Here is a 265,803-nt window from a genome sequence, read left to right as displayed (position 1 = left end):
CAAACGTGGTACTCACTTTTCTAAGAGTTTGTTATAGTTGTCATTCAGCAATTTTCGTTCTTTTTCCAAATCGTCAACTCTTTCCTGAAACTAAGAATGACAGTAGAGTGACTGAGATAAAGTTTTAAAATATATTGCCTTGCACAAGATTTCCCTTTTCGTTGCAGAGTGGGGCGTGGGTGGGAGGTTTTCTACATTCACCTCCAATGTCTATGAGGAGACACTCAACTACAAAGACTTGAACCAATTAAAAATAGGATAGAAACTTTTCTTGGAATTAATGAAGATTTCTGAAGTAAATTATCATGGTATTTGAGTTTCTACTGTTAGGGAAACAGCAGAACACTATAAAAGAGCAAAGACTTTGGAGAACAGACATCATAAGTGTAAATCCTAGTATTCCCCTAATATTATAATCTTGAGCAAATTATTTAACCACTTAGAGCAGCGGTTCTCAAACTGTGGGTCGCGACCCCTTTGGGGGTCGAACGACCCTTCCACAGGGGTCGCCTAAGACCATCGGAAAACACATATATAATAACATATTGTTTTCGTGATTAATCACTATGCTTTAATTATGTTCAATTTGTAACAATGAAAATATATCTTGCATATCAGATATTTACATTACGATTCATAACAGTAGCAAAATTACAGTTATGAAGTAGCAACGAAAATAATTTTATGGTTGGGGGTCACCACAACACGGGGAACCGTATTAAAGGGTCGCAACATTAGGGAGGTTGAGAACCACTGACTTAGAGCCTCATGTTTCTCATTTGAAAAAGTGAAATACCCATAGTGTTGCTAAGATATACTTTTTAACATCGTTAAAATTGAAACATAACTTACAATTAGGGGTATCTGTTGATTATTATTATTTACCTCCTTCAATGTTATCTGCAGAATGGATGCGTCTTCCAGTTGGCTCTTCAGGCTCACAGCCTTCTTGCTCTCCTCCTTCAGCTCTGCCCTCAGCTCACTCACTTGGCTGAGGAGGGCATCATGGGTTGCACTCAGGATTCCCTGGTTCTGGGGCAAAACAGAAGGTGCTCTGGGAACGGTCGTATCACTCACCAGTCATACCAGCCTTCCTGTCACTCCCTAGTGGATGTCACAAAGAATGGCCTTGATTAACAGCGTGTTATATTTGCACTCTAACGTGGCCTTGTTGCTCACCTTAGCACTTCCCAGGAAGTGTTGTTTCCCTGTTAGTGAGGATTTCCCACTCTGATAAACTGTAATTCATAATTGGAGCCTTAATTTTCCCAAGGTTCAAATTAAACCCTGGCTCTACGTGAAGCACCGCCTTTCACAGCTGCCTTTACTTTCTAAGCTATTTGAATGCTTTTTATGATGATATACTTCTCCCTTTGCACCCAGCAAAACGACATGTTAATTCTAGAAGTTAAGTGTGCATTTTTTGGTGGACACTTCTGTTGAGGAACTCTGCCTTAGTGACTCGTAAAAGCACGAACACTCCCCCAGGCTCATCTGCACCCCAATCTCAGGAATGAAGAGGGCCAAATATTTAATAGCATCAGAGAAGATTTGCAACGTTGTTATATCTTGCCATCTCACACATGCTAAAAGACTAGTCTTAGGAATTTATGAGTCAATGCTATAATTCTCTCTAGCAATAGGCTGAAAAATACTCTTCTAAATATTTCTCAACTCAGCTCTCATATTTCAATTTTTTTGTGGAAACAGTGCAACAGGTAGCTTCTGATAACAGTAGTATCATTTTTCTTAACAGAAATTATATGACACAATCACTTTGATTTAGTTGGTTAAATTCTGGTGTCACGTTGCTTGAAGATGAATCCGGAATTCTTTGGGTTTCATTACTCTGATTGATCAGAAACAGAGATTCAAGGAATCCTTCTTAAGTACCTTCTGGAGCAGAGTTTCATATGCCTGAAAGAAAAAAATAAGTATTATTCTATTGATATAGCAAATTGATTTTTATTTTGATGTTTATAACACAAATGTTTAAATATTTATTTTTTATTTTTTAAAAAAAATATATTTTATTGATTTTTTACAGAGAGGAAGGGAGAGGGATAGAGAGTTAAAAACATCGATGAGAAACACTGATCAGTTGCCTCCTGCACACTCCCCACTGGGGATGTGCCCGCAACCAAGGTACATGCCCTTGACCGGAATCGAACCTGGGACCCTTGAGTCCACAGGCCGACGCTCTATCCGCTGAGCCAAACCGGTTAGGGCTAAATATTTATTTTTTAAATCATCATTAAAAATCCCCATACATCAACTCATTTGAGTACCTGATTACTAATTGCTAATACTATTCCCCTGTGCTAGTTTGCCAGATTGTATATGAATATAATAGACCACAACATTTAAAAAAAAAAATGAAGCGCCCTGGATGGTATGTCTCAATGATTAGAGCATCAGCCCATGCACTGTAGGGTCACAGGCTCAACTCTGGGTCAAGGGCATGTACCTGGGTTGCAGGTTTGATTCCACCCCGGTAGGTCAGGAGGCAACCAATAAATGTGTTTCTCTCACATGAATGTCTCTCTCTCCCTCCCTCCCTTCCACTCTAAAAATCAATGGAAAAACATCCTTGAGTGAGGATTAACAAAATTTAATAATAATTCACCCTAACCGGTTTGGCTCAGTGGATAGAGTGTCAGCCTGCGCAATCAAGGGTCCCAGGTTCAATTCCAGTCAAGGGCATGTACCTTGGTTGCAGGCACATCCCCAGTAGGGAGTGTGCAGGAGGCAGCTGATCAGATGTTTCTAACTCTCTATCCCTCTCCCTTCCTCTCTGTAAAAAATCAATAAAATATATTTTTAAAAAATTTAATAATAATTTTTTTAAATGAAGGGTCATTTATTCACATTTGCATTGCACTTGGTGGATTATCCAAGAAAAATCTTTAGAAACTAGACATGCTTCAGAAGGTCTCTTTCCAGTTTTTAAAAAAGAAAAAACAATAATAACCAAACTAATAACAAGTATTATTGGTTGAGCAGTTACTATGTGTGATATGTTTCTATGTGCTTCATTATATATTACATTATGATCATTATAATTGTTCCACATATATTATTTCATTTAATCCTTACAGCAAATCTGAGAGGTAGGTAGGATTGCCTAAACTTTAAATGTTCAGAGAGCTAAGTCACTTGTTTAGACTCCAGAATCCATGCTACTAACTATCTTATTTTACTGCTAAGGGATTAAGAGAATGCAAACTTATTTTAGAATATGTGTATGAAAGCATGGCTAAAAGGTAAATTGCTAAAGAAAAACAAATTGTGCCCAGCCAGGTGTGGCTCAGTGGTTGAGCTTCGACCTATGAAGCAAGAGGTTCATAGGTCGATTCCCGTCAGGGCATAAGCCTGGATTGCGGGCTCGATCCCTAGTGTGGGGCATGATGAGTCTCATCATTGATGTTTCTATCTCTCTTGCCCTCTCCCTTCCTCTCTGAAATCAATAAAAATATATTTTTTAAAAAATACAGTCTAAAAAACACAAAACAAGCCGAAACCGGTTTGGCTCAATGGATAGAGCATCGGCCTGCGGACTGAAAAGTCCCAGGTTCGATTCCGGTCAAGGGCATGTACCTGGGTTGCGGGCACATCCCCAGTAGGAGATGTGCAGGAGGCAGCTGATCGATGTTTCTCTCTCATCGATGTTTCTAACTCTCTATCTCTCTCCCTTCCTCTCTGTAAAAAATCAATAAAATATATTTTATAAAAAACACAAAACAAAACAAAAAAAAGAGTCCGGCAGGTGTGGCTCAGTGGTTGAACATCGACCTATGAACCAGGAGGTCACATTTGATTCCTGATCAGGGCACATGCCCAGGTTTTGGGCTTGGTTCCAAGTGTGGAGCGTGCAGGAGGCAGCAGATCCATGATTCTCTCTCATCTTTGATGTTTCTCTCTCTCTCTCTCCCTCTTCCTTCCTCTCTGAAATCAATAAAACATATATTTTTAAAAAGAAAACCAAATTGTAAACCTTCATTTTTAAAAATTGTGGATGGGAGGGAAGAAAGGGGGAGAAAATGGGAAATACCTGCAATACTATCAACAATAAAAATCATATTTAAAAAAAATAAAATAAAAAATTGCGGATGATTGTTCACCATTTTAGCTTATCTCCACCACTGCCACTGACGTAGGTAAGGACATTCAATTTAGAGTGGCCTTCTTCCTTTTTTTCTTTAATGCAATGAAGGAATAGATCAATTTTTTAAAAATCTAATCCCACAGAACAGGTATCCCCTGCTTTTTGAAAGTTCACATTGTGCCACTTAGCTTTTGTGAAAGAGCTACATCAGGACCTGTTTTCACTAAACAATAGAAATGCAAAGCAGATCTGCATTTCAAAGCAGATTTGCATGCAAAGGTGAAATGCAAAAATAACACTCAGAATTTGCTTTCAATGAGCCTTTATTCAGAGCACAGTGGCCGAGGCATGGCCAGGCTCCCTCCCCAGAACTGCACTCAGCATCTCACCATCAAGCTGCCACAGCTTGAACTGTGTCTGTGAGCATCTGTACTTTATCCCGATTTATTTTGTGCATCTGTTAGCAAGATAACAGAAAAACCTAAGAGGGTTTATAAGGTTGTTACACAGCATAACACTGGGTGCACTTTAATTGTTTCAATGGTGATGAATAAAGTGAAGATGTTGTGCTTGCATGAACGTGCCTGCACCCACCATGCATACTATTTACAGGCAGAGAGGAAGAGTCTTGCAAGCTGCAGAAGTTCCTCTTGCTTTTGCTAGTAGCAAAATGGTCTCTGTTAGTCAACACCCGGTAACAGATAAAATGGAAAGTCTACTGCTTGAGTGGATTGATGGGTGTGCAAAGTATGATGTGTATTAATGATATGGTTCTCTCTCTCTTTTTTTTTTATTGATTTCAGAGAGGAAGGAAGAGGGAGAGAGAGAAATTGGAACATCAATGATGAGAATCATTGATTGGCTGCCTCCTGCGCGCCCCCTACTGGGGACCGAGCCCACAATCCAGGCATGAACCCTTGACTGGAATCGAATCTGGGACCCTTCAGTCCCCAGGCCAACACTCTGTCCACTGAGCCAAACCAGCCAGGGTTTGTTCTCTTTTGTAAATATACTTTTATTGATTTCAGAAGGGAAGGGAAAGAGAGAGAGAGATAGAAACATCAATGATGAGAGAGGATCATTGATCAGCTGCCTCCCGCACGCCCCCCATTGGGGATCCCAAGCCTGCAACCTGGGCATGCACCCCGACCACGAATCAAACCAGGACTTCCTGGTTCATAGGTCAATGCTTGTATTAGTATATTCCCTGAAACCCACTGAGCCACACCAGCTGGGCTATCATATCATTCATCATTCTTACATTTACAATATGTTAGTGTAATTTTATTTTTTCAAATTAATTAATTTTATTTTACTTTGTTTTTGTACAAGGTGCCAATATCTGTTTGAAGGGCATAAATCCCAGAAAACAATGAGTAGTGTATAGATCCAACATATAGGTACTTTGTACTAGCACAATTCATTTTGGGTTTCAGGGAATATACTAATGCAAGCTGGGATGTTAATATTATTTGGTTTGATTTGGTGGGTTATTTTTTGGGGTCTTGAAATTCCCCCAAAATTTTCTATATAAATTAATGGTAACTGCTTCTTTGCTTTAGGCCATTTCAGCTTATAAAAGCCTTCATAAGAACACTAAACATTCAGTTAGTGGGGGAACCTGTATAGCTATTTACCTACACAATTTTAAATTATTTTCCTTTCCATATTTCCACATCCTTTAAGTGCTACCAAAATTAACCAAATCAGCCCTGCTGGTGTGGCTCAGTTGGTTGGCATCGTCCAGTACACCAAAAGTGCGATTTGATTCCTGGTTAGGGCACATGCTTGGGTTGCAGGCCCGATCTCTGGTAGAGGGTATGCAGGAGGCAGCCAATCGATGTTTCCCTCTCACACTGATGTTTCTCTCTCTCCCTCTCTCTCTCTCTTTCTCTCTCTCTCTCTCTCTCTCTCTCTCTCTCTCTCTCTCTCTCTCCGTCCCCTCTCCCTCTCTTTCTAAAAATATGTATTTTTTAAAAATTAACCAGATCAAAAGAATGTAAGCATATGCATAGTTCTCTACTAAACATGGGCTTGGAGGTTGGCCTTGTGAAGATGCTTTTTGTCTCCATCAGAGCAGACATATCAAGGGCAGTCCTAATTGTAGCCACTCTAACTGAATGACACCACCATCATCTACTCACCCAAGCTAGAGACTCACGCATCACCTTTCACTTCTCCTTTTCCCTCACTCACTCCCCACTGATGATAAAGTCCATTATTCTATTTCCTGGACCTCTCCCAATACAGTCCTTTCTCAGTAAGCCTCTCTCACTGCCTCGGTTGAGATCCTCATCCCTTCTTCCTTGGATCATTGCACTCAGGTTTTACCTGATTTCTTTATCTCCAATCTTCATACCAGCCAACCTATTATTCATGCTGCTGCCAAATGATCTTTCCTTGTGATTTTGTAATTTTTGAGAAGTTGAAAATTTCAGAAGAGTATAAAGATTATAATAATAGTCATCTATAATTCTATTATCCAGAATTAACAATTAATAGTGGTTTATAGGAGTTTTTCAAATGTATTATTTCTTTATTAAAATGTATTTCAAAAATATTTCAGACATTATAAAAAGATAAAGTGATTTCTCTGGGGCTGGGGGAATTGATTATGTTATCAACCTTTAGTATCCCACTATTTGACTCATGAATATACTCCTTTATGAATCCTTTTCAGATCCTGCACTCTAAGTTTCTTGAAGGCAAGAGGTATCTTACTTATCTTTTAATCTTCATATCCCAGTGCTTAGCACAGTTCCCGATACTCAATAAATATTTATTCAATAAAAGAATGGTGCCACCCTACCTGGTTTGGCTCAGTGGATAGAGACTGAAGAGTCCCAGGTTTGATTCTGGTCAAGGGAATGTACCTTGGTTGCAGGATTGGCCATGCCAGAGGCAACCAATCAATGTGTCTCTCTCACACTGGTGTTTCTGTCTCTCCCTTTCCCTTCCATTTACTCTAAAAATCAATGGAGAAGCCCTAGCTGGTTTGGCTCAGTGGATACAGTGTCAGCCTGCGGACTGAAGGGTCCCAGGTTTGATTCCAGCCAACAAGCACATACCTAGGTTGCTGGCTTGATCCCCAGTGTGGGGCGTGCAGGAGGCAGCCAATCATTGCTTCTCTCTCATCATTGATGTTTCTATCTCTTTCTCCCTCTCTCTTCCCCTATGAAATCAATAAAAAAATATTTTTAAAAAATCAATGGGAAAAAGGAGACATATGTAATACTCTTTGTAATACTTTAAGCAATAAAACAAAATTTTAAAAAAATCAACAGAAAAAATTACCTCAGATGAGGATTTTTAAAAAAGAAGAAGAAGAATGGTGCCAATTTATCACTTAGACCCTCAATGCTCTACTTCCACCATTCAGATAGAAGTTTCTATTGTGTGATAATGAGAAAAGAGCATAAGCCTTTGTGGCAGATAAACTGGACTCAAAGCCTGCTCTGCCCCTTACTATTTGCAAGACTTGAGCAAGTTAGTTAACTTCTTTGAGGCTCAGTTCCTTCACCCATTAAATGTACTTACCTGGAGGGTTGTTGTCAGGCTTAAATGAGATCATGTCGCCCTAATTGGTTTGGCTCAGTGGATAGAGCGTAGGCCTGCGGACTCAAGGGTCCTGGGTTTGATTCCGGTCAGGGGCATGTACCTTGGTTGCGGGCACATACCCAGTGGGGAGTGTGCGGGAGGCAGCTGATCGATGTTTCTCTCTCATCGATGTTTCTAATTCTCTATCCCTACCCCTTCCTCTCTGTAGAAAATCAATAAAATATATTTTTTTAAAAAATGAGATCATGTCTATAAGTATCTAGTACAGCGTCCAGCACATAGAGAGAACTCAGTAAAAGCTGTCCTTCTCTTCTGATCTTGACTTCCTAACCTACCTACAATCTGCGTATAACTCTTGGCTGGTACCTGAACCCTGACACAAATTAATCCCATTTAATTCCACCTTATCAGGCAGGGCTTCAGCCTTCTTCCTAATAGAGAGATAATGGGAAGTAATGGGAAAAGAATGGACTCTGAGTTGCAAGGCTTGGATTTGAATGTCACCTCTAAGTTGTGTGACCTTAGACAGATAACTTAATTTCTCTCAATTGTGGTCTCTGATGTATAAAACGGAGACAATAATACTCAACTAATAATTGTTTCCCCTCCAAAAGCATAGCTGATGATGGCAACTCACCTTTTGAACTTCTGTTAATTGTGCTTTTGTCGCTACCAGCGTGGTATTCCTCTCATGTAAGAGCTTCTTAAGTCGGATCAGCTCTATATTCTCCTTAATAGAAGCTCTATAGGAAGAAGATGGTGCTAAAATATTCTGTCTGAGAATGGACAAACTTAAGCATCTTTCCCCCCTGATTCTGCACCAAAAAGAATCTCTTCCTTTTGCTTGTCTGCCTATCTCCCCAATAACACACCAGAAATAGGAAGTGTATGCACACTCCCATAATAATCTCCTTTCTCCCATTTCCCCTCATATCAGCTGAGATTTGAGAGACTACCAACTTTAAATTCAGTGCTCTGAGAAAACATAACAGCTAATTTTTTTCAAGATTTTTGTAATTGATTTTTAGAGAGAGAGGAAAGGAGAGGGAGAGAAACATCAATGTGACAGGGAAACATGGATTGGCTGCCTCCTGCACAACCCCCACCAGGGACTGAGCCCACAACCCAGGCGTGTCCCCTGCCTGGGAATCAAACTGGCAACCTTTCGGTGCATGGGATGATGCCTAACGAACCAACCAACAGTTATGTTTACAGTAGTTTCATTCATAACTGCCAAAAGTTGGAAGCAACCAAATTGTCCTTCAGAAAGTGAATGCATAAACTGTGGTACATTCAGACAATGGAACATTATTTGGTGCTAAAAAGAAATGAATTATCAACCAATGTCACTCAAATAAATTTAGTGAAAATAATAATAAAGAAATGAGCTATCAAGCCATGAGAACACATGGAGGAAATTTAAATAAAAGCGGATCTGAAAAGGCTACATACTGTATGTTTCCAGCTATACAACATTCTGGACAATGACAAAACCACAGAGACGGTAGAAAGATCTGTGACATCAGGGGTAAGAAGGTAGGAAGGAAGGAACAGGCAGGGCATAGAGGATTTTTAGGGCAGTGAAACTATTCTGTATGATACTATAATGACAAATGCATGTAATTATACATTTTTTGTTATTTTTATTGATTTCAGAGAGGATGGGAGAAGGAGAGATGGAAATATCAATGATGGGAGAGAATCATTGATCAGCTGCCTCCTGTATGGCCCCCCACTGGGGACTGAGCTCACAACCCAGGCATGTGCCCTTGACCAGGATCCTTCAGTCCACAGGCCGACACTCTATCCACTGAGCCAAACTGGCTAGGGCCCATTATACATTTGTACCATAGAATGTACAACACACTAATAGAGAGATAATGGGATTGCTCAGTGGTTGGGCATCAACCTATGAACCAGGAGGTCATAGTTCGATTCCTGGTCAGGGCATATGCCCAGGTTGTGGGCTTGATCCCCAGGAGGGGGTGTGTAGGCAACCAATCAATGATCCTCTCTCATCATTGATACTTCCCTCTCTCCCTCTCCCTTCTCTCTGAAATCAATAAATAATATATATATTTTAAAAAAGAATGTACAACACAAAGAATGAACCCTATGGTGAACTATGGACTTTTGGTGATAGTGATATGTCAGTATAAACGCATCCATTATAACAAGGTACCACTCTGGTGTGGACGTCGCCAGTGCGGGAGCTGTGTGGAGATAACACAGGGGTTTATGGGAAATATCTGTACTTTCTGCTCAATTTTGTTGGGAACTTAAAACTACTCTAAAGACTAGCCCTGGCTGATTTGGCTCAGGGGATAGAGTGCTGGCCTGCGGGTTCGATTCCTATCAAGGGCACATGCCCAGGTTGCGGGCTCAATGCCCAGTAGGGGGCGTGCAGGAGGCAGCCAATCAATGATTCTCATCATTGATGTGTCTGTCTCTCTCTTCCTCTCTGAAATCAATAAAAATATAGTTTTAAAAAATAAATTTAAAAAATTTAAGACTATTTAAAAGCAGTTCTCCAGGAACAGGGCTGAGAATCCACCTCTATCTGGTGATGAGGATGAAATAGTTTTTCTTCAATGAAGTGAAGCAGAAGCTCTATTATACATAAGCATCCCCTTTAGGTTAATCCATTTCTTAACCCAGCTCTACTTTTTAAAAAAAAAAAAAAAAAACTACGTTTTTATTGATTTCAGAGAAGAAGGGAGAGGAAGAGAGAGAGAGAAACATCAGTGATGAGAAACAATCATTGATTGGCTGCTTCCTGCATGCCCCCTACTGGGGATGGAGCCCACAACCCGGGCATATGCCCTTGACCAGAATCAAACCTGGGACCCTTCAGTCCGCAGGCCAATGCTCTATCCACTGAGCCAAACCAGCTAGGGCAACTTTTAAGATTAAAGTTAATCTCAAGCATTCTTTTTTCCTCTTCGACTGATACAAACAAGAATCTCTTCTTTTTCGGTTCATTGCGGCTGGAGGCACGGAATGCTACACTCTTACCGAAGCTCTGTGGCCTTCTGAGCGCATTCCAAAGAGCTTCTCTGTTCAAAATCTTCATCTTTGGACCACAGTGTCCCAGGAGACTCGGGTGATTCTCCCACTTGCCTAGTATTGCCAGTCATACTGTGGGCACTGTTAGGCATGCACAAACCAATGAGCTTACTCACAATGATGACTTTGCTGAAAGAAATTCTACTTTTAGAATTAGGAACATTAAACACAAAAAGAAGAAAAAGAAACTGCGTCATAGAAGTTGAAGTGGAGAACTGGGCTCTCACGGATATAAAAAGAATTCAGAGGAATTAGTGATCTTGGTATGTGTGGAAGATAATCTGACAAAAGAGAACTTTTAAGTTCAAGCAGAAATATAAATACATTACAACCTAAGGAATAAAAACATAAAGAGAAAAAGAAGGAAACCCTTTCATTAAGGAAAGGCCTTTGCTTTCCTTTCCTTGGAAGAAGAGAGGTGCTTATTTCCCATTTTTAAGCGATGACGTTAGAATTTGACCTAGGGTTGACTTTCATCTTTTGTTATGCTGGACAAACTCAAAAATACCAACATCCACTTGTTCCTAAATGGCGGATTTTTCCATTAAAGCTGAAAGAGTTACCATGCAGGACAAATGAAAAGAACTCACGGTTCCCTGGGTCCACTGGATAGTTCACCTCTGTTTTTCTCATTTGTCACATGCTCCTTGAAAGTGGGAGGGGCTGTGTAGCTCAGCCTGTCTCTTGGCTCTGGAAGTTGAGAGAGATCATGCAGATTGGCAACGGATTTCTCTGGGACACCAGTCACTAGAACCGGAACACCAAGTGTTGGAGGTAGGGAGCCTTGAGGGTAGGGGAAATCTTTATATGACCACTGATCCTAGAGGAGTTCTCAGTCTTTACCCTTGCATAGATATGCGAGTACAGAATTGTAAGTCAACGGGACTGCAGACTCTCAAGTAAGTGAGTATAAATATAGAGAAGGTACAAGTCTGTCCAGGGCAGGAACTGTATGTCTAACTCTAAGGCATCTCTCATTCTAGTGCCTGCTGTATAATTGATGGCACTCAGTAATGCTGAAGTTAAACTGAAGTGAAATTTAGACTTTAGCTTTTCTACTTTTAGCTGTTTTTGCAAAGATTTGGTTGGCTCAAATAGGGAGCTGGAAAATAGAGGAGCATACTAAACAAAACTTAGCATCGTACCCCCCAGGGTAAAGAAATTCCATTCCCATGGATCTACATCAGGGCTGAGTCACTCACTAGGTGAAGGAAATTCACACACAGAATTTTACTGAATTCAATGTTGGGTTTCATGGCACCCGGGGACTCTTGGCCACCTGGATACCGGGAGGGACATTGCAGCTCCTCACTCACTGCTGAGCTCTGGGCCTGCACTTCAGGAATGGGTGGTGGGCTTTAGGCATCTCTGAACTCATGCGATTGTATGCAAAGTTTTGTCTACGTGCTGTGTGTCTTTTTCTTGGGAGGAGGCCTCACTTCGGTTATGGTTTTAAAGAAATCCCCTTCCCCCAAAAGGCTAAGAACCCCAGGTTTAGGCTGAGAGTCCCAGCGTGGCCTATCTTAAGGTCATTGCAGCTTACATCTGAGCAGCACATCAATGTTATCCCTACGCCTGTCTTCGAGGCCCGCTGCAGAACTGGACCAACACATTTCCGCTTCTCTTGTCTGATTTTGCTCTCACCAGTATTTCCGGGTGAACTGAGAATTTTGAACCCCACATCCCATTCAGGGGAAAGAAAATAAAAATAAAACAAAAACAGACAAGGAAAACCTTTTAGGGAGGTAGAAAGGAATGAGAACAAAAGAACAAAATGTGGCGGTGGGCGGAATAAAGCAATGAGGAGGAAGATGCGGCTGGCAACTCGGCCTTGCCCTGGGGTGCCAGGCCTGCGGGCACGGCCCTGCGCCTCACCCCTCCGGGGTTTCTCTGGCGCTTGAGCGCCCGCGCTGTGGAGCTGTCTTGGTCCCACATGGACCCGAGGCTGCGTGCGGTGGGAAACGGGGGCGCCGCGGCGCTGGAACTGCTGTTGCGGCCCCAGCACCAGGGGGCGCTGGTGCTTAGGGGGATGCTGCCGCCGCCCCGCGTCCCGCCTCCGCCTGGCCGGCTCTGAGAGCTGCTCCTGGGTGGCCGCCTCTGCCCTCAGGTCCCCGCCGGCAGCTGTCAACCGCAGCAAGGCTGTCCTCATCCTATGGGTAAAAATCGAGTGGGTGGCATGTGACTTCTTCTGTGACAGCTATTTCTACAGTTTATTTGGTAGCAAATAATCTGAACTGATCTGTGATATTAATTTTTTTTTTGTTATTCCTCACTCGAGGATATTTTTCCATTGATTTTCAGAGAGAGTGGAAGAGAGAGGGAAAGACAGAGAGAAACATGGATGTGAGAGAAACACATCGATTGCCTCCCACACAAGCCTTGACCAGGGCCTGGGCCAGGCAGGAGCCTGCCACCAAGGTATATGCCCTTGGCCGGAATCGAACCCAGGACCCTTTGGTCCATAGGCTGAAGCACTATCCACTGAGCAAAACCGGCTAGGGGAATCTGTGATATAAATTTATCCACTGTAGTCCATTATTTACACTTAAATTTTTTATTTTCTAAAAAATATATATATTTTTGCCTGGTCAGCATGGCTCAGTGGTTGAGCTTCAACCTATGAACCAGGGGGTCATGGTCAAGGCACATGCCCAGGTGGGGCATGCAGGAGGCAGCCAATCAATGATTCCCTCTCATCATTGATATTTCTATCTTTCTCACCCTTGCTCTCTGAAATCAATAAAAATATATTTAGAAAATATTTTCAGTCCTCAAAACAGTGTAACATTTTGAGGGCAGGGACATAGTGGTTCCATCTTTGTCCATTCTGTTGCAGTGATCACACACTCATCTTAACAAAAATGTTTGAACATTCCTCAATATACTTGTGTGTGTATTTATTTATTTATTTAAAATATATTTCATTGATTTTTTACAGAGAGGAAGGGAGATAGAGAGCCAGAAACATTGATAAGAGAGAAACATCAATAGCTGCCTCCTGCATATGTCCCACTGGGGATGTGCCCGCAACCCAGGCACATGCCCTTGACCGGAATTGAACCTGGGACCTTTCAGTCCGCAAGCCGTCGCTCTATCCACTGAGCCAAACGGGTCTCGGCTACTTGTGTGTATATTTATTTTTAAACTAGAGGCCCCAGTGCATGAAATTTGTGCACTGGGGGGGGGGGGTCCCTCAGCCTGGCTGCGCCCTTTCACAGTCAGGGAGCCCTCAGGGGATGTCCAACTGATGGCTTAGGGAGTGGGCCTAAGCCATCAGTTGGACATTTTTAGCGCTGCCACAGTGACAGGAGAGGCTCCCGCCCTGCTGCTGTGCTCACCAGCTGTGAGCCTGGCTTCTGGCTGAGCAGCACTCCCCCTGCATTGAGCGTCTGCCCCCTAGTGGTCAGTGCAGGTCATAGTGACCGGTCATTCTGCCGTTTGGTCTATTTTCATATTAGCCTTTTATTATATAGGATTATATACATTTACTTCTGTACTAATGCGTAATGGTCATTATAAAACATAAACAAAAATACTAATTTCTAAAGGGGAGATAATTAAACATAAGTAAAATTTTAATATTTACTTCCTTCATCCCAATTGTCTGCACACCCCTGTGTATGTGTCCAACTTTAAGGATTAGCCTTCTATAGCCCCTAGTAAACACCAAGCCTTATATGTGGATAGTCAATCACTATTTATTGTCTAGACCAGGGGTGGGCAAACTTTTTGACTCGAGGGCCACAATGGGTTCTTAAACTGGACCGGAGGGCCGGAACAAAAGCATGGATGGAGTGTTTGTGTGAACTAATATAAATTCAAAGTAAACATCATTACATAAAAGGGTACGGTCTTTTTTTTTTTTTTTTAGTTTTATTCATTTCAAACGGGCCGGATCCGGCACGCAGGCCGTAGTTTGCCCACGGCTGGTCTAGACCTAAAATCATGCTTTTTACTGTTACTATCAGAACATGCCAGTTCTGACATTTACTATGTGGCCTTGGGCATGTCATTAACCTTTTGTGCTCAGTTTCCTTACCTATGAATAGAGACAAAACTGTACCTGCCACATTAGGTTGTGATGAGGATTGAATAAGCTAATATATGAAAACTGCTTAGGACAGTGATGGAGTATTGTAAGCACTGTGTGAGTTAGCTATTATTACTTATGTTTGTATCCAGATAAAGAAATCAAGGCATGCCCTAATCGGTTTGGCTCAGTGGACTCAAGGGTCCCAGGTTCGATTCCGGTCAAGAGCATGTACCTTGGTTGTGGGCACATCCCCAGTAGGGAGTGTGCAGGGGGCAGCTGATTGATGTTTCTAACTCTCTATCCCTCTCCCTTCCTCTCTGTAAAAAATAAATAAAATATATTAAAAAATAAAAAAGAGTCATTTGAAAAAAAAACCAAAAAGAAATCACGGCATAAAATACCTAGGTAACTTGCTCAAAGCCAGGGAAGGGGATGGAATCCAATTTAGCCACTTAATGTCTATAATCCCAAGTACTTTTTGGTTACCAACCAAGAAGCAAGATTTTTTGACCAATGCAACTTTCTGATGTCAGGTTCTTGATTCTTTATAATATAAAAGACACTCTAGCTCTGAAGAGCACTGGCTTATAGAGGAAACTCGCAACCCTGTAGATTCTACTAGTAGATGAAGCTCCGAACTCTTCTTGGGCATTATCAATGAGAAAGCAAAACACTGCTCCTGACATTGGGGGTTGGTCTGACACAGCTGATTCTCAGGGCTGTTTGAAGCCGGCCTGGTGCTCACAGCGAGGCCATGTGATTGTCCTGTTGTACATCCTCTCACAGAATACAAGCATCAGACCAGGCCATTTGAGACCACTGCTGTAATCTTGTCTACGCACAGACAAAAAGCAAGGTCACCGTGCCACCGCAAAACCCCAAACATCCTTGTCTCCTGGCTAATACGAGGGACTGCTACTTCTTTACCTATTACAGATATAGCCTCACTCTAGTCTACCCTCCCTGGAGACGAGTTTTTTGAGATATCCAAACATAGAGTGGTCCTTGCTTTCTGATAACACCAAATCTTGAGCAAACTGTTATCTTGGCCCCTCCCCCAACTCACCTCACTGACGATCAAATCCTATAATAGGTTCTTTCTAACACATTCTGCTGAGATGCCCTTAGTTCCCCGTGGTGTGCACGTTCTGTGGCTGTGATGAGTAATAAACCCTACCTGCGCAACTATGTATGTGTTCCTGTGGGTCTTCGACACCAACATCGTCAAACTGTGTCCTAGAGTTAATTCCGGAACTTTGGGAACACCCATTCTTCCCATCTGTTTATCTACCCATACCCTATCTCAGATTCCTCTCCAGGTCCCCTCCCAAGAGGTGCACTTTTGAAAGCCAATACTCTAAGGGCACCGTATTTAGATTTTTGAGTTAAGAGCTTTCAGCTCTGCCACTCACTAGCTGTGATTTTGGGCAATTAACCTCTTGGTTAGTTAATAAAGTGATTGCAATATACCTTCATACAGTAAATGATCAATATGATTTTTTGTTTCATTTTCTAAATTAACAAACACACCCTTTCTTACTTGCCCTTTGTCCCCCTGAGATTTTAGGCATTTGCCCTGTTCCTATTCCCTCTATGGAATCTGTCCAGGCTCTTGCTCTGTGAGCTGAAATAGCTCTTGATGATACTTTGTGACCTATGGCCACAGTCTATTGACGTGTTTGACAAGAAAACCGAATAAGTAATATTGCCTCCAAATATTGTTTTTGGAGTTAACCATTTTTTAAAGTATATTTTATTGATTTTTTACAGAGAGGAAGGGAGACGGATAGTGAGTTAGAAACATTGATGAGAGAGAAACATCGATCAGCTGCCTCCTGCACACCCTTTACTGGGGATGTGCCCGCAACCCAGGTACATGCCCTTGACCAGAATCGAACCCGGGACGCTTCAGTCCGCAGGCCGACGCTCTATCCACTGAGCCAAACCGGTCAGGGCAAGAGTTAACCATTTTTGACATTTGAATAGTTTTCTGGTATAAACAACTCAGGAAGATGTATTCTTTTTGGTTTCGTGTCATGCAGGCCTGGTGTAGATACAGCTTTTAAAGACTTAAGGAGAACTCTAGGTACCTTTTGATCTCATCCTGTTGCTTCCAAGAAAGCTTCTTTAGCAACATGTGTTCTTCACGAAGACGAAACAAACTGTCCTCTATTTCTTCCTGGCTCATTTTGCTCAAAGTTGGTTGAATTTTAATATTCTTACCTAAAGTCCCAGGAGAGGAGAGTAAATGGAGATTATTTTTACATGTCATTTACAGGTCTTTCATCACATTTTGTCCAGAGGGCTTAAATCTATCTTAGGTCAAGTATTTAAGAGGAAATGAAGAAGTTTATGAAATGCATACTAATGGATCTCTTTATTATTCCCTATCACTCCTGAATAAGAAATATCATTCCATATCATTCGAGCATGAGATATGACTCAACTTTCTGTCTAGAAAGTACATAATCTTAAAAAATATCAAATAGGGCTGTTAGACTACTTAATTTTTCATTTATTATTCTATTTTTTCTCCTTATTAGATAATTTGGACCTAGACAAGGATTGTGCCCACAACCATCTTTAAATCTCCCATAAGGTGTTAACGTAAAAAAACCATTGAAACCTGTAAAGAATTTTTGTGAGTTTATTTGAGCCAAACTGTCGACATATGCCGGGAAGCAGAACCTCAACGAATTGAGAAAGTGCTCCGGAGAATGAATGGCAGGGTTACATCTGTATTTATACATGAAATTCATTGGTGACACATTTAAGGAGGTGGGATTAAGCGAAGTGGGGGAAACCTCTGTGATTCAGGATAAAAAGTAAAATGATGGACACATACTTAGGTGGGTGCAGGAACAATTAACATGATAAATGAAAGAATCTGCTGCATCTGTCCTGGGCTTAGCACACCTGGTTGTGCCCCAGGGGCTCCAGACACAGGGAAATCACAAGTTACCCAGACATTTCAAGGGTATGTTATCATAGATGCAAAAAGACAGACAGGCTCAGTTACAGTAAAGGTTGACCTTATCAGTGAAGATATCGGCTTAGGACGTAACTGCCCACCATAACTGCTTTTAGTTAAGGTTTAATTTCAGACCATCCTTTGTGGTTACTTTAGGTCTCCGAGTCTGCAAAACTGCCATGCAGGCCTCTCCTGAGCTTGTCAGCTCAGCATGTGGCCCCTTTCGTCCACAAAGGGAAAGGATAGAAACCTTTCTTAATTACCAAGAGTCATCTCATTTGTTTTTGTGGTCTGGAGAAAGTGCTCCAAAACTGCCTCCTTGGAACAGAGCCTCTGCTTGGTCTAATCAAGGAAATTAGAGCATACTTTTCTTTTCTTTTTCTTTTAAAAAAATATATTTTATTGATTTTTTTACAGAGAGGAAGGGAGAAGGATAGAGAGTTAGAAACATCGATGAGAGAGAAACATCAATCAGTTGCCTCCTCCACACCCCCAACTGGGGATGTGCCCACAACCAAGGTACATGCCCTTGGCCGGAATCGAACCAGGGACCCTTCAGTCCACAGGCTGACACTCTATCCACTGAGCCAAACCGGTTAGGGCTTTTTTTCTTTCTTTAAGGAGCTGGAACCCCTTTTATTTTCTGTTTAACATCCAAGTTTTGTTTTTTTGTTTGTTTTTTTCAGGAGCTGGAACCCCTTTTATTTTCTGTTTAAAATCCAACATTTTTTGTTTATTTGTTTTTTAAGGAGCTGGAGAGCATACTTTTCAGTGAGTGAGTGTTCACTGGCCCAGGGTTGGCTCTGATCTTATGGGAATTATTCTAAAACCACAGAGTTCAAAATACAGCTCCTTCCTTGGAAGAAAGAGAGCTCAGAACTTTAGTCTCAGAACCACCTTAGGCACCACTATCATCACCTCTCTGATCTATCTTTTGGAAATGATGACAAGTACAGCGGGAGAGAAAGATAGAAACATCAATAATGGGAGAGAATCATCAATCGGCTGCCTCCTGCATACTCCCAACTGGGGATCCAGCCCAAAACCCAAGCATGTGCCATGACTGGGAATCGAGCTATGACCTCCTGGTTCATGGGTCGATGCTCAACTATTAGCTACACCAGCTGGGTGACAATGCTTCTCTCTCACCTCTCTCTCTCATTCTCTCTCTCTCTTTTCCCCTACCTCCTCCTGCCTCTCTAAAATCAATATAAAATATATCCCCAGATGAGGATTAAAATAAATAAATAATAAATAAAAAGCATCCATCCTCAGGCATTGTATTTACCTTTCGATGCTGGTATCATTGGAGGTATCAAATCTATGACACTAACAGGTTCTTTAATGTATTTTCCACCAGGAGGTGTGATGTCATATCAGTTCTCAAGCTGTAAGTGATCCCAGAGGACACTGAAATTGAAAAACAAAAGTCCAGCAAATTACATGCCCTCTGTAGGCTGCACTTAAGTTGTAGCAGGAATTTTTCAACACTCTCATGATAGTATATCACACATCATAGCCTTTTTAAAAAATATATATTTTCATTGGTTTCAGAGAGGAAAGGAGAGGGAGAGATAGAAATATCAATGATGATGAGAGAGGATCACTGATTGGCTGCCTCCCACAAACCCCCTACTGGAGATGGAGTCCGTAACCTGGGCTTGTGCCCCTGACCAGAATCGAACCTGGGACCCTTCAATCTGGAGGCCAACGCTCTATCCACTTGGGAAACCGCCTATTGTCTTCACTAGCAGAGAGGTGTGGACAAGGAACCCGCAAGGCTGGTGATCCTTGAAGCCCTGGCAAAGGTCAGGGCTGTGCACCCACTGTTAGTCCAGACAATGGTAGCTGAAGCAACTTCCCCATTTGTTATTATGTAAATCCTTGCTGATGGGCTAGTCTGCCTGTTACTGGAAATTGCCTGCCTAAGGGCTATGGGAGTATCCCAAACCAATAAAAGGTTGGCACAGCCTGAGCACCAGTGGAAGTCCTTCCTCTTGAGTTGGACTTACCCACCTGGCCCCCCAATATTTCTAAATTATCTCTTGTCTCTTCTCTTTCATTTGTGTGCAGCTCCTCTTCCAGATCCTGAACCCTGAACCACGCGGGACGTGGAGGGAAACGTTTACAACAATCCACTGAGCCAAACTGGCTAGGGTCTTCATAGCTTTTTAAAAATATATATTTGTATTGATTTCAGAGTGGAAGAGAGAAATAGAAACATCAACAATGAGAGAGAAATATTGACTGGCTGCCTCTTGCACGCCCCCTAACTGGGAATTGAGCCCTCAACCCAGGCATGTGTCCTTGACTGGATTCGAACTGGGACCATTCAGTCCACAGGCCGACACTCTATCCACTGAGCCAAACTGGCTAGGGCAACGTTAACATTTTATTGATCCACTTTCCAGACAATTTAACTTGATTGTGCCATTCATATTCTGTTCTGCAATGTTTCACTTTTTAAAACCACAGTAAGGGGAGCACCTCTTTCCAGTGACATCATGTTAAATGGATCTATGCCGATTTCATAGCATGCTTATTTCAAGAAAGCTGAACAATAACCCAAAAGTTGATGTACTTTCACATGTTAGACAACAATCCTAGGATTAAAACAGAATTGAAGCAACCAAAGAAAAGATTTTGTTTTAAAGGATATCCCACATTTAAGATTGCTTTTGCGATTTTGCTAAGATACCCTGTCTTCCCAGCCTCCTTCTGTAGAGAAGTAACACGGAAGAGAAGGGAGAGGTAACTGCATCACAGGCCTGGCCCTCGGGAGCAAAAGCCATTTGCAAAAATGGAGCTGTAGCCAAAACCGGTTTGGCTCAGTGGATAGAGCATCGGCCTGCAGACTGAAGGGTCCCGGGTTCGATTCCGGTCAGGGGCATGTATCTGGGTTGCGAGCACCTCCCCAGTGGGAGATGTGCAGGAGGCAGCTGATCGATGTTTCTCTCTCATCGACGTTTCTAACTCTCTCTCTCTCTCTCTCCCTTCCTCTCTGTGAAAGATCAATAAAACATTAAAAAACAAAAATGGAGCTGTAGTGGAAGGAGAGATGCTGTAGTTCTTCAGTGCCTGGGCCTAGAGAAGATGGCTTTGTTATGACCCTTTAAAAATAACCACCAGCCGAAACCGGTTTGGCTCAGTGGATAGAGCGTCGGCCTGCGGACTGAGAGGTCCCGGGTTCGATTCCGGTCAAAGGCATGTACCTGGGTTGCGGGCACTTCCCCAGTGGGGGATGTGCAGGAGGCAGCTGATCGATGTTTCTCTCTCATCGATGTTTCTGACTCTCTATCTCTCTCCCTTCCTCCCTGTAAAAAATCAATAAAATATATTTAAAAAAAAAAAATAAATAACCACCAAAGCTCTGTACCACTGTGGAGCAACCGAAAAGTAGCACTAACACTGAAGTCAAAGAAGCTCTAAAAATGAAATGGAGGTTAGAAGAATGTCAGGAAAAAAAATCCAGGAGAGACTGTCAGTGAAGGTGTGATGAAGAAACATCCTAAATCCAATGAAGTGGCCAGACTTAATCTCTCAGGAAAAAAGGAGTGGAGAGAAAATATAAGGAAGGAGAATTTATCAATCATTTAAACTCAATGGAATGAAAGACTAAAAGAATTCCCTTGTAGCCCTGGACTGATAGCCTAGTTGGTTAGAGTGTTATCCCCATGCATCGGAGTTTTGGGGTCTATCCCCAGTTAGGACACCTGTACAAGAATCAACCAATGAATGCATCAGTAAGTGGAACAACAAATCGATGTTTCTCTCTCTTTCAAATTAATCTTTTTTTAAAATATATTTTTATTGATTTTTTACAGAGAGGAAGGGGGAGGGATAGAGAGTCAGAAACATCAATGAGAGAGAAACACCGAACAGCAGCCTCCTGCACACCCCCGACTGGGGATGTGCCCACAACCAAGGTACATGCCCTTGACCAGAATCGAACCTGGGACTCTTCAGTCCGCAGGCCAACGCTCCATCCACTGAGCCAAACCAGTCAGGGCTCAAATTAATCTTTTAAAAAAGAATTTCCACCTGGCCGGTGTGGCTCAGTGGTTGAGCATCAACCTATGAACCAGGAGGTCATGGTATATATATATACTAGAGGCCCGGTGCACAAAAATTTGTGCACTCGGGGGGCAAGGGGGGTCCCTCAGCCTGGCCTGTGCCCTATCGCAATCTGGGACCCCTCGGGAGATAAGGCCCTGCTGGCTTAGGTCTGCTCCCAGGTGGCAGAAGGCAGGCCCAATCCCTAGGTGCAGCCCCTGGTCGGGCTCAGAGCAGGGCCGATTGGGGAGTTGGGGTGCCGCTCCCTGTCATGCACAGAGCAGGGCGGATTGGGAGGTTGCCATGCCACCCTCAGTCACACTCAGGGTAGGGCCAATTGGGGGGTTGGGGCACCGCCCCCTGTCACACTCAAGGCAGGGTCGATGGGGAGGTTGCGGCCCCACCCCCTGTCATGCACAGAGCAGGGCCAATCAGGGGGTTGGGGCACTGGCCCCTGTCATGCACAGAGCAGGGCTGATGGGGAGGTTATGGCTCTACCCCATCACACACAGAGCAGGGCCCGTGGGGGTGTGTGTCGCCCTCTATCACCCACAGAGCAGGGACGATCAGGGGGTTGGGGCGCCGCCCTCTATCACCCACAGAGCAGGGCCGATCAGAGGGTTGGGGCGCTGCCACTCTGACATTCAGGGCAGGGCTGATGGGGAGGTTATGGCTCTACCCTGTCACACACAGAGCAGGGCCCCTGGCGGGGGGGGGGGGGGGGGGGGGTTGGGGCGCCACACCCTGTCACACACAGAGCCGTAGGGCGATCAGGGGGTTGGGGAGCTCCCCCCTATCAGGCACAGAGCAGGGCTGATCAGGGGGTTGGGGCGCCTTCCCCTGTCACGAACAGAGCAGGGCAGATAGGCAGGTTGTGGCCCCGCCCCCTGTCAAACATAGAGCCACAGGGCGATCAGGGGGTTTGGGCGCTGCCCCCTGTCACGCGGATCCTGGTGCCGGGAGGCTTTGCGGCTCCGCTGATCCCGGTGCTGGGAGGCATATTACCCTTTTATATAGGATAGAGGCCTGGTGCATGGGTGGGGCTGGCTGGTTTGCCCTGAAGGGTGCCCTGGATCAGGGTGGGGGTCCCCACTGGGGTGCCTGGCCAGCCTGGGTGAGGGGATGATGGCTGTTTGCAGCTGGTCACACACCCTTCAGGGTGGGGGTCCCCACTGGGGTGCCTGGCCAGCCTGGATGAGGGGATGATGGCTGTTTGCAGCTGGTCACACACTCTTCAGGGTGGGGGTCCCCACTGGGGTGCCTGGCCAGCCTGGATGAGGGGATGATGGCTGTTTGCAGCTGGTCACACACTCTTCAGGGTGGGGGTCCCCACTGGGGTGCCTGGCCAGTCTGGGTGAGGGGCTGAGGGCTGTTTTCAGGCTGACGGGTGACTGAAGCTTCCAACTGCTCCTTTTTTTCTTTTTTTTTTTATTCTGGGCCAGCTTTAGCTCTGGCTCCAGCTCTGAGGCCTCTGCTGCTGAAAGCAGGTATCTGGTTTGTTTGGATTCTATAATCGAAACAATGTATAACTCCAGCTCTGAGATCCCAGCTCGCTGAAAGCAGGTTTCTGGGGTTTTGTTTAGCTTCTATATTTGTTACAATGTTTCAAACTGCAGGCTCAGAGGCCGGCAAGGCAGGCGGGGAACGTTGGTTTCCTCCGTCACTGAAGCAAGCAATCCCTGTTAGCTTGAAGCTGCCTGGCTGCCGGCCGCCATCTTGGCTGGCAGTTAATTTGCATATCACCCTGATTAGCCAATGGGAAGGGTAGCGGTTGTATGCAAATTACCATGTTTCTCTTTTATTAGATAGGATATGTGTATGTGTCTATGTATATATATATATCCTAGCTAATAAAAGACAAAGATGCTGCCGAAACCGGTTTGGCTCAGTGGGTAGAGCGTCGGCTTGCGGATTGAAAGGTCCCAGGTTCGATTCTGGTCAGGGGCATGTGCCTGGGTTGCGAGCACATCCCCAGTAGGAGATGTGCAGGAGGCAGCTGATAGATGTTTCTCTCTCATCGATGTTTCTAACTCTCTATCTCTCTCCCTTCCTCTCTGAAAAAAATCAATAAAATATATTTTTTTTAAAAAAAAAAAGACAAAGATGCTAATTGGCTATACCTTCGCTATGACCATCAGCCAATCAGAGTGATATGCAAATCAATCGCCAACAAAGATGGCGGCTAATTTGCATACTGCAGGCAGGGCAGGCCAGCGCGAGCCGCCATCCGGGCCCCGTGTACGGCCCTGGGCAGTATGCTGCCTAAGCCCTGCCGCCAGCCAGGACCCCCGTGTGCTGCCTAAGCCCCGCTGCCATCCAGGACCCAGTGGCGATCCATGAGCAGGAAAGCGCAGCCCACAGGCAGCACCCAGCAGGGCCTGCCCCGGGTCTCTGTGTTGATCCGTGAGCAGGAAAGCACGGCCTGCAGGCAGCACCCTGCTGGGGTCCAACCCCAGCAGGTCCAGGGGTCCCCAAAGGTGTGGACGGAGTCAGTGAAGAAGGAATGACACGGAGACAGCATTCAGGTGATCATCATAGCCGGCTTCTCTTGTCAGGGTCTCCAGCCAGGTTCTGTAGCCAGTTTTCCAGCCAAGTTCTGTCCAGGATCTCCAGCCAGGTTCTGTAGCCAAGTTCTTCAGCCAGGTTCTGTTGCCAGGTTCTAGTCAGGTTCTCTTGCCATGTTCTATCCAGGTTCTGTAGCCAGGTTCTGTCTCTAGGTTCTTCAGCCAGGTTCTCTCACTAGGTTCTGTCTCTAGGTTCTGTGGCCAGTTTCTGTCCAGGATCTTTTGCCATGTTCTCTTGCTAGGTTCTGTCTCTAGGTTCTGTGGCCAGTTTCTGTCCAGGATCTTTTGCCATGTTCTCTCGCTAGGTTCTGTCTCTAGGTTCTGTCTCCAGTTTCTGTCCAGGATCTTTTGCCATGTTCTCTCCAGCGAAGTTCTTCTGTCTCTAGGTTCTGTGTAGCTTCTGTGTCTAGGTTCTGTGTCTAGGTTCTGTCTCCTGTTGTCTTGTTACATCTGTATTTATACCAGTTGATTCCAATCCTATCAATCTCTATTCCAAAGGTTAGGGAGTTTCTTATCTCCATTCCAGGGAGTAAAGATTATGTAGCTTAAGCATGATTGTTCGTAGTTAAAGTGATTAACTACCCTCCTGGCACTTAGTTAAGGGGTGTTATTCCCTCCCTAACTTCAGGGGAAAATCCCTACCTGGGGAAACACCTTTCTCAGAGAGGTGACCTTGGTTAAAACACATAGCACCAAGAAGGTGAGCAAACATATTAAGAACAGTATGCCATATATGCCAGGTCCCTTGAAACAGCAAGGATGGACTGGCTCCTGGCAGCACCCTGGCCACAGCTCAGGGGAGAGAACAACATGCAGTGGAGGCCAGGAGCCTGAGAGATCAACACAGAGGGGTGCCTGCTCCAAGCCTCCACGGTGTGGCTGGAGGCAGGCCCCCAGCAGACACACACACACACACACACACACACACACACACACGGGGCGACTGCTCTGAGCCTCCTACCTGGCTGGGGGCAGGCCTCCAACGGGGACACACACACACACACACACACACACACACACACACACACGGGATGCCTGCTCTGAGCCTCTGCTGCCAGACTGTGGCCATCAGTAGGACATTCAATGAGTGTTCCCAGACTGTGAGAGTGGCAGGCTGGGCTGAGGGAATCCCACCCCCCAGCGCACAAATTTCCTGCACCGGGCCTCTAGTAATAAATATTTTATTTATTTATTTCAGAGAGGAAGTGAGAGGGAGAGAGACAGAAACATAAATGCTGAGAGAGAATTATTGATCAGCTGCCTCCTGCACACCCCACACTGGGGACCAAGTCTGCAAGCTGAGCATGTGCCGTGACCGGGAATGGAGCAGTGATAGGTTGATGCTCAACCACTGAGCAACACTGGCAGGGCAAGTTTATAAGCTCTTTTGAGAATATCTTTGTATGTATATTCCCTAACACAGTACCTGGTATCTGGAGACATATAATAATTTTTCAGCAGATGTAGTATTACAACATTGGATTGTGACAATAATTGTTTTTCTTTTTACAATTGGTTTTAATGATTTTTACAAAGTTTTGCATTAATCCCCTCACCCCCTGAGAACACAGTGAGATGAGAGCCATAATGATATCACAGATCTGAGTAGAAGAGAGAAGGAGGAAAAAAATTCAAAAAGCAGGTGACAAATATGCTTAAAGGAATATTAGTAGCATTTTTTAAAAATATTTTTTTATTGATTTCAGAGAGGAAGGGAGAGGGAGAGATAGAAACATCAATGATGAGAATCATTGATCGGCTGCCTCCTGCACGCCCCCTACTGGGGATCGAGCCTGCAACCCAGGCATGTGCCCTTGATTGCAGTCTGCAGGCCAATGCTCTATCCACTGAGCCAAACCAGCTAGGGCAGTAGCATTTTAGTAGGGAAATAATGCTACAAAAATATTCCTATTCTTTAAAAATTCAAGGGATGAATAGGCCTGTGTGGCAATATACAGAAGCAGGGTTTTAACATTTCAATTTAATATGGATTAGAGATTTAAGATTTCCTGTATAAGGAATTAACTTTAACAGTTCCAACAAATATTCAAGTCTCTGAAAGGGGGACTGCAGTTGAGTTGAAGGTTTGGGGGGAGAAGGTAACAAATTACGAAGAGATTCTTGAAGAGAATAGTCTTCCAGTGAGTTCGGGAACCCAGGAGGAGCTGATCTTATGTAAGAGGACAGAGGCAAATGAGACATAGCACTGAGAAAGATACTTGGAACAGAGCCGAAGAAAGACTGTGGAGAAAAGTATAGTCTCCGTAACTGGATTGTATGAATGCTCATAAAGGATGGTAGGAACTCCTGGAATTTGGATTAAACTTAATTTGACAAATATTAATGTGTGTCCATTTTGTTCAATTGCTCCTAAAAGAAAAATAGAGCCCTTTCTCTCAGGAAGTGAATAATTAAGAGAAAAAATGAGCCCTGGCCGGTTTCTCAGTGGTTAGAGCATTGGCCTGTAGACTGAAGGGTCACAGGTTTGATTTCTGGTCAAGGGCATGTACCTTGGTTGCAGGTTCCCCAGCCCCAATAGGGGTGTGTGTGAGAGAGGCAACCAATGGTGTGTGTCTCTCTCCCTTCCACTGCCTCTAGAAATCAATGGAAAAAAATATCCTCAAGTGAGGATTAAAAAAAAGGGGGCTGGGGGAGGATGAGAAAAGCACAAGTTTAACTGTGAGGTAAAATATATAAAGTCAATCAATCAAAGAAAAACAAAACAAAGTGAGAGAGGAAAGGAAGACTGGGGCTCACATTCACTTGAAGGATCAGATAAAGCATTATGGAGGGAGGGTTGTTGGAGTCTAATAGGGATTTTGGCAGGTTCCATACAGAGGACAGTTTGAATAGAGTCAGGGATGGGCAAAGAGCAGAGTGGTCTTGCACAATAGCAGGTAGCCATGACGAGTTTAAGAAAGAGTTGTGAGAATTTAAGTGCATATTTTGGAAGACCTTGCCTTTAAAATAGAGGTGTTCTATTCATTCTGTCAAAATGGCCAGCAAGTTATATATTTCGAGCAAAAGAGCATTAAAGTAAGAGTAGCAAAATAGCTGTAGGAAGACTCATCTGCTGTTAATTAGAAAGACTGGCAAAGAGGAGGAGTGTTAAGAGGATAGATATTGCCATGGTTCTGGCAAGAAGCTTTGAAATAGGAGGGGTATTAGGGGCAGAGTGGAATGAATCACAAAGACCCCGAGGAAGGAGAATCAAGACTTGGTAATTAGTTGGATGTGGGATGGAATAAAGAGGGTGACAGGATTAAAGATGACCGAATGATGTTGTGCCTAATGCCTGGGAGGCTGGTGGTACAATAAAAAATGAATAAACTACTTCACCGTTCTCAAAAACACCCCATGGAAAGAAAGAGGAGACCATAAATATGTATTAGATATAAACTTACAGTTTCTGCTTCCTCCAGAGAGTCTGCTCTAATTCCTTTCTCTGACTTTTGTGGTGTCCTCTAGTACTCTAGAATCCTCTTGTCTGCCTGGCTTATTAGGAGAGGAGTTAATACAGTTCTGTTTAGCTCTTCAGAGGTTAACTCCTTGTAGGTCAGAGCTGGAAGGCTATGCCTTTTCTCTGTGCATATTGTAGTTGGAGGAAGAGCACCTAAAAGAATGCTTAATACACCAATTTCTCAACTAAAACTAAAGCTGAAAACATTTGTTTCATTTGAGATTAATAGAAATTTTTTGGTGTTAGTAGAATGCTCTTTAAATCGCTCCCTGAAGGGTAGCAACAGGGGAGATTTTCTGGATACCTGAGATCTCTTTGAAGAGAACAAACAGATGCTCCACTGGCAGGAACAATGTGCCAGAACCCTTTCAAGGAAAAGAATGTATATCTTCCATTTAACTGTGACCATAGTTTCCAAACCAAATACTGGGATGTAATTATGCAACAACAGGAACTGATATTTGAAAATAAGAAGTTCATTAAATCCTGCATGGCTAGTCACTGCATTCATATTATACATTAAGTGGAATGGTCTCAATTATTACATGAAATTCTCTCTTTTATGCACTCATTGTGTGCATTGGGAAAGCTTCCATTCTGGATACTGACATGAAATGCAGGGATTCCCAGGAGGGTAAGAAAATATTTAATGGGCCCTGTGTGATTTCCCTATATCCTATCAAATCCACTTATATAATAAAGAGGTAATATGCAAATTGACCATCACACACTCTCACAAGATGGCCACCCCCATGGGGTCAAAGATGACCACCACAAGATGGCTGGCAGGGGAGGGCAGTTAGGGGTGACCAGGCCTGCAGGGGAGGGCAGTTGGGGGTGACCAGGTCTGCAGGGAAGGGCAGTTGGGGACAACTGGGCCTGCAGGGGAGCAGTTAGGCATCGATTAGGCTGGCAGGGGAGTGGTTAGGGGGTGATCAGGCTGGCAGGCAGAAGCAGTTAGGGGCAATCAGTCAGTCAGGCAGGCAGGCAGGCAAGCAGTTGGGAGCCAGCAGTTCCGGATAAGAGAGGGATGTCTGACTGCCGGTTTAGGCCGGATCCGGGCTTAAACCGGTATTCAGACATCCCCCGAGGGGTCCCAGATTGGAGAGGGTGCAGGCTGGGTTGAGGGGGACCCCCCCCCCCCAGAGCATGAATTTCATGCACTGGGCCTTTAGTAATAAAATAAAATAAAATAAATTGGAGGAGACTATTAGAAAGTATAGAAATCATCCAGAACATAAATTTCCCAGTGAAAAGAGGAAAACTCAACATATTATTTTTCTAAGTCTAGTGTCAAGTTATAAAAACTGGCCTTTTTCACACCCAAGATTGCTTCTTGCCCAAGCTATTTCACAATTTTTTTTAGTTCAAAAGTTGTTATAATGTGATTTCTTCCTGTCTAAAGTTTTGTATATTCTTATTGTTTTATTCTTCCCCAATATTCCCTGATTCCTTCTGCTTTTTTTTCTTTATTGATTAAGGTATTACATATGTGTCCTTAACCCCCAAATGCCCCTCCACCTCCCTGCTCATGCCTTCACCCCCCTAGTGTCTGTGTCCATTGGTTATGCTTATATGCGTTCATACAAGTCTTTTGGTTTGTCTTTCCTCCTTACCCCCAACCTCCTCTGCCTTCACTCTGATGCTTTTTTTTCTTTATTGATTAAGGTATTACAAATGTGTCCTTATCCCCTCATAGTCCCCCAACTCCCCCAGTCCTGCCCTCACCCTCACCCCGTGTTGTCTGTGTCCATTGTTTATGCTTATATGCATGCATATAAGTCCTTTGGTTGATCTCTCCCCTTACCCCCACCCTCCCCTACCTTCTCTCTGAGGTTTGAGCATCTGATCAATGCTTCTCTGTTTTTGTTCATTGGTTTATATTGTTCATTATAATCACAAATGAGTGAGATCACGTGATATTTATCTTTCTCCAACTGACTTATTTCGCTTAGCATAATGCTCTCCAGGTCCATCCATGCTGTTGCAAATGGTAGGAGTTCCTTTCTTTTGAAAGCAGCGTAGTATTCCATTGTGTAGATGTACCACAAGTCCCAGACTGTTATCTCCTCCTTAGTCCAGAATAACATACACAGCTTATTCTGCTTTACTGTTTTAGAATTTTCATGCTTATGTGAATTTCCTGTGTATATACGTTGAGTGGCCAGATTATTATGACCACCCCATCAGTACAATGAAGTGAATTAGTTATGGAAATAATAATAATAATAATAATAATAATAAGACTTTGAGAGTATTTGCATAGGAAGTTTTCAATATTTAGTATTTTGGGAAGTGTCAATGAAGTACTGATGGGGTGGTCATAATAATCTGGCCACTCAGTGTGTGTGTGTGTGTGTGTGTGTGTGTGTGTGTGTGTGTATTTTTTTTCCTGTGCGTATATATTAAAACATGATTTTCTCCTGTCATTTTGATTATTCAACTAGCCATAAGAATCAATATGGGAAGCGGGAGAATCTTCCCTTTCCCCACAACTTCTGAATGTGGAATGAAGACTTTGTTTCATGTTAAAGGAATTTCAGTCATCAATAAGGAGTTGGAGATATAACGTTTTTTGTGATTAAAAAAGCATTGGAAGTCCTTGCTAGTTTGGTAAGTAGATAGAGCATCAACCTGGGGCCTGGAAGGTCCTGGGTTCGATTCCAGTCAAGGGCACATGCCAAGGTTTCAGTCTGGATCTCTACCAGTGATGTTTCTCTCTCTTCCTCTTCCTTCCTCTCTGAAATCAATAAGAGTATATTTTTTAAAAAAGTAATGGAAAGGGCCCGGCCGGCATGGCTCAGTGGTTTAGTGTCAACTTATGAACCAGGAGGTCACTGTTCAATTCCAGGTCAGGGCACATGCCCCAGTTGCAGGCTCTATCCCCAGTGTGGGGTTTGCAAGGGGCAGCCAATCAATGATTCTCTCTCATCATTGATGTTTCTATCTCTCTCTCCGTCTCCCTCTCCCTTCCTCTCTAAAATAAATAAATATATATTAAAAATATCAATAAAATAAAAAATAAAGAGAGAGGAAGGGAGAGGGAAAGAAACATTGAAGTGACAAGGATACATGGAGCAGCTGCTTCCTGCACATGCCCCCCACCGGGGATCAAGCAGGAAACCTGGGAATGTGCCCTGAACTGGAATGGAACTGGTGACTCTTTGGTGCATGGGAGGAAGCCTAACCAACTGAACTCCACTGGCCAGTGCAGTAAAACCAGACTTTTCTAAGCTTCAAAGGAACATTTTGGCATCTAATCCCAGAGTCACAAGATTCCACATTAACTGGGAAGATAACACAGAAAAAGTGGAAGGTGCAGAGAGCAGTAATCCAAATCTACAGTCACTTCTTCCAACAGATGCATTACCTTCAGCATCAAAGGGATGGTCCACGTCAGAAAACTCACTAAATGTTATGTTAGAATCCCACATGGACTGCATGTGACCGCCTCCCATCTCTTTAGTACAAATTAAGCTATTAAAACACAGAACTATTTCCCTGAAATTCTGTAAGTCATACTCACTAAGACACAATGTGAAGAATTTGTTTAAAAACCATCCTGTAGAAAGTTTATAAGAAAACCAGTATTTGAGCAAATTGTGAAATATAAATACAACTATTTTTAAGTAATTTTTCTCTAATGTGTTATTTTATTTGTTCTGAAACTAATCTGATTAAATCATATATATTTAAAAAAAAGTTTTTGGACATTTTTGTTCCCAATTTTATTTGGTTTAAATTTGAATTTGAAACAGGGTACTAGAAGAGGGCAAAGACAGGATAAATGGTGAAGGAAGGAGACTTGACTTTGGGTGGTGAACATACAATACAAGATACAGATGATGTATTATAGAATTGTATACTTGAATCCTATTTAAATTTATTAACCAAATGTCACCCCAATAAATTCAATAAGAAATTTAAGAACCTTTCTATTATTGCATTATAAAAAAATTTTTTTAAAAATATATTTTATTGATTTTTTACAGAGAGGAAGGGAGAGGGATAAAGAGTTAGAAACATTGATGAGAGAGAAACATCGATCAGCTGCCTCTTGCACACCTCCCACTGGGGATGTGCCCGCAACCAAGGTACATGCCCTTGGCCGGAATCAAACCTGGGACCTTTCAGTCCGCAGGCCGACGCTCTATCCACTGAGCCAAACCGGTCAGGGCGATTATAAAATAATTTAATTTTGAAAGTTGATACTTGATTCGGTTGTTGGAAACCTTTACTCACAGAAGCTTAATAAGGTTTTCTCTTGCTTTTTAGGACTCGTTAGAATGAAAGGGACTTTAATGGTATCTCCTCAATGCTTGAATCTGCCCAATGAAATGTGTGCTAGCATGTAGTTTACCTTTTACCTTATTGTCCCTATTTCTACATTTCTTTACATTTCCAAAATTTACCATCCTTTGACCCTCTGCTATGCCAGAAGGGAATGGTAGTCAGGGTTCTTTGGACATGAGGGAGTGAGCAAGAAAGTAAGTTCTGAGGTTTTAGGTAACTGAATGTGCATGGAAATGACAAAAAGTCAGTAGTCAGGGGTGGAGTTGTGGAATACGTAGTAACAAAAGATAAGAGTTACAATATTGGAAATGTTTTCCAGACATTAAGACAGGTCTTCAAAATTGTATATAAAAGTGTCCTTGAGTAAATTGTATAATGGTCAGTGATGTGAAAGGTAATTACTAAATGAAATGTAGTTTCATATTTGAAAGGATCTGGGCCAGTTTACATAGTATTTTTTTAAAAATATATTTTATTGATTTTTTACAGGGAGGAAGGGAGAGGGACAGAGAGTTAGAAACATCGATGAATAAGAAACATCGATCAGCTGCCTCTTGCACGCCCCCCAACTGGGGATGTGCCCGCAACCAAGGTACATGCCCTTGACCGGAATCGAACCTGGGACCCTTCAGTCTGCAGGCCGATGCTCTATCCACTGAGCCAAACCGGTCAGGGCCATAGTATTTTTTTTATAACATTTAGATATTTGCTTAGAACGTCAATTTCTCCCATAATAATAAAATAAGTACTAATTATGAAATGTAAGAGTTGTGAACTGAAAAGCACTTTGTAACCTGTACAAAGATTAGTATAATAAAATCTTGCGCGTCAGAGCCAGGATAAAATCTTGCGCGTCAGAGCCAGGATAAAATCTTGTGCGTCAGAGCCAGAAGGAGAACAGATGGCAAGTATGTTAAAGAAGGCTTAACCTATAGGAAGCCAGATTTAGGTCATTGCTAGGAGGAAAATTAAAAGAGGAGCAAAGAGACAAAGGAAAAGATGGAGAAAAACATTTAGTAGTGTCAACATAAGACCTGTAAGAATGTCCAAACCTGTAAGAATTTTTATGAGGTTATTTGATCCAAACTGACGACAATTGCTTGGAAGCAAAATCTCAACAGATTTTTCCAGAAAATGGCAGTTTTACCATTTATTTTACACATCAGAATCAAAGGGGAAGATGTATGATGGTCCCTAGATTGGATAAAAAGGAAAATGAATAGATACATATTTCTTTTACCTTGGTGGATACAGGATACTTAACAATTAACATTTACAGCACAGAAAGATGGTATGAGGGAGAATAAGATAACAGTGAGGGTTTCTGTGGTCTCATGTTCTGACAGGAGCTTGTGCCCTGAGAGTTTTGGAAAGAAGATTACTCTGACATTTCAAAGGAATGTTATCATAGATGCAAAAAAAGACAAGAGGCAGCTCAGTTAAAGATTGGCCTTTGTCAAGAAAGATATCCGCCCAGGACGTGACTACCTGCCATGACTACTTTTAGTTAGGAATTTTTATGTTCAGACCATCATAGGTCTCTGCATGGTAGGCCTCCTCTAAGCTTGTTAGGTTTAGTATGTGGCCCCTTTTTCATCCACAGTAAGAAGGAAAAACAGAAATTGAGGAATTAGAGAAGACAGAAAGATTTTTTGGTTAAGTGACTTATTTTTATAATATCTCTTTGAAGTGGCTGGAGTCTATATGATATAAGTCTCAAAACACTGTGTGGGAGAAACAAAATTTCCTCTACCTTCAAGGTTCTTTTTGCTGGTCTAATAATTAAATAGATAGAAGAAAGATTGGCAAGAAATGATAACTAAATTCATTACATACATACGTATGAGAATGTTGGTGGGGAGAATGGCACCAGGTATTAGACTAGAAGGGTTAGACCGGACCTTGGTTCGGCAACCTTGGTACTTGAGTTCTGGTTAGGAAAGAATTCACAGGACTGGTTGTTAATTTTTTTTGTATCCCTCATTTCTATCCCAACTGGCATAGGGGTAAACTCTTGAAAAGCATGCAAGAAAGAATATGCTAAAATATTAATAATGGTTCTCTTGAAAACATAAATAAGTAGGGAATGACATAGATTATGCAGTAAAACTGATTTCTGATAAAATGAAAAGTAGTTTTCTTTTTAAATATATTTTATTGGTTTTTTACAGAGAGGAAGGGAGAGGGATAGAGAGCAAGAAATATTGGTGAGAGAGAAACATCAATCAGCTGCCTCCTGCACACCTCCTACTGGGGATGTGCTCGCAACCAAGGTACATGCCCTTGACTGGAATCGAACCTGAGACCTTTCAGTCCGCAGGCCGACGCTCTATCCACTGAGCCAAACTGGTTAGGGCAAAAAGTAGTTTTCATTAACATCTTATGGACATTTTTATTCTATAAGAACAATAAATAATAAAATATTTTGGTGTTTATTGTTGTTTACTTAAGTCAAGAATTATATTAATTATATGTCAACCTCACATCCTCTGGGTCCTTCTGAGTAAGTGCTATATCTATACTAATCTATACTAATAAAAGCATAATATGCTAATTAGACCAAACAACCATCCGGACTTCTTTCCAGACAAAGTCACGGTGGTGGAGGCTGAGGCAGAGGTGGTTAGGGGCAATCAGGCCAGCAGGGGAGCAGTTAGGGAGTGATCAGGCTGGCAGGGGAGCAGTAAGGCGGCAATCAGGCCAGCAGGGGAGTAGTTAGGGATCGATCAGGCCAGCAGGCAGGCCAGCAGTTAGGAGCCAGCAGTCCTGGATTGTGAGAAGGATGTCTGACTGCTGGTTTAGTCCCGATAGGGATTGGCCTAAACTGGCAGTCGACATTCCCTGAGGGGTCCCAGATTGGAGACGGTGCAGGCCAGGCTGAGGAAACCCCTCCTCCCGTGCACAAATTTCGTGCACCAGGCCTTTAGTGCAATATATAATAAGGAAAGGATAGTCGACCAGTCTGTTCTGAAACAATAGTAATTTCTCCTATAAGTAAAAGTTAATGACTAATTTAATACAAATTACACTCTGTTTAAGATGCTGGGACACTGTAATAGGTAATAAGCAGGGAGAATACTGAGAGGAATAGGAATTAAACTCTTCCATCAAAAAATTTATCATCCAGGAGGGGAGAACGCTGAGTGTAAAGTTAACCACAGCGTTATGAGGTACTTTTAAATGAACTGCAATATGATAATTGAGCTGAGCTTTAAGCATTTTTTAAAAAATATATATTTTTTATTGATTTTTTACAGAGAGGAAGAGAGAGAGATAGAGAGTTAGAAACATTGATGAGAGAGACTCATCGATCAGCTGCTTCCTGCACACCTCCTACTGGGGATGTGCCCGCAACCAAGGTACATGCACTTGACCGGAATCAAACCTGTTGTAATGTACCCTGCGAATCACAGAAGGACGCCTCAAGAAGTCGAATTAAAGAGTCACATTTATTGCAATCCGGGACTATGAGGGGCCATTCCCAAATCTCATAGCCATAAGATGGTGGCAAAACCAGACTTATATAGGCAAAGATCACAAAGGTATTGATTACATCCCAGGGTTTGGAATGTGGCACCTGGCTCCCAAAAAAGCAGATTACAGAAGCAGAATTAAGCATGTTAATTACAGTTTCGGGTCTCGGGGTCACTGAATTGACAGAAATACATTATCTAGAATCCTTGGGTAACCTGGGTTAAACTTAGGCATGTTATCTAAATTACAGTTTTGGGTCTCCGGATCACTGAGTTGATAGAAACACATTATCTAGAGCCCTCAGATCTCCCGACCACTGAGTTGTCAAGACAATTTAGAGTAATTGTGCTGTCCTGATCTTGGGACAACTGAGGCAGCTGGAATGCACCACCTGTGGCCACTAAAACAATTTAGGGTAATTGTGCTGTCCTGTTTCCAGGTACAGTAGAATGTGCTCTCTAAGACCAGTATGATCACAATCAATGGAATAGTCATTCAATCTATAAGGCATTCAATCGAATGGGATGACTTTTACAATCAAAGTAACCTGCCCTTTGTTAAACAAAGCAAATAGGTACCATACTTCAACCTGGGACCTTTCAGTCTGCAGGCCGACGCTCTATCCATTGAGCCAAACCAGTCAGGGCGAGCTTTAAGCATTTTAAGGATGTTTCCCTTTGATTACTTGTTCAAAGTTGACAATTTGAAAAAAAAAGAAAAGCACATACACAAAAAAGCACATGTAATTTCCCTACCAGGAGAGAACCATTATTAATATTTTAGTATATTCTTTCTTACATGCTTTTCATTTTTCCTTTTAAAGTAGACTAAAGCACCTGTCCAGTGTGGCTCAGTGGTTGAGCACCAACCCATGAACCAAAAGGCCCTTAATTCAATTCCCAGTTGGGGCACATTCCTGGGTTATGGGCTTGATCCCCAGTAGGAGGCATATGGAGAATAACTGGCCAATATTTCCTTCTCTGTTGTAAATGTTTCCCTCCATGTCTCGCGTGGTTCAGGGTTCAGGATCTGGAAGAGGAGCCTCACACAAATGAAAGAGAAAAGACAAGAGATAATTTGGAAATATTGGGGGGCCAGGCGGGTAAGTCCAACTCAAGAGAAAAGACTTCCCCTGGTCTCAGGCTGCACCAACCTTTTATCTAGTTCAGGATCCACCCATAGTATAGCCCTTAGGCAGGGAGGTTCCAGTGACACAGAGATTTATTCTTATCAATAAGGATTTACATGATTAAAGGTGGGGTGGTTGCTTCAGCTACCATTACCTGGATTAAAAGAGGTGGTGCACAGCTCTGACCTTGGCTAGGGCTTCAAAGGTCACCAGCCTTCCAGGTTCTCTGTCTACACCTCTCTGCTAGTGAAGACAATAGGTGGTTTCCCACACTTCTCATTGGTGTTTCTATCTCTCTATCCCTCTCCCTTACTCTCTCTCTCTCTCTCTCTCTAAAATCAATAAACACATATAGTTAAAAGGAAATAAAGTAGCCTAAAGCGATACATACATGCATGTGGCAAAAACTGAAACAATAGAGAAATGCACACAACTGAAAAAGGTTGTCAATCAAGGTCACTGTCATCAATCCATGCCAACAGGACACCCAAATTTGGGGTGCAGTGAAGAGAGACTTTATTCAAGTGAAGCAGCTGAGGTGTTACAGCACCTGTTACAGTCCAAGCAGAGGAAATGCCGCTGAAAGTGTGTTCTACTGGACTGAGGGGAAGCTGGCTTACATAGAGAAGAGTTCCTTCCCGTAGTCCCATTGGCACATTTCTATGCAAATGAGGACTCCAACTCCAAACTGTTTGATTGGTCCCAATAGCACTGTTGTGATTGGTCAGAATTGCCCATTCTTTTTTAAAAAAATATATTTTATTGATTTTTTAGAGAGAGGAAGGAAGAGGGAGAGTTAGAAACATCGATGAGAGAGAAACATCAATCAGCTGCCTCCTGCACACCCCCTACTGGGGATGTGCCCAAAACCAAGGTACATGCCCTTGATCAGAATCGAACCTGGGACCCTTCAGTCCACAGGCCGACACTCTATCCACTGAGCCAAACCAGTTAGGGCCAGAATTGCCCATTCTGAGTGACATTATTGAGCTGCTCAGATTAGTCTATAAAGATGAAAATGAGGGTATAACTGCATAGCTCCAATTGGAATGAGAAGGTCTGAGTCTCATGGGTCCAAATGTAATACCAGGAGCTATTTTATAAGGCTTAGCTCAGATGGCAGGAACACAGTGCAGGAAGCTTGGCAGCCTAGTTTGTGGTTTTTCCCTGAAATGCAGTGTGCATGAAAGGCCCCATATAAACAACAGCTAGCTGCTAGACCTCGATTATAAATTTGGGCCCAGTTAACCATAAGGAGTCCTTTTTTTCTTTCTTTCTTTCTTTTTTTTTTTTTTTACCTTTTCTTACAAGTTTTTAATGATTCCCTTTGAGAATCATGCTCATACTTAATATGTATGCTCATACTTAATATGTATACTCATGCATGGAATAAAGTCCAAATTCTAGAGCAGTGCAAATGTGGCTCTTTAGGAACTGACAGACATTTTCTACAATTCCTTACATGCACAATACATTCCAGCCTTACTAAGTTAATTAAAAATTTTGAATTTACCATGGTGTTTTATCTATCTTGTTTTGTATATAAGCTATTCTCTAAGCTTAAAATATACTTTGAGCTTCAAAAAATCTCCTCATTGAAGATTTTTTATCTCATCTCAGTTCAATTAATTGTATTCTCAGGCTATTGTATTTATTTATTTATTTAAAATATATATATATGTTTTTAAATGTATTTTATTGATTTTTTACAGAGAGGAAGGGAGAGAGATAGAGAGTCAGAAACATCGATGAGAGAGAAACATCGATCAGCTGCCTCCTGCACATCTCCCACTGGGGATGTGCCCGCAACCCAGGTACATGCCCTTGACCGGAATCGAACCTGGGACCCTTCAGTCCGCAGGCCGACGCTCTATCCACTGAGCCAAACCGGTTTCGGCATGTATTTATTAAACATGATTAAAAACTACCTTACAGTCATTTTTTAAAGATGTCCATCTTTTTTCTTAAATTGAGTTGCTTGAGGGCAAGGACTGTGTATTAATCTTCATAATATCTCCCAAGCCTTGCTTACTGTATTTGATCAATTAATGCTGATTGGGTAAGTGAACATTCCGTATCCCCCCCCCCCCCCCCCACCACCACCAGGTTCTTAGTGTACTGGGCTGCATATCTGGCGCTTCAGCCAGACGGGTCATGCTGTGCTGTCTGTTCCTAAAACACATAGATAGGAAGGTACTGACATCAGGCCAGGCCTTGAGATATGGTCTCATGGCTCCTTCCCAGCACGCAGGCCTTCTTTCTCAGAAGGCCCGGATGTCTCATTCCAAATTTGGGAGACAAAGGACTGGAAAAAGTATAAATAAAGAGAGTTTTCTCCATATTGGGGGCCCCGAATTTGAAAGACACATTTTTCCCTGGGCCTCCACAAAATTTAATAATAAAATTTAAATTCTGAGTCGGTGGTCTATCTCACTGAAGTGAACCCATAACATTAGTAGAGCTGGTCCACCACCTGCACAACTGCTATACTATAAACAGAGGGGATTGCTTCTCCACCTTTAAAAAAAAAATCCATCAGTTAATCTGCATCTTTAACCGGTATCCACATTTAAAAAAATACATATTTTATTGACTTTTTATAGAGAGGGATAGAGAGCTAGAAACATCTATCAGCTGCCTCCTGCACACTCCCCACTGGGGACGTGCCCGCAAGCCAGGTACATGCCCTTGACCGGATTCGAACCTCGGACCCTTAAGTCCGCAGGCCTACGCTCTATCCACTGAGCCAAACCAGTCAGGGCTGCTTCCCCACCTTTTGTCTAAAATGAAGTGTAATAGGTTGGAGACGGGCCATTTCAGGATGAAGGTAAACTAGGGCCCAGATTAGGATGGGCGGCGGGGGGGGGGGGGGGGGGGGGGGGGGGGGGGGGCGGGGAACCATTCCCAATTTGGTTGGCACGTGTATGGTATTAGTGAGATGACGGGGTCAGAAAATGGGAATTACAGGCCTTGCATTTTAGACTTCCTTGACTTTTGTGATGGAGAGTAACAAGGAAGTTATTTGGACTGGGTGAGATAAGGGTTGTCTGAGGATGGGCTGGACAGGCTAAGACAAGTGAAATTGTCCAGGAGGGAACTGACATTCCAGTGTGGAGCTGAGAAGGAATCTGAGGTTGGAAAACCCGCAAGGCTGAGTCTTCATGGCTCCCTCCTCGCGCCCAAATAACTCATTTCTTTATCCACATAGAACGCTGGATGATCCACTTGGGGTTTCTCTTTATTCCTAGGCCCGAGGCTAGGGCAGATGCTCCCAGCGCCCGCTACCAGCGGAAATCCCTTCCTCCCTCCCCGCCCTGGCGCAGCGGGAATTCCAAGATGTGGGCGGTCCTTTCATTAGGCGCTCTAAGGAGCAGAGATAGGGTAGGGCGGCCGCCAATCAGACCTCCCGGATACCCGGATGTGAAGCAGTACGCGATACAAAGGCGAGTTTCCACCCAGCGCTTCCTCAGCGAGAGTGGCCAATAAGCATTTCTCAGGAGATGAATGACAGGAAAAATAACCAGTTACAAACTAGTTCCTCTCACGCATGTGGAAATTCTTTTGCTTAGTCTAACCCACTGCTTATTGTGATTGGACAGAATTGTGAAGAGCGGTAGAATTGTCTAATTAGAAGCGGGAGCGAGAAAAATCGCAGCCAATAGGAAGAGTCTCAGTAGTGGGGCGGGGGCTAAGCCTTCGCCTCGGCGGCAGAGGAGACTCGGGGGCCATTTTGTGAAGAGACGAAGGCAGAGCGGTTGCGGCCGCGTTGCTGACCTCGAGCAGTAGTCGGCTTCTCCACGTAGAACCCGGGAGTAGGAGATTCAGAATCGAATCTCTTCTCCCTTTTCCCACCAGGTAAGTGGAGGAGATAGATGCAGGGGGAGGCGCTGGGTTCCCCTGTGAGCGCGAGTGGATGTGGGAGAGAAGACGAGGCAACCCTTTTCTCGGTAACTAGGCCCCCATTTATTCTCTTTGGCGGTGGGGGGTTAGGTCCTGTGCGGGAGGGAGTTTTGTAGGCCTCAGCCCTTGTGTAGATTTAACCTGGTGTCCTCTAGGCCACGACCAGCAGGGGAAGTGTCCTTTTTTCGTTCTCTTTCTGGGTTAACGGCTGCTTTCCTTTCATTTTTTTACGACCATGAGGTCTCCAAGAGGGATCATGAAAGGGAAGATCGACATGCTCGTTCATATAGTTGAAGTTAATACAGTGCTGGTGCCGCTTGTTAAATTTATAAATTGGGCGGGGTTTGGGGGAAGGATTACCAAGTAGACATTTTACCGCGTGTCTCTCAATCCTGGATTGAGAGATACCGCAGGGCATAAGAATAATAAATGTTATAACAGTGGACTTAGTATTTTATAGATTACTTTTATTTTACCTCTCTGAGAAAAGGATGGACCGCGAAGTATTTATTTTCACTTATTTTTTTTTAAAGCTTGTAATCTCATATATTAACTACTAATTAAAGCTGACTTTTTATCTGCAGGTTATAAATCACTTGAAATATATATAAGTTAGTGGAATTTTCCTTGAGGTAGGTATTACTGTCTTTCTTGGAAAGAAATAGAGGTATAAGAATGTTGGTTGCCAGGGTTATATTGAATCAGGAGCGGAAGTAGGAATTTAACCGCTAGGTTAGCTATAGGAATAATAGGCACTAAGTACTGAATTTGAATCTTTACAAGAACCTAATTACAGCAACCACTAGCAGTACCTGGAATTTCCCAGACTGCACTTGGGAAAAAATATTTAGGAGAATTGCATTTGTTACTAATACAGTGTTCCAAGATGATCAAGTCTAATTTTCAGGATATTCTGGCATTAGTTTTCCAGACCATCTAAACTGGCAAGATTCATAACTACGTACTTTTTTATTAAGCAAATTTCAATGTGCCTACTATTTGCCACGTCCTGACCTTTATAAAAATTTTTTTCTAAGTTTATAAAAATAGCAGAGGTTTCCTTATCCAAGAAATCGCTATTTAGGGGGTAAGGCAGGCTAGAAGGGGTCTATTAGGGGAAAAAAGGGGGGGGGCACACTTTCAACAATAAAGATTTAAAAAAAAACCAAATTGCTATTTATTGTGTAAGATTTAGTTGATTTTAATTTTCATAATGTGTTAATCTCACAAACTAACGTTAGTAAGCATGGCATAAACCAGTACTGCAAGGTAAATTTATTCCTGAAGAAACCTACTTGATAGGAAGTAAAAGTACTATTATTCTAGATACCCATGCATTTGTTGATTCCTCACCATTGTAGATAATGTAATAGGAATCAGAAACATTTCTTTTTTTTTAAGCCTAAATATGTATATTATTTAATACACGGGCTTAAAACTAAAGTTTATTACTGCGGAATTGTTAGAAATGAGTTAAGGGCGGTGATTGCTTAATTTAGGAAATCATTTACCTAATAAAAATATTGTTGGCAAATAAAGAATGTCAGGAATTAATATTTAAGAAGTTACTGATGAGTTGAAATTAATTGAAGGGCACTGGATGTGTTAAGTCAAAATGTACCAAGGTAACAATTCTTAGAGTTAATCTGGAATGATTTGGCCACAGAATTAATATATGAACGTTTCTAGATATCTTTTCAAATACGTAGGCATTAGAACATTTATATATTTGCTAGAGAGGAGGAGTTTAAGAAGGGTGACTAAATTGCAGATCTGACCTTTTTGTTTCCTATGCTGATGACACAGGAATGCTTGGTGGTGGTTGCTATTCCTTCAGTAGAGACTTTAAACATAGCTCATATTTGTAATTAGGTCTCTAGAGAGTTTCACATAGCAGGCAACCAACCTTGTTTTGGATGGAGTTTCTCTTAGAAATAAGCAAGGAATAAGCTCCAAAATAGCTCATTATTCAAATCTAAAGATTATTTTAACTGGTGAAATTGTGAGTTGTTAACTGGGGAGTGTAACAGTTGAAGAAATCTTAACTCCTAGGCTCTAGGAGTTAAGAGAACTGGATTTTACACCCCCTACCCCAATGCTATTATTACCTGTGTCGGGCAAATGAGTTAAAACTATTTAGATATTAAATATGTAATAGATGAGTTATAGAAATAAAATTGAAATCTAATCAGAAATTAAAATAGAAATCGCTAGATTTCTGATTTCTAGAACTCGTTTATTTCTGGAAGTTTTGAAAAGATACAGAAATAGTTTACGATTAGAAGTTTTTTTGTATATCAATGTTAACTGCCGTTAATGAAAGTATTTCAGTCTTCTAAGTGATTTTTCTTTCAAGTTTTTATTGATTTCATAGAGGAAGGGAGAAGGATAGAGGGATAGAAATATCAATGATGAGAATCATTGATTGGCTGCCTCCTGCACGCCCCCTACTGGGGATGGAGCCCACAACCCGGGCCTGTGCCCTGACCAGGAATCGAACCATGACCTCCTGGTTCATAGGTCAATGCTCAACCACTGAGCCATGCCTGCCGGGCAAGTAATTTTTTAGTAGTTGTCTTTTGGGACAAATTTGTATGTGCTCATACTTAATATATATACTCATTCATTCTCATTGGGATCAGGGAAGATTATGGTTTTGTACATGATTAGATTTAGCAGAGAATTGACTGGTGAGAACCAGAACTACTAGATACAGCATAACTTCTTGTGTTATCTGAGATATTGAAAATGTGGTAGCTATAAAAGAAAAAAGGATTACTATTGGACTGTTTTTTAAATTCCTTGGTGTATTTACTATGATAAGTTATAATTTTCTTGGATATATATTATATCAGGAATACATTCAAAGCCTTGCTGCTTAAACCTGTTGTCAGTACACTGGAAGGATAAGACACTTTGTTTATAAAGAATTTATCTTAACTAGGGGGATAGAGGTTCCTCATTAAACTCTTCACAGTCCCTAAACATGAGCTGACATCAGAATCAGCAAGAGGGCTAGTTAAAACATTGCTAGGCTCTCTAGCCCCAGAGTTTATAATTAAGTCAGTCTGGAATGGGCCCCATCATTTGCATTCCTAATAAGTGCCATGTGATACTGGTTGTCAGACCTCCCTTTGAGAATACCCCTTTAGAAGGGATCCAAACCACTCAGGATTGTCAAACTACAGTATAATTTAGCTATACTACTAATTACAAAGCGTTGGAATTAGCTAAAATAGTGGGGTTTTTTTAATGAGTGATAGCTACTCAATTTACAACATCTTGGGAGACATCTTAACTTCTTTGAAAGATGTCTTATATTAACAGCTTTTTAAGTTTGTCTTTTAAAAAAATATTTTTATTGATTTCAGAGAGTTAAGAGAGGGGGAGAGAGAAAAGAGAAACATCAATGATGAGAGAGAATCATTGATCAGCTGCCTTCTTCAGGGCCCCCAACTCGGGGTTGAGCCTGCAATCCAGGCATGTACCCCAACCTGGAATTGAATGTTGACCTGGTTCATAGGTCAGTACTTAACCATTGAACCACACTGGCTGGGCAGTGTTATGTCTTGACACGTGCAAAGGATTTGTTTATAGATGAGCCACAGAGTTATGTTAACATAATCCTGAAAATTTTAAGTACCAGATTCAGGCTATGACTCTAAGAAAAAAAAATTGACTATTCTTTCCAAACACTGAGTCGAAGGAGGTAACATTTAAAAGGATGTACATTTTTCTACAGCTTTTTCTGTAGTTTGTGCATTTGTACAATTTAACACATGAAAACAAGTATACCAGTAACCTACATGTCATGCCTACACTGGTCTGCTTAAAAAAAATTTAGTTTAAATTTTAGAATTACTGTACTTCTGCTCTTGTTGTAGTCATTCATATATAGTTGACTTATGAAAGACTTTCAAAGTCAGTTTAAAATTTTTCAGGTCACTGACATTTAGAGATGAGAATAAAACCTCTTGGCTGAATATTGAAATGTGAATGCAACTAGTCCATTCTTATTTTTTTATTTTTTATTTATTTTTTATTTTTATTTATTTTTTATGTTTTTTTTTTATTGATTTTTTACAGAGAGGAAGGGAGAGAGAGAGAGAGAGCTAGAAACATCGATGAGAGAGAAACATCGATCAGCTGCCTCCTGCACATCTCCTACTGGGAATGTGCCCGTAACCCAGGTACATGCCCTTGACTGGAATCGAACCTGGGACCTTTCAGTCTGCAGGCCGACGCTCTATCCACTGAGCCAAACCGGTTTCGGCATAGTCCATTCTTATTTACTCAAAGACCTACACTCTAATTGCAGATCTTGTTTCTGCTGATGAGATAGCCAGCCAGTCATGTTATTTTTTTGTTATATATAAGATTCTTTGAATTAGCTATGTATACTTGCTTATAAATTAGTGACGCCTGATTATATATAGACCACTGAAACTTAAGGACCATAATTTTTCACCTGTTTTATGACACTAAATATTCAGTAGCCATTATCTTTCCCTTCATCTTTCGTTTTTCATTCTGTCAGTGAATAAATATTGTGTTCCTTGTTTAAAGCATCTTTTCTTGCTGTAGAACTTACTAGGTCTTGTGGTTTGTTCACTTAATTGGTTTTGAGAATCAGTTTTTCTCTCTTATATATCTTCATGGTAGACCTTTCTCCTTCAGTCTGTATTACAGGAAAAATTACATGGACTTAAAATTTAAAAAGCCATGAATTTGCTTTCCTTCATTAATCTTTCATTCTTGAGATTTGCTCACTTTACCTCTGTTGGCTTGAGATATATATATATATATATATATATATATATATATTCCTTGCCCAAACTGTTATCAAGGTGAATGTTTGAACTTAACACCTTTTTTGAGACCCTTAAAGGAATACATGCACTTATTTTGATAATTCTAGTTACCTACTAATGTTGAGGAATTGTCAAGACAATCACTGGTAGAAGTGATTCTATAGAGGCTCTCCCCATCCCAGTGGAATGTTATGCTTTACCAAAATGTGTTAGATGCAATGGACAGATGTTTCTGTCTTGGGGGTTTAGGGCACAACATTTCTGAGGAACTCTGACTCAATCTGTCCCTTCTCCTTTCACAGGGCAGCAAGGCGAACCCCATCCCTACTCACTGGAGCTCAGCTTTGATTTTTAACCTCCCTTCCCCACCCTTCCAGAACACACACATTCCCATTCCAAAACTGATTTTATAAAGAGCATTTTAAACATAATGATGCAACTTGGTGTGCACTACAGCAAATTTACAGGTGTTTTTTTTTTAATTGTTTCCAAAAACGGGACTTGGATTTAAGATGTAATTTTTAAAATTTCTATTTCTATTTTTTCTGCAGCAGTTGGGTTAGAGGAGGAGGAGCCTTTAGCCTCTCATAAACTGACCTCTCTATTTCCTCGTGTATTTTTAAGATTGATTGATGATGTGGAAAGGGCTTTGCTTGTCTGCTACTGAGAACTTTACCCTTGCGGTTTTTGTGGAAACTGCTTTTGGAAAGAGAAAAGAAATGAACTTTATTGACTTGACATTTTTGCACCTCCCGTTTTTCTAATCTGGGCTATTTTTATTTTTGTTTTTTTACAGTGAGATTTTTTTGATCTTCAGCTACAGTAAGTTATTCCATTTTTTTTTACATTTTTCCTGACTTTCCGCTGATTTCCTTTTTATTGTTGTTACTAGTTACTATTATTTATTATTATTATACTTATGATGGTGATGATAATGATGATAATGACTGATGATTTTTAACCGGATTAAAGTCGAGTTTTTCTGAATGTTCATAAGAATTTCTCCTGCCTCCTAATTGACTTGGAGTTTTCCATCTTGGGAGAGAAAGTGAAGGCATTAGCATTTTTAAGTGGATTGATCACCTAAACCTTTTCTCTCCCAACCCCACCCTTGCCCTCATCCCTTCCCCCAAGCTCAAAAGAACTGGCTGTTAAGTCTGTGACCTTATTTTTCCTGATCTTTAACTTAACTGTTTTAGAGCATCTCTGGACGTCTGTATTTTTAATTTTTTTATTTTTATTTTTTTATTTTTAATCTTTCATTTGTTAAATTTTTAAACTGTGCTGCAATAAAATGTGTGTGGTACTATTTAACACCTATGATGATGATGGCATTTTCCCAGAAAGCCATCTTCCTCCTGTTCCCCTTGAAATCCCATCCTGCTTTTCCTGTACACTACCCCTCACAAACCACAAGCTGCAGCAACATGGATGCCCAGCCTGGAGCAACGGCAGCCAGGATGACCTGGAGCCAGGGGGGCCTTCGGAACAGATGCACACCCTTCCTGGGTGATGGTAAGAGGTGTGAGGTCCACTGGTTTCATTGTGAAGACTAGGAAATACACCAGTCTAAGTTTAGTTGATGGAGGTGTAGGTGATAGCTTCTGGAAATGTTAGGGTTAATCTTTTTGTTTGTATCAAGAGATGTTTCCAAGGGAGGCCACTTAAATTTTTTGTAAACTAATAGAATTAGAAGTACCTAGTTAACATAGGCTGACTGAAAATTTTTGATAATTGAAAAAAGCAGCTGAAGATTAAATATACTTTAAAATAAAGTGGCTTTTTAAAAAATAAATTTTTATTGGTTTCAGAGAGGAAGGGAGAAGGAAAGAGAGAGAGAAAATCCGATGGGAGAGAATCATTGATCGGCTGCCTCCTGCACGCCCCTTAACCTGGGGACTGAGCCTGCATCCTGGGCATGTGCCCTTGACCAGAATCAACATGGCATCCTTCAGTCCACAGGCCAACCCTTTATCCACTGAGCCAAGCCAGCTAGGGTGGCTTTTATTATTATTATTATTTTTTTTTTTTTTTTAAAATATATTTTATTGATTTTTTACAGAGAGGAAGGGAGAGAGATAGAGAGTTAGAAACATCGATGAGAGAGAAACATCGATCAGCTGCCTCCTGCACATCTCCTCCTGGGGATATGCCCGCAACCCAGGTACATGCCCTTGACCGGAATCGAACCTGGGACCTTTCAGTCCGCAGGCCGATGCTCTATCCACTGAGCCAAACCGGTTTCAGCGTGGCTTTTATTATTAAACATTTTTTAGAGAGGAGAGAGAGAAAAACCAATTTGATGGATTTGTTGTTCCACTTATTTATGCATTGATTGGTTGCTTCTTATATGTGCCTAGACTGGGGATGGAAGCTCCCATAACCTTGGTAGATTGGGCGATGCTCCAACCAACTGAGCTACCGGGCCAAGGCTAAAATGGCTTGTTTTAATGATTAGCAACAAAGCAGTTATTTTTCTTACTATTGCAAATTAGTGAAAATTTTCTGTCATTTGGAGTAGTCTTCGGTTTGTGACAACAATTTTGTGTTGTATTTTATTGACTTTTTATTAAAATTTAACATGAATCAAACCATAAGCTTGCTATAATATTAAGATGCTATCTCACTGGAGGGTTTTAAAAACAAAGGGCTAGGAAGGCTTTTTAAGCTCTTAAAAGGGAAATAAATCTGTTTAATCTTTGTATCCAAATCAGAAAATCTAGGGTTGACTTCTTTTTCAATAATGACTTGTGGGCCAGTTAGATGTTGGGAAATAAAGTGTGTTCCCAAGGGTGATAGGAAGGAATGAATCTGCTCTATTCACAGGAATAATATGAGATTAATAAGGATATAAGTAGCCAAAAAGTTAAAAAATTTGCAACCTGTAATATTTTACCGACAATAGTGCAATATTTTGATTACTAACTTTAATAGTTTTGAGCTGGGGCAAAAAGGATGATTTTTAAAGGCATGCTCCCTGCTGTGTTACTAGAATAAATCCCTTAGTCGTACTGAAATGGTAAAATCTAGTTACAGTGAACACTGAAGGTAGCCTTAAAGGAAAGCAGAATGGAAAAAAGTTAATGTCCTAAGGATATCTGGAAAAGGAATGGAAGGCTTTTTTCTCTAAGATCAAGTTTATTAATGCTCTCTATTCTATGAAATCTATTTCTACTGTGGTGTTCTGTATCATTGTCATTGTATGGCTGCTGTTCACTATAGGTTCAGTTAAATTTATTCCTTATTTTACAAATCCATTATTTTATGGATCAAGTTCTGGTTTTGAGGAAAAAGGTATACTTCTTCAAGGACTCAGCCTAGGAAGGGAGACAGATGAATGAGAATATGTCATGTGATTAGAGGTAAGTACAGAACCTAAAGTAGCATGCAAAAATGGGTACCTACTAATTAAGTGGTCAGGAAATGCTTCTAAGAGAAAGGGAATTGAAATGAATTTTAGAGGAGGCCAGATTATAACATTTTAATGCTGTGCCAAGGAGTTTGTATTTTATCCAGAAACTAGTGGTGAGCTATTGAAAGATTCTAAACTGGGGAATGACAGATTTACCTTAGAAATGTCATTCTGATAGTGTGAATATGGCTTAGAGGAAAGGAAGATATTAAACTACAAGGAATAAGAATGACCTGACCTGGTCAAAAGCAATGTTATCAGAGAGGAGAGGTAAATTTAGGAGCATGTAGTGGTGGTTGTGATATGAAGAGTGAGGGATTTGGAGTGACCCCTAGGATTCTAGCTTCTGGGATGAGGATAGTTAGATAAACATTAAACAAAAGGATTAGGGGTTGAGAGTAGGAGAAAGGTATTTAAACATTGATCTTTGAGATGATTGTAGAACATTCAAGTAGCGATTTTATTAAACATTTGAGTGATTATTATGAAAATCCCCCTTAGGCATATAGATATTGGCAAAACATACTGTCTTGGGTATTGTAGACTACTAGAGGCCTTATGCACGAAATTTGAGCAAGAGTAGGCCTTCCTTCCCCTGGCTGCCGGCACCGGCTTCCCCCTGGCACCCGGGACCCGGGCTTCTCTCCGGCCGCTGGCTGGCACCTGGGACCCAGGCTTCCCTCTGGCCCCAGCTTTGTCTGGTCTAATTAGCATATTATACTTTTATTATTATAGATTGAGAGAAATAAAGTGAACATACAGCAATTTCACAATCTAAATCCATGAAATGAAAAAACAGGGTGAGATAGGGCAGTGGTTCTCAACCTTCTGGCCCTTTAAATACAGTTGCTCATGTTGTGACCCAACCAAAATTATTTTCGTTGCTACTTAATAACTAATGTTGCTACTGTTAATATTCGTAATGTAAATATCTGATATGCAGGATGGTCTTAGGCGACCCCTGTAAAAGCATCGTTCTACCACCAAAGGGGTTGCGACCCACAGGTTGAGAACCGCTGTAGTAGGGGAAACTTACAATGTGGAAGTATGAGCCTGATGCTAATGAAATTGAGATCTGTACATGGATTATCATATCTGAAAGAAGATAATTGGGAGTGGTTGGAAACTAGGCCTTAAAGCAGCAGTTTTATGGTTGGGTCACAACATGAACTATAAAGGGCCAGAGCGTTGAGAACCACTACAAATACTACTGGAGAATAGTCACTAAGAATGCATAGAGTAAGCCCTAGCTGGTTTGGCTCAGTGGATAGAGCCTCAGCCTGCATACCGAAAGGTCTGGGTTCCATTCTGGTCAAGGGCACATGCCCGGGTTGTGGGCTCGATCCCCAGTAGGGGGCGTGCAGGAGACAGCCGAACATGATTGTCTAATTGATGTTTCTATCTCCCTCTCCCTCTCTGAAACCAATAAAAATATATTACAAAAAAAAAGAATGCAAAGGATAGATGAAATTTGGGAAGTAGACAAGTACTAACCATAGTATACAGGTCCTTTTTGGGTCATGTTTAAGATCTAGATTATCTGTTGAAATTCTAAAGAGAACAGAGATCTGATTCTTTTGAATTTCCTTCTGGCTCTTTTGTGGGAAAGGTTAATAATGGGGACTAAGTGCAAGTTAGAAGACTTATAGTTAGTTAATCTCTTGAAGAAAGTAGTGATCCTATGCCTGAGGCTACTTGCCCTGGTTTTTCAAATGAGTTTTCTTTGTGTATATTAAAGAGCAAATGTACTTAGTTTGAAGAAAATAGGTTAGGCAGGCTGAAAGATGTCACTGGTTATTTCTCTAACAACCCTTGTTGAGACATAATTGGTTTGCTATTTGAAAGGAAAAATGAAGTAGAACCTGAATTTCTTTATTTTGAATGCAATAATCTGGACATTTTACCATGTATTCACCATTGTTAACTTTCTTGTGTTATTTACTCTTCATCATAACCTTACGTAAATATTACAATATTCATATTTTTTATTTTTAAATATATTTTTATTGATTTCAGAGAGGAAAGGAGAGGGAGAAAGAGCTAGAAACATCAGTGATGAGAGAGAATCATTGATTGGCTGCCTCCTGCACACTCCCTACTGGGGATCGAGCCCGCAACCTGGGCATGTGCCCTTGGCTGGAATTGAACTTGGGTCCCTTCAATCCTCATATCCACTCTATCCACTGAGCCAAACCGGCTAGGGCACAATATTCATATTTTAGAGATGTGAATATTGAAGCACATAATTTAAATAATTGCCTAATAGTGACACATGGATTCAACCTAGGCAGTTAACCCTGCAGATTTCTATTTAAAAAATAATATATGTATATGTATGTATTTGATTTTAGAGAGAGGAATGAAGGAAGAGAAAAAAACATCGATCAGTGTGAGAGAGAATCATTGATGGGTTGCCTCCCACATGTGCCCTGACCAGGATGGAACCCGAAGCCTGGGTAGTTGCCCTGACTGGGAACCAAACCCACCACATTCTGTGTAGGAGAGGATGCTCCCACCAATTGAGCCACACCGTCCAGGGCAGTTTCAACTCTTAATCACACTAGACTACTTGATATGTGAAGTATTCAGTAAAAAATAAAAAACTGCTTGGGACTTTAAAAAAATATTTTTAAAGGGATTTAAAATATTTTTGTATACTTTTCATAACATTTTAAATGGCATGAAGAAGTTACAAGGGTTATTTAGGTTAGGTAGATGAGGCTTTGTAGTATAACTGTAGAATCTTTAGATGTGACAGCATTCTTTAGAGACATAAACACATTTTAAATGTTTTTTTAAGTTAAAAATAAACTGATTTTATGGATTTTAGAAGCAACCCCAGAGGGGTGTTGCTAAATCCAGTGGTCATTTTTCTTTTTTGTGCAAAGGGATAGTGAATCTCTGATGGGTTCACATTGTACCCCCATAACAGGGTAGGTCTTTTTTTAGAATTGTTACTGAAGACAGCATTGAGTGTAACTCTTAGGGTTTGTATGAATAAAATTGATAAAAGTCAACTTCCCAAACCCTGGGAAAATTGCAGAGTGGAAAAGGTTTGGACTTTGGAATGAGAGCTGGGTTCACATCTGTTCTAACACTAGCATTGTGACCCTAATTAAGTTAACAAACCACTCTGGTCATGAACAGTCCTCATCTTCAGTTTTAACCATATTTCCACACTTCTGATACACTGTAATCAATGGCATAACAGTGAGGGTGGTTGCCTGTCCAGAAAAGGTCTGGTGAGAGAGGCAGTTGGGAAGTAGTTCCTAGATTCCGGGCGTGCTGCATCAAGGAAGCCTATATCCTGGTCCTGAGGCTGAAAGCTTTGAAATGGGAAGTGGGGTGCTCAATCTGGGGATCCTCTTGGTGATTGGATTCCTCCCCTAGATCACCATGGTGGAGAAGCTGAAGCATGGATGCACAGTGCATTCCCTGGGTTGCCTACTCACCCAGTAACATGCCAGCCTGCACTGCATAGTGTATCTCAGCTTGTGCATGCCACCTGATGTGTAGGTCACTGTGACCTCCCTCTCCCAACTGAGTTCCGTCTGGCTAGGGCTGGATTTCTCTTTTGAATGACATACCCATATATAGTTACCTATCTAAAGTATATTAATTTAAAAGTTCAAAATTGGGACTCGTGCTATTCTTCCTTCAGACCAATTTCTTCTGCAGTGATTTTGTTAACAAAATTTCCAGTTTTTGTTTTTTTAATATATTTTATTGATTTTTTACAGAGAAGAAGGGAGAGGGATAGAGAGTTAGAAACATCGATGAGCGAGATTGATCAGCTGCCTCCTGCATGCCCCCCACTGGGGATGTGCCCGCAACCAGGATACATGCCCTTGACCAGAATCGAACCCGGGACCCTTGAGTCCGCAGGCCGACGCTCTATTCACTGAGCCAGTTCGGCAGATTTCCAGTTTTCATGTCATTTAGGCCAGACTTGGTTAACCTTGACTTTTTTTTCCCTCTGATGCCTCACCTTTGGCCCTGTGGAAAATCTTGTCAGCTTTTCCTTTAAAATAAAAGAATAATTCACCATCCAGGACTGCCACCGCTTGTTCCAGTTTTAAGCCACCATGGTCTCTTGTGCATTTTGCAATAGATTTGTTTCTTTATCCCCTCCCCACCAGTGTGTGGTAGCTAGGTTAATCCTGTTAAAATGTAATGTTTGAAGTGATGTAAATAACCACTGTGCTGGTACAACTGAAACTAATAATATTCAATGCCAACTGTACTTGGAAAAAAAAAGATAGGAAAATGTAATACTTGAAAAATGTATTGCTTAAAATCTAGTAGCTGCCTATTTCAGCCTAAAGGCCAAATTTTTCATTGTGATTTATAAGACTCCTCCTCCTTTACTGCTAATAGTATATTCTGCTCCAACCACACTGGTCTCTTTACTGTGTCTTGAACACATTAGATGTTCTTACCTGAAAGCCTTTTTTGGGGATTTCCTTCCCCCAGACATTCATAAGGTTAGGTTCTCCAATTTAGGTTCTTTTTTTTTTTTTTTTAAATTTTTTTTTTTTAATATATTTTATTGATTTTTTACAGAGAGAAAGGGAGAGAGATAGAGAGTTAGAAACATCGATGAGAGAGAAACATCGATCAGCTGCTTTCTGCACATCTCCTACTGGGGATATGCCTGCAACCCAGGTACATGCCCTTGACCGGAATCGAACCTGGGACCTTTCAGTCCGCAGGCCGACGCTCTATCCACTGAGCCAAACCGGTTTCGGCCCAGTTTAGGTTCTTACTCAAAGCTGCCACTCAGTGATATTTTCTCTCACAGCCCTTCAAGCCCTCACCCCCACTGCCAATACTCCAGCTCTTTCAATAGCTCACCTATTATAGAACCTTATTTTCTACTATGTAAAGGCAAAGAGAAATATCTGGAAAGATACATATAAAACAACATTGATTACCTTTGCACAAGGGAGAGGGACTTAGGAAGGTAGAAGGAAACTTGCTCTGTGTGCTTAAAGACTGATTATTATAATGAACAATACATTTTGCTTCTAGTTAAAAAATTTACCTTAGATATGTATCAACTCTTCTAGTACTGTGTCTGGCTATAAATAGTGTAAGTACAGCCTGTGTCATATGGGTTTAGCAGCAGTTTTGGGAGTTAAATAATAACCTTAAAATAGGTTTGGCTGTGATTAAATGAGTCAAGTTAACATTTGAGGGCAGAGGCTGCTCTATGTTGCCTGTGATGGGGCTGTAATAAAAATTTGAAAGAACTTAACCCAGCCTGTGTGGCTCAGTAGTGGAGCTTTGACCCATGCATGAAGTAGTCACCAGTTCAGCCCTAGCTAGTTTGGTTCAGTGGATAAAGCATGGGCCTGTGGACTGAAGGGTCCCAGGCTCGATTCCGGTCAAGGGTACGTGCCCAGGTTGCGGGCTTGGTTTCCAGTAGGGGTAGGAGGTGTGCAGGAGGCAGCTGGTTGCTGTTTCATCAGTGTTTTTTTTCTCTTCTCCCTTCCTCTCTCTAAAAAAGATTAAAAAATTATATTCTCCAATGAGAACCGTATCGCTATTTTTTAAAAGAGTTAGCCATAACAGATTTGGAAGGACATCTGACTTTTTTCTTCCTACCTAACATGCTTTCCTATTTTACCACTCTGAAATATTTATCCTGTTTCCCATGTAAATTAACTTATGACTTGAATTGATTTTAGAACTGATGTAACTGTGGGTTAATGGAACCAGTCCTTAGGCTTTTCTGGCTAGTCCAGAATAACAGGAATAGCTTTGTAGAGTACATGATAAACGTAATTTTCTGTATTCTTCAAATGATTTAACCATTCACCATTCATAGTGTATTATTCCTTATACTAATCCTTTAAATATAGTCATCTTCACCTATTTTTTATTTTGGTGTTAACTTTAAAGTTGTGGTTTCATTGAAATTAGAAAGATTAATCAAATGACTTAAGATTGATGTAGGTTTTTAAGAGAAGGTACCCCATTTTTATTTCACTTTTAATCCCAATTTAGTAAGCATGCATGCTCATACAATATTTAGAACATGTAAGCCATCCCGGGCTGGTGTGGCTCAGTTGGTTGGGTGTCACCCCATGAACTGAAAGAGTGCCTGTTCTATTTCTGGTCGGTTTCTGGGCATGATCCCTGGTAGGGGATGTGTAGGAAGCTGCTGATAGTTGTTTCACGCTCAGATTGATGTTTCTCTTTCTCGTCCCTCCTCTCTAAAATAAAAAATATGTATTGGAAAAAAATGCAAACCAGCCACATACAAAGGGGGCATACTTCAGCCAGAAAGAAAAGTTTGGTTTTTTATTTTGTTTTACATATATAGGCTTATCATAAAAGTCATATCATACATTTAAGTAGCATTTTTTTTTAACATGAACATAAGATGCTAGTAAATAAGATTTCTACATAGTATTAACGTTGCCTACTTATATAGTATTCTACTCAACTAAAAGTTTTTCCTTTTATAAACAGTTACAGCCCAGCCAGGTGTTGCTCAGTGGTTGAGCATCGACCCAGGAATTTAGAGATCACGGGTTTGGTTCCTGGTCAGGACACAAGCTTAGGTAGCAGGTTTGATGCCCAGTAAGAGATGTGCAGGATACAGTGGATTGATGATGTTTCTCTCACATTGATTTTTCTGTCTCTTTCCCTCTCCCTTGCTCCCTAAAAACAAAACATTTTAAAAAGTTTCAGAAAAAATCAAATAGTCTTACAACTAAAATTTTATAAATACTAATGATTATTTTTTAAAAAATATATTACTAGAAGCCCAATGCATGAAATGTGTGCAAGAGGCTCGGCCCTTGCAGCCCCAGCTCTGTGAGGTTGGTCGTTTGGTCTAATTAGCATATTAGTTCTTTATTATATAGGATTGATTTCAGAGAGGGTGAGAACTATAAAAACAACGATGAGAAAGAATCATTGACCCGCTGCCTCCTGCACGCACACAGGCACACCCACTGGGGATCCAGCCCACAGCCTGACCAGGAATCAAATCTATGACCTCCTGGTTCATAGGTTGATGCTCAGCCACTGATTCACACTGGCTGGGCCCATTGATTATTTTTTCAGAGTTAATCCCCAGCAATATAATTGTTCAAGTGATATATGTTTTAAAAACTTTGTAAATTTAGGTTGCTCTCCCAAAAGGTGATGACAGTTTATCTACTTACTTGCAGTGTAAATGATGGCTAATGATTTGTAGTTTTGTGAATTGCCTGGATCTTTCGCTTATGTTTCAGGGTTGGACACTGAATTTCAGACTCTGATAAGTAGAAATTAAAGAATAAGAATATTATGGTTATGGAATTGCTTACAAGTTGAATATATTTCTGTGTATAGTTTGAGATTCTCATATAATTTTTTTTGTGTGTGACTCCTCACCCAAGGACATTTTTCCATTGATTTTTAGAGTGGAAGGGAGGGGGAGAAACGGAAAAAGAAACATTGATTGGTTGCCTCCCACGTGCACCCCAATGCGGGAGGGATTGAGCCTTCAACAGAGGTACTAGCCCTTGACTGGAATCAGGCCAGCGCTGTATCTACTGATCCAAACCAGCTCTGGCTCTCATAAAATTTCTATTCTTAGACATGTGTGTGCATATGTTTGGTGCCATCTTAATTTTATTGTGGAAAATTTCTAAACATACACAAAAGAATTTTTCCATTCTTTAACAACCCTTGGACAGTCTTGTTTTATCTATACCTGCATCTACCCTTCCCTCCCTTTATTTTGAAGTAAATCCTTGCTATATTTTACCAATATTTTAATGTGTTTTTGTAAAAGATGAGGACTTAAAAAATAATCACAAAAATTGAATAAATATGTTTTCAGACACTAAAACACTATTCTGAGGACGGTAAGGCATTCCCAGCTGTGTTTTATTTCTGTAGGGATGGTAACATGGATGATGGTTTTGCTTTTATTTTTTTATTTTCTTAAAAAAAATGTTTTTATTGATTTCAGCGAGGAAGGGAGAGATAAAAACATCAATGATGAAAATCACTGATTGGCTGCCTCTTGCTTGCCCCCTACTGTTGATCTAGCCCATAACCTGGGCATGTGCCCTTGACCAGAATCAAACCTGGGACTCTAGTCCACAGACCATAACTCTATCCGCTGAGCCAAACCCGTGAGGGCGGTGATGGTTTTGCTCTTACATGTTTTTCGCTCATCGGTTCTCACCCTGTGGGTCGCGACCCCTTTGGCGGTCGAATGACCCTTTCACAGGGTCCCCTAAGACCATCCTGCATATCAGATATTTACATTGCGATTCGTAACAGTAGCAACATTACAGTTATGAAAGTAGCAATGAAAATAGTTTTATGGTTGGGTCACAACATGAGGAACTGTATTTAAAGGGCCAGAAGGTTGAGAACCACTGGCTTAGACGTTTCTGGAATTTGGGAAGTTTTGTTTACTCGAGATAAGTTTTTTAAAAATTGAGAAAGAATCTCAGTATAGTTAGCTTCATATTGGCTGATAAAATCAAGTTCAAGATAACAAAAGATGGGATTCTACTATGTATTTTACTGTTAGATTCTCAAGTTTAGAGCATAATCATATGTTTTAGCTGCTAAGGTCTGAGTGATGGAAAATGTAGTAGCTTTAAGTTATATTTCCTTATAAAAGTTTCTTTTTATAATTTTTTATTTTTTTAAAATATATTTTACTGATTTTTTACAGAGAGGAAGGGAGAGAGATAGTTAGAAACATCGATGAGGGAGAAACATCGATCAGCCGTCTCCTGCACATTTCCTACTGGGGATGTGCCCGCAACCCAGGTACATGCCCTTGACCGGAGTCGAACCTGGGACCTTTCAGTCCGCAAGCCGACGCTCTATCCACTGAGCCAAACCGGTTTCAGCTCCTTATAAAAGTTTTTGCTGCCGAAACCGGTTTGGCTCAGTGGATAGAGCGTCGGCCTGCGGACTGAAGGGTCCCAGATTCGGTTCCGGTGAGGGGCATGTACCTTGGTTGGGGGCACATTCCCAGTGGGAGATGTGCAGGAGGCAGCTGATAGATGTTTCTCTCTCATCAATGTTTCTGACTCTCTATCTCCCTCTCTTCCTCTCTGTACAAAATCATTAAAATATATTTAAAAAAAGTTTTTGCTGTACTGGTCCAAAATCTTTTATTCACCGTTCAGAAATTTACAATCCTATGGCAAGAAAGTTTCTCATTAGTTTGACAGACTCCTTTGGTGACAAAACCTGACCTCAATCGACATGAGATTGATTATAGTCTGTGATAAATTTAGTGACTGCATATGTATTACTGTGGAAATACTACTGCATTTCCTTCCCCAGATCCTACTGGGGTGTTCTATATCAAGAAATCATAGTGTCACCGAAACCGGTTTGGCTCAGTGGATAGAGCGTCGGCCTGCGGACTGAAAGGTCCCAGGTTCGATTCCGGTCAAGGGCATGTACCTGGGCTGCGGGCACATCGCCAGTAGGAGATGTGCAGGAGGCGGCTGATCGATGTTTCTCTCTCATCGATGTTTCTAACTCTCTATCTCTCTCCCTTCCTCTCTGTAAAAAATCAATAAAATATACTTCTTTAAAAAAAAAAAAAAAAAAAGAAATCATAGTGTCATTACCTTTGTAAAATCTGAAAATTCCTGATTTTCCAAACATGTCTCCAAGAGACCATGGTAGACTTTGAAAAGTATATTTTGTTGGAATTGAATGCTCAGCTTAAAGGAATTTACTGGTTCAATTGAAACTTTCTACAAGATAATAAGGCAATGAAGTGTTGTTAAGTATTGTTGACTTTTGGTGTTCAGAACATTGGTTTATACTCCAGCATCATCATTATCTGGAAGTTTCATAGAAATGCAGTATTTTCTTGCTATATCCTAGAATCATTGAAATTGTTGATTTAAGATAAATACCTCCTAAATTCTTAAACATAAAGACACTACTCTTCCCTTGACTATGGGTTTATACACTGACCATTTTGTTCTCATTTACATAGGTTTTCAGTTATATTATAAACTAGAGGCCCCGAAATTCACGTGTGGATATGGTCCCTAGGCCTGGCCTGTGATCAGGACCATCTTCTCTGGCAGAGGGCAGGCCCAATCCCTAGGTGCAGCCCCTGGTCGTGCTCAGAGCAGGGCCGATTGGGGAGTTGGCGCGCCGCGCCCTGTCATGCACAGAGCAGGGCCAATCAGGGGGTTGGAGAGATGCCCCCTGTCATGCACAGAGCAGGGCCCATCAGGGGGTTGGGGAGCTCCACCCTGTCACTCACAGAGTAGGGCCAATAGGGGAGTTGGGGCACCGCCCCCTGTCACACACACAGCAGGGCAGATCAGGGGGTTGGGGCGCCGCCACTGTCTCACTCAGGGCAGGGCTGATGGGGATGTTATGGCTCTACCCCATCACACACAGAGCAGGGCCCGTGGAGGGAGTGGGGTGGGGCACCGCCCTCTATCACCCACAGAGCAGGGCCGATCAGGGGGTTGAGGCGCCGCACCCTGTCACACACAGAGCTGCAGGGTCATCAGGGGGTTGGGGAGCTCCCCCGTATCAGGCACAGAGCAGGGCTGATCAGGGGGTTGGGGGGCATTCCCCTGTCACGAACAGAGCAGGGCGGATAGGGAGGTTGTGGCCCCACCCCCTGCCACACACAGAGCCGCAGGGCGATCAGGGTTTGGGTGGTGCCCCCTGTCACGCTGATCCTGGTGTCGGGAGGCTTTGCGGCTCCGCTGATCCCGGTGCTGGGAGGCATATTACCCTTTTACTATATAGGATAGAGGCCTGGTGCATGGGTGGGGCTAGCTGGTTTGCCCTGAAGGGTGTACTGGATCAGGGTGGGGGTCCCCACTGGGGTGCCTGGCCAGCCTGGGTGAGGGGATGATGGCTGTTTGCAGCTGTTCACACACCCTTCAGGGTGGGGGTCCCCACTGGGGTGCCTGGCTAGTCTGGGTGAGGGGCTGAGGGCTGTTTTCAGGCCGACTGAAACTCCCAACTGCTCCTTTTTTTCTTCTTTTTTTAAATTCTGGGCCAGGTTTAGCTTTGACTCCAGCTCTGAGGCCTCTGCTGCTGAAAGCAGATATCTGGTTTGTTTGGGTTCTATAATCAAAACACTATCAACACCAGCTCTGAGATCCCGGCGGGCTGAAAGCAGGTTTCTGGGGTTTTGTTTAGCTTCTGTATTTGTTACAATGTTTCTTAAACTGCAAGCTCAGAGGCCGTCAAGGCAGGCGGGGAACGTTGGAGTCCTCTGTCACTGAAGCAAGCAAGCCTCATGTTAGTTTCAAGCTGCCTGGCTGCTGGCCGCCATCTTGGCTGGCAGTTAATTTGCATATTGCCCTGATTAGCCAATGGGAAGGGTAGTGGTCGTACGCTAATTACCATGTTTCTCTTTTATTAGATAGGCCTAGAGGCCTGGTGCACGGATTTGTGCACTGGTGGGGTCCCTCAGCCTGGCCTGTGCGCTCTCAATCTGGGACCCCTTGGGGGGATGTCAGGCTGCTGGTTTTGGCCTGATCCCGCAGGCCAGGCAGAGGGACTCCACTAATCAGTAATTAGTGGGATAATTTGAGACCATGTAATTTGTTTCTAATCCAGAAAACTTTCAGTGATTGTAGCATTGACATTTGTCTGAATCAGTTCTTGAAGTAATCTTCACCAAGCTTTCTTTTTAATAGCGTTATTTAAAATTTTTGTAATATCTCTTTTAATCAATGAGTTTGCTTGTGAATTTAGTTTGGTGAACCTCCAGAAGTGTTGCTGTCTTTAAAAAAAACAAAACACCTTTTATTGATTTTTGAAAGGAAGGTAGAGGGAGAAAGATAGAAACATCAATGATGAGAGAGAGTCATTTGATCGGACTGGATCCAGCCCACACCGGTTCTGTGTCCTGACTAGGAATTCAACGATCATCTTCTAGTTCATAGGTTGACACTCAGCCATTGAGCAACACTGGCTAGGCTAAAGTTCAATATTCTTTTCTTAAAACAATTTTTTATGTTTATTACTTCTTTTGGATTTTCTGCCTTTTTTCTGTTATAATTTTGGGAACTGTTGAGTTTTGTCTTCACGGTTTTTGCGTTTTATTTTTTTTTCTGATTTAAATACTTACTTAAATTCTCACCCAAATAGAGAGAGAAACATCTATGGGTGCCCTCTTCATTCACCTCAACTGGGCACCTAACCTGCAACCTAGGTATCTGCCCTGACCAGGAATCAAATCAGCAACCTTTTGGTGCAAAGGGTGATGCTCAACAGAGTCAATCTGAATGGACAGTTTTTGTTTTGTTTTAATCCTCACCCAACAACATGCATTTTAGAGACGGGGAGGAAGGGAGAAAGAAACATTAACTCGTTGCCTCCTATATTATTAACCCCATCTGGGGATCAAACCTTTGACTTAGGTATGTGCCCTGACTGGGAATTGAACCTACAACCTTTTCGGTGTATGGGACAATGCTCCAACCAACTGAGCCACAGTGGCCAGGGCTTTCTTGAGGTTTTGACAATTGCATATGTAATTTTTTACATTTAAATTTTGATCCATCTGTAATTAATTTTGGTATATAGGGTGAGATTGGTCCCCATTTATTTTAGATGGCTACATGGCACCATTTACTGAATTACTCATTTTCTTCCCCTGTTAATATCTTGTGTATTTTTAGTCTTAATTCTTAGAATTAACAGCATAATTTGTCTAAAAGTGGCAAACTTTGTTTTTTCTTGGCCTGAAAATGCCCTGTAAATATTACCATGTGCTATTTTCTCATGCTAGTGGTCTTTCCATGATAGTCTACCTTGAGATCATGTCTGGTTTTTATTTTTGTTTGTTTTTGGGGAATTATGTCTATGCTTTGATGACTAATAAGCTTTGGGAATGGAAAGAATTTAAAGCACTATGTTCTTTTTGTAGACACATAGGGAGTTCATTTTTCCCCTCTGAAGGAGCCAGAAAAAAATAGTTGATGAATTTTTAATGTTTCCTACATCCTTTGTGATATCATACTATGTTAGTACAGTTTTGGTAATATTATTATACTTAAAACGCTTTTATTCTTGAAATATTAATGTTTATTGCATGTAATATGTAAGATTTTTCTTGAGTAATTGGTGTTTATTGCATGTAAGTAACATTTAAGATCTTTTTCTTGAAATATGGTTTATTGAATGTTATATTATTATATTTAAAATTGTTTTTCTTGAAATGAAAAACTGAGAAAAATAAAAGAAATAGTTGATGAATGCAATAAAGATACAAGGGAGCGAGGAAAGGTAGGCCAGGTAGATTGAGTAATACGAAAGTATTGTGGGGAAGGGCATTAAAAGGGATTGAAGTGGGCAAAATAGGAGCTCTTAAGTGTGTTAAAGGAAAACAACTGAGACCGATGATGATGCTCTCATTAGGCACAGAAATTATAATACTCAGAAGTTACTGAAAAACTGTTGACAAGAAATTGTATGACACTATAAAATAGAAAATCCTTAGACTCAAGATTTAGTCATCTTTTTAAAAAAATTGCCAACTCATTGCTGCCATCTAGTGACACTTTATCTTTAAAATTCTTCAAAGAAAGGTAGGAAAGAGCATATTAGATATGACAGTTGCATCTGCTTTTAATTAAATGTAGAGTCTAGGTTTTAGGGGATAGTAATATAGAAAATTATAAGGTGGGGTTCTGAATGTCCTACTCTGAGGTAAGTTAATATTTTTTTTTGTTCTCTAGTTAGTATGATGACATCTAATAAGTTATACTTGGTGCCATATTTCATTTCTTTTTTGTACCAACATATTATGTGATATAAGTAAGTATAGTGTGATTAATCTATGTGAATAGAATGCACAGGTAGAGAACTGGTTGAAATGCCCATTAGAAACATCTTGTGGCTTGTTTACATCCCCTCTATCCCCTGTGTTTTGCAGTACATATTCCCAGATATGATACTGAACACAGTCTGACTGGCACTGTTTTGTTAGGTATCATCTGTTCCGTCCTTTCCACTAAAGATGGAGTTCTAGTGGCCATTACATAAAGGCAAGGGAGCTGAAGTCTTGATTCCAATTAGAAATTGATTTGGCTCAGCTCCCAGCAAATTCCAGAACCTTTATAACCTGTATTTCTGGACCATTTGAACCATGTGTTTCCTTGTAATTGTCAGATAACTCAATCTGCTTTTTTTATTTTTTTTTACCTTCCTATGTACCTATTCTCTGCAGAATTTTCTTGACATTTAATGTGAACTTAAAGAGAAAGGGGTTATGTCCTGGCCAGTGTTGCTCAGTGGTTGAGCGTCGACCTACATGAACCAGGAGATCACAGTTGATTCTCGGTCAGGCACATGCCCAGGTTGCAGGCTCGGTCCCCAGTGTGGGGTGTGCAGTAGGCAGCCAATTAACGATTCTCTATCATCGATGTTTCTATCTCTCTTTCTCCCTCTCCATTCCTCTCTGAAATCAATAGAAACTAAAAAAAGGGGGCGTGATCTCCAATTCAGTTCCCAGTCAAGGGCATGTACCTGGGTTGTGGGTTCTCTCTCCATTTCAGGTTTGTGTGGGAGGCAATCAGTTGATGTGTCTTTCTCCCCCCCCCCCCGCCCCCCCCCATTCCCTCCCTTCCTCTTCTTCACCCCCCCCCTTCCTTTCCAATCTCTGGAAAAAAAAAAACAATGGGAAAAATATTCTCTGGTGAGGATTAACAGAAAAGGGGAGGGGGAGGCAAGAAATGGGCTACTTGTTATAAACATTTCCTTAATTTTTAGCTACATTGACAATCCAAGATAGGATTGTCTCTGTTAAGAGGATACTCAGGGTAGCTCAGACTTTAGAATGAATAGTGGAAATAAAATTGACAGTTTTCTTGCATCTCAACCAGATGGAGATTTTAATTTTCTTGTTTTTAGGATATGCCTGGGATGGTAGAAGTAGGAATCAATACATTTCTATATCCACTAATCTTGTCCTTTGCACTGCCACTAGTTCCCCCACCCCCATTTTCATTGATTTCAGAGAGGAAGGTAGAGAGGTGGAAACATCAATGATGAGAGAGAATCATTGAATCATTGATTGGTTGCCTTCTGCACTCTCCACAGTGGGGATTGAGTCCACGACCCAGGCATATGCCCTGACTGAGAATTGAACCGTGACCTGGTTCATCAGCCAATGGTCAATCTCAACCACTGAGGGCACCGGCTGGGCAGTCTTTTTCTTTCTATTATCTGTACTCTGGTGGAATTCTCTTTATCTGGAAATCACATCCACTTAATCTCTACAAGTGAATTAAACAGGATGCAGAATAACAAGGGAACATAATCATTTCAGAAAACATTTTCCATATGAGTTTTACTCAAACCAATTTTAAGAAGGAAACATACTTTTTTAAATTCTACATATTTTATTTACTTAGATCTTCTGTAGTAATCAATATTGAAGCTAAGAAACAATTAATTTGGCACTGGCTAAGTATGTCATTTGGTTAGAGCATCATCCTGATATGTCAAGGTTGTGTGTTTGATCCCTGGTCAGGGCACATAAAAGTATCAACCAAAGTGCATAAATAAGTGGAAAAATAAATTGATGTTCCCCTCTCTAAAATCAATTAAATTAAAAAGAAGCAAACTCATTGGCCAGTGTGGCTGAGTTGGTTAGGTGTTGTCCTATATACTGAAATGTTGCCAGTTTGATTCCCAGTCTGGGCACATGCCCGGGTTACAGTTTTAATGCCCTCTAGGGGGTTATGTAGGAGGGAACTCACAGATGTTTATCTCTCTCCCTTTCTAAAAATCAATAAAAAATATATATTTTTAAATATATTTTACTGATTTTTTTATAGAGAGGAAGGGAGAGGGATAGAGAGTTAGAAACATCGATGAGAAACATCAATCAGCTGCCTCCTGCACGCCTCCTACTGGGGATGTGCCTGCAACCAAGGTATATGCCCTTGACTGGAATCGAACCTGGGACCCTTCAGTCCACAGGCTGATGCTCTAGCCACTGAGCCAGACCAAACTGAATTTGTCTTAATGAATTTCACTTAAAAACAATTACTGAGAAAACTAATGATTCCTTTCAACATTGAGGATTTATGGAGTGTCTAGGATGTGCAAGAAACTTGTAATATTCAAAAAGTGGGGGAAATTGGAATTTAAAAACTAGATCCATGAACTGGACATTAGTCTCTATCTAGATTCTGGATTGTTGATTATTAAAGTAACAGCCAATTCATGAAAATTAATGTAATTTCATTTAACAGCATTATTAGGCTATTAATACATATAGGTAAATTTGGTGTTCTCAAAACATTTGAATGGTTTTATAAAACAAGATTGGGATTGTTAATAAAGATTAACCAAAAGCAGAATACCTATAGAACATTTAAAAATATGTCTTTCCTAAGCACATAATTTATAAATGCCTCCTGTTATGTATTGTACAACTACATACTCTTGTTTTTACTATAAGTGCTTTTATTAACCATAAATTTAAGACTGCTTTAGGGATTTGAAGTGTTGGGTTTCACGCTGAAAAATGTAATATTATCCACAGACCATCAATGAATAAAAAAGTAATAAGTTATGCTACTTTGGTCAAATTATGCCCCCCAAAATATCTTTTGCACTTAAAATAGTAGTTACATTCAGGGCATATCGTGTAGGAAACACAATAGTTCAATCATGTCTTGGACAGTTTAATGGAAATGCATCCTGAGTGTAGATTTATAGAACCAGCAGATACCTGCAAGTTGTTCAGACATCTTGAGAGTAAAGACAGTAGAGCTGTAGCAATTGGGCCGTGGCCATGTGCACTGCGTAAGGGAAGCATCCTGGAATCGGCCATGGCTCCTGTGGAGTATCCTGCTTTTGGACTTCAGCATTATATCATAATTTCCATATTTAAAATGATTTGTCAATCTTCCAAAGACTGCAGTTGCTGATAATTAGAATTCTTAGTTGTTAAAAACCTATTTTAAAATAAATGTAAAATGCAAATGCTACAGGTATATATAAACTAAAAAGCAAAAATTGACCTATTCTGTAACTTGATTTTACACTTGAAATAAAATCAATGAATTTGTCTTAATGAATTTCACTTAAAAATGACTGCTGAGAAAACTTTTAAAGGCTATAATGATTCCTTTCATTATTGAGGAATTATGGAGTGTTTAGGATATGCCAGAAAATTCTGATACTGAAAAAGTGGGAGAAATCTAACCATTTGGGTTAGATTTTCATGCTGTACACAGCAATTCCTCCCATTTTTCCCCCTTTCCTAGTACTTACCTTTAACAAGTTAGAGGACGAATTGACCTGTCCTATAAGGGTAGATTAATCTAAAAAAAAAATAGCTAATGAATTATTATAAAGCAAAAATCCTGGAAAAAACAGAACTTTGCCAGCAAGGTTTACACTTTGGAATGATCCTGTGATAGTCCAGACAGAAATGGCATAACATATTTAAAGACAGGAAGTGTGATCCAATGATTTTATATCCAACCAAATAGACTCAGAGCACAGGCTGGTCGGCAATAATATGTAAGAAGTGAGAGACTATTCTTATGACTTCTAAGTAATATTTTAGAGATAAGCTTGGAACATCATAATACCTATAAGGTGGAACTTTAAGAATAACTTCACAAAAGGACTACAGAATAGTCACACATGAGTCTAATCAAGCTTTTGGTCCCAGTTTTCCTATTTCAGGAAATACAGATATCAGAATGTATGTAATCGTATTAAGAGGATGAAATTTCAGAAAAATTCAGACTGGGAACTGCAGGTCAAGTACCCTGTATTTGTCAACATATAAATTTTAAGTTGATGGGGAACTTACCTAAAAAGAGCTCTAAAAGAAATCAAATTTGAGCTCTGGCCAGGTTGGCTCAGTTGGTTGGAGAGTTTTGCTTCAATGATATGGATTTGATCTCCAGTCAGGGTACATAGAAGAATCAAGGAGTGAATGTATAAGTGGAGCAAAAATCGATGTTTTTCTCTTTCTAAAAAAAACACAAAACAACATCAAATGTGTTTTAAAGAGTAAGACCATACTAAGAATACACATTTAGGTCATAGAAATACTTAAAAAGGAAGTAATAACTAGAGCAGAAACTTTTTTGGGGGGGGGGGAGGGAGAGATGGAAATGATGTACATGGGACTTTTGTGTTAGTTTTAAGATTTTGTAGAGGCTAAGCTGCTCTAGCACTATCAAACCTTTAAAAAAAAGTTTTTGGGGTTTTTTTTGGTTTGTTTTTTTGATTTCAGAGAGAAAGCGAGGGAGATATAAGCATTTATATGAGAGAAATCTATCTTTTGCTCCTGCACGCCCCCTACCCAGGGATTGACCCTGCAACCTGGGCATGTGCCCAGATTGGGAATGGAACCGGTGAGCAACACCATCCAGGCCCATCAAATCTTGTTATTCACTATTGGAGCAGGCAAAAAACTCCCATTTCAGCTGCCTTTCTTAAAATTAGTTATTTCTAGTAATACTAGCTGGATATTTTGGGATTCTTTAATTCCTAGGTCTTGTAACTCCCAGTTGCTACTTCCCCAGTTAGTGATACCATGCATGTTGGCTTGCCCTTGCCAGCTTGTATTTTGCGAGTTTTGATTGGGGGATACCATGACACCAAGTTTTGTCTGTGGTTTTCTGGCTTTTTTACTATATGATTGCTTTTTTTTTTTAGTTTTTTTTTTAAATATATTTTATTTTTCACGAGAGGAAGGGAGAGAGATAGAAAGTTAGAAACATCGATGAGAGAGAAACATCGATCAGCTGCCTCCTGCACATCTCCCACTGGGGATGTGCCCGCAACCCAGGTACATGCCCCTGACCGGAATCGAACCTGGGACCTTTCAGTCCGCAGGCCGACGGTCTATCCACTGAGCCAAACCGGTTTCGGCTATATGATTGCTTTTATGTAAGGATTCAGAACAATTCCAGAACTATTCTGTGTTGTTACTGCTTTCTTCCAGGAATCCCAGTTCATTTCCAGTAGTGTCTGTGCATTTAGGATTGTGACCATTTTTCTCCCCTCAGCAGTCAGTGTGAAGTGTGACCTGAGATCATTTGGTTCTTTCTAAAACTTTAGAAAATCTGTTCCCTCTTCAGAAAATTTTCAGTAGCAGTACCACTAGAATTTTTGGTTCCCATTTCTCCCCTGAAGTAGCCCTGGTGCCTGGTACTTAGCAAATATAATTAAAAAGTAATTTGTAATAACTCTTGTTTAATTCTTTAAAAGGATGTGTTCCTAGGAGTGGGATTAATGGGTCTTTGTGGGTTTTCTGTCTTTTCTGTTACATCTTGATTAAATCCTTATAGTTAAGTATGGACATTGAAAGCTAATCAGGTGACCTTAGCACAGCTTTGAAACTGAAATCATTGTATTATTTTTTCATTAACATTTTTATATCAAGGAAAATGGGAAATAAAATCCTGTCCTAAAATTCAGAGATGACAGTCACTGTTAGTACCTTTTTTATTTATATTTTTGGATGTCTTTCTACCAGTCTATTCAAATAGGATTCATTGAGAGAATTAAACCATAAAGCAGCCACTTGCCACAGGACACTAGTGTGTCACAAGAATTTTTAAAACATGTAATACCCGACTAGTTAGGGTTACTGACTTCTTTTTTCCTGAGGCTCCCAAGTAAAAAATACGGTAACAGCCAATACAACAGCCATCCATTCAGCCATACGACTGAATCAAAATTACACAATTTTTTTTGTATTTTTTGATGTGCTGCAGAATTTTAGTAATTATGTGTGCCATGAGATGAAATATGTTGAAAAATCATTGCCCTAACTCATTTTCTGTAAGTGATGCATTCTGTTCTATATGTAGCATCCTTGTAAAAATTGAGGAAATAGTCATTTAAATCCATTTCTGTTCTGTGGTTCAAAGGCGTATATGTAAAAGGGACATAAATCTAATGTCTTTTTGGTGTTTTCAGCTCATGTTCAGTATGCTGCTGGCATGTAGAACCATCCTTTTCTCTTTAGTGGGTTTTTTGGTTTTGTTTTTGTTAAGCCTCCCTGAGGATTTTTTTACATTGGAGGAGGGCAGGTAGAGAGAGAGAAACATTGACGTGAGAGAGAGAGAATTGCCTCCCAACCAGACCAGGGAACAAATCTGCAAACTTGGTTATGTGCCCTTAACTGGGAGTCTAACTCGCAACCCTTAGGTGCACAAGCTGAACACTGAGTGAGCCAAACTGGTCGGGGCTGGGTTTATGTTTATTCTTACTGTTGTTCTAAAGATTGCTGGCCTTCACAATTACATTTGAAAGGCTATGGGTGATTCTCAGTGGCTATTGTTAGGTAAATTTCCATTGTTTAGTCTAGAAAAAAAATGGTTAGGAACTACTGTTTAAATAAGAATATAATTTATAAACCAAAATAAAATAGATTGTGTCCTGAATTTCAGAAATGCTAGAAGGGAAAAGCAGTCGTTACATCCTTTTATATATATACTAAAGGCATGGTGCATGAAATTCGTGCATGGGGAGGGTCCCTCAGCCCAGCCTGCATCCTCTCTAGTCCGGGACCCCTTGGGGGATGTCCCACTGCTGGTTTAGGCCTGATTGGCGGTCGGACATCCCTCTCACAATCCTGGACTGCTGGCTCCTAATCGCTCACCTGCCTGCCTTGTCGCCCCTAATTGCCCCCTCTCCTGCCTGGCCTGGTTGCTCGGAACTGCCCTGCTGGCTTCGTCACCCCCAACAGTCCCCCCACCCCACCCCACCCCCACCCTCGCCAGCCTGGTTGTCCCTAACTGCCCCTGCCCCTTACTGGCCTGGTTGCCTCTTACTCCCCCAACCCCCCGCTGGCCTGGTTGCCCCACATAACCTGTTGTTCACCCACACAGCCTGTTCAGTCGATTGGTTGTCCCTTACTAAGCCCCCCTGCCGGCATGGTCATAGGCAGCCATCTTGTGAGGGTGTGAGGGTTAATTTGCATATTACCTCTTTATGATATAAGATGTATGTATGTATATGTTTATTGGTTTCAGAGAGGAAGGGAGTGGGAGAGAGAGATAGAAACATCAATGATGAGAGAGAACCATTGATCGGCTGCCTTTTGCATGTCCACCCCCTGGGGATCGAGCCTGCAACCCGGGCATGTGCCCTTGACCAGAATTGAAGCCAGGACCCTTCAGTCCGCAGACCAACGCTCTGTCCATTGAGTCAAACTGGCTAGGGCAGTTGTTACATCTTTAAAATCAGTACTGCTTGTGAAATGAGTAGGTATTTTATGGGTCAGAATTGTGGTGGTCCTGTATAAATGTTATATATTACCTGTTTTATTAAATGTGTGTATATAAGACATTTTAACATAAATCCATGAGAATTAATTTGTCATGTTTCTCTTGAGTATTGGAAAAATATCATTAGACACTGGTATCTTTAAATTAATCTTTACAGTGTCACTCTAAATCAGTGGTTCTCAACCTGTGGGTCGGGACCCCTTTGGGGGTCGAACGACCCTTTCACAGGGGTCGCCTAAGACCATCGGAAACCACATATATAATTACATATTGTTTTTGTGATTAATCACTATGCTTTATGTTCAATTTGTAACAATGAAATTGGGGATCACCACCACATGAGGAACTGTATTAAAGGGTCGCGGCATTAGGAAGGTTGAGAACCACTGCTCTAAAGTGAAAGTGGGTCCATCATAACTGGTGGTTGGAATGGCAACTGGCAGCAAACAGATACAAAAGCTAAAAGAATGCCAAACATTAAGATTGAATCTAACATAAATAAAGATAGTTTTGAAGTAGTCTGAGGAAGCCTTAGTTCCTGTCGTGGTCTTTTGATTTCACCCAGTTTATCATCACCATCTAGTAGTATTAAATGTCCCGACTATATTTTGTAGGTTACCACATAAGGAAGTAAAAGAGCCATCGAATTCTATAAAAAGATATTATACTTAAGGTATCTGGCATATTGAAAGTCAATTGAGGTACCTAGAAATAGGTATTTCCAGAGTGAATGAATTGTTTGTGTTTATTGCCTTTGTATAATGAGGTTAATTATACTTGAAGGGCAGGTTGTCAATTCTCCACATTAATCTAGCTAAAGAGTGGTTTATCGGCAGAATTTCGAGGGTCCTCCCAAGCAAATCCCTATTTTCTTTTTTTTTTTTAAAAAAAGATTTTTTTATTGTTTTCAGAGAGGAAGGGTGAGGGGAGAGAGAAACATCAGTGATGAAATGATGAAATTCATTGATCGGCTGGCTCCTGTACAACCCCTACTGGGGATTGAGCCTGCAACCCGGGCATGTGCCCTTGACTGGAATTGAACCTGGGACCCTTTCCTCTGTAGGCTGATGCTCTATTCACTGAACCAAATCAGCTATGGCCCTATTTTGTATTTTTAAAAATATATTTTTTATTGATTTCAGAGAGGAAGGGAGAGGGAGAGAAATAGAAACATCAGTGATGAGACTCATTGATCGGCTGACTCCTGCACAACCCCTACTGGGGATCAAGCCTATATCCTGGGAATGTGCCCTTGACTGGAGTCAAACCTGGTACCCTTTAGTCCGCAGGCTGACACTCCATCCACTTGAGCCATACTATCTAGGGCTCGAGGGCTTTTTTATATCTTTGGGAGAGTGAGTGACTCGTTTTAATAAAAGCAATGTGCAAGAATATGGTAGATGGCAAGCAATGGCTAGGTTAGCATGACTGAGAAGGTGAAAAATGAGTCGAAATTTGTAGTAGATAACTTAGGGGTTTCTAATTTGCATGAGAACTTTATAACGGGTCATTTGGAATTAAATCTTCAGGAAGATTGTGTTGCCAATTGTCTGTGGAGGGGAAAAAATAATCTGGAATACACTAGAGAAGGGGAAGTTGAATTTCTATAAAGATATATTCTTGGCCACTAATCTCTGAAGAGTAATAGACTTGCTGTTTTGAGATCCGTGGAAGTTGGCTGGTACTCTAGGTAGTCACAGTGGTTTAAAATAAGAGTAGATGAAGTTTTATCAAGGAATACTTTGTTTTTAGCATCTTTTCACCTGTATGCATTTTTTTTTCCTTCTAGTTTTGGCTTTGTGAGGAACCTTAATCATCAAAGACAATGGCCAGCAATGTTACCAACAAGACGGATCCTCGCTCCATGAACTCCCGTGTGTTCATTGGGAATCTCAATACTCTTGTGGTGAAGAAATCTGATGTGGAGGCTATCTTTTCAAAGTATGGCAAAATTGTGGGTTGCTCTGTTCATAAGGGCTTTGCCTTCGTTCAATATGTTAATGAGAGAAATGCCCGGGCTGCGGTGGCAGGAGAAGATGGCAGAATGATTGCTGGCCAGGTTTTAGGTAAGATATGAGTTGAATTAATTTTTTCATTGATTATGTAATTCAGATATGAGAATTTTTCTGTGTTTTTTTTTGGGTTTTTTTTCTTTATCATTTTAATAGTCTGAGGTTTTCTGGGTTTGATAATTTACTTCATCGGCATAATAAAAATCTTAGGTTTATAGATATATTAGGCTAAATACAGACTTCTATTATGCCATTAGTAGTTGAGACTAGATAACCCTCACTTGGTAGTCTTGGGTAAGGTACAGGAGGTAGGAATGATATTTCATAAGGTAATAAATGGCTGTGGGTACTGCTCACAGCGGACTGGTGGAATACAATATAGCAGGGGTCCTCAAACTTTTTAAACAGGGGGCCAGTTCACTGTCCCTCAGACTGTTGGAGGGCCGGACTATAGTTTAAAAAAAAACTATGAAGAAATTCCTATGTACACTGCACATATCTTATTTTGAAGTAGAAAAACAAAGCGGGAACAAAAATACAATATTTGTATTTGCATGTGGCCCGCGGACCGTAGTTTGAGGACCCCTGCAATATAGCTTAGTCGCTCATGGGCTGCAGAATCAGATTACTTGGCTCTGCACTGGGGCTTTACACTGTGTTAGGCAGCTTACTTAGCTTGGCTGAGCCCTAAATTTTCTCATCTCTTCAAATGGAGATAATGGTATTTCAGTTTATTACTTATTCTTACCTGAGGTATTAGTATTTGAGGATGTCAAGAGGATTTAGATAAATTGATTAATTGAGATAATTCATGAAAGCGTAGAACTCCAGCATGTTAGCTAGAGACGCTTTAAATGTGTTAATTCTTCTGTACCTTTCACATTTAAAAATTTTATGACAATTTGTTGAAGCCTTTAGTATTTTCCTACACTCTGAACTGATTGCTTCCTTATCGTTAATTTTTTCCTACCCCTATGATCTGGAGCAGTGCTAGTTCAATAGAAATAGAATGTGAGCCATATATGTGACTTTTAAATTTGTAAATAACTGTATTAAAAGAAGTAACAAAAGGGTGACTTTAATTTTACTTGACTCATTATACCCAAAATATTGTCATTTTGATATGTAATTATTTAAAAATATGATTTGGGGTATTTTATATTCTCTTTTCATCCCAAGTCTTTGAAATCCATTGTGTATGTATACTTATAAAACATCTGAATTGACATAATACATTTCTTTTTAAAAATTTGAGTTGTATTGATTTTAGAGGAGAGAGAGAAATACTCGATTTTGTTGTTTCATTTATTTATTTATACATTCATTGGTTGCGTTATAGTGTATCACATCTGATGGCCTACCACCGTTGTCCATTTTTGGTGATATTAAGAAAATTTGTGGGTTCAAGTTTTAATCCTGACCTATCTGTGATAAAGTTCCCCATCGGTTTTTCACCTTATGGTGATGATATTTTTAGGTAATTTATCAGGGGTTCAAAAGAGTGGGTTTTCTAATTCCTTCTGCACTTATTAACTGGAATTTTTCTAAACAACAACTTGCTAATATTTGATTTTTCTGAAATACTGTTTACATTGGAAAGGCCGAATAAATCTTTTCAAATTTTGGTGTAATTGATCCTCTAGCAACCTATAAATATAGCCATAGCTTTTGTTTACTATTATTTTGAATTCATATATTTAAATAGGTGTGTTTTTAGTCCATTGCAATTTTTTAAATTGATTTTTAGAGAGAGGAAGGGAGAGAAAAGAGAAAGAGAGAGAAACATTGCTTTGTTGGTTCTTGTATGTGCTTTGACCGAGAGTCAAATCCACAAACTTGGTTTATTGGGACGCACTCTAACCAACTGAGCTAGCTGGTTAGAGCCACAAATCATTCTTTAGAACTCCAAATAATTTCTTTTAGCCTAGTGGATCACCTTCAAGTTGGTCCCTATGTCATTGTGACCTTCCTAATGGAATAATGTATTGTTGCCTCATTTTCTGGCACCAGAAGACATTCCAGGTCATCTGGTATATAGCTTGACATAAACTTGGAATTTGCCCTTTTGCCCAGGAGCTTTGGCTCCTTTTAATGAGAATTATTTAGAAACCACTGTCTGTATATCAGGAGTTAGTGTTTGAATTTTAATTGCTTCTGACTAGATTCAGTGGGTAGATTAGGAGAAACTTATGCTTTTTAAGAATAGAAAAAATACAGTTTTATGTGTACTTTGTGCTACAGTTTTAAAATAATCATACTTGTATTTTTACTAAAATTAATATTATGAAATGCAATTTTATTAATATATAGTCTATTGACTATTGATTCAGTACTATAGTTTGGAATCACATGAAATCTATGAAGTTGTATAATCAACTTTGATAAAGTTTAGTTCTTTCGTTTCATTTTTTTTACATTTAAAAATTGCTTTTAAAAATATTTTTATTGATTTCGGGGAGAAAGGGAGAGAAATAGAAACATCTATCAATAATGCGAATCATTGATTGGCTACCTTTTGCATACCCCCTTCTGGGGATCAAGCCTGCAATCCAGGTATGCGCCCTTGCCCTTGACCAGAAAATCGAATCTGGGACCCCTATAGTCCACGTGCTGACACTCAATTCACTGAGCCAAAATGGCTAGGGCAAAATTGCTTTTTAAAAAATGTAATTCTATCTTGCCCTGGCCAGTGTGGCTCAGTTGAGCATTATCCAATGAACCAAAAGGTCCCTCGTTGGATTTCAGGTCAGTGGACATTCCTGAGTTACGGGCTCAATCCCCAATAGGGGCCATGAAGGGGGCAGCCAATCCATGTTTCTTTGTCATCGATGTTTCTCTCTCATACATGTTTCTCGCTCCTACTCTCCCTTTCTCTCACTCTCAAAATCAATAGAATATACATTTTTTAAAAATTTAATCTTTAACGTTATAAATGTCTATAGTCAAAACTGTAAAAGGGCAAGGCTTTTATAAACATTAGATATTAAAAATTAGAAATGAATTTAGTGGACCAAAAACTGAAGATTATTCATGAATTGTCTATTTAGCAAAAAGACAATGTACTAAATGTCTGTTTTTTAATTGGTTATTTGATGACCTGAGTTTTAAAAGAGCTACAATGGCCTCTTGTTAATGAGGAGCACATGAACTCTTGGTTGGTAGGCAGTGGATGGACAGGGTAAGTAGTTGGCTGCTAGAATGGGTGTTTTAAATATTTACATTTTATATGGAAACTTGAGGCCCAGTGCATGAAATTTGTGCACGGTAGGGTCCCTAGTGGCTGCCTGCAGGGCCTTCCTTCGTGCTGTGTTGCCCCCTGGTTGTTATTGCACGTTATAGCGAGCAATCGAACTCCCAGACAGGACACTGCATATTAGGCGCATATATATATATATATATATATATATATATATATATATTAGGGTTTTTTTTCCCTTTGCTCCTTTATTTCTCTTTTCTTAGTGTATGTTTATGTATGTGCATGTAAAGGTTGTTAAGCACTTCTGCAGAGTACTTCTTAAGCATTTTTTTATGCAACTTTAGAGTTGGTTCTACTTGTAAGTAGTATAAACATTTGCATTTGGGGAAATTTAAGGGTACCATACTTCAAATATATTAATTCATGAACTGCCATACAAAATCTCTGAGGTAATTTATTTCTAATATATTTGTTTAATTTAAAATGCACAGAATCATTTCTGGAAAGGGAACTATTAGTTACTGATACTTTTTCCTGTGATACTAACTAAGTGAAAAATGGGTGTTCTGAATGGTAAGCGTTTCATTGGAGTAGAAGCTGAGTGTGGAAGGTACCAAAGACAAACTTAATGTGTTATAAATAATGAAAACTTTTTTGATACAGAAGGAATGGAAGATTAAACGTTCCAGCCTTATAAAAATTCTTGAGTGTTTATATCACAAGGAAAGATGAGTTACAGTGTTAGATCTTTGTGGATTTATATGACTTACGGACATTTTTTAAAATCCCAACAGTGTTGTCACTAAAATTTTTGTTTTTGTTTTTTCAGATATTAATCTGGCTGCAGAGCCAAAAGTGAACCGAGGAAAAGCAGGTGTGAAACGATCTGCAGCGGAGATGTACGGGTCAGTACCAGAACACCCTTCTCCGTCCCCTCTACTCAGGTCCGGAACTTTATTATTTATAACTCCATTGTGTCCATCAGTGGGCATATTCTCTATCTGTCTTGCTGGATATGGGAGGGCTAACTGTAGTATGTTTTATTTGTGTCTAAGTAATGCTTTATTAATTTTTTGTTAACATACTTCCTTTTCACCCATTTCCCAGAAAATTATTAGAATTCCCTGAGATTTTGGCTATTAAAGAGTACTTTGGTATTTAGCATAAATTATAAAATTCTTCAAGAGGAGTTGAGCTTCTCATGAGCTGAGGAGTAAGAAAGGGAAGATGGCCTAAGAATGTTTAGTTTACTATTGTAATTTTCAGTGTTCTTATTTTGGCTATTATGTAGTGTGTTGAAATTTTAGCAAAACTTTCACCTGAATTTGAATTTGTCCACTGCATGTTCAGTGGCCTAAGGTGCTTAGAATTTAGTGATGTTAATTGCATGATGATTGGGAGTTGTTCCATGCTAATCTATTGATCTATTTGTTGTGGTTGGTTTGGCATGGGCTTTGGGGTTTTCTCCCCTATCTGCTGTTGTGACTTGACATCAATGGCTTCAAATTAATGCTCTTTGGTGTTTATTTTTCAGCTCCTCTTTTGATTTGGACTATGACTTTCAACGGGATTATTATGACAGGTATGTTAAAAAATGTTTTGTCTATCTTGATAAAAAGCACCTAGTGAGAATCATTTTGTTTTTTCTATTTTGTAGTAACGAACAACATAAACATTTTCAAACAAAGTCTCTTCTTTCTGCGAAAAAAACAAAATGAAAAATGCTTTCCTGCAAATTGAGGTAGACTAGTAAGGGGACATTTCTATAGATTTCAAAGAATCAGCTTACATATCTTTAGGGCATATTGGGACATGTCCAATATTTTCTGGACTAAGGTTTTTCTTGAAACACGTCAGTTTTCTTTTTGTTTTAATTTGTATGCCAAATAAAAGGATTTACTGACTTACCTAATGATGAAATGATGCTTAAATAGCAGTTACATGTTTCTTCATTATTTCCCTATGGCATACTTGCCACTTGGGTTTGCATTGTATGGGGTTATAGTAAAATTTAAAAAATGATTTCTAACCTTAAATATTGTACAGTGAATTTTAAGCAAATCAACTAATACAAAATAGGCTATAATCAGTGTATATATAATGAATTAACAATACAGATTGCTTTGGGAGTTAATGTTGGAGTGTTACGATTTATATTATAGATTAGGAATCATGGTGATATAGTTCTAATAGGTAAGGGGGTTGGCCGGCCATTGTTGCTCAGTGTTGAGCGTCAAACCATGAACCAGGAGGTCATTGTTCAATTCCCAGTCAGGGTACATGCCTGGGCTGCAGGCTGGATCCCCCGTGGAGGCTGCCAATCAATGATTATCCCTCACCATTGATGTTTCTCTTCCTCTCTCGTCCTCTCTCTGAAATCAATGAATGAATGAAAGATAAGGAGGTTGGAATAATGATTTCTTCTTGTGCTTTTAGAACAGCGTTAGTATTGTTGGAGATTCCTAAGAAATAAAATTGAAAGATGGTATGGGTAGGGATAGGTTATGGGTGGCTTTTATTTTTAATTTTATTTTGTTCTATTTTTTCCATCACCTTTTATCTCCTCTACGCCCTCTTCTACATCCAGCTGATAATAGGAATTAATTATTGGGGGGTGGCATGATATGCAGAAAGTATTGGTATTATATTGGCATTCAGATAATCTTCATGAATTATTAACACGTTAAGCACCATGTCAGTCACCGGTGACTGACATTATACTTTCTGTTTCGACCTCGTCAGTCTCCGGCCACGAGCATATCGGTGAAATTGGATATCACACACTAAACCCAAAGGAAGACAAAACAGGCTTGGCGCTTAATGTGTTAAGGAAACATTAGATATATTTGGTTTGGTACTTTTTAAGTTATGCATTATATGGTAGTATTTGACCATACTCATACATGTACTTGATAAATAAGTGTAAGTTTTGCCTTTGTGTTTGAGAAATATCATGTAGACTATGGTAGCTAATTATTAAAAGGCCAAAGGAATAAGACTGGAAAAATTGTTTTAGATCTCCATCTTAAAAATCCTTGAATGCTAATAAGGTTGTATGATTTGAGTCTCATTATTGCATTATCAAATGATTATTTCATTTGTCTTGAGATTTCTTCAGATTTTTATGTTTGAACACATTTTGAAAAATAATGATTTTTCTACTTCAAAAATATAAAAATGGCAGATCTTAGTTGGGAGAACAGATCTGGGAAAACTTGGTCAGTGATAGAGTTACTTGAAGGTCCTGAAATTTTGTGAATAACAGAATTCGTCTGAAGCAGTTATTTTTTATCCACTACCATCCCACACATAGGAATCTCTTGGCCACATTTAAAAAAATACTCATGCCGAAACCGGTTTGGCTCAGTGGATAGAGCGTCGGCTTGCGGTCTGAAAGGTCCCAGGTTCGATTCCAGTCAAGGGCATGTACCTGGGTTGCGGGCACATCCCCAGTAGGAGATGTGCAGGAGGCAGCTGATCGATGTCTCTCTCATCGATGTTTCTAACTCTCTATCTCTCTCCCTTCCTCTCTGTAAAAAATCAATAAAATATATTTTTTTTAAAAAAATACTCATGCCCAACTACATCTGTAGTGATTTTTATACAGCTGGTTTAGGTAGACTCTTTATTGGTGTGTTTTAAAGCTCCCAAAGAATTCTAATGTCCAGAGAAGGTTGAGAATCATTGATAACCTAGAACAAGGAAGTAATTTTGTTTCTGTGACTTTTACCCTATTTCTCTGTCATGACACCTTTTAGAAAAAATTTTAATACACATTTTATGGATATAATTTCTGGGGTATTATGAACTCTTACTAGGTAAGAAACTTTTCTAAATTGTATGTATAAAATTCAGACAGTGTAACCCTACCTTTATGAGAATAGTCTTCTGACGTTCTACTTTAGTTGTCTTGGTAAGGCAGCAAAACTTTGAATGTCCCTATCATCTCACCCTGTAAATACAGGGTGTCCCCCCAAAACGTATATACACTTTGAATTATTCCAGTGGATTAAATCGCTAAAGAAAGAAGCATCAATCAATGTATCAGCTGTTAAAGTGTGTGTATATTTTTGGGGGGGACAATCTGGCATGTTTGGAAAAATTGTTTTAAGTGAGGAATTTCACAAAACTTAATAAAAAGAGACACAGACAGCAAGGAATGGTGAAGAAATGTAAATGTTTGCAGAAATATATTTAGTCCAAAAAATTGAAGGCAACACACTCTTGGCTTCTTTGTTTTTAAAGAGGCAAAATAATACCTTTAGTTACTCTTTACTAATGTATTGCCTGATGATATGATGTGACAGTTAAAAGTAATGTCTTCCCCTTTCCATTCTAAGTAACTAATAGCTACTAAAGAGCTGGTCAAGTATAGTACTAAGTTCGGTGATGGGAAAATGAACAGGCTTAGGGAAGAATGGAAAAAACTACTCAGAAAAATGGTGTTAGCTTTCACTCAGAAGTTCTGAATATACTTTATTTGTAAGGTTAAAATATTTATTATTATCCTCTATGCAGATATCTTAGCAACACCCCCATGGCTAGAAAAGAGGAGCTGGAGTCAGGGAAGGGTGCAGGTAGTTACCATTGTAATTGTTGAAATTGGAGGTCTTGGTGAGATTTATTGGGTTAAAGTTATACAAGTAGATGTTTGTGGAAGAGAAGAATCGAGTATAGTTGAGAATTCCCTCTTTTATGACTAGGATTACATGATTAAAGGTTACATGAAGGGAGGTCAGGCAATTTTGTTGATCTCTTACTCTACAGATCTTTTCAAGCAAGACCTATTGATCAGAGGTAAAGAAAAAGTTTGTACAGTGGTGAGAGAGATTTCATTGAATTGCAAGATGGGTGAAAGAAGCTATCCATATATTCCTTAAGCTAATACTTGAGCCCTTATTTTGTTCTAGGCTCACAAAGTTTTAGATTTTGGATTAACTCAATTTTATTGGGGTTAGAAGAGCTATCATCTTTATTATTATTATTATTATTATTGATTTCAGAGAGGAAAGAACAGAGAGAGAGAGAAACATCAGTGGTAAGAGAAAGTCATTGATCCGATGCCTCCTGCTCGCCCTTTACTGGGAATCGAGCTCGTAACCAAGGTATATGCCCTTGACCATAATCAAACCTGGGACCCTTCAGTCCACAGGCTGGCGCTCTATCCACTAAGCCAAACCAGCTAGGGCAAAAGCTATCATCTTGCCTCCCTCCCGTTTCTTTTCCTTTTTTAAAATATTCCTGAGCAGTGCTACACCTGCTTGGAAAGGCATGTGATTAAGAGAGCAAGAGGATTCTTGACTACTTGGGAAAGCTAAGAGATGCCTCTTTATGTGTCACCTAAGGTGACATTTTTTTTTTTTTTTAAATATATTTTATTGATTTTTTACAGAGAGGAAGGGAGAGAGATAGAGAGTTAGAAACATCGATGAGAGAGAAACATCGATCAGCCGCCTCCTGCACACCCCCTACTGGGGATGTGCCCGCAACCCATGTACATGCCCTTGACCGGAATCGAACCTGGGACCTTTCAGTCCGCAGGCTGACACTCTATCCACTGAGCCAAACCGGTTTCGGCAAAGGTGACATTTTAGATAAGAAGAAAGTTTGCATTTGCTCAGATCCTCTGTCGGTTGTATCTTTCTTGTGTGGACCTGATTATGTTATAGTTACTAGGACGATTTTAAATATATATCATTGATCAGCTTCCTCCTGATCAAAGAAAGGGACTGAGCCCACAACCTGGGCATGTGCCCTGAACCAGGAATCAAACTATGACCTCTGATTCATAGGTTAACGCTCAAACACTGAGCTACAATGGCTGGGATAATGTATTGTTTTATAAGTTGCAGTTGTTTGATCTTGCTGACTTAATTTAGTTGTGAAGGAATTCTGTCTTCTTCTTATCCAATAGGATGTACAGTTACCCAGCACGTGTTCCTCCTCCTCCTCCTATTGCTCGGGCTGTAGTGCCCTCAAAACGCCAGCGTGTATCAGGAAACACATCACGAAGGGGCAAAAGTGGCTTCAATTCTAAGAGTGGACAACGAGGATCTTCTTCCAAGTCTGCAAAGTGTATGTATTATTGCAGCTTCGTGGTATTTATTCTGTGTTGAAATAGTGAAATTAATGCTGCTAATAATTTCAGTTTTTGTACAAAGCCTTTGCATAATAAAAGTAATAAAAGAGGAGAATATAATGATTAAGGGACCAGTTCTAGATTGCCTTCTATCCCTAAGATCCTGGTAATTTGAATACTTCAGGGAGTTGAGGCACCTGTTAAATTTGTGTAATATATGTCAATAAAACTGTACAGAGAAAGTGCTTTAAAAAGGAATTGAAGTCTTAGCAGGTCCACAAAAGTCAGAGTGCTACTGGTAATGGAGTAAGCACATAAAGGAGTTTTCCTTTACCAGCTACAAGATTGAAGGTCCCCATCACTGAGACAATCTGATACTAATGCCATTTCTCCCTAGGGATTTCCTGTTGGCTACTAGTGTATAGTGTAGTAGGAATGTTTTTGATAACTTGTAGCTTCTGGTATTTTGATTCTCATCTAAGGTTTCATTTATTTTAAAAGTGAAAGGAGATGACCTTCAGGCCATTAAGAAGGAATTGACCCAGATAAAACAAAAAGTGGATTATCTACTGGAAAGCCTGGAAAAAATTGAAAAGGAACAGAGCAAACAAGCAGGTAAATGGTACTGCTGCTTTTTGGGGGATATAGATTTGGGTTAGTTACCTAAGGTAATTGAAAATATACGTTGAATAGTGGGTGTAAAGCCATTGAATGTGAAACTTGGGGAGTTTGAATTGGGGAGGGCATTTATGTGGGGGGAATTAGGCTGCAGTTCTGTATTGATGAGTGGGAATTGTTTATACCCTATGGACATTAATATCCCTGGACAGACTTGTCCTTCTCATCCCCAGTAGAGATGAAGAATGATAAGACAGAAGAGGAGCAGACCACCAGCTCCCTGAAGAAAGATGAGACTAATGTGAAGATGGAGTCCGAGGGGGGTGCTGAGGATTCTGCTGAGGAGGGGGACCTACTGGATGATGATGATAATGAAGATCGGGGGGATGACCAGGTGAAAACCACGGGAAAGGAAAGAAAAAGGTGGTGGAGGGGGGATCAGGGACACATGGAGTGCCTCTAACTCCATCCTATTTGTGTCTGTTTCTCACAGCTGGAGTTGATCAAGGATGATGAAAAAGAGGCTGAGGAAGGAGAGGATGACAGAGACAGCGCCAATGGCGAGGATGACTCTTAAGCACATAGTGGGGTTTAGAAATGTTGTCCCATTATTTCTTTATCTAGGCGCTTGTCTGAGATCAAAATTTTCACCAGATCCTCTCCCTAGTACCTTCAGCACATGCTCACTGTTCTCCCCATCTCGTCCCTCCCATGTTCATTAATTCATATTGCCCTGCGCCTAGTCCCATTTTCACTTCCCTTTGATGCTCCTAGTAGTTATGTTAAGTCTTAACCCTGTAATTTTTGCTTTTAATTTTGATACCTCTTTATGACTTAACAATAAAAGGATGTATGGTTTTTATCAACTGTCTCCAAAATAATCTCTTGTTATGCAGGGAGCACAGTTCTTTTCATTCATATATGAGTTCAGTAGTTGCTTCCCTAACTGCAAAGGCAATCGCATTAGTTGAGTAGCACCTGAGAGAAGCTTTGAGTTAGTGGTATGTGTTTTATACCCCATATAAGAGTGCTATGTGGGGCTGTTCAACACAAATGTAACAATGTATTTTTGTGAATGAGAGTTGGCATGTCAAATGCATCCTCTAGGTAAATAATTAGTGTAATAGTTTTAAGATTTGTTTTCTAAAGTTGATACTGTGGGTTATTTTTGTGAACAGCCTGATGTTTGGGACCTTTTTTTCTCAAAATAAACACGTCCTTATTAAACCAGGAATTTGGAGGAAAAAACCTGGTTTTTTTATTTTTGTACTTTATATTTATTTCAAATACTTCGTTTCACAGCGGTTTCTACAAAACCTCTAGAATGTACCACATATATTTTTATTTGAATTGTAATCATTGTGCATAACAACATACACTACTCAAATTATATTTCATTGGGGTGAGTGTTAACATTAAGGAGAAAAGTAACTTTGATGTGGAATGGAGGGTTTTCAAAATTGCTTTTATACCCTAATGGAAAAAAAAATTGGGAAATACGTGAAGCTTTTTCACCAATGCTTTGTGGTCCATTTGTGCCCTTTTTGAGATATTTGTTGTGTGCTAAATTGTTACATCCTTAAAGGAAGAGGTTCAGACATGTCAGGATTTTAGGGAAATTGAAATAACTGGAGAATGAAACACTTTCTTCCATTTTTGTCCTTTTAATTACTGTTTATAGCACCAGTTACCTTCTGGATTCTGAGTCTTTGCCTCAGTGTTATTGAAAATAGAAAACCTCTTTCCCAGGTAACTGAGAACATTGTGAGGTGTACACACTTATTTATTTTCAATTCGTTCAGTTCATATGAAGTAATTTTTGTGCACCCCTACCCAATTACTTGCAATGATTTTTAGGCATAGGGTACTAGTTAACACCCAGACTTTTAAGGGCAGATTTATTAAACTACTTCCAGATCTGTGATGCTTGCCGGTCCTGAACGGTTGAATATGTGTATGTTTTATATTTCCGTTTTTCCTGCAGAACATGACAAAAACATGGTTAGTTTAGACTATTATCCACACAAGCCTTGATTCCCTGGAAAGTTGCTCTTTTATAACTCACAGCAAAGACATTTATGACCAAGCTACTATGGGAGCAAGTTCTATTTATAAAAATCTCCTAAATCATTATATCACAAAGCAGAATAGGAAGAGGCTGAACTATGGGCTGCCCTTGGATCTGACATCCACAGTATCAAAGTAGCTTTTGTGTTAAGTTGATCAAACATACTACTACCCACCTTGTTTTCTAGACATGTGATTTTCTATGCTGCACAAACTCACTTTTGACACATAACTCATGACAAAATAAAGTGGATGCTTAGCTGGATTCTTAGAAAGAGTCAGTGTTCTAAAAATGCTAATAACACTTATTTAATATATTTCAGAGAGGGAGAGAGATAGGAAACATCAATAATGAGAGAGAATCATTGATCGGCTGCCCCCTGCATGTAATGGGTATTGAGCCCGCAACCCAGGCATGTGCCCTGACCAGGAATTGAACCGTGTCCTCCTGGTTCATAGGTAGATGCTTAACCACTGATCACACTGGCCAAGCTAAAACATTTTTACTGGTTTTTAGAAAGAGAGAAGGGGAGAAAAATTGATATGAGAGCTTTACATCAATTGGTTGTCTCTTGCCTGCCCCCTACCTGAGATCAAGCTCTCAACCTAGGCATGTGCAATCCCCCCAGTGCATCGGATGATGCCCAACCAACTGAGCCACATTGGCCAAGGGGGAAAGTGTCTATTTTCTTCATTAAAAAAAAAAAAATTTGATTTCAGAGAGAGGAAGGGGGAGAGAGAGAAACATCAATGATGAGAATCATTGATTGCCTGCCTCCTGCACGCCCCCCACTGAGGATCAAGCCCACAACCTAGGCATATGCCCTTGACTGGAATCGAAACCGGGACCCTTCAGTCTGCAGGCCGACGCTCTATCCACTGGGCCAAACCAGCTAAGGTGAAAGTGTCTATTTCTTTTTTTTTCTTTTTTTTTAAATATATTTTATTGATTTTTTTACAGAGAGGAAGGGGGAGAGATAGTCAGAAACATCGATGAGAGAGAAACATCGATCAGCTGCCTCCTGCACACTCCCCACTGGGGATGTGCCCACAACCAAGGTGCATGCCCCGGACCGGAATCGAACCCGGGACCCTTCAGTCCGCAGGCCGACGCTCTATCCACTGAGCCAAACCGGCTATGGCGAAAGTGTCTATTCTAATTCCTTCAAAACTAAATATTGAAAGAAACTGAGGAATGGCTCTTTTTTAATAGCTAGAGAAATGATCATCCACTCTTAGAAAACCTGCACACACAGGGTTATTGACAAAAGATGTGTCTAGGTTGTCTTCATGGGGAAGAATCACTTTACACTCTTGTTCTCAGGCTACTGTGAATTAAATGCCTTCATAGTTGAAAAGAGGTTTCCCAGTAGATTTCAGTTCAAATGTTACCATAACATCCTAAGCCTGTAAAGTTTATAAGATTAGTGCTAGTCGGTGCAGGTTCTTAAACCTCTTACAGAGGAAACTAGGTGTAACAGAAAAGAAAATGCAAACAGGAACGGCAAGGCATGGTAAATTGGAAAGGAATAAACGGAAGTCAAATGAGGACTGAGAATGTAATGGAAGGAGTAGAAGGAAATGTGCTATCATTTCAGCTATCCAGTAATCATAAAATGTCAAAGGAATCTATTGGACAATTTAGCAGCAAAGCCCAGTGGGGTGAAAGGGAAAGTAAAACAACAGATGACAAACTTAACTTTACAAGTACTAGTATTTAGGTGATGTTATAGAAGTACTTGGGGAATAGGGAATAGCTATATGTTTAATGAGATCAGTTGAAAGATGTACTTTATTCTGAGAATATGTGGCTAGCCACTGATGCACTAATTTTCAGGCGAGAACCAGCAAGCATCATTATTGACTGTGGCCTGGGGAAATGAAGGACTTAGCCACATAAACATTCTTACTGACCTTTCTATTTAATATAAGAGAAATTAAACTACACCAGTGATTTTCAACCTTTTTCATCTCATGACACACATGAACTAATTAAAATCCTGTGGCACACCAAAAAAGTTTTGCTGATGTGACCAAAAAAAATAGTTGAAAAGAGGATTCCCAGTAGATTTTGTTTAATTCACACTGGACAGCTGTTGTGTTGGCTGTTGTCATGTTTTAATTTGACAGTCTTAGGGAAGAGAGATCAGAATTCCTGACTAAATAGTCAGGTATTGTATGTTTTAAGAGTTCTTGTGGCATACCAGTTGAAAATCCCTGAAATACACCAATGTCAAATGGGGTTTAATTTCTGGACCCTAGTTCAGATCACCTTGATGAAGAAAATGCATTTAAGTTCAAAGAAAAAGCACCTTGGTAATGAGGAAACCAATTAACAGTAAAACAGCTATGATAGAAATGAGGGTAACCAGTAAATGAGTTATATGTAATATGCAGAATATGGGCAATTAAGTAACTTCAAAAGTACTTCACAGGCTTTATCAACGCTGTACTTCACAGAGAACAGATATCATTTATACTGTGGTGGTTTTGACTTAATATGGGCTCTATGTTGGAGAACTTTTAGTGTTTAGAAAGTTTGGCATAAATTAAAAATTTGGTCAGTTAAACGAGAGAGAAAGCTGGATATGGATTTATACCTGACTGTGATGAGAGAATTCCAGATGTTTACAGAGGAGACTGACTAAATTAGGGATATTGCAAAGTTCGAAGTTTGGATATTTGATAAATTAATCCTATTGAAGTAAACCAAGGAAAAGGTCTGAAAACGGTATGTGGTTGTATTAGTAACTTTGTTAATGAAAAAATATTTTTAGCCCCAATTATGAAAAGTAGGACCTGTTTGGAGAGTGGTGAAGTTAGCCCTCTTGTGAACTAGGTGAGACACTTCCCCCACAGCTTAAATTAGAGGTGCAGACCGTAATAGGAAGAGAGAAAGAATAGTATAATGGGGTGAATGCCAACAAAGGGTAGTAGTTCATAGGAAGGTGTTGAAGCCCAAGATGAATGGGGATAAGAAGGCATGGTGCTCTCTGTTCCAGTCTTGAACATGCCAGATTATTTTTTTAATGTCACACAGGAATAAAAGAGTTTGAGGGACAAAAGATGTTCTGAAGTCTGACAAATTTCCTTATGCAAAAAGAACTCGCATGCCTTTCACAATCCTAAAAATGTTGTAATTAGAATGGTTATTAGTACTTTATCAAATTAGTTGTCTAGTGGTTCGCAACCTTGGTTGTACATTAAAATTACCTAGGGACCTTTAGAATCCTGATTTCCCAGGTGTGTACTCCAGATACTAAATTTCGGTCATTGGGACTTGGGCATCATTTTTCAATTGGTGTGTGAAGCCGAACTTGATTGGCCCGCCACACTCAAAGCTACTGCACTGTCCAGTAGAATTTTCTGTGATGGAATTGTTTCAGAATGCATTGACCAATATAGTTGCCCTGTGGCTAGTGTGACTGAGAAATTTTTAAAGTATTTTTATTTTAAAGTTGTTATTAGATAACATGCTAGAGAAGGCTGATTACTAACTCGAAGTTCTATGAACAAATGTGTCCAACATTTTATGTGCTGAATTCATTGAAAATAACATCCTTCTAGGACCTAGACCAGGGGTGGGCAAACTTTTTGACTCGAAGGCCACAATGGGTTCTTAAACTGGACCGGAGGGCCGGAACAAAAGCATGGATGGAGTGTTTGTGTGAACTAATATAAATTCAAAGTAAACATTACATAAAAGGGTACGGGTTTTTTTTGTTTTTTTTTTTAGTTTTATTCATTTCAAACGGGCCGGTTTCCCCACGGCTGACCTAGACCCAAACATTGAAAAGATTTCCCTAGTATGAGAACCCCTACAACTGTACACCTAGTCCATTTAGGTCACACTTTGATTTAGCAATGCCTCTTGCAGTATACATTTGTTTCTTTAAAGTGGGGACCCATCTTTTAAGTGCCGGAAGCCCAAGGCAGTTACCACTATTATAGAATGTTTTATATGCATTGTGCTGGAGTGGCTCATAGACCTACCAGCTGCAAAAGTACATTGAAAATTGCCTGGCCAAGAGCTGAAATGCTGTTTTATGCAACATGATTGGGCTTTAGAAATGTAGCAAAAATTCAGAGATTATACTTCCACCCATTTTCCTTAGCTCTTCCTGGATCACCCAGAACTCCTATTTTAAACCATTTATTCTACCTCAAACAGTAAGCTTTCCAAATACCTTGTAAAAATTCCTCTTTGTCAGGACAGTACACAGCTTTGTCCCTGTACCTTGATGCCTTCAAGGCCCATTAGAAACAACTGGCAGTGTAATTGCAAGAGTCCCTAAAAAAGACTGGTCTTTACACCAAAAGGGTTAATTAATGTGAAAGGTTCAGTGACACAGATTGAGTCACCTTTGCAGACCCACACAAGCCACAATAATGCATTTCTGATGTGAATTGGGGACATTAGGGAGAAAGGTGAGGCTGAAGACCTATTTGTTGTTCAATGACTCAGAAACTCTCACTCATTTCCAGCTAGGTTGGTCCATAGTTAAAGTTTGATGGCTATATTTTGGCCTCTTGTCTGCTTGCCCTAAATAATATTTGCTACAGAGAGGTGTGAGATACTTAAAACGCCCCTCTTGGCCGTGCTGTGGGAAATTGCCCCTACTAGAGGGCTTGTAGTGGGGCCAGGTGGTCTAAGTAGCCACCCAGAGCCAACTGCCAACCCAACCTCATCCACAATATTTCTCAAGGAACCGGCCAAACCTGCCCCTCTCCCAGGACTTGATATGAGCTCTCCACAAAATCTATTTAGTGCAGCTAGGTCATTTGCAAACTCCCAGAAACCATTGGGGTTTAGTTGCCAGAAAGTTGACTATGTAACTGCTGGGAGTGCTGTGGTGGCCTGTCCTTGCCAGGTCCCCCATCCTGCAGTGACAGCGAATTTTCAACTCAGCCTTGGGCAGAGGGAAAAGCAGCCCTTAGTAGAGTCTTCCCCGCAGCCCCCCTACCCCCCCCCCCCCCCCCCCCCCGGGAAGTGGCCACATCCTCATTCTCACTGTTCCATACAGCCTTGGTGTTTGCCGTTAGTGTTTTCATTCCCTCCTACAATACTGATCCATTCTTCTGGCAGGCCCGGCAACTACCTGGGTACATAACCTGGGTCCTACTCCTCAGCCTGTGGACCAACCAGATGGCAGCACTCCTGAAGTTTATGCTGACTTGCCCTCTTAAGCATTCACCCGAGTGTAAGAATATTAATGCAGAGTCCCTCACTTCACCAAGGAGTCCGTAGTCTTCATGTAAATGACTCAAAGGTTCATTTTTCCTAGATCTCTACAGACCTTGGAAAGCGCTATCCTACCTTTGGTGCATCTGAGGAATCCTGTTTTAACTTTTCCCACCAAGATGGCAGTTTCCTGCCCGTCCTCTGTACATTTGTTTTTCATTTTGTCTTCTTTACAATGCCCTTTGGGTGTTTTTTCTCCGTACTGTTGATTCCAGAGCCATGTCCCCTGCCCCCATTTTGGCAATTTTATGGCAGTTTTAAATTCTGTTCTTCACTAGTTTTGTACTTAGCTTCAGAATATCCCAGACACAATTCACTTGCAATGTGACCACACACCTTTTTTTCTAAGAAGACTTGTCCTAGTGAAAAAAGACAACCAATGTTAGCAAAATGCATTCTCCTGTATCTAGCTGATATAAACACGAATGTATTTGCTCAGATCAGAAGTAAAGATGACATACCATATTGTATAGCTATAGTTAAAGTTCATGTGCCTCCTAAATATCTGTTCAACTGTTCTATTTCTCTCCATCTTGACTGCCACCATCCCAGTCCAAGCTACCACCACCTTGCTCCTGGCTTACTACAATAGCTTCCTGTATACCCACATCCACTGTGATCCTTTTCCAGTCACTTCCACAGCAGCCATAGTGATCTTTTCAAAATACATATAATCATGGCACTTTTCCACTTAAAAACCTTCTGACTACTTGCCCTTAGATACTGACAAAACTTTTTAACACAGTTTGCTCTGTAAATGCCCCCCCCCCCCCCCCCGCCTATCTGTTCAGCCTTTAACCTTTGCTCCCTCACTTAACCTGTTCCAACCATAATGGACTTCTCTTTATCCCTCTACTCCCCATTCTCTCCCCGCTACCTTTGCCCCTTTGGTTTCCTAGTTAACTTATGTTCATCTTTAGAGTTGAGCTCATGTTGCTTCTTCCAGGAAGCCTACCTTGCCTTTCTTAAGTAGGTCAATAGGCTATCATAGAACCAGGAATCTTCTTGGTAGCATTAATTACAGCCACACTCATCAATTTGTATAATTATTTGATATGTTTTTCTTAGAGTAGAACACAGTGAGTAGGAACCACATCTATTACCGTTCACCAATATATATATATCCCAAGTGCTTAACAGTGTCTAGGAGATAAATATATGTTGAATGAATGGGAAAGGGAAAGGAAGATGTAGGGGAAGGTTAGTCCTGGGTGAGGCAGTCTGGGAAGTAGGCATCAGGAATGCCAAGCAAGTCTGAAGGAGCAAACTCAAAAATACACCTGAAGGGAAAGAGAGAAAGAACACACCTGAAGGAGTGTTTTAATATCTTGTGCCTAACAAGGGGGTGCGTTCCTACAGGTGAATTTCGTGGCCCTCTTTCACTATAGTGTAATTTCACAATCCTCTCCCAATGTCAGCCTCCAACAAATCCCTCAGTAACCTGTGTCTGATGCCAAGGGTGAGAGAGAGAGGGCATTATCCAGAAAAGTCGGATGTGCTCATTGCAATTCACCTTGTCTTTCAATACCTTTAAGTCCAGTTTCCCTTAGAAGCCCACTCTCCCCTGAATGAGTAGCTCTCCTATCAACCCTGGTGTATCTTAATTTTTTAAATTAAAGTATACATAAAGTGCATATGCTTTAAGCATACAGTGTCGCGAAGATTTACAAAGTGAACATGCTTGTTTAAACACCATCCTGCTCAGGATAAGGGACATTGCCGGTACCCAGAAACCTTCAAGCCCCCTCCAGTTGTTGCTTCACTGGGAACCCCTCCTCTGACTTGCATCACCATAATAGGTTTTGGCTGAGTTATGTATAGATGGCACAGTATTTTATTGTTGGAAGTTTGGGCTCCCCTTGAGAGAGAGTTTATCTGGGAGATGATTCCAGGAAACAAGTGAGGAAGTGAGAAGAGTCAGACAGTTAACACTTTAAGCGCCAAGCCTGTTTTATATTCCTTTCTGTTTAGCCCGCGATATCCAATTTCACCGATACGCTGACGGCACCAGTGACTGACCGGTCCGGACGGAAAGTATAGTGTCAGTCACCGGTGACTGACATGGCGCTTAATGTGTTAAGGAAGAAAAACCAATATAAGGGTTTGTTCTTGAGATTGGATACATAATGCTTATCTACTGGCTCCTGTTCCCCGTTGACTGAGGGATGCCACAAGGAGGTTAATTTCCCTGCAATTCTGGGCTGTAACTGATCTTAGATTCCAGCATTATTGAAAGACATTTAGATTGTTTTCAGTTTGGGATAATACTTCTGTGAACATTCTTGTACATGGCTTTTAGTTATGAGAACACGTGTACACATTTCTTTTAGTTATATAAACAGATGGAATTATTGGGTATGTGTATATTCAAGTTTAATAGATATTGCGAAACATTATCTAAAAGTGACTGTACTAATGTATATTTTCACTAGCTGTAAGTGAAATTTTAAGTTGCTCCACATCCTTGCCAGCATTTGGTATTGTCAGTCTTTTTAATTTTAGGTTTTTTAATGGGTATGCAGTGGTATCTCATTGTGTGTTTATTTCCTTTTGGGTAAGCTTTTTATTGCAGCATAATTTAGATACAGAAAAGTACATAAATCATGTGTACTGCTGTTACTTTTCATACACTGAACACACAGCAGCAAGAAATCAAGAATTGGAAGATCAGCAGCACTACCGAAGTCCCATGCATGTGTGCCCTCTTCCCAGCACTATACCACCATACCAAAAACATCTACTATCCTGATATTGTAGATTCGTCTGGCCTGCTTTTGAACTTCAAATAAATGGGATAATATGTAGGGATTTTTTTTGTTTAGCTTCTTTGATTCAACATTATGTCAATTCATATTGGTTGCATGTTGTAGTTTGTTCATTGATACTATTGTATAGTATTACAGTGTATAAATATACTGCAGTTTATCCTATGAACAGGCATTTCAACTTTCCAATTTTGACTTATGAATAAAGCTGCTATGAACATTCTGGAGCATGTCGTTTTTTGAACAAATGTATTTATTTCTGCTGGCTATAAAACTCAGAATGATGGATGCCCTGGCCAGTGTGCTTCAGTTGGTTGAGCATCATCCAATGCACCACAAGGTCACTGGTTCAATTTCCAGTCAGGGCACATGCCCAGGTTGAGAGCCTGACCCCTGATCAATGATCCCAGACCAGGGTGCGTGTGGGAGGCAGTCAATCAGTGTTTCTCTAAAATCAATAAACATTAAAATAAAATCCAAGTGAAATTACTGGGATATAGATTATTACCCCACACCACTTTCTAACTGCTGTTTTTTTCTCAATTTAGCCATTCTAGTAGTGGTGTCACATTAAAAAAAATCTTTGCTTTTTTAAAAAATAAGTGTTTAATGTTGGAATACTGTTAGATTTACAGTAAAGTTGCATAGACAATAGAGAGAGCTCCTTGCATACCCATTGTTCAGTTTCCCCCTAATGTTAACATTTTAAAACTATCACAATACACTTGTCAATACTGAGAAACCAGCTCTGGCAGGGTAGCTAAGTTGGTTAGAGCATCGTCCCGATACACCAAGCTTGCAGATTTGATTCCTGGTCAGGGCGTGTACAAGAATCAGTGAATACATATAATTAAGTGGAATAATCTCTCACTTGCTGGCTCTCGTTCTAAAATCAATTTAAACCCTCACCCCCAGAAAACCTGAGAAACCAACACTGGTACATAACTATTAAACTGCAGACCTTAGATTTCACCAGTTTTTACCTGTGTGCGTAGTTCTGCACAACCTTATCCATGTATAAATTCATGTGACCACCACCACAATGAGTACATAGAACTGTTCCATTGCCGCAAAGGGCCCTTTGTACTATTTACTGTCACACCCATTCTCCATCCTCCCACCGCTATAATGTTGCCATTTCAAGAAGTATACAAATGTATGTAACCTTGAATTCCATTCAAGTTGTTACATGTATCAATGTTTGTTCCTTTTTATTGTACCAGTTTGTTTACCCATTCATCTGTTGAAAGACATTTTTGATGTTTCCAGTTTGGGGCTATTAGAAATAAAGCTGCTATGAATATTTCTGTATCAGTTTTTATAAGCATAAGTTTTCATTTCTCTGGATGTGGTGATTGGGTGTCCTTACCTGTGATTGTGCTGACTGGTAAGTAGTATACTAGTATTAAGTATATGCTTAGTTTTGTAAGAAACTGCCAAACTGTTTCCAAATTGCTTAAATTATTTTACATTCCCACCAACAGTGTATCAGAAATCCCTTTCTCCACATTCTTGCCAGGATTTAGGATTGTCACTATTTTTTTAAATATATATTTTATTGAATTTTTTTACAGAGAGGAAAGGAGAGGGATAGAGAGTTAGAAACATCAAAGAGAGAGAAACATTGATCAGCTGCCTCCTGCACACCCCCTACTGGGTATGTGCCCGCAACCAAGGTACATGCCCTTGACTGGAATCGAACCTTGAGTCCGAAGGCCGACACTTTATCCATTGAGCCAAACCAGTTAGGGCGATTGTCATTATTTTTTTTAAATATATTTTTATTCATTTCGGGGGGAGGGGGAGGGAGAGGGAAACATCAATGATAAGAGAGAATCATTGATTGGCTGCCTCCTGCATGCCCCATACCTGGGATCAAGCCGCAACCCAGACATGTGCCCTGACTAAGAATTGAACCATGATCTCCTGGTTCATAGGTTGATGCTCAATCACCGGGCCACGCTGGCTGAGCTCACTAGTTCTTATTTTCATTTTTCTTATACGTATGTAGTGGTTTTTGTTTTGTTTATAGTTTTTGTTTGCATTTCCGTAATGGCTAATGATATTGGTCATCTTTTTATGTGCTTTTCTGCCATCCATATATCCTCTTTGGTGAAATGTCTGTTCATGCCTTTTTTCCACTTTTTGATTAGAATCTTTTTAAATTGTTGAACTTTGAGAGTTCTGTATATATTCTAGACACAGGTTCTTTGTCAGATGGTTTGCAAATGTTTTCTCCTAGTCATTTTATTCTTAACAGAGCCTTTTGTAGAGCAAAAGTTTTTAATTTTGATGATGGCCAATTTATCAATTTTTTTAGTTTATGGATTATGCTTTCAGTTTCATTTCTTTTTTTTAAAATATATTTCATTGATTTTTTACAGAGAGGAAGGGAGAGAGACAGAGAGTTAGAAACATCGATGAGAGAGAAACATCGATCAGCTGCCTCCTGCACATCTCCCACTGGGGATATGCCCGCAACCCAGGCACATGCCCTTGACCGGAATCGAACCTGGGACCCCTCAGTCCTCAGGCGGACACTCTATCCACTGAGCCAAACCGGTTTCGGCTTCAGTTTCATTTCTAAGAACTCTTCACCAAGCTCTAGGTCCTCACAATTTTCTCCTGTATTTTTTTATATAAGATTTCAGGTTTAGACTGAGTTTTTCTTTTGTTTTGTTTTTGACATATGGTGATTCAATTGCTCTAGCACCGTTTGCTGGAAAGGCTAACCTTCCACTGAATGTCTTTGACATTTTCATCAAAAATCAATTGAGCATACCTGTATGGGCTATTTCTAGGTTCTCTATCTTGTTCCATTAATCAATGTATTTATCCATCTGTCCATACCATGCTCTTGTTAGCTGTAGTTGTATAAAAAAAAAAAATCTTAAAATTGGGTAAAATAATTCCTTTCACTTTATTTTTTATTTTTTCAAACTTATTTCAGTTACATATACATATACATTTTAGAGTTTTCTTGTCTATATGTAAAACAATCTTATTCAGTTATGTTAAATCTATAAATTACTGTGAGGAGAATTGACATCTTTACCATGCTGTATCCTTTAGCCCATGAACATTGGTGTCTTTCCATTTTTTTTAGACTATTATTTATTTCACAGCGTTTTGTAGTTTTGAGCATACAGATTCTGCACAGTTTTTCTAGATTTACACCTAAATATTTAGGAGCAATCTCGAATGGTATTATGTTCTAATTTCAGTTTTTACATGGTCATATTTAGTACATAGGAATATAATTCTTTTCATTTTTTCAATTACAGTTTACATTCAATATTATTTTGTGTTAGTTTCAGGTGTAGAGCATAGAGCTTAGACAATTACTTTACAAAGTGCTCCCTTTGATATTATCAGTAGCCACCTGGCACCATACATAGTTATTACCATTTGATCATGTTCCCTATGTTGTAACTTTACATTCCCATGACTATTGTGTAGCTACCAATCTGTACTTCTCAATCCCTTCACCTTTTGCACCCAGTCCCTCACCCCTTTCCCCTGTTCTCTATCTCAGAGTCTGATTAATATTGTTTGTTCATTTATGTTACTCTTTAGATCTCATAAGTGAAATCATATGGTATTTGTCTTTCTCTGACTAATTTTATTTAGTATATGATCCATTTTTTAATATCTTGATCTTGTATAATCTACTTTTTTCCTTTTTTGTAGCTTAATTGGGAAATAAATGTTCTCTTTTCATTGAGAGTTTTGTAGATTCAGCTACCTATTCAGTCATGTAATCTGTAAATAGGGATAGTTATATTTCATCTTTTAAAAAAATATTTATTGTTGTGGGCAATACAGATGTGTCCCTTTCCCTCCCCCCCAATTGCCCCCCTCCACCTGGTTATTGCCTTGTCCCAGGCCTTCACCACTCTACTGTCTGTGTCCATAGATAATGCATATATGTATGTAAGATCTTTGAGTAATTTCTTCCCACCCTCTCCTCCCCACTTCCCTCTGAGATTCATCAGTCTGTTCCATGTTTCCATGCCTCTGATTCTATTTTATTCATCAGTTTATTTTATTCATTAGATTTCTTATTTGTTTAATTTATATATTCAATTGTTGATAGATACGTATTTATTGCCATTTTGTGTTCATATTTTTAATATTTTCTTTATTCCTTTTCTTATTCCTCTTCATAAAGAACACTCTTCAACATTTCATATAATACTGATTTGGTAGTGATGAACTCCTTTAGCTTTTTCTTGTCTGTGAAGTTCTTTATCTGGCCTTCAATTCTAAATGATAGCTTTGCTGGGTAGAGTAATATTGGTTGTAGGTCCTTGCTATTCATCACTTTGATTATTTCTTGCCACTCCCTTCTGGCCTACAAAGTTTCTGTTGAGAAATCAGCTGACAGTTGTATGAGTGCTCCCTTGTAGTTAACTAACTGCTTTTCTCTTGCTGCTTTTAAGATTCTCTCTTTGTCTTTAACCTTTGGCATTTAATTATGATGTGTCTTGGTGTGGGCCTCTTTGGGTTTATCTTGACTGGGTTTATCTGTGCTTCCTGGACTTGTAAGTCTATTTCTTTCACCAGGGGAAGTTTTCTGTCATTATTTCTTCAAATAGGTTTTCAATATCTTGCTCCCGCTCTTCTCTTTCTGGCACTCCCATAATGTGAATGTTGGTAGGCTTGAAGTTGTCCCAGAGGCTCCTTTCTCTGTCTTCATATTTGTTTATTCTTTTTTCTTTTAACCATTCTTTTTAAAAATATAAATTTTTATTCATTTCAGAGAAGTGAGAGGGAGAGAGACAGAAACATCAATGATGAGAAAGAATCATTGATCAGTTCTCTCTGGCACACCCCCCACTGGGGATTGAGCCCACAACCTGGGCATGTGCCCTGACCAGGAATTGAACCATGACCTCCTGGTTCATTTGTTGATGCTCAACCACTGAGCCACCCCAACCAGGCAGGTAATTATTCTTTATTTCAATTACTGTATGCTTAACTTTTGACTGCCCTTTTGCATGTCTTTGACATTCCCACTAAGACTGTTGAAAGTCTCACTAAGCCCCTTGAAGCTTTTGTTAAGATCCTTGAGCATCCTTTTAACCATTCTTTTGAACTCTGTATCTAGTAGTTTGCTTGTTTCCACTTCACTTAGGTTTTTTTTTTCTTTCTGAGATTTCTTCTGTTATTTCATTTGTGACATGTTTCTTTGTCTCCACATTTTGGCTGCTTCTCTGTGTTTTTTTTCTATGTATTAGGTGTGTGTGTTTTTTCTATGTCTCCTGGAATTGGTAGAATGGCTTTGTGTACTTGGTGTCCTATAGGGCCCAATGGCTCTGCTTCCCCAGTCACCTTAGCTGGGCCCCTGTGTGGGCTGTGTGCACTGTCTTGTTGTAGTTGAGCCTTGATTGCTGTTGGTGTCACTGGGAGTAATTGCCCCCAAGTCAGTTGGCTGTGAGGAGCAGCTCTGACTACAGTGGAAGAACTGCTTTGCAGGAGACACCCCTATGGAGCAGAACATGCTTCAGTGGGGCTTTGGTGCTCACTGAGTCTTCCCCTTGAGTATGTTGCTCATGGTTTTTACTGTCCACCAGGTGCACTGACTCTGGGGTCCTCCTGGATGTGCAAAGTTAGCTGTTGCCTGTACCCTGCCTGGGGCCACCTGTCAGGAGATACAGACTAATCTGCAGATGGCTGCTACTTGTGTTTGGCTTGGAAGTGCCCAGGAGAGGCCAAGCTGTGAAGCAAGGCAGGCTGCTGCTAGTGCTGTGTCTGGGTCCTTTTATTGAGAGGTATGGAGCACTCTGAATCCAGCTGCTGCTTGTTTGAGAGATTTTTAGGAAAGTCTGAAGCCTGATCCAAGATAGGCCATTCATCCAGGAAAAACCACTGCAAACAGCTTGGGTGGGGCTGCAAATTGGGTGGGGTGGAGTTTCAGGGAATCATCAGGGCAGAGCGAACAGTATGAGCCAGGTTGATGGAGACTCAGATATGGCCCCTGCCAGTCAGGTCTGTGATGGAGGAGGTCTCAGCATAGGAGCAATGACCCCTGCTAGCACCCCTGTCTGGGAGAAAGCTGCCCCCAAGTTCCTGCTCCAATGCCAGACAATCCAGTTCCTCGCCATATGTCCCTGGATCCCCTCCCCCCGCCCAAGCCCCTGCCCCAGCGCTGGAGCTCAGAGGGAGTGAGACCTTGTAAGGCTGTGCACTGGCCCTTTAAGAGGAAATGCCTAGGTCTAAAGCAGCCTCTGTGTCACTCAGCCACAATTACCACTGGTTTTCACAGCCCAAAGTTATGTGAACTTCTCTTCCTGGCATTGGACCCCTAGACAGAGGGCTTTGGCGTGGGGCTGGGACCCCTCGTTCCTCATGGGAGGCCTCTGCAGCCAAGATGTCCCTCCCAATTAAAAAATGCCACACGTGCCCTAACTGGTTTGGCTCGTGGATAGAGCATCGGCCTGCAGACTAAAGGGTCCCAGGTTTGATTCCGGTCAAGGGCATGTACCTTGGTTGCGGGCACATCCCCAGTAGGGGTTGGGCAGGAGGCAGCTGATTGATGTTTCTTTCTCATCGATATTTCTAACTCTCTATCCCTCTCCCTTGCTCTCTGTAAAAAAATAACAAAATGTATTTAAAATAATAAAAATAAATTAAAAATGCCACACGTGGGTGTGGGTGTTGGACCAACTCATTCTGTGCCTCTGCCCCTCCTACCAGTCTCAATGTGCTTTCTTTAATTCTCTAGTTGTAGGACTTCTGTTCAGCCAGATTTCAGGCGGTTCTGAATGATGGTTGTTCTGTATTTTAGTTGTCATTTTGATGTAGTTGTGAGAGGCGACGAGTACCGCGTTTACCTACACTGCCATCTTGGTTCCTATTCTGTAGGGAATTTTTAAAAATCAGATTTAAAAGCCCTGGCCAGTGTGGCTCAGTTGGTTGGAGTGTCATCCCCTACACCAGATGATGGCAAGTTTCATTCCAGGTCAGGGTACGTACCCAGGTTGTGCATTTGATCTCTGGTTGGTGCAAGTGCAGGAGGCAACCGATTGCTGTTTCTCACATCAATGATTCTCTCTGTCTCACCTCCTTTCTCTCTAAAATTAAAAGAAAAGCAGAATTAAAAAATGTATTAGCTATGGCACTATTCAGATTATCTATTTCTTTTTTGTTTTGGTAGATTTAAATTATTTCTTCTATTTTAATTACATTATAAATTATTGGCATAATGTCCTTTTATCTTTTTAATTTTTGTAATGTCTCATTACTATTGTGGTTTCTTTTTTGACTCAGGTTATTTAGAAATCTATTGTTTCATTTCTTGTCTTGTTTAATTTCTAAACAAGAATTTATGGTTCTCTTCTTGTAGATTTGTATCTCAATTCCACAGCATTTAGATAATATACTCTGTATACTTTAATTATTTCAAATTTGTTAAGACTTTTACTTTATTGCCATATGTAGGTTTTATTTTGGTAAATATCTATATATGTTGGAAAAGGATGTGTAATCTGTGGTGTTTGGATGCAGTGTTCTATATATGTCAATTTTATTAGTTGTTTGTTCATATCCTTTATATCCTTGCAGGTTTTTTCTTAGATTGTTCTATCATTTAGTGAGAGAGATATGTTAAAATCTCCAACTGTGATTCTAATTTATATATTTTTTTCTTATTTTCTGTCATGTTTTGCTTGATATATATTTGAGGCTATGTTATTAAATGCATATTATTGTAGGAGTTTTACTTCCTCTTGTTGGCTTGGTCCTGTTATTATTATGGAATGTCCCTAGTTTCTAGTAATGATCTCTCTCTTAGTGTCTACTTTAATATTAACATAGCTAAACCAGCTTTCGTTTGGTTAAAGTATGCATGGTATATACATATTTTTCATTCTCTTACTTTCAACTTTTCTTTGTCCTTATATTTTAGATGCAGTTCACATAGGAAATGCAGGATAAATGTTTGATTCTTCCCCTTTATTTACTAACTAGAGACCCGATGCATGAAATTTGTGCAAGGGGCTTTGCCCTCGCAGCCACAGCAGCTTGCCTCAGCCCTCACAGCCGTGGCTTTGCTCGGAAGGTCGTTCGGCTGTCTGGTCTAATTAGCATATTACAGTTTTATTATTTATAAATTTTCAAGGTGTGAATTGGTTTCCTTGTGTCTTGTAAGAAATAAGGGAAGCCCCCAAATTCAGGGGTCCTGGTAGAACACAAAGCATACTCGGGAGCCAGGCAGCAAGGCAAATATCTTTACTCCTGCAAGAGGGTGCACATACACATGGTCTGAAAGCACACATGCACTGAGCAGGTGGTCTGCTTGGCTTTTTAATCTTTACTCACATGACCTGTTCCTCACTTCTGATTGGTGCTCAGGCGCAGTCTTTTGTGATTGACTAATTTGAAGGGAGGGGTTGGCCTTTGCCATTTCAAGATGGCGGCCCCCATGGGAGTTGCAAGCCATGTGGCCAATATGGTGGCTTCCAAGTCACGCAGTCCAACATGGCGGCTGTCTAAACTGTTCCTTTGACAGAAAAGATGAGCTGGAAACTGGGATTATTCTCACGATTCCCCCCTTTCTTAATTTAAAGTCTTTTCTTCAAACTTGGCTGACATTCATTGACTTTTATGCTCTATAGTGTCTAGGAAAGGACTAATTTGCTATTTGGTCAATGTGGTTTCAATTAATCTTTGGATAAGGCCCCCTATACATGGGATGGTGTAACATCCCATTATTGTAACTCCTAATCAAAGGGGTGAATATGGACACCATCGCTCCCTTCCACTTTCCAAACCATTGGTCCAGTGAGTCAGAGAAAGGGCCCTCAATCCTAGTTTCCAGCTCACTCATCAGCTAAAGCTGCCAATGCTTTAGGGCCTCAGTGATGGTCCGTCTGGTGTGTTGTCCAGATGAATGTACAGTGCTGACCCCCTACATTACACATATTCCTCCTTTTTCTTTTCTTTTCTTTTTTTTAAAAAATATGTTTTATTGATTTTTTACAGAGAGGAAGGGAGAGGGATAGAGAGTTAGAAACATTGATGAGAGAGAAACATCGATCAGCTGCCAGTGGGGGATGTGCCCACAACCAAGGTACATGCCCTTGACTGGAATCGAACCTGGGACCCTTCAGTCCGCAGGCTGACACTCTATCTACTGAGCCAAACCAGTTAGGGCAATTCCTCCTTTTTCTGCCAGAATCAGATCCAAGGCCAACCTACTCTCCCAGGTCATCCTGATGGTGGCATCTAGTTGTTCAGCTATCTCTTTAACTGTGTCTCAAGTATAGTTAATAATTCTTTGCTGGTTATCCTATATAATAAAAGCCTAATATGCAAATGGACCAAACTGCAGAATGACCAGTGAAACTACTGGTTGCTATGACATGCACTGACCTCCAGGGGGCAGATGCTCAACGCAGGAGCTGCCCCCAGCCTGCAGGTCCCAGGCCAGTCAAGGCAGGGGCCAATGGGGGCCCCCTGATTGCCCGCTGGTCACCCCACAGATCGGCCCTGATCGCTGGCCAGGCCTATGGGCCCTACCCATGCACAAATTTTATGCATTGGGCCTCTAGTAGTAAATATAATTAATCCAACTCACATTCTTGTTTACAGTGGGCCACCAGAACAGGACAGATTATAATCCTGCGGCAATCTGTTTTCTAGCCTTATACTCCTTTGGCATTCTTCCTGGAACCCCAATGGGATCTGTGTATATATGGGGATCAAAGAAGCCCCCTAGACTCTCTCTCCTCTTCCTAGTCTGTGTGTCCATTGAAAAAGGTTTACAATATGCCAAAGTGAAAGGGATAGTTAATTGTATCAGAGCACAAGTTCCATTCCATTTGCTGGGCAAGGCCACAAGTCAGGGTCCCCCATAACACCACCAGACATCAGCACGGGGTATCAACAGTGCAGCATGACTGCCTTCTGAGGAGACTTGGCCATTTATGCATCCGGATAAATTTCCCATAAACTCCAAGTACTGTTCCCCTCCTTGAGAGGCAGGAGGTATAGTTTATGTCGGAGGACAGGGGCCAGATCGTTTTGGGGGGTCCTTGCTCTTTACCTTTGTTTAATGGGAACAACAGGGCAAGGGTCTTACAGGAAGCGTTTCCCCAGGTGGTTTCCTCCTGGTATAAGGCAAGCACATATTCCATCCTGTTACTGTTTGAGGTACATCTGGATAGAAATGGGACCACTTGGGCCTCTGGCCTTCCTACTGCACAAGCGTAACAGTCACTTTTATTTAGGGTACATACAGAATATTTAATCCATTCCACCCAGGCATTCATTCCCTTATATCCAACTTCTATTTGCATGGTGGTGGCAGTGGCCTAGGGGATCTTGTCCTGTGACATCTACTCCTAAATTTAGTCCTAGCCAATCTTTTGACCTAAAGGCTGAAATATCCAAGTCATTCAAATGATCTATAATCAATAATTTAACTGGGTAAGCATGACCCAGGTTGTACAAATTTCTCCAGCTCACATTGTAAACCCCTGAAAATTTCCAGATCCCTAAAGCAAATAGAACTCAGTACATGATGGTTATTAAGACAGATCACAGTTTTCAGAGTCAATTTCAAGGAGATATGTCCTGGTATGGTGTTCAAGTTGAGGTGTGTCTGCCCTTAACCCATGTGTGATGGGTCCAACCTCGCTCTGAATCTGAATAGCAGTCTCTGTGGTAAGCAAGACAGGGTAGGGTCCTTCCCAGGAGGGTTCCAACTTGCTTCCCTTCCAAGTCTTTATTAGAACAAACATAGTCTTCCGGTCGATGGCGATGATTCAGAAACTCAAGAGGAAGACCTTGGGGCAGGAGGCCTTCTAACTTGAGAGAGATTAAAGTAGAAGAGATACCCAGTACATAGTTCTTAAAAAATTTGGTTTCTAGTTTTCACTGTAGGAAGATCTTGAGGCATTCCAGGGTCTACTGGAATCACCTATAGCCAAATCTAGGTTAAAAAAAAAAACCCTTTTCTTAAAACTTAAACCCTAGGAAGGTTGTCAAACCCATTCTACCAAAAGATTATATAGAATTCAAAGTGACAAGAGGGTATTAAACACAAACATAAGCTAGTAAAACTTCAGTTCTCACAATAAAGATTACTTTTTAAATATCTGATTAATATAACATATAATAATCTATAGAACTTTTGCTTCAGAAAAGGACTAACCAAAATAAGGTTTATTTTCTAACTTTATTTGTCCTTGGGTACAGTCAGCAAATGACACTAATTGGATTTCTGCTATCAGTCTCCCTGAGTACATTGATAGAAGTGATTTACTCTCTGTTTAGGGAGGCAAAATGCAAATCATTTAGTCTTAAGTGTCCTTGGTTTCGGAAAGGTAGGATTTACTAGATGGCTCCAAATTGCTGTTAAACTATTTCAATTTTCCTATTCTACTTATCCTGGCTTACTGGCCTGTGTCATTTATTCAACTTCTTTTCAACATTTTTCTTTACAAACATTTTATAACTTTCACAAATATTTCTTTAGAAACCTTACAACTTTCAGAAATAACCAGGTTTTTTTCTTTTTTTAAAAATTAAATCTTTATTGTTCAGATTATTAAAGTTGTTCCTCTTTTTCCCCCCCATAGCTCCCCTCCACCCGATTCCCACCCCACCCTCTGCCCTTACCCCCGCCACCCACTGTTCTCATCCATAGGTGTACGATTTTTGTCCAGTCTCTTCCCACACCCCTTTCCCCCTGAGAATAGTCAGTCCAATCCCTTTCTATGCCCCTGATTCTAATATATTCACTGGTTTATTCTGTTCATCAGATTATTTATTCACTTGATTTTTAGATTCACTTGTTGATAGATGTGTATTTGTTGTTCATAATTTGTATCTTTACCTTTTTCTTCTTCTTCCTCTTCTTAAAGGATACCTTTCAGCATTTCATATAATCCTGGTTTGGTGGTGATGAACTCCTTTAGCTTTTTCTTATCTGTGAAGCTCTTTATCTGACCTTCAATTCTGAATGATAGCTTTGCTGGATAAAGTAATCTTGGTTGTAGGTTCTTGGCATTCATCACTTTGAATATTTCTTGCCACTCCCTTGTGGCCTGCATAGTTTCTGTTGAGAAATCAGCTGAGTCATATGGGTACTCCCTTGTATGTAACTGACTTTCTTTCTCTTGCTGCTTTTAAGAGTCTCTCTTTGTCTTTTGCTCTTGGCATTTTAATGATGATGTGTCTTGGTGTAGTCCTCTTTGGATTCCTTTTGTTTGGGGTTCTCTGCACTTCCTGGACTTGTAAGTCTATTTCTTTCACCAGGTAGGGGAAGTATTCTGTCATTATTTCTTCAAATAGGTTTTCAATATCTTGCTTTCTCTCTTCTTCTGGCAACCCCATAATTCAGATGTTGGTATACTTGAAGCTGTCCCAGAGGCTCCTTACACTATCTTTATATTTTTGGATTCTTTTTTCTTTTTGTTTTTCCAGTTGGATGATTTTTGCTTCTTTGTATTTCAAATCTTTAACTCGATTCTTGCGATCTTCTAGTCTGCTGTTGGAACTCTGCATTATATCCTTTATTTCAGTCAGTGTATGCTTAATTTCTAGTTGGTTCTTTTTTATAACCTCGAGGGTCTCACTAGATTTCTTGAGGGTCTCATTAAATTTATCAGCAGTTTCTAGAAAATTCTTGAAAAACATTAAAAGTGTGGTTTTGAACTCTATATCCAGTAGTTTGCTTTCCTCCATTTCTGTCATTTGTGACCTGTTTCTTTGTCTCCACATTTTTTATGCTTCCCTGTGTTGGTAGAGTGGCTTTGTGTGCTAGGTGTCCTATAGGGCCCAGTGGCTCAGCCTCCCCAATTACCTGAGGTAGACACTCTTGGTGCACCCCTTTGTGGGCTTTGTGCACAGTCTTGTTGTAGTTAAGCCTTGATTGTTGTAGGTATCACTGGGAGGAATTGACCTCCAGGCCAATTAGCTGTGAGAATCAGCTATGTCTGCAGTGGGAGAACTTCTGAGCTGGAGACACCCTTCTGGGGCAAGACTTGCTTCAGTGGGGCTTTGGTGCTCACTGAGTCTGCCCCTTGAGTATGTCCCTTATGGATCTGAGGAGTTGTAATCTGGATGGTCCCACTCTGACCACTGGGTACACTGGCTCTTGGATCTCTAAGGAGATCCTCTGCCTGAGGCTACCCAGCAGGAGCTATGGAGAGATTCCTCTTCTTTGTTTGGGGTTTGGAGGTGCCCAGATGAGACCCAGCTGTGAAGCAATGCAAGCTCCTGTGGGGCCTAGGACCTTCTTTTGGAAGTTCTGCGTCTCTCTGATTCAGCTGCAGTTTGTTAGGTAATTTTCAGGTTGCAAAGGGCCAGGCCTTTCATATGCAAAAGCCTCTGTGCACAGCTTGGGTGGGGCGGGGTCTCAGGGGATCAACAGGGTGGAGCAAACAGCTATGGCTGATCCTCAGTCCTACCCTAAGAGGCCCCGCATCTCAGTGTCCCGGTAATCGCTGCAAGCACCTCTGAGAGAAAGCCACCCTCGAGTTCTGTCCGATGCCAGATAGTCCAGTTCCTCCCCGTATGAATCTGGGTCCCCAGAGACTCACCCGGAACTGGAGTTCAGAGCAGTTGGGAGCTTGAGACTCCCTCCCGATTGAAAAAGACAATGGCGTCCTCAGCCGCCAGCCCTTTCGGCGTGCGCCTCCGTACCTCTACACTTTACTTCCGCACCTCCTCTGAGTCTCAGTGCTTTTCTCTTTCCTTCTAGTCATAGAATTTCCACTCAGCCAGACTTCCTGTGGTTCTGGATGATGTCCGTTTTGTCTTTTAGTTGTATTTTTGAAGTGGTTGTGTGAGGCAGCATAGGTCTTGGTTTCTAAAAATAACCAGTTTTAGAAACCACTTTCTTTCTTCTTCAAAATGCATTTTCATGCCTCATGCTTTCTCTATTATACCAAAACTAATTTTTTCCATAATTTTAGAATTCTTAACCCTTAGGAACCTTAATTTTTAGGTGCCATGTAAGTAATAAGTATTCCTCAGATTAGCAATACATTCACATTTTAAGAGATATCTATCTATATAATAGAGGAATATGCAAATTAGCTGGGACACCATAATGTCATGACCAAACAGCAGGGACCTGAGGCTGCATGGTTTCTGGCCCTGCAAGGGACTTCAAGGGCGCGTCCCCCACCCCAGCACCAGGCCTGGAGACCTCAGGCTGTGCGCCATGCCCCTGCCCCGCGGGGCTTGATGGGGGACCTCAGGCTGTGCCCCTCGCCCAGTGGGGCTTGACAGGGGAACTCAGGCCATGCCCCCCACCTTGGCGCTGAGCTGGGGGACCTGAGGCTGCGCCCTCTGCCTGGAGGGGCTTGACAGGGGTGGGGCCAGCTGGGTCTGGGTCTCACCCCATGGGGGTGGGGTCGGCCGGGTCTGGGTCTCCTGTGTTTTCAAGTGCGTGCAGGTGGTGGGTGGGGACTTGACCCTAGATCCCGCAGCACACCCCAGACTCTGACAGGAGGGAGATTTTCATATACATTTTACTGATTTTCTTTCATCTCTGATACTTCTATTATAGAGAAAGGGCAAATAGCAATATTAAAATATTTCCTCTAATTAATTCCACTAGTTTCAAATAAAATGCAAGGCTTATTCATTAATAGATTCAAATCCATTCTCTATATTTCCCCTAAGAGGCAAACTCAAATTAATTAATGTTTCAGTATCCTGTTATTTCAAAATATTTAGATGTTTATCATTTACCCCAGCAATGCTCCAAAGCCTTTAAGTTATCAAAGACTTTGGAAAATTATGTATAGGCCTAGGAGGCTGGAGAAAAGGGCAGGGGAAGAAGGGAGCAAGCCCCACAGCCTGTTCCCAGACCTCTAGCTGCTTGGATTCAAAACTGCCACATTTTTCCTTAGAGATAATATACTGAGGTTTGGGTGATAATGAGCTCAGCTTCTGATAGTAGCTGGACAGTTAAGAAACTGTTCTTTGGGAGGGGGGTGAGAATGTGGCCTTGGGATCTAAAGGCTCAGTGAGGAGTCCCTTCCTTTTTCTCTGTGACCCATCTGCTCCCTTTCCCAGATAGCCATACCCGACCTTCAAATCACTCCCCCTTCTTTTCCTGAGAATAGTATTCCCAAGGTAGACATTAACTTGGGTCTGCATATTCACTGGTCAGCTAAGCCATGTGGGTCTTCCAGCAGAGGTTTTAACTATTTTCTTTTACACTGCTCCAACTCCTTTCACAACCTAGAAAAGCTGGTTCCTGGTGGCACAGAGGCCTCAGGGCCAGTCGGAGCCTTATCAAGACAGCCCTCCTCCTGAGGGGGAGACTGGGATTGTAAATCGCCATCTTGGATGTCCCCTCAGATTGTCCCCAGGTCACATAGGGAAGGGAAGGCAAGGAAAGGGATCCCCCTTCTCTGTCTGCCCTTGTTCTCTTTTAGGCTTCTCTGCCTTTACAGGGAGAAGGATGTCTGGCCCCTTCCTCCAACAGAGAGCACAGTCAATCACAGACTCAGAGGAGGTGCAGAAGTAAAGTGCAGAGGTACGGAGGCGCACGCAGAAAGGGCTGGCAGCTGACTGGACTTTTATTTATTTATTTATTTTTTATTTTTATTTTTAAAATATATTTTATTGATTTTTTACAGAGAGGAAGGGAGAGAAATAGAGAGTTAGAAACCTCGATGAGAGAGAAACATCGATCAGCTGCCTCCTGCACATCTCCTACTGGGGATATGCCTGCAACCCAGGTACATGCCCTTGACCGGAATCGAACCTGGGACCTTTCAGTCCGCAGGCCGACGCTCTATCCACTGAGCCAAACCGGTTTCGGCAGGACTTTTATTATTAACATATTTATAATTATTACTGAAAAGCTTTATCACAAATCCTTCATTTTAGTTACATCTATTTATTATTTCTTAACAACTTTGAGATTTTAAAGCCAATTATTACCTAAAGCATTTTCTTGACCAATTTTGTAAAAGGGATAACTCAATGTGAAAGTACTGTTTTATTTCTCTTTATGACAACAGGAGTGCCCCTGCTTCACAGCTAGAAGGTACTTCTACAGATCTGTTTTTCCAAGAGTTATGGGAGAAAACAGAACACTGGGGGCTAGTTATAGTTATAGGAAATATTAATTATGCTGTTAATCATGATTGCCCTTTCTGTTCAAAGAAAGGACATACCAACCTGGCAGGGAGTAGTATGCCCTGGGACCTGGGAGTCACCCTTGGAATGTGGTCCATCCTCATTCAAGAACTGCCCATTATCATGGAAACATTAACCTTGTTGCCCAACCCAGCCCATACAACTTACTTCCCCATATTCATAAGCCAGGGAAGAGCAAACTAAAGTCCCTAAAGATAGAAAGTCAACAGTAAATTATAAACATACAGACAGAAATCTCACTAGCTAAGAATTTCTGGTGGCTAACACCCTGAGAGGGAGAGCAGGAAGAGTCCCCAAGTTTAAAAATTCTTGGCAGCTGCTGGGACGTTCCTGCAGTCTCTGTCACATGTTCAGCCCCACCACACATAACTGGGCTTCTCCAAAGAGGGACTTGTCTCATTTTTAAACAAATTAAACAAACAACAAAGAGACATAAAACATTAACAGAAACATTCTTATACAGGTGCACGCAACACACTAAAAGTTTACACCACAGAAAGCCTGGCATTAAAAAAAACCCCACCAGAAATGTCTTCTGTCCCTGGTTCAGGAACTGCCCCTCCCCAGAATTCCAGCATTCTCCCAATGGACTATTTCGGGGGAATGTATTCCCTAGGCCTAGAATTTCTGTTTCCCATCCTCGGCAGGTCCTTTGTGACTATGTACTCAACCCCCCCATATTGGAGATTTCTTGTACTCCCCGAGATCTGCTTTGTTCCTCTCTGGCTGCTTCCCTTGCAGGGGAACAGAGCCACAGATCAGAACTTCGCACTTGCTTTTCGTCCAAGACACAGCCCAGTCACATATGCTCAGCCACATATGCTGTGAGGATACCCAAGCACCAAAGTAGTACTCAGTCCAATTTCCCACCTTGGCTCATGCATGCGGTTACCTGATTGCCACAGGTCCTACTTGGGCCCTTCAAGTGTTGCTGGCTGACTCTTGATCCTGAGCTCGTAGTTGGCCTGGGGGTAATGGCTGTCCCTCCTCACTGAGACTACTGCAACTTGGCAGTGGGGTGCACCTCCTCAGGAGAGGGGTCCAATTTCCCCATGATGACAAACGGTAAACCCCCAAGTTGTAAGAAATAAGGTGAGCCCCCAAATTCAGGGGTCCTGGTAGAACACAAAGCATACTCGGGAGCCAGGCAGCAAGAAAAATATCTTTATTTCTATGTAGAAGGGTGTGCACGCATATGGTGTGGGAGCACGTGCCTGACACACGTGACCTGTCCCTCACTCTTGATTGGAGCTCAGGTGCACAGCCTTTCACGATTGGCTAATACAAAGGGAGGTGTTGGCCTTTGCCATTTCAAGAAGGCAGCCCCCAGGGGAGCTGCAAGCCATGCAGCCAACAGGGTGGCTGCCAAGTCACGCAGTCCAACATGGTGGCTGTCTACCAGGGGTCCTCAAACTTTTTAAACAGGAGGCCAGTTCACTGTCCCTCAGACCGTTGGAGGGCCGGACTATGGATTAAAAAAAAACTATGAACAAATTCCTATGCACACTGTACATATCTTGTTTTGAAGTAAAAAAAACAAAATGGGAACAAATACAATATTTGTATTTGCATGTGGCCCGCGGGCCGTAGTTTGAGGACCCCTGTGGCGGCTGTCTAAACTGTTCTTTGACAGAAAAGGTGGCTTGTTTATTCTCACAGTCTTCCAAATCTGACTGTGATAGGAAGCCCACAGTGATCCTCACCAGCCCAGAGTTAGGGTCACCAATAAAAAATTGTGAAAATAATGGTGTGTGCTTTCCGAGACTCCCAAGATCTTAAAATATATTGTGGCTTCCTCCTTGCATTGTCTTTGTTTCCTTCCTCTGCAGGGAGGTCCTTGTCGTGTCGTGAGGACAGTCCTGTGGGAAGACCCAGGCGCGGAGGCGCTGAGGCGCCTGCTGACAGAATCGACACCGGCTCTGTGAGTGAATGACCTGGTCTGCGCCTCCTCCAGGCCTTCAACTCACAGCAGCCCCGTGGACATCTTACCTGCCATCCCCCGGGGGAGCCAAAGTCTCTCAAATTTCTTACCCTCCCCCAAATGGTGTGAGATATTAAGTACTTAATGTTCTTTTAGGCTGCCTAACTTTAGGGCAATGTGACACACAGCCACAGATCACTAATACAGATTTTGGTCCATGGAAGCGAGCTGCTGTCCCAGCAAAAACCTAAACAGTTGGCGAGGCTTTGGCAGCAAGGAGGGAGCTGGAAGAACTTTGAGGAAGCAGCCGTGAAGGGACTGTGCGCATGATTCCGATGGCCTTTGAGGAGGCTGCCAGCGTGGATTGAAAGAAACAGGAGGGCCTCTGTGGTCGGCAAGCTGCGGCTCGCGAGCCACATGCGGCTCTTTGGCCCCTTGAGTGTGGCTCTTCCTAAGCCTTAGGAGTACCCTAATTAAGTTAATAACAATGTACCTACCTATATAGTTTAAGTTTTAAAAATTTGGCTCTCAAAAGAAATTTCAATCATTGTACTGTTGATATTTGGCTCTGTTGACTAATGAGTTTGCCGACCACTGCCCTAACTGGTTTGGCTCAGTGGATAGAGCGTCGGCCTGCGGACTGAAGGGTCCCAGGTTCGATTCCGGTCAGGGGCATGTACCTGGGTTGCAGGCACATCCCCAGTAGGGAATGTGCAGGAGGCAGCTGACCGATGTTTCTCATCGATGTTTCTAACTCTATCCCTCTCCCTTCCTCTCTGTAAAAAATCAATAAAATATATTTAAAAAAAAAAAAGAAACAGGAGGAAAATGGTTTTGGAAACTGGAGAAAAGGGAGCCTTCTTTATGAAGTGGCAGAATGTTTAGCAACAATGCTGCCGGCAGCGGTGCAGAAGGTAGACAATGTACCTGGTGAAATGGGTGACCTATGCCAGAAAGACGTGTTCGGGAAGGGTGTTGAAAAGTGTTGCCTAATTTCTTCTAGCTTCTTAGGGTGAAATGTGAGAGGGGAGAGATAAGGTGTAGGAAGGGTTATTCCACAAGAAGCAGCAAGGATTCTGAGGTCAGAAAATCCCCAGCCTTTTCAGATGCAAGTAAAGCGAATACTAACAAGTGGCAACGGGGGAGAGCATGTTCAGGGCGTTCTCAGGGAAACGGCGTCTAAAGGTGAAGCTGAAGGCGAGAGTAAACTCTTTTGCTAATACCTGAGAACCATTCAAGGTGACGCCTCAGAGAACAGTTCAGCCAAACAGGAGGATTCTAAAACGCCCGAGAGCCTCACCCTCAGCACTCTCAGCACAGAGCTGTCTCAAAGAGGCATCTTACGGTGATTTCTGTCCAGTGGAAAAATCCCAACAAGATTCACAGAAGACCTCGGGGTGGCAGAACCACAGCGGCTTGAACTGTAAGACAGTAGGAAATGAAAAGAAGCCGTTCAACCCCAAACTTCTTCAGACAGGAAGCAAGCGGGGACCACTTGGCTACAAACAGACTTGCTTTCATAGAAAGTGAAGGGCGGTTCAGTGGGCAGAATCATGATCTCAGAGGCAGAGCACACAGCCACAGAGAATTATTCCCAGGACTTGAATCCTAACAAAAGGATTGCCAACAAGTGCCCTACTGAATTTCAAAGTTTCTATGACCCAGTGACTCCTGCGTGCCTGCCTTCCCCCTCCTCCTATTTTCCCCATAGTGTTTCTTTTTTTTTTAAATGAGTCTTCTTTTTTTAATATATATATATATATATATATATATATATATATATATATATATACATATACATATACATACACATATAATTGGTTTTTTACAGATAGGAAGGGAGAGAGATAGAGAGTTAGAAACATCGATGAGAGAGAAACATCGATCAGCTGCCCCCTGCACATCTCCTACTGGGGATGTGCCCGCCACCCAGGCACATGCCCTTGACCGGAATCGAACCCGGGACCTTTCAGTCCACAGGCCAACGCTCTATCCACTGAGCCAAACCGGTTTCGGCCCATGGTGTTTCTTTTATACCTGCCCTGTGTTATATGTGTGCATGTAGAAGCCAGATGTAGCTTGTGTATTTAGTTAATCAGCTTTATGATTGAGAGGAATTATTCTGGAAAGATTTTATGTAGGGAACCATACCTGATGAGCTTCATCCATACATGATTTAGATGATGTAATTATGGACCTTGAGCTGACACTCTAATGGGATGCGACTTTTGGGGGTCTGTGGAGGAGGTGAGTAAATTCTGCATGTATGGTGGACATGCATCAGTGAAGGCCAGAGGCAGACTATGATAGGCAGTCTTTAAGATAGCTCCACCGACTCTCACCTCCTGATATTCATGCCTTTGTATAGTCCACTCCTACAGTGAATAAGGCTGACCTGTGTAACCAAAAGAATATTGTAGAAATTAGAGTATGTCACTTCCATGAAGTATAAGATAATAAATGTTTATTGATTTAAACTGCTAAAATTTAGGATTAATTGTTATGTGGCAATACATAACTAATCCATCTCATTATGAACTAATGAATTTAAGCATATTTAATAGACTATTAAATCAAATATTGATTGTTAAGTATTTAAGGAGAGCTACTAATAGAGAGGAATTGGTAGAAGAAGAAAAAAATGCAGTGAAAAGCAAAGAAATCTTAATCCAAAAGGAAATAGGGACAGGGTGGGGGAGGAAAGCAAATTTGAAAAAGTATGACAAATGGAAAAAATAAAATTTAATTTAATATATCAAAAAGCCCCAAAAATTGTAAAAAGAAGAGGAGGTGGAAAAAGAAATAGGAAAAGGAAGAGGAGGAGGGAAGAGGAGGGGAGAAGAGCAGGAGGAGGCGAGGAGGGGAGGGGGAGAAGGAGGAGGAGGAGAGAGGAGGAGGAGGAGAAAGAGGAGGAAGAAGAGGGGAGAAGAGGAAGAGGAAGAGGAGGGGAGAGAAGGAGGAGGAGGAAGAGGAGGAGAGAAGAGGAGGAGGGTAGAGGAGGAGGAGGAAATAGGAGGAGGAGGGGGAAAGAGGAGGAAATGAGAGGGGGGGGGGGAGAACAAAAGAGGTGGTCCCTTTCAAAATAAGTTTATGTCCTAGACAGCTGATTCTCACAGCCAATTGGCCTGGAGGTCAAATCCTCCCCAGTGTTACCTACAACAATCAAGGCTTAACTACAACAAGACTGTGCACAAAGACCACAAGGGGGTGCACCAAGAAAGCATAAAAAAATGCGGAGACAGAACAGGACACAAATGACAGAAATGGAGGAAAGAAAACTGCTGGATATAGAGTTCAAAACCACACTTTTAAGGTGTTTCAAGAACTGTCTAGAAGCCGCCAATAAATTTAGTAAGGCCCTCGAAAAGACTGGTGTGACCGCCGATAAATGTAGTGAGATCCTCAAGAAATCTAGTGAGACCCTCGATGTAATAAAGGACCAACTAGAAATTAAGCATACACTGACTGCAATAAAGAATATTATACAGACTCCCAACAGCAGACCAGAGGATCTCAAGAATCAAGTCAAAGATTTGACATACAAAGAAGCAAAAAACACCCGACCAGAAAAGCAAAATGAAAAAAGAATCCAAAAATACAAAGATAGTGTAAGGAGCCTCTGGGACAGCTTCAAGCGTACCAACATCCAAATTATAGGGGTGCCAGAAGAAGAGAGAGAGCAAGATATTGAAAACCTATTTGAAGAAATAATGACAGAAAACTTCCCCTACCTGGTGAAAGAAATAGACTTACAAGTCCAGGAAGTGCAGAGAACCCCAAACAAAAGGAATCCAAAGAGGACCACACCAAGACACATCATCATTAAAATGCCAAGAGCAAAAGACAAAGAGAGACTCTTAAAAGCAGCAAGAGAAAGAAAGTCAGTTACATACAAGGGAGTACCCATACGACTGTCAGCTGATTTCTCAACAGAAACTTTGCAGGCCAGAAGGGAGTGTCAAGAATTATTCAAAGTGATGAATACCAAGAACCTACAACCAAGATTACTTTATCCAGCAAAGCTATCATTCAGAACTGAAGGTCAGATAAAGAGCTTCACAGATAAGGAAAAGCTAAAGGAGTTCATCACCACCAAACCAGTATTATATGAAATGCTGAAAGGTATCCTTTAAGAAGACGAAGAAGGCCAAACCGGTTTGGCTCAGTGGATAGAGCATTGACCTGAGGACTGAGAGGTCCCGGGTTCGATTCCGGTCAAGGGCATGTACCTTGGTTGCGGGCACATCCCCAGTGGGAGTGTGCAGGAGGCAGCTGATCGATGTTTCTCTCTCATCGATGTTTCTAGCTCTCTATCCCTCTCCCTTCCTCTCTGTAAAAAAATCAATAAAATATATTAAAAAAAAAAGAAGAGGAAGAAGAAGAAAAAGGTAAAGATACAAATTATGAACAACAAATATGCATCTATCAACAAGTGAATCTAAAAATCAAGAGAATACATAATCTGATGAACAGAATGAACTGGTGATTATAATAGAATCAGGGGCATAGAAAGGGAGTGGACTGACTATTCTTGGGGGGGGAAAGGGGTGTGGGGGATGCGGGAAGAGACTGGACAAAAATCGTGCACCTATGGATGAGGACAGTGGGTGGGGAGTAAGGGCGGGGGCGGGGTGGGAACTGGATGGAGGGGAGCTATGGGGGGGGAAAAAAGAGGAACAAATGTAATAATCTGAACAATAAAGATTTAATTAAAAAACAAACAAAACAAAATAAGTTCATGTCCTAAGAGCAAAACCCTGTGAATGCTTTCTTAATAAGAAAAAGTCTTTGGCCGAAACCGGTTTGGCTCAGTGGATAGATAGAGCGTCAGCCTGCAGACTGAAAGGTCCCAGGTTCGATTCCGGTCAAGGGCATGTACCTGGGTTGCGGGCACATCCCCAGTAGGAGATGTGCAGGGGGCAGCTGATCGATGTTTCTCTCTCATCGATGTTTCTGGCTCTCTATCTCTCTCCCTTCCTCTCTGTAAAAAATCAATAAAATATATATTAAAAAAAAAGAAAAAGTCTTTGTAAATGTAATTGAATTAAGAATCTTGAGATGAGATCATCTGAATTATCCTGGTGTGCCCCAAGTCCAATAAGAGACAAAAGAGATGCCGCACTCACAGAGGAGAGGCCATGTGAAGACAGACAGAATGAAACTCTGTTGCTACAAGCCAAGGAGCGCCTGGAGCCATCAGAAGCTGGAAGAGGCAAGAGAGGATTCCTTCTCTCCTGGAGCCTTCAGAGGAAATATGGCCCTCGAGACACCTTGACTTTGGACCTGTTGCTTCCAGAAATAAATTTCTATGAAGAAATAAATTTTAAGCCAATAATAATAATAATAGTAATAATAGAAAGAATAAAAAAGCCTGAACCCAAACCTTCCAACATCTTACCTATATAAAAGCAGAGATACTCTGATTGGTTAAAAGAGAGAATTCCAGATACTTGCTACTTACAAAAGCCATACCTGAAATGTTGAGTGTTGGTTTCCAAAATGACCGTATGTGAAACGAGCTAACAGACACACATGAAGGACACAAATTCCTTTACTGTAATACATACAGGGTGTGACAAACTAACTGAACAAAGGTAATACCTGCATAGAGAATGCACTGCAGCACTTTATCAGTGGAACCCTTCTCCCTGGCCTTCAGATCTCCATTCCGTCCTTTTCAGAGTTGCCACTCATGAGGCTTGTTTGATTTCTGCCTAGCCCATGCCAGCTGTTCTGATAAAGCTCCTGAACGCTTACTGTGTGACAAGTTACATCTGAAGTCAATATTCCAGGCATATCATTATCCTAAAGACCTAGGTTTCAGGTCTGCTTGGGGGAAATTCTGCAAATATAATGGCACAGAAAGGTTGAAAATAAAGGGTTAACCGTGAAGAGATGGAAAAGGTATACCAGGCTAAAAGTAATAAAAAATAACACTGTAGTGACCATATTAATATCAGGAAGTATGTTTTAGAACAAAAAATATTAGCAGGCATAAAGAAGGCTGTGTTATAATGACAAATGGGCAAATTTATCAAAGAGGATTGACAAGAAAAGAGATTCTGAGATGTCCTAAAGTGAAGTTACCGTGGCAGGAGGAAGAGACAGGACAACGAGCCTGTTAGTAGCCGTGGACCAGCTCTGACAAAAGACTGCTCACATCCCTACAATCTGCTGCCGTTCCAGGTGGCCATTTCTGTGACTGTCCCAAGGAGAGCACAGCCTGGCACTGGGGGACCCTGCAGCCTCCGCTTCTCATTGGCACATGAGCTTCAGGACTGCTGCATCCATCCCAGAACTAGCTCCTCACCTTCTCCTATCGCCTTTGTCTACGGCTAATGTCAATTCTTTCAGAACGACTTACATCCCCCCTCCCGGCCGACACACACACACACACACACACACACACACACACAAACACACACACTTGATATATAAAAATGCTTGCAAACTCCTGGGTGTTGAATATGTCTTTCCTATTTGTCCATGTTGCTGGCTGTTTAGACTCCACGCCCCAAGACTGGCCTCCTCCTCCTTCTCCTTGTTTTGCTAGTGCTGCCAGTGGAAATTGTACCTTTTTTCTCAGGATTGCATGGAAAGCATTCTACAGACCCATCCACGGGAGGTGGTGACGTGGCAAGACTTATTCGGGTGGAAACAGACGGCTGCCCCTGGGCTTCCAATGTCTTGTCTCCATCTGTGCTGCCGTGGAAAACTCCAGTTGGCCTTCGTCACGGCCAACACAAGGGCCAGTCTCCAGATTGTCTGTTTCATATCGAAGCTTAGTCCTTCGGAGTCTGCGACGTCTGCTGCAGACTCGGTTGGCTGCTAAACCTGCTTGGTTGCACATGTTACTGGGGATATATATATATATATATATATATATATATATAGAGAGAGAGAGAGAGAGAGAGAGAGAGAGAGAGAGAGAGAGGCTTTGTTCCCTGGGATGATCAGGCTTGGGAAGGACCAGAAGCTTTTTCAAAACAACCCATCAACTTCCCAAGCTTTCACAGCTTGCACTAGGTCCCACCTAGGTCTTCTGGGGTTGTGTCTTTTACCCAATCCGATCCTTTCCCCAGGCTAGACTGGCAGGCCTCGATGGTCACCACCTTGGCTCCTATTGTGCATGCCTCATAAGAGCACCTCCAACCATGCCATTTTGACTTCTACTGCGCAGGTGCTGACCCCCCTCTTTATTGTTTTATTTTTCCCCCCAGCGATCTGTGGGGGAATGGACGGTGGTTCCCTGGGGAGTGTGTGAAGTTGTAACTTCCTAGTGAAACAAGCAGGCTCATGCTCCCCCGTTGATTATGCTTAATAATGTCTGATTACTCTTGTTCCTTTCCTTTATTAATCTCTAACTACATATGTTAACACTAGGAATAATAGACCCCCCCCTTCTTTTTAAATCCTCACCCAAGGATATTTTTAGAGAGAGTGGAAGGGAGGGAGGGAGAGAAAGAAAGAGAAAAACACTGATGTGAGAGAGACACATTAATTGGTTGCCTCCTACATGTGCCCCGACTGGGCCAGGGATGTGTCTTTGACTGGGAATCGAACCCAAGAGCCTTCAGTGCTCAGGCTGACAATCTAACCACTGAGAAACATCAGCCAGAGCATTGGTCCTTTTTAAAAAACAAACATATATATATATATATATATATATAATTTTTTTTTTCCACAGAGGAAGGGAGAGGGATAGAGAGATAGAAACATCAATGATGAGAGAGAATCATTGATTGGCTGCCTCCTGCATGCCCCCTAATGGGATCAAGCCTGCAACCTGGGCATGTGCCCTTGACTGGAATCGAACCCGGGACCCTTCAGTCCGTAGGCCGACACTCTATCCACTGAGCCAAATTAGCTAGGGCTGACCCTTTCTTTTTAAAAGACTTCCAGCCATGGAAGTTAAAATTTTTTTCAACAAGACATAACAGTATTTAGTGTTTATGTATCTAATAACAGAACTTCAAAATACATGAAGCAAAAACTGAAGAACTCCAAGGAGAAATAAATTTACAACTACAGATAGAGATTTCAGTATACTCCCTTTTCAATTCTTGATAGAACAATTAGGCAGAGCATTAGAAAGGATATAGAAGCAGATACGAATAACACTATCAACAACTTGACCTAACTGACAATGATAGACCCCTCTACAGGATGACAGCAGGTCATGCATTCTTTTCAAGTGGACAAGGAACATTCACCAACAGAGACAGTATTCTGGTCCCTAAAACAAGTTTCAATAACTTTGAAAGCATTTAAATCAGAAAAAGTATGTTCTCTGACCACATGCTATTAAATTAGAAGTCAGTAAGAATCTCTAGAAAATCCCCAAATATTTGGGAACAATATAATATACCTCTACATTTTACTATGATCTTGATGAATGAGGAGGTCCTCAGTCTAAATTGGGTAGCTGGCATAGAAGAAAGAAAACCTGTAAAAACTTGGTTTTCTCGTGTGGAGGAAATACAGATAACAAGTACCTGGTGTTAAGTTTGGAGTTCAGGTAGAGCAGTCCTCTGGGGCTAATGATCAGCATTATTGGCAGGGACCTGGTGTGGCTCCATTACCTTCACTCCCAATTTCCCAGTCACCTGATTCCCAGGAGTAGAGACTCTAGGAGGTGCTAATAATTTTGTAAACACATTAATGGTCTACATGGGGCCAATTACTTTGACTTCCTGGCCTGCCTTCTAAACCCTCATCAATGATGTACATCATCCTCCCCAGGGGAAAAGATGACTCTGGGATATCTCCCGCCAGTATGGGATCAGTTGCGAGGGCCTTGCCGGGAGTGGGGCTGCCTCACTCCCCTCACCACGTGAGTGGTTAAAGTCAGTAGAGGACTCTGATTCCCAGACTCAATCTATAAACCCAATGAGTCTGGCTTTATCTTTACTGTTTTTCTCCTGAAGGCTTGTCTTCTGACCCCCAGAGCAATAGCTCTGCCATCCAGTCATGTACTGTGCTGGAATTAAATGGTTTGCTTAAGAACATCTCAAGCAACTTTGAAGGAGGATCTCCTCAGGTGTTTATCATCAGGTAATACTCAGATTTCTGGGAATTGTTCACTACTAATCCACATTCTGTAAGCAAGAGAATGTCCAGGAAAGCCATGCTACCTACAGGCTTTCCCTCCAGGACTTGGAGAATCTTAGCAAGTTAAAAAAGGACATTTACATGTGGCTCAGGAAGACATGTGCACTTGTGCAGGTACCTCATGGCTTAGTGTTTCTCAAACTGTGGTTCAGATACAACCTGTTTTAGAGTCACCTGATTTGGGGCCCAGCTATGCACCTGTTGGAATCAATAGGTCTAGTTTCTGAGGTTGAGCCCTAGAATTTGCAGCTTCTCCAGTGGCCCTTGGGCAAGGCACTTTAATGTTTAAGAACTATTGTTTGGGCCCTAACCGGTTTGGCTCAGTGGATAGGGCGTCGGCCTGTGGACTGAAAGGTCCCAGGTTTGATTCTGGTCAAGGGCATGTACCTTGGTTGCAGGCACATCCAGTGGGGTGTGTGCAGGAGACAGCTGATCGATGATTCTCTCTCATTGATGTATCTAACTCTCTATCCCTCTCCCTTCCTCTCTGCAAAAAAATCAATAAAATATGTTTTGGGTTTTTTTAAAAAAAGAACTATTGTTTGGGACCACTGTTGCTCAGAGTCACTGGCTGCGTCCTCTGGCTGCCTGCTCCCTGTGTCCCCATTCTCCTATTCCAGGGAGAAGGCTGTGAAGGATGTATAAATAAAGCCCCTTGCCTGCTCCTCCCTCAGCTACAGGCCCAGGCTTCTGCTCTCACTCCTACTTACCTCACTCCCAATTCAGTTCCCTATAAGGCCTCCCTTCTGTTTTCTTCTTGGTTTTCATTCACAGGTACAAACTGCAGTCAGCAGAAATAGCAGTTATTCTAGAAATCTTTGAAAAACTGTCAGAGATGCCAATTTCTCCAGTTTCTTGATTGACTATATTCTGAATAATTTTGAATTTAGTGCAGCTTGGAGAAGAGAGATGAGAGAAAAAAGGGTTGGGAAAGAAAGAGATTGGATTTAAAGCAAGTCATACATCTGGGGGATCTGATCAGCCACCCCCCTACTCGATCCCATCACACCTCCCCACCTCATCTACCCTACCTTGAGTATTGGCCACGTTCCTTGTTTTGTCCATTCTTTAAATCAGAGAGATACTTGCAGACCTACTACCCACGCCAAAACAGTCTACTGAGGACAGGTGTGAAACTGGGTCTCAAGAAGTATGACTCCACGCTTCACTGGGATTTTACAGTCATTTCTCTGAAGTCCTTGTTATTTGCCTTGAAGCTGAGTTTGCTTTTGACACCAATGGGGCTGATGCCATTTGCAACCCAAATCTAGCGCTTCCACATCACTGCAATAATGGGGTTCATTATAAATTAGAAGCTGTTGGGTTAAGAATGTCTGAATGTTACATTTCAGAGACATCAACTAAATCAGAGATATGCTCCAGATGCTCTAAACGAAGCTACCGATGCCCTCTGTTCAAATTTGCACTCATGGTTTTTGTTTGTTTGCTTTTATCCTCATCCGAGAGGATGTTTTTATTGATTCTAAAGAGAGAGGAAGGGAGAGAAACATCTATCAGTTGCCCTCCGTGTGCGCCCCAACCAGGGACTGAATGTGCAGTCTAGGTATGTGCCGACAGGGAATCAAACCCATGGCCTTTTGGTGCATGGGATGCTGCTCAACCAACTGAACTGCACTGGCCAGGGAGTTGTTGTTTCGTTTTATCAATCCTGTGTTAGGTCTATCTCCCCAACTTAGCTTAGAATATTCAAAGCTAACATTCTTTAATTTTTTTCATGTACCAGGCTTTATTTAAATGCTTTACATGGATTAACTCATTGCATTTTTACAACAATCTTTTGAGATTAATGGTATTATCCCTATTTTACAGATGAGAAACCTGAAACTCGGAATGGTCAAATAACGTTTCCACAGTAAAACAAATAGAAGGTTTCGGCTCGGAACGTGGGCTGTCTGACACCAGAGCCTGTGTGTTTAAACACGAAATATACTGTCTCTAAGAAGGTCAGACACTCTTTTTTTTTTAAAAATATTTTTTTATTGATTCCAGAGAGGAAGGGAGAGGGAGAGATAGAAACATCAATAACGAGAGAGAATCGTTGATCAGCTGCCTCCTGCATGCCCCCCACTGGGGATCAAGCCTGCAACCCGGGCATGTGTCCTTGACTGGAATCGAACCCGGGACCCTTCAGTCCACAGGCTGATGCTCTATCCACTGAGCCAAACCAGCCAGGGCAAGGTCAGACACTCTTGAATTCCTGACAGGGGAACACAGAGCTAAGCATATGGAAGGCGGTCAATATATATTTGATAAGTAACTGTTTGGTTATTTAGAATTTTTTAAGATTCCTGAGAGACCAAATTGTGTATATATTTTTTAATATTTTCCATTGGTCCTCAAGTAATGCTTCCCAATTAACCAATAAGTAAAGAAGACTTTCTTTTTAAAAAATTTATTTTATTTATTTTTGTTGTTAATCCTCACCTGAGGATATTTCCTCCATTGATTTTAGAGAGAGTGGAAGTAAAGGAAGAAGGGAGAGAGAGAGAAAAAGTGACACATTGATTGGTCACCTCCTGCATGCGCTGGGGATGGAAGCTGCAACCCAGGTACATGGAGTTGACCAGGAATCAAACCCCTGACCCTTCAGTGTGTAGGTCGATGCTGTAACCACTGAGAAACACCAGCCAGGGTGAGAAGACATTCTTTATGACTGAGTTCCATCTACAAAACCAGACTTCCTCAGTCAGACCAGTCTCCAGAAGGCTGTCCTCAGGCCAGAACTAAATCTAGTGAGACCACTTGGGTGCTCTGCCTCATTTCTGGTGCTCTCCATTCTCCACACCCAGAGCATCTGAGAAATATGAAAGGAGCAAACCTGAGCCAAGAGATGGAATTTGAGCTCTTGGGCCTCACCAGTGACCCCCAGCTCCAGACACTGCTCTTCGTGGTGTTCCTGGGCATGTACATCGTCACTCTGCTGGGGAATCTGGTCATGTTCCTTCTGATCCATGTGAGTGCCACCCTGAGCACACCCATGTACTCTCTCCTGAAAAGCCTGTCCTTCTTGGATTTCTGGTATTCCTCCACGGTTGTCCCCCAGACTCTGGTGAACTTCTTGGCCAAGAGGAAGGTGATCTCCTATCTTGGCTGCATGGCTCAGATGTTCTTCTATGCTGGTTTCGCCACCAGTGAGTGCTATCTCATTGCTGCCATGGCCTACGACCGCTACGCTGCTGTTTGTAACCCCCTGCTCTACCCTGTCACCATGTCTCCTGAGGTCTGTGTCTCTCTGATTGTAGGCTCCTATGGTGCAGGATTCCTCAATTCTCTTATCCACACAAGCTGTATCTTCAGTTTGAAATTCTGTGGTGCTCACGTGGTCACACATTTCTTCTGTGATGGACCGCCCATCCTGTCTCTGTCTTGTGTGAGCACCTCACTGTGTGAGATCCTGATGTTTATCTTTGCTGGTTTCAACCTTTTGAGCTGCACCCTCACCATTTTGGTTTCCTACCTCTTAATTCTCTTCACCATCCTGAGAATGAATTCAGCCCAGGGCAGGTTCAAGGCCTTTTCCACCTGTGCTTCTCACCTCACCGCTGTGTGTCTCTTCTATGGCACAACACTTTTTATGTACCTGCGCCCCAGGTCCAGCTACTCCCTGGCCCAAGACCGCACAGTCGCAGTGATCTACACGGTGGTGATCCCAATGCTGAACCCCCTTATCTACTCTTTGAGAAACAAGGATGTGAAGGAAGCTTTAAGAAAGGTTTGGAGCAGGAAAATAATGGAATGATCTCAACTCGTTACTGCATACCTTTAGGAAGCCGAGGAAACTTTACCTCATGTGGTGCTAATCTGAGCACATTCCCATGCTCACCCAGGGAGCAGTGGGCATGCTCTCTGGTCTAGACGCAGGTGCTTCTGCACCAGCCTGCCAGCCTGCTGTAGAAAGAGTTGGTGGTGTCATAGAGACAAGAAAGAAGTGACTTTTTTCATATGATTCATTCATATATCCATGTTTATGAACATTTCACTCTATTGTTAGAAACTGGCATTTATGTTCTTCATGGTAAAGTTCCCCCTTAACTAATTCAAAGACCTTGGTTGATTCTTTAGAATCTCCTCTTTGTAAAAAATGACTCCTTGGCTTAGACATTTTTTGGATTGTCTATTTATTTGAATCATACTGTAACAACAACTTCAAAAGTTCACATGACGTTTCATTGTCTTTGCTGACTTTTCCCCCTAGCCAAATCACTACTTGGTCACTTTCAAACTGAATAAGCTTGGGCATATTAAGAATCACAGATGTCTCATCTTTTGTTTTTAATTTGTTTTTGTTCTTTTACTTTTTAAAAAATGTATTTTTTTTATTGATTTCAGAGAGGAAGGGAGAGGGAGAGAAAGGTAGAAACATCAATATTGAGAGAGAATCATTGATTGGCTGCCTCCTACATGCCCCACAACAGGGATTGAGCTCCCAGCCTGGGCGTGTGCCTTGACCAGAATCAAACTGTGAACTCCTGGTTCACAGGTCGATGCTCAATCACTGAACCACGCCAATTGGGCTCATCTTTTTTTTTTTTTTTTTTTTTTTTTTTTTAACGTACACAACTTTTAGAACTCTATCTTCTGTCAACCTTATTTCTATTCTGTTTAAGAGTCTATGGAAGAACAGCTTAAGACCGCTCAATGGTTGTTCCTACCCATTCAGTGGGCTGAGCAGTGGGGGCTGGAGACCAGCCTTCAGTGGCAGCTGAGCACTGCAGGTTTCAATAGGAAACGTCTGAATAGGCACAGAGGGTACCTGTGCCTTCAGACCATTCTGTGACCTCAGGTTACGCAGCAGTGAACTTGGGTACCCGAAGTCCATTCACCCTGAAACTCCTCCTTGGTCACAGCTTTTCCAGCGGTGGCCTGCTCTTCATTTTCCGTCTCTGTAGAAGTAGAGGTCAGGCATGACTTCCCCGTGGGTGGTCAGGGGAGACGGTGCTGCACATGCACAGAACTTCCCAGGCCAGCATCCACCACAGCAGACCCACTGAGCGAGCCCCCTGTTGTTGCAAGGGATGGCAATGCCCACATAGCTCAGAGGAGAGTCTGTGATACACCGAGCAGGGGGAGGCAGGTTAACATAAGGCACCTCTGTGAGAGGCTGGTGGTCAGTCCTGGGGTCAGTAACCACCAGAAGTCCCAGCTCCCGGAAGGCAGCCTGGATCTGGGTGGTGGAGGTTCCAGGAGTGAAGCGGCTATAGCAGTGGCTTCAATGGCAGCAGCAAACGTCAGCGCAGCTCGCTGGCCGGTATTCCTGGACGATGTGACACTGACCTCAGCGGGGGTTTCAATGGCAACAGTGGCACGAGCTGCCAGCAGAGGCTCTCCCAGGTTCTCTTCAGATTGATGATGCAGACACCACCACGCTTCCTTTTGTAGATGTTCTGTTTCATTTGAAATCAAAGTTAGTGCCACCTAAGTGGGGTCCTGCTGCAAGGAACGTAAGGACATCCTCCTCCATCTGTGGGACATCAAGGGCTCCGGACATTGTGAACGTTTCCCTTCATGTGGAAACCCAGAACAACACTGTGGGCACCTCTCTGGGTAGCACGGAAAAGATGATGTCTCGCATTTTAATTGGTGTGGTTTAAAAATTTTTTTAAATATGGGGGCACGCTAGAAGGGTCAATGGGGGAACAAAGGGAACCTGTGTAATAATTTCAACAATAAAGATTTTTAAAAAATGTAAATAGACTTTTAGAGAGGGAGAGAGAGAAACATCAATTTGTTGTTCCAAGTATTTATGCATTCATTGGTTGATTCTTGTATGTGCCCTGACTGGGGATCAAACCCGCAATCTTGGCATATCGGGACAATGCTTTAACCAGCTGAGTTACCCAGCCAGGGCTAAGAGGTGTGAGTTTTAAATTAAGTACTCAGATACTGCAGGTAAAACATTCAGCATATAATAGTCATTGGTCTGTTCCCTCACCTTTTCCTTTATAGCAGCACCCCTAAGCTGCTATCTAAGCGCACCACAGTGAGAATGAGGCGAACGTATTTTGCCTTTCTCAAAGACTGTTGTCCCTGCTAGCATTCTGTGCCTGGTAATTTGTAAGTTGTGATTGAATTAAACTAAACATTTTTAATTAAATCAGACAGAGGGAACTCAATCAGGCATGATATTCCTGGGCTGTTTGTCCTCCTTGGTAAACGTGAAGAAAAGGAACCAGGCATGCTTGGCTAGTCCCCTCGCGAGGGGAGCCTGCCCTGGCTCAGTGAATCCATGACTCGCTCAGCAAAGTCTGCTTAACTCTGGAGTTCAGTTTCATAAAGACTACTTTCCCACAGATACCATTCATATACGTTCGCCTTTAACAGTAACACAATTGATATTTTGCTGTCTATCTGATTGTATTTTATCCTTTTTCTAAATTGTTTAGAATCAGGAGGGGAAGAATAGTGCTATGTATTGACACACCCACACAAAAATCCTGAAAATCCTAAATTTAATGGCAACTTCTCCTTTCCTAATAGACTTTACTGTTAGCCTTTAATAATTAACGTTGATCATATTTAAGTATAGTGATTTTCTTTTGGTGCTAATTAGAGATTTTATTAGAGGTGGTGTAGTATAGCTGATAAGAATGTGGGCTCTAGAGCCACACTACATTGGTTCAAATCCTGGTTCCATCATTTCCATATGTGTGACATTATTTAACCTCATTGAGTTCCTTTCTCCTTTGTAATATAGGGATAAAAAATAATTGCAGCAATACAGTTGTTGTTAGGAGAATTAAATAAATTAATGCAAGTAAAGCCTTTGGAACGAATGCCTGGCATAAATAGCTGTTCTTATTAGAAATGGCTGCTGAATTTTTATCAAATGCTTTTTCTATAACTTGATATAGTCATGTAATCTTCCTCCTATATTATATTTCCGAGGTAAATTGAAGACATAGATTTCCTTAAGTTAAACCACTTTTGTTTCCTGGAATCCTACTTGGTCATAAAATGATTTTCTTTTAATAGACAGTTGGATCTGATTTGCAAAGAGATTATTTAGAGTCTTGGCATCTATATTCAAAAATAAACTTGGTTTATGGTCGTTTTTTAAAATATATTTTTTATTGATTTCAGAGAGGAAGGGAGAGGGAGAGAGAGATAGAAACAAAAATGATAAGAGCAAATCATTAATCGGCTGCCTCCTGCACGTCCCACACTGGGGATTGAGCCCTCAACCCAGGCATGTGCCCTGACCAGGAATTGAAGCATACTCTACTGGTTCATAGGTTGATGCTCAAACACTGAGCCACGGGTTTTATGGTCTTTTTGTATTATCTTTATTGTGTTTTAGTATTAAGGGTAAACTAGTTTTATAAAATGTATTTAAGTTCTTTCAACTTTTCCAATAGAATAATTTAAATAAGACAGAAATATCTGTTCCTTAAAAATGATTCTCAGCTATAAACCCATCTGGAACTGGTGCCTTTTTAAAAAAGTAGATCTTTAATTAGCTTTCCAATTCCTTCTTATTTTAAATATATTTTTAATGATTTCAGAGAGGAAGGGACAGAGAAAGATACACATCAATGATGAGAGAGAATCATTGATCCTATGCATCCTGCACGCCCCCTACTGGGGTTCAAGACTAAAACCTGGTATGTAACCTGATTGGGGATGGAACCGTAGCCTCCTGGTTCATGAATTGATGCTCAACCACTGAGCTGGGAATTGAGGACTTTTAATTAGTTTACCAAGGGATTCCCAGGCACCCTAATGTTTTATGAACATTGCACCAAACTCGAAGGGTAAAGGGACCATGCTACTCTTGTTCACCACTGTAATCCCCACATCTGGAACAACACCTGGAATATAGTGCTCAAGAATTATTGAATGAGTAAATGAATGAATGAATTCTGGCATCAGTCTTTATCATTCTTTCAGAAACCATGTCTCCTTTACTTTAGGGCAACGATTTTCAACCAGTGTGCCACGAGAATTTTTAAAACATGCCATACCTGACTATTTAGTCAGGGGCACTAATCTTTTTTCCCTTAGATTGTCAAATGAAAAATGACAACAGCCAACACAACAATAGCCATCTGGTGTGAATGAATCAAAATTATACCTATTTTTTCACCCTAGCCAGGTAGCTCAGTTGGTTGGAGAATCATCCACACACCAAAAGATTTAGGGTTTCCTCCTGGCCAGTATGGCTCAGTGGTTGAGCACTGATCCATGAACCAGGAGGTCACAGTCAGGGCACATGTCCTGGTTGTGGGCTCAGTTCCCAGCAGGAGGAATGCAGGAGGCAATGGATCAATGGTTGTCGCTCATCATTGATCTTTCTATCTCTCTCACCCTCTCCCTCTCTCTCTCTGAAATCAATAAAAACATATTAAAATAAAAAGATTTCAGGTTTGGGTTTGATCCTAGGTTGGGGTGTGTATGGGAGGCAACCAATGGATGTTTCTCTCTTCCCCCCTTCCTCTCTCTTTCAAATCAATAAAAACATATCCTTGGGTGAGGATTAAAACATATTATACCATTTTTTTGATCAGATCGACAAAAAAATTTTTTTTTTGGTGTGCCGCAGAATTTTAGTCATTAGTTTATATGGGCCATGACATGAAGAAGGTTGAAAATCATTGCCTTAGGGCAATGGTGCTCAAATGTTTTGGTTTCAGGACCCAAAGAGCTTGCCTTAGAAAATCCTAGCAAACACAAGATGATATAAACACATTTTCTATTAGTCATTAAAGTGATATCAGTATACTTCCCGTAGCCTCTGGAAAGCTCTTCTGTGTACTCATAAGAGCATGAGAACGAAAAGGAGGAAAGAATCTTAGTATTATTATGAAAATAGCTTTGCCCTCCTGAACTTCCTTTGTGAATCACTGTTGGCCACAGAGGCAGCATGACATGCTGGTTAAAGTGCATGAACGCTAGAGTAAGGGCTTCTGGAGGTGAATTGCCTCTTTCACGGACTAGCCGTGTGACATTACTTAACCTTCTTGTGCTTCATTTTCCGTCTCTGCAGGGCAGGGATAATAGTGCCTGCTTCCTAGGAGTGTTGAGTTAAAAGACTGTAAGTGTTTAAGACAGTGTCAAGCACACAGTAAACATAACAAGGATAGATGTAAATCTGATTAGAAATGAAGGTGGTCCTGGCTGGTGTGGCTTCATGGTTGCATGTTGACCTTGAACCAGGAGGTCACAGTTTGATTCCTGGTCAGGGCACATGCCCGGGTTGCAGGCTCGACCCCCATTGGGGGGCGCACAGGAGGCAGCCAATCGATGATGTTTCTCTCTCATCAATGTTTCTATCTCTTTACCCATCTCCCTTTCTCTCTCTCTCTCTCTCAAAATCAATGAAAACATATTTTTAAAAAAGGTGCATTGATCTCGTAAAATGAAAAAAACGTTTAGAAATGAAGGTGGTATTATTATTATGCTACATGGTTGCTCATAACTGCTATTTCTCAGGCCCTTTTATGAAATGTATTGGAGTAACGTTAGTTAATGACATTATATACATTTCAGGCATAAAACTTTGTAATATGACACATATATCCCATTGTGTGCTCACCACCAGAAGTCTAGTCTCCTCCCATCACCATGTATTTGATCCCTTTATAAGCTTAGTCCTCCCCGTGCCCTCTCCTCTGGTAACCACCATTCTGTTGTCTGTGTCTATGAGTTTGGTTTTTTTGGTTAGTTTGTTTTGTATGTTCATTTACTTTTTGTTTTATACCCCACATATGAGTGAAATAATATGATTCTTGTCCTTTTCTGCCTGATATATTTCACTTAAGATAATGTTCTGCAGATTTATCCATGTTGTCACAAATGGCAATATTTTATCTTCTTATGGCTGAGTAACATTCCACTATATATATATTAGGTATACTTTAATCATCTGTCAAAGGACACTTAGGTTGTTTCCATGTCTTGGCTATTGTGAATAATGCTGTAATAAACATAGTGTTACATATATTGTTATGAATAACTGTTTTCAAAATTTCCAGGTAGCTAGATACCCAGAAGAGTAATTGCTGGATCATATGGTAGCTCTATTCTCTCTCTCTCTCTCTCTCTCTCTCTCTCTCTCTCTCTCTCTATATATATATATATATATATATCCTATATAATAAAAGGCTAATATGCAACAAAAGACACTAGGGGGTAGGGGCCGGGGGAATGTCAGGGGGGGAAAAAAGGAGACATATGTAATACTCTTTGCAATACTTCAAGCAATAAAAATTATTTTAAAAAAAGGCTAATATGCAAATCGACTGAGCAGCAGAATGACTGGTCGCTATGATGCACACTGACCACCAGGGGGAAGACGCTCAATGCAGAAGCTGCCCCCTGGTGGTGAGTGTGCTCCCACAGAGGGAGTGCCGCTCAACCAGAAGCTGGGCTCATGGCTAGCGAGCACAGCTGTGGTGGCAGGAGCCTCTCATCCCGCACCCGGCTCTCCAGGGCTCCTGGACTGATCAAGGGCACAGGCCAGGCTGAGGGACCACCCCGAGTGCACTATATATATATATATATATATATATATATATATATATATATATATAATTGATTTCAGAGAGGAAAGGAAAGAGAATGATAGAAACATGAATAATGAGAGAGAATAATTGATTGGCTGCCTCCTGCATGCATCCCACAGGGGATCGAGCCCACAACCCCGGCATGTGCCCTGACCGGGAATTGAACCATGACCTCCTGGTTCACAGGTCAATGCTTGACCACTGAGCCATGCCGGCTGGATGACAGCTCTATTCGTAATTTTTTGAGGAACCTCCATACTGATTTTCATTGTGGCTGTACCAATTTACATTCCCTCCAGCAGTGTATGAAGGTTTCTTTTCTCTACATTCCCTCCTGCACTTATTTCTTGTCCTATTAATAATCATTTAACCAGTGTGAGGTAGTCTATCATTGTTGTTTTTTATTTTGTTTTTCAACTAGAGGCCCGGTGCACGAAATTCGTGCACAGGGCCGGGGTCCCCTCAGCCCAGCCTGTACCATCTCCAATCCGGGACCCCTTGGGGGACATCCTTCTCACAATCCTGGACTGCTGGCTCCTAATTGCTCACCTGCCCGAAAGCCTGGTCACCCCAAACTGCCCCCCTCCCCGTCAGCCTTGTCACCCCAAACTACCCCCCTGCTGGCCTAGTCACCCCTTATGCCCCCCCTGCCAGCCTGGTTGCCCTATGCAGCCTCCTTGTTCAGTTATTTCATTGTCCCTCACTAACCCCCCTGCTGGCCTGGTCTTAGGCAGCCATCTTGTGAGGGTGTGAGGGTTAATTTGCATATTACCTCTTTATTATATTGGATTACAGTTTACATTCAATATTACTTTGTATTAGTTTCAGGTGTACTTTACAAAGTGTTCCCCCTGATGTTTTCAGTACTCACCTGGCACCATATATAGTTATTACCATATTCTTGAATATATTCACTATATTCCCATGACTATTTTGTAACTACCAATTTGTACTTCTTCATTGTGGTTTTGACTTGCATTTCCCTCATAGTTTTATCTGTATTTCCCTTATAACTATATATCACATATCTGTTGGTTGGGTCCTTTTTTATGAGCACAAACCTCATTTGCAGCCCATCCATCCTGCAACCCAGTATCAGAGGTTACAGGTTTGGACAAATGTTCTAGTTCCTTCCCTGAATTCTTTTTAAATTCCCTGATATTGTTTGTTGCAATCTATTGCAAATGAAACTTCTAGTCTGTACCTCTTTTTTTTTGTTTTATCCCCACCGGAGGATATTTTTTCCATTGCTTTCCAGAGAGAGTAGAAGGGAGGGAAGGAGGGGGAGAGAGAGAAAGAGAGAAACATGGATAGGTTGCCTCTCGTGTGCGCCCCGACTGGGAGTGAGGAGCAAGCCTGCAACTGAGGTACATGCCCTTGACAAGGAATCAAACCCGAGACTCCTGGGTGCGCAGGCCGATGCTCTAACCACTGAACACATTGGCCAGGGTATAGTCTGTCTCTCTTCAGATGGTTTTATTGCATTCTTATTCTCTTTGCTTGCTTTTCCCTTTTCAAAAGGCATTTCTTCCCTACAATATTTTTTTGACTTAGTTAGCCATGCAAGAGATTTTTTTATTTCTAAGTACATGCTTACTTATCTCTGAAATTCTCTTCCTCCTTCACTTTAATAGTTTCCAGAGTCTTTGGTGTTATTTACCTTTAAAACTATATCTTTCCATTTTTCCCCAAATAAAAGTTTCATTTAAGAAGTAAGAAGGGTTTTTGGCCCTGGCCAGAGGGCTCATTTGGTTGAGCGTCTTCTGTGCACTGCAAGGCCACCGGTTCGATTCTGGTTGTGGATTCAGTCCCCGATTGGGGTGGTTTTGGGAGGCAACTGATCAGTGTTTCTCTCTCTCTCTCTCTCTCTCTCTCTCTCTCTCTCTCTCTCTCTCTCTCTTTCTCTTTCCCTCTCTCTTCCCCCTCCCCCCTCTCTCTCTCAAAATATCAATAAAAAGCATTTTTAAAAAATATATTTTATTGATTTTTTACAGAGAGGAAGGGAGAGAGATAGAGAGTTAGAAACATCGATGAGAGAGAAACATAGATCAGCTGCCTCCTGCACATCTTCCACTGGGGATGTGCCCGCAATCCAGGTACATGCCCCTGACCGGAATCGAACCTGGGACCCTTCAGTCCGCAAGCCGACGCTCTATCCACTGAGCCAAACTGGTTTTGGCAATAAAAAGCATTTTTTTAAAAGAAGAGTTTTTGGCTTAATATAAGAAAAACCTTTAATAAATATTTTGAACCCAAAATTCCTCGCTGGAGGAATTTTGAAAATTCACCTATATTCACTCCACTCAAACGTAACCATTATATGTTGGCATATACAATTCCAGTAAGTTTTTCCCCCTATGCAATCGGTGTTTTTTATAATGAAATTGTCATCATTCAAATATACTGTTTTGGTTTAATAATATATTAACATATGATAGACAAACACTCCTTTATTTCATTAAATATTATTCTACAACATGTTTTAAAAAGGACTCAAGTAGCCCAGCCAGTATTGCTCAGTGGTTAAGTGTCAACCTATGACCCAGGAGGTCAAAGTTCGTTTCCCAGTTAGGGCACATGCCTGGGTTTCAGGCTTGATCCCCAGTAGGGGGCATGCAGGAGGTAGCTGATCCATGATTCTCATCATTGATATTTCTATCTTTCTCCCTCTCCCTTCTTTTCTCTGAAATCAATATATATATTGATTTCAATATATATATATATATATATAATCATATATAAATCATATATAAATATATATATATTTAAAAAGGACTCAAGTAATCCTGGATTTTTGCAGAATAATTAGAACAGTAGTCCTAAATGACTACTCAATGGACAACCAGAGTAATTTGATATTTATTCCTCTACATTTTTTCTATGCATATATTTTAGAAAAACAAAACCAGCTATATACCGATTGCTTTGTAATGTGCTTTCAAATATTGCAGCAAAATTTACGTAACATAAAATTCACCATTTTAATTATTTTAAAGTGTACAGTTCAGTGTCATTTAGTAAATTCTAAGTGTTGTATAACCATCTATTATCTAGCTCCAGAACATTTTCAGCTTTGCAGAAAGAAACCCGGTAGCCAGTAAGCGGTCACTCCCCGCAGCCCTTGGCAACCACTGACATGCTTTCTGTTTCTATAAATTTGCCTATTTGAGGTATTTCAGATTAATGGAATCATACAATGTGTGTCCTTTTGTGTCTGGCTTCTTAACATAATATTTTCTGGGTTCATCCATTTTGTAGCATGTTGGAATAAGAAATATTCCATCATATGGCTATATGCCACATTTTGTTTATTCATTCATCAGTTGATGGACATTTGAGTTGATTCCACCTTTTGACAACTGTGAATAGTGCTGCCATGAATGCTCGTGTGCTTTTTATTTGTTTGTTTGTTGGTTGGTTTAAACACCTGTTTGGTATATGAGTGGAATTGCTAGATCATGTGGTTATTCTATGCCTAACCTATTGAGAAACTGCCACGCTATTTTTTCTTTTTTAAAATTTTTTATTGATTGATTTTGAGAGAGAGAGAGAGAGAGAGAGAGAGAGAGAGAGAGAGAGATTGATTTGTTGTTACACTTATTTATGCATTCACTGGTTGCTTTGCTTCTTGTATGTGCCCTGACCAGGACTGTACCTGAAACCTTGGTGTATTGGGTTGACACTCTAACCAAGTTATCTGGCCACGGTCCACCAAACTTTCCCACAGTAGCATTTTAAACTCCTATCAGCAATACATGAGAGTTCTAATTTCTCCACATCCTTGAAAACACTTGTTTATTTTCCATTGTCATTTTTTATAGTTATCCTGGCAGAGGTGAAGTGGTAAAGTGGTATCTCATGGTTTCGAATTGCATTTCCCTAATGACTAATGATGTTCAACATAATTTTCATTTGCTTATTGGTCATTTGTCAATGTTGTGGATTCAATCCCCAGTTAGGGCACATACAGAATCAACCAATGAATGCATAAATAAGTGGAACAACTGATCTCTCTCTCTCTCTCTCTCTCTCTCTCTCTCTCTCTCTCTCTCCCTTCCTCTCTCTCTGAAATTAATCAAAGAAAAATATTTAAAGCACATTTGTTAAAGAAACAAAAAACAAAGACCCAAAGAGGTGATTAGACACAGGGGATTATATACTATTTTAAAAATACAAGGTGAGAAATTGTGAAGTGACAAGACAAAGGAAAAGGGGTTTGGACTTACGGGAGTGGTGCGTTGTGGGAAGTAAACACGAGGGGGAAATTGATGGAAGATAAGGGTTATTTTAGTAAAGTTTTTTTGTGAAGACCCTTCACGGTGCTGACTCTCTGTCTGCTGTGATAACGATTGTTTTTCTTCCTCCTGCTATGGGAAAGGAGTTGGGGGAAGACCTCAGGGAAGCTTCCCAAAGTAGGTGAGGCCTGAGCTGAGTCTGTAAGGATCAGCTGCAGATAGCGACACGCGGGGCTGGTAAGGGGCTAACGCTAGATACCACAGCTTAAAGTAGGCATGGAAGTAAGAAACATACGTGCCGAAGTGAGATGGTTTGACATGGTATGGCTTTGACTTCCCATTAGTGTTCTAACTGTTTTAACTTCTCACTACTGTGCGTAACACACAGCCCTGACCCACCCAGCCTTGTGCTGAGTCAGTGCTGTCATCATCGTCATCCTTGGGCTAATCAAAAATGAAAAAAGAGGGAGAGGGAGGGGGTGAAGCTCAAAGATGGGGTGGAAGTGTTTATCATACACGTTAATAATTTAAAGAAACTTTCTTTAAGGCTGCATGCCACCGTCCTCAGACTGTTGTCACTAGAGTTAAGTGCAAGGAAGGGGATGTGGGAGATGACACCGGAAACACAGGCAGGGGCCAGATCACAGGGGCCATTACACCATTTTAAAAAGCTTGGACTTAAACTTATAGGTCAGCGATGGCGAACCTTTTGAGCTCGGCGTGTCAGCATTTTGAAAAACCCTAACTTAACTCTGGTGCCCTGTCACATATAGAAATTTTTTGATATTTGCAACCATAGTAAAACAAAGGTGTATATTTTTGATATTTATTTTATATATTTAAATACCATTTAACAAAGAAAAATCAACCAAAAAAAAATGAGTTCACGTGTCACCTCTGACACACGTGTCATAGGTTCTCCATCACTGATATAGGTGATGGGGATGACTAAGGACTTATAAAATTTTATTTTTATTTTAAAGAAAAGAAATTAAAGAGAGAGAGGAGAGGAGAGGAGAGGAGAGGAGAGGAGAGGAGAGGGGAGGGGAGGGGAGGGGAGGGGAGGGGAGGGGAGGGGAGGGGAGGGGAGGGGAGGGGAAGAGAGAGAGAGAGAGAGAGAGAGAGAGAGAGAGAGAGAGAGGTTGCCTCCAGCACTCACCCTGACCATGAATCAAACCCACCATCTTTTGGTGCATGAATGACACTCCACCCGAGCCATACCAGCCAGGGCACAAGTAAGGGCTTTAAGCAGGGAAGCTGGTGGTCACATGTAGGTGACTAATGTGAAAGGTATCTGAGAAGGACAAACCGGGAGACACAGAAACTATTCAGGAAGCTTTTTCTAAGCTTCCTGTGAAAGGTCTAAGTGAAAGGTGGTGATGAAGAGAAAAGGACTCAGTCAAGAGCAGAAAATCTATAGAATATGGTGAGTAACTGGCTATAGGAAATGAGGAAGATGAGTTTATTTATTTTAAAAAAATTACATAATAGTAGTTAGACATAAAATTTATGAAGTGATCCCTCTGGTAAGTCTAATACCCACCTGGCTCCATACATAGCTATTACATTATTGACTATTTGAGGGAGAGGAGTTTAGTATTCAGCTTATGTGACCAAGTGATAACACCAGTTAAGGTAGAAAATTCAGAAGGGAGAGTGGGGTGTAAACACAGGGGAGGATTTCAGGTTTTGGGCGTGTAATATGGTTCTTGTAGGTCTCTTTTTAAATAGAAGAATCTTGGAGAAGTTAGACATTAAGTTCCTGAAAAATTTTCTTATTATATCTCTTTATGGCACTAGTTTTCAAGGAGGGAGGCTATTTAGAGCCACAGAGGACATTTAACAATGTCTGTAGATTTTTTTAGAGATTTTTTTTTGTTTTCTTCTGTTTGTTTTGTGTGTGTGTGTGTGTGTGTGTGTGTGTTTAGAGTGAGAGGAAAGGAGAGGGAGAGAGAGAAACATCGATGTGAGAGTGAAACATTGATTGGCTGCCTTTTGAATGCCCCCTTCCGGGGATCAAGCCCGTAATCTAGGCATGTGCCCTGACTGGGAATCAAACCTGCAACCTTTTGGTGCATGGGATGACACCCAACCAACCAAGCCACGTGGCCAGGGAAACGGCTGTAGATTTTTGATTGTCACAACTGGGGAGAGGTTGTGCTACTGGTATCTCGTGGATTGAGGCCAGGGATGTTGCTAAATATTCTACAATGCAGAGGATACCCTTCCACAACAAAGAATTACCTGGCCCAAATGTAAGTAGTGCCAGAGTGGACAAACTTCGTTCTAAGGACTAGCAGAATACTTACACCTTACTTTAGAATGTTGCTGAGGGCCAGTCATTCATATTAGAGAACTTGGATGGACAATTAAAACACATCAGTGCCACTGAGAAACCAGATCCTAGTGTTAGAGAAGAAATTAAAGGTCATCTATCCCAACCATTCAGCTGATATTTGCTTCAATAACCAGTCAGTGCAGAAGTGCATTGCACGAAATACCTCCAACATATCCAGAGGTTCAGAGTCCAATTTCAAAGCAGCTCATCTTTGGAAAAGTGTTCAGTTTCTTCTCTTCTTTGGTCTCTCTATAACAAGTAACCATTGGCCCTGGCCAGGTAGCTCAATTGGATAGAGCATCATCCTGATACATCAAGGTTGTGGGCTCGATCCCCTGTCAGGCCACATACAAGAATCAACCAATAACTGCACAACTAAATGGAACAATAAATCAATGTCCCTCTCTCCCTCCCTCCCACCCCCCCTCCCTCTCTCCTTCCTTACCTTCCTCTCTTTCTCAAATCAATTTAAAAATACAACAACAACAAAAGTAGCCACTGGACCCAGCTTCACTTCTTAGGTTCACAAAGAACAGTTTCTCTTCATCATAATTACCTTTGAGATTTATAAAGACATCAGTCCTGTTTCTTCTATGCCATGACTTCAAGTCCTCTTGCTTTACCTAAAGCATAAGAGTAGGTGCATAGCATTTTCTTTATATATAAAGGAAACACATATTATAAAAAGGTAAAACAGATTAAATTGTACTTTGGGATTGGGACTTGGGGAAAAATATTTTAAACAAGAAAACTTTACAAAGGTAAGGTAAAATAGACTAGAATCAACACAGACAACTCATTAACTCTAGACAGAACACAGGAAGAGTTTCTGGTAAGAAAAATAAGCCTAAAATTAAGATAAATAGAATCAAGAATAACATGCAACATCTATAATAATAAAAGGGTAATATGCTAATTAGACCAGACATCCTTCTGGATGTCCTTCCTGATGAAGCTGGGGACAGAGGGAAGCCAGCCCGGGTCCCAGGTGCCTGCCGGCGGCTGGAGGAAGCAAGCTTGAGTCCCGGGTGCCAGAGGAAAGCTGGTGCCGCCAGCCGGGGGAAGGAAGGCCTACTCTTGCACAAATTTCGTGCATTGGGCCTCTAGTCCTATATAATAAAACCCTAATATGCAAATCGACCAAAGGGTGGAACGACCGGTTGCTATGACACACACTGACCACCAGGGGGCAGATGCTCAACGCAGAAGCCAGGCTCATGGCTGGCTGGCGAGCGCAGCGGAAGTGTTGGGAGCCTCTCCCACCTCCAAGGCAGCGCTAAGGAGGCAGCACTAAGGACCCCTTGGGGGATGTCCGCCTGCCGGCTTAGGCCCATGGGGCGGGGGTGGGAGTGGACTGCGAGAGGGCGCAGGCTGTGCTTAGGGAATCCCCCACCCCCCAGTGCATGAATGTTGTACACCGGGCCTCTAGTAAAATATAAATTAAATAAGGCAGAAAAAACATAGACAAAGAAGGTAAAACAAAAGAAACAGAGACAACTCCCATTTAGTAAATGGCATCTGAATTTCAAAGAGAAGCAACATATGGCAGCTTAGTAGCAGGTTATCTCTGGCCTGAGGCCTAAGGAAATTGTACAAGGAGGCTCTTCCCTCTGAATTTTATACAGGGAAAGCAGGTTAAAACATCAAAGACAGTGGTTTCCCCTCCTCCTCATTTCTCCTCCTCTTCTGGGGTTAGGGGAAATGGGGGAGTGGTAGAGTCAGAGCCCTCATAAACACACACACACACACACACACACAAATGTAAAGTGTACAAGAGGGGCTAACAGTAGGGACAGCTCTACAGATTTGCTTTAACAAACTGGAACGTTTTTAACACATTATTATAATTAGGGGGAAAAGGCGCCAAGTAAAAATGTTTTCCAGCCTTTTCTCCTGTGCTGAGTCACTGCCCAGTCACCAGTTCAGCTCAGGGCGGTCTCCCAGGCTCCCCGTGCTCTGGAGAGGGGCCTCTGATCCCCTCAGTGCACGGACCCTGCCCTATTTATAGGAAACACTGTCACCCAGTGACAACACTGCCACTGTTCTGCTCAGCTCATCAATCAAATATCACACTTGAGGCAGCACCGCGGGGCAAGCCAAGATGATGGGCGTGGACACAGAGCAGCACAAAATGGGCCTGGACGAGAAAATGAAATCCAGAAACTCCACTGAATAATCTTTCCTCGCTGAGATTAAGAACATCTCAGTCCAGGTGGAGAGGGGTGAGTCGCTACCCAGGATTCATCAGGCCAAGCAGGCGAGGTCAGCTCGGATTACTCCTAGATAGTTGAGCTTACTGATTTCCGTGGCGTGGCTCATTTCCAGGGTTGCATAACAGACAGAGGCCCACACGGGTGAGGGTGACTCGGAAGGGCCCTGCGCTTCCCCGCCTGCTCGCTGAGTGTGCCGCTGGCCTGGCGGACTCATTGCAGGGGAGGGATTTGGGCAGCGCCGGCAGCGAGCAGAGATCCTTTCTCCAACGAAGCCGCTGCCACACGCCATTACCTTGCGGAAGGCTCTCTGAGACCGCCACCCGGGCAGCCGGGAGGCCACGAGATGGCAGCAGAGGACACACCCGGGCCACAAAACCTGAACCATCTGCAAAAGCAGCTCATTTCATTTGGGAAATATCATTCGTTGCCTATAATGCTTATAATCATGTATTCAAGGCCAGAATACATGTCTGAAAAAGAAATGAGGGTAAAACGCATCAACACGGAGAATTTCCCACCCACCGCGGAATTCAGCTGCGTATGAAGCCATATGAATAGGACATTTCTCCAAAGCTTAAAGCTAGGTACATCGGCCAAGGCCTTTAAAACTGACGTCAGCAGGAGCCTCGTCACAGCCACTTCTTCCTGTGAAGTTTCAATAGGCAGCAATTTAGGTAAAATATGAGTGACTTCCACAGAAGCTGCCAAACTGACCAAGGGATAGATACTTTGTTGGGAAGCACTGCAACAAAGTAGAATGCTTTCAGGGAGTAGCCAGGGACTCTGGCACTAGGCAGAAGGGAGGGGTGATAATGCGGTCACAGGACAAGCCTCACAGACAGTCTTCACTCGCAGCTGGCAGAGGACAGTGCACAGGAAAGGGGCATTAGCAGCATTGGACTAAATCTCTGAGCTGACTTACTAATGCTCCTTTTGTTACACATCTGTCCCTCCTCCACTTGTTACCACCAAAAATCATTGCCAAACAACCCCTGGGGGACTAAAGGCTGCTTGAGAACCAATGCCATAGAGCAGTTTGATTTTAAAAGTTTTAAGAACATAATGTTAAACCTCTCCAAGATGTGAATTTCAGAAAAGGCCCGGAAAGCCTACAAAAACCATATTGCACATCTAAAACCTCAATTCTGTCAATGTAAGAAAAGTCCAAACCTGTAAGGATTTTTATGAGTTTATTTGATTAAAAAAGGATCAAAAACAAAAAATACAAAAAAAAAGAGAAAAAAAAATGAGTTTATTTGAGTCAAACTGATGATAATTGCTGAGAAGCATGATATCAATGGATTGAGAAAATGCTCAGGAAAATGGCAATTGTACCACTTATGCTAAACATCAGAATCAAAGGGGAATACATAAGGGGGTTACGTGAAATTTACTGGCAATAGATTAGGAAGGCAAGAGAAAACAAAAGGTGGGGTGGGGATCTCTGGGACTGGATAGAAAGTACAAGCAATAGACACACACTTATTTTACATAGGTGGGTGTAGGATAGTTAACAATTAACAATCCTATATAATAAAAGCCTAATATTCTAAGTGTCCAGTTGTCTGGTCATCTGTTCAACCAAAGCATAATATGCTAATGATATGCTAAGGCTGCTCAAGCTCTCGCTATGACGTGCACTGACCACCAGGGGGCAGACACTCCAACCGGTAGGTTAGCTTGCTGCTGGGGTCCAGCCGATTGGGACTAAGCGAGATGGGCCAGACATGCCCTGGAGCCCTCTCACAGTCCCTTGCCGGCTGGCCAACCTCCTGTGTCCCTCTCCGGCCTCGATCATGCACCAGTGGCCTGTGCCCTCACAATCCGGGACCCCGTAGGGGATGTTGGAGAGCCGGAGCTCCCCACAGGGGGAGTGCCACTCAGCCAGAAACCAGGCTCACAGCCTCCGCAGCAGTGCTAAGGATGTCCGACTGCAGGCTTAGGCCCGCTCCCCGCGAGGGCTCCCCGAGGGCTCCTGACTGCGAAAGGGTGCAGGCCGGGCTGAGGGACACCCCACCCCGGTGCATCAATTTCGTGCACCAGGCCTCTAGTTAATAATAACAATGAGGGGATTTGTGGTCTGCTCTGTGCAGTGGTTGTGCTTTGATGGGTCCAGAAAAAAGGAAGTTACTTTGATATTGATAGTCCAAAGATATGTTAACAGGTATGTTATTATACATACAAAAAAAAAATGACAGATAAGCTCAGTTTGACTTTTGTTAGGGAAAAATGCCAGCCTAGGACATGACTACCTACCATGAACTTTTAATTTCAGACCATCCTATGTGGTTAATTTGGTTTCTGAGTTTGTGAGGCCACCATGTAGGCCTCCCCTGAGCTTGTCAGGTTTAGTATGGGGCCCTTTTTGTCCACAATCCCTACCATATGTTTGTATAATGGAGAGACTATAATTGAAGGATTACAGCCTGAATCTGGTCAATAAAAAAAATTAGTTATTAACATTTTAAAATAAGATGATTTCACATTTAAAAGCCAGAATTTTTGACTTTTATAGGAAAACTGTAACTATGGCAATACTGGCTCACAGTCCCACATGGCGTATGTTTGGATGGAGCTGAGTGGGGGGAAGTTCATTAAATAGAATCTATGCTTATTACTTTACCACAGTTCACACCACTCTCTATTACCTTATACCGTTTCACTCATTTTCACTACTACTCATCTCTATAGGCAATTTATTTTCAACCTCTGACGGGCTTTATAGTTTTAAATTATTTTTTATGTGCGATTCTATTTTAGCCTTGATATATCAGTAGAGAAGTTAAATACTGTGATTATTATCCTGATGTAAACAAAACATAGTTCAGAGAAGTTTGATTCGCCCAAACTTATACAACAAAACCAGAACCTTTAGCCCTAGCCGGTTTGGCTCAGTGGATAGAGTGTCAGCCTTCGGACTGAAGGGTCCCAGGTTCGATTCCGGTCAAGGGCACATGCCCTGGCTGTGGGCTCGACCCCAGTGTGGGGTGTGCAGGAGGCCAGCTGATCAATGATTCTCTCTCATCATTGATGTTTCTCTCTCCCTCTCCCTTCCTCTCTGAAATCAATAAAAAGTATATATATGTAAAAAAACAAACAAAAAACTCCAGAATCTTTAGATTTCCTCTTTCAGTTCCGTTAATTTTGGGGAGAAAGTTTCTATCAAGAACTTCATTTAGCCGAAACCGGTTTGGCTCAGTGGATAGAGCGTCGGCCTGCGGACTGAAGGGTCCCAGGTTCGATTCCGGTCAAGGGCATGTAGCTGGGTTGTGGGCACATCCCCAGTGGGAGATGTGCAGGAGGCAGCTGATCGATGTTTCTCTCTCATCGATGTTTCTAACTATCTCTCTCCCTTCCTCTCTGTAAAAAATCAATAAAATATATTTTAAAAAATAAATAAATAAAGAACTTCATTTAGTGATTCATGCAACAAAGCCAAAGAAGTAGATACGGACATAACTGCTAGAATAGATGAGTTCCAACTGCTAAGCTGTTCAAGTATCACTGCAAATGTTTAACTTTTCTTTTTTAATGACTATTTCTGCTTCCCTTCTCCTTACAGGAATATGAAAAGCCTGCCCGTCTAGCTCTCTTGAAGTTGGGTGTGGCTATATGACTCGCTTAGGCCAGTCAAGTTCGAGTGGAAGTGGTATTTGTCCCTCTGAGGCAGAAGCATTTAAGAGCTCATGAACAATTCTTCATGCCCCGGGAAGGGGTGTGGGGGTGCTCTAAGCTTCATGGTGCCATGGCAGGATCTCGATGTGGTGGAGGTCCATCTGCTTGGGAACCTGAGTAGCATAATGAGCAGAGGCCCTGCCTACTACGCTAGACGTGTAGTGAGAGAGAAACCTCTGTGGTTTTAAGCCATCGCGATTTTGGAACTGTTACCACGGCATAGCCCAACCTGACTGATACAAGGACTCATCTGCATGGTCGCTGAACTTTTTCAAGAACTAGAATGCAATTCCTAGACCTGATCATGTCACTAAAATTTGTAGTTCCTATCTGGAAGACAGAATCAATTGTTGATTTTTTTTTTTTTTTTACACCCCTACTTTCCTCATCCACCGCCACCTTCTAACTTGGAAGAAAATTATTTTCTGAATCCTTCCCACATGAGCTTGCCATTATTCTGGCAGTTGGACTGGGAGGAGAAGAGAGCGGCCCGGATCTTTTTTCCGTTCCAAAACCGAATCCCAGAACTATCCCCACCCACTAGCACTCACATAACCTTGTCATAGGGCGCCTATTACCACTCCCAAGGTGTCACCAACAGAAAGGAGTTGCCGCTGGCACCGCTGCAATGTGAGGGCAAGGCAGCCAGGCTGCGCTCTTTCCTCGCTGGTGCCTGGGCTTGGCCAACTTCGGAGAAGCAGCGTTCTCCGAGGGAAAGAAGCCTTCTCAAGTGGGAGCAAAAATGAGTGTGCGGCGCACACCCATCCCGGGCACTATGTGAATGTGGGGTGAGTTCTTTTAAGTCCTCCAGCTCTGGGCAATTTCTAGTCGGGCTCATAGCTGCCCTGGTTAGGACTCCGGGGCCTCTACCGGTTTTTCTGGGCTTTTCTCAAGCCCACTTGTGCTTGTCATCTTTGCACACTTGCAAAGCTCACAAACGGTGGGGGTGGTGCGCAACACGAGCTCCGGCCACCAGACGGCCGCCGGGATCAAAGGTCGGCGGGGCCGCGAGAGGCTGCGCCTGCGCATTCCCACTCCCGCCTGGGCGAGAAGGGGTGGCGGCAGCGGGCTCCTCCACCGCGTGCTCGCAGAGGCGGGAAAGTCTCAGGTCGAGCCGCCGCGCCCCTCCCTCTTCCTGCCCCGTCCACCTGTCTGCCCTGGGAGCCGGACCTTCTCAGGCGGCCAGACTTCGGGGGAGGGCGGCGTGCCGGGCCCTGGGCTTCTGACTCATCATCTCCAACCCCCTTCTCGCGCGCGCTCCAAGTCTCAGGACTTTAGACTTGGGCACCGTCAGAGGGGGCGCGATGACAGCATTTGGGGAACCCCAGCTTTGCCGAGGGCCATCCCCCACCGCCTGCGGGTTTCCGAAACTGCCAGAGAGAGGATCATGGGCCCACAGTCAGCTCTCAGTTGCCCTGGTTGGGGGAGCGGCGCCCCCTTTCGGAATAACCCGCCTGGCTCCTCCCTGAACGCCGGGCCAGTGGTCGCGTCCGAGGAAAGTCGGATAGGCCCGGACTTTCTGCTCCTCACGTCACTCAGCAGATGCACAGCGCCCTCACCGCGGAGAAAAGGCTCTTTATTTCCCAGCAGGCCGCGGGGGTACGGGGCATCATGGGACTTGTAGTCTCCGCTGGAGTACGGAACCAGTCGGTGGGGGAGAACTAAAGCGCCCAAGAACTGATATCAGAGAGTCGCCGCGTATGGGAACCTGGGCTTGGAGTGGATGGGATTATGAACGGTGGAAAGAAGGGACGTAGTGAGATGAGGAAGATTTGAAGCTATATGGGACGGGGGTGGGTAAGGATGGAAGGGGGGAAGCTGAACCTTAGCCTAAGGATGTCCTGCAGGGGGGCAGCTTTTCAGGGTAATGGGGTGAGGGAAGAATCTGGTCTAGGTATAGCTTCCCCTAGACGAGAAAGGGGCCTAGTCTGAGTGGAAATTGAAGGTATTCCCACTGGATTGCATGCAGGTCTCCAGGGCCTCCATCTGTTTTCTGAGTTTGGTGGGGTGCAGTAGGGTCCGGAGAACGCTCCCGCAGGGTAGGAGAGCAGCACTTGTCTGCTTCCCTTGCCGCCTCATTCAGTTGTTCGGCTTGCTGTGCTAGCCACCGCGGGACCGTTCTCCAAATCAGCAACTTCCTCCAACTCAGAGAGACCCTGAAAACCAGACAGAAGTGTGAGGGGTGAGAAAGGAGGAATCCTCCACAAAAGCAACTTCCTCCTCCTCTCTCGTTTTTTTTTTCTTGTGTTCCTATAGCCCTTCTAATATTTAGGCAGCTTTCTAATGCTCTCCCACATTTCTGGGTCCAACCATTTAGACATCCAATTCCCTTTACCCACCACTAAGGGAGGTATGTCCAGTCAGAAAACCAATTAGCATGAGTCTAGGTCTAGGACCCCTTCCTTTCCTCCCTGCCCCATTGTTTTCCTTTAAGTGCCACTGGCCACAATAGCCGTTGAAAAAAAATGAGCTCCTAGGTAGCTGCTCCATATCTTCCTCCCTGCCGTCAGTACCTCCTGCAGTTCCTGGTAGTGCAGACTCTGTCTCCGGCAGCATCCTGGCTTCCTCTGGTTTAGCAGGAGCAGGGAACACGCGGAGACCAGCGCTCCTCCTAGGGTGAGAGCCTCAGCACCGAGCTCCAGCACCAGCAAGCCTTCCAGCTGCAGGGAGACAAGGCTGACGACGCTACAGGGGAACCAACATCTGTTTGCCCCTGCCCTTACCCTCTCCGGCTCCTTTTGCCTCCTCGTCTTCCCGTCTTCTCCTTTGCTCACCGGTACCGTGGAGGAGGCAGGTGCTGCAGGCCCCAAGGCTGTCTTCATCACCTCAACCACCGCCACAATGAAGCCAAAGATCAGGTTGACGGTGTTGAATATCATCATGGCGCGCACCTGCCGGTGAAGCAGTTCAGCCCTGCCTGGCCTAAGGGGACTCGTTGCAACCCCAAGCCCAAATTGCACCTACCCGAAAACAGAACTCAGCTTTTATTCTCCTAACAGGGCCCTCAGCCCTCCATGTTTTTTGCTTTTTGCCTTAGTCTTTTAGGACTGTCAGGCAGAGAGCTGACAGGAGTAGCTTGGAGAGCCACTTTCTAGGTTGAGGGGTGTGGTGTGTGTGTGTGTGTGTGTGTGTGTGTGTGTTTTGGGTGGTCAAAGAATAGTACTGCATTCACTTCCCCTCTCACCTTCCAAAGGCGGGGTGCTCTGCGCAGCTCAAGGGTAACAATCCCAGTGAGGAGACCCTGAATGGTGAGAAAGGCAAGTGTTGAGCTCTGGTCCGATTAGTGAAGGGCCCCCAGGATCTTTCTTCCGTCCTCTGTTGTGGTGGATCTTACCAATGCTCCAGGTCCAAGCGGCAGTGCTGTGGCCATGTGACAAGCAGAGTTCAGGCAGGCAACTGAGACAGCCAAGGGCACCACAGCCACTGCTAGCCATAGTTGGCTCACCTGGAGGCCAGACGCAAGGGAACTGTCAGGGACCCCTCCCTCCTCCCACCCCCTGCAATTGGCCAGAATGCCTGGTGGTGGGAAGTAGCCAACCAAGGGCAGTGAAGGAAGGGGATATCATTTAATCTGTTCCGCCTGATGTCAGTTTAGTTACTTACCTGTGTGCTTTCCCCACATGATGGAAGCTGCTCATAGATTAAGGGTTTTGCCTTATTTATTCTATGCTCCCCCCACCCTCCCCCCTCTCAGAGTCTAACGTTTTCAAACACATGGTAAGTGTTCACAAAACATAGAGGGAATTGAATTGGGGTACAAGTGGATATGCTGAAGCTTGGGGTAGGGCATCCTGGCCTCACCGCCAGCACCAAGAGGTGCCCACTCTGCCTGTGCCTTGCCCAATGCTGTAGCTTTTCCAGACGAGGGCTGGGTCTCTCTTGCTCTTGCTGACCAGCTCTGTCCCCCATGGCTCCCTTGATTGCTGAGCTTGGTATTTTTTCCTGGGAAAAAGGCAGGAGACAGGTCATGCAGGAGCCTCTATTTCAGCTGCCCCTCCGCATGCTTCTAATATCCAGGGAGTTGAGGCTCAGGACCTCTCACCTACCTACTCTGAAGCAGCTACTCCAAGGGACCCAGCTGGGCTTGGAGCTCCTGGTGGGGCCTGGTGGCTCAGAGCTGACAACAGACTTGTCTTGGCTGAGACAGGCTGTCAGGGTTGAGGTGTGGTGGGGCAAAGGTCCCTAAGAGGGCCTAAGGATCCAGGAAGTGGCCGTAGGTAGATATCAGCTGCTGTTCGGTCCACGAGATGCCCAGCTCTGCCTTGCTTTGTTCCTGTTTCCTGTTGCCTCCATCTCTGCCCATCCTGGGTTCCTCTTCTGATCACTCACCCATGGATGCTACCACCCTGGGCCCTAATTCTGCCCCCCACCCCCATTTCCATCTAATCTTTCTCCTTTTTCTTTTCTTCCTCCTCAAATAACTTGCTGTTCCCTAGGGAAATCCCACATTACTGTCTGGATTGTTCCCATGTCATTACCACCCGCAGCTTTGTCCCCAAACCGGGCAAGGTTTAATTCCCTTGGCTTCCTGTCTGTCGCTTTCTGAATGGTTTCTCCTCTCTCCTTCCCTTTTTGAAGGATTTTCTCTGGATGGGACACTGACAAAGAGGATGGGGTGCCCTATTATAGTGGGGATTGTTTTTAGCTCAGTGATAACGGGCAGTTAGACATGTATAGAAGAGAGTCCCCAAATGGTCAGTCTTGCGAAGGATGCTATTGCAACAATTAATATTTTTGAGTGATACAAGTTGCCTTGCAGCCCTGCAGCCAGGCTGACCTGGACTAAAATCTCAGCTCTGCCACTTTCCTAGCTGTGTGACCTTGAATACATTATTCTACCTATTTGAACCACTGTTTGTTCAAACTGAGTTATAAAACGGGGGCTAATAATATGACTGTGAAGGGTTGTTGACTCATGGTGGGTGCTTAGTAACCATTAGTGGCGCTGATGAGGTCATACTGTGGTGCCTGATGCCCATATACTAAAGGGCTTATTCAGAAGCTAAGCTGGGGATATTTATTTCTACAATAGGAGGCAGAACCAGCGGGGCCCAAATATATATTTAGAGATCAAAAATAGGAAAGATCCATCTTGATGCAGAGCCTGAGGTTTGGAGGCAACCAGACCTATGTTCAAATTCCAGATCTACCTGGCTGACCTTGTGCAAGTTACTTAATCTTTTGTTTGCTTACCTATAAAGGGAAGTTAATAATACCACAGGGTTCCTTTGAGTATTAGGAGAAAATGTATATAAACCAGCTCGGCCCAACACCTTGCACATAAGTGCTCAATAAATGCTAGTGGCTATTATCATTCTTATTATTGATGATGAAAGAAGACTGAGCCAGCAGACCCTCGGGAGTTAGCGCCGGGAGGCTGGGTTCTGCGAGGAAAGCGGCCTTCTTTGTGAGCGGCTGTGCCCTGCTCAGTGCCGAGCCTCTGCTCACTGGAGCACTGTGCCCACTCTTCTTTCCTGGGGAGTGGGAATCACACTGAAAATGGCTGAGAACTGCTGTGTATTAACTTTGTTCGGTAGCGGTGGATGCTCTGACAGAAGGTGAGGTGCTGGGCTGGCACTGAGGCTCCCTGAGCTGGCAGGCCAGGGGAAAGAGACTCTTTAGCCTCGTTGTCCTTACCTGTAAATGCGACCTAACATTTCGGAGTGTAGTGGTAAGGATTATATACTGTTAAATATGTGAACAGGCATTCAGTAATTACTGATTAGATCTGACTACACTACTTAAAAACATATAGCCCCTGCCCAGATTGTCATCTCCTGCGGGGACGGCGCTACACCCCCGCGTCCGTTCGTCCCCCACCGCGCCGAGCGGAGGGCCGGTGCTCCGGGAGCACTCGGTACATATTTGTTGTATTGAAGAGCCAGTAAAGTGACTTCAGGAATGGAAAACAGAATTCGAGAGGAAGGTGCAGGAATTGTTTATCAAGAACAGAAAGGACCGACGAGTAACTTTAAATAATGTTTCTGACACGGCAGACATGAGCTATCTCTATCATCGCCCCTCCTCCTCCCCAAAAAGAGACACAAATTGAAGGGAGAGGCTTTGAGATAAAACCCCAGGAAGAACTTCCCGAGTCTGTGCATGTCGGGGCAGAAAAGGCGGCCGCGCCAACTCCTTCCCTGGTATGTCCGGGTTTGGGGTGGGAGGGGCGGCGCGGCTCGGAGGCTGGGGGAAGGACGGGATGACCTTTCCGAATCTCTCCCGGTCTCCGGCAGAAGCCGTCCGCGCCCCACCCCCTCCCTCCGACAGCGCCCCCCGGCCCCGCACGGCCCGCACCCCGCCCCTGGCGGCCGCCCCGCGCGGCTCCCGGGGTGCCCAGCGCCCAGTCCCCGGAGCCGGAGCCCGCTCCCGGCTCCCAGCGCGCCGCGCCGCCCCCCGCATGCTAATGGCCGGGCCGCCTCCCGCCGCACACAATGCGGGCCAGGGCCGGGGGCGGGGGACCGGGGAGGGGGCGGGGGCCGGGCCGGGGGCGGGGGGGCCGGGGCCCGGCGCATCTCCCCCGGCCCCACGTAACGCTGACGCCCGCGCCGCCGGCCCGCCGCCCGCCGCCGCCGCCGCCGCCGCCCGCTCCGCCGCCGCCCGCTCGGGGCTCGTGAGTAGCCGCTCCCCCCACTCCCGGCCCCCCCTCCGCCACCCGGCCCCCGCCCCCGGCCCCCTCCCCCCTCCCGGAGGGGGGGCCCCCCACTCCGCGCGCCGGGCTCGGAGCAGGTGCAGGGGGCGGGGGCGGGGGAGGGGCGCCGGCTCGACCCCAAGCAAACTTCGCCCAGAGCTCCTGGGGGGGCGGGAGGGGGGGCCGCGGCCTCAGAAGCCTGGAGAGCCAGGGGGGTCTCGAGGGAGGGGGGCCAGGTGGGGCAGCCGGGAAAGGGGGCACCAAAGGGGAAAGGCCAGCGGGGGCGGGGGGGGGGGACGGGGACAGCCGTCTTTGTAGGGGCCCGAAGGCAGGGCGCGAGGGGCCTGGGGTGCAGGGCTGCACAGCCGGGAGCCTGAGTGGATGGCCGCCCCCCCACCCCTCCCCAGGTAGGGCTGATGGAGGAGGGAGAAGGGACCCAAACTCTCTGGGAGCAGGGGTGGGGGAGGGGAGAGGATGGGGGGTGCTTCCCTCTCTGCGTCCCAAACAAAGTGTCACAAAGAGCTCGGCCGCCGGCAGCAGCAGAGGCGGCTGCAACTCAGCTTTTGTTCTCCCGGCCTGGGTAGCTGAGCCCTGGCCTTCCAGGCTTCCGACCCTGCCCCCCATCATCCTCTGGCTTATCTTCCCGGGGAGGGGTCTGGGGTGCCGCTCAAAGGACCTCTTGTGCAGGATCACAGGTCCTGCCCTACTTGCCAGCCTACTTGTGGGAGGTGGATTTTCCCAGAGGCTCTCCTGCCCACCCCCACCCCCTCATCCCAGGCCTGGGGCCCATATGGCGGCTAAGACTCTGACCTTTTAGGGTCAGTTCCAGTTACGGGAACTTAGGGCTTGCTCTATGCCCCCTCCCACAAATCTAGAACTTTCAGAAGAGGGGTCAGGTTGGGACATGCCTGTGGAGTAAGACTGGCCGCGGTGGGGTGGCAGTAGGGGAGCAGGTGTACCTTCCTCTTGCCTCCTGCTCCATTTTTGGAGTTCATGACTGAGATTCCATGCCCCCAACTCAGGAGAGTGTACCCTCAATGTAAAAGGTGGGCAAGCTGTGGTCTGGGGTCAGTTTGGAGGCGCTACCTGAGCAGTGATGTTCAGAGGGCTATGGAGAGGAGACCATAAATAGAACTACTGGGATGTTTGATAAAGGTGGTCTTGACTGTAGACCCTCTAAGAAATTCCTTTTCTTTAACCCTGTCTAATGCAGTGTTAATAATTGTTAGAGGGCGTGTGGAGGTGTAGGAATCCCCATCGAGGGAAAGACATCAAGTATTAGAAATTATCAGTGAGAGGTGCCTAGCCACAGCTATACCTCAGAAGTTCTGAACCCTTGCCCCTTACACTTTGACCCTACAAACTTTTGAACCACAAGGCTTGAGGGACAAATATCATGGTTCTCCAGCCAGCAGATGTTTCTATGTACCCGTCCCTGTTGTTTCCAAGAATCTTCTCACCAAACCTTTCATCCTTTCCTACTCGGTAAGGTTTGGTGGTCCACACCCCCTTCTCCGCCAGCTCTCCTCGCACATAAAAGTAATTGGCCTGTTGCTTTGGGAAGTTTTCTGATCCCTATCCCTGGCCTTGCATCCCTATAGAACCCAAATAAGGGCAAGATAACCCCTGATTCCCAGTGTGGGAGGAAAGTAGGTCAGTGCTACTGTCTGGCCAAGTCTCCCGGATGGTGGTTGGGGCCTGACTATAGAAAACTGTTGATGATTGCCCACAAGCAATATGTGCATGACCTGGGTTCTAAGCCAGTTCATAGAATCTTGGGCCCTGTCACTGTTTTCTCCTATTGAGGAAAACTCATCGGATTAGGTGCCTGGGACCTGGTTTGGTGTGGAGGTGAGTCAGATCTTGATTGTGCCTACAGGGTCTCTCAGTGGGTTTATTGATTTGAGGCCACCCTTTGGAGAAAGTCTCCCTGTTCAGGAATATAGTTTCAGTATGGGTCTTCTTGTATATGACCGTATTTCTATCCTAGAAACTGCTATGTACAAAGCAGTGGTTTTTTTTGGAGGTAGGGTGGGGTGGGGGAGAAAGCTTTGCCCTATTCCAACTCTACTTGCCTCAGATATGAGGTCAACTTCCCCTGAAATATTTTGCTTACTATCCTACAGGCAGTTTCAGGGGCCCTAGAATCTTCTCAGAATCAGAGTATGTGCCCATAGGTTAGTCAGCTATGACCATGCAGTATTCCCAGCCTTCCCCCTCCTCCCCCACCATCTGCTTCCTCTGAATATACCAGATTGGCTGTACACCAGGATGTTCCGGGAATCCCCAGGAGAGCAACAGAATGTGATGGACCCAAATACGATGCCTCACTCACTCATTCCAGGATGTACAAACTGTAACTGTCAGGACACTCCTTATAGCTAATTAAAATTCTTCTAGTTACATCTATTTTGTTACATCTATTTTCAGTGTCATCCAAAAGGCAAAAATAAACCCTCTGGTACCGCTGTTCTCCTCTCCCTCCCCCCCATGGCTTCCAGGGAAGAATTTTTAAAAATCTAGCTTTTCTCAGTGCCTTAATTGTGGTGTTAAAATGTCAAATGTGGCCCCTCTAGCACTTCATAGCTCTAGCTAGGTATGAGGTGGCCACAGTGGCTCCTCTGGTAGCCCACTGCACTCTCCATGGTACTGAAGGGATGACCATTTGTTTTAACTCCACTTGGGGTCCAGAAGTCTTGTGACTCAGAACTACAAAACTTTCTAGCAGGAAGGAACCATCTATATAAATTTGTTCAGTCCCCTTATTTTACAGATGAGTAAGCTGGGATGTTAAGTGATTTACTGAAGGTTGCATGACTTTTAATCGTCTGATTGGGCCCACAATAGCCTTGTACCCTTCGGTCTTATTCTACACTTTTCATGATACTACTCAGTGAGCCTGGCTAGACTCTTGGTCCCAGAAAGGGGATTTTTTTTTTTTTTTTTTTTAGAGTCCAGAAGACGAGGGTGGATGCACTAATTTGGAGCTACAGAAATACAAATATTAAAAGTGTGGTGGAGATTGTTTAGTGACCCTTGGACAAGGACACTTTCTTAATTAACCTCTTGTTAATAAAATTCCCTTAACCCAGATTCCACATGTAACAGGTACCTGCTGGCTCATGGAGTCTTTTTTAAAAAAGTATATTATATATATATATATATATATATATATATATATATATATATATATGTAAAATTGACTTCAGAGAAGACAGGAGAGGGAGAGGGAGAGAGAGATAGAAACATCAATGATGAGAGAGAATTATTGATTGGCTGCCTCCTGCACTCCCACACTGGGGATCAAGCCCACAACCCAGGCATGCAACCTGACCAGGAATCAAACCATGACCTCCTGGTTCATAGGTCAATGCTCTACCACTGAGCCTAGCTGGCCAAGGGAGTAATTTTTTATAAATAATCTTTTCTTTTCATTATTTGTTTATTTTTTAAAATTCTCACCTGAGGATATTTTTCCATTGATTTTTCAGAGAGAGTGAAAGAGAGAGGAAAAGACAGAGAGGAATATCAATGTGAGAGAAACATTGATTGGTTGCCTCCTGCACACATCCTGACTGGGCTGGGGAGGAGCCTGCAACCGAGGTCTGTGCCCTTGACCGGAATCGAACCTGGGACCCTTTGACCTGCTGGCTGACACTCTATACACTGAGCCAAACTGGCTAGGGCCATTTTTTATTTAATTTTATTTATTGATTTTAGAAACATGGATTTGTTGTTCCACCCATTTATGCACTCACTGGTTGATTGTTTTTTTTGTTGCTAATCTTACTGAAGGATAGTTCTTCCATTGATTTTAGAGAGAGTGGAAGGGAGTGGGGAGGGCAAGAGAGGAGAAAGAGAGAGAAACATCGATGTGAGAGAGTCACATCAATTGGTTGCCTCCTGCATGCACCCCAACCGGGGTGGGGAACCTGCAACCTAGATATGTGCCCTTGATCAGAATCGAACCTGGAATCCTTCAGTTCATGGGCCAATGTTCTAACCACTGAGTCATGCTGCCAGGACCCATTCATGGAGTGTTATCACATCCAGTAAATATCAAAAATTAAAGAAACTTGGACCTCCAGAGCTTTTCTTTGCTGATAAGCAGGGCTGACTTCTGGCCCAATTTTCTTTCATTAAAGATGCTTAAGCAAAGTAATGCTTGAGTCTTTTTCTTGCTTAGTAACCCATTTCATGCCTATTGTAAGAAAAGTTCTTTATATATCAAATATTCTTTCTATTTCAGGCAAAAAAAAATTGATTAAGTCCACATTTGTCTAGCCTTGACCAGATAAAATTATATATGTAAGCAGGAAGGTATACTGACTGACTTCTGGTCAGCCTCCCAGGCCTATTTCCATGAATCTTTATTCTGGGATGGCTTCTGTGTCTTAATGCTAACCTCCTCTGCAGCTTATGTTCAGGAGCAACCCCCCCCCCCCCCGCCCCGTACCGCTCCCCCCCCTCCCCCCCAGCCCTCTTCCTCTCAGCTCTCTTCTTCCTCAGAACTGGACCTCTGCACATCCCAGGCCCAGGGAATTTTAGCCTGGAGAATTTTAACCCTTTTCTGCTCAGAGCATGTGCTGAGCCCCTATCTGTGCAGATGGCCCAGCCCCGCCCCCCGTCCCTCACTCCAGCCTCTTGAGCTCAGAGCCAGTGTAATCCTCCTCTTGTGTGAGCGAGCCTCTCCCCTGCAGAGAGGAGAAAAGCCTGCTTCGGAACAGCCCTGGACAAAGGGGCTGAGATGCCCCAGCAAACTGCAGGTCCCAAGGTTTGAAACACGGGAATGAATCCTAGCCGGTATTTGCAGTTTCTAGCCCCTTCCCCAGGCCAGCAGCGCCCCTTAACTTCCACTCCTCCCCCAACTCTTTCTTCATTCCCTCTCCTTCTGGCTCTCTCCCCCTTCGTGCCCCTCCCCCTCTGTCTGTCTCCAGACTGCTGCTGCTGGGAGGTGTTTCTCTCCCATGCATGAATGAGTCTCTGTAATGAATGGAAATGAATGGATCAGGAATCCAGGCAGAGGGAGGGAGAATGAGGGGGAAAGACAGAAAGACAGGGTAAGAGCAAAGGAAGGACTGTGGAGTCTGGAAGGATGTTTGGCTTGCTGGTCAGTTAGGTATCTGAGAGCAACTGTTCCCACTTGGATAACTGTGGAGCATGGCAAGCCCACCCCATTTGCTCATCAAGCTGCACACCCCAATCTAAAGGAGAGAGGGCTATCCTGTGATAGTCTCCCCACCACCAGGGGGTGGTGGTGGTGATGGTGATGGTGGTGGTGGTTGTAGTTGTTCTGGACCAGGCATTTAGAACGTGTTTGGGGGAAGAAATCTATGTTCTCAGGAAGCTTGGGCATTGGCAAATCAAGGAGTACAAGTTCTGGAGACAGCAGCCGCCTCCTGCCTCAGGATGCAAGGAGGGAGAAGGGTTTCAGGAATACAGGGTGCTAAGAGTCTTGAGTTGGGAGTGACTATTTCTACTGCTGAAAATCAGGACTTATCTTTTCCTCCAAATCTCTCTCTTTTGCTTTAGCTCTTCAGCACCTGTTGCCTTCACTAGCAGCTTTTCCTCCTCCTTTTCCCTGAACTCCCCAGAACCAAAGAATGTGAAAGGGGTCCATGGAGGTGAGTGAAGCCTGGCCTGAACCTGCAAGTACCTACAACCATACTTCCCCGCCCCTCCCTACCTCTCTCACCTTCTGACCCGCCCTTATTATAAGTTATCTCCGTGTCCGCAACAGCCCAATTCCCATGCATCCTCCAGTTTCCCCAAGTTGAGTGGGAAGGGTGCCGGGTGTACTTGGTGTAGGCCCCAGCCCACCCTCCCTTGGGTGCTATGGGTCTCCACGTCCTTACCCACACAGCTCTCCTTTCTCCACCCTTTGCTCTATGTACACCCTTCTCCACAGGGCTCACGTCCCCGCGCCCTGGGCGGCCACTTCGCGCCCTCACCGCCGGCCTTCGACGGAGAACTGGATCTGCAGCGCTACTCCAACGGGCCAGGGTCTCCAGGAATGGGAGCGGTGGGCTGGTCTGAGAGTCGCGCTGGCGAAAGGCGCTTTCCCTGCCCGGTGTGCGGAAAGCGCTTCCGCTTCAATTCTATCCTGGCTTTGCACCTGCGGGCGCACCCAGGCGCCCAGGCCTTCCAATGCCCACACTGCGGCCACCGTGCAGCCCAGCGGGCCCTGCTGCGCTCGCACCTGCGCACGCACCAGCCAGAGCGCCCGCGAAGTCCCGCCGCACGCCTGCTGCTGGAGTTGGAGGAGCGCGCGCTGTTGCGCGAGGCCCGGTTAGGAAGAGCCCGAAGCTCAGGGGGCCTGCAGGCCCCTCCTGCCACCGAGAGCCTGGTGCGGCCCCCGGCCCCATCAGCCTCCACCTTCCGTTGCCCCTTCTGCAAAGGCAAGTTTCGCACCGCAGCGGAGCGGGAACGCCACCTGCACATCCTGCACAGGCCCTGGAAGTGCGGCCTGTGCAGTTTCGGCTCCAGCCAGGAGGAGGAGCTGCTGCACCACAGCCTGACGGCCCACGGAGCTCCTGAGCGCCCTCTGGCGGCCACCTCGGCTGCCCCGCAGCCTCAACCTCCGCCCCAACCTGAACCCAGATCAGTCCCGGAGCCCGAGCAGGAGCCGGAGCAGGAGCCGGAGCTGGAGCCCGAACGTGAGGCAACCCCAGCCCCTGCTGCTCCTGAGGAGCCCCCGGCGCCCCCAGAGTTCCGTTGTCAAGTGTGTGGCCAGAGCTTCACCCAGTCCTGGTTTCTCAAGGGCCACATGCGCAAGCACAAGGCCTCTTTTGATCATGCGTGTCCCGTGTGTGGCCGTTGCTTCAAGGAGCCCTGGTTCCTTAAGAATCACATGAAGGTGCATGCCAGCAAGCTGGGCCCACTGCGTGCCCCGGGGCCTGGCTCTGGGCCTGCCCGGGCTCCCCAACCTCCTGACCTGGGCCTGCTGGCCTATGAGCCGCTGGGCCCCACGCTCCTCTTGGCCCCAGCGCCCACCCCGGCGGAGCGCCGTGAGCCTGCAAGCCTCCTGGGCTACCTGAGCCTGCGAGCTGGCGAAGCCCGGCCCAATGGCGAGGGCGCCGAGTCCGGGGCTGGCCGCAGCTTCGGAGGCTTCCGCCCCTTGCCCTCCGCGCTCCCAGCCCGGGCTCGCCGGCACCGCGCTGAGGAGCCCGAGGAAGAAGAGGAGGTGGTGGAGGCCGAGGAGGAGACCTGGGCCCGGAACAGGGCGCTGGGCCCTCTGGCTTCGCTGCACCCACGCCCAGGGGAGGGGCCGGGGCACTCTGCGCCTGCTCCGGGGGCCCAGGCAAGGCCCGCTGCCGCGCAGGGTACGTAAGGGGTCTCCCGTCTCCGGGGTTTTCCGCTTCTGGTCCCACTCTGACGCCACCACTCCCCTCCTTTTAAAAAGGATCTCGTCATGCACCAGCTCCACTCAGCAGATCCAACCCCTCATTTCCCCCAACGTGCTGTTTCAGACCCTAAGGGGGACGAAGGGTGGGTCTGGGGCGCATGGCTCCGATAGGGTTAGGGCAGTGGTTCCCTCTGATGTCCCCTAACGTGTGTATTGCAGAAGAGAATGGGCTGATCGTCGGAGGGAACCGGTCTGAAGGGAGCCGGGGGGCCACCGGCAAAGATTGTCCCTTCTGCGGAAAATCATTCCGCTCGGCGCATCACCTCAAAGTGCATTTGCGCGTGCACACAGGTGAGGGGGCAGCCTCCGGGGTGGGAGGGCCCTGGAGGGCAGGAAGAGAAGTGAGAGGGCCGACTATGGCTTTTGGCAGCCCAGCCTTCGGACTGGCCAGATGCGGGCGCAGGGAGACCCTTCTTTAGTAAGTCCGAGGGGGCGGGAGAGGCAGCGTTTCTTTCCTGGTCCGGAGGAGGTCTGTATGTGGAACGAGAGGTGGATGGGGGTGGGCAGTGATCTCGTCTCTGACCCTATCGCACCCCCCTCCCGCAGGCGAGCGCCCCTACAAGTGTCCGCACTGCGACTACGCGGGCACCCAGTCTGGCTCGCTCAAGTATCATCTGCAGCGCCACCACCGGGAGCAGAGGAGCGGGGCTGGCCCAGGGCCACCACCGGAGCCGCCCCCTTCCCAGCGGGGTTCCGCCCAGACGTCTGGAGCCAAGGTGGCTCAGCAGCCTGCGACCTGGGTGGAGGGCACCTCGAGCCCCCGGCCTTCCAGCAGCACCGCGCCGGGGTCCCGTAGGAAGCCTGCCAGTCCTGGGAGGACCCTGCGCAATGGGCGAGGCGGTGAGGCCGAACCCCTGGACCTGTCCCTGCGGGCGGGGCCGGGAGGCGAGGCCGGGCCCGGGGGTGCCCTCCACCGTTGCCTCTTTTGCCCCTTCGCCACTGGAGCCCCCGAGCTCATGGCCTTGCACCTGCAAGTGCACCACAGTCGCCGGGCTCGGGGCCGCCGGCTTCCCCAGGCTGATGTGTCGCTGCCCTATGTCCGAGCACCATCAGGAGAGACCCCTCCCAGTCCTCCTCTGCAGGAAGGGGAGGAGGGCCCCGGGCTGCTGAGATCCGGAGAGGTGGGGTTGGGGGGGCAAGAACGGTAGGAAGCCCTCTTAGGGGCTGTTAGTTTAGTGAGCTTACCCTGCAGGAGCGGGGGAGCACTAGAGGTAGTTGGGTAGAGCAGCCAGCAGGGGGGCAGTGTGGGACCCATATCCCAGCCCCAGGTGGACCAGAGGTAAAGGGTATGGAGGGCATAGGGGGGTGGGTGGGCGGTATGCACCCAGCCCCGGGGAGTCACAGTGCCTTAGAAGTGGCAGGGGTGAGGATCAAAGAATGGGTTCCCAGGGCTGGCAGAGAGGATTGTGCCCCTGTTGAGGAGATGCTCTGCCAGTCCTTGCTGGTCCATAGGCATGAGAGTTTATTTTTGTACAATGGGTGGGGGTGGGGGGCACTGTACCCTTCTAAGCCCCTTCAGGGGTCCTGTAGACGTCGCTATTTTTGGTACGATTCCTGTCATCCCTGTCGCAGAGTTGTGTCCCCAATAAACAGGTGTCTTGAGGCACAGGGACACTGTGTCTGTCTGCCTATGTCCTGTCCTCCTCGGGCCTTTCTGTCCAGGAAAGAGGCACCTCTTTAGGCATTTAGTTATCACCTAAAGAGCTTGGGTTTTACCCCCAGGCTTTGGCTTCAGCAGCTCCACTGTGGGCCCAGGAATTGGCATTTAGCAAGTGGCCTAGGGGATTCTCATGTATTGTGGTCTGAGGACCTCTCATTTTCAAATGTGCTGAATCCCATCTTAACCGAGACTAGCTCTGCCTCAAGACGTGGGTGTGTTGTGAGAGGAGGAACTTCAAAGGGTGCATTGAGTCTCTGGGAACCACTGTGGAGAAGGGACACTCTCTTAGGCCCGGCCCACACTGAGCTTTGGTTGAGGGGAAGTGTTCAAGTTAGTATTATCACCTCAACCTAGAGGACGGCTTCTAGCTCTTTGGACACAAAGTGTGAGTAAATACATTTAATATAACAATAGGATTATAATAACAGTAATTACACATAGAAAGTCTGCAGTTTCCCACACCACCCTCGTATATTGGTTTGCATAGCTCCATTTCCTATGACCCCCCAGAATGGAGTCACTAGGAATGATGGGTAACCTGGCAGGGATGGGTCTTCTCAGGGAGAGTCGGGGTGGGAAGAAGGGGAAACACTGGTCACCCGGGTTTGTGACACGGGGCTGTGCCCTGGGAAGGAGCAGTGGCCCAGGATGGGGAAGGACTGGGCCAGGGATAATTCCCCACCTCCTGGGTATGAAGGCGGCAAGCAAGTATGGCTACTTTGGTTCCTGAAGGAAGGCACCCAGTTGGGGAGAGCAACAGAGATAGTGGTCGCAGGGAAACACGCTGGTCCTTTGACCTCTCTGTCCAGGAAGCAGAGGGAAGGAAGTCAGTGCTCTTCCAGTCCTTCACTATGTCCCACTGCCAGCCCAGCCCAAAATGTGCTGAGAGGAGGAGCTGTAGCCAAGTTCTGGATTTTCTCTAGAAACCAGGAGAGAAGAGGGAGATGGGTTGGGAGAGGGACGAGGCTGACTCCTAAGCAGTTGCGGGGAGGAAGGATGGCACATGCAAGAGGGAAGGAGTGTGGAGGTGTGGAAAGGGGGTACTGACTCACCCAGGTCACAGAGGTGTGGTGGGGTCACTCAAGGCTCGGGCATGACTCTTAGGGGAGAGAAACTGCAGTGAATTAAAAGGAGAAGAAATGACCTCCTCCCTGTATTCCATCTCTCTCTCTCTCACATCCCTGTCAATTCACCTTTTTCCTCCCAGATTTAATCCAAGTCCAAACCAGGCTGTTGGCATTCTCCCCTTACCACCCACTCCTGCAGTGCGCTCTTTATTAAAGATTCCTTTTCACTTCTGACCTCAATGCCTCTCAGCCAGGGGTGGGGGAGAGGGCAAAGGCAGACTGTATCCAGCCTGTAGCCTTGCTGGCAGCACAGGCTCACTGGTTCCCCTGCCCTCATGGGTTGAAAGATTAGAAGAGCCCACCCAAAAAGTGGCTGAAGAGGTCACCCATTCCTAGCTCTATTGCAGGGACTTACCTGCCGGGATAGCCCTAAGATCCCTCCAGTGGCCAGAGTGGGAGTGCTGCTCCTAGGGTGGGGCGGTTGCAGGCTGGGGCTGTTTCTTGGTCCTGGGGACGCATCTCCAGAAGAGTCCAGTGTTTCTGGGGCTAGAGGGGAAGCTAGGGTGAGAGCAGGGTATAGAACTCCTAGATTACCTTAAGCAACCAAGCTGCTCCATCAGGGAAGAAAAAGCTCTATAGCAACAGGAAGCTGTGAGTCACCATAGCAATCCACTTGCAAGAGAACCGCCCCCTACCAAGAGGCAGGAAATTGTCAGCAGCGTCATTAGAGCAACCAGGGAAGAAGCGACAGGAAACTATAAGGATTGCCATGGTGAACCAGGAGGGTACAACAGGAAGCTGAGGCAGTTTCCATAGAAACCCAAGGAGAGCTAGAGAGAGGTACAGAGGAAGTGCTTCATAGCAACAGGCTGCTGTAGCAGTACCCTAGCAACCAGATGGAAGGCTCTTTTAGCAATGGGGAAGCTGTAAATAGTTGTCATGGCAATGGGGCTACTTGGCTGGAAAAAGGAATTGCTCAGCAGCAAGCAGCCTGAACATCACAATGGTGACCCAGCTGTTGGGGGGAGCCACCCCTTGAGAGGTGCCTCACCCAGGGAAATTTGCTTGACGTCCAGATCCCAGGCCTCCTCCTCGACGCGGGCAGGCAGGGAGCAGGCTCCCGGTGAGAGGCCCGGAAGGGAGGGGCCGGCATGCTCAAAGGATGACACGGCCACAGAGGCCCGAGTCCTGGCGGCTGCAGAGAGTGGGGGTGGGGGAGGGGTGGGGTGCTGGTGTGGGAAAGCCCTCCTGGCTCCCTGAAATGACCCTAAGTTTCACAGAGGGCTTCCCAATCAGTTCCACAATTTTCCTCAATTTTTACCATGCTTCCCCAGCTGTGCCTTCACTGTCAAGGTCTTGACTCTGGCGGCCACCCCCCAGCATTGGGCCCTCACCTCTTCCCGTGAGCAGGGCACTCAGCGTCCGCTCCCCAAGGGCCTTGATGTCCAGAAAAGGCTTATTCCCAATGCCCATCGAGACCATCTGCTGCACTCGGAGCTCTAGGGAACAGAGACCCTGTTACCAACCTCCTTTTGCCCCTTCTCTGCTCCAGCCTTAGCCCCGTTATGGTTGACTCTTCTTTGCTTCTTGCCAACTCTTATTCCTCCCTCTCATTCCTCTGGTGTCTCTTGTCACTCTTCCGGGTGACTGTCCCGACATGGATGGAGATGGTGGTCCTCAACTTCCTCCTCAAACACCTGTCTCTTTTCTCCTGTAGTTTCATCCTCCCCATTGACCATTCTAGCTGCCCAACTTTTCTTCGGATACTCACGTTTTTCCTTTTATCTTGGGTGTTAAGAGCAAAACTCACATTTCTACATACCTTTACAGTTTACCAGTGCTTCCATATATATCACCTTATTTAATATTCCCCATCACACTGAGCTGTAGATATTACTTTCCATTTTTTTCATATGCGTGGAATGAGGTTCAGAGATTTTAAAAAAGCACAAAAAGCAGATGCAGGACCAAAACAAACGAGCTCAGATCACACAGCAAGTAAGTCTGGGACCCAGGTCCAGTGCATGCTTTCTCTCTTTTGCTCAGCCATTTGCTCTTGCTTCCCTGAAGCTTGCTGGATTCCTCTTTCCTTTTGGTTCACCTTAGACTAATTTGTATCTCCGCTTCCTTTCTCAAACCGTATCTTAAATATTCTCATAAGTCGTTCTTCTTTCTCCATCCTACACCCTGTTTTCCCAAGTGGTCTCCACACTTTCCAGCTAACCTGCCATAATCTTGACCCTAAGCACACCCTTCCCATCTCTGCCTGTTACCCTTGTTATGGGCCGCCTGTCTCCACAGCAGCTGAGCGATAGAACTTGTCCACTTGAGTTTGATCTCTGGTGAAGCTGCCTGCAGAGTGTATGCCTCTCTTGCCCGCCGCCGTCGAAACCACAGCTCAAAGCAGAGCCCGCTGTCCCCGATGTTTTCTGTTAGCCCCATGTCAGCAGTCTGAGAAAGAGCGGAAAGAGTGGGTAAGGATGGAGTGAGTCCTGGCTAGATAGTACCACATGGAAAAGCGTTACACTTAGCCTGGCATGTGGTGTATGTTCAGTAAATGTTTGCTCAACACCTACCATGGGCCAAGTGCTCTACATTTAGTCTCCATAGCAACCATAATTTATAGAAGGGGAATGCCCAGAGACATGAAACAGCTTGCCCAAGGGTTTATCATAGCTTAGTAGAGAAGGAAGGTTCAAACTCATGTCTATGTTAGTCCAAACCTAGGCTTTTTTCCCCCTCTGTACTGTACTCCCCCACCCCACCCCCAAAGAGCTGGAACTAGTGTATGGGGACAAAGTCTAGAAACCCTTAGAATCATGCCACATAGCCACAGGTTGCCACTGATGTTTATCTGGACAGCGGAGCTGTTTCCTTAAGGTAAGCCCTCCCTCCTTTTGGCTTCTTCAGTTCCATCATGTTAAGCTATATATGCATGTCCTTTCTCCTCATCCCCAGAGACCATTCCTGACTCAAAAGGCATGTGTGTTCTTAATGGGAAGGGTCCTCCTTCTTTCTGGCTTGGAATGCCTCATGGGCCTCCTGCATGAATGAGAAGGAAAACCCCAAGGAGGAGACTGATGACGGACTTCTATCACCCCGATACCCTAACTGATGGTTGGTTGCAGGCCAAAGCCTGTTCTAGATGATGCAGATTCTGAACCTGGGTTGGGGTTGAATTTACAGAACATCCTGAGTTCTCAAGAAGAGCATGACTTCCTGACCCATTCCTTGCCATCCCTCCTTCCTGCAGGCATTGTACCTTAAAGGCCTGCTTGTAAACAAAGGTCTCAGAGCCCCCCTCGGAGCCCTTGAGCTTGCTGAACAGGAGGAGATGCTCAAAGAGAAAGACATGGCGAAGGCACTTCTTTCGGCCACAGATGACGGTGAAGGGGTCCCGGTGCAGGAGCTGTCCCTGTTCCTTCAGGTCTGCCTGGAGAAAGGAAAAGGAAAGGTTACTGGCCCTGGAACCCTTTGTGTATGTTTTACGGGGAGTAAAAATGGGATTTATAGGGCAAGGGCCTAATGACTAATTCTCAGACAGAGTTGGAATCAGGGCAGCACTTGGCCTAGAATCCACCTACTGGTCAGTGCACAGCACACCTGGCCTAGCAGCACAGCTTGCCTCTAAAGATGGAAGGCACAATGCACAGTAGGTTTACAGCCTCTCATGGGGAAACCTTTGAATGCTGGGGACCAAAGCACCACTCTGCCCCAGGAAGAGAATCAACAAAGACCTGATGGGGAAAGAAATCTATCCCAGAGGAGGTAGGTTTTCCGCCTGTATTGAATCTCAGGGCTGGAAAGAGATTAGGTAGAGGAGAATAAGGTATGTGTTGAGTGTTGAGATGCAGGAGGAAATGCAGAGTAGTGGATGGAGAAAGAGAAGAATTAGGAAAGGAACAGGGAAGCACAGGCAGATGTAGGATCATGGGATATTGAGGAGGATATCGCTTCTTTATTTAAAGACGAGGAAACTGAAGCCAAGTGAAGTTCAGTGACTTGACTGCGGTCACCCAGCTGGTTAAAAATGACAGCTTGGGACCCTCTGACCTTGAGTCTAGTTCTCTTGTCACCAGCCCACACTGCCTGAGGCCACAGGGCTGGGCAGTTTGAGCGGGAGTGGCTGGAGCCTGGCCTCACCTCACAGCCACGCACTGCCTCCACAGCCAGCAGGTCTCTGCCCCGGGTCTCTTGTTCCCGAAGCAGCTGCACTGCAGCCCCAAGGGCCTGGCGCTCAGAACTCAGCTCAGGCCCCGCTTCCCTTAGGAGCTCCTCCAGGAGCCGCCCATAGCGAGCCAGCTGTTCCAGGGGCTGCTGCAGGGCCCTGGGCAGGTGAGGAGCACTCTCTGTGGAGCCCTAGGTTGGGGAGGAGACAGACAGGGATTAGGGGAGGGTCCAGATCTGGTGGGGACTGAGCTCTGTGGGGAGGGTGGGTGGTACTCCAGGCTCTGGGGAATAGATGAAGCTCAGATATACCTCAAGGTAAGGCAAAAAAACCTTTCCCCAGAGAGAAATGCAGGGATTCAGTCATCCTCTATATCTTGACACGGAATAGAGGAGGAAGACAAATAATCCTTTCTATTCTCGGGCTTTTAACTTTTGAATCACTTTCACATCTTTTGTTGTGAGGTCTTTTGATCCTCAGAGCACTCTGTGAATTAGTTATAGTGAGTTTTGCCCCCATTTCCCAGTGTAGAAACAGACGCTCAGAGGAGCCAAGAGTCTTGGTGAGGAGTCCCTCAGGTGGACTAGGTAAGACCTAGGTTCTGGGAGATCATCGGTAGGTCACGTTCCTGGGCACGTGCGGGAAAGCTCCCCCCCCCCCCCCGAGAGATTTTGAGCTTGGGTGGAATTTAGGGCTTCCTGGCCCCCCCTTCTCATGAAAGGGTTGGAGAAAAGGTTACCTTGGTCGGGGGGCCGAGTGCAGCCAGAGCATTCTCCAGTTTGTGTCGGTGCTTCACGTACTGAGCGTAAAGGCTGAACTGGTCCCCCTGTGCCAGTAGAGGAGAAGTAAGCCATCCCTGCACACAGCCCCTTCCTCCCCTCCTCCACATCCTCGCTGTAGTCCGAAGGAGGGGCAGGGTCACAGGGAGCACTCAGTCTGCTAAGGGAATGGTGGGCTCCCGTGGAGAGTGAAGGCCAGGCAGCACTTGTGGACAGGGGCACAGGGGCTGAGTAGGTCCAGGGGGGCCCAGGCAATAGCACTAGGCCCGAGCCTTGGACCACACATTTTGGTGGGGATGGGGTTGGGAGACAGACACTGAGGAGGATCAAGTGGGTGGAGCTGAAACATGACCTGGAAGAAGGAAGAGGTTCTATAGGGTCACTCACATGGCGAAGGAAGCAGGCCCCAATTCGCAGGGGGTGGGTGGCACAACCCTGAAGCTCCCGCAGAAAGTGTGTCCGATGGAAGCTGCGAAGCCTCTCCCGGACACTCAGGGCCGCAGCCCAGGTGCCCCGTAGTTCAGGGGTCAGCTCAGACCCAGGAGGTGGCACTGGCTCACTCAGAGTGGCCACATATTCCTGCTCACAGGCAATCAGCTCAGACACCAGACGCTGCTGGGCACTGCAGGCACAACAAAGAGTGGCAGAGGAGACTGGGGCGTGGGAGGGAGTCACCACCCCAACAATGTCATTCTTTTCCTGCTGGGCAGTTGTGCCTGCCCCTGGGTACTGATTGGGCTGGGCTCTCACCTGATGCTTCGCTTGCGCTCCATCCGGGGGGTGCCTACTCCCCAGGGCCCATCTGGACCCCCGGACCGGCTCAGCAGCACGTGTTCCCGGGGTGAGCACGTCCTGTCGACCACCTCGGTACTGGTGACCTCCAGGCCTCGGATCAGCACAGTCCTCGGTGGTCTGCCCTCTCCTTCTGGAGCCAGTTCAGGGCCCTCCTCCTCACAGTCCTCCCCACAGGGAGCCAGGGAGCAGTGGGATGGGGCTGCTAGCGGCCCAGGGCTGCTGGGGAGCAGCAGGGAGCTGAGGCTGGGTGAGGGGCTGTGGGGGCCCCGCTGGGCCCCTCCACTGCTGGCACTGTCTGCCCTCCGTCGCCGGTGGCCTCGTGGACTGGCCTCCTCTCCCAGCTGTTGCTGAATCCTCCTCTCCAGCTCCTGGCAGCGGGCCCGGCAGCGGCCCCATTCTCTCAGGGCTGCTGGGCTACCCAGGTCCAGGGCCAGGGCCCGCATCTCCTGGAAGGTGCCTGTGCTGGGCTCTGGGGCTCGCCGCAGGGCCAGGGCTGCCAGCACGGCCTCCCGACCTGGCCCCGCTCCTGCCAGCCTGGCGGAGCCTTCATCTACCCACTCATGTGCCTACAAGACCAAAGGGTTGGGAATGGGAGAGGAAGGAGTGAGGCCTGTGCTCTCCCACATGCTGCCCGACGACAGCTCCGGCCTCCTTCCCGATGGCTTGCCCATCACCCTCCCGGTCCTCTCAGAGCATGTCCCCTCGCTCTCCCAGCACCCCTGCCTGACCATGCCACCTCAGCCGGCAGGGAAGCAGCAGCCTAGATGGAAGGACAGCCAATGTGTACACAGCATTTGTCAGTGGTAGGCTCTGCACTAAGTGCCTTTTATGTATGGCTTGTATAATCCTCACAGCAGCCCTGAGAGGCAGGTGCCTATGGAGGCACACTCAGGCTTGGTATGTCATCCCAGGCCATTTAGCAAGTAGGTGGCAGAGCCAATAGTGAACGCCAGGGAGATGGCCACCTGAGTCCCTGCTTTTAACAACTATCCGATCAGTATGTCCAAGCAGAAGAATGAGGCTGCGCACGCACCTGCTGGAAGAAGCGCTGTAGCCGCAGGGCCCGGTGGAGGCCACTCTCCACTTGCTCCAGCCGCTGTTCAAAGATATCCAGAACCTTCTGGGAGGCAGTGTCCTCTTCCAGGGCTAGGGCGTCCCGTGCCTGGGCCAGGCGCTCCTAGAGAAGGGGGGCTGCGCTCAGACCTGGTCCTCTTTCCCACTCACTCCCCCCCCTTCCTCCTGAATGTCTCCTCTCTCCTGCTCCTCTCCCCTTCTCACCTGAACCTCAGCACTGAAAGCCTGGAATCGGAGCTCTGTCTCCTGCAGGGCAGACAGGCAGTCCCCGGGCGCAGCGAAGCTCGCCAGCTGCTCCTCCCCTGGACCTGAGAGCCACTGCAGCACCTGGGGGCAGGCAGGGTGGAGAGCAGGGCTGAGAGGGAGAAAGAGGCCTTGCAGAGGGAAGGAAAAGGAAGCGGAGGCCCAGCTCCAACCCCACCAGCCCAATCAGCAGAACCTTGGGTGAACTGTTTCATCTCAGCGGTCAAGTGGAAATGCTAACAGTGAACGGTAGTCGTTTCCACAAGGCCAAGTGAGAAAGTAAGACCTTTGTAAAGCACCAGATGAAGGGGAAGCTAGGCTGGCAGGAAGCACTGAGGCAGGTGGGTTAGGGTTCCAGGGATATACCTGGAGATGAAATCAATAAAACTGGTATGAGCCTGAGGCAGGATGAGGGAATGATGAATCGAAATGGGGGCCAGGAGAAATTTCACATTTACCGAGCCCAGTGATGGGTGTGCAAGGTACCCAGAGAGCAGGGTGGGAGAGAGGGCTCAGGAGGTGGTTTTTGTGTGTGTGTGTTTGCACACACAGGCACCTGTAAGCAGCTCTAGTTGCCTATTATGGGCACTACTTACTCACTGGTTCTTGGATATTTGACCAAAAAGGGATGGTAATTTTTTCCTCTGAAGAAAGGCTGGAAGCTGAGTGAAACTGCCTGAGGATAAGTCAGAATGCTCCTAATTACCTAACACTTCCATAGTCCTTTGCTGAATTCATTTGGTTGGTCCTTACACCTCTGTAAGTGTAATTATCATCTCCATTCTACAGATGAGGACTTGGGAACTCAGAGAAGCTTTAAGACTTGTCCAACATCTTACTCCTAGCAGAGCAAGAACTCAAGCTGAGCACATTAGACTTCAAATCCTATCTGCTAACGTTTTTTTGAGTGTGTGTTTTTTAAAAAATATTTTTATTGATTTCAGAGAGGAAGGGAGAAGAGAGAGATAGAAACATCAATGATGAGAGAGAATCACTGATCGGTTGCCTCCTGCACGCTCCACACTGGGGACTGAGCCCACAACCCTTGACTGGAATCAAACCTGGGACCCTTTAGTCCACAGGCTGGTGCTCTATCTACTGAGCCAAACTGGCTAGGGTGGTGGCTAAAGGTTTTTAAACAGTGGGAGAAAACAGGTAACAAGCAAGCAAGCAAACAAACAGTAAGATATACAACCCTTTGGATAGTGGAATGGAGGGAGCGAATATGCAGAAATCCCAGAAAACAAAGAGCCCTGCCACTACTTCCCACACCCTGAATTGACCCTTTTGTCATTGGCCCTGAATTGACCCTTCCCCTGATGCCCAGAGGCAGGCCCATGATGTGAATTCACTCACCATGCTTGGGGTTAGAAAGGAGCAATCAGATTTCAAAGCCCCCTCTACCCCACGTGGTAGGGTGGAGAGCAAATCCATAAGGGGCTCTTAACCATAGGAGAGAAGAATCAAGGTTCTGAGAAGCCAGCCTTATCCCTGAATCTCCCCCACAAAGAGGCCTTGGTTGCCAAGGCACTTAGGGCTTCCATTGCCCTCTCTTTCCAAGGGGCCTTTCCAACCTTAGGTTTGGTGGATGACACTGTATAAAGAGTTGAGCCCATGCCTGGCCAGCATGGTTCAGTGGTTGAGCATATGACCTATGACCCAGGAGGTCATGGTTTGATTCCCGGTCAGGGCACATGCCCAGATTGAGGACTCAATCCCCAGTGGGGGAGGGGGTGCAGGAGGCAGCCGATCAATGATACTTTTTCATTATTGATGTTTCTATCTCTCTTTCCTTCTCCCTTCCTCTCTGAAATCAATAAAAAATAAATATATCTTATATAATAAAAGGGTAATATGCAAATTGACCCTAACTATGGAAGGACTGGTAGCCATGACACACACTGACCACCAGGGGGCAGACACTCAATGCAGAAGCTGCCCCCTATTGGTCAGTGCATTCCCAAAGGGGGAGCTCCGCTCAGCCACAAGCAAGGCTGACAGCTGCGAGCTCAGTGGTGGTGGTGGTGGGAGCCTCTCCCCCCTCTTCCGCAGGACTAAGGATATCCAACTCTTGCTTAGGACATCCCCTGAGAGCTCCTGGGCTGCCAGAGGGATGTCTGACTGCCAGCTTAGGCCCAATCCCCCAGGAAGCGAGACTAAGCTGGCAAGTGGACATCACCTGAGGGGTCCCGGACTGTGAGAGGGCACAGGCCAGGCTGAGGGACCCCCCACCCCACTTGAGTTCATGAATTTTCATGCATGAGGCCTCTAGTATCCTATCTAATAATAGACAAACATGGTAATTAACCATACCTCCAACACGCTTCCCATTGGCTAATCAGGGCAATATGCAAATTAACTGACAACCAAGATGGCAGCCTGCAGCCAGGCAGCTGAAGCGAACAGGAGGCTTGCTTGCTCCAGTGACGGAGGAAGCCAAGGTTCCCCGCCTGCCACCGCCCACCTCTGAGCTGCACTCTAAGCAACTATGTTGCAATTATAGAAGCTAAACAATCCCCAGAAACCTGCTTTCAGCCAGCCGGGCCTCAGAGCTGGAGTTGCAACAGTGTTTCAATTATAGAAGCTAAACAGAGCCCAGATACCTGCTTTCAGCAGTGGAGGCCTCAGAGCTGGAGCTGAGCCTCAGAGCTAAAGCCAGCTCTCAGCTCCAGTGACAGCCATAGAAGGTAAATAAATCCCAGAATAAAAATAAAAAAAAGAAAAAGGGAGAGGTTGGGAGCTTCAGTCACCCGCCAGCCTGAAAACGACCCTCAGCCCCTCACCCAGACTGGCCAGTGCACCCCAGTGGGGACCCCCACCCTGAAGGGGGTGTGACCAGCTGCAAACAGCCATCATCCCCTCATCCAGGCTGGCCAGACACCCAAGCGGTACCCCCACCCTGATCTGGAACACCCTTCAGGGCAAACCAGCCGGCCCCCACCCGTGCACCAGGCCTTTATCCTATATAGTAACAGGGTAATATGCAAACTGACCCTAACAGCAGAAGATCTGGGAATGACTGGTCACTATGACACACACTGACCACCAGGGGCTACTCAATGCAGGAGCTGCCCTCTGGTGGTCAGGGCGCTCTCACATGGGAGGAGCTCTGTTCAGCCAGAAGCCAGGCTGATAGCTGCCAGTACAGCGGTGGTGGTGGGAGCCTCTCCTGCCTCCTCAGCAGCGCTAAGGATGTCGGACTGCAGTTTAGGCCTGCTCCCCGCTGGCAAGTGGACATCCCCTGAGGGCTGCCGAGCTGCCAGAGGGATGTCTGATTGCCATCTTAGGCCCAATCCCCTGGGGAGCGGGCCCAAGCCAGCAGGTGGTCATCCCCTGAGGGGTCCCAGACTGCGAGAGGGCACAGGCCGGGCTGCAGGACCCTCCCTCCCCACCGAGTGCACAAATTTTTGTGCACTGGGCCTCTAGTATATATATAAAAGAGTTGAGCCTGGCCAGTGTTGCTCAGTGGTTGAGTGACTCATGAGCCAGGAGGTCATGGTTTGATTCCCGGTCAGGGCACATGCCCAGGTTGTGGCCTTGAGTGACTCATTGGTTTTTTGGGGTGTGCAGAAGGCAGCCGATCAATGGTTCTCTCTATCAGTGATGTTTCTATCTCTCTCTCCCTCTCCCTTCCTCTCTGAAATCAATAAAGACATAAGAGTTGAGGGGGCATGGGTGGCAGAATAAAGAGCTGGTATCAATAGTCATTTATTATTTTTAAGCTAAGGAGGTAGGCACTCCAGGATCAATCAGCTCTTCCCAGACCCCCTAGGATACTGAGCATCTCTCACAAACTTTAAGGAGACTTGATCAAACATACAATGGGAAGGGGAAATGTGGTTTCTCTTCTTTGTTGGTCCTGTGATAGATACTATCTCCCTCGTGTTGAATCTCACACTGACCACGACTAACCTCCAGGGGAGGTAAGGAGAGAGGGAGGGTCAGTCAACCAAGCTAGGTTAGGAGAACACCATCAACTCTATCAGTGAAAGGGGGGGTGCTGGAGGCCAGGCCCCCAGGTGGAGTAAGAGGTCTGGGGGTCCTGGTTTACCTGTTGGAGTCGGTGCAGGCGTTGCCGCTGCTCCTTCTGTTGCACGTGCAGGTTGGACAGGCACACAAGCTGGTGAATGGCTTCGTCTACCTCCTGATATAGTGTAGCTGGGCCTGGGCCCTCCAGCCTGAGGAAGGAGTAGGGCAGAATGAACCACCACCCTTCCTTGTCAAGCCCCTCCACCCCTATTCCATCATCGCATCCCAACAAGAGAGGTGGCACAGCATCATGGGTCATCATGTGGGCCTGGACTTGAATCCTAACTCTTTCATTTACTGACTGACCTTGGCCAAGACATTTAACATTTCTGACCCGCCAAATCCCCATTGGTAATCATAACTAGCGTGTAGGGACCTTGTGAGGGTTATGAGATAAGTGGAAAAGCATGCTATCTTGTCCAGATACATGCTCAGTAAGAATGTTCTGGCAGCTAAGGTTTATTGGCCACCCTCTGTTGTGTCTCCACCTGCCACGTCCACCTGCCCCAGCACACCTGCCCCTCCCTCATACTTGCTGCTGTGGGTGGAGCGCAGCCTCATCAGGATGGCACCCCCATCCCTCTGCAGTTCCATCAGCCGGGGATCTGCCAGCACCTTCTGTAGCGGCTCCGGCATTCCTACCGCCTCCTGGGAGCAGGGAACAGTTGACAGTTGGGCTTCCACCAGAGAGTCCCCACCCCATGCCCTGTGGCCCCATCTCACTTCATACCTCTCCCTCTGGCTCTGCCGCTCCCTCCAGCTCCGCAATGGCTTGCCGCACAGAGCCCAGCACACCCTGGCACAGCCGACACAGCCTTGCCACTTCCTGAAACATGCACACAGGGAGGGAGTCCAGGGGCAGAGTGGAGCACAGGGAGCACACGGGGCAGCCCCAGAGACCTTTGTGGAGGCAATGCTGGCTTCATTTCGTGACTTTGTTGCTTACTAATTGTATGACCTTGGGCAGGTCCAGAAACCCCCCTGAATCTCAGTGTCCTCAACTGTAAAGTCCAGAGAAGACATAAGGGATTTTGTGAGGTTTAAAGAGATGCTGCTGTGTAAGCACCCAGCATGGGCCTGGCACATTGTGGAGCTTAGTAAACATGAGGCTCCTTTCCTTTGTCTGCATTGGGTCCTTACCCTAGAAAACCCTCCTCCCAGCCTATTCAGATCCAGGTCCCACGTACATAACTTAGAGACCATGTTACAGACCTCCTTTGCTTCTTTTTTTTTTTTCAGACCTCCTTTAATACTTGGCTCAGATCAAGTTTACACCTCTTTTCTTTTTTTAAAATATATATATTTTTATTGATATCCGAGAGGAAGGGAGAGGGAAAGAGAGATAGAAACATCAATGATGAGAGAGAATCATTGATCGGCTACCTCCTGCATGCCCCCTACTGGGGATCGAGCCCACAACCCGTGTGCCCTGACCAAGAATCAAACAATGGCCTCCTGGTTCATAGGGCAACGCTCAGCCATTGAGCCACCCGGGCTGGGCTACTCCTCTTTTCTTGTATACATTTAGATTCATAGAATCAGAAATTATCACAATAGGTGTCCTTTGTGGGGGCAGGGGGGGGGGGAATCCTGAGGCCTGGATGTTGGTGCAGGGAGCAGGTACAGAAAGGCACCATCTCAGGAAGTGGTACACAGTAACTTATCCAACGTCATGTGGAACCAGAATCAGACTTCCTGGCTCTCAACTCTTTCCAGAACCCCAGTGATGCTATTTTGCAGTTCTTCAGTTGTTTCTGACATCTCCCACCAAAATTCACATGCAGCTTAATATCATATTAAGAATTTATTTTTTTTTTTTTTTTTTTTTTTTTAAATATTTTATTGATTTTTTACAGAGAGGAAGGGAGAGAGATAGAGAGTTAGAAACATCGATGGGAGAGAAACATCGATCAGCTGCCTCCTGCACATCTCCCACTGGGGATGTGCCCGCAACCCAGGTACATGCCCTTGACCGGAATCGAACCTGGGACCCCTCAGTCTGCAGGCCGACGCTCTATCCACTGAGCCAAACCGGTTTCGGCAAGAATTTATTTAAGTACTGGCCGGTGTGGTTCAGTTGGTTGTAGCATCGTGCTATGCATGGGAAGGTCGCGGGCTTGATTCCTGGTCAGGAGGCAACCTATAGATGTATCTCTCTCACATCAATGTTTCTCTCTCTCTCTCAAATCAATTAAAATTTTTGTTTAATATACTCATCCCATTTCCTCAGTAGCCCACGCAAGGTACATGCACCATATTTTGCTCATGGTTTGTGAGCCATAAGTATACTTGTTGAATTGATTGGAAGGGAAACCACTTTTCCCAACCCCTTAGTTGTGTCTCGATCTGCCTTGTCTCCTAGAGTGTTCTCAGCGGGGTCACTCCTGGCTCCCCGTGTCCTGGGTGGAGGAAAGCAGCTTACCTGGTGTGTCTCTACCCAGTGGCTGGGAGAGGGCTCCCTGTGACCTCCCAAGTCCCACTGCAGCTCCTCTGGCTTGGCCACTTTTTTCAGATCATTCTCTGACAGCAACTCAGCACCCTGTAGACACATGGAGGCAGGGGGTTTCTCGCCTGGGTGCCACCCCTGGATTCCAGCTAACCTCTTCTCTCTCCACTACTGAGGGGCACTAGGTGGGAGGGGCTCAAACCTGAAATCCATGGAGCTCAGCCGGAGCGTCATCATGACTGAGAAGCAGCAGTCGCTGAATGAGACGGGGGCCTCCTGAGTCCTGAAGGAAGAAAAGCCCAAATCGTGGGCAACTGGGTGGCCTGGGATGGCCAGTAGGGAAGAGTTAGGATCAGGAGAAGAACCTGTCTCAAGGGGTTGCTTACCTGAAGTTGACTGAGGACAGGAATGAGTGCTGGAGGCAGGGGAGGTGCCTTGCGAAGGTCTAGCAGGACGGACAGCCCCAGTGTCTGTAGATCAGGCCTGTGGGGGCAGGAAGAGCCAGGGAGGCAGTGTGTGTGTGTGTGTGTGTGTGTGTGTGTGTGTGTGTGTGTGGAATAGTAGCACAGGGTCTGGCTTTAGTGTTACTAGTTCACAGAAGTTAGTTCCTGGTATGTTTGGGAGGCAATGGGCAAAGGGCCAAAGTCTGGGATGTGTGTTCAAGAAATGGTGTGACCTAGCAATCAGTCTATATTCACATGGCTATTGGGTCACAGGTCAGGGTCTGGAAAATTAAGAATTCTTCGCTCTGGAAGGAATAAATTCAATGCCACCATGTAGCATGGTCCCTAATAGGTTCTTGGTGTTCAGTAAATAGTTGTTGAATAAGTGAGTCAATGTCCTGATAGTATAGGGCAGCGGTTCTCAACCTGTGGGTCGTGACCCCTTTGGGGGTCGAACGACTCTTTCACAGGGGTCACTTCAGACCATCGGAAAACACATATATAATTACATAATGTTTTTGTGATTAATCACTATGCTTTAATTATGTTCAATTTGTAACAATGAAAATATATCCTGCATATCAGATATTTACATTACGATTCATAACAGTAGCAAAATTACAGTTATGAAGTAGCAACGAAAATAATTTTATGGTTGGGGGTCACCACAACATGAGGAACTGTATTAAAGGGTCGCGGCATTAGGAAAGTTGAGAACCATTGGTCTAGGGAGTGTTTCAGGATATTAAAAGTCAGCAGTGCTGATTTTAAGGATCTATGTTACAAGGTATCCTGGGGGTTGGGGGTCAGTAAAGTCAGAAGTCAATGACTTGAAATTTTGAGAAATAGGTGTCCTAGATGTCAGGAGGTTAGTGTCTTGAGAAGAGAGGGGTCAAAGTCCTCATGACCCAAGAGGTTAGTGTCCAGGGTGCCAGCAATGGGCCTCCGTTACCTGAGCAGTGAGTGCAGGTAATGAAGAGCAGTGCTCAGCATGCCTCGGGAGGGTGGGGGCTCCTCAGGAGGGCACGGTGGGGTAATGGTCAGCAGAGCTCGCCCACTATGGTCAACCCCTCCTGAGGACACAAAATGGCCAGACTGTCCTTGCCGGAGGCAGGCTTTGGCTACCTCCCATCACTCTGCCTCCCTCTGCAGCCCACTTCAACTGCTTCTCTTCCATTGTTCCCTTTCCCTTCAACCACTGATGCTCACTGACCAGTCAGGACGAGGAATCCAGATGCCATCAAGTCCCAAGCTATGTCAGGGTCATCAGAGATGGAAACCGGAGGTGCCTCTTCTGGGATCCTATCCCCTTTCACTTCCTGCACAGGCTCCAGAGGTGGTGGTGGAGGGTCAGAGGGGAGCCCTTCGGGATCTGTGGGTCCTGCACAGACACAGACAGAGCTATGGGCCTGAAGTGAGACCGAGTATGGCTGTTCCACTCCCAGCCTCACCTCTGCTTCTCCTCCAGCCCCTTTCTGAGGCCTAACCTACACTGGCCCTTGCCCCATTGGCCTCAGCATCACCTCACCTCCTGTGCACACCAGACTCGGGCCCTTCTGCTCTCTCTCTTGGGCCTTCTCTTCCTTAGTCCCACAGGCTTCTGGGGGCTGCGGCTCCTTTTCATCTGCTGGTATGAGCTCCTCTTTTAGCTCAGACTCTGGCTTCTCTGGACCTTCGAGTTCCTCCTTAACCAGGCTGCCTCCTGGAAGCTCATGCTCACTTGGTGAAGGCAGATTAACAAGGGCTTCTTGTTGGCTGGTCTCGTCCTTGTCCCCAGGGTTCAGCGGGACAGGAACACTGTCCCCTCCTCGGCTAAGAGCCCCTCTGCCTGCAGCTCGCTTCTTTCTCCTGTTTCCTTTGCCTGTTCTCCGAGGGGTTCCGGGTGGTCCTTCAGATCCCTGGCTCAATCCTCCCCCAGCCTCCGCTGGCCTCAGGGGACAAAATTCAGAGGCTTCCCCCAGAGCCTCTGCTGGGGGCTCAGATACCTCCTGGGCTGCTGCCTCTGGGAGAGACTCAGCTTCAGGGGGAGACCCAGGGGAAGCCCCGCTGCTGCTCCCCTCACCCGGCGGGCGTGCCCCATCCTGGTCTGGAGGCCCCAGGCCCTTCTGGTGCATCCATGCTCGGTGTCTCCGGTGCCGGCCCTTCCCTCCTGCACCCTTTCGGGTGGGTACCGTCCGGGTTCTGGAGAGGCCCGAGGAGCCCTCAGCATCCGTGGGGCTCCCCCTCATGGGCAGTGTCACCTCCAGTAGCTCCACGTACTCGCCCTCAGGTCCTTCAGCAGGGGCATTGTGCCCATCCCCAGGACTCCTGGTGCCCAGGGCGTCCTCAGGGAGTGGAGGGCTAGGGAGCCCTGGGGGTCCGGAGGGCAGTTCTGGAGGCAGCGTGCTTGGCCGATGTCCTACCATGAGGTTTCCTTTGTGCACAAATCGGGGGCAGATGAGCTCAGCCCAGGGCAGCCGCTGAATCCCAGAGGGTGCAGAGAGTAGGCAGGTACTGAGGCGACCTGTTGGCCGGTCCTTATTGATGCCTTGTAGCCACTCAGGTGTGAAGAGGTAGGCACTAGCCTCATTGGGCACAGGCAGCTCCTGTACACGCCCACCTCCTGGGGCCAGGCACTTAAGTACCAGGCGGGGTGCTTGGGCTGCTGAGGGCACCACTTGCAGGTAGAAGTCCCCTGGGCACAGCAGCTGCCAGGGAAGGGCTGCTAGCTGTACCACCACCTGCTCATGCAAGCAGAGGGGCCAGCCCTCATGGAAGAAGAGGAAACCGCTGTACTGGGCCTGGGGAGAGAGACGGGAGGCTGTGCTCAGGCTTCTGCCGATGAAACCAACAGGAGGGGGCAGTTAGAATGGAACCATCCTAGGCAGGAGTGGCCTTATGCCTGGTGGGTTATAACCCCAGGGGAGCAGGTGTTCATGTGGCAGAGGAAGGGCTTGGGACTGGCCAGTTTTCCGGTGGTAGGAAGCTAATTCCATGTGTGGGAGTAAGAACTGAATCATGACAAAGACATGGTCAGCAGAGACCATTGTCTTGGAGGACTCAGAGACTCTCAGGAGGTTTTATAGCTAAAAAAGTGAAGGATCTCTATTGAGCCACATCTGGGAGAGTTAGTATCTTGACAATTGATATGAGGGAAAAAAATATCTGGAATTGGGTCTGGAGGGTCAGGGTGTTTGGGAGTTGATATTTCTTAGGGGCTAATTTTCGAGAAAGATGAGTGTCTGTGTGTTAATATCTGAGGGGCTGTGGCTCTGGAGAGATCAGGATCAGGGAGGCTCCCATCTCTGGGTGGGGGAGATTAGTCAGGCGGCCTAGTCTCCGGAGTGAGGCAGAAGATCTTAAGGGAGGAAAAACAGGAATGCATGGTCACTCACACAGGCTTCTTGCTGGATCTTGGCAAGCAGATGCTTGGCGGGCACCAGGAAGTCCAGAGTGTACCTCAGCGCATCCTCCCGGTAAGTCCTTTCCACTACCTGGAACACCTGGCCCAACAGTGTGGGGGCCGTTGCCTCAAAGGGCGGGTACAGGGCGGCGAGCGTGCTCTGCACACAGTCTTCCACGGGCTCCGGCTCCTGGGAGAGACAAGACCAGGCTGCAGATCACCCCAGCATGGCTCCTTGGGAGTGGGCTGGTACGGGGCTGGCTGTATCACCCCGGGGTCCCACTGAGAGCACAGAGAGGGCACTCAGGAACTGCCGGCTGAATGAGCTCAGGATGGGAGTGGCGCTGGGCCAGTCAGAGGGCACAGGCCTGGCAGTGCACTCCCTGAGGGAGCTCTGAGAACTTGGCTGTGGAGATCTGGGGAGAATTTGTTGTGCATGTCTCTGATTAGGGCCACCCCTGATCTTAAGGGTCAGGGTGATTGCACAGGCCCTCCCAGGAGAGTTGCGATGGCTACTGGGATACCAGGGGACTGAGTTATGTCTGGGAGCTCTGGAGGGTGGAGGGCTTCCACACAGCACCCTGCAAGCCCCTCCTCCCAGGGCCTACCATCCTCAGACCCCCTGCCCCCGCCATCTTTAAAAAAAGTTAAATAGCAGTTTAATTTTGACTGACAATACAATATCTTAGGCCATCCATTTAACCTCTATACCTCAGTTTATTTTCCTGTAAGATGGGTGATATTTTTGCTGTGCTCACTGTTGAGGTATACAACATTTAATTGTTTTATATGCATTTAAAAAAATTTTTTAGCCGAAACCGGTTTGGCTCAGTGGATAGAGCATCGGCCTGCGGACTGAGAGGTCCCGGGTTTGATTCCGGTCAAGGGCATGTACCTGGGTTGTGGGCACATCCCCAGTGGGAGATGTGCAGGAGGCAGCTGATCGATGTTTCTCTCTCATCGATGTTTCTAGCTCTCTATCTCTCTCCCTTCCTCTCTGTAAAAAAATCAATAAAATATATTTAAAAAAAAATTTTTTTTTAAAGCAAAAATACTAATTGTGAATGAAAAAGAGGCTACATAGCAGACCTGACAAGTTCAGTGGCCAATAGTAACCACACATAATACATTCCCAACTGGGTAAGTCATGATGGGTAGTCAAGCGCCAGACCTATAGCTTCCTTAGTAAAAGGTTAATCTTTGCTTTAATAGAGCCCTGCCCATTGTTCTTGTGCAGCTAGGATAACATACCTTTCAAATGCCAGAGTAATCTTCATTTCCAGACAACTTGGAGGCATAAGCACCCTCAGGAGAGAGCAGGTGCACCAAAACTCTCTGCTGCCTTGTTGCCTGCATATTATCTCTAGCTGCTGTAATGTTAAATGTTAACTACCCTGAACCGTCAATGTGAAAGAAGTATATATCTCTCCATTTTGCTTTTTATTCAACCCCAGGTATCCCCCCTCCCCTCTTTGCTTTCTCCCACCTCCTTAATCTACCACCAATGGATTTCATGTAAACTCTCTTACATTTTCTCCTTTAATTCTAAATGTAAATAAGGCAATGCCAAACTGCCATTCTCAGGAGCATTTTCTCAATCTATTGAGATCTTGCTTCCAAGCATGTCCTCAGTTTGGCTCAAATAAACTCTTTAAAAATTATTTTATTTTTTTTAAATTAAATTTATTGGGGTGACATTGGTTAATAAAATTATATAGGTTTCAGGTATACAATTCTACATCATCTATATATTATGTGTTTACCACCGCAAGTCAAGTCTCCTTCCATCACCATTTATCCCCCCTTCACCCTCTTCCACTTCCCCCCACCCTCTCTTCCCTCTGGTAATGACCATACTGTTGTCCAGGAGTCTTTTTTTTCCTTTGCTTAATCCATTCAACCTTCTCACTCACCCCTCAACTTCCTCCCCTCTAACAGCTGTCAGTCTGTTCTCGGTATCCATGAGTCTGCAGAGACCCCCATCAAAAGAGGTGGTGCCACCACCCATGAGTCATATGCTAGAGATGGTGGTTGGATGGGAGGGAGGACTAGAGGGCTGTGTATCTTGAATCTTTCTAGCACCCTCTCTCCCCTCTCCCAGAGTGGCTGTGAAGCAATCACCCATTCCAGAGCATGTGGGATTGGGTTACAAAGAACTGGGTGGGGACAGTTGAAACAGGAAAAAGTCACAAAAGGAACATGTGGGGAAGGGAGAAGCAGGCCTTGATGGTCTGTATTGGAGCTGAAATCTTTTCTGATTTCAACAGGACTCTCTCTGCCCATCTCCACCTGGAGCCACAGTCTCAAAAGACTCAGCCCTACTTCCTCCAAACTCACCTCCTAAGTGAATTAATGGGTTATCTTTCTCCATCCCACACTCTAGACAGCTACCCCTCAGGCAAACTTATTTCTCCTTCCAGGTGGCTTTGAAGTTCCTCCACCAGATTTAATCGCTGTAAGTGCGCAAGGGGATGCTCACTGCAGAGTTTTTCCAGTTCTTTACCTGCCCGATCCCCAGCCCCCGCATTTGCCCTGAAGACACAGCTGCATACCATTCTGCTCCGGGTCCCTCCGGCCAGAGTTGCCAGCCAGTCCTGACCATGAGAAGCTAGGGCAGCCACTCCGGACAGGGCCATCCCGTGCGTCACACAGAGACCCAGCCCCAAGGTGTGTGGGCGAGCAGACAGACCCCCAGTGTTCCGGGGCCTCGGCCAGCGCAGGGAACGTGGGAGGGGGGCGGGGGGAGGTGGGCGGGGGGAGGGGAGAGCAGGGGCGGGGAGGCAGAGTGGGCCGTCCGCTCTGAGGCCCGCAGCGGGGAGCGGGGCGCTAGAGCTGGAGCAGCGAGGCAGCTGCAACCCATTAGGGGCGGTGAGCTCATGGCTGGGAGAGAGTCTCAGCCACAGGAAACGACACCGGCGGGAGGGGAGGAGGGGTCTGGGGTGGGAGGCGGTGGGCAGGAGCACCGAGACCAGGCCTCTAGGCCGCCCGGACCAAAGAAGAGACCAGAGAGACTGAGTCAGCTCTCCCTGGCCCAGTTCCTCTTTCTTCTCGCTCCAGCCTCCCTGCCAGGGTGCCCTTCCTTTAGCAGAGGAGCAGCCCCGGTAGTGCTCCTCCCCCTGCTCCACTCCCCGCAGGGAGCGCCTCCCAGGCAGCCCTCTCCTCTCCCCCTCCTCCCTCCCCCTCCTCCCCTCTCTGCAGGGAGCACCCCTTAGGGCTTAGGCCGTGTCCCCCTACCCCACCCCCGCAGCGGACGCTCCCTGGCAGCGCCCACTGCAGTAATTCTTCAGAGAATACTTCTGGAGTGAAAGTTCGCAGGACAGTGACCACTCCTGCTGGTATGGGCTTTCCCCGAACTATGCCCTCCTGCTTCCTGCGCCCTGAGTGGCTGCTGCCAGGGTCCCCTGCCCCCTACAGGGAGCTCCCTCCCCTTTGCGGCGGGAATGCCCTAGCACTGCTTCTGTCCCCTGCAGCGTGAGCTGGGGCACCCCCGCCCCCAACCTCTCGTCTGCTCCAGCAGCGTCACGCCCCCGGGCACCGTGAGCCCCCTCCCCATTCTGCCCGCTATCCTGAGGCAACCCCTCTTCCCCGCGGGAATTTCCCTCTTCGGGTCTGGCCCTGGCCCTGGCCCAGGCTCAGCTGCGGCCGGTCCCCCAGGGCCGGATGGGTGGGTCCGGTTCACCGGGCTGGGGACTGGGATGGAAAATGGTAGTTGCAGGCAGGTCAGTTCTCATGACCTGGGGCCGGCCCCTTGCAGGGCCGCTGCAGCACCCGGGCCGTACAGGGACCCGGCGCGGGAGGGAAGGTCCTGCACAGGTCCGGACCGAGGAGGGCGAGGGGCGGCGTGTGGATTAGGGGAGAGACCAAAGGAGGATGGGGGAAGGGGCGGGGAAGAGGAGGAAGAAAGAAAGGGCAAGGGCAGTACCCGGTGGGGACCGAGCCAGACAGCGGGGCAGACAGATCAAAGAGCGGGGGGCGGGAGGGGGAGTCCCGGGAGCGCGCCGCAGCCCGGAGCAGGCGTCGGAGGCACCCGGCTGGGTGGGAGCCGGCGGCCCACAGCGCACGGGGCGCAGGCGGAGGGCACCGGGGTGGCGATGCGGGACTCACCATGGCTCGGCGCGGTTTCGCGTCCGACGCTCGGGCCGGCGGGCGGGGCCGGGCGCGCCGCCGCCTCCGTCCCGCCGCTCGCGTCTCCCGGGTCTGGCGGGGGGACAGCTCCGGCCGCGGCGCTCGGCGGCTCGGCTCCCAGGCCGCGGGGCCCCGCCAGGGAGGACCGAGACGGCCGCCCGCCCCGCCTCCCAGCGCCCGCCGGGCTCCGCGCCGACCCCCTGCCGGGACTCGCGGCCCCGACCCCCTCCCGCGGAGCCTCTCCCCGGCTCCCCCGGCCGGTCTGCCTGGTCCCCCGCAGCCCGCTCCCCCCTTCGCTCCCACCCCCACCCCCGGGGGGAGCTGCGACCCTGCCCGGGAGGCCCGCCTGCCCGAGATGCCCTTCTTTTCCCGCCACCGCCTCGCGCTCTGCGGGACCCTCCAGAGGCTGGGGCGTCCGTGAGGTCCCTGCACCCCCAGCCCAGGACCCGGGTCGGTCGGCGGCCGGAAGCCTCCGTCTCTAACTCGCCTGGGAACCTCTTCTCCCTTCAATTGCCAGACTCTGGCAGAACCTGGGGCTCCGAAGAGACCCCCCCCCCCCCCCGCCCCATCCCCGCCCGCCTTGGGTGGAGCGGAGGGCAGGGAAGCCAGGGGATTCCTCCCACCCTCTGCGTCCTGCGGGCCCTCCTCTTTCCCTTCTCCTCTCCTCAGTCCTCGAACACTCGGGCTCTGACAATGGGCTCCTCTGTTCGGCCTGGGGATGGCGGAGGCGTGGGGGGCCGTGAAGGCTTGGGGTGGGCGCCGTGGCAGACGGGGGGCAGGGTCCGGGGATCGGGATCCTCCTGGAAGGGCGTGCGCTGCTGGGAACAGGTTCTGAGTCTCGTGGTCGCTGTGTGTCCACTCGGCACGTCCCTCCTACCTCTCCCACTTGGGCTGGCGGAGGGAGGCAGCAGAACCCCGATCGGACCCCATAATTTGGTACTGGATATCAGACCGTCCCTTCCTTCTTGCCTCACCCACCCTTCCTCGAGTCTGGATGGGAAGTGAAGACCCAGTTAGGCCCCCCAGGAAGGTTAGGGCCGGTTTAGGCATAGATGGGAGATGTCTTGTCCCTCCTCTGAGCGGGCCCGGGACGCCCTGCAGGGGCAGTGGGGTGGGGGTGGGTTGGAGCTTCCAAAGGGTGGGCTTTTGAGAGGAGCTCAGAAAGCAAAACAGTTCCCAGAGGGGGGCTGGAGGCCGGTGCCGCCGAGGCTAGGGGGTGACGGGTGGGAACCCCCAGGAAGCCGGGAGGCCGGAGCTTCTGGGCAGTCGCCGGAACCGCGGGAGAGTAGGACGCCGATTAAGGTGATGACTCTTCTCTCACCTCCTCAGAAAGTTAAACTCCACCCATTCTCCACTCCACTAGGTTTAGAAAAGAGGAGAGAAAATGTTCATTTTATTTGTAGGCAAGATCCCTCTGCCCCATCGTGGCAAAAGATTAATCGAGGGCCACAAACCCTGGTGACCATCTTTCCAGTCCAGTGAGAAGCAGGGAGTTGGAGCTCTTTGCTGTCCATGGGTCAGGGGGCCCTGAGTCAGGAAGACTCTTCCTTAGGATTTGTGCCTGGGAACCGGGAGAGTGTGATTTTGCTACCCCCTGGTGTCCACTGGGCAAATGCTGCCCAGTAGCTGGTTACCGAGGCCAGTCCTTAGGTGCATTCGAAAATCAATGTACAACTTTTGACTCCCCCAAAACTTAAGTTGTTTCTGAGTACTGGAGGGGGATTGGTTCCAGGAACCCCCACCCGTACCAAAATCCATGGATGCTCAAGTCTCCTATATAAAATGGCAGAACAATGCAGTTTGAATCCTTACACTCCCAACCATGGATGGTAAACAGTACGGGTATTTATAGGGGGAAAAATCCAAGTACAAGTGGATATGAGAAGTTCAAACCTGTGTTGCTCGAGAGTCAACAGTATTATGAACCTTATTCACTTGCTTCAAATCCAGCTCACCTATTCCCAGTGTTGAGGCATTATGAACCTTCCCTTACCTGGTCTTAAATTCCTTGTGCTCACACAAATTGGGAAACAGTTGGTAGAACCTAAATTAGAAAGTGGAATATAAACCTAACTGGTCGTGGGAGTCCATGAACTTCTGGAAAAGGGAGTGGGTCATTTATTTTCCCCATGGGAAAAGAGCACTTGAAAATTTTTGAGGGTGTAGCGTGAGGGAGTTTGAATTCAGGGTCTGGGATCCAGTTACTTCTTTCCAGGAGTTGTTTTAATCTGTGCTAAATTAGAAAGATTTATTTTATTAAGTGCCATATACTATGTAACTGGTGTGGCTCAGTTGGTTGAGAGTTGTCCCGGTGCACAGAGCGATCACCAGTCTGATTCCAGTGGGTTTGCAGGCTTGATCCCTAGTGTGTGTGTGTGTGTGGGGGGGGGGGGGGGTGCGGGAGGCAGCTGATTGATGTTTCTCTCTCTCTCTCTCTCTCTCTCCCCTTCTCCCTCAAATAAATAAATATTTTTTAAAAAGTAAAGTGACACTTACTATGCTTATAGTGGTTAAATAAGCATAGGCTGCTCACTTTCTCCAAGAATGAAGGTTGTTTGTTCCCTAAGAGTGTGTAGGTGTGTGGTGCATGTTTGTGTGTACAACGGATTGTGTGTTGACATATATGTTTTGGGGAAATGTGAAGGGGGAGATGATAATGGAGGACTTGGAGGCAGGGAACAGACCAGACAAAATACCGGCTCTTCCACAAAATACCGACTTCTGCGCATGGGCCACGAAGTTTCAATTGTACTGTACGTGCGCGCCTGCACGTGGTATTTTGTGGAAGAGCCACACTCAAGGGGCCAAAGAGCCGCATGTGACTCGCAAGCCACGGTTTGCTGACCACGGTTCTAGAGTGTTATAGTTAAAATAATCCCCAAGAAATTTCCATTATGGTTTTTAGGGGGAAGGAGTGTTATCCTAACATGAGAATAGGTGGAAGAAACGTTTGTGTCTAATGTATTATCTGGTTTATGTGCACCAAGAGATGTAACTACCATTGTACATAGGGTTGGGGCTTTGGGCTGCTCACTATTTGTCCACTTGAAGAGTAGCAGTATCGTGGGCTCTGCTTTTTTCTCATGCCACAAGGTAAGGGGAATTAATGAAGGACCACAGAGGGGACAGGAAAGGACAGCCTTGGGAGAACATCTTCTTGTTGCCTAGGCCTTCCAAGGAAACTGGGGGCCAAACCTTAGCTATCTTAGGAAAAGAACTCTGTGTAGTATATATATTTTAAATCTATTTTTGTTTAACTTTCCCCTAGTTTAGATTTTATTTTATTGGTAATATTCCTTTAAAAATGTACAACTTTTCTGAACCAGATGTTGGCAAAGTCCACACCACCAACATCTTGACTGTGGAGCACATTAGTTTCCACACTGGTCGACACGCCCACTCTTCCCTCCTGATAAGCCATTCGCTGCACCCTCACCAGACTGATCTTCCAAAGACCTCAATCAGATCGCCTCAGTCCCTTTCCATGGCTTCTGATTTGCATGACTCCTTTTTTGCCTATTTCCCCAGCCTCCTCTCTCACCCTGAGTAGAAAGCTACCAGCGATCCTCCAGCCATAGTGGCCTTTTGGTTCTTCAGATATGCCTGGCTTGTTCCTGATTTGGGGCCTTTTGCTCTCTGTTCCTTCTGCCTGGAGGAAGTCCTGTGGCTGGCGCTCATCCTTCGGTCCTACCTAAGGTGTTGCATTCTCAGGGTCTTCCCCAACCCCCTGGCCTAGTGTTCCCATTATACCTCCCAATAATGTTAGTTTGTCTTGTTTTCTTCACATTTCTCTCTACTTGATTATGTATTTATTTGTTTGTTTCTTTCCTTTCTCATACTAAGCCCACCTTTACCACTACATATTTTAAAATAAACTCTATGAACTCAGGGACCTTGTCTATGTTGTCACTGCTGTACCCTACCTAGTGTCTGACTTGGTCCCAGGAGACATCAGCTCTCCAGGTAAAGACTGTAAGGGGAGCAGAAAGCCCCACAGACAAAGTGACACATGAAAACTGGGAGGGACTGGGGAGGCCGAGGCTTGGGGTCTGCTGCTTAGCTTTCTTTAGCCCTCACAAATTCTTTGTGTCTGTGGGTTAGTATTTGCAAGTGGGAGATACACAGCACGGAATCAAAAGCAAATGTGGAACAGCCCCTGGGTTGGAGGTAGCTCGCTGGGCTGGGAGAGCATGGAGGAAGCATGGTTTGGAGAGGGAGCTGTGGAACAGCTCCACATTCACTTACGGACTTTATGGGTGTATAAACCCTGAGACCTTTTTATAGAGTTGCAACCCAATGGAAACATAGTTTTATGTTCTGTTTTCTTCATGTGGCAGCGCCCATACATATTTCCATGCATCAGGATAATTTTTGTGTATTTGCCTTCAGTTAAAGTGATAACTTGGTGCTTCAGTCAAAACATCAAATAGTTCCCCCATCATTTTTTAATTCATCTTAATTTTGAGGAATTTATATTATTTCCTTTTTATTTTATTTTTCAATTACAGTTTACATACAATATTATTTTGTATTAGTTTCAGGTGTACAGCATAGTGATTAGACAGTCATATACTTTACAGAATGGTCCCCCTGATATTTTAAGCACCCACCTGCCACCATATATACTTACTATATTACAGTATTATCGACTGTATTCCCTATGCTGTACTTTACTTCCCTGGGATTATTTTGTGACTACCAATTTGCACTTCTTAATCCTTTCACCCTTTTCACCCATCCCCCTACACCCCTTCCCTCTGGCAACCATCAGTCTGTTCTTTGTATCTATGAGCCTGTTTGGAATTTGTATTATTTCTGAATTTTCTCTGTTACACAAAGACAAGTGGAAACAGATTTGCATCAATTTATCTCTCCTCACTTTGAGTTACTTCCATTTAGCCTATTTTAGCAAGTGGAATTATTGGATCAAACAGTAGGAGCCATTTTACAGCTCTTGCTATTACCTAATGAGGCAATACAGAGTGGGGCAAAAGTAGGTTTACAGTTGTGAGTATGTGAAACACAGTTCATTCTTGTATTATTATTTATTAATTATTGTATTATTTTACATATGAACAAATGTAAACCTGTTTTTGTCCACCCCTGTATTTGGAGAGCACAGGTTATGAAACTCTTAAAGTATTTAAAAAGTTGGTGTGAAGAAGAATTGGATTTGTGCTGAATGGCTCAACAGTGATAAGGCAGTGATGAGCTGTAAGATTAGGTTCTGTCCAGGGGAATTTTTAATATTTAGAGCTGTTTGAAAATGGCATAAGGCTATCTCCATAGGCAGTAGATTCCCCCTCTCTGGAGATTTTTAAGCGTAGAGAATTCGAAAAGAACTAGCTTATACAACTTTCCTGATTTGTGATCTGTATATTTTTCCTAGTCCCATTCCTTTGCTTTGAAAACAAATTTTGTTAAAAGAACATTTTTGAAGACCTAGCATGTGCTGGGTATATCTAGTGGCAGCTCGAGCCCTCACTGGCAGGCTCCCAGCAGGCTCCAGGGGCAGGCAATCTGGGATTTAGGGCAGCATGGAGTCAATGAAGCCAACCCCCCAATCTTTAGAGCTGTTAAGCAGGTGGGTAAAAATTTATTTTCATTTCCTTGTCATCCCCTTCCCTGGACTCATTGTCCACTTATAGGTCTCTGCTCATCATATTCACCCTATTCTTGTTACAAAACTATCATTATGCTCCCAAGTCAAAACTGGTAACTAAGTGATTGATTCTAAGTAATTATTATATTATCTTGTTTTTTATTTCTGCCAAAAGATATTTGTACTTCAAATGAGGAGTTTGGGTCTCCAAAAAATCTGCAATTGGTGGAATATAGCATTCCTAATTCCACTAACATAACTTTACCTCCCCACTATGAACACATGTGTTTATATACACACACTCCTGTACACACTTAGCCTTATTTATTTATTTTTTTAAATCATCACCTGAAGATATGTTTCTATTAATTTTTAGAGAGAATGGAAGGGAAGAAGGGAGGAGGAGGAGGAGGAGGAAGAGAAGGAGGGAGAGAGAGAGAGAGAGAGAGAGAGAGAGAGAGAGAGAGAGAGAGAGAGAGAGAGAGATCCACGTGAGAGAGACACATTGATTGGTTGCCTCCCCAACCAGGCCAGATCGAGCCTGCAACCGAGGTACATGCCCTTGACTGGAATCAAACTCAAGAACCTATGGTCCACGGGCCAATGCTCTACTGAGCCAAACCAATTAGGGCCTCTGATTTTTATTGAAGAAACCAGTTGCTTGACATTCTGCTGTTTTATATAGACTAGAGGTCCGGTGCATGGGAGGGGTCCCCTCAACTCAGCCTGCACCGTCTCTAATCCGGGACCCCTCAGGGGATGTCCAACTGCCAGTTTAGGCCCGATCCCCAGCCTGATCACCCCTAACCGCCTCTGCCTGCTGGCCTGATCGCCCCTAATTGCCCCCCATGCTGGCCTGGTCACCCCACGCAGCCTGCTGTTCTGTCGTTTGGTTGTCCCTCACTAACCTCCCTGCCGGTCTTGTCGCCCCACGCAGCCTGCTGTTCAGTTGTCCATCTGGTTGTTTCGGTTGGCCCCTGGCTTTTTATATATTGGGATATATATATATATATATATATATATATATATATATATATATATTTTAATCCTCACCCGAGGATATTTTTCTATTGATATTTAGAGAGAGTGGAAGAGAAAGGGTAAGACAGAGAGAAACATCGATGTGAGAGAAACAGAGAAACACATCGATTGGTTGCCTCCCAAATGCCCCCCCACTCCACTTGGGCCTGGGCTGGGGAGGAGCCTGCAGCCCAGGCATGTGCCCTGGACCGGAATCAAACCCCAGGCCGATACTCTTTTCACTGAGGCAAACTGGGTAGGGCTGGTTTTTATATATATATATTTTAAAACTACCTTGGTGAAATCTAGTCTCAAAACTCCAAGTTTAGCCAGGGAAGAAAAGCCCCTATTTAGGATAGAGATTCAATCATAGTCTCTGAGATTTACTTTTTCTTGGAGTATATTTTGCTGAATTCCTCTGCCACCACCACACAGGCCTCAGGGAAACTTTCTGAGTTTCTCCATAATGCAATGGGAGGCCCTCTTCAAGTCGGCAGGGTGACCCACCTAAGGCAGCAGGGTGCAGAAGCAGAGGGCGCTGAGGAGACACAGCTCCGGGTTTAATTCTGGTGCTGCCACTGGCAGCTGCATGCCTTGATCTGGGCTATTGCGTCATCAGCAGTCACCCTTCCTCCTAAAAGCTCAATAAAAGCAACGAACATGGGAACGCCAGGAAATACAGTCACCAGGAGATGAAAACAACACAGAAAATGGGTTGGTTTTGCAATGTCAGTGTGAGTTTTTAATATGTCCCTTTTGTGCCCAGAAAAGAATATTCAGAGGGCCACTTTGGCTTTGTAAAATTTATGTTCCCTGTATTAGAGATGCAAATCAGAAGCCAAGTTCTTCCTTAAGCCTTTGTATTTAATGTATAAACAAATTTAAAATATATTTTATAAATTTAACTTATTCCATGCCCTTATAAAGTAATTTGGTCATCTGAGCTAACCAACATGACATTCCTGAATACCTAAAAAACTCAGAAATCTAGCAATTTATGAATATGGTTCAATTCTTAGGTTTTCCCAAATGTTCCAAGACTGCTTTTAAAGGAAAGTTCTATTTCAAGTCACGTCTACACCAATTACACATTTTAAATTAGAATTACAAGGCCAATTTGTAACTGTAACAGACTGAATTCTCTTAAACACTGCAAATGCCTAAAATACCAAATATGCACAAATTCCTTAATGCAAACATAATGATGCTATGTGTTTGATTTTCTTAAATATTCTATCCTGAGTTAAAATGTCCTGGATATTAAAACAAACTTACCCACTAGGAAATATGTCATCCCAAATGGCTGGGGAGCCCCTTCCCAAGTGACTTTTTGGAAACAGGTCTTCCGTGGCCCAGAGAGCATAACCAGCGGAGATTTGTCCCAAGGCTTTTGGGAAGCTCTTCTCAAGCCCCCAAGTACCCCACTGAGCCCTGTTTTATGGATGCTGTGTCATTACTCTCCGAGTGGGCTTAGGCCCCTAGATTCAAGTTACACTCCATCTCATTCTTCAACCTACACACGGAAGTCAGAAACTCTTATCTACATTGCTACGCCACTTGTTTGGATATAATGAATCTATTTAAGGATTCATTCTATTCTGAATTCTTTCCACACTCTTCCCAGCTTCTAGGGTCACAACTCCTACAGATGGTTGAATTTCTCCTGGTGTTGGCTAACTCTGGTCACAGACCAAATGTTACACCAGAGACATGTAACAGGAAGATTAACATGTAATAGAGAATGGGCTTTGGGTTAGGATGAATGAAACTCTTTGGAAGGTGGGAGAAAAATGTCATGGAATTCCTTTGATTCATTATACTCTTCTGATATGTGATATGTTTCAAATGTATTATTTCTACCTGCCTCTTAAACTAGGCAGTGAAATCTTTTCTTAATTTATTTTTAAAAGATTTTTATTGATTTTTTAGAGAGAGAGGAAGGGAGAGGGAGAAACAGTGATGTGAGAGCAGGGCATTGATTAGCTGCCCCCTGCATGCCCCCTGCCAGGAATGGAGCCCACAACCCAGGCATGTGCTCTGACTGGGAATCGAACCAACAGCCTCTTGGTGCACAGAATGACACCCAACCAACTTAGCCACACTGGCCAGGGCAAGTGTGTGTGTGTGTGTGTGTGTGTGTGTGTGTGTGTGTGTACTAGAGGCCTAGTGCACGAAATTCGTGCAAGGGGCTTGACCCTTGCAGCCGTGGTGGCTGCCTCAGCCCTTGCAGCCCCAGCTTTGTCTGGAAGGTTGTCTGGAAGGTCGTCTGGAAGGTCATTCAGCTGTCCAGTCTAATTAGCATATTACGCTTTTAATATATATATCTCCTTGATTGCTACAACTTAGGAGTGTTTTTTTATTTCCTGGCTCCAAATCGCAGCCTCCTCCAAAGCCATAACCTGTGTTGGGCACAGATTAGGACCCGAGTGATATGTGGAAAAGAGAAAACCCAAGAAGCTCTGTGCTCTCTGAAGGCAGTACGTGGGATTGTTGGGGAATTACTGGAGAAACAAATAAACAAAAAAGAATGAGTTGACAGCCCTGGCTGGCGTGGTTCAGTTGACACAGGTGTCTCTTAGATTAGGACCTTGAATGTTTCCACTAGCCAAGACTGAGAGACTGCAGGAGCAGGGGCAAGTTTGGAAGCCAGGCAGATCTGAGGTCAGTTCTGAGTATGTTTCTTAAGATGCCTGCAGGACACTGAGGAGGCTAGTGACAGTCAGCAGCTGGAGATATGTGCCTGGAGCTGGAGGGACTGGGGCTGGCGATATGCTTTGGGGGCAGATAAGTGGCAGTGGAAGCCATGGAAGTGTACCAAGCCGCTCGGAGAGGGCGGTGGGAGCTAAGAATAGGACCTAAGAATAGGACCCTTAGAACACCATCATTTAAGGTGCAGACAGAGGAAGTGGGGCCCGCCCACGACACCGGAGTGAAGCCAGAGGGGTAGAAGAATGTTTTTCTCTCACTTCCAGTCTATCTTCCTTCGTCAGAAGCACAGGGGTGGGTCAGATAGTGATACTGGTGGGCAGAGCGTGGTATGGTGAGGCCTCCTGGATGCCGTGGGAGCTATATGTGGGGTGGATCGTGTGGGTGTGGTAGGTAGCAGGGAGCTCTCTGCCTTCGATCTCTTTTTTCTAGAAAGCAGGGAAGGGGGTTGGGAGCCAGAATGTTTGGATTCTGTGCTTTCTTAGCCACATCACACTTCACCAATCATCCTTTCCTTATTCTGAGCCCTAGTTTGTGTCAGAAAACCTTTTTAAATATGGGAAGGGGGTATGTGGAGGAGGCAGAGTTGGTAGAGGGAAGGAGAGGAGCTGCCTTACTATGTGCACATGTGTTTGTGTGTTGTGCACACACATGCACATGTGTGAATATGTATGTATATATGTGTACATCTTATGTTGGTGTTTATGTATGTGTATTATATGTGTATGTTTTTCTCTGTGTGAATATCTATTAAGATATGTATAGAAATTGAGAGAAAGCATTGAGAAACTTCGGCGCCAAATTTGATAGAGTGATTTTATGTTAATTGAATTTAGATTCAATTAACTCTAAAATTTGGCCTTGTGTTTCTATATCTGTATGTTCTATTTCATTTTTTTTTGTATTTTACAAAATTACTGATCTGAGGCAGATTGCATATAAAACTGCTCCTTCACCCGGACGGCGTAGCTCAGTGGTTGAGCGTTGACCTATGAACCAGGAGGTCGCTGTTCAATTCCGGTCAGGGCACATGCCTGGGTTGCAGGCTCAATACCCAGTGTGGGGTATGCAGGAGGCAGCCGATCAATGATTCTCTCTCATCATTGATGTTTCTATCTCTCTTTTCTTCTCCCTTCCTCTCTGAAGTCAACAAACAAGCAAAAACACCAAAGAAACAAACTGCTCCTTTACCACAGATAGTTAGGGAAGCACTAGTTGGGACCAGATCAGGATTTCTGGAAGGTCCAGATTCTGAAGCTCCCGAGGGAGAGAAATTCACTGGAGAATTCTGAGGCTCCTGCTCAGCATCATATCAGAGAAGCAGGGGCCAGGCCTCAGATCTGGCTGACACCCAGGGCTCAGCCTGCTCTTCCTCTCCTTCCGCCCCTTCCTGTGAGATGGGATCACCAGGCTGTTCTCAAGGGGTGATTGGCAGAGTCCAGGCTGCTCCTCCAAGCCCAAGCTGCTCAGGGTACAGCCCCCCTCCAGTCTGCCAGGCAAGTAAATCGGATGCCTCACAGAGATAAGAAGGGGTTTCCAAACCTCCAAACTTTGCCCTGGACAGCAACGCACCCTCAGTCAGGAAGGTCAGTCTGTTACTGAAGCAAAATCAGACACATTGTCGACACAGGGGACCCAGCGCAGGTTCTCCTGCCTTCCTCCTTACATAGTCTCCCCTGCCTGGGATCCCTCTGAACTGTCTGACCACAGCCCTTCTAAGTTTGCATTTGTAATTATATATTTTTATAAATTACAAATTTTTAAAGACAGTCTCCAAAATTCTACATGGCATAGCCCCCACAACACCCAGCCCGCCCTGCTCACTGAGATCCTTGGGGCTTAAAGGGCCACACCGTCACACACACTCAGAAAGCAATGTAAGCAGCAGTGAAGGGCTAAAGAGAATCGCCTCTCTTCTCTCATTTCGGGCACCCATGACCCCCCCTCCGGAATTAAGAGTATGTGCAGTTGGGAGTGTGGGAGAAAAGTGGTATTTGCAAGGAGGCTGCGGATTAGTAAAGAACTCAAGGGAGGAAATGCAGCAGCAGCGCCAGGAGTCTGCAGAGCGTGGGGTGAGGGAAACACCTGGCCTTAGACAGCATTCCCCGGGGCACAGGCTCCGGCAGGGCCAGCAGGCCCCCTGTTGTGGAGGGTCACGGGCCACGATGAAGAATAGGTCCAGTTGCTTGTCTTCGTGCCTGCGATCTTGGTACCTCCCCTAGGGGAGCTCACACGTGGTCAGGGACACGGGTTTCTGGCTCCGGTGGCAGCTTTCCTGGCCGATCTTGCAGGCTATGGTGGGGGTGTGGCAGGTGGTGGCCACACTGGAGAAGGCTTCATGCAGGAAGGTGTGGAGGCCTCTGCAGTGATTTGCATGCTTGTTGATGTTGCCTGTCACCCCTTTGCATCCCTGAGGGCTGGGCTGCACATTCTGAGTTTCAAACCACTGAGCTGACACTGTCTGGATTTGGTGCTGACCTGGGCCACCCACAGCCCCAGCAGCAGGAGCAGCACCCGCTCTGGCTGGGGCCATCTCTCCTAAGGGGGACGGTGGCACGGAGGAAGCGGTGGGTGGGTGAGTAGGTCACCATTGGGGGTGTGTTGCTAGCCCTTCTAAGAATTTCATACCCTCAGTCAGTCATTGCAGCCTGGAATATTGAAGAACACCACTGGCATTTTATTGTCCAACGTCAGCAGACCATGTGCCTTTTATGCTCCCAATAAATCCTACCTTGTTTATCCCTCAAAAGAATTTATGAGGTGAGTATGATTACTTTTTAAAAATATATGTGCAAACTGAGACTCAGAAAAGTTAAGGAACCTGTCCATCATTACACAGCTAGAGCGTGTCAAATACAGGCTTTTAATCAACGCCCCTCGGCTTCCAAAGCCCCTATTCTTTCCACGCTCCCGTGTTTCTTGTTGGAAACTCTTGAGAAGTCAGGCCACAAAAGGAAACGAATCTTGGAAGAAAAATAGGCCATGGGTCCATACCTCGCTCTCCCAGGCTAGCTCAGGCGTTCCTGAAAGAAGCAATATTAAGGTTGTGGAGTCAGGTTAATTCCTGTCTGTTCTGTGGCCCAGTTTCTTGCTGAAGTTGGATAAACAGTCACTCCCAGTAAGGAGCCAGCAAAGCAGGATGGTGAGTTGGGTTCCTTCCATGGCTGACGTTTCACCCTGATGGAGAAAGTCTTGGAATGATAGAGGGTCATCAGATCATCTCAATCAACTATCTCACCGATGAAGGAGCTGGAGGCCCTGAAAGATGAAGTGCCCTTCCCAGCGCTACCAAATGAGTGGCAGAGCAGGGGCCAGGAGCTTCCTGACTTCCACCCATCCTTTCGGTTTAGTGCCAGGCTGGAAGGGAAGGAGAAAGTTTTTCCACGGAAGCAGAGCATAATGAGTGTGTCTCTGTTTGTGGTTTAAGCGGTGCATGAACATTGCCTTCAATAATTCCCTTCTAATCCTTCTGATAACATTTAAGAGAAAGTCTCCTATGAGAGCAAGAAGGTAAAGTCTTTGTTTCTCCTCCCATTTCCAATAGAGACAACAGAACTCAGATTCAGTTTTCAACTGAAAATAATTCTAAATGGAAGTTTTAAACATTGGATGACACCATATTTATTTTTACAGTGGGGCCTCGACTTACGAGTTTAATTCGTTCTGAGACTGAGCTCGTTAACTCAAATTACTCTGTCAACTCAAAGCAAAAAATCGGCCGAGAGACACCTGGTATCTCAAAAAACTCGTTAGTCGGGACACTCGTAAGTCAAGGCCGCACTGTACTTCTATTTTTAAGTGACACTCATATTCTTTGAAATATGGTGTTAACCAGTTTCATTTTCAAAGTATTATTTGAACTAAATGAGTGCATGCATATTGAGTAAATTATATTTATATACTACCGGCAATAAGTGGGTTTTGCAAGAATTGTCGATGTATTAGGCCCATCTCAGCATCTCTACCTCTGTGATTTGTGTGGCTTCACTGCCTTTGAGATAAAATGCTCTGCAAAGTGGCAAAAGACACTTAGGCTTCTGGAATCTGCGTTGCCAATGGAAACTCCTGAAAGGTGTGTCGCTCTGCCTCCAAGGGGGAGCCTGGGCCACCAGCAGAGCTCACCCTTTCCACGGTGGAGACCCCTTCACGCACCCCTTCCATAAAGTTAACAAAACATTGATTCTTGAACCCAGGAGAACATTGTCCAGCCAGCAGTTGACGTGGGCCCCAGGGAGCGAATATACAAATATTTATTTATCCAGGAAGTCATTTCTCTTTTGTAGGCCCTCAGCTGAGCCTCTCCCAGTGAGATGAAAGGATTACCATGTGATTATTCATTAACAGTTGCAGATCCAAGCTTTGGAGTGAGAGGGTGGGGATGGCAGCAGGAGCCAAGGCTGGCAGAAACATTTCGTGCTGACCAAGGTGACTGACCGCAGATTTTGCAAGCTCTGAATCCAATTAAGTTGCAAAAGTGCTTTCCCTCAAGAAGGTGCTGACCTGCAGCTGGCCAGCCCCACTCAAGGAGGCCTGGGGAAGGGGCTCCTACGGTTGTATGTTTGATCCTACTCATTCACCACAAGTCCTCCCAACCCCCAGGGTCTCAGAGCTGTCTTATGCATGAAGCACTACAGGCTCAGTGCCTAAGTCTGGGAAGTTTTCAAGGGTCTATAATATTTGAGACAGGGAAAAAAAATCTTGGCTACAGTACTGGAAAAGGCAACTAAAGAATCAAATCTTATATAATAAAAGCCTAATATGCAAATTGTCCCCTCGGGCAGTCATTCAACCGGGAGTTGGACCACTCCCTATGACGTGTACTGACCACTAGGGGGTGGCACAGAACATGGCGGGCGTCAGCGACGCTCTGTGACCTCTCACTGGCTACCCGGGGGCAGGGGTGACCGGGATGGAGGTGCAGGGAGAACGTGGGGTGTCCACTGAGCTCGCTCTCACTCCCCTGGGAAGCTCCTGTGCTCAGGTGCCAGGCCCCCACAAGGAACCTGCCCCACACTTGCACGGCCTCTTCCAGGTGAGCTGGGCCGCAGCTGCAGGACCTGTGGGTTCACACAGGAGCCGGTCTGTGAGGCTGGCTGGGAGAGAGCAGGCTGCCCACCTGGCTTCCATGCAGCACTGCTGGGCGGCCCAGAGGCCCAAGCTGTGCCTCAGCCCATGGTGTCTGGCCACGCTCACCGCATCTCCACATGGGGACTGGGGCGCTGTGACTCAGGCGGAGGGTGTGTGTGAGGGCCTGAGGGTCCAGGTGCTGCCCAGAGATCAGCTGGGACCTGCCCTTCTATACCAGACACTTGCGATTCAATCGCCGGCCAGGCCTAGGGACCGCACCTGTGCATAATTTCGTGCACCTGGCCTCTAGTTTAACATATTTACCTACCAGCTACCACAGTAACATAATGTAGATTTGCTTATTTATTTGTTTTTGTGAAATGCTGCACAAATCTCCTTGCCATCCTTGCACAGGGGCAATGCTGATCTCTGTGCCGTTCCAATTTTAGTACACGTGTTGCCAAAGTGAGCACAATTTTATGTATTTTGGAATTTGGCACACATGAGTTTACTACTTTGGAATCTTAGGTTAGATTTTTCTTATTTTACAGGAATTCTCAAGTACCATAATTGCAGAAGGAACAGTGCCCATCATAAACTGTAGTCAAATCATTTCAGAAGTAAGACTTATTAAAATAATTTCAGGTACATTTCTGTGTGAATGATACTGAATGAGAAATACAAATTTTATATATTTTATATATTTAATGTGGTGTGATGAAATGATAAAGTACCTTGTGTGTTATGGTGGTATTAAACATGGCCTTCAACATAATATATGTCACAATAAGGACAGGTTGATACAGGGCTCTACAACAGCAGCAGAAGGGAAGGAATAGTACTAACCACCATTTATAAACATACTAGAGGCCCAGTGCACAAAAATGCATGCACTCAGGGGGGTCCCTCGGCCCGGCCTGGGCCCTCTCACAGTCTGGGAGCCCTCAGGGGATGTCCCATGGGGAGCAGTCCTAAGCCATCAGTAGGACATCTTTAGTGCTGCCACGGAGGCAGGAGAGGCTCCCGCCACTGTCACTGTACTCGCCAGCCATAAGCCCGGCTTCTGGCTGAGCAGTGCTCCCCTGTGGGAGTGCACTGACCACTAGGGGGCAGCTCCTGCATTGAGCATCTGCCCCCTGGTAGTCAGTGTGCATCATAGCGACGGGTCTGGCTGCCTTTCAGTTTATTTGCATATTAGTCTTTTATTATATAGGATAATATGTGCTTGACACAGTGCTAGTTAATAGCAGTCATTAAAATAGTGTTTATTGTATGCCAAGACACTGTGCTTTATATATAATTTATATACAGAACAATATTATGTGTTCCATGTTATTATCCCTATTTTACAGGAAAAGAATCTGAGGCTTAGAGAGGGTAAGGTCACAGACTTAGTAAGCGGCAGGGCCAGGATGGAAAATGAGGTAGGTTTGGCTTCAAAGTTTTGTTGTCCCTCTCTGCCACACTGCTTTTCTGTTTATTAATAGCTGCCTTATGGGCTGGGAGTCACCTTGTGACCAAATTCTATTCTAATACACTGGTCTTCCTATTGTCTCCTGGACATGTGCCCTTCAACTTTACTTCTGTGGGTGTTTTTTGCCTTGTCTCTCTCCTGAGAGCCCTCCCTCAAATGTTATCTATCCATCAGAGCTCAGCTGCATCATATCATCTTGATCATATGTATGAGCCTTTCTGTACAACTCGACCTCAGGCTAATCTCTCCAGAACATAACTTCCTTCAGCATTAACTCCTGGCGCCATTCAGGTGGGCACCTTGTTTTGTTATTTAACTCTTATGCGAGTTATGGTAAGCTTGTGGTTCAGGAGCCTGGCCTGTTGGCATTTCTCTAGCTCCTCCGTGCCATCGCTGAGAGCGCATGGGGACACCCGGTGACCGTGTGCTGAACGGAGTCACCGCTCTGGCCTTCTCAGTCTCCACATCACTGACACAAAGAGTGTCAGTGTAATGATTTCTAAAATGCCTCCTGGCTCCAACTCTCTCTGAAACAAGAAGAAACGTTGAAGTGCTAGTAGCAAGATTAGAATGTAAGGAGAGAACCTACCGGAAGACCCTGAAGGTAGCTGAAAAGAGGGGCAGTAGATTTCCAAAGACCAGTACTTTTGTGTGAGGGTGCCACAGAAGTCTGTCTGGGTTGCTGGCCTGAAGGACAGAAGCACCATGAGGTGGTCTTTGAGCTGCAAGGGCCACCCCCAGTGTGGTTGTCAGGCTTCACCCTGCACACAGCCTCCTGGTGGTGAGAGGCAGACTGCTCAGGAAGAGGGAGAGGCCTGGAGGAGCAGGGCTGGTGCCGGAGGGGCCAGGGCGCTGCAAATGGCAGGAGGGGCGCAGGGGGAATGAGGTGTGTTTCTTCTACTAGTAAACCGCAGTGTGGATCCTGTATGAGATTGTCCAGCACAGGGTCCTGGTCCCTCAGGAGAGGGCAGAGGCTGGGTAGGAGAACAGGTTCAGGTGTGACGGATGCGCCGAAAGCTACGCTGCTGTGATGAGGTGCTATGAAGGGGTCTGAGAAGAACTGTTTCTGGTGCTGTTTTCCGCAGGTGCCAAGGCTGAGCCAAGCTGGGATGTGGAAGTCTTGAAGCAAAATTCACCCAGAGAAAAGCTGAATGAAGGGATAACATTGGCTTCGGGAGGCAGGTGGCTGGTGATGGTATTCTGTTGCCCTGGGCACAGCATGGAAGATTTTCAGCTAACTTTCTGCCAAACAGCTCCTACCTCCATGATGGACACATGGGGCCAGGACTGGTGACTTACTCCTAAGGTGGCTTACCTTGATATTTCTGCATTTGACTAGCTCTGGCTGAGAGACATTCTTGTAATTCTAATTCAAAAAATGAGACCAAGCTTGTGAATATTTAGCTCCCCAGTTACTTGGTGAGTATGTAGAGCAATGTCCCTGGGAGAGAGAGACGAGAGAAAAGAAGAGAACAGCATGAACGTCTAGGAAGCTGGGTAAAGATGAGCTCAGGCTGGCAAAGCCCAGAGGGTAAAAAGGGAGAGGGGACTGCAGGGTGGCGTCCTGCTCCTGAGTAGCTCTGGAGAACAACAGGGCTGGCTACCTTGCCCTGGCTTCTCTGAATGCCCTCCTTGTTCTTTTTGTTGGGATCTGGGGTCTTGGCAATGAATCAGCAACCAGGGCAGGGGGGCTGGGTTGGGCTAAGATTGAGGTAGGGGCCTTGTTAGAAGTTTCCACAGGGAATCTCTCTGGGAGCGATTCTCCTCCAAGCGGTGTCCCCGGCTCTGCAGGCCGATGGCTGAGATATCCTGGAGTCTGGTTTTTGAACCCTGAGCCTCAGACTCGATCCCCTGAAGTTCAGTGGCCACACTCCTTCTGGGAAGCCTCATCTGTTTCCAGGTTCATTTTTCTTTTCTGTGTAAAGGTTCTTTGGGGCCTTCTCAGGGAGCCCAATTCTTTTCTTTATATGTATTTTATATTTTTATTGATTTCAGAGAGGAAGAGAGACATAGAAACATCAGCGATGAGAGAGAATTACTGATTGGCTGCCCCCTGCATGCCCTCTACTGAGGATGAAGCCAACACCCCCAGGCATGTGCCCCAACTGGGAATCAAACCATGACCTCCTGGTTCATAGGTTGATGTCCAACCACTGTGCTACACTGGCTGGGCTCAGGGAACCCAATCCACTGTGGTCTTGCCTCAGTGGGTGGCCTGTCTCCCCTTATTCCTGACTGTAGGATCTGTCCTTAAGGGTAGTCTTCACTCCAACAAGAGGGAGGCACGTGGCACTGAGCACATGGGTTTTGTCGCCTTTAACTCACTACCAGCCTGCGTGCAGCATTCGGACCTCCCAGGGATGACAAAGACAACCATGATAAAAACAACCATGCTAAGCTATACTAGGGCTCTATGTTTCAGTCACTGTTCCAAGTGCTCTATGTCTATTCTCTTTCTCTCTTTCTTTTAGCATCTGAAGGACCTTCCTACTGCCCTTGCCCCATGATTATCTTATTCTCTTTCCTCAGTTCTTGAAGAGAAATACTGGTCAGAGACACACCCACATAGACAAAATGAAGACAAACCTCATCAAGGCCCATGTACTCCTGCCTAGGCTGAATGCAGATGTGTGGAAAAATTGAAATAACTTTTTTTTTTACAATTTGAAATGTTTTTGTCTGACCTTCAACCTTACTTTATCTATTCTTGGCTAGGACCTTTTTTTGGCAAGAGGAATGAGGAAGAGTTTGATCTTCTTTGTTTAAATTTTTTGTTCTTCTGTCATGGAAGTCAGGCCTGCTTCCTCCATCACAGGTGCTGCCAGTCGACATTTGACACTACAGTAATAAATATAAATGATAACACCTCTCAAACTTTCCCTACATGCCAGCCACTGTACTAAGTGCTTTATGAAGTAGGTGACCTTGATATAGATGAGGAAATTCCCATCTCCCTAAGTCAAGAGGACTTTGCATATAGTGTGTATTTCCATTATGGGTAGGACTTTCTACAGAGCTTCATTAGCAATATTTTCTCGTGTCCCTGTGGCTTCACGAAGTCTCCAAAGCTTACTGGCTTTGGAGTCCTGCACAGGTAAACATCCTGGTAAGAGCTGTAACTGCTCTTTTGACCTCTCCAATGATGAAAGGGGGTAGGAGAAGGACTTTAAAAGAGTGACGATCTGAAGTCTTTGAAGCTCTTCTGGAGGCCTGGTTGTGTGAGAGCATAGGAGAAATGTGATGAAATGGGTCCAGGCTCTCTCAAAGAGAAGGCTTCCTGGATGTTGCTGCTGGTGGTGTTTTCTGCTGCTGTAGGTCGAGGGTTATCCTCTGGAGCCATAGACACCATGAAGAGGGCAAACAGAATCAATGTGAGAAGGGTCCTGATCTCAAGGGCATTTCCTCTTCCTACATCCTCTCTTTGAGAGCAGGACCCTTCTTCTTTTTTTTTTTTAATTAAAAAATTGATTTTAGGGAGAGAGAGAGAGAGGTGAGAGAGAAACATTAGTTGCCTCTCATACACAACCTGGATATGTGCCCTGACTGGGACTCGACCTTTGCCCTTTGGTGCATGGGACGATGCTTCAACCGAGCCACACTGTTGACTCAATTGGCCGTCTTCATAGTGAGTATGGTTCATTTACTTCAGGGTGTGGAGACTTTGGGGGAACCAGTGTCAAGTAGAAAAGTCTCCTGCCTATTCTACTTCAGTCTCACACCTAGGAAAGCTAACTCATTATAGCTCCAGTTCTTAGGTTAATTTCTTTCTTTTTTTCTTTTTTTAAATATATTTTTATTGATTTTTTACAGAGAGGAAGGGAGAGAGACAGAGAGCCAGAAACATCGATGAGAGAGAAACATCGATCAGCTGCCTCCTGTGCATCCCCCACTGGGGATGTGCCCGCAACCCTGGTACATGCCCTTGACCGGAATCGAACCTGGGACCCCTCAGTCCGCAGGCCGACGCTCTATCCACTGAGCCAAACCGGTTTCGGCTTAGGTTAATTTCTTTACTGGATTTTATTTCTGCTCCTTAGGGCCAGGTCGAAAGAATTCTTTACAGCTTTCTATACAAGGTTGGTCAATACTTTCCTAGATATTCTCTTTCCCTTTCCAAGCATCCACCTCCAGCAACAAAAATGTCTCATAACTGCCCAACTGGCATGGCTCAGTGGTTGAGCATAGATAGACCTATGAACCACGTGCCTGGGTTGTGAGCTTAATCCCCAGTGGGGGGCAGGAGGCAGCTGATCAATGATTCTCCTCATTGATGTTTCTATCTCTCTCTCTCCCTCTCCTTTCCTCTCTGAAATCAATAAGAATATGTTTTTAAAGAAATGTCTCATGACTAACCAGTCTCCTCTTCCTATTTTTCAGTTTTAAGGTAGTAATGCATCAGGTTCAGCCAGCCTTGGTGTTTGGCTTAAACCTGTTATTCATTTTGGACCTCAGCCTTGACCTTTGGGAAGCTGAATAGCCAAATGCCTATTTCTTTAAAAAAAATTTTTAAAAATTGATTTTTAGAGAGAGGAAGGGAGAGGGATAGAGAGATAGAAACACCAATGAGCGAGAACATCAGTGATTGGCTGCCTCCAGCATGCCCCCTTCTAGGGATGGAGCCCACAACCCAGGCATGTGCCATGACTGGGAATTGAACCGAGATCTCTTGGTTCCTGGGTCAACGCTCAACCACTGAGCCACACCAGCCAGGCTGTATGCCTATTTCAGCATTACTCCTGGCATCCCTAAATTTGGTTGTGATCAAGATCGTGTGAAGGAATGGGTGACTGTCAAACCTAATCAGTTAAAGCATCAGAAATGAGAACAAGGCAGGCTGAACAGTCACTTTCAAATAGTGGTGAGCATTCTAGATGAAACTTGGAGTGAAATTTTCCTTATGAACTTTTCAAAATGTTGAAATTCTATCACTCAGTGGAAGCATAAATATATATTATTTTAAGAAAAATGCTGTAATAAATTAATGGTTATGAAGGCTTATACACAAAACAATTATGAATTTTCACATAGTTAAAAAATTAGGAAAATTAGTTGACAATATAAATAATAGGAGAGAGTGTGTAAGGTTCTTTAAGAAGAACCTTATGTGCCTTTTGAGCAAAAAGTATTTATAACAACTTAATATGTAGTATAAGTACTATTTCATTTAGCAAATAGTATAAAGTAGAACAATAAAAATAGATTATATTATAATTCTATCTATAATTTCATTATATAACCTTTATAGACTTAATTGCTGTATTAGCATCTATCATGTTAAATAAAACAATCCATAAGCACTGTAATTTTTTGGAGGATTTTTTTTATTGAGGTATAATTTACATACAGTGAGTACACATTACGAGTACAGCCCAATGAGTTTTCACAAAGTAAACATATCCAGACCAAGGAAGAACCAAGTCCAGCTTACCTTTTACTCTTTCTCAGTCAGTACTCCCCAAGGTGATTTTTACCTCTGTCACCACAGATTACTTTTTAATTATGTTTAATTTTTAGTTATTTAATACTGTTTGGGTCAGGAGTCTTTCAAGAAAAAAGTCCTATTTGGAAATTCTCATTTGAGCCTTAAAGGCATAATTTTAACAAGTTAAAAATTTTGTGATGACGATGTCTTCAAAACCATAATATCCATATGGAAAATCATCAGTAAAGAATATATGAAGAGTCGTGAAAAAAGAAGAAAGTGAAGAGAAAATCAGCTACCCCCAAATATCTTGTACCTCAGTTGAAAATCTAGTTAAACTGATAAATGCATAGTATAGTCTCTATAGGATGTATAGATTTTACACTTAGCCATTTGACCACAATGTATATTTCATTCAACCCACTGTGGTATATTTAGTGCATCTCTACTTTCAAGACTTAACTTATTGGCCCCACACTCAGCTTGAGTTGTTCAATGTCTTTTTTTCTCCTTTCTGTTGATCATCCCTTCCCTACCTTCTCTCTTCATGGTCTCCAACCACCCAGCCCACCTAACAGGACTCTGCCTGCAGACTCATCTTCTAGCTGACTCCTGTGTCATTTTTAAATCCCACTGCAACCTATTCGGTAGGTGATACTACTCCCATTTTGCTATGTGGGAACACAGCTGCAGAAAGGGTCGAGTTGGCTCGAGGTCTGTAGCCATGAGCGGCTGACCCCAGATTTACACCCAGTTCCATCTGGCTCCAAAGCTTCCTCTAACTCTGGTAAGAGGTAAAGGAGCACTATGCTTGTTAGGAGGATTCGGTAGAGGGGAGACTCCCCAGCTGGGGAGGGAAGATCTAACACTCAGCTGGGTGCTGAAGCAGGGCGGGCAGTAAAGGCATGGTGCCATTGGTCTGACATTGAGATAAAAGGAGAGAGAAGGGGCTGCAGGCCATGTGGGAGACTATCAGGACCAGGCAACACAAAGCCATAGCTTCTCCAGCTCTGCTCAGCGGGAGGGAGAAATGATGTCTGCAGCCCAGGGGGACAGGGAGGTGGCATTTCCATATCTCAACCTCAACGGCCTGGGCTGACTGCCAGAGTGGAGAGCTAGGGAAGCACCGAGGCAGGAGAGATGATTATCAGGAGGAAGGAAGCTCTGGCAGCTCCCACCAGCCTGTTTGTGACAAGTAGGCTCTGGGCCACGGAAGTCCCTTGAGGTCAAGGGAAATGTGACCTAGAGCAGGGGGGTGAAGCTGGGGTACTCCCTCACTTTACACCTTCAGGAGGAGGGTGTCTAGCCAGAGACAGCCCAGGGACCAGGTGGGAAAAGCTATGGGCTGGAGAAGGGGGAGGACAATTAGAGAGGCAGAAAGAATGAATTGAGATCCTGGAGTACCTCCTAAACAGTCTCTTGGCTAGGGAGGTAATGACCTTTATTGCGGTCAACACAGAGCCATTGGCTCTCCAGAGCTCTCAGGGTACATTTCTTCATGGGTGAACTCTTACCTAGTTCTCTTGTCGCTGCCGACGTCTCCTTTTTGTGCCCAATGGTAAAGTAGAAAGTGCACTGTACGGAGAGGAGGAGGCTTAGGTTCAAGTCCAGGTGCTGCTACTAGCCAATTTCACAAGCTCTTTAATTAACCAAGCTTTCTGAAATCTCAGTTTCCTCATCCCTGAAGAAAGCAAATCATCAAGCCTATGTCACCAGGGACTCTTGTGGCTGCTCCATGAAAAACATGAAATACTATGACATTTGTCTTAGGAACCAGAACAGCTCTGTCCATAAATCCCACACCCCTCTTGTCATGCTGCATGATAGGCAGGGCAGAGAAATGCACAGGCACAGGCCAGGGAACCCCTCCCCTCAGCCTGCTCAGCTTCTCTCTTGGAATAAGTTTCTGGGAAAACAGCAACAAAAAGATAGAAGACCGTCTCTTCTGGAGTTTAGCCCACCAAGCTGCCCCTCAGCAAAGCCTGAGCTGGGAGAGGCCCCAAGAAACAAAAGGAAGAGAAGCTTCTGGGCACAGGAGCAGCAGCGCAGAGGCCTGGAGAGGAAAGGAAACCCAGAGTGAGAAAGGCTGGAAAGCTACACGACTTTGTCCAAGTGCACAGGAACCAGGCGGACTTTTTCCGCGTCCCCTTTCTGAGGAGGGTTACAGGCGACGATGTAAGAAGCGTGCAGTGCGTTCTCTTTGTAATTGCAGTTTGGGTACTTCCCCGAGGTGAGCGCACATGTGGTCAGGGACACAGGCCCCTTGCTCTGGTGGCAGTTGTTCTGGCCGTTCTTGCAGGCTATGCTGGGGTTCTGGCAGGTGGCGGCCACACTGGAGAAGGATTCGTGCAGGAAGGTGTTGAGGCCTTTGCAGTGATTTGTGTGTTTGTTGATGTTGCTCATCGCCCCTTTGCATGCCTGGGGGCTGGGCTGCACGTGCTGAATTTCAAACCACTGAGCTGAGGTCATGTGTTTGGGCTTGGCGCTGACCGGGACCTGAGCCACCCACAGGCCCAGCAGCAGGAGCAGCACCAGGGGGCAGAATCTTGCTCTGGCTGGGGCCATGTCTCTTGGGGGGGAATAGTCAGAATGGAGGGTGAGAGGTCCCTGGGGACAGAGAGCAGGCAGGGTTTAGTGGAGACATGAGCCTCCTTATCCCTGCTGCTTCTAGCTAATCACTATTTTTCTTTCTCACCCTGGTTCTCATCCCTTCCTCCCCGTCTTGTGCCACACCTGCTGTGACCCCAGCCCCTAACCCTATGCCCCCATCTCCCTCACCTTGTACCCCTATCTTCCTTCATTATGCCCCTCTTGCTTCCCACTTTGTTTTATCTTCTCTCTCAAGTCCCGTCCTGTTTGTACCTATCCCATTCTCTGTGCCTCAGACTCTCCATGACCCCATCCCCATCTCCTCTGTATCCTCATTTTGTGCCTCCGCCGCCAGCATCACTTTTTCTTTCCCCTGTGTGTGTCCCCCCAACCCCTCTACATTGAATCCTCCTTTGTCCATCTTTTCGCTCACTCGATGTACTCTCATCTTGTCAGAGCCCATCCGCTCTCTATTCCATCTCCTCACCTCTTCAGTGGGTCCTTGCGCGGCTGCTGCTGGGCCACTCCTGCTCCGTGGACCGAGGATGCACGTCTCACGGCCGAGACTCAGCTCTCTGAGGGCCTCTGCTCAGGCCTGGCTCCTTAAAAGCGGGCCTGGGCTACAGTGCGTCAGTTTGGGGGCGGGCTGGGGAGCAGTCATGTGTATCAGGAAATGAATCAGGTGCGCGCCTCTCCGCTTACATATCCCAAATAAGCTGATAGCTATGGAGCTAGTGTACCTGCCTAAACTTGTTGGGCAGTGAGGAATCTTGAATCTTCACACTCAAAGACTAGACTTGGCCTCTGGCCACGTGGTTTTATTGACTCTAATAAAGCACTTGGCCCAGGTGTTAACCCAAAATGAATTTCAGGGAGAGCTGTCATTTATCTCCTCACTTATATACGCCTCTGGTTCAGGATTCTGGGAACAACCAACCACCGTGGTGATAAGAATTGCTTTTTCTCTGACCTGAGCTACAGATAGAATAGCCTAGAAAGTTGCTTTGTATGGTTTCCTATGGTCAGGATTTGCTGCTTATTTTTCGGAGGAGATAGAGAAGACAGAGAAGTGGACAAAGGATCACAGTCACCACGGCCAGCACCATCCCAACCCAGCTATTCCACGGTGACTTATTCCTCTGGCTCTCTCACCTCCAGGTGCTGAGCAAGGCCACCTGGGTCTACCTGAAGAAGGCACCCAACACCTCTTACCCTTCACTCTTCCTCTCCCTACTTTATTAAACTTTGTAAAACTTAAACATTGTCCAGATTTGAAAGTGCTGTTGGCGGTGGTGCCTTGGGCCTTCCTTTGCCGTGTGGTAGTGACATCTGTGTAGAAAACTTGGATCAGTGCCGCTCTGGGGGCTCCAGTGAGCTTGGCCTGTGGCGCTCAGAAGAACTGGGACACGGAGGCAGGGAAGCATCACTCTGTGGTTGGCAAGGCCTGGAAAACGGAGATGAGCAGTATTTTTGTTCTCAGGATTCACCTGTAAGTAGTAGGTGATCTCAGAATATTGAGTTCATGCTCATTCATGTAGTCAAGAAATTTTTTTTAAAAAATATTTTATTGATTTTTTTTACAGAGAGGAAGGGAGAGAGATAGTTAGAAACATCGATGGGAGAGAAACATCGATCAGCCGCCTCCTGCACATCTCCCACTGGGGATGTGCCTGCAACCCAGGTACATGCCCTTGACCGGAATCGAACCTGGGACCCCCCAGTCCACAGGCTGACGCTCTATCCACTGAGCCAAACCGGTTTTGGCTAGTCAAGAAATTTTTATTGAGCTCTTGCTATGTGCCAAAGTGCTTGGAATATATCAGTGAACAAAAAAGAGACAAAAATCCCCATCTTTGTGGAGCTTACATTTCATTGAGGGAAAGACAGTAGAAATATATAGCCTTTGCTCCAAGTGACAGTTGCGAAGGAAAAAAGTAGAACAGGATGGAAGTTGGTAGGCAGCGATTTTTAAATAAGGTCATTGCAGTAGGTGATTCTGGGACAAAGACTTGAAGGGGAGTGAGTTTGTGCTTGCCTCAGGAAAAGGCTCCACGTAGGGAGAACTGCCCTGTAAAGGCCCCAACACAGACAGACATGCCTGGGTGCTGGAGGACAGCCAGCGTCCAGTGTGGCTGAGCAGGGACCACAGGCCGGACCACGGCAAACCTCAGAGGACTGAGATTCTGCTCTGTGCACACTGCGGAGCCCTGGGCGGGTTCTCAGCAGACAGTAAAAGGCCTATCTGTTTAAAGATCCCCTGGCTGCTGTGTGGATTGCAACCATAGAGAGGCCACGTAAACCATCTGGATCATAAGCTTTGAGTTCTGGTCCCGAAGTTAGGATTTGAGTCAGGAAGATTTGGGTGTTTGAGGCAAGGGGGACGGCATTTTAGTAAATAGCTCTGTTGTGGGTCCCCACGAAGGATCTTCGGGAGAAAATGTGGTGCTGGAAATGGGAACCACCACCAGATGGCAACAGAGAGCCAGGAGCCAGTTCACGCAGGCTCCAGCTCCTCTGGCTCACCTTCAGTGAGGCCTTGGCTCTGGGCACTCACTGCTTTGTTAAGGTGCCTGAATCTCTGCCGTTTGAACTTCTGGGTAAGAATTATGCCTCTGCTGCTGTAGAAATGCAAATGTGTGGAGATAATATCCATGGTTTAAAGCAGATTGTGGATAGAAAGCAGATCAGCACAGGCCAGGCCAGCCCTGGGCTGGAGGCTGGAGTTACAGGAGCGGGTGGGAATCCAAGAGCTCATTGAAATTCCTAGCCCAGACTCCTTCTCACTTCGCATCATTGAGAAGTTTCCCAACCACGACTTGCACTGCCATCTGCGCTTGTGTTTTCCTGTCGTTAGAATGATCCTAGTTTGCTCAACTCCATTATGCTGGGTTCTCCAGAAGGCTGCCTTGGTGCTATGTGAAGGTAAAATAAACATAGCCCTGCTATCTGAGGTCAAAGGGAAAAGAGCGTATAGGTTTAGGCTTGCATACAAAATCTGGGGAGTTGAACGTACGTACCATCTGTACGATTCAAGCTAAAATCCCTTACTTTGCCTCAATTATTTAGATAAGGCAGGTGATTTTATTTATTTGCCTTAACTATCCAGCTCCCAAGAGCTGCTTCACTTTGCACTTGGTAAGATAATTTTGCCCTTTTTCCTTCACTACATGTATGGGGCAAGAGGAAAAGATGGAGGAAGGGGGAGACAAGGTTAGGGAGAACAAAAGAAGTCAGGCATCAGGCTCAAGGCTGGTCAGGGAGTCTGGCAGAAGGGAGGAGAGAAAATTTAGAGAAGGGCGAGCAGAAGACAAAATGGTGGGAGAGAAGATGGGAGGGAAGAAAGCCCCTCACACAAGCAGCCTTTATCCAGGGATATGAGGTAGCTAGTCACCCCAGCCTCCTTCTCATTTGATCACCATAATCACTGCTCTTGGCCCAAGTTCTCCAGGCTATTGGGGTGTGTGTGTGTGTGTGTGTGTGTGTGTGTGTGTGTGATGTGTGTGTGTGTGTGTTTAAAGTCATTGGGGCAGGTATTGTGCAAACCCCAGCAGTGCCAGGTGGACCTCTGCCTGTCTTCCCCACAGGACAACAGCTGCTACTTCCTCTGGCCTGCGCTGAGAGGGGGTGGGGGCCTGGGAGAGGGCAGGGCTGGGCCTGGAAAGGTGCCCGCCCTTCAGAGCCCAGCCTGCCTCTCTCCCGGAGTTCCACACAGACTCTGGATACCGATGGAAAGCCCGTGAGAGTTTCCCTCTAAGCAGGAGATCAGAGTTCTGTTATCCTAGTTTTGTTGCTCCTAGGGCAGTGGACGGCAAACTCATTAGTCAACAGAGCCAAATATCAACAGTACAACAATTGAAACTTCTTTTGAGAGCCAAATTTTTTAAACTTAAACTATATAGGTAGGTATATTGTTATTAATTAGGGTACTCCTAAGGCTTAGGAAGAGCCACACTCAAGGGACCAAAGAGCCACATGTGGCTCTCGAGCCGCAGTTTGCCGACTACAGTCCTAGGGTAAATAAAGGTAATGGGCCAAAACCGGTTTGGCTCAGTGGATAGAGCGTCGGCCCGCGGACTGAAGGGTCCCAGGTTCGATTCCGGTCGGGGGCATGTACCTGGGTTGCGGGCACATCCCCAGTGGGAGATGTGCTGGAGGCAGCTGATCGATGTTTCTCTCTCATCGATGTTTCTGGCTCTCTATCTCTCTCCCTTCCTCTCTGTAAAAAATCAATAAAATATATTTAAAAAAAAAAAAAAAAAAAAAAGGTAATGGGCTCATTTGTGTAGGCAGGGAAAGTGAAACAAACAGCAAGTTGGGGTCAGATGTGAAACTTGCTTTGGGTCTTTGAATTCTCATGACCTTTCCTGAAACAGCTGTGGGTCTAGAGGAGGCAGTACTGATAGGTTGGAATCTTTGGCTGCCAGACCAGTGTGCTTAGTCAAACCAGGATGTAAGAGAGGGGAACCTGACCTGGGCTTGAGACCTCCCTTAGGAGAGGCCATTGTCAGCTCCCCATTTACCTACAGAATAAATTATAAATTCCTTAGCCTGATAGTCAAGGTCTGCCACATTTGGCAAACCTGTCTTTCCAACTTTATCTCTGACTTTTCTTCCATTGAGTGCCTCAACCCTCGCCAGGCTGGTTCTCTCTCTCTCTCTCTCTCTCTCTCTCTCTCTCTCTCCATCTCTCTCTTTCTCTCTAACTATACTTTTCATAATTCTCTTTATCACCACTTAACTCTTAACAGTTCCTTGAGACCTATCCCAAGGTTTCAGGATGACCCTTACTGCCCAAAATTGCTCCCAATTCTCCCAATTTAGAGGGATCTTTCTCACCTCTAAATTCTTGCCCTAGCTGGTTTGGCTCAGTGGATAGAGCATTGGCCTGCGGACTGGAGGGTCCCGGGTTCGATTCCAGTTAAGGGCACATGATCGGGTTGCGGGCTTGATCCCCAGTAAGGGGCATGCAGGAGGCAGCCGATCAATGATCTCATCATTGATGTTTCTATCTCTATCTCCCTCTCCCTTCCCCTCTGAAAGCAATAAAAACATATTTTAAAAATAAATAAATTCTTACCTCTAAATTTCTACATTACTGTCTTTAAAATGTATCATTTTCTGCTTTGAACCATTGGTTATTCCTTCACATGAATTTATTATTTTCCTTCAATTTAGGCTGTCAATTCCCAGAAGACAAGGACCATCTGTTACACTTCTTTTAAAAAAATTTATTTCAGAGAGAGGAAGGGAAGAAGGAAGGGAAAGAGAGAGAGAGAGAGAGAGAGAGAGAGAGAGAGAGAGAGAGAGAAAGAGAGAGAGAGATTGCCTGATCAGGGACTGAACCCACAACCCAAATATGTGCCCTGATGGTATAATGGGATGATGCCCCAATCAACTGAGCCACATCAGCCAAGGCTGTTGCACCTCCCATAGGATACAGTATAATGCCTTGCAGATAAGTGATCCAAACCGATTCAGCTTCTGAGTTGGAAGGCATTCACTCTGCCCCTGAATGATCCCAATCCCAGATGGAATCATGACCAATCCTTAGTGCCAGTGAGCAGATTGAGGAACTGACAATGCAGCTCCTAGGTGTTACCACCAAAATTGAGGTGAAGCTATGACAAGAAGTTGAGATGGTTGAAGCCATCCTTTTGGTTCAAGGACAACCCAGGAATTGTCTATGACTCAGTGTGCTGTTTGAGTAATTTGAGTTGAGCAGGGCAAAAAGTGATGCCACTGAGATTGAGGTGAGCTCACTCTGGGAAAAGTTTTGGGCGTTCTCTTCAACCCTAGGAAATCACCCCTGAGCCTCCTACTCTAGCCAGTTGTTCTAGAAATGCTTACCCTTGGGGAGGAGTGGAGGAAGAAAATGTATAGATGATTACATGCATAGGGTCATCTTTATAAGAAAAATAATTCAAAATTGTTTCAATGGTGAACTATCAGTACTCCTTTTGCTGGTAGAAAAACCAGTACCATTACAAGCAAAATCTAACAAACATATTTCTAAGTCCTGGATATTTACCAACCCTTTTTAATATATACTAGTAAGGTATAAGAAGTAAGTCTGCACTTGTTAGGAAGTCTGATTCTCCAATTGGACCAAATTTCTCAATCTCAGCACTATTTACATTCTAGTTTGGATGATTCTCTATTATGGGATCTGTCTTGTGCAATGTTGGATGTTTGGTGGCATCCCTGGCTTCTACCCACTAGATGCCAGTAGCACTTCCCAGTTGTGACAACCAAAAATGTCTCCAGACATGTCCAAATTGTCCCCTGCTGAGAACTACTGAATTAGACTTATGATCTTGAGCCAGCTGCTGTCCCTCTCTAAAACATAGTTTCTTCATCTCTAGGATAATTCTTGTGTATGTAAGGTCCAGTGTAATGGGATAACAATTCCATCTCAGGCTTAGGGAGCAGATGAAACCTTGACAAGAATATCAGAGTGGAATGGAAAAAGCAATCCTATGGGGATCAATACTCTAGGATAGGATTTTAAAGACCAGACCACTGAATGGCAGTTTGAAAACCAAAGGCCCATTGCACAATCAGTACTTTTCCTGGCCCTGTGGCTCATGCCTTTGTAACATATGCTCATTTGTGTGTCTTTTCTATTGAGTTGTAAATTTAATCTGGACTGGAACTATCTTATTTACCTTTATATTTCTCCAAAATTTGTCATAGTGCTCTTCCGATGGTATTTTAAATAATTATTTAAAAAATATTTTAGAGTAATCAACATGGGGCATGGCTAATGATAGAAAGCTTTGTAAAGATGAATTTTAAGTGTGAGATGGAGTTCTAGATTGGCAGAGTGGGGATGGGGACAGGTCACTTGGCTCTTTTGGGGAATGAAAGAAGCTTTGCAGATATTCAGTGAACTAGGGAAAAAGGTGAGTTGGTATGGAACCTAGGAGACCACCCCCAGTTATCCATTTAAATACTGTTTAATGGTTAGAGGCACTTGCATGCTGACCATCTCATGCTATTCTTTTTTTTTTTTAAATATATTTTATTGATTTTTTACAGAGAGGAAGGGAGAGGGATAGAGAGTCAGAAACATCGATGAGAGAGAAACATCGATCAGCTGCCTCCTGCACATCTCCCACTGGGGATGTGCCCGCAACCCAGGTACATGCCCTTGACCGGAATCGAACCCGGGACCCTTCAGTCCGCAGGCCGACGCTCTAGCCACTGAGCCAAACCGGTTTCGGCTCATTCTATTCTTATAGCCTCAGGAAGTAAGGAAGGTACTAAAACCATTTTATAGAAGAGGAAACAGAAGCTCAGTAGGTTATCCAATATCAAGTCCCGAACTCTTTCCTCTACAATGTGCTATTCTATTCTAGAAGCGTGTGTGCAGAGGGGAGTGGTGGTGGGCGGGGAGCGAATGAAGAAAAAGGAAGACCAAGAGACATGAAAGTTCCCTTCCTCTTAGGGAAGTTGCAGCCTTGAGAAAACAGGAAAGAGGTGGCATGCTTTGAGGTGGGGACCACATAATATAGTCAGCTTCCTCAAAACAAACACCTGAATCAGCTAGGCCCCAGTACCTCCATGCACTGGCTCCCACTCAGTGTTGGCTTGTAGACCAGCCTGAAGGACACAGATGAGCCACTTGCCTGTGTCAACTTTCCCCACATTTGCTTGGCTGTGCACACTTCCCTAGAGAGGTCTTCCAAGTAGAGGCTCTTATATAGGATCTATGGGCTGAGTCTTCCTATGCGCTAGCTCAGTGGAACTGATAGAGACAGGAGTGGGAGGAGGAGACGACATGGACAAGGACATGGAGGTGAGGGGCGCACTGTGGGAGAAGCAGGCAGGCATGGAGGTGCAGTTGGAGGCATGGCAAAGGCCAGATCATGGAAAGTCTTACATCCTGTGAGGGATAGAGCCTTATTGGAGTTGGAGTGTGTGTGGTATCCAGGAGAGCGGAGAGACCAAGCAGGGGAAGAAATAGGGGTGGAAGGGATGGGTTTAGGAAAAGTTTAGAAAAGAGTTCCAGGGCTACCTGACCGATGGACTCCTGCTCAGTTTGAGAACTCAACATGTACCAGGCACTGGACTAAAAGCTCTTGATATACATCTTCATGAATGAATTTTAATACTGCCATAAGGAATAAAATATTATCCTGATTAACCGATGAGGAAACTGAAGTTTACGGTACTTTAGTAAACTTAGATTGATGGTGCACAGCCTGCAAACAGCAGAGCAGGATTCAATTTCTGGTCTGTTTTACTTGAAAGCCTTGCTCTTAACCATCATGTAGGTACTGCCTCCTCACAGGTGGGGTTAGAGGGAGGAAGATAACTCAATTTTCTCGTATAGGTAACTGAGGAAGCCAAGATAGACGTTTCAGGAGGAGAAGCAAGTTGTGAAAAGGATGCGTTCAGTTTTGGACTCTAGTCTGTGCTGTCAGAAAGAGCAAGTTAGGGGGACTACGAATGAGTACATCTCTCTGCACCCCCTCCTGAACTACACATTGGCCTTGGAGCACTCAGAGTTCTGCTGTCTGACTCCCTACTCCTGCTCTCCAGGGAGACTGTGGTAGGCTCTCCTGAGAGGAAGCCCACACCTTGGGTTATATTCTGCAGGGAGATTTGGCGAAGGGCCTGTGGAAGTCAAAGACTGTGGCTGGCAGGCTTGTTGCTTCTGATGAAGGGGCAGGTGTTAATGAAAAAGGGAATTAGGAGCCCAGCCCTTTCGCAACATGACAAACAATAGCAAGAATCTGATCCGCTGGGCTCACTTGGGCCACACTCCCTCAGTCCAAACTACACTGTCTACCCAATGGACAATCTGGAGGCTTCAGGGTCATCAAGCAAAAATTTCCAGGTGTGCCCTAACTCCAAAAGGGCCTGAGGCCACAGGTGAGAGATTAGTATGATTGTTATCACTGAGATTGTTGTGAAGTTGGTGATGGGGACTGTGGGAGGCCACGAAGACATCTTTGATTATCAGTGCATCCTCACTCTGGTGGGAGGCTCTTGCATGTGCGTGGGCTCCTGTGAGTGGGTTGAGAGAGTGGCAGACGCTCTGTTCTCTAAGGGTCGGGAATAAGCATCACTTTGTTCCTCAGAAACAGGACAGTACTTTTCTTCTCACCTATCCGCAAAAACAGGGCCCATCAACATCAAAGAAAACCCAAGAGCTTAAGCACTTCTGGCAAGGAGATTGGAACTAAGTGTTCTTATGACATCAGCAAGGAGGGAGCCAGATTGTAATGTCTCTTTCTTCTCATCCACCCAACCCCCATAGCACAGGGGCTCCTCAAAGTCAGGGGACATTCCCTCCTCCCAGTCGGGGCCTTTATCTAGAAACCATCCCAGCCTCTTCTCACCTTTGGGCTGTCCTTGGACTCAGGCATGAAGAAACCCTGCCTGTTGCCCTGCTCATCTTCCAGATCCTGTCTGTCCTCCACAGCAATCAGAGAATTGTAGCTAGCCTGTTCCTTCTATTGCTTCTGCTTTTTTTTTTTTTTTTTCCCTGGAAGGGTTCACTGGGGCCAGGGATAATCAAGAAGAATTGCTCACCCAAGGACCAGGTGGACCTCTTATTCTGTAAGTGTTACAGCTCATGACTGGATGAGGCTGAGACCAAGGGAAGGGGGAAATGGCTGAAGGTGGTTGACCATCTGGGTGATCTGGGGTGTCTCCTCTCTCATGGGCATGAGGTCTAGGGCTGGATCATCTCTGAGGTACACTCCAGCTCTTAGATTTAGGGGAAGGCACACAGGGATGGCTGGGTACATGCTGGAGGCTCCAGGAAGGGGCAGACAGCCACTCCAGGCCCACCTCTGATTCCAACCACCTTAACTCTACCAGCAGGAAGAATGGCACCAGCTGTGGCCTGGCTCCTGTTCCTCCAGCTTGTTCAAGGACCAACTCTGGTCATGGACATCAGCATAGAGGATGCCATCCAGAACTTTCGAACCATGCACATTGACTATCCCAAGGTTAACTACCCAGAGGGTTTCCAGGGCTACTGTAATGGTCTGATGGCCTATGTGAGGGGCAGACAACAAAGCTGGTATTGCCCAAAGAGGCATTATGTGATACATGCTCCCTGGACGGACGTTCTGAAGTCCTGCAAGTACTCTGAGAGCTTCTGTGAGAATTACAATGAATACTGTACACTCTCTGAGGACTCCTTTCCCCTCACAATCTGCTCTCTGGAGACCAAACAGCCACCCACCAGCTGCCGCTACAATAGCACCCTAAACAACCAAAGGCTCTACCTGCTCTGTTCCCAAAAGTATGATGGTAAACCAATAGGTATCATTGGCCTCTACTAGGGAAGGGAGGCTTTCACTGTGAACCACCCTCTACTGCCACCTCGACCAGCCTGTCCCCCTTTTCAAAACTCTGATTCCTGATACAATGCTTCCCCCTGACTTTGAAGGTAGGCCGGGTTCCCTCCAAAGACACCAGGGAGGTAGAAAAAAATGTTCAGAGCTTTAGTCACCATGCAAAATCACACCGTCTTTTAGGCTTTTTCCAGCTTGTTTACTTCTCCTCTTCCGCATCATCTGCCCCCTCCCACAGACAGTTTTACCCGCCCAAGAAGCTGAGTGTGTCCAGTTGGCAGTGCCTGTCCATCCACTGGGCCAGACACTGAATCCTGGATGGAGGCCCAGAGTCTCAACTCACACCATGGCAACAGGCACCAGCTCGATGTTTCGACTCCCTATCCCCACCACCCTTCACTTTTCAGTCTTCCGCATTTCCCTATGACTCTCTCCACTCACCCACATAATGGATATACTAGCTTTAGGGACCTCCCTGAGACCTTTAGGTTAATTTTAGCCTCATACCCCTAGAATCCTGTCGCAGTTCCCTGTCTGCTCCTCTCCATGAAATCATTTTCTTCATGTAACCTGTTCTTTCCTCTCTCCTTCTACCAAGGAACCCAGTGTCTCTCCCCTACACTCCCAGCCTCCTTTAGTCACCCTGTCTTCTCCAACTTCTTTTCCACAATTCTCACCTTGGCTCACTGAAGTTTAAAGTTATTTCTTTCTGGCCTATCCCCGCTCCCCGCAAGAGTCTTGCATCCTGTTCCCAAAGCTCCTTCGGATGTTCTCTAGACTCTAAGATCTGCTGCTGACAAAATAGGTGAGGTGGGCCTAGATGTAGTCACAGAAGATTTTAAAGCTACATCTGAGTTGTGTAAGCTAGAACCATTGGATGAAACCGGGTAAAGTGTACATGGGACCTCTCTGCACTATTAGTGCATCTTCCTGTGAATCCATAATCATTTTAAAATAAAAAAGATAAAAAACACATCTGACTCAGTTCTGATTTCATTCCTTTTTTCTTAGTGCATTAAAACGACCACTCTGGCCATCTTCCTGGGCTACCTTTAGCTGTCAGTAGGAGCTTCTGTTCCAGGTGAACCATGGTGGAGGTGTGGAGGGGTAAAACTCACTTCCAGCTGAGTAATGAAAATGGATTCTCCCTTCCCCTAGCACTGGAACAAACTCATAATAGCAGTCAGACTAAGTCGATCCTTGGCCCACCCTAGCTGGCTTCTGTTTCTCCCCACAATGAAATGTGGATTGCAGCAGATCAGGAAGGTGGAAGGACAGAGGTCTGGTTGGTGATATCTGGGTCATTCTACATCAAATCAGGAAGTTCTATTCCCCTTTGGCAGGTAGAGGAGGTTGAATGTCAGTGGTGTGTGAATGCAAGTAGCGAATACTTTATCTCCACAGCTGGTTCATCTCTTATCTCCGAATATACTCCTCAGACCTGATCTTAGAAGCAGTTGTTGAGGAGAATGCTAACTCTGGCTCAGGGCATCAGGCTAAGTAGGGAAAAAGATGGAGTTTTGGAAACCCTGACTCCTTGGGCTTTCTCTTCTCGCGTGTCTGTCTGTCTGTCTGTCTGTCTCTCACTCCCCCCCCCCCCCCGGCCCCCACTGCATCCCCCATGAGTCCACCCTTCCCTTCCCCCTTTCCTGGCTGAAGACAGAGTTCATTAGCTGCTGCACACACACATATTTATTGTTTCCTGAGCTCCCCAGTATTAAAGATGCTGGGTCAAGGGCTGGCAGGCTAAGATGAGGTTACTCCCTACTTACTCTCCTTCTTCTTATCATAGGTGCCAGCACCCTTGTAGGCACTCACATAGCCTGAGTTTTCACTCCTCTCTTCCCGTCCTGCTATGCCTTTGCCCTTGCCACTCTCGTCAAAGCGCTCCTTGTGGCTGCCAGTGTACTTGCTGGTGTCTGTCAGCCGGCTCACTCCGCCCACGGTTGTTGCTTTCTGTAAGCCAGAGGATGATAAGTCTGATCCCTCTCCTTTCCCTCCACAGTTAGACCCCTTCTCTTAAGATGGTCTTTGACTCCCCTAGGGCTCAGAGCTCTTGTTCTACCAATGGCATGGTGCTGCTTTTTCAGGGCCCGGATGTGGCTGTGGGCAAAAACGATGGCAAGAGCCATCCATTGGTGCATGGGAGTGAGTGGGCTGTGTGTGGATTTTTTCTGCTTCTAAAGGAGTTATTATTATTTTAAAAAATATATTAAATTGATTTTTTTTAGAGTGAGAGAAAGGTCAAGAGATAGAGAGAAACATCGATTGTCTGCCTCCTGCATGGCCCCTACTGGGGATTGGGCCTACAATCCGGGCATGTGCCCTGACTGGGAATCAAACTATCAACCTCTTGGTTCATGGGTCAATGTTCAACTGCTGAGCCACACCAGCCAAGTGAGGAGTTATTTTTTTTAAATTATTATTATTTTTAATTCTCACCCAAGGATATTTTTTTGTTTGTTTAGAGAGAGAGAGGGGAGAGAGAGAGAAACATTGATGTGTGAGAGGAACATCAATCGGTTGCCTCCCATATGCACCCCAATGGGGGATCGAACCTGCAACCTAGTATGTGCCCTGACCCGCAATCGAACATGCAACCATTTGGTGTATGGGACAACACTCCAACTGACTGAGCCACCTGGCAGGCCAGTGGAGTTGTTTTGATGAGGCTATAGCCAGGAGACTTCAACCCCAGATCCAATATGCAAGGTTCTTCCTACTGCATAGGTCCTATTTGAAATCTAGAGTAGAAAGAGCTTTCAGGAGAGAGGGGACAAATACAGAATAGAGGGTGGTGAGAGGCAGAAAGCCAGAAACCTTATATAAGAGCAGGAAGAAGAGTGGGGATCAGATACCAAGTCCTCTGCAGTATCCACCAGGCCCTAGTTGCCTGGATCACATACTGGACACTTGAGAATGAGTCTAAATTTTGCTATTAAAATAGCTGTGGGCCTTAACCAGTTGGGCTCAGTGGATAGAGCATTGGTTGGAGGACTGAAGAGTCTTAGGTTCAATTCCAGTCAAGGGCACATACCTCAGTTGCAGGCTCAATCCCCGGTGTGCGTGTGGGAGGCAACCAGTCGATGAATCTCCCTCTCTCTGTCTCTCCCCCTCCCTTTCACGCTGTCTAAAAATCAATGGAAAAATATCCTCGGGTGAGGATGAACAAAAAAAATAAAATAACTGTGGACCTTGGGCAAGTCACTTCCCTTCTCTGGGCCACAGTTTCCTCACCTCTAAAATGACTGGAAAAAATAAAATAAATAAAATAAAATAAAATAAAATAAAATAAAATAAAATAAAATAAAATGACTGGATGATCTCTGAAGTCCATTCCAGTACCAACAGTGCCCCCAGAGGCTTTCTGCCCTGCCTCCCTACAGTACCTCTGTTGGCAGGCATTAGGGTCATCAGAGGGTGGGAGAGGAGACAGAGTAGCAGGGAAGTAGGGTCAAGTATTAGGGATGAAGAATATCACTCACAGTAACACCAGGGGTAGCTGGATCCTTGCCCTCCATGAGTTTATAAATGTTCTCTAGGGTTTCATCTGGGTTCTTCCCCTTAAACCGCTTCTGGCCCAGTTCCTTCATTGCTTCCTGGAACTGTGGAAATGTGATGGTTCGTGCATTCTTGTCCCTGGTCAGTAAGAAAAAAATCCAGGAACTCTGGAACATGAACTCATCACCTGCCAAGGTCCAACCCTCCCTTTACTCAGCCTTGGTCACTGAATGTCTTGAGGACAGAGAATAAATAGTGCCAAGTAACCAGTAGGTGCTCAGGAGACCCATTACAAATGTCCTATCACATAACCCTTCCATGTCTCACTATCTTGTTTGTTCTGCTCATGACCTCTACTCCCACCTTTGGTCACTTACTTGACTTTGCTGAACACGATGTCCACATCAGTGGAAGTGACCATCTTGCCATCCATGATGCCACAGTCTTTGCACAGCTTGGAGAAGTTTTTGTTGTTAATTTCAACGCCACTGCTTGATGATTCTCCGAAGACAGCAAACCGTTTGAATGTTTTTTCTGCTTCTGATGCCATGATCAGTTGGAGGTGGGAGAGGACAGTAGGGGGAGAGACTGGGGGGAGGGTGAAGGGGGCGGGAAGGGAGGACTGGGAAGTAAGAAGGATGGGGGTTAAATCTGAATCAGCAACAAGAACAACCCCCGCCTCCTCGTTCCTCTCTCCCCTCTTCCCACCTACTATTCCTAGCACTAGGGATACTAGTGTGCACCCTATATTCTGAGCAATCATTGCCACCACCCACGTCACCCCTTTTGGCACCTAAGGGTTCCCAGATGGTGTCTGACCCTTCCTAACCTTTTTATGTAAGTGTGTGCATACGTGGGAGGCAGCTGGGGATGGGGGACTATGTAGCAGTGGGGAGACAGGGTAAGAGAGGGAGGCTTCTATGACCTCAGTGGTTTTTATGACCTCTAGTCCTAGTCTTTGGGGGAGGGGTCTTTTGGTTTCCTTACCTTGCACGATGCATTGAACAAGTTGTCAAACTTCTGATCTCTCCAGAGGATCAAACTGCCCTCATTATTCCAGTCGAGCTTAACCCAACCCTTTGGTCCTGGTCAAATCGCCTTATGCTCTGCCCCTCATCAAAGGCTGAAGAGAGCCCAGGGAAGGAGTTAATAAAAACAGGTGGCTTCGGTCCAATATTACTTTTTTTCTAGTCTCCAGGCCCAGGCCAACATGGAGAATCTCATTGGCTTTAGCAGACCAAGCTCAATAGGAACTTTAAATGGTGTTCTTGTTGGGCTTACCATGGAAATTATTAGAGTGTTAAGAGATTTGGGTGAGGCAGGGTGAAATAGGTCAGAGTGAGGGTGAATCTCAGACTCTGAAAATATTTCAGGTAAGTTTCTATGCAGGTCCAGGATGTTCCTCAGGGGTTCCTCTCTGGCCCTTTCTCTAGCCAGAAGCCACATAATGGATGAACAGCAGGGATTCTAAAGAAGAGCAAGTAGGTTGGTGACTTCTTTCCCCTTACTGTCTAATCAGTCACTAATTCCGATGTGTTTTTTTCCTTGTCTTACATACCCATTCCTTTCTTTCCATTCCTATTACTCCCCTACTTCTTGAAGTTCTTGTCATCTCATATCTAGTTGATTACTCTAGCTTCAAAATTTCCCTCATGCTTTCTCTTCCTGGATAAAATGCCCCTCTTTCCTACCCAAATACTCCATGATTGCATTCCTTATATGGTGCTTCACCCTAGGAAGCAAACCCTTTTCCTCTTCTGTATTATACTAAAACAATGTTTCCTAGCCTGGTGGGCTGCAGCCTTCTGGGGTGAGAATTTCTGAATTATTGCAAGGGCCCCTGGAAACTATATGTACACAGAAGACTTATTGTCAATTGAATAAATAATATGCTTTGCACATGTAGGTATCTATAATAATAAAAGCATAATATGCAAATTGACCGAATGGCCGAATAGCGAACGACCATCCAGATGACCACACTATGACATGCACTGGCACCAGGCCAACCAAGGCGGGTGCGACGCAATGGGTAGGGGGCCCTGCTGTTGCCCCATGATCGCCCTGCAGAGGGAGGCCCAGGCCACCAACCTACGGCACTGTGGTGGTGGGCGGGGCCTACCTCTTTGGGGCAATTAATCACGGGGCTCCCGGACTGCAAGAGGGCACAGACCGGGCTGATGGACCCCCCACTCCAGTACATGAATTTCATGCACCAGGCCTCTAGTCTATAATAATAAAAGGCTAACATGCTAATTAGACTGGACATCCTTCCGGATGCCATTCCAGACATCTTTCCCAACAAAGCCGGGGCCAGAGGGAAGCCAGCCCGGGTCCTGGGTGCCTGTGGGCAGCCTGACAGAAGTCAGTCTGGGTCCTGAGCCCTGCGGGTGACTGGAGGAGGGAAGCAGCCCAGGTCCTGAGTGCCTGCTGGTGGCTGGAGGAGGGAAGCCTGGGTCCCAGGTGCTGGAGGAAAGCTGGTGCTGGCAGCTGGGGGAAGGAAGGCCTATTCTTGCACGAATTTTTGTGCATTGAGCCTCTACCAGGGGTCCTCAAACTACGGCCCGCGGGCCACATGCAGCCCGTTGAAAACATTTATCAGGCCCACCGGGTGTTTTTGCTGCCGCTGCCTGTCCTGCTTAGCAGCCGACTCGTCCTGGGCCCGCAGTGCGCATGTGTGGAATGTCTGAGGGACAGTGAACTGGCCCCCTGTTTAAAAAGTTTGAGGACCTCTGCATCTAGTCTATATAATAAAAGCCCAGTGACCCTAATGGTGCAATGACCAGAACTGCTCACTGTGACGCACCGGCCGCAGGGGCTGCCACCAGTGCCGCTGCCAAGCCCAAGGGCCTCGGGGCTAGTTGTGCGGGTGCGGCCAAAGCACCAGTAAAGAAGAATGTGAAGGTGGCCAGCGTGAGCGAGCAGCTTAAGATGACGGCTTTGTGGAATGAATTCAATCAGCTGGGCATTGAGATGACTGTCACCAAGGCTGGCAGTTCAGGATGCTCTTCTCCCTGCTGTCACCCTCCCCACATGGCGCCAGTCTCAGGCAGCGGGCTTTGGCCTGATCCACGTGAGCAAGTCTGAGAAGCGGGGTGGTGTAGAGAGAGCCCCTGGGAAGGCACATGGGCATTTCTTTAATAAATTGTCAGCTGAATCCAGGGTGGTAGGCAAAGCTACGTCCTGGAAACACATCTTGCCAAAAAAGCAGAAGTGTTCTCAGCTTGACCTTCATTTCTGCCCAGGTGCTGGGGAGTGGGTTTTGTTATGTAAATCCAGCCAAGCACCAGGAATGAGTACGACTTGGGCCCACCCAAGAATGCACATAATCTCCTTAGTCTACACCTTTGGTGAAACTTCCTGGTATTTGGGGTATAAAATAAACACGCTGTATCGGTGCTAGGTCCCTGTCTCTCCATCAGAAGAGGGCAGCGGTCCCACCCGGCCCCAGCTTTTTCCTTCCATCTCTGTGTCTGCCTCTTTCTTTCATTTTCTCAATCCCCAGCTGCCCCTACTCAGGAACTGGACTGTTCTCTAGCCGCGCTGGACACGGAAAAGAGAGAACCCTCCATAGGGTGGGGGACATGGCCTGGACACCTGTGGGTCCCTCTCTGCCAGGGCCAGCTCCTTTGCTTTCTGAGTCCTAACTCTAGTGACAGCTGCCTGGCATGCCAGGCTGGAGGGTACTGCTCAGGAGGCCAGGAAGGCAGTGAAGAGAAAACCTGTGGACCTGCCGCCCGCCCAGCAGCCCAGGACCTGGCACCGCCAAAACGGAATGGCTCAGAGCACACCGAACTTGGGGAGAAGGCAGCCACCTGTGAGGGGCCTTGCCACCAGCTGGCTCCTGGTGGATCCCACCTCAAAGGAAACTCGGTCTTTGGTTCCTTAGTTCAGTCTATCCTGGCTAAAGAGGAGCAGCTGGGCACATTTTAGGGGAGAATTAAGACTCTAAAACAGTGTGTTCTGTTCCATGGTAATTGCTACCCAGTTGTCTTAGGCCTAAATTCCAGTGGGGCCTGGCTCTGCCACTGGGGCCTGCGTCTTCCAATTGGCCTGTATTTATTTTAAGGGCCCAAAGAGAAGAAGGGGAACAAGTTTTTGATGCAATGGATTTGACCAAGAGACAAAGGCAAGTGCCGGGCTGTGTCTGATGACATGCAGAGACACCAGCTCTGAGTCCGCTTGGCTAAAGGGAGCTCAGGGTCTGTTTGCAGAGCCTTCTGGTGGTTTCTGTTTCCTTGCTGAGGCCATCCTCCCTGGGAAGCCTGAGGCCCATTCTCAGCTCCAGCTCAGTGGGTCTTCTCCAGGCCCCTACCCCTGGCCAGCCCCCCCCCCCCATCAGGATGTGGGGCCGGCCAACCTCCCACAGCCCCTCCCTCTGGCTGGCCTGGCCTGATGGCCGGATCAGGGTGGGCCAGCCAGACCCCACCTGTGCATGAATTTGTGCACCAGGCCTCTAGTCCTATATAATAAAAGGCTAATATGCAAATTGTCCCCTCGACCAGGAGGTCAACTGGGAGTTCAACCAGGGGGTGGGGCTAGCCCACCAACCACCCATGGCCCCACCCCCAGTCGGCCCACCCCAATTGGTCTGCCCTGAATTCATGCACTGGGCCTCTAGTTACTATATAAAAAGATGTGATTATTAGAATACTGTACAAACTTACCTGAAAGTATTGCTGAATTCATAGTTTCTTTCCATCAGGGGATACTACAACTGTCGTGTGGGAATGGAAATCTCTGACCTCCCACTTGAGAAGGGTGAGAAACTACTGCCATAGGACTTACTGTTTAAATAATTAATTTTATATATATTTTAAACTTTTTCTAATTAAAAAATATTTTATTGATTTCAGAGAGGAAGGCGAGAGGGTAAGGAGAGAGATAGAAACATCAATGATGAGAGAGAATCACTGATTGGCTGCCTCCTGCATGCCCCCCACTGAAGGTTGAACCCACAACCCAGGAATACCGAACTGTGACCTCCTGGTTCATAGTTCGATGCTCAACCCCTGAGCCATGCCGGCCGGGCAAACTTTTTCTATCTTTATCTCTGAACTATTCCATTATAAGCTTCTAGAGAGGGTATGACTGCACTTCACACTTCTTTGCATTCCATCCATCTAGTGGCTTGCACATAGTAGGTACTTAAAACTGTCACTTAGTTGAAGGTAGAGTTTGAAGCTGCTCCTGGCCCAAGAGAAGGAAATTAGAGAGAGCTGTTATCCTTGTTGGGCCACTTACCCCAGGGCTGGGCTGGGAGCTGCCCTGACAGAGAGGAACCCTCTCGCAGGGCAGAAGCAGCCTCATTTCTGTGTGCAGCAGGTTGAGACCCCTAGGCCTAGGAAGTAAACAGATCCCAGTGGAAATTTCCCACCTCAGGCCAGCCCCACGCCCCTGGGTAGGCCCCTTATCAGGTTCCCCCTGAGTCATCCTGACCCAGGGCTGAATTTAGATGCTGGAACCTCCAGGTCCTTCCCTCCCCCAATCCAAGTAAGACTACTTTAGACACAGGAGAGAAGCCAGCAAGCAAAAGTTCTCATTCTAGACTTTCTTCCTCCTACTTCCAGGAGGGCTGGTAAGATTTATCTCCTGTCCTAGGCATCTTTATGTAGGACCCTAATTCCAGCAGGTTTCCCTGTCCAAGGGAGTGTTAAACTGGCATCCAGAGGGGAGAGGGGACTAGGCGAGGAGCCAGGGTGCCCAGCTTCTGTGCCAGTTTGTGGGAAAATAGTTCTGAAGTGAGTGGGGGAAGGGAATAAAGGAAAACCTGGTGCTCCAACTAGGGAATGTAGGGGGTTCCTTAGATTTTGGGTAGTTGAAAGCTGGGTTTTATTCTGACCAGTTCTACTCTGGGTCACCTCCTCTCCCCTGGCCCCTCCTTTTTTCCAACAGACCCTGCCAAGTGGGGATGAAAGGGGCATTGATGGTCCCTGGATGGGAGGGGGGTTGTGGGTGGGAGGGGGGCTGTGGGGGTGGTTCCCAGGCAGGAGGGGGTAGGGCAATTTGGGGGTCTTGGGGGCGGGGCAGCCTGTGCTGGTGTTGCAGTTGGCAGCTTCAGTTCCATTGGCTATTGTTCCCAACTGGCCTAGCGCCCAGCCCCCGAAATGGCAACTCAGGAGCCGGGCTAAAGGAGAGGATGGGGTGGGCTCTCTGGGAGGAGGGGAGCTAAAAGGGGTGCAGGTGGGAAGAAATTCAATCAAGTTTCTTTTTGACAACTCCGAATTCTCTTAGCCACATAAATACCCCATTCTAGGCGGTCTTCCTTTTATGGGCACAAGGAGGGTGCATCTAGCTGTGGGGAGAGCTGGGCAAGAGAGGAGTCTAGGACAGCAAACCTACCCAAGCCCTGAGAGGGACGCTGCAGTCCCTGAGAAACCGTCGCCTAGGCACTGCGATTCAGTCGGGCCCAGCTGGTCTCACCCTTCTTCTCTGGGCTGGACTAGGAGGGGTTAGTGCCGAAGCCACAGGGTCTCTTGGGTCCCGGCCCGGGACACGGCGTCCTCCCCAAGCCCCCACTCCACCCCCGCAGAGTTGACTCCGCCCCCGCGCCTGTTTACCCAAGAGTCAGAGCTCCTGGGGGTCCCTGGCCCCTCCCCCGCCCCCCCTCGGGGCCTTGACCCGGGAGTCTCCGTTGGGCCATCCTCTTCCCCCCTCTTGTGATCGCTCTCTATTTATAGCGGCCCCCCGCATTCCCTACCCCCCTTCCCCGGCTTGTTTTCCAACTTCTCAGGGAGCAGCCGGAGAGCAGGCGTCGGGACGCTCAGCAGAGAGAGGAGGTACCGGGACCTTGGGCACCCCGAAGCTGGCATTCCACGCTCTTGACGCCCCCACCCTCAGTCGGTGCTGACACACCTGCCCCTCCCGGCGGGCAAGACCCCTGCCTCTTCCGCGGCGCTCCCCGCCCACCTCCTCCTTCCTCAACTAGGCTCTCCGTTTGCGGCGGGCGGAGTCGAAATCGTGGGGTGTCAGCGCCCTGAGTTGTCTCCCCCAGCTAGTCCCCACCGCTGAGTCTGGGGGCGAAGGGCGGAGCCACAGTGCGATAGGCAGATCCAGGTCACGGGTGAGGATGGTGCTCAGGGCGGGCGTGGGAATTCCCCGCAGGATTAAGGGATCCCCACACCCCCACCACCGCCTGATTGCGGGGGGCTGCGGTGGGGAGCGCGAGCTTAGCCCGGAAGCACCCACAGTTTGCTTTCCTTAGAGTTCCCCTTCGATCCCAGCAATGCCCCTCCCGAGCTGCAAACAGTCTGGGGCGGGGTAAGGGGGGCGTGTTTACTGGGGGTCTGGGGGCGGACCTGCGGGGAGCTGACGGCCCGTGGGCGGGCTGGGGCGGGCTGGGGCGGGCCGGGGGCGGGTCTGTGGGGAGCCGGAGCCCTGGAGGGCTGGAGACTCAAAGGCAAGTGAAGGTGGAAGCGGCCCTGGCTGCAGCAGGTAGGGGGAGGGGCAGGCGAGGGGCTCCCCGGCCGGGCTGGCGCCTGCGGGGCGGTGGGCGGCCTGGCCTGGATCCCTGGGAGCCGACCGTCTGCGGGTCGGGGCGCTCAAGGCGGTGGGGCTGGGCTGCTGCGCACAAAGGCGGAGGCTCCGCGAGGCAGGGCGTGTTCGGGACGTGCGCGAGGTGGTGCCCAGGGTCCAGGGCGCTCTGCGCCCGCCGCGCGCGGCTGTCTGTCCCCACGAGGAAGGGCAGCCTGGGAACTCGTAGGGCAGGTCCTGGGTGCTGGGCCCGGTCAATCCCACCCCTCCTATCCGTCCTCCCAGCTGGCGCCCGGCCCTTTCGGGTCGTGGGTCGGGGGAGGCTGGGAGGAGATTGTGGGACCGCCTTCCTCGCCTTTCTCCACTCGTGGGACCCACACCGAGGCTGGATGGAGGAGAGAAGCGAAGGCACAGGGCTTTTAAAGTTCTTCTAAATGGCGGAGGGAAACACTCATGCTCCGCTGTCCTCATATCTCTCGAGAGCTGTCAAAAATCTTGGGGACCCTCTAGTTCCTACTTTTAGTTTGCAAATAGGAAATCGAGGCCAGAAGTACTGATTGGGCCAAGGTCACACGGGTAGCGGCAGAGCCGGGACTCGAATCCAGGCTCTGACACAAGCCACGCGCCTTGCTCCACATCAGCACTTCCTTCTCTCCCACCCCTGGCCTGGACTGATAGCTGCGTTGCCCGCCGGCCCTCCCGCCTGCATGGATTCTAGCTGAAACCTAGAGAAAGCGTTCGCTGGACTCAGGGGTAGAAATTGGGGACGGTTCAGGGACTTGGGGAGATTGGTGACCCAGGTCATCTAAGTCTTGGCTGAGGTTTTATGTCCCTTGAAGAGCCAGGGTCTGCCTGTCTCCCGTGTCGTTCACCTCATTGCCTTGTTTTCTCAGACCCCAGAGCCAGGAGCAGTGAGAACCCTGACCCCTAACCCCACTGCATCCAGCCAATAGGAACTCGGTAAGTGACCCCACCCCCAGGCTGCGGGCTCTTTACTATGCCGGTCTGCGGCTGCTTTGCTGCTCACCCGCCCCTAATATTGAATGTCTGTTAATTTATTCACAGTGGGAAAGGAGAGAGAGTCTTGGGAGGAAGGGAGACATGCGGTCAGCTGGACACAGATGTCCCTTGTCCCCCTTTTCTTGTCCGGCCCCCCCTTCCCCCTCTCTTGGCCATGCTACTCAGGTCATTTTTAGCCCCTTTCCTTTTGAGCTGCTGACATTGGGGCTGTAGTTGAAGGTCACAGTCAGTTGTGAACTCCCTCTACCTGTCCCTTAGTATCTTTGGAGTAGCCAGTTACTGAGCCACTAGTTTCACTCCCTACCTCATTGGGAGTATGGGGTGGCCCCTCAATATAACCTGGGAAACCTGAGCTGCCCTGCTGCCCCACAGCCGGTATTTCCATCCAGGATGGGAAAGGGGGCAGGGGGTCTCAAGGTGTGGGTGTTGAGGGGAGCAGTGGGGATGCAGTCTGAAGAGGAGAGCTGTCCCAGTTCCTCTTACACAGCTCCCCCTCCCAGTGACCTGGACATGGAGCTGGGGCAGGAGAGGCTCTCTGTGTCCCGGAGTCATCGGCTCCTGGCGCCCTGCACCCTGCATTGCCCTGTTCTGAGAGAGGAAGAAGGTATTAGGTATTAGAGGAGATGGGAGGGTGTGGAGGCAACCTCCCAGTCTTGGTGTTTCCTCACCCTGCCAGGCCACCATGACGGAGCTGCAGGAGGTGCAGATCACGGAGGAGAAGCCGCTATTACCAGGGCAGACACCCGAGATGGCCAAGGTTATTAGAGACCCTCTGACTCCAAGGCCCCAATTCCAGACCTCCAAGCATCCCTCCCATCTCCTGCCTTTCCAAATCCATAATCTCATTCTAATCCACACTCCTACTTTCTCCACCACTCCCCATGTTTCTCTCCCCATATACCACAATTGGGAGTCCAGGCCTTTGTCATGTCACTATACTAATCTTAATCCTCTCCATGTCTTTTTGTCATCTCTTTCTGTCTTTGGTCTCTTTACCTACCTCTCTTTATCTGTGTCTGTCTCTCCATCTGTTTATCCACTCTACTTGGCTGTATGTTTCTGTGTGGATCTGTCTGTGTGTGTCTCTCTCCAGGAGGCGGAGTTAGCTGCGAGAATCCTCCTAGACCGGGGACAGGTAACAGCTGGGGGCAGTTCCAGGGTGGGAGGAGGGACTCTCCTCTCCCCAGGAAAGAAAGGCCCTCCTACCTGGCTCTCCTCTCTGCTACCTTTCTTTCTAATCCAGTCCTTGCCCATCCCCATCTCTCCCCTTCCTTCCCTTATTCTTCTGTCTCAGAGTTCCTTGATGCTTTCCAATCATTCCTTATTCTTCTCCACCCTCAAAATCATCTCCACTGTTATATTTATCTAAATTAAATCCTCTTGACCCTATTTCTAATAGTTTGTTCCATTCGCCTCTCTCTGCCCCTCTCCCATGCCAGTTCCCCAACTTCTGTGGAGTTCCTTCTCCTGCCTCTTTTCCTCTCAACCTAACTCCTACCTGATGGTGATCTGTTTCCTTGCAGACTCACTCGGTGGAGACACCTTACGGCGCTGTCACTTTTACTGTCTATGGTACCCCCAAACCCAAACGCCCAGCGATACTCACCTACCATGATGTGGGACTCAACTGTAAGGACCTTCACTTCTCCCACTTCTTTCTGGGAGGAGGCTGAGGAGGTGGGGAGGGTAAACCCCCAGTGGAAGGGGAAAGGTCTTCATGGGCAGGAAGGGACCATGGGGCATGTCAAGAAGTTCTCTTCTAGTCTGACTGTGGCATGAAAGAGGGTGGGTTTTGATTTGGGGACACTTTTCCCTGTCTGATTCTGTTGTTGGGGTGTTGGGGATTCTCTTTAGATAAATCTTGCTTCCAGCCGCTGTTTCAATCTGGGGACATGCAGGAAATCATTCAGAACTTCGTGCGGGTTCACGTGGATGCCCCTGGGATGGAAGAGGGGGCTCCTGTGTACCCTGTGGGGTGAGAATGAACTCCCTTCCTCCTCATCAGATTGTGAGGCACAGGGCAGATGTGGGGAAGATTGGACCAGGGGAGGAGGAAAGGGAGGGCAGTGGTGATTCTGGGAGAGGACACCCTGAGATGGGGCAGTGGGGGAAGGTTGATATTTTCCTGTTAAAACAAACATTCCTCTCTTCCCCAGATATCAGTACCCGTCTCTGGACCAGCTTGCGGACACCATCCCTTGCATCCTGCAGTACTTAAAGTGAGAAGCCTGGGGATCCCTCCAGCCAGATTTCTCTTTCTAGCACAACATGGCCCTGAGAACTCCTATGTCCACCATAGGAGTCCAACCATAGTTGCTGGGCGAGTTTTGGTTTCTAGCCTAGGTGTATCCTTTCTCCTCCATGTTCCCATTCTGATTGTTGAGAGGAAGACGGGTGGGTTTGGAAAACTGACTTGAATCAGCTGAGTAGCCCTAATGGATGGAGGAAAGAAAAAGGAAGGGGCTATCTGAGGCTCTGCCTCAGGCTGAGGAGGGATCAGAAAGCTAAACAGGAAGAGGAAGGGGTGACATAATCCCTGAGGAACCAGATAGACCTGTCTCTGTTCCTCCCACTCCCCCTCCTCTATACACACACCTGGGAACTGGGAGCCCTGTGTGTAAGGGAGAAGGAGGAGAATGCCAGGTGAGGCCTCCTTGATGTGCACTCCTGGGCTCTGTCCTTGGCCCTTCCTGGACACCAGGGCGCCAGACGGCTCTGGCTCACATCTTTGTCTCTAACCCCATTTTTCCTGTTGTTCACTGAAGTTGTGTCTTATTTTTATATCTTGTTTCAATTCCCTTCTTCTCATTCCTCTAGAGGAAGTAGGAATTAAAACAGAACAAGTTGAACTAGCTTCTTAAAGTTGAGAATGGACACAGAGCTACCTAGGAAAACTGTGTCTGGCTGGTTGGCAGATGGGTGTTTCTTTTCAAGACACTAGCTCTCCAAGAGGGAGCTGGGGAAAGACTTCTGGGACCTACACTGACCACCAGTGTCAGTTTTCAGTTCTTTGCCAGGTCCCTTCTGTGCTTTATGCCTGTGGACTTAGGACAGAGGGTAAGGTGTTTAGAGAGCCAAAGTTTCGGACACCAAGTAGACATACATTTCCCTTTCAGTTTCTCCACAATAATTGGAGTTGGTGTTGGAGCTGGAGCCTACATCTTGTCGCGATATGCTGTAAGAACTAAAAGCCCCAGATAAGGGAAAGGCAGGGCCAAGGCCCATGGTAGGCTGATTAAGAGGGTATTGTTTGCTATTGTGTATTTGGCAAGGAGGACATGGGTTTAAGGGTGGGGAGGGCGGCCCCATGGGAGCCTAAGAGTGGGTAGAACTTGGGGAGGGGATGAGACCATGCCCTGCTCTGATTTCCCTTCCTTCTGCTGCCCTTCAGCTTAATCACCAGGATACAGTCGAGGGACTTGTCCTCATCAACATTGATCCCAATGCCAAGGGTTGGATGGACTGGGCAGCCCACAAGGTTTGGAATGGTCTGTGTGCTGAGCTAGGGTGGGGGTTCCCTTGCATGGGTCCAGTTAGGCTCTACCAGCATAACTGATTGGCCTGTGAACGTCAAGGAGGGGGACATAGAGCAGGAAAGAAGTGTGTCACTCACCTGAGTCTCCCCATAATGTTCTGAGCTTTCTCACATGCCTTTCCTCACAGCTAACAGGCCTCACCTCTTCCATTCCGGAGATGATACTTGGACATCTTTTCAGCCAGGTAAGTGGTTGTGGAGATGGAGGAAAAAGAGGGGACTAGCAGAGAGTTGGATGCTTGGGGTGACTTCTTTAGCTGGGACAGGATCTGGGAAGGGAAGAAGGCTGGACTTTTTGCATCCGGTAACTGTTGGCTTCTCTTCCCAACCCCAATTTTTCTCCCTCTTCTTTCCTTCAGGAAGAGCTGTCTGGAAATTCTGAGTTGATACAAAAGTATAGAAATATCATTACACATGCACCCAACCTAGAGAACATTGAACTGTACTGGAACAGCTACAACAAGTGAGTGACTGTGTGTGTGTGTGTGTGTGCGTGCACGTGCGCACGTGCGCATGTGAAAACAATTTAGAAGCAGTGACTGTGGGTGATGAGGAGGCAGAGAGAAGAGGGAAGTCTGGAAAGTACACCATGTGCAAGGAGGGCAGGATTTGGTGTGCAAGTGGGACAGCTGCAGGACAGTCCCAGTGAGAAGAATTGTGAGGTGCTGCCTCTCCCCCTTCTCCTTTTTACTTCCCTTGAAAGTTTTGATTCCCAGATGCTGATGATCTGTCCTTGCGCCTTTCCTCCCCCTTCATTACCCTCTGACCAGGGACGTGGGGGCTATAGGGATTGTACTCGAGGCCAGCCTGCCCCCTTCCCCTTGGGTCCCCACTTTAAACACCAATATTTGACTATAGTTTTTGGGAGGAAGATAGTTTCCTTATGGGAGAGATAACTTATATCTAGATGGATAGTATTGCCTGCCTAAAATTCCTACTCCTCTTTTTACCCCTCTCCAGCCGCCGAGACCTGAACTTTGAGCGTGGAGGTGATATCACCCTCAAGTAAGACTTTAAGTGATACAGCGTTGTCTGTCCCTGGATCTTCCCTAGGTGCTTGTATCCTTTAGAAGGGAGTTTTCTTGTTACCGCCCACCTCATCCCATTTAGCAAACCTCCACCCTCTAGGTCAAGCATGTCAAACTCGCAGCCAGAGTTTGACATGCTTGCAGTCTGGGTCTTTTTCCTTTGAATCCTGCTGGTGGGGTGGTAGGGATTAGAAGGCTGCTTCCTCTTTGGAGCCAGACATTTTCTGGCTGCTCTTTGGGAAGAGGTGGGTGAGTGAGTACCAGGGGCTCATCACCTCCTCCCTGACCCTTTCCTCTAGGTGCCCTGTGATGCTGGTGGTTGGAGACCAGGCACCCCATGAAGAGGCAGTGGTTAGTAGGGAATGTGGGCTTGGGTGAGGAAGGGTTGAAGTCTTAGGATGGTGGTTAGAGGGTTATCTTGCCAGGAGGCAAGCTCTGTTTGGGACACAGAGAGCAACTTTGGTGCATAAGAAGTTGATTCCTTTTAAGAAGGAAATGGGTAGGGGCTGGTAGGAAAGGAACTGGGGATTGAGTCCTAGGGTCCCTTGGATGGGAGGGACCACAGGGTGTGTGACCTCACTCATTTAGCTTCCTACTTACTCCAGGTGGAATGTAATTCAAAATTGGACCCCACCCAGACTTCGTTCCTCAAGGTCAGTAACCCTACTCCATGCACAGCCTGACTCCTGGCCCCCCTGTCCAGAGCTGTATATCCTAAATCCCAGAATCAGCTTCTAGGCCTCCAGGGTCCTGCCTAGAGTAAGTGGGGTGGATGAAGTAAAACAAACAAAAAATCCTAAGGGCCTAGAATGGGGAAGTAGGGAAGAGAGATCTTTTCTACCTCCTGGCTAGCTCACTTTATTCATGTGTGTATCACTTTTTCTGGGGGTTCTCTCCTGAATAGATGGCGGACTCCGGAGGTCAGCCCCAGCTGACTCAGGTGAGTATCCCCAGCCATCTGGGGAGGGGATATTAGTGTCACTGAACTATATATACCCGTTGCCACACATCCCATCCCCAAACTGCCATGGCCTTGGGCTCCCGCTCAGCTCATAACCTCACATCACTGTCTCCCTCTCATCACTGTCTCCCTCTCCTCATCTTACTTCCAGCCAGGCAAGCTGACCGAGGCCTTCAAGTACTTCCTGCAAGGCATGGGCTACAGTGAGTATGGGAGTCAGAGGCTATCATGAGGACAAGGGATTGCTGCAAGGATGTGGGATGGCCACTGAGGGGAGGAACCATTTAGGCTAATTCCTGGACTTACCACCATCTGCCAAATCAAGCTCATTGACCCCTGGCCCCATTTGTAACTCTCACACCCGACAGCGAGTTGCCAGCCCCTCTTCCCCTATTCCTCTCTGACTGCCTGCTTATCCTTCTGTCTCCACAGTGGCCTCATCCTGCATGACTCGCCTGTCCCGATCTCGCACAGCTTCCCTGACCAGTGCGGCATCCATTGATGGCAGCCGGTCCCGCGCTCGAACCTTGTCCCAGAGCAGCGAGTCTGGGACTCTCCCTTCAGGGCCTCCAGGGCACACCATGGAGGTCTCCTGTTGAATGGCCCTTATTGCCCTGGTGTGGGACCCAGCCCTCACCTCCCCCAGCACTAACCTGGGAGGTGTGTGCAACACTGGGCCAGAGTGAGCAAGGGAAGATGGGCAGATCATGTGGGGAGATGACCTTGATCTTTGATTGCTACCCTAACTTTGACCTCTAACCTGTGATACCCCTCAGCTCCTGGGAGAGCTGTCCTAATATCGCTTAGGGACTCAGACCCCTAAATGATCCTTCTCCCTCATTCTGTTGTTAAGGTGGAGAGGGCATGTGTCCCCCTCTCCCTAATTTAGGTGTCTGTAGATGAGGGATAAGTGGTCATTGTAGGTGTCCATGGTGCCTGCCCCAGACTCTCCCTACTCATCCCATTGCAAGGGTAAGGGACTTGGTGCTGGGTCTCCATTCACCAAAGTGGATATGGCTCCTCATGAACCCTTCAGATCTATGAAGGATATGGGCCTAAATGAATGTGTCAGGGAGGCTTGCTGGTGGGTTAGTGGTCCTCAGGATGTGATAGAAATATCCAGTGTGTGAATGGAAGTTGGATTGAGAGGTGATAGGCAATGAACAAATTTGAGGGAAGGATTGGAGCTGGGCAATAGGAAGGGGCCTGGGGCCATTGGCTCCACTAACTTTGGTAGCTGTCTAGACAGTGTGTGTCTAGAGTGGGAGTGGGAGGGGGCCAAGCCGGGGCAGGGCTACTTGGGGTTTGGCATAGGGGTGGGAAGGGCTACCTTGGGGCTCTGACCACAGTGTGTTATGTGTGGAGGGTGCTCTCCTGTCTCCCACAACTTCTGCTGTAACAATAAACTATAGAGGAATCTGAGCACCATTATTATTCTGTCTCAGTATGCCTGCATCATGCCCCTTTCCTACCCCATCCCTGCCCAACTCTCACATTCTCTTCTCCAAGTGACACAAACCATGGGAGGGGGCTTACGTAGCATAGACACTTCACAAAATGTGACTTCACAGTCACCAGCCCTTATTCAATGGAATGGACAATGGTATTGTCCTTGATATTGATAATATCTTCACATTTCGGGAGGGGCTACTTAGATCTTAGAAGACTTCCTTATCAGTTATTGAGAAATGCCATGGGATTTCAGAGATGTCACCAACATTATAATCGTAAGGAAGTGCAGAAAGCCAGCTGAAGTACTCAAGGACATCTTGTGACCACCTTCCTGCAGGATCTTCTGTGGAGTCACCTAGATTCCATTTTAGGCGATTCAATACGATCAGCAGACCACACCTCATGGAGGTTGCTCTGTTGATCCCAATCTTAAGATTTTTTCAGGTGAGTCACAGCAACCAGGATTTCCTCTCAGGAATTCCTCCTCCACATAAATCCAAGTTTGGGCAGTTAATTAGACTATATCTGTGGTTCTTTGAGAACCTTCTCAACAATTATGAACAATAATCATCAAGAGAACTTCAGGTATTTTGTGGCTGTTGCAGGTGATCTCTGGGCTCTTGGGGCACAAGAAGTAAAAACGAGACGCACTTTATAATATTATTGTCCAGAGTACTGTGGATGGAATAGTACAAGGTCATTTGCCAGATTACTTTATAGAAACCCCATGGGCAATTATACACTTTCCTCAGTGAAACAGACCTGATGACTAATGCAGCTTGATGTCTAGCGCTGACACACTGACGTGGAAGTGGGGCATGGAACATGCTCTTGATGCTTGAGCATTTCATCACTCTCTTAGCACCGAACTATTTTAAATGCAGTAGGCCAGGATCAGGACGGGTGAGGGTGTTTGGTGACCACGCACAGGGCAGGCAGCAGGTGCTTAAATGTCACACCGAAGAAAAGAAACCGCATAATTGGAATCACTGGCATAACTAGCTCCTAGGTAAACAAAACATGAAGAAAAGGCGAAGTTCCAACCAGCATCAGCCTTGACTGGCAATAGCTGCTGCTGTGCCTTATGGAAGGGAAGGTGTGTCTTAGCACATTCAATTGCACAGCAAACACTTATGTTAGCAGGGTAATCTTTTTTCAAAATAAAAAAATAGATTTTCATCTTGTTTTTAAAAAATTTATTATTTTTGAGAGAGGAAACCGATTTGTTCCATTTATTTATGCATTCGTTGGTTGATTTAAAAAATGTTTTTAGTGATTTTTAGAGAGAGAGGGATAGAGAGATAGAAACCTCAACGAGGAACATCATCAATAAGCTGCTTTCTGCATGCCCCCAACTGGGGATGAGCCCACAACCCTGGCATGTGCCCTAACCAGGAATCGAACTGTGACCTCTTGATGCTCAAACAGTGAGCCACACCCGCTGGGCATAGTGGATTCTTATATGTGCTCTGACTGTGGATCAAACTTGCAACCTAGGTGTATTGGGACAATGCTCTAATCAACTGAGCTATCTGGCCAGGGCTAGCAGGCCTGAAAGAGGGGGAAAAATCTCATTTCTGTGTAAAATGTGAGTGTGTATATGTACCTGTGATAGGAGTGGTATGTGAAATGGGTGATGACCATGTGTGTCTCTTGCCTACAAACGTCCCTGCATAAGAAGCCCAAGTTAGGTAGAGGGAGAGAGGCTTTCTGCTGGGTGCAAGGGAGAGGGGTGTGCTGTCCTTGGCTGACCTCTCTACTTTGTTGGTCCTACACATTCCAGGCGAGCCCATGGGGACACTGCCCCCCTGTGGTTGTCATGGTTCCTCCTAACTTTCCCCAGTTCCCGGTTCCCTTCCTGAGTCTTCCATGGTCTCCCTGAATCTACACAGTAGTTACACAGTGCAGGCCTGATACCACATGGTGGCTCCTGTCCATTCTCGAGATCAGAGGCTCACAGGATGGGGGGCTGACTTCATAGAAGCTGAACCACAAACTCCTTACTTTTTGTCTCTGCTTCAGCCTTAGGACTCCTATTTCTTTCTTTCAATCTCAAGGAATGTGTTTCCCTGACTGAAGGGACAGAAGTCCAGGATAGCTAAGAGATGGCTCATTGGAAAGGAGAATAAAACTGAAGAATACAGTGATGAGAGCACTGCAATGTCCACTTGAAAACTGTGGAACTCATGAAGAGGATTTTAAAGGGTAATTCTTGGAAGTACACAGTGAAACTGAAGCACGTGGGATGGGTATATATCAAAAGTAGAATGCAGCCAGGGCCGGTTTGGCTCAGCGGATAGAGCGTCGGCCTGCGGACTGAAAGGTCCCAGGTTCGATTCCGGTCAAGGGCATGTACCTGGGTTGCGGGCACTTCCCCAGTGGGGGATATGCAGGAGGCAGCTGATCGATGTTTCTCTCTCATCGATGTTTCTAACTCTCTATCCCTCTCCCTTCCTCTCTGTAAAAAATCAATAAAATATATTAAAAAAAAAAAAGTAGAATGCATTGTGTATTTGACATTTAACAAATCTAAAAGTAGCAACTCAACAAAATAGAATAAAAAGGAAATAATCGAAAACTTTAAGCATCCCTGTCTGCACCCCTTTTGCTTCACCTTTGGTAGTGTCCATGGGCTCCTCCCTTAGGTCAGTGGGGGAGCCTGAGGGTATCTGACTGGTTGGCATACCCAATGTACCACCCCACTCTGATTCAGGCCTCCAGTCCTTGTAGTTCATCTATCAGAGCCAGAATCAACAAACAGTGTCCGATCGTGAGGCAAGACCTTGGAAAATTGTCCTTCATGGGATAGGTGAAGTGGCATAAATGATCTCACAAGTTTGCCTAGAGCTCTTTGGGTTTTGTCCTGGGTGAATCTTGTTCTCTGAGGGACCTCCCACCCTACTCTGGTACATTTGCTAAACTGGTTTCTCTTTGATGCGGTTCCCCATCTCATTGTCTTCACATATTATCACCTTACACCTGCAATATCCAAGCCCAACCCTCAACCTGCAAGCAGAGGGCAGGTGGTGGGAGCTGCAAGGGATTGCTTCAGAGAGCCATTTATTGGTGCAAAAATGGAAATCTGGTTCAGCAGGCCAGTCAGAAGTCTCTATTTTTCCTGTTTAAATATATAATAAACAATCCATGTGTGGGGTGGAGAATGAGGATGGGGAACGGGTTAAGACTTGAAAACTGTTCCACATGAATTTTCTTGTGACTATTCCAACTAGCTTCTACTCTTATCCTTTTCCCCATCCTACATATCTTCCCTCCTATTTTTATTGTTTAACTCATAATCTTAATTTTCTTCAGTTACAACCTGTCTCTCAAGGCTGAATCAAGGAGCACTCCTGATCCTGGCTTCCAGTCACCATGCCCTACTGCACTCAGCTCTCCGTCCTCCTCTGTGGTTCTCATGCCTGCTCTTATTGCATCTTTACTTGCTTCAGTCTCATTTAAAAATCACATTCATCTTCTGCTCCCTTACAGCCCTCTCTGGCTCCTTGCTGGGGATCTTTTGAAAATAGTCAAGATTGTTTCTCTTCCTGATCCTGATGTGACCTTTATGGAGCCATTCCCTAGTTTCTGTCCTGGTTCCTGTCCTGGTTGGTAAGGATATTGGGCACGGGACATGGTCATGGGAAGGAAAGAAAGCACTGCTGGCTGAAAGTAGACGTGGCTAAAGGGGAGTCTAAGTGCTCCTGGGTTGGGAGGAGGCAAAACACATGAGTCACTCTGCTTGAATTCTCCTGACCTCTGCTCATTTACCTCAAATGATTTCGTCAGTGACCCAGAAACACATGAAGAGCCCTGGAGTCTAATGCACTTCTCCTCAAGTCTCCTTTCTATAGTCTACAAATCCTCTGTACCAGAAATAGCTCTCTAATGTCCGTATTATTGTGTCCCTTCCAATTCATCCTCTGAATGTCCTGGCAAGATCACTTAGGTTGAAAGCAGCAGAGAACTGATGCTGGACGTTTTCTATTGGCCCCTCCAGGTTTCTTTCTGACCCATGCTTCCTCAGGCTGATCTATCGGCAATGCACCAACAGGTGTTTTATCCTTTGGCGTTTGTTTGAGCGGGGCCGGTAAAAGACAGGACAGTAGATCAAGAGTAGGAGAGTGAAGGCTCCTCTGCTTCCTCCTATGGAGCCCCTGCAGGCTGCTGTATTCTTCTACCAAGGGCCACAGCTCTTAATGGATGGCTCTTGAGTTTCTGGTAACGGCTCCTTCTTTTCAGTCAAGGTAACAGCATTGCTATTACTCAGCCCTATGGTGGTCCATCATCACTTGTTGTTCTGTCCTAATCCTGGCCACACCTTCTACACACTCTCTTTATTAAACTTGCCTCAATTATCCAATGTGCTCTCTGCTTTCTCCCGAGACCGTAACACATAAGACAGGAGGAACAGGTAAGGTAAAGATGAGGAAGGGAAGGTAAGAAGAGAATCTGTATATTGAGGTTTTCTTAGCATCACAAAAACATGGGTTTGAAGCCTAGTTAGGGGATCAAGTTATTTAACTTTGGAGTGCGCTTCCCTGGACTTTCTATGGGAATAATATCTACCTGGCAGGGTTGGGAAGGTGAGATAATATATGTGGAAGCTACAGTAGAGTTCCTGGCACATAGCGGATGCTCCATGTGGAAACTCTATCATCATGACAACATACTAGGCCCTGTTCTGTGTTACGTGTGAGTGCATTTAGCACTGAAGGGAAGCAGAATAGGATGGCGCTTCAGGGAAATTACTTCATCACTTTTATTTAGCTTTGCTTTTAGCTTGGCTTCTCACTGATCCCTGGGTGCGTGAGCTGGGCTGGTGAGGAGGTTTCTATTCTGAATTTGTGGGAAGGGGAATGGGAAGGACAGAAGACAGGAATGAAGTGAGATGAGAATGGAACTGAGGAGACCTTGCCCATGTTAAGCCCACTTGAGCTTCTACACTGAAAGTATTTGAAGAGGCAAATGGTGAGGGTGCCTGAGCTTACAGGGCACACCTCCTCTTTCCCTGTCCCTCCACCTCCTCTTTCCCTGTCCCTCCACCAAGTCTGAGACTTTCCTCCACCTCGTTGGGCCATAGCCGTCCTGCTCCTCCTCAATTCCAGATAACCAGTTGTTTTATTTGTGCAGTTTTTAAGAGGAGCAGCACATTGTAGGGGTTACTCGCCTGAAAGGCAAATGGCCCATTGGGGAGGGACCAGAGGCATAGTGGCAGGTAGGGCAGGCAGAAGGAAAGCCACCATGTCTCAGCAGAGCCAAGTAATCACCCTTGGAATTTATCTGGCGCCTTTCTCTCTTTCCAAACACACTGCTTCTTAATCCCGCAGCACAAGGCAGCTGGATTGAGACAGAGGCTCAAAGAGCAATCGTGTCCCTGAAGCCACACAGGACTCAGTATGAAAAATAGAAACCAGGTGGAGTAGGCTCCATTGAGCCTATCTGAAGAGTTTGTTGGACATGTGGGTGGCTGGGAGTGGGGTAGGTGTGGTTAGTGTAGAAAAAAATCTAGATCCCACTGTTTCTGTTTTTAAACCTCTTCTCTTCTAAATGCTGGGAACTCTGGCTCAGGATCTCAACACCTGTGGGTAAGGTGGGAGCGGGCTGTTGGAATTTCAGCAATGCTCCCATGTCTGGGGGACATGGCTGCAAGTGACACAATGGCTAGGGGCTCTGATTCCAGAAGAAAAGACTGTATCCAACACTCACCCTCCCCAATTCCTGCTCCACTAGGCAGCAGTTGGGTAACCCGGAGAAAGGAACTATCGCATGCTTGAAGGGGGAGGGTAAAATGGACATTTATTACACACAGTAGCAAAAGTGGAACAAGAGTCAAATCTGCAGTGATGGTCTTTATATCAATTCTCCAAAGTATAGGCACTCAACCTGAAATAAACGCCCTTTCTCAGTCCTGGATGAGCAGTGGGATCTCACGTAGGAGAGGCTGGGATCCAGTTCACGGGGATGATGCCCAGTGAATGCCATTTAGTCTCAGTGGAGAAATGTCTGAGGACCAAAGCCTTTCGGGAGGTGTCTCCTGGATCCATCAAGAAGTCAGGAATCTCTCAGGCCCACAAGGCAATTAAGGCCATGAAGGCAAAACCAGCGGCTACACAGCCCCACTTGAGCAGAGGGGCCTCAGGAGCAGCTAGCTCCCTGGGCAGAATTTCTAGGAAGGTGACATACAGGAAGGTACCAGCTGCAACACCCTCTAACACAGCCTGGGCTAAGCCGTGCCCCCCTTCTGAGTCCCCTCCAGCCACAGCCAGCCCTATGGCTACACCCAGGGGGGACATGAGAGCAAATGACAGTATGCAGAACACGGCCCATCGTGACGCAGTGCCTACCTGCACCAGCCGCAGCCCTACACCAAACACTATGAGCCCCTTGTGAGCCAGGACAGCAAGACAGAGCTGCACGGTGGCTACTACTGTTGTCTGCAGCCCCACAGCCAGACCTTCAAACACCGAGTGGAAGGAGAGAGAGAGCAAAAGGATGAGGGCTCGAAAGGGACTCTGTGAGGGTGAGGGTAGAGATCCATGGCTGTGGAGTCCAAGGACATGAGCCCCACCCACTTCCTCCTCCTGCACTTTTGATCCTCCGTGGGCTCCAGGACAGCACTGCAATGCCAGCGACTCCACAAAGAAGACGAGGAAGAAGCCCAGGGAGATGATGAGCTCTCCATAGGGATAGTCTGTCTGGGAACAGAGAGAGGGGCTGTGAGACCGGAAAGGAAGTGCAGTGGATGGAGGTGCGGAGGTGGGATGGGAGACTGGAGAGAATGGGTAATGTGGGACTAAACCATGAAAAAGGGTAGGCGAATGAAGCCTGGAAGAGATACGGACATGCAATAAGAATACCAGAGGGACCAGGGTCACAGTGTCAGTAGGGTTGAAATGTGGGAAAACGATGGGGAGCATGTCTAAGGGTCTAGGGAAAGAAGGAAAGAGAAAAGCCAGAGCTTTGTCTGGGGTTCCATAAACCCCAAAGTATGGGGTTGGCTCCTCCTTTCCCTACAGTGTCTGAGCTGAGGAGCAGAGGGATTCCTGGTATTCCTCACGCCCTCTCCTCAAAAGGATCTGGGTATGAAGTGTCTCTGGTTCTCCTCACCCTCCAGGTTGGGTGTGAGAGATACTTACAGAAGCTGAATCAGCATCTCCAGAATTTCCCCCACTCTCTGTCCTGTTCTAGAGAGAAAAAAGCAGAAATTAGATGAGGGGTGGAGCAGCTCAGCTTCCTGCCCTGTCCCTTCAGCTCCACTGCTTTCCTTACAGTCTAATCTGACCTGTTGTCATGATTCCACACAACACAGAGCTGTCATTGTCTCTATTGTTCCACCCATGTTCTTGGCTCTATCACTGTCCCCACTTCCTCCCCTTGGTTCTGCTCATCATCTGGCTTCTCAGCCCTACACCTCAGCTGCTCACCTGCATCATGACCTTCCGGATCTCCGACTCAATTCCCTCCAGGGCTTCAGCAGTCATGTGCATGAAACCTGCTCCCAGGAAAATACCGGCAGAAACGCAGCCCAGGAGGCTGAGGACCTGGCGGTGACGACCTAATGAAAAGCAGGAGTTACAAGCAGTTGGCAACGAGGAGATGGACAAAGGTGACTAACGAGCAACAAGGAGCACTCAACGTCCAAGCATGGGGATGGCAAGAGAATCAGAGCAAGTGTCAGGGTAGGGTGAAGGGTTGAAGTCAGGTTATGGGGGCAAAGATACAGAAGGGCTATACCTCTGGCTGCCTCAATCTGGAACCATTTGAAGCAGATGGGAATAAGGCCACAGACCAGCGTAAGAACCAGCAGGGCAAAGAGGCAGCCAATTTTTACGCCTAGCACTGGCTCCATCCTTGCGGTACAGGATAAGCAGACCTCAGAATGACAAACGGAGTTACAAGCTTTGGAGCAGGAGTGGTGCCTTAGGTGGTCAAAGCTGTAGTGTCCACTCCTGAGTTTCAGGAAGCTGTTGGATTCTGTTTTGTGCTGCCTGATTGCACAGCCTTGCATAGCCGACTGGGGCCCAGCCCTAGTTTCCCGCCCTCCCCCTACATGGAGGCCCCTCCCCTGGCTCACACCAAAACCAGAAACTCCAGACTCCCTGCCAGGCACAGCCCTGTGCTCTGTCTTCTCTTCAGTTCCATGACTAATCCAAGGACTGTGGACTTAGCTCATGCCTGGGGCTGGTCTAATCCAAAATGGCACAGCCTATGGTGCTATTTCCCAGTATTTTGTGTTGGGGACAATCTGGTCCTGGCTCACTCAGGACATTTGATCTAAGCCTTCCATACCCTCCCCACCCCAATGCAAGTCTTATAGGCTGCTATGCTGATACCTGAACCTTACCCTTTCAGAGGGGATTTGGGGCCACCGGGGTTAAGAAGGAGGAGGGGCTAAGGAGTGGTGCTGCTGCCACTCTGGGAAATAGTGAATGAGGGGGTTCCCCTTTCCTGTAACCCCAGAAAAATAGCTCCAGGTATGGAAATGTCTAGTGGGAGTTGAGATTTCTAGTATTACAACACTGGAACTGTTACCACTTCTGACTGTGCCTACTTCCTGATATACGTTGTGGGTGAGGGACTGAGAGTTTTATTACACAGAAAGTTGCTCTAGCTCTGAAACAGCAAGGCCTGGGGGAACACAGAAATGAACCAAGTAAATGAAGGACCCTGCCTGGATATGCTGGGATTGAGATGGATGAATTGATCCTGAAAGAATCAATTCTTGAAGGACACTCATGAGGCAAACTCTGGGGAGCTGATGAACCCTGAGAGAGATAAAAGGAAGGACGGAGAGAAACAGAGGCCACGCAGCTGCTGGTCACCTATCCAGGTGGCCCGTCTAACTACCCTGAGACCTGCTGAGCCAGTTCTCAGAGCGCCGGGGGCAGCGTTCCCCACTACCCCATTATTTCCCTGGGAAGTCCCGGTCTCTGGGAGAAGCAGCAGTATTCTTACAGGAGGGGCTGAGCTTGAGGTTTCTGTGGGGAGACAGGCATTGAATCTCTGAGGACTCACTTCGTTACAGGATAGGCGGTGATGACTAACATTTATACCTTTTAAGAATCACAAGACCCAGTCCCATTCTTTGAAAACTTTTAATTATTAAAACTTCAAACAGATGCAGATATATAGGGGTACCAGCACTCCCATCCTGGATACCAGGTAGCTTTAGCCTTGGCAGGCACGATGCAAGAAACTCGTTACACATCCTTGTTAACTCTCAGGGGGATCTTCAACAGGGGACGGAAGAAGCTCAGACGGCGTGGTCACAGGTAAAAGATCTCCCCAGGAGCTGACACGGGCACAGCGATACAAATCCCTATGAAAAAGAGAGGTCAATGTGGGGGTAGGATCCTGCCACCTCCCACTAATTGTGGTCACAGCCTCCGTACCTGCCATGGCGGCGGGCTGTGAGCACAGCATGCTGCATATGCCCATCTGGACAGCACAGGTGACAGTGCACATGGCGTGGCCGTTTAAGGACAGGCTGAGTGATCCGGGGCCAGCGATTAGCTTCCTCTGGAGACCCCCGGGCAAGGATCACCATCGAGAACTTTTCCTCCTTTGGCTTCTTGCTCTAAGGTAAGGATAGAGGGACTGTTTTGGGGGAAAAAATATGGGGAAAATGTTGACCCCCATTCCCGTAGCCCTTTACATATTCTAGGTCATGCACACTCAGGCCCTACAAACACTCTCGGAATTTTCCAACTCCTCCCACCTGGTTCTTTTTCATCCTGCTTTCCCAAGCTACCTCCTCCCTGCTGCAATATTCCCAGGTACATACCCAGCTGAAGGGGATGGGATGGTAAGCCTGGGAAAAGCTACAGGCCAGGGGCTTAGAGGCTGTCAACTGGGGACAAGGAAGTTCATGGGGACACTGTAAACACACATGAAAAATATGAGGTAAGATGAAAGAACCACAGATCATAAAACTGGGAAACTAAGGATGCTAGGGCCAGGAAGGGCTAGGGGGAAGGGAGCACAGGAGCAGGCAGGTAGGGAGAGCAGGGGATCCACTAAGAAGAAATCGGATCGGGACACAAAGCAGTGGAGGGAGGCTTAGCTTTGCCCTCTCACTTGCCCTGGACACAGGTGAGCTCAGCTCTTTGCATGCTGGGAAAGGTAGAAGCAATACTCACTGGGGCAAAGACAAAACCAGGTCGAGGGTCCAGAGGTAACTTCTCCTTTCCCTGAAATCAAAGGAAATTAAAAAATTAAGCTGGGCCTGTAGGGTCTATTCTCATAAATCAATCTCTGCTCTCAGTCAATTGAGGACTCCTTTAACATCCGATTCTGGTAACTACTAACTATGTTCTTTGAGTTAAGCTGGCTACTTCTCTAATACTCCGAACAAAGAACTTTCTCTTTGAATCAGGAGAAAGGCAGGAACTTGGCACATAGAATGGTGCTCTTCTTGTCAGCAACTTCCACTCTCAAAAAAATCCATTCCAGGACAATTAAATTCATGATTTTACACTGGCTCATACAGTCCCAGAGATAAGGTTTTTGGCTCCGCCATGTCCTAGGTCAGGGGTCAGCAAACTTTTTTAAAGGCCCAGAGGGTAGGCAAAATCTGTTTCTGTCCCAACCATTCATCTCTGCCATTTGTAGTGTGAAAGCAGCCATATACAACAGACACTCAAATAAGCCTGGCTCATACAAACCCTGGCAGGCAGGATTTGATCCACAGGCCCTACTTTGCTAACCACCACCCTACATCATAATGACTTTACACGCCTACTCTCCCGAGAGTCACTTACTTTGTACGACAGTCTTTTCAGTTTTCAAGGGAGTACTGCTAATTGGTGACAGATAGGTAGGGGTTGGGGGAAGAGAAGGAGAAAGAACCTCACCTTAAGGACCAGGTCCCTGGCTTCCATGAGAAGGCAGTGTCCAGCTTTTGTTCCATTCTCCACCAATATCTGTTCACAAAGGGGAAAATGAGCAGAAGCCCCGAATTACATGAAAACACAAATGTCAGTAGCTCTGTAAGAGCATTCACAGATGGAACAGCAGTCCTGAAGGAAGTGGCATCATATATAAGATTGGGATGGTGACCCTAAAAGAGGGACAAAGGAATCTATGCAGGAGAAAAAACGGTCGAGAATGCAGACAAGCTTCAATGTAGAGAAGGAAAGGAATGAAATCCATGAAGCTGCTTTAAAACTTGAAGGGAAAAGTGGATTTTTACTCACCAGAAAGTCACTTGTCTTGCGCCACAAGGTTTGGACTATCTCAGCGCGGTCAGCCTTGCTGGGCAGTTCACTTAGGGAAAAGGCTGATACCACCACATTGAACTGTACCTGAGGACCAAGACAAAGAACATGACAGACCTGCCATCTCCCCCTTCCTAGAGCACAATAAAGTTCTATCTCCCTAAATGTCTTCTGCTGTCTTTTATCTTCTAACACTCAATGCTGGATTGCAATGCTGAGGCCATGCAGTTTTCCACCTGCCAAATTCCACATTTAGCATACTCTACATACTGCCACTTGCCTTAGGTGATACAGGTAGAAACTGTCTGAAAAAGACACCTGGAATGTACAGCTTCCCATTTTCTGAACCACCTGTAAAGACAAGCAGAGGTGTGGCAACTATGAGTGGATAGCACTGATTTTTAACTGAGGTGCAGCAAGAATGTTTAAAACATGTAATACCTGACTATTTAGTGAGGGGCACCGATCTCTTTTCCCTTAGATTGTCAAATAAAAAAATGACAGCCAAAACAATAGCCATCCGGTGTGAATGAATCAAAATACCTATTTTTTGTCAGATGGGCAAAAAATATATTTTTTGGTGTGCTGTTGAATTCTAATAACTAGCTTATGTGTGCCATGAGATGAAAAAAGTTAAAAATTGCCAGTGTATAAATAGAAATTGAAGTGATATCCTGGTAAGAAATATGGCCCTGAGAATAAAGAAAAATGCTAGGTGAGAGTGAGATGCATAGGGTAAGCAAATATTAAAAAGGACAGGGAGAATATTGGGAAACCTGTCTGTTAATCTTTCCCAATCCATTCACAGTCCAGCAAAGCCTCCTCCCTACCCCCCCCCCCCCACTTGACCATAAAATTGGAAGGAGACCAAACTCATCTTTAACTTTTAGCTCTCTCCCTTACTCTAGAATAAAACACTCTCTCCAGTATTCCTTTGCTTTCTTAACTCCTTCAACTTTGGAAAAGTCCTTCCTTATAGCTTGTCCTCACCTTTCAGTAACTTTTCTGCCAAATCCAACATGGCAGCTGAACTGTCCACACACATATATTCACGTAGGCTCTGACCCCAAATACTATGAGCAGCCCTAAGATGACAAAATATAAATCACCAGTTCTCATGACAAAGAATCATTCCTATAAGAGAACCCTCTATCCTGAACCCGACCCCTGGGGAAACAGAATGCTATGTTAAAATGTTGGATAAACTACCTATGTTATTTTCTTATTTACAGCTCCTTAAAAAAACAAACAAACGCAGACTCAAGAAAACTATTGTAGGCAAAATAATTTTGATGATATGTAAAACTTATGCCCTACACTAAACTCCTTTATCTTTGTAAATGTGGGTCTTTTATCACTTAACATTTAAGTTCTGGCTCTAATCCATCTATCTTCTCATGCCTTGCCCATTCTGAGGGAAGAAACATTTGAATTCCCAACTTTCCTATTCTTCCTCTGGTTCCCCAGTCTCCTGATATTGGTGTTGTGTAAGCATGGCTCTCTAGAGCTAGAACGGACAGAGACAGAGAAAGATACTCACCAGGTGACAGAACCAGTACCTGACCCAAAGTCCATCAGGGTTTTTGGTTGGAACTCTGGAAGTTGAGTCTGGATCTAAAGAAATATACAACACCCCACAGTAGGGTAAGTAGACGCTTTTTAGGGCCTTGGCAAAATGAATTAGGAGACCAAGACAGAGGGTATGAGAGGGTGACTGTATTTTGAGATTTAATATAAATACTTTACATAACAGGAAGCTCCTAAAACAGTGAATCTAAACCTTTCTGGGTCACAATATCCTTTCAGAGGATAAGAAGAGCCTCTTAAAAAATGCACATGAAACGTCCCAAGAACCCTACCCCAGAAGACTACTCTATGAATAAGGGAACTGATGGTAAAAGGGTTCAGGTTGGAGGTTGCAGGATCTTCACCTCATGGAATGCCCTGGAGACTGCTGCAAAGCCACCATCCAGTCTTGCGGCCATATACACCAAGCTCAGTCCCTCATTGTAGCTGCCAGAAAAAATCAGAGTCATTTCTACTGGGAAGTAACCTCTATCCCACAGGTACCTCTAGATTTTTAGGAAATGAAATTTTTGGAACGGGCTCTTCCAGGTCAGCAATTTCACTTTGCAACACAGAGGAGTCCAGGGTAGCCTGACAAACCAGATTTCTTTTTGAAACACAAAACTATGTAATTGTGCTCATCCAACTCTCCTTCAAAGTCAAACTTCTCTTCCTTCTGCAGCCCCTCCAGTCTCCCTCACCTCAGTTCTTGCCAATGGTAGGTAGTTTTACGCAGGGCATGCAGCACTGCTCCACGAAGTTTCTCCTCTGTCTGAAATGAGTCTGGGGTGAGAATAAGGAAGAATAGGGCTCAAATCTAATATTTGAATATAATGCCTACCCAATCCTCCCCAACTCCCACCTGGGAAAAGCCTTAAAGCTTAAAAGAGAAGCCAAACCTAGAGAAAAATTTCAGGTAAGAATAACAACGATCTCCATCTACAGCACCAGTGTATCAGATAATATTTGTCTCTAATAGCAGGTTATTTAAATTGATCCATCCCATCCCACAGGTTTTGTTCTATATTGAAGGGAAATGTGGTAAAGATGTAAAGGAGCCCTGGACGGGTGGCTCAGTTGGTTGGAGTATCATCCTGTACACCAGCGGTTCTCAAACAGTGGGTCGCGACCCCTTTGGGGGTCGAACGACCCTTTCACAGGGGTTGCCTAAGACCATCGGAAAACACATATATAATTACATATTGTTTTTGTGATTAATCACTATGCTTTAATGATGTTCAATTTGTAACAATGAAAATACATCCTGCATATCAGATATTTACATTACGATTCATAACAGTAGCAAAATTAGTTATGAAGTAGCAACAAGAATAATTTTATGGCTGGGGGTCACCACAACAGGAGGAACTGTATTAAAGGGTCGCGGCATTAGGGAGGTTGAGAACCACTGCTGTACACCAAAAAGGTTGTGGGTACAATTCCAAGTCGGCTGTGTATGGGAGGCAATCGACTGATGTTTCTCTCTCCCTCCTTCTCTCTCTGAAATCAATAGACATATCTTCTGGTGAGGATAAAAAAAAGTTACAGGATAAGGACAATATTTTGTGGATTTCCTCACGTCCCCAAAACTTAAGATTGTGACGTCTCCACTGTTTCTACAGGGAGGAATGGGACTTGGAAATCTTAAGTCTCATAACTGTGTGTCCAGTTCAGTGCTATTTTATTTACTGAGTGCCTATCATGAGCCAGGTACTGAGGGAAGTACAGGGAATACAAGATGTATAAAAGACAGGTCTGTAATCTGAAGGAGCTCACAATCATGAAAATGACAGTGCATTATATTTATTCTTCTATCCCTGAAGACTTCAGCACTAGATAAGGAGTCATCCAGGGGTTTTATTTCAGAATAAAAACTTAGTCCTAATCCAGTGGATTTGGAGAGGAAAAAAACCAAAGCACTCTTTGACCTTCACCAAAGCCTCAAGGCCAATCTCTGAAATAATCTATCTTCTCTTAGTAAGGCATCATTGTAATAACTGTCCTGTCCAGAAAGTCAAACAAGAAACTGCAATACCTATTTGAGAGACTAAAATAATTTCTTGGTCTTTATGTCTCACTATGTCGATTTGAACTACTCTTTGCTGATTCTTAAACCCTACCAGAGTTTTCCAGGAATTTTTTCTCAAGATGTTCTGCCCGTCTTTGCAGCTCCCCTGGCTCTACAGGTAAATGCCGGCTCCAGAGATAATTGGTCAATGCTTGCACCTGCTTCTCCACATTGGGCACCGCACTGTCTGCGGGGCAAGGAGGAAAGCGGCATCAGGTGTCCGAAGGCCCAGGCTCCGCTGCTCCTCGCGCCCCCCTCGCCCACCTCCACTCACCGAGCAGCACTAACTGCGCGGCGTCAGCCAGCGCTCGGGGCAGCCGCACACACGGCAGCTTCAGGATGCCCGGGTGCCGGCGATGGGGCCTCTTCCCCAGGAAACCGGACTTGTTATCCACCTGGGATACACCGGGCACCAGGGCGGCGAGAGCCTGCAGGCCGGGAAAGAACAGCAGCTCGCGGGGCAGCGGGGAAGGCCGCGGGCGCTCGCTCAGGGAGGGGCCGCTCGGGGCCGGGCTGTTCCCCAGACCCAGAGCCTCGCCGAGAGCAGGGACGGCGGGCACTCACCCGGGACCGGGGCGCTACTCCCACGCCGCGGCGCCATCGGCCTAGTGTCAACAGGTAACTCGGGCCTCTCACAGTCGCCATGACTCCGGATGCGACCCGGAAACGGAAATGTGGTTGCCTGTGACCTTGAGTCTTGCCGCCGCGAACTTCCCAGCGGAACGTCGGCACGGGAGGCATCAGCCAATGAGGAGAGCGAGTGGTTGCTAATAGCCAATAAACCGCTCGGTAGGTGGGCGGGACTTGGGCCTCGGTTTCTAGGTAACCAGCGTGAAGCGGCGCGGTCTGGGTTGGGACTGGTCTCCGGGTTCTGAAATCCCCGAGGCGGGCCGCTCCCCTGGGTCGGCAGGGACGCGTGGCAGACCGGCAGGCTGTTTTCTCCCCGAGTTAACTGCCGGCGTTTCTTGATTCTTTTTTTCTTTTTTTTTTTTCTGGAGAACTCTGAAATCATGGTCCTCTTACCCTCCATACCTCCGAGAGAATGCAGTAACGGTAAAATGAGTTAGAAGCCAGATTTAGGCGACTAAAGAGAACAACAATGGATAGTTAATAAATTTGTGGGGTTTTTTTTTTTACGTTAGTTTCTCTTCATATTAAAGCTGGCCCCGTAGGTAAATAGCTAACAACTTGTTGGTATTTGGAATGCAAGTTAGCAAATTAACTAAGAACAATATGGTAAATGTTCTGAACTGTTAAATTAGCATGCATATGTATATCTTTTCTAAAAATATATTTTTATTGATTTCAGAGAGGGAGGGAGAGGGAGAGAGAGATAGAAGCATCACTGATGGGAAACAATCATTGATCCACTGTCTTCTGCACACCCCCCACTGGGGATTGAGCCTGCAACCCAGACATATGCCCTGAGGGGGAATCTGAGTCCATAGGTCAATGCTCAACCACTGAGCCATGCCGGCAACTATGGTATATCTTAATCCGGTGACTGGATGGGTAAAAGTATTGCCTTTGCTCTGTGGACCCTGAGAAAGGAGGTATATATTTAGGAAGGGCTCCCAGTGGCTAACTGGGCTCAATTTTTTTTTTTAAAAAAGAGCCTAGCAGCCATTACTATTCAGGGACCTCTCCTGCAAGCTGCACTTCATGGAGAAGCCTGCACCGAGTGTCTGCCTGCATTGTGTTCCTGCCGTCTGAGCCAGCCCTTAAAAAGGAGCTCCTGACAAAATAAATGGATGAACAAAATAGATTCAGAGACACAGAATCATGGAACAGACTGATGAATTTCAGAGGGAACTTATTAACTGGGGAACTTATATGCATAGTCCATGGACACAGAAAATAGTGTGGTGAAGGCTTGGAAGGGGCTGGTATGGGGAGGAGGGAGTCAATGGGGAAAACAACAACAACAACAACGGCAACAACAAAATAGGAGATATCTGCAATACTTTCAACAATAAAGATAAATTTAAAAAAGGAGTTCCTGGACTCCTATTTCAACCAATAGGACTGAGGCTTTCCCCATCCAATTGGACCTGCACAGCTATATCAGTATCATCTTCTTCACCAACTAATCAAAGTGGCTCCATTCTGACCAATCAGGACAGTGCCTTTTGGACCAATCAAACTGTGAGGATTTGAAGTCCTCCTTTGCATGAGGAGGAACTAATCAAGAATCAGAGGTTGGGTATTCCTGTCTATATCAGTCAGCTCCACTCTTCCCTTCCAATGGGGCCTGCAACAACATTTTTGTACTGGAGGGCCCTACTTGATGAGTCAGCTAGACTGTCATCTCTGAAATCTGACAGGGTATGAAAAATAAACTATTTTAATAAAATAGGTAAAGAAAACTTCTGGAATAGTATGCCCATTTTGTGTTATGCTTACCTTGAGAAAAGTTTTAGAAAAATAAAGTTTTAAGTAGGGGAAGTCAAGCAAGCACATCATAAATCGGGTTGTTATTGATTCATCCTGCACTTTCAGTTTTTCATCTGTAAAATACCAGGAGCCAGTTAGGCTGGCCCAGATATCCTTCAGTGGGTTGATAAATAAGGGTCTTTGATTAGAGGAGCATGCATCTTTGTTTTGCTATATGTTGGTAACATTCTGAATTGAAACAGAACAATACTTTTTTTTAAAAAAATTGCCCACTAGAGGCAACTAGCCTGAGAGCTTGGCCACCTTGTGCCCTGGCCATCCTTGGAAGGTGGAGGATATCAGAAACAACAAACAAGAATTTTAATGAGAACAAGTCCCCACCATGGTCATCACATGCACTTCAAACAGTTCATCAGAAAAGACCACCACCACTGAGGAAAAAATTCCAAATGCAGTTATCATCTCTCAGTCAGTTAGAGGGAAAATATCTAAAATACTCAGCAATAAGAGAAAGGTTAAATAAGTGATGGCGCATCTCTAGGATGGAAAACTGTGTTGCAATTATATTACATTCTGAGAGAAAGTTTATGGGAATGGGAAAACATTCCCTTTATATTGTCAAGCAATATAACCAGAAAAAGTACTCATAGGATATTTGTAAATATGAAGAGATTTTATCTTTGGTTGCTGAGATTACAGTTTTGTGTGTGTGTGAGTTTCCTGGTTTTCTAACATTTTCATATCGAACACGTGTTACTTCTCTTATAAAAAAAATAAAAATGTTATTTAATATATTGACTCTAAATTAGACTTTCTGAGGTCCTTCCCAGACCACAAGACCCTTCTCCTTGGTGCACACTTGCCTAGAGTTCTTCCTCCAGGTAGATGATACTCATAGAGGAATATTTGGGACACTAGGGTTTGCTCAGAGAATTCTTGAATGCTTTATATGGGGTCATTCTATTTCTTTCCCCCAAGAAACTATCAACAAAAATGCTTCACCCTCTGTAATACTGAAAATTTCTCTGTGTCATTCAGAAGACTGGTTGGTAACACATACCATCCAGGGAACCTCTACTTTTGCTACAAGAATATTTTTCTCCAAGATGAATCATAGTTGACTGTAGGGAGCGGCTCCAGGGTCAAGCCTCAGGCTGACCTATGGCAGGGCCAGAAAAAAGGCCCAGCCTGGGGGGCAGAGCTCTCCTAGCATAATTAAGCCTGACCTTGTATCTCTCCCTAATTCCTTCCTAAGTAGCTAATGGGCTGTGGGAGGTGCAGCAAGTGTTGCCAAAACAAGAACATTTGTATACATGTTAATCTACCCTTGTTTTAATCAGATTATAAAATAAAGCATTGGCTTGCAGGCTGGGTCTTTTGTGTCCTCATCCAGGCATGGGAGATCCACTGAGCCCCAGCTGTATTCTCTTGTCTGTCTTTTCATCAATCCTTCACTGCCCCTCCTCAGGTTCACCCTTGGCCATGCTGGAGCAGCACATGTGGTGCCCAATGTGGGACCTGAGTACGGGGGAACTACAATTGCAAGGTGAAAGGACGCTCCAATGAAGCATGTGCAGAAAGCAAAAAGTAAGGAAAGGAGCGAAGTTTAGTAGCAGCTTGGTGTAAAACATAGGAAATTAAGATTGTCCAAATCTGAGGACTATAAAGAAAAACCAGACCTTCCAGAAGGAAATCGGCAGCACTAGCCTCACATTGACAACATGTTCGCATCGAAGGCATCTTTGCGAGGAGCCAGAGCATCGTCACCGACAGCAGCAGCCTGAATTCCGAGACCATCCCACAGAGGCTCGCTGACCTGCAGCAGCTGTGGGGCCTCCTCATCGAGGAGATGAAGAAGTGGCACTGGCAGCTGGAGGAGATACAGGGGACTCAGCAGCTCCTTGTCCCTTCGTTCAGAAGACAGAGAGTTGTCCCAATGATAGTGATGCAGAAAAAGACAACGAAGGCTATGCAAGGGACTGAGGTGCTGACTAGCTTTGGCCAAGCTGCCAAATCTGAGGACTCTGAGTAAATAACTTTCCTTTTGTAGCTGAAAATGTTAACATTCTGTTGTTTGATTTCTCTTTTATTGCTGTGCTGCTTTAGCATTGTTTTGTTATTGTTTTAATAGCCAGAGTTAGGTTCAAGTTTAGTTTTATTGTAATAGCTTAAAAACAAAAAAGGGGGGAGATGTAGGGAGCAGCTCTAGGGTCAAGGCTTGGGCTGACCTGTGGCAGGGCCAGAAACAAGTCCCAGTCTGGAGGGTAGAGCTCTCCTAGCATAATTAAGCCTGACCTTGTATCCCTCCCTAATTCCTTCCTAAGTAGCTAATGGGCTGTGGGAGGTGCAGCAGGTGTTGCCAAAACAAGAACATTTGTATACATGTTAATCTATCCTTGTTTTAATCAGACTATAAAATAAAGCATTGACTTGCAGGCTAGGTATTTTGTGTCCTCATCCAGGCATGGGAGATCCACTGAGCCCCAGCTGTATTCTCTTGTCTGTCTTTTCGTCAATCCTTCACTGCCCCTCCTCAGGTTCACCCTTGGCTGTGCTGGAGCAGCACAGCTGACTTCTCCCATGTCTCCTGTTATTCTTTCTCATGAAGGCAAAACTCAGTGTCAATAAGAAAATATGAGCTTAGTATGAGGACAGATAGAACATTAGTAAAAGCCCTGATCTTTAAACTGTGGCAAAACATGAGGAAAAGGCAAAGACCTCCAACCAGCATTAACCTTGACTGGCAATGGTTGCTGCTGTGCATTATGGACGGGAAGGCTGGTTTTCTCAGCACATTCACTTGTACAGATAACGCTGTTATGTTAGCATGGTAATCTTCAGAAGAGGGAAAAACCCCCCACCTCATTTCTGTGTACATATGTGAGTGTGTGTCCCTGTTATGGGGGTGGTGTGTGAAATGGGCGATGATGTGTATCTCTTGCCTATAGATGTCCTGGCATAAGAAGCCCAAGAGTTAGGAAGAGGGAGAGTTGCTCTCTGTGGGAGCAAGGGAGAGAGGTTTGCTGTCCTTGATTGACCTCTCTACTTTGTTGGTCCTGGACATTCTAGGGGAGTTCATGGAGATGAGTGGCCCCTGGGTTGGCATGATTCTTCCTAACTTTCTCCAGTCCCCAGTTCCATTCCTAAGCCACTCCTGGTTTCTAGTCACTATGCCCCAGCTAACTCATCTCTCTCCTCTGTCCTATGGTTCTCATGCCTGTTCTTATTCCATCCTTCCTTGTTTCAGTCTTATTTGAAAATCACATTCATCTTCTACTCCCTTATAGCCCTCTCTGGCTCCATGTTGGGATTTTATATCTTTTGAAAATAGTCAAGATTGTTCTTCTTTCTGATCCTGATGTTCCCATCATGGAGCCATTCTCTAGCTCTATTCCAGCTCTTGATATAGTATTGTTTGAACTAAACATGGTTTCTGTCCTGGTTGGTAAGTATATTGGGAACAGGACATGGTCATGGGAAGGAAAGAAAGCACCGCTGGCTGAAAGTAGACGTGGCTAAAGGGGAGTCTAAGTGCTCCTGGGTTGGGAGGAGGCAAAATACATGAGTCACTCTGCTTGAATTCTCCTGACATCAGCTCATTTACCTCAAATGCTAATTTGATCAGTGACCCAGAAACACATGAAGAGCCCTGGAGTCTAATGTACTTCTCCTCAAGTCTCCTTTCTATAGTCTTACAAATCCTCTGTACCAGAAGAAATAGCTCTCTAATGTCCATATAATTGCGTCCCTTCTAATTCATCCTTCTGAATGTCCTGGCAAGATCACTTAAGTTGAAAGCAGCAGAAAATTGATGGTATGCTGGGTGTTTTTTTGTTTGAAAGACGGAAGGCAGACAGATTGTCTTTTTAAAGGCATGGCTGAAAAAAATTTGTGGGGGGGGGGCATTAATTTCAACAAAACCATATTGTTACAGTCTGTATTTTCACATAATTTATATGTTTTTCTGATAGTAATGAGTATCAAATTAGCCAATATTTCTTGAATTATTATGGTTATTAGATAGGTTTTCTAAAAAATTAATTTTAATTTGCAGATATATTGCTGTTAAGGACATAGCAACTGTATTGTCAATACAATTCTTAAAGTAATACTTAGACTTTGAAATGAATTGTGAGTTTTACATATCATGTTCTAACATTGTAATTGGGTTGCATATATTAAGTTAAAATGATTACAGAAAATATTATGCAACATTTTAATTTTATCATATGAAGTGCTATAACTTATGTTGCAATTTTACCACTTCTTTAAAAAATATATATATATTATTGCTTTCAGAGAGGAAGGCAGAGGAAGAGAGAGATAGAAAGAGAGAGAATCATTGATTGGCTGCCTTCTGCACACCCCACACTGGGGATGGAGCCCACAACCTGGGCATGTGCCCTGACTGGGAATCAAAGCATGTTCTCCTGGTTCATAGGTTGACACTCAACCCCTGAGCCATGCTGGCTGGGCCAATTTTACCACTTCTTAAAGCAATATCTAGATGCATACAGTATTATACAGAATTATCAAATTTCACACATAGATGAGAGAGACCCATCACTCATCTGCCTCCTCCACGTCCATTACTGGAGATCAAGCCTGGCTTCAGAAAATCCTCAGCAGTTTACCGATTATTTTTTAGAGGAATTCCAAAATGACTTTCTAGAACAGTGGTTCTCAACCTTCCTAATGCCGCGACCCTTTAATACAGTTCCTCATGTTGTGGTGACCCCCAACCATAAAATTATTTTCGTTGATACTTCATAACTGTAATGTTGCTACTGTTAATCATAAATATCTGATGTGCAGGATGGTCTTAGGCGACCCCTGTGAAAGGGTTGTTCGATGGCCAAAGGGGTCGTGGCCCACAGGTTGAGAACCGCTGTTCTAGAACTTCTCAGGCCATGCTTTGGCACAAAGAGAGTTCACAACAATGTGGTTATGATGAGTATATCAGTAGCTGAGAGCACTTCCACATGAATGCCACTCAGTGGGAACTCTGATGGATTTCACAAGTGGCTGGTCAGAGAAGGCTTGTGCAAAGTAGACAAGATGCCCAAAGGCTGGTGTATTCAGTACATCGACCCAGAAACCATCTGCTGGCAACTGGAGCTAGAGAGAAAGAAAAAGCAGGGCCTTGAGGATGAAGAAAAAATTGCCAAGTTTATTGAACAACAGGTGAGAAGAGGTCTGGAAGGGAAAGCAAAGGCGGCCCCTATTTGGGCAGAATTAAGCAGAGAAAATGATGATGAGAAAGTGACATTTAATTGGAATAAAAGAACATGGAGTTCAACAGCAACATCTCCCAAGTCAAGTTCTGTGGGACCAAGTGCATTGAAGGTGATAGGGATGGCAGCGTCAGTGAAGTGGAATCTTCCCATAGCTCAGTGCAACCAAAAGAAAAGAAGAAAAGAAAATCTGCACTGGATGAGATCATGAGATGGAAGAGGGAAAGAAAAGAGCTGCCCGAACAGATTGCTGGCTGCAGCCTGAAATCATTGTGAAAATTATAACCCAAAATCTGGAAGAGACATAACAGAAAGGGCACTGGTAAGGAAGTAACTGACAAATAGAGAGTGGTTGTAGAGATGATTGACTCTGGAGACAAGCTGAAATTTGACTAGACTCATTTAGAAACAGTAATTCCAGCGCTAGGAAAAATAATTCTCGTTTTAAACGGAGGCTACAGAGGAAATGAAGGTACCTTAGAATTCATCAATGGGAAGACCTTTTCAGCTACTGTAGTCATCGAAACTGGCCCTTTCAAAAGATGCAGAGTGGAGGAAATTCCCTATGAAGACATTTCTAAACTTGTTTGACTTTTAATATTTGTCAATATATTAAAATCCTAAAGCATCACATGGGTGTTTGTTCCCCAAGGCATTATGAGATCTACTGTGTGAGGGTGTTTCCTTTGTATAAAGCAAATGGATTGATTTAAATATTACTGTATAATAAGTTTGCTCAACTTGTAGAAAAGTCTAGCTGTGTCTCATGAAGTAGCAAAACTAGGTAAATTTGTCTTTCTTGTAACAAGACTACTACCATTCCAGACATCAATGCTGCATTCAAAATCATAAGACACTTAGCTGGTTGGTGAGGAAAGAGGACTTTCTTTTCTAAAGTGTTGCCTTTTTACCTGGTTAGCTTCCCAGAAGGCCCCTCGGGCAGAACTGAGTCACGTGGTCATTCCAATTGTCAGGGAGAATAGAAAAGCCCTGCCCCAACTTCGTTCAGCTTCAGTCTCCTGGCAGCTGGTAGAGGGCTAGCATTCCTGGGTGCAGCTCCAGAAGAGAAGGATTTGTTGAAGAAATCCCGACCCGCAGAGATGAACCCTTTAACTAAAGTGAAGCTGATCAATGAGCTGAATGCATGTGAGGTCCAACTGGGTGTGGTCCATCAGGTGTCCTGGCACTCCCAGTACAAAGACAGTCCCTGGATTTCCCTTGGAGGTCTTCCTTATGAACTGACCCACGGGGACATCACCTGTGTGTTCTCACAATATGGGGAGATTGTTAGCTATGTAAATTTGTTTTTCTCACTTTTGTTTTCTTTATACTGTTTCTTTGATTTTTTAAAAATCTTCATTAAAAGAACGTTATTGTAAGAAAAAGTTTCACACGTGTTATCCAAATCTACATATATACAAATTTAAGAGTAAAGAAATTGTTGAGTATTGCAAAATGTGCATCAGCTGCCACGTACAACTTTGGGAATATTGTACTAATTTGTGAGTACCTTTGGAACTGTGCATTGGAACATGAGGGGAAACAAGAAAATAGATGCTTGGCACCATGAAATACATTGCAGTCATGCAATCTGAAAGAAAGAATTTGATAAGTTAGTGTTCTCTTTTATCAATATCTTTCTGCTGTCCAGATCCTTCCAATATATGGAAGCAGTGTCTGTCTGCAATCCTGGCAGTGGCACCATCTATAAGCAGTCTTGTCACCTAGATGTAGTTTCCTTTTAAAGATCTGGGCAAGATATATGGAGATGTTTCCCTTGAATTACCCTTGAATTAGAGCCATGTCAGTCATGAAAGCTGAGAATTATGGGCTACACCGGATCCCAAGTGACAGAGGGATCTCTGTATTCTTTTTAACATATGTTTTTATTTATTTCAGAGAAGTAGGGAGCGGGGGAGAGAGATAGAAACATCAATGATGAGAGAGAATCATTGATCGGCTGCCTCCTGCATGCCCCACACTGGGGATCAAGGCTGTAATTCAGGCATGTACCCTGATCAGGAATCGAACCTTGACCTTTTGGTTCATAGGTCGATGCTCAACCACTAAGTCATAATGTCCAGGTTCTCTGTATTCTTTAATATATTTATTATTTTATATATTTATGTTTGTTACATTGGGGCTTTCTTAAATGTGAGGCCCAGGGAAGGGGCCCCTTTTCCTGGGTCTAAGGGCAGTTCTGGCTGTATCTTCAGCACTTAGACAAAGTCAGGTAGTCATAGTAGATTCCTGAGAAGTATCTGATGAAATATATTCTGTGTGAATGGGATGAATGTCTGAAAGAGATATGGCTCACCATATAGTTGGTGAATTTTAAGAAGAGGTGCATTAGAGTACAGACAGTGGGGAAAAGCTTTCAAGGCAGGAAAAATTTAGAATTGTTGACCATGAAGAGACCAACATTTAGGAATGTTCTCCAAACAAATACAGATAAAATCTTAAATTTGCCTTTGTATGGATATAAGGAAGGTAATTTCTACTTTAACCATGAAGGCTGGGTCCTGAGTTCAGATTGTAAGAACACTGTTTCTTCAGAGAGCAAGGGATAAATAGCTCTGTTCTGAATGGGGATTGATAGATTGATTGTGAACTTTTGTGCTAGGGTGAGGGACTGACGTATGGAGAGGAATTGTGTCAGGATATGAAGAAGGATTGTATTAGGGTTAGGAACCATGGAAGAAAAATTGCTAGATTGTCTTAGAAAAACAATGTGTTATGATATGCTCCAGTCAGGTGTGACTCTGTTTACCCCCCCTTTGTGCTTATGAACTTTCTGTGAACTTCTAAGGAACAGCTAATGGAATGCTTTGTATTTTTTTCTAACACTGTTTTGCTATAAAGGATGATACTGCACCCTTGATCTCCGCCACATGCTCCGAATCTCCCAGAGGGGGAGATAGGCGCTGTGGTCAGCTGGCCAGCTTAATAAAGGCTCTTAAATTTAAATTCTGAGTCGGTGGTCTATCTCGCTGAGCCAACCCATAACATTTGGAGGCCCGCAGCGAGATACCCGGCAGGGAGGAGAGGGACCCCTTGTTTAGGGCTGGAGGCTCTCCCCTGGCAGGGAGGAGAGGGACCCCTTGTTTAGGGCAGGAGGCTCTCCCCCTGCAGGGGTGAGAGGGACCCCCTATTCAAGGCAGGAGGCTCTCCCCCACTTGTCGCCGGGCACTCAGCTAGATACCCCACACCTGTGGAGAACGACTTCCAAGGAGGCCTCCACTCCACCCAAAACTTTTGATTCGGAAACCGAGCCACCTGGACTCTCGAGAGAGGTAAAGACCGGTCGTTAAACTGGAATTGGGACGTCCCACGGAAGGACCTATACGGAGGGCTGGATGCAGCGGTACTCCTGGTCCTGACCCGCGGCCACGACGGTGGCCGGGGTCCCTGGTTTGTGCGGCTGTAGGCTGCACTGGGTTTGTCTGTCTGGTATTTGTTTGTCTTGGTGTTTATTGTCAAAAAGTTGTCTGCTTCTGTGTACACCCTGCTGCAGTGTTTTTTGAAAATTTTCAGGACTTCAGGGAGCAAGCTGCAGGTTCCGGGCAACCTTAGGTTGCATTTGGCTGATTTATTTTGTCTTTGTTCTTTGTTGTCTTTGTCTTTGTCAAATGGGATAGGGTCAGTCATCTTCGTCGACCCCCTGCCAGTCAGGCCCACTCCCCGTGAGTGGAAGGGGAGCTTGATCACCTCCCGGGAAGCTATAGAGCTCTCTCAGGAATTGGAAAATTGTTAGGAATTGGGTGGATTGTTTAAACTCTGAGTGAATGTCTGGTGAAAGTGTGTGGGTGTGGAGGGAGGGGGCCTGCCCTCTCCTCTCCTTTGTGTGGCTCCACAACTTCGGTTACAGAGTCCGAGTGGGCCCCAACCTGCGGTTCCGCGATTCGTCATATGGCATAACGGTGACTCACCCCCATGTGGAGGTGACCAGGCCCGGGGTTTATACGGTGCACCTTAGCTAAGCTCCCAAGGGATGCGGCCAGGCGGGCATCTGCGTGAGGATCTGTGAAAACAGGTCACCCCCTCCCTTGTCTGTCTCTCACCACCGATCATCATGGGGTCGGGACAAAGTTTCTTTGTTTGGGACTAGCCAAATTACTACAGAGAAGGAGGACTGGATACAGCTCCAGCCTGGGCTGATCTACTAAGAAAGTGTAAATCATTACTGGTCTGTGTAAAGTAAAAGCTACTTTGATTTATTCTGCTTTCTGTTGATACGCTTGGCTGAATGTTTGGGCCGGCCCCTTTAATAGTCTTCAAAGCCTCTTGCAGCTGCGAGAATTATTTTTTCTCAGAGTCTTTTGCTCACTGTTAAAGGGGAATCAGTTTACTTAGTCGCCGGGCACTCAGCGAGATACCCCACACCTGTGGAGAACGACTTCCAAGGAGGCCTCCACTCAAAGCTTAACTAAGTAAGCTTTATTAACCAAGCTTACTTAGTTAATAAAGATTTCTGTCTATCCGTTGCTCTTACCTGGGTTGTAATTTACTGTATTAAACTGAAGTTCTGGGGTAGATTTAAAAGTTATAATGTTAATGCTTTTGATTTACAGCGATTCTGTGAATGGGAGTGGCCCACTTTCCAGGAGGGGTGGCCGGATGCAGGGTCTTTTGATCTGACCGCTGCCTACCAGGTCCATTATGTCATATACGGCTGCCCAGGGCATCCTGATCAAATTCCTTATATTCAGGTTTAGATTGACATATTGTCCAAGAAACCCCGGTGGATGAGGGCTTGCCTCCCGAGGGAAAAATTGGGACAGAGACAGACAATTCTTTTGGCTAGGCCCCAGAAGGGAAAGGCTCCCCCTGTCCTTTAGGGAGAGAGGGGGAGAACCTGCAGGACCTTGCGACATCCGCCAGTCCTGCAGTTCCTATGTGGCCACTACGGCAGGCCAGCCCTCTAGATCTGGGGCTAGACAGGCAGCCCTCTGGGGAAGCAAGGCAGACCGAGGCGCTATCCCCAGCTCCAGACCAAATTGGGGAGTAAATGATCAAAGAAGGGGGGCTAGATGCCTGAGCTGCCTGCAGTGGCCCTAAAAAAAGAAGCAGCAGCAGCAGCAGCAGCAGCGAGAAAGTACTTGGGCCTTTGGCTTGCAGGCTACAGCAGTTAAGCCAGAAGCCAGTGATTGGTACTAGCCTTCCTACAGCCCCAGAAATAGAGTAGCAAGCCTGAGACCTATGAAAACTGCAGATAGAGCTAGTAAAAGCTCCCTGCTTGCAAATGTACTGAAAGGGTTTAGTACCTGTTGCTGCTGGAAGAGGAGGGGCTGATAGCCCCTTCCAGTACACTCCCTTCAAAGAGGCCTGGTCGCTGCTCTGCCATAAAGGGGACTGGTGGGAAGACAAGGAAAGCAGGGCCCTGTAACTAATAAACAGAGTTAAGAAAAGAGCACTCTCTCTGGACCTGGGAGCCATCAGGACTTTGAAATTCTCCAAGAGAGGAGAAGTCTGACTCAGAGACTGGCCGAAACCTCGTTGGGTTAGGAGGACCGGAGGCTGCATATTGAACTTATAGACTGCAATTTGCTAGGCAGAGGTCCGAGCCCAGTTATATAGGGGTTAAGCTACCTATGTACAGCAAAACAACTTTCTCCTGTGCCAGAATACATTTTAAGGCAATTGAACAAACTGTATTTGTGGCTAGAAAGAAGAACTGGCCTATGTGTAAACTGTCCTGGAAGAAGGCTATGTGGGGTGAACCCAAAAAGTAAAGGGTGTCTAGCTGCCGAGAGGGCAGTTGCCCAGGTGGGCAAAGAAGAATACCCATTAAATTTTGGTCTCTATTGAGAAAGAGTTGACAGTTAGCAACCTGTACACTGTCTTGCAGGCCTGTGTGACCATGCCCATGCCAGGGGTGGCACAAAACCTCAACTGTAGGAAACGGGGGAAGGCCTGTCTAGAACAGAGGGGGTTAATAAAGTGATAAATACTAGCCCTCTGTTACAAGAATTACAGACCCTGTGAGGTCCTGTGACATATAAGACCCTGTAGGGAAATAAAGCTCCTTTAGTACAGATTAAGGGCTGTGTTTCCCTCCAGGCAACCCAACTGGAACCCCTATAGTAACAGGGAAAAGGAGGCTCTCGATCGGTATCGCCAGATTCTATTAGGGGGCATCCGAGCTGCTGCTTGGAGACCCACAAACCTCTCTAAAGTGACAGAGACAGTCCAGGGGCCTAACCCTGATGCCCCGGAAAATCGGAAGGCTGTCAATGTTGCATTTGTTTCCCAGTCGGCCCCAAATATTAGAAAAAATGACAGAAGTTAGAAGGCTTTGAGGGGAAATCAATCTCTAAGTTGGTTGAGGTGGCCCAGAAGGTTTTTGACAATCGGGAGGACCCGATGGCAGATTTAAACACCCGGATAGCCAAGGTCCTCCTGGCCCTGAGCGAGGAGGGAGGCCCAAGGGGCCGGAGAGACAACAAGGGCAAAGAAAAGCCTCGCGGAAGGAAAGGAGTCCAACCCAGGCTTGGGAAAAATCAATGTGCATTTTGCAGAAAGGAAGGACATTGAAAAAGGGAGTGCCCTGAACATGAGGGGAAACCAACTCCCTCCCATGCTGGTGGAGGAGGTGGATTGGGGTTGTTGGGGATCAGCTGGCCCCCAGGAGCCCAGAATGACCCTGACAGTGGGGGGCCAAAAGGTGGACTTCCTTGTGGAACTCATAGCACTCAGGCCCTCTGGTGGGGAAAGAGAAAAAGAGCAAACATTTTAGCTTCCTGAAAACAGCTGCCTTGAACCCGGCCACACTCCTCCCTGACAAGAAGGCAGAGGCCCCTTTGCATGACTTCGAGGAGACACTGACTACCCTCACTTCCCTCCGCAAGGACCTTGTGGACCAGCCCCTGCAGAATCTGGATGAGACCCTCTACACCGACAGGAGCAGCTTCGTAGAGGAAGGTACCCAGTATGCGGTATGGGTATGTGGGGCGGCAGTAGTGACATGAGGAGGAGCCAGGGGAGATCTAAAAAGCCCTGGTGAGCGCCCTGGCACTCATCTTGCCAGACCTGCCCAGGGACTGCAAGGATGTATCTCCTCATACTACCCTTACAGGAGGCCAAGGAAGTGGCTAAAAGACCAGTAGGGCCCCTAGAAGTTCTCGTAGCCCTGCCAGCATGAAGTCTCCCAGAGAAGCCTACTCATCTGCCAGAGGAGCAGTGGCTAGCTGAGAAACTAAGGGCCCGGGAAGGAGAGGCTGGATGGCTAATTCTGCCAGACGGGAGGCCTATAGTGCCAGAAGCCCTGGGGCAGACCATTGCTTCCCAGGCTCACTAGAGCACCCACCTGGGGGGGAACGAAGCTATCAGAACTACTGGGAAGAGAATTTTACATCCCAGGGCTCCAGAAAATATCCCAAGACTTGGCTAGAAGGTGCCAAGTGTGTGCCCGGGTGAATCAAGGGCTCCCTGTTGTCGCCGCGCCGGGACAGCGATTCCGAGGCCAGAACCCTGGAGAACACTGGGAAGTGGACTTCACCGAGATACCAGGAGGACAAGGAGTGTATAAATACTTGCTGGTTTTCATTAATACCTTCTCTGGCTGGCCTGAGGCATACCCAACCAAGGCAGAGACAGCACAGGTAGTAGTTAGAAAACTCCTCACTAAAATCGTCCCCCGGTTTAGCCTACCACTATATATGGGGTCCGACGATGGCCCGGCGTTTATCGCCAAAGTTACAATCCATAGTTAAGGCCCTGAGAGTTACTTGGAAATTGCATTATGTTTATAGACCACAGAGTTCTGGACAGGTAGAGAGGATGAATCGGACCTTAAAGGAAACATTAACTAAGTTAAAATTAGAGACTGGTGAAAACTGGGTAAGTCTCCTTCCTTTTGCCCTCCTCAGAGCTAGATGTACTCCATATATAAAAGGACTCACCCCTTTTGAAATTATGTTTGGCAGGCCGCCACCTCTTCTTCCCCACCTAAGGGAGGAAAAAATTGCCCGGCTGCCTACCCGAAATTTGCTTAAGTCCTTACAGGCTTTGCAGAGCAGCGCCACGTCAGCACAACGGGTGGTGAGAGCCATACGGGAGGAGGACGTGCTGAGATCCAGTCCAACACAGCCTGCCTTCTCTCCGGGTGATCTCGTCTGGGTGAAGTGCCACGACCTAGATGGGATGGACCCTACCAGGTGGTGCTGAGCACTCCAACCGCCATCAAAGTCGCAGGAAAGGGGCGCGAAAGGAGAGGAATTGTGTCAGGATATGAAGAAGGATTGTATTAGGGTTAGGAACCATGGAAGAAAAATTGCTAGATTGTCTTAGAAAAACAATGTGTTATGATATGCTCCAGCCAGGTGTGACTCTGTTTACCCTCCCTTTGTGCTTTGAACTTTCTGTGAACTTCTAAGGAACAGCTAATGGAATGCTTTGTATTTTTTTCTAACACTGTTTTGCTATAAAGGATGATACTGTACCCTTGATCTCTGCCACATGCTCTGAATCTCCCAGAGGGGGAGATAGGCGCTGTGGTCAGCTGGCCAGCTTAATAAAGGCTCTTAAATTTAAATTCTGAGTCGGTGGTCTATCTCGTTGAGCCAACCCATAACATTTTGAAATTAACTGGAGTAGGCTTCGAAGCCTGAATGTTGGATGAAACTGTGCCAAACCAAATTGTGTGGCATGAGATAGTATTTATACATTTTCCCAACTGTTATGTAGATGTACTGTGGAAAGTCATTGTCACTGTGGTAAAATAATACACATTCTTTACATAACTGTCCATCAGAGGAATTGGGAGGCCCAGACCAGGGAGGTATAGGGATAGAATAGGATAGCAAGCCACCCTTCTTAGAGAAAAATACTTTGTCTTTCGAATTTATATCAGAGCAACTTAACCAACTGACTGCAAAGCTGGCTAAGAAGTTCTCTGTGTGGAAGTATCCTTGAGCTATGCTTTGTCAAGACCACTTGCCTCCTACTCCTGCTTTCCTTTTCTATCTAGAGCAGCGGTTCTCAACCTGTGGGTCGAGACCCCTTTGGGGGTCGAACGACCCTTTCACAGGGGTCACCTAAGACCATCGGAAAACACATATATAATTACATACTGTTTTTGTGATTAATCACTATGCTTTAATTATGTTCAATTTGTAACAATGAAAATACATCCTGCATATCAGATATTTACATTATGATTCATAACAGTAGCAAAATTACAGTTATGAAGTAGCAACGAAAATAATTTTATGGTTGGGGGTCACCACAACATGAGGAACTGTATTAAAGGGTCGCAGCATTAGGAAGGTTGAGAACCACTGATCTAGAGGCTTAAGGGGAGAAGTTCTAGAAAGCAGACTTGGCAAATTTCAAGAGATAAGAGAGAAAGATAATTTTTATAGACTTGCACTTTTCCAGAAATTTTAGGTATCTGCTGAAAACTGTCTGACATTTCTTATCTGTATCTCCTGTCAAAGAAAATAACATCTGTAATGTGGAGAATCTTAACTGCCTTAGGCCTTGTAACAAACTTAGGTTGTAAACTACCTTCTGGGCTACATTGATATGGATCTACAGAATGTAGGGGAAAAGTCCTCCATTTAACTACTTGCTTAGGGGAAGAAAGAAATTTGTGGCTCCTTATCTGGGGGGAGAAAGAAATTTGGCTGTAGCCTTGGCAAGCTGTCAGAAAATGATTATTGGCATATAAAGAGAAATTCATGATAGAGGATTTTTAGGGGAGCTCAGAGAT

The 265,803-nt window shown here is 45.4% G+C and overlaps 11 protein-coding genes and 2 pseudogenes across 48 annotated transcripts; 6 read left to right on the top strand and 7 right to left on the bottom strand.

Annotated features, from left to right (window-relative positions):
- Window positions 1-40,437: 40,437 nt before the first annotated feature.
- Window positions 40,438-82,844, top strand: HNRNPC (heterogeneous nuclear ribonucleoprotein C). 16 transcript variants are annotated; one of them, XM_081108693.1, is made up of 9 exons: window positions 40,446-40,561; window positions 46,214-46,239; window positions 71,864-72,140; window positions 76,115-76,190; window positions 76,820-76,867; window positions 81,200-81,360; window positions 81,866-81,979; window positions 82,219-82,376; window positions 82,476-82,844. In XM_081108693.1, exons 3-9 carry the CDS (start codon window positions 71,900-71,902, stop codon window positions 82,557-82,559), a joined length of 882 nt encoding a protein of 293 aa, XP_080964819.1. In that variant the 5' UTR covers window positions 40,446-40,561; window positions 46,214-46,239; window positions 71,864-71,899; the 3' UTR covers window positions 82,560-82,844. The 16 variants fall into 16 exon arrangements, with proteins under 16 accessions (XP_080964823.1, XP_080964819.1, XP_080964818.1 ...); XM_081108692.1 differs by having other exon boundaries at window positions 82,216-82,376; XM_081108691.1 differs by having other exon boundaries at window positions 82,195-82,376.
- A 39,045-nt stretch (window positions 82,845-121,889) lies between these two features.
- OR5AU1 (olfactory receptor family 5 subfamily AU member 1) lies at window positions 121,890-122,979 on the top strand (the record flags this gene model as incomplete). The annotated part of the gene is made up of 1 exon (XM_081082745.1): window positions 121,890-122,979. The coding sequence occupies exon 1, from the start codon at window positions 122,044-122,046 to the stop codon at window positions 122,977-122,979; it is 936 nt and encodes a 311-aa protein (XP_080938871.1). The 5' UTR covers window positions 121,890-122,043.
- Window positions 122,980-123,865: 886 nt separating this feature from the next.
- LOC308533134 (small ribosomal subunit protein uS2-like) lies at window positions 123,866-124,728 on the bottom strand (annotated as a pseudogene). The gene has a single exon. The product of its transcript is annotated as a small ribosomal subunit protein uS2-like (transcript).
- A 19,550-nt stretch (window positions 124,729-144,278) lies between these two features.
- On the bottom strand, window positions 144,279-146,112 carry TMEM253 (transmembrane protein 253; the record flags this gene model as incomplete). 2 transcript variants are annotated; one of them, XM_081100223.1, is made up of 6 exons in its annotated part: window positions 144,279-144,359; window positions 144,717-144,863; window positions 144,984-145,094; window positions 145,388-145,444; window positions 145,538-145,648; window positions 146,005-146,112. In XM_081100223.1, 6 exons carry the CDS (start codon window positions 146,110-146,112, stop codon window positions 144,279-144,281), a joined length of 615 nt encoding a protein of 204 aa, XP_080956349.1. The 2 variants fall into 2 exon arrangements, with proteins under 2 accessions (XP_080956349.1, XP_080956350.1); XM_081100224.1 differs by lacking the exon at window positions 145,538-145,648.
- A 2,120-nt stretch (window positions 146,113-148,232) lies between these two features.
- ZNF219 (zinc finger protein 219) lies at window positions 148,233-157,856 on the top strand. Of its 2 annotated transcripts, XM_081104994.1 has the most exons (5): window positions 148,233-148,346; window positions 154,367-154,458; window positions 154,743-156,156; window positions 156,399-156,530; window positions 156,786-157,856. In XM_081104994.1, exons 2-5 carry the CDS (start codon window positions 154,453-154,455, stop codon window positions 157,385-157,387), a joined length of 2,154 nt encoding a protein of 717 aa, XP_080961120.1. In that variant the 5' UTR covers window positions 148,233-148,346; window positions 154,367-154,452; the 3' UTR covers window positions 157,388-157,856. The 2 variants fall into 2 exon arrangements, with proteins under 2 accessions (XP_080961120.1, XP_080961119.1); XM_081104993.1 differs by lacking the exon at window positions 148,233-148,346 and having other exon boundaries at window positions 153,343-154,458.
- Window positions 157,857-158,283: 427 nt separating this feature from the next.
- Window positions 158,284-170,699, bottom strand: ARHGEF40 (Rho guanine nucleotide exchange factor 40). The gene is made up of 15 exons (XM_081105010.1): window positions 170,587-170,699; window positions 170,077-170,203; window positions 165,987-166,109; window positions 165,742-165,885; window positions 164,664-165,274; window positions 164,301-164,535; window positions 163,874-163,960; window positions 163,110-163,325; window positions 162,229-162,399; window positions 161,240-161,417; window positions 160,361-160,465; window positions 160,018-160,161; window positions 159,382-159,512; window positions 158,952-158,998; window positions 158,284-158,818 (listed from the first exon to the last, which is right to left on the bottom strand). The coding sequence occupies exons 1-14, from the start codon at window positions 170,688-170,690 to the stop codon at window positions 158,957-158,959; spliced, it is 2,418 nt and encodes an 805-aa protein (XP_080961136.1). The 5' UTR covers window positions 170,691-170,699; the 3' UTR covers window positions 158,284-158,818; window positions 158,952-158,956.
- Window positions 170,700-203,835: 33,136 nt separating this feature from the next.
- On the bottom strand, window positions 203,836-204,306 carry RNASE7 (ribonuclease A family member 7; the record flags this gene model as incomplete). Its single annotated transcript, XM_081083811.1, has 1 exon — window positions 203,836-204,306. The coding sequence occupies one exon, from the start codon at window positions 204,304-204,306 to the stop codon at window positions 203,836-203,838; it is 471 nt and encodes a 156-aa protein (XP_080939937.1).
- Window positions 204,307-214,169: 9,863 nt separating this feature from the next.
- Window positions 214,170-214,631, top strand: RNASE13 (ribonuclease A family member 13 (inactive); the record flags this gene model as incomplete). The annotated part of the gene is made up of 1 exon (XM_081107408.1): window positions 214,170-214,631. One exon carries the CDS (start codon window positions 214,170-214,172, stop codon window positions 214,629-214,631), a length of 462 nt encoding a protein of 153 aa, XP_080963534.1.
- A 1,691-nt stretch (window positions 214,632-216,322) lies between these two features.
- On the bottom strand, window positions 216,323-219,277 carry TPPP2 (tubulin polymerization promoting protein family member 2). The gene is made up of 3 exons (XM_081089202.1): window positions 218,522-219,277; window positions 218,129-218,282; window positions 216,323-216,599 (listed from the first exon to the last, which is right to left on the bottom strand). The coding sequence occupies exons 1-3, from the start codon at window positions 218,905-218,907 to the stop codon at window positions 216,408-216,410; spliced, it is 732 nt and encodes a 243-aa protein (XP_080945328.1). The 5' UTR covers window positions 218,908-219,277; the 3' UTR covers window positions 216,323-216,407.
- A 4,368-nt stretch (window positions 219,278-223,645) lies between these two features.
- On the top strand, window positions 223,646-233,594 carry NDRG2 (NDRG family member 2). Of its 18 annotated transcripts, XM_081089049.1 has the most exons (18): window positions 223,646-223,722; window positions 224,878-224,923; window positions 226,511-226,577; window positions 227,314-227,394; window positions 227,731-227,772; window positions 228,161-228,266; window positions 228,492-228,612; window positions 228,794-228,856; window positions 229,754-229,814; window positions 230,029-230,115; window positions 230,301-230,357; window positions 230,532-230,635; window positions 231,133-231,177; window positions 231,500-231,551; window positions 231,806-231,853; window positions 232,105-232,140; window positions 232,313-232,364; window positions 232,594-233,591. In XM_081089049.1, exons 4-18 carry the CDS (start codon window positions 227,320-227,322, stop codon window positions 232,758-232,760), a joined length of 1,116 nt encoding a protein of 371 aa, XP_080945175.1. In that variant the 5' UTR covers window positions 223,646-223,722; window positions 224,878-224,923; window positions 226,511-226,577; window positions 227,314-227,319; the 3' UTR covers window positions 232,761-233,591. The 18 variants fall into 18 exon arrangements, with proteins under 18 accessions (XP_080945175.1, XP_080945164.1, XP_080945172.1 ...); XM_081089046.1 differs by lacking the exon at window positions 223,646-223,722 and having other exon boundaries at window positions 224,757-224,923; XM_081089053.1 differs by lacking the exon at window positions 223,646-223,722 and having other exon boundaries at window positions 224,843-224,923; window positions 227,138-227,394.
- Window positions 233,595-239,675: 6,081 nt separating this feature from the next.
- SLC39A2 (solute carrier family 39 member 2) lies at window positions 239,676-241,548 on the bottom strand (the record flags this gene model as incomplete). 2 transcript variants are annotated; one of them, XM_081082773.1, is made up of 4 exons in its annotated part: window positions 241,348-241,548; window positions 241,038-241,168; window positions 240,746-240,797; window positions 239,676-240,304 (listed from the first exon to the last, which is right to left on the bottom strand). In XM_081082773.1, exons 1-4 carry the CDS (start codon window positions 241,460-241,462, stop codon window positions 239,676-239,678), a joined length of 927 nt encoding a protein of 308 aa, XP_080938899.1. In that variant the 5' UTR covers window positions 241,463-241,548. The 2 variants fall into 2 exon arrangements, with proteins under 2 accessions (XP_080938899.1, XP_080938898.1); XM_081082772.1 differs by having other exon boundaries at window positions 239,676-240,308; window positions 240,750-240,797.
- Window positions 241,549-242,707: 1,159 nt separating this feature from the next.
- Window positions 242,708-249,117, bottom strand: METTL17 (methyltransferase like 17). Its single transcript, XM_081099775.1, is given in 15 exon segments — window positions 242,708-242,840; window positions 242,842-242,932; window positions 243,006-243,190; window positions 243,398-243,490; window positions 243,753-243,803; window positions 244,467-244,535; window positions 244,809-244,916; window positions 245,110-245,180; window positions 245,820-245,914; window positions 246,370-246,443; window positions 246,761-246,842; window positions 247,097-247,178; window positions 248,516-248,650; window positions 248,738-248,891; window positions 249,028-249,117. Coding segments are annotated over 15 exon segments (1,398 nt in total). The 5' UTR covers window positions 249,109-249,117; the 3' UTR covers window positions 242,708-242,813.
- Window positions 249,118-255,708: 6,591 nt separating this feature from the next.
- LOC308521769 (DNA/RNA-binding protein KIN17-like) lies at window positions 255,709-256,682 on the top strand (annotated as a pseudogene). The gene has a single exon. The product of its transcript is annotated as a DNA/RNA-binding protein KIN17-like (transcript).
- The last annotated feature ends 9,121 nt before the right edge of the window (window positions 256,683-265,803 follow it).

This window comes from Myotis nattereri (genome assembly GCF_964212035.1).
Source record: "Myotis nattereri genome assembly, chromosome: 1".
In the NCBI taxonomy this organism is placed as follows: domain Eukaryota; kingdom Metazoa; phylum Chordata; class Mammalia; order Chiroptera; family Vespertilionidae; genus Myotis; species Myotis nattereri.
The sequence above is the reverse complement of the archived record's forward strand: the minus strand, read 5'-3'. Positions and strand labels throughout refer to the sequence as shown.

Bases quoted from the DNA above. Each gene is read 5' to 3' on its own strand.
- HNRNPC (XM_081108697.1), top strand. From the start codon at position 71,900: ATGGCCAGCAATGTTACCAACAAGACGGATCCTCGCTCCATGAACTCC. The intron at 72,141-76,114 runs GTAAGATATGAG...TTGTTTTTTCAG, and splicing joins GATTGCTGGCCAGGTTTTAG to ATATTAATCTGGCTGCAGAG. The intron at 76,868-81,172 runs GTATGTTAAAAA...TTAGTTGTGAAG, and splicing joins CAACGGGATTATTATGACAG to GAATTCTGTCTTCTTCTTAT.
- ZNF219 (XM_081104994.1), top strand. The intron at 156,157-156,398 runs GTACGTAAGGGG...TGTGTATTGCAG, and splicing joins AAGGCCCGCTGCCGCGCAGG to AAGAGAATGGGCTGATCGTC. The intron at 156,531-156,785 runs GTGAGGGGGCAG...CCCCTCCCGCAG, and splicing joins GCATTTGCGCGTGCACACAG to GCGAGCGCCCCTACAAGTGT.
- ARHGEF40 (XM_081105010.1), bottom strand. From the start codon at position 170,690: ATGCCGGAGCCGCTACAGAAGGTGCTGGCAGATCCCCGGCTGATGGAA. The intron at 163,326-163,873 runs GTAACCTTTTCT...TCCCCAACCTAG, and splicing joins CACTCGGCCCCCCGACCAAG to GGCTCCACAGAGAGTGCTCC. The intron at 158,999-159,381 runs GTAAGTCCCTGC...CTCTCCCCTAAG, and splicing joins TCTTAGGGCTATCCCGGCAG to AGTCATGCCCGAGCCTTGAG.
- TPPP2 (XM_081089202.1), bottom strand. From the start codon at position 218,907: ATGATTGCTCAGAATATAGGGTGCACACTAGTATCCCTAGTGCTAGGA. The intron at 218,283-218,521 runs GTAAGTGACCAA...CTTACTGACCAG, and splicing joins ATCGTGTTCAGCAAAGTCAA to GGACAAGAATGCACGAACCA. The intron at 216,600-218,128 runs GTGAGTGATATT...TCTGGCTTACAG, and splicing joins CAGCTACCCCTGGTGTTACT to AAAGCAACAACCGTGGGCGG.
- NDRG2 (XM_081089047.1), top strand. From the start codon at position 227,320: ATGACGGAGCTGCAGGAGGTGCAGATCACGGAGGAGAAGCCGCTATTA. The intron at 228,857-229,753 runs GTGAGAAGCCTG...TTTCCCTTTCAG, and splicing joins TGCATCCTGCAGTACTTAAA to TTTCTCCACAATAATTGGAG. The intron at 232,365-232,593 runs GTGAGTATGGGA...CTGTCTCCACAG, and splicing joins CCTGCAAGGCATGGGCTACA to TGGCCTCATCCTGCATGACT.